This window comes from Somniosus microcephalus, unplaced genomic scaffold, assembly GCF_052327205.1.
Source record: "Somniosus microcephalus isolate GS21.2 unplaced genomic scaffold, FLI_Smic_1.0 unresolved_chr4, whole genome shotgun sequence".
NCBI lineage: Eukaryota > Metazoa > Chordata > Chondrichthyes > Squaliformes > Somniosidae > Somniosus > Somniosus microcephalus.
Window position 1 is genome coordinate 33437807 of NW_028225182.1, and position 286105 is coordinate 33723911.

General features: G+C 50.3%; 2 protein-coding genes across 3 annotated transcripts; one reads left to right on the forward strand and one right to left on the reverse strand.

The window, feature by feature from the left end:
• The first annotated feature begins 4542 nt into the window (after positions 1-4542).
• On the forward strand, positions 4543-69061 carry LOC147090488 (rhomboid-related protein 4-like). Its single transcript, XM_085977129.1, has 6 exons — positions 4543-4631; positions 18345-18836; positions 40546-40675; positions 48915-49120; positions 62186-62325; positions 68946-69061. Exons 2-5 carry the CDS (start codon positions 18422-18424, stop codon positions 62233-62235), a joined length of 801 nt encoding a protein of 266 aa, XP_085833255.1. The 5' UTR covers positions 4543-4631; positions 18345-18421; the 3' UTR covers positions 62236-62325; positions 68946-69061.
• A 10122-nt stretch (positions 69062-79183) lies between these two features.
• Positions 79184-234872, reverse strand: LOC147090489 (arf-GAP domain and FG repeat-containing protein 1-like). 2 transcript variants are annotated; one of them, XM_085977258.1, is made up of 12 exons: positions 234564-234872; positions 200609-200702; positions 146796-146911; positions 139987-140137; positions 132418-132577; positions 115062-115271; positions 105067-105214; positions 98985-99058; positions 98543-98626; positions 92564-92827; positions 84473-84567; positions 79184-80652 (listed from the first exon to the last, which is right to left on the reverse strand). In XM_085977258.1, the coding sequence occupies exons 1-12, from the start codon at positions 234728-234730 to the stop codon at positions 80593-80595; spliced, it is 1623 nt and encodes a 540-aa protein (XP_085833384.1). In that variant the 5' UTR covers positions 234731-234872; the 3' UTR covers positions 79184-80592. The 2 variants fall into 2 exon arrangements, with proteins under 2 accessions (XP_085833384.1, XP_085833385.1); XM_085977259.1 differs by lacking the exon at positions 115062-115271 and having other exon boundaries at positions 234564-234870.
• Positions 234873-286105: the final 51233 nt, after the last annotated feature.

Sequence of the window (286105 nt, forward strand, 5' to 3'; positions counted from 1 at the left end):
TATAGTCCAACAGCTTTATTTGAAATCACAAGCTTTCGGAGCGCTGCTCCTTCGTCAGGTGAAGTGGAGAAATGCATAAAGACACAGCTTTATGTCTTTATGCATTTCTCCACTTCACCTGACGAAGGAGCAGCGCTCCGAAAGCTTGTAATTTCAAATAAAGCTGTTGGACTATAACCTGGTGTTGTGTGACTTCTTACAGAATATACACAACGATCGAGCCTCCACCGCTCTCCGGGATAGAGAATCCCAAAGATTCAACACCCTTTTGAGTGAAGAAATCTCTCCTCAGCATACTTAACCACTTAACATAGTCCGAGTGACAGCAGCCAACCAGGTCAAAACTGGAGGGGAGTTCATTGCACACAGGTACAAAAACTTTCCTGAAACTCGCACTCTAAACTGGAGGGTGGGTGTTATACCTGGGGTGCATAACCAGAGGGCATAGATTGAAAGTAATTGGTAGAAGGATTAGAGGGGAGTTGAGGGGAACTTTCTTCACCCAGAGGGTGGTGGGGGTCTGGAACTCACTGCCTGAAAGGGCGGGAGAGGCAGAAACCCTCATCGCATTTAAAAAGTACTTGGATATGCACTTGAAGTGCCGTAACCTGCAGGGCTACGGACCAAGAGCTGGAAAGTGGGATTAGGCTGGATAGCTCTTTTTCGGCCGGCACAGACACGATGGGCCGAACGGCCTCCTTCTGTGCCGTAAATTTCTATGATTCATTATAATCAAGGGCTTCTGGGTCTTGATAAATGGAGACTTCAGTGACGTGGAGAGACTGGAGAAGCTGCGACTGTTCTCCTCCGAGCAGGGAAGGTTAAGGGGAGGTTTAATGGAGGCGTTCAAAATTGCAAGGGGTTTTGACAGAGTAGCTAGGGAGAAACTGTTTCCAGTGGCAGGAGGGTCGGTAACCAGAGGGCACAGATTTAAGGTAATTGGCAAAAGAACCAGAGTGGGCGATGGGCAACGTGGAATCATAGAATGGTTACAGCACAGAAGGAGGCCATTCGGCCTGTCGAGCCCGTGCCGGCTCTCTGCAAGAGCACTTCAACTAGTCCCACTCCCCCGCCCTTTCCCCGTAGCCCTGCAATTTTCTTCCTTCAGATACTTATCCAATTCCCTTTTGAACACCATGGCTGAATCTGCCTCCACCGCCCTCTCGGGCAGCGCATTCCAGATCTTCACCACTCGCTGCGTAAAAAAGTTTTTCCTCATGTCGCCTTTCGTTCTTCCGCCAATCACCTTAAATCTGTGTCCTCTGGTTCTCGACCCTTCCGCCAATGGGAACAGTTTCTATCTACTCTGTCCCGACCCCTCATGATTTTGAACTCCTCTATCAAATCTCCTCTCAACCTTCTCTGCTCCAAGGAGAACAACCCCAGCTTCTCCAGTCTATCCACATAACTGAAGTCCCTCATCCCCTGGAACCATTCTCGTAAATCTTTTCTGCACCCTCTCTGAGGCCTTCACATCCTCCCTAAAGTGCGGTGCCCAGAATTGGACACAATACTCCAGTTGAGGCCGAACCAGTGTTTTGTACAGGTTCATCATAACTTTCTTACTTTTGTACTCTATACCTCGATTCATGAAGCCCAGGATCCCGTAAGTTTTTTTAACCGCTTTCTCAACCTGCCCTGCCACCTTCAATGATTTGTGCACATATACCCCCAGGTCTCTCTGTTCCTGCACCCCCTTTAGAATTGTACCCTTTAGTTTATATTTCCTCTCCTCGTTCTTCCTACCAGAATGTATCACTTCACACATTTCTGCGTTAAATTTCATCTGCCACGTGTCCACCCATTCCACCAGACAGTCTGTCCTCTTGAAGTCTATCACTATCCTCCTCACTGTTCACTGTACTTCCAAGTTTTGTGTCATCTGCAAATTTTGAAATTGTGCCCTGTACACCCACATCCAAGTCATTAATATACATCAAGAAAAGCAGTGGTCCTAGTACCGACCCCTGGGGAACCCCACTGTGTACCTTCCTCCCGTCCGAAAAACAACCGTTCACCACTACTCTCTGTTTCCTGGGACTGCCGGGAAAATGGCAGAATCTGGGGGGCGGGTGCCCATCCCGCCCCCAACCTGCCTCCGTGCCATCTTCCCAGGAGGCGGGTACCCGACCCGCGCCGGGAGCTGCCTCCTCGAGGCGGGAAGGGGGTTAGTGCCAATTTTTGGAGAATCCCTATTTTGCCACCTAAAGTGTGGGCTTCCCGACGGCGCCGAACCTCGCCAGGGTCAGCGAGGCGAGCCGTGGGTCTGCGGGGGTCGGAGGGGCCGAGATGTCCGGTGTACAGGTGAGTGATGGGTGCATGTGTGGAGAGGTAAGTGTGTGAGGTGAGTCTAAAGTGTTTTGAAAGCTTTACTTACCTTTGCTTCTTCCTCCAGGCTTCAACCCTTCAGGTCTCGGGAGTCCCTCATCTCACCGGCAGAGAGAGCAGAATGGCCGCGGCATTCTCAAATGCATCAGCCTTCTGTTTTCTGCTCAGGATAGATCTCTAAGTAAGCCTGTGTCCCAGGACTCAACTTAGAAGACAGATTGTCAGTGTTTGACAGCTTCACGGAGCTCTCAAACGATGACAATTCATCTGTCAAAAGCTCTTGACAGATGAAACGTCACTCGCTGACGTCACCAGTAACCGACTTTTTCTTAATTGGCCTGCTAAGCCCGCTGGGCAGGCTTAACAAGGTCAATCAAGGGAAAATAGCGTGGGTTGGTCGGATGTCGATGGAGGCGGGACTGAAACCCGACAATGGTGGCATACCTGGGATGGCAGGAATGATGTATGGGTCGATTGGGCTTGTATTCACTAGAGTTTAGAAGAATGAGAGGGGATCTCATTGAAACTTATAAAATTCTAACAGGACTAGACAGACTAGATGCAGGAAGGATGTTCCCAATGGCGGGGGAGTCCAGAACCAGGGGTCACAGTCTAAGGATAAGGGGTAAGCCATTTAGGACTGAGATGAGGAGGAATTTCTTCACCCAGAGAGTGGTGAACCTGTGGAATTCTCTGCCACACAAAGCAGTTGAGGCCAATTCATTTGGCTTAGGAATTCGGGTCCCCACGGGTGAGTACGCGCTGGGTACTCACGCGTAGGCCCAACGAAAGTGCCGGTTTCCTGCATGCACTGCGCATGCGCGGGAAACCGGAACTTCCGTTCCCTTGAAAGAAGGGGTTGACAGGTGGAACGCGTGCGCCGGAGAGGCGGCGCGTGTGCGTAGAACTTACGTTTTTTTCCCAGGTTTTTCCGGGAGGGTAAGTCTCCAGCAGTTACACTTTTAAAAAGCAGGCGCAAGGCCTGCTTTTAACAAGGTAAGTGGTGAATGAATTAAAATTAAAACATTTTTCCACAGGTTTATTATTTTTAAATACTTTAAAGAAAGGTAAGTTTATTTTTAGCCCCGTTAGAAAATGTACTTAATTTTTTCAAAATTTTAAATTATTTTTTAAAATAGTTATTTCATGTAATTTTTAGTTATTTTAAAAATGTGATGTTTTTTCAAAAATTTATTTGAAGTTTTAGTTACGTTTTGGGGCTTATAGTATTTATAGGTTTGACAGCTCTTCCTGTCAAACTTATGAAGCATTCCCTGCTACCATTGGCACTCTATGGCCCACGTGATCCCAGGGAACGCATCGAACTAACTGCGCCCCTGAGATACGCAAGCACTGCGCGCCGGCAGTTGGAGGAGGCCCAGGATCAGAATCCCACGCGGGCCCACAGCTCAATGGCCGGCGCGCTAGGTAAGTGCAGGTCGGAGGCTTACACCCGCGGGAAGCCTCCGACCGGAATTTCATTAAATATATTCAAGAAGGAGTTGGATATATTTCTTAAGGCTAAAGGGATCAAGGGATATGGGGAGAAAGCAGGGATTTGGATGATCGGCCATGATCTCATTAAATGGCGGAGCAGGCTCGAGGGGCCGAATGGCCTACTCCTGCTCCTACCTTCTATGTTTTCTAAAGCGTCTGTGCGTGAGAAAACCCACAATTCGGCCGCATGTTGACACTGAATTGTACCCGCCACCTGTGCAGTGGGCTCCAACGCCCTCAAGGAACCAGGCTGAGACTACACCAAACTCAGTCAGAGGCCAACACAGAGAGGAGACACGAGCAACAACTCGCATTTATATTGCGCCAGCAACGTAGTAACAGTCCTCGGGGCGCTTCACCGCAGCAGTGGAAACAAAGATTTGACACCGAGCCACATAAGGAGATATTAGGGGCAGGTGACCAAACGCTGAGCCAGAGAGGTAGGTTTCAAGGAGCGTCCTAAAGGAGGAGAAAGGAGAGAGAGGCGGAGAGGTTTAGGGAGGGAATTCCAGAGCTTAGGGGTCTGGCGCGGCCGCCAATGGTGGAGCGGCGGAAAATCGGGGGGATGCGCAAGAGGCCAGAATTTGAGAGAGGTAAAAAAAAAAATGCTGATTTACTTCATGAAACATCACAAGTGAGCTAACAAACAGGTGACATCATCCTCCATTGTGCCACATCATTACGGGGGAGGTAGGCCCAGGCTTGGGGCACCTTCAAATCCCATGAGCAGACACAAGCGAGCTATAGATGTCGAGGAGAAATTCAGTTGTTCCCAAAGAAGTCATAATTCCCAGAAGCAAAGCAAGGTAATAATCCAAAAATTCCAATCACTCAGGCGAACCCGGAACTATTTCTCCGCTGGCCGACCTCCCGTGGCAACGCTCTCGATGAGTTGAGGATGTGCGGTCCTATTACGACATGAGCATTATGTAGTGTAACGCACTGTGTGATAACGAGGGTGCGTTTACCTATTGATAACTCTTACCGAATTAGCATAAAAGGGGCCGGGGGGGGGGGGGGGGAATCCGATTGCCTGCTGCTGCGAACTGTGTTTAAGGTGGCCTGTTCCTTTAAGGCTGCAGAACTCTAACTGCTGCCACAATAGCTCATCCGAAGGCCCATTTGGAGGCCGATTGTCGTTGGAGGACGTTTGTCGCTAGATTGGCGGTTGCTTGTAAACCCCCGGCTCCTCTGCCCGAAGGAGAAGCCAGGTTAACTAGGTCAGCAAAACCAGCAAGAAATGACTGGCTTCCCCTTTTTTTGTTTTTATATATAAACATGCTCCTTGTTCAGTGGTAGAGTCCCCATCTGTTGAGTTAAAAGAAATATTTGCATTTCCACAGCGCCTTTCACAACCACCGGACGTCCCAAAGCGTTTCACAACCAAGGAAGTACTTTTTTTTTGAAGTGGAGTCACTGTTGTAATGTGGGGGAAACGCAGCAGCCAATTTGCGCACAGCAAGCTCCCACAAAGAGCAATGCGATAATGACCGGATCATCAGGTTTTTTTTTTTGAGGCACAAACCCCCTGGCTCTTCTTTGAAATGGGATCTTTAACGTCCGCCCGAGAGAGCAGACGGGGGGGAGGCCTTGGCTTTAACGTCTCATCCGAAAGGCGGCACCTCCGACAGCGCAGCGCTCCGTCTCAGCACCGCACTGGGAGCGTCAGCCTAGATTTCTGGTGCTCACGTCGCTAGAGTGGGGCTTGAACCCACTCACCTCCGGACTGGGCGACCCAGTGAGCCACGGCTGACACAACGAAGATTGGAGCCGATCGGGAATGAGTGCGACGCAGGCTTCGCACGGGTGACACTTTAGGTGCGCGACAGATACGGTAGACTTTTATAAGAGAGGGATGGGCTTATATGCTTATATAATAATGGTACCAGCAAAGCATTATGATGCCAATGACACAATGGTCAGCAGAGATCATTAGTAAAGACAACCAGCCCTGCCCCTGCTGGCTGAGGGAGGAATTGCAGCAGGTAAGTTGGCAAGCAGCCATTAACAAGCAGCAAAGTACACCGGCCGGTCTGTGCGGAGATAGCTGATTTAGACAAGTTGAGTGAGTGGGCGAATACATGGCAGATGCAGTATAACGTGGATAAATGTGAAGTTATCCACTTTGGTAGGAAAAATAGAAAGGCAGAGTATTATTTAAATGGTGATAGATTGGGAAATGTTGATGTACAGAGGGATCTGGGTGTCCTTGTACACCAGTCACTGAAAGCAAACACGCAGGTGCAGCAAGCAGTTAAGAAGGCAAATGGTATGTTGGCCTTCATTGCAAGAGGATTTGAGTACAGGAGCAAGGATGTCTTACTACAGTTATACAGGGCCTTGGTGAGACCACACCTGGAGTACTGTGTGCAGTTTTGGTCCACTTACCTAAGAAAGGATATACTTGCCATAGAGGGAGTGCAGCGAAGGTTCACCAGACTGATTCCTGGGATGGCAGGACTGTTGTATGAGGAGAGATTGGGTCGACTAGGCCTGTATTCACTAGAGTTTAGAAGAATGAGAGGGGATCTCATTGAAACGTATAAAATTCTGACAGGGCTAGACAGACTGGATGCAGGGAGGATGTTTCCCCTGGCTGGGGGAGTCTAGAACGAGGGGTCACAGTCTCAGGATACGGGGTAGGACATTTAGGACTAAGATGAGAAATTTCTTCACTCAGAGGGTGGTGAACCTGTGGAATTCTCTACCACAGAAGGCTGCGGAGGCCAAGTCACTGACTATATTTAAGAAGATAGATAGATTTCTAGACACAAAAGGCATCAAGGGGTATGGGGAGAGAGCGGGAATATGGTATTGAGACAGAGGATCAGCCATGATCATATTGAATGGCGGAGCCGGCTCGAAGGGCCGAATGGCCTACTCCTGCTCCAGTGTTTCTATGTTTCTATCACAGCAAGGGCAGCAATGGTAGAAGATCTACAGTTAGTTAGCTAGGCTCCTACTTATTAGCTCGGAGTCAGCCCTGGTTCAGTGGGTAGCCCTCTGTGGCCTCCGCACCAGATAGGTCGTGGGTTCAAGCGCCCACTCCAGGGACTTGGGAGTATAAAATCCAGGCTGACGCTCCCAGTGAAAGTAAGTTGACTATCCTGCACCCTCTTCTGCCCAGCTGGGAAGTGCGCGTGTGTCTCTGGGGCCATGGTATCTCTCTTTGTTATGGAACCATTGCTAACAGGGTGTGAGCTCCTTCTGCGTGTATCGGTGGTCTTACCACTAAGCCAACAACAACTTGCATTGATATCACGCCTTTAACTTAGTAAAATCGGCTGTGTGGTTGATACTGAAGAAGGAAGCTGCAGACTGCAGGATGATATCAATGGAAGGAGTGCAGCGAAGATTCACCAGGCTGATACCTGGGATGGCAGGAATGACGTATGAGGAGAGATTGTGTCAATTGGGCTTATACTCACTGGAGTTTAGAAGATTGAGAGGGGATCTCATTGAAACCTATAAAATTCTGTCAGGCCTGGACAGACTAGATGCAGGAAGGATGTTTCCGATGGTTGGGGAGTCCAGAACCAGGGGTCATAGTCTAAGGATAAGGGGTAAGCCATTTAGGACAGAGATGAGGAGGAATTTCTTCACCCAGAGAGTGGTGAACCTGTGGAATTCTCTGCCACAGAGGGCGGTGGAGGCCAGTTCATTAAATATATTCAAGAAGGAGTTGGATATATTTCTTAAGGCTAAAGGGATCAAGGGATATGGGGAGAAGGCAGGGACAGGGTACTGAATTTGGATGATCAGCCATGATCTCATTGAATGGCGGAGCAGGCTCGAGGGGCCGAATGGCCTACTCCTGCTCCTATCTTCTATGTTTCTATGTTTCTATATCAATGGACTGGTCAGGTGGGCAGAACAGTGGCAAATGGAATTCAATCCGGAGAAGTGTGAGGTAATGCTTTTGGGGAGGGCTAACAAGGAAAGGGAATACACATTAAATGGTAGGACACAGAGAACTGTAGAGGAACAAAGGGACCTTGGAGTGCATGTCCACAGATCCCTGAAGGTAGCAGGCCAGGTAGATAAGGTGGTTAAGAAGGCATATGGAATGCTTGCCTTTATTAACTGCGGCATAGAATACAAGAGCAGGGGTCGGGGGGTTATGCTTCAACTGTATAAAACACTAGTTAGGCCTCAGCTAGAGTACTGCGTGTAGTTCTGGTCACCACATTACAGGAAAGATGTGATTGCACTAGAGAGGGTACAGAGGAGATTTAGAAGGATGTTGCCGGGAGTGGAGAATCTTAGCTACGAGGAAAGACTGGATAGGCTGGGTCTGTTTTCCTTGGAACAGAGGAGGCTGAGGGGAGACCTTATTAAGGTGTATAAAATTATGAGGGGCCTAGATAAAGTGGATAGAAAGGACCTATTTCCCTTAGCAGAGGGGTCAAAAACCAGGGGGCACAGATTTAAAGTAATTGGGGGAAGGTTTAGAGGGGATTTGAGGGGAAATGTCTTCACCCAGAGGGTTGTGGGGGTCTGGAACTCACTGCCTGAAAGGGTGGTAGAGGCAGGAACCCTAACCACATTTAAATAGTACTTGGATGTGCACTTGGGATGCTGTAACCTGCAGGGCTACGGACCAAGAGCTGGGAAGTGGGATTAGGCTGGATCGCTCTTTGTTGGCCGGCGCGGACACGATGGGCCGAATGGCCTCCTTCCGTGCTGTCACTTTCTATGATTCTATGATTCTATGAAAACTTCCCAAGGATTATAATCAGACAAAATTTAACACCGAGCCACATAAGGAGAAATTAGGGCAGGTGACCAAAAGCTTGCTCAAAGAGGGAGGTTTTAAGGAGCGTCTTAAAGGCGGAGAGGTTTAGGGAGGGAATTCCAGAGCTTGGGGCCCAGGCAGCTGAAGGCACGGCCGCCAATGGTGGAGCGATGGAAATCGGGGATGCGCAAGAGGCCAAAATTGGAGGAGCGCGGAGATCTCGGAGGGTTGGAGAAATAGGGAGGAGCGAGGCCGTGGAGGGATTTGAACTCAAGGATGAGAATTTTAAAATTGAGGCCAGGAGCCAATGTAGGCCAGCGAGCACAGGGGATGATGGGTGAACAGGACTCGGTGCGATTTTTTATTTTTTTATTTTTTATTAATTGATGGGATGTGGGCGTCGCTGGCTAGGCCTGCATTTAGTGCCCATCCCTAATTGCCCTTGAGAAGATGGTGGTGAGCCGCCTTCTTGAACCACTGCAGTCCGTATGGTGTAGGTACACCCACAATGCTGTTAGGAAGGGAGTTCCAGGATTTTGGCCCAGCGACAGTGAAGGAACGGCGATACAGGTCCAAGTCAGGATGGTGTGTGGCTTGGAGGGGAACTTGTAGGTGGTGATGTTCCCATGCGTCTGCTGCCCTTGTCCTTCTAAGTGGTAGAGGTCGCGGGTTTGGAAGGTGCTGTTGAAGGAGCTTTGGCGAGTTGCTGCAGTGCATCTTGTAGATGGTACACACTGCAGCCACGGTGCGCCGGTGGTGGAGGGAGTGAATGTTGAAGGTGGTGGATGGGGTGCCAATCAAGTGGGCTGCTTTATCCTGAATGGTGTCGAGCTTCTTGAGTGTTGTTGGAGCTGCACTCATCCAGGCAAGTGGAGAGTATTCCATCACACTCCTGACTTGTGCCTTGTAGATGGTGGAAAGGCTTTGGGGAGTCAGGAGGTGAGACACTCGCCGCAGAATTCCCAGCCTCTGGCCTGCTCTTGTAGCCACAGTATTTATATGGCTGGTCCAGTTCAGTTTCTGATCAATGGTAACCCCCAGGATGTTGATAGTGAGGGATTCAGTGATGGTAATGCTATTGAATGTCAAGGGGAGATGGTTAGAGTCTCGATTCTTGGAGATGGTCATTGCCTGGCACTTGTAGGATACGGGCAGCAGAGTTTTGGATGAGATTGAGTTTATGGAGTGTAGAAAGTGGAAGGCCTGCCAGGAGAACATTGGAATGGTCTAGTCTATAGGTAACAACTATATGGATAATGGTTTCAGCAGCAGGTGAGCTGAGGCAGGGGTGGAGACGAGCGACGTTACAGAGGTGGAAGTAAGCGGTCTTGGTGGTGGAGAGGATATGGGGTCGGAAGCTCAGCTCAGGGTCAAGTAGGATGCCAAGGTTGCGAGCAGGCTGGTTCAGCCTCAGACAGTTGCCAGGGAGTGGGAATGGAGTCAGTGACACTACTAACAATAACCAGCCCCAGGACAGTGACAGCGTAACACAAAGAATTCGACCCAACACAATCGTCGCTAAGCAAAAGGAAAAATATCTGTCATATTGGGCAGAAACAACAAAAACCCAAAGCAAACTCAATTGCTACTTGGCCCTAAACAGACAATACAACATGGCTGATTACCTGACCATGGTAAAGGATAGCAAACTGAGAAAAACCTTGACAATGTACAGACTTAGTGAACATAGCCTGGCGATCGAAAAAGGTAGACACAGGCAGACCCAGCTACCAAGAGAGGACAGGATATGCTCTCACTGCAGTCAGGGAGTGGTGGAGACAGAGATGCACTTCCTCACAGCTTGTAGAAAATATCAGGGCATAAGGGAGAATTTCTACCCAAAATTCACAAAAATATGCCCGGAATTCAGAAATTTGAATGACGACCAAAAACTCCCATACCTACTAGGGGAAGAGAGAAATTGTGTAACACTAGCGGCACACTATGTTACAGCTTGCCATAAACAGAGGGACAACCACTAAATATAAGAAAAGAGTATATATAAATTATATGAAAGTATATTTATACACTCAGGGATATATCTATTTATACACTGTATGGATAGATCTGTATTTTTGTGAACAAACATGAATGTTTTTCGATGCTTTGGCAACATAAGATGTAACTTGTCATGCCAATAAAGCGATTTGAATTGAATTGAATTGAATTGACTAGAGGGGTTGTTGGTTCTGGCCCCACTCCAGGACCTGAACAGATAGGAATGAATTTCTGCTGGTCCGCCATTTTTCCAGGGTTTCCACAGTCTCCCGCCGGACGTCAAGGATGCCCGGGGAAATTCACCCCCATAATCTAGGCCGACACTCCCAGTGCAGTACGGAGTACATAATATGATTGAGCTCAACGTTGTGTTTGATAGGGAGAAACACAAACAGCTGCTAAGATTCTAGATTTAGTAAGGCCAACTTCAACGGGATGAGACAGAATAAGACGGAGATGAGGAGGAATTTCTTCTCTCAGAGGGTCGTGAATCTTTGGAATTCTCTACCCCAGAGAGCTGTGGAGACGGAGTCAGTGAATATATTCAAGGCGGAGATTGACAGACATGTGAACTACAGGGGAGTCGAGGGGTACGGGGAGAGAGCGGGAAAGTGGAGTTGAGGCCAAGATTGGATCAGCCATGATCTTATTGAATGGCGGAGCAGGCTTAGGGGCCGATTGGCCGACTCCTGCTCCTGTTTCTCATGTATGTTCTTATGAGACAGAGACTGTCCGCAGTAAACTGGGCAAATCTGTTAATGGGTAAAACGACAGAAGATCAGTGGGAGGCGTTCAAAAAAAGAATTTAACGTGAGACAAAACCAGTTCATACCCCTAAGGGGCAAGAGCTCCACTTGCCAATAAAAACAGCCATGGACGACTAAAGAGATAAGGGACAACATTAAAACTAAAAGAAAAAGTATACAAAAATAGCACAGATCCTGGCGAATGGGAGCGATACAGGAAACTTTCATTTAACCGGAGGTTAAAAGTCCGGAAAGCTCTATCTACCGGCAAAATTCAGGAGCCGTCTCCTATAAGTTTTTTTTTACTTCTCGTTGCTTTTTTTTTCCCAGTCCGGCTCTGCAAGGTCAAGCTGAAGCTGTTGCTTAGCTACAGAGATGCTTTTAAGCTGCGGCCGACTGTTTTGAAGCTGTTGCTAAGCAACAGGGTTTGTTGATTCACACGGAGCTGAAAAGCTCCGTATGTTTCAACATTAGCGCTGGTTTCTACGGCAGTTTTGATGGGACGGCACCAACTCGGTCCCGTCAGTGCCGGATACCAGAAAGTTTCCTGTACAAAGAACAGCAAATGGTAACAAAACAGATGGTAAAACCTACAAAAAGAGAGAATGAAAAGACACTTGCAAGGGATATCAAAATCAACACAAACTTTTACAATTATATTAGGAAAAAGAGGGTGGTTAAAGGTGAGCCCCTTAAAAACTGACAGTGGTGATATTATAAATTAAAATAAGGAAATGGCGGACATGTTGAATATTTACTTTGCGTCAGTATTTACAGTAGAGGACGAGGATAACATGCCAGACACCCCAAGGAAACTAATAGTGTATCAGGGACAGGGGTCTCACCATAATTAACCTAAGCAAGTTAACAGTAATGAAGAAAATAATGGCACTAAAGAGTGACAAATCCCAAGGACCAGATGGTTTCCATCCCAGGGTTGTAAAGGAAGTAAGTGAGAAACATAGACATAGAAGATAGGAGCAGGAGTAAGCCATTCGGCCCCTCGAGCCTGCTCCGCCATTCAATGTGATCATGGCTGATCATCCAAATTCAGTACCCGGTCCCTGCTTTCTCCCCATACCCCTTGATCCCTTTAGCCTTAAGAAATATATCCAACTCCTTCTTGAATATATTTAATATATTGTCCTCTACAGCCTTCTGTGGTAGAGAATTCCACAGGTTCACCACTCTCTGGGTGAAGAAATTCCTCCTCATCTCTGTCCTAAATGGCCTACCCCTTATCCTTAGACTGTGACCCCTGGTTCGGGACTCCCCGACAATCGGGAACATCCTTCCTGCATCTAGTCTGTCCAGTCCTGTCAGAATTTTATAAGTTTCAATGAGATCCCCTCTCATTCTTCTAAACTCCAGCGAGTACAAGCCCAATCGACCCAATCTCTCCTCATACGTCATTCCTGCCATCCCAGGTATCAGCCTGGTGAATCTTTGCTGAACTCCTTCCATGGCAAGAACATCCTTCTTCAGATAAGGCGACCAAAACTGCACACAATACTCAAGATGTGGTCTCACCAAGGCCCTGTATAACTGCAGCAAGACATCCTTGTTCCTGTACTCAAACCCTCTCGTTACGAAGGCCAACATACCATTTGCCTTCTTAACCGCCTGCTGCACCTGCATGCTTACCTTCAGCGACTGGTGCACAAGGACACCCAGGTCTCGTTGCACTTCCCCTTCTCCCAATCTATTGCCATTCAGATAATAATCTGCCTTCCTGTTTTTGCCACCAAAGTGAATAATCTCACATTTATCCACGTTATATTGCATCTGCCATGCTTCTGCCCAATCACCCAAACCTGTCCAAATCATCCTGGAGTTTCTCGGCATCCTCCTCACAGCACACACGCCCACCCAGCTTTGTGTCGTCTGCAAACTTGGAGATATTACATCTAGTTCCCTCGTCTAGATCATTAATATATATTGTGAATAGCTGGGGTCCAAGGACCGATCCCTGCGGTACCCCACTAGTCACTGCCTGCCACTCGGAAAAAGACCCGTTTATTCCAACTCTTTGCTTTCTGTCTGCCAACCAGTTCTCTATCCAAGTCAATACCTTGCCCCCAATCCCATGTGCCTTAACTTTACACGCTAATCTCTTAGGCGGGACCTTATCGAAAGCCTTCTGAAAGTCCAAATACACCACATCCACTGGTTCTCCCGTATCTATTTTACCAGTTACACCCTCAAAAAATTCCAGTAGATTAGTCAAGCACGATTTACCTTTTGTAAATCCATGTGAGCACATTGCAGATGCCCTAACTGTAATCTTCCAAAGCTCTCTCGATTTGGGAACCGTTCCCTTAGACTGGAAAATTGAGAGCGGAATTGAGTAGAGTGGATTGGGAAAATAGATTAAAGGGGAAGACGATACATGATCAGTGGTGTACATTTAAGGAGTTATTTTACAACTTCCAAAAAATATATATTCCACTGAGAAGAAAAGGGTGTAAAAGAAAAGACAGCCATCCATGGCTAAGTAAAGAAATTAAGGATACTATTCGACTAAAAACAAGGGCATATAAGGTAGCCAAATCTAGTGGGAGGAGAGAGGATTGGGAAAACGTTAAAAGACAGCAAAAAATAACAAAAAGATTGATTAAGAAAGGGAAGATAGATTATGAAAGTAAATTAGCAAAAAATATAAAAACAGATAGTAAGAGTTTTTATAGTTATATAAAAAGAAAAAGGGTGGCTAAAGTAAATGTTGGTCCCTTAGAGGATGAGACCGGGAAATTAATGGTGGGAAATATGGAGATGGCAAAAACACTGAATGAATATTTTGTATCAGTCTTTACAGTAGAGGACACTAAGAATATCCCAACACTGGACAAACAGGGGGCTATAGGGGGGGAGGAGCTAAACACGATCAAAATCACTAAGGAAGTGGTACTCGGTAAAATAATGGGACTCAAGGCGGATAAATCACCTGGACCTGATGGCTTACATCCTAGGGTCTTGAGGGAAGTGGCGGTAGGGATTGTGGATGCATTGGTAATAATTTTCCAAAACTCCCTGGACTCAGCAAAGGTCCAGGCAGACTGGAAAACTGCTAATGTAACACCCTTATTTAAAAAGGGCAGTAGACAGAAGGCTGGAAACTATAGACCGGTTAGCCTAACATCTGTGGTAGGTAAAATTTTGGAGTCCATTATTAAGGAGACAGTAACAGGACATTTGGATAATCATAATTTAGTAGGACAAAGTCAGCATGGTTTTATGAAGAGGAAGTCATGTTTGACAAATTTGCTGGAGTTCTTTGAGGAAGTAACATATAAGGTGGATAAAGGGGAACCAGTGGACGTAGTGTATTTAGACTTCCAAAAGGCATTTGACAAGGTGCCACACAAAAGATTATTGCTTAAGATAAAAAATCACGGGATTGGGGGTAATATTCTGGCATGGATAGAGGATTGGCTATCTAACAGAAGGCAGAGAGTTGGGATAAATGGTTCATTCTCAGACTGGCAATCAGTAACTAGTGGTGTTCCGCAGGGGTCAGTGCTGGGTCCCCAACTCTTTACAATCTATATTAACGATTTGGAGGAGGGGACCGAGTGTAACATATCAAAGTTTGCAGATGATACTAAGATGGGAGGGAAAGTAGTGAGTGAGGAGGACATAAAAAACCTGCAAGGGGACATAGACAGGCTAAGTAAGTGGGCAGAGATTTGGCAGATGGAATACAACACTGGAAAGTGTGAGGTTATGCACTTTGGCAGGAAAAATCGTAGAGCAAGTTATTATCTTAATGGCAAGAAACTGGAAAGTACTGAAGTACAAAGGGATCTGGGGTCCTGGTGCACGAAACTCAAAAGGTTAGTATGCAGGTGCAGCAAGTGATTAAGAAGGCCAATGGAATGTTGGCTTTCATTGCTAGGGGGATAGAATATAAAAATAGGGAGGTATTGCTTCAGTTGTACAAGGTATTGGTGAGACCGCACCTGGAATACTGCATACAGTTTTGGTGTCCATACTTAAGAAAAGACATACTTGCTCTCGAGTCAGTACAAAGAAGGTTCACTCGGTTAATCCCGGGGATGAGGGGATGGACATATGAGGAGAGGTTGAGTAGATTGGGACTCTACTCATTGGAGTTCAGAAGAATGAGAGGCGATCTTATTGAAACATATAAGATTGTGAAGGGGTTGGATCGGGTGGATGCGGGGAGGATGTTCCCGAAGATGGGTGAAATTGGAACTAGGGGGCATAGTCTTAGAATAAGGGGCTGCTCTTTCAAAACTGAGATGAGGAGGAACTACTTCACTCAGAGGGTGGTAGGTCCATGGAATATGCTGCCCCAAAAAGCTGCAGAAGCTACATCATTACATAAATTTAAAACAGAAATAGACAGTTTCCTAGAAGTAAAGGGAATTAAGGGTTATGGGGAGCGGGCAGGAATTTGGACATGAGTCTAGGTTCGGATCGGACATGGCCCTGTGGGTAGCGGAGCAGGCCCAGGGGCCGTGTAGCCTGATCCTGCTCCTATTTCGTGTGTCTAATTCTGTTAGATTCAGGAGATGGTTCTGTGATAGAAGATTGGCAGTTAGGATCAGATCAGCCATGATCTTATTGAATGGCGGAGCAGGCTCGAGGGGCCGATTGGCCTACTCCTGCTCCTATTTCTTTTGTTCTTATGTTCTTATGTTAACTATTTAAGAAAGGTGAGAGAGGGACACTGTTGTCGGGAAATTACTAGAGTCTATAATTAAGGATAGGGTGACTGAACACCTTGAAAATTTTCCGCTGATCAGAGAGAGCCAGCATGGATTTGTGAAAGGGTAGGTCAAGCCTGACAAACCTAACTGAATATGTTGAAGAGGTGGGTAACGTAGTGGGTGGGGGAATGTCTATGGATGTTATTTATATGGACTTCCAGAAGGCATTCGATAAAGTCCCTCATAAGCGACTGTTAGCTAAAGTTGATGCTCACGGAATTGAGGGCAAATTATTGACCTGGTTCGAAGATTGGCTGAGCGGCAGGAGACAGAGACAGGCAGTTGGGATAATGGGCAGGTAATCTAATTGTCAGGAGGTGACTAGTGGTGTCCCGCAGGGATCTGTGTTGGGGCCTCAATTATTCACCGTATTTATTAACGACTTTGATGATGGGATAGAAAGCCACATATCCAAGTTTGCCGATGACACAAAGATAGGCGGCATTGTCGGCAGTGTAGATGGAAGCATAAAATTACAAAGATACTAATAGATTAAGAGAATGGGCAAAACTGTGGCAAATGGATTTCAGTATAGGCAAAAGTGTGAGGCCATCCACTTTGGGCCTAAAAAGGATAGAACAGGATACTTTCCAAATGGTGAAAGGCTAACAACAGTGGAGGTCCAAAGAGACTAGGGGGTCCTCGTACATTGATCATTAAAATGTCATGAACAGGTACAAAAATAATCAAAAAGGCTAATGGAATGCTGGCCTTTATATCTAGAGGACTAGAATACAAGGGGGTCGAAGTTATGCTGCAGCTACACAAAACCCTGGTTAGACCACACCTGGAGCACTGTGAGCAGTTCTGGGCACCACACCTTAGGAAGGATGTATTGGCCTTGGAGTGAGTGCAGCGTAGGTTTACCAGAATGATACCCAGACTTCAAGGGTTAAATTACGAGGAGAGATTACACAAACTAAGGTTGTGTTCCCTGGAATTTAGAAGGTTAAGGGGTGATTTGATCGAAGTTTTCAAGATATTAAGGGGAACAGATAGGGTAGACAGAGAGAAACTATTTCCGCTGGTTGGGGATTCTAGAACAAGGGGACATGGCCTAAAATTAGAGCCAGACCTTTCAGGAGTGAAATTAGGAAACACTTCTACACACAAAGGGTGGGAGAAGTTTGGAACTCTCTTCCGCAAACGGCGGAATTGTTAATTTGAAATCGGAGATTGATAGATTTCTGTTAACCAAAGGTATTAAGGGATGCGGGGCAAAGGCGGGTAGATGGAGTTATGTCGCAGATCAGCCATGATCTGATTGAATGGCGGAGCAGGCTCGAGGGGCTGAATGGCCTTCTCCTGTTCCTGAGGGAGTGCTGCACTGTCGGAGGTGCCGTCTATCGGATGCGGTGTTAAACCAAGGCCCCCATCCACCTCGGCGCTATGTGAAGGAGAACAGGGGCGTTCCCTCCCAGTGGCCCTGGGCCAACCTTCCTCCCCTCGTATATATTGAGTACAGGAACAAGGATGTCTTGCTGCAGTTGTACAGGGCCTTGGTGAGACCACACCTTGAATATTGTGTGCAGTTTTGGTCGCCTTATCTGAGGAAGGATGTTCTTGCCATGGAGGGAGTGCAGCGACGATTCACCAGACTGATACCTGGGATGGCAGGAATGACGTATGAGGAGAGATTGGGTCGATTTGGCTTATACTTGCTGGAGTTTAGAAGAATGAGAGGGGATCTCATTGAAACTTATAAAATTCTGACAGGACTGGACAGACTAGATGCAGGAAGGATGTTCCCGCTGGTTGGGGAGTCCAGAACCAGGGGTCACAGTCTAAGGATAAGGGGTAAGCCATTTAGGACAGAAATGAGGAGGAATTTCTTCACCCAGAGAGTGGTGAACCTGTGGAATTCTCTACCACAGAAGGCAGTAGAGGCCAATTCATTAAATATATTCAAGAAGGAGCTGGATAGATTTCTTAAGGCTAAATGGATCACGGGATATGGGGAGAAGGCAGGGACAGGGTACTGAATTTGGATGATCAGCCATGATCGCATTAATGGCGGAGCAGGCTCGAGGGGCCGAATGGTCTACTCCTGCTCCTATCTTCTATGTTTCTATTACCGTTGCTGCGTGTGGGATCTTGCTGCGCACAACTTGGCCGCTGTGCTTTCCTATGTGACGCCGCTGGCGGCACTTCAGACGTAGCTCTCCGGCTGTGAAACACGCTGGGCCGTCCTGAGGTGGTGAAAAGCGCTTGTCTAAAAAAACAATGTCCTTTCTTTCAGGGGAGAAGGTGGTTTTGGCGTTCACTGTCTTCCTCAGTTTAAATCAGATGTTGTTTGTTCTTGCACAGACAGTGTATCATTGCAAAGGGCACTGAGAGAATATTACCTGGCACCTCCAGCACAGAGAACCACCAGAAAATGACCAATGGAGGAATTACTGGGCAGCTACATAATCTTTTTGATCCTGCTCTTTATTGAAACCAAGGGAATCCCCCCCATCACCCTGGCCATTATCATTCTCAACATGTTCATATTCCTGGCGCCCGAGCTCAACATGGCGGAGGTCTGCCTCAGCGTCTCCACCACCTTCTACGCCTGTGAGTGGCAGCGGCTGGTCCTTGCACCCCTGCATCACACCGACGTCGAACATCTGGGCTTCAACATGGCCTCGCTGGTGTGGAAGGGCAGCAAGCTGGAGCGGAGGATTGGCAGCGCCCGCTTCATGTTCTCCACCTGCATCTTCGGCATCCTGACCGGCCTCACCTACCTGTCAATCAAGGCGGCCCTCGCTTACCTTCTCACTGAAAGGCTCAACTTGGACTGCGGTGTAGGCTTTTCAGGTACCATCGCTGGGCCCCAACCTGGGGGAGAGGTTCACGGGGTATATTGGGTATCTGGGATGGATATGTGGGATATAATGGGTATCTGGGAAGGGTACACGGGGTATAATGGGGATCTGGGTCGGGTACGCGGGGTATAATGGGGATCTGGGTTGGGTACGCGGGTTATAATGGGGATCTAGAATGGGTACGTGGGGTATAATGGGTATCTGGGATGGGTATGTGGGGTACAATGGATATCTAAATGGGTACACAGGGTATAATGGGTATCTAGGACGGGTACGCAAGGTATAATGGGTATCTGGGTCGGGTACATGAGGTATAATGGGTATCTGGGACGGGTACGTGGGGTATAATGGATATCTGGGATGGGTACGCGGCCTATAATGGGTATCTGGGATGGGTACGTGGCGTATAATGGGTATCTGGGATGGGTACAGGAGGTATAATGGGTATCTGGGACAGGTACATGGGGTATAATGGGTATCTGGGATGGGTACGCGGCGTATAATGGGTATCTGGGATGGGTACGTGGGGTATAATTGGTATCTGGGATGGGTACACAAGGCATAATGGGTATCTGGGATGGGTACGCGGTGTATAATGGGTATCTGGGACGGGTACATGAGGTATAATGGGTATCTAAATGGGAACACGAGGTATAATGGGTATCTGCGATGTGTACACGGAGTATAATGGGTATCGGAGACGGGTACACCGGGTATAATAGGTATCTGGGATGGGTACACAGGGTATAATGGATATCTGGGAAGGGGACACAGTTTATAATGGGTATCTGGAACGGGTACGTGGGGTATAATGTGTATCTGGGACAGGTACGCGAGGTATAATGGGTATCGGGGTCGGGTAAGCGGGGTATAATGTGTATCTGGGACGGGTACGCGAGGTATAATGGGTATCGGGGTCGGTTAAGCGGGGTATAATGGGTATCTGGGATGGGTACGCAGGGTATAATGGGTATCTGGGATGGGTACACAGGGTATAATGGGTATCTGTGATGGGTACACAGGGTATAATGGGTATCTGGGACGAGAACACAGTTTATAATGGGTATCTGGGTCGGGTAAGCGGGGTATAATGGGTATCTGGGTCGGGTAAGCGGGGTATAATGGGTATCTGGGACAGGTACATGGGGTATAATGGTTATGTGGGATGGGTACATGGGTATAATGGGTATCTAGGACGAGAACACAGTTTATAATGGGTATCTGGGACGAGAACACAGTTTATAATGGGTATCTGGAACGGGTACGCGGGGTATAATGGGTATTTGGGATGGGTACATGGGGTATAATGGGTACCTGGTGTAGTGTCCGAGTATAAATAATACACGGACTGCAGGAGAACAATAATACCTTATATGCCCTTGTTTTTAGTCGAATACTGTGGTGTATGTAACCTGTTCCACCTTAAGAGAACTTAAGCCTGTTCCACCTTAAGAGATGTACTACTTTCTCTGGCTGCTGTATACGTAATACCGGTGGTGACCACCGGTATATAAGTACTGTGTAGTAATATTGTATTTAGTATAGTCCTGACCTCCAACTAGTAAAGACCTGTTGAAACTTTATTCTTGTAGTCTGTGTCAGTAATTAATCTTAATACAACTGGAACACACAGACTTAACAGTGGCGACGAGTCCGATTCTTACCCTGCGGCAGTTTATATCCACGGCGGCTTCGTCCACAGAACGGACGTCGAAGAGAGGCATCCACCCTCATCACCCTGCTGGAAGACACGTCGCGCGGCAGGCATCGAGAACCCGGAGTGCAGAAGACATCCTGAACTCGAAGTCTCCATCAGCGGCAGTCAGCTATCTTCTTTCTACCTCGGTGGTGGGTAAGCCGGTCAGCGACGCGAGCAGAAAGTCGGCCGCGTTGGCTGTACAGACGGGGGGAGGAAGACGGAGGAATAAGGGCGGTGAGATCGATCGCGACCGGAGATAAGGGCCGGGCCGCATTCGGGCCGAAAGGCGCAGCGCGGGGACATCGATCGCGGCTGGTGATAAGGGCCGGGCCGCTTTCGGGCCAAAAAAGGCGCAGCGTCTGGGGCGACTGAAGGCGCAAGAGCCGCAGTGAAGGCGAACGCAGCCGGTGCTAATAACCGGGCTGCAAGAAGGGCTGCGAGGCGCGACATCGGGGAAGCGCGAATGCCCGAGGGAGCCGCGGTGAAGCGGAGACAGCGTCGGGGGAGTTACTAACCGCTGGGAAAGGGGAGCAGCAGCGGCACGCCAAACGCCATTGCAGCCAGTGGGTGAAGACCGCCAAGCGCGGGAAAACCGCCATTTTGTAGGCGGAGGACGAAGACAAGAGCGGGAAGCCGCCATCTTGGGATAAAATTTAAAAAATTTAAAAAAAATTAAAAATTAAAAATTGCAACGATGCCTAAACATGGGACCATTAATACCTTTGATAGCGACATCGAAGATTGGGCCATGTATGTAGAACGCATACAAAATTATTGTAAAGCAAATAAAATCCCAGATGCAGAGAAAGCACTAACTTTATTGAACTTAATGGGTGCGAAGACACACGGGCAATTGAAACACCTTTTATCACCAGATGAACCGGCGGATAATCAGAATGTTGTTTATAGACTACAGCTCAGCATTCAACACTATCGTCCCCAACAAGCTGGCCACCAAACTCCAAACTCTTGGCCTGAACACTTCCCTCTGCAACTGGACCCTGGACTTCCTAACAAACAGACCCCAGTCTGTCAAATTAGGTAACCACACCTCCCCCCCACCCCCGACCCTGAACACGGGGGCCCCACAAGGATGTGTGCTGAGCCCCCTCCTCTACTCCCTCTTCACCCACGACTGTGTGGCTGTTAATGGTTCCAACACCATCATCAAGTTTGCAGATGACACCACGGTAGTAGGCCAGGTCACCAACAACGATGAGTCAGCCTACAGGGAGGAGGTCCAGCATCTCGTGAAGTGGTGCGCCGACAACAACCTGGCCCTTAACACTAAGAAAACAAAGGAAATAATCGTGGACTTCAGGAAGTCCAAAGGCGGAAGTCACACCCCCATCCACATCAATGGGGCGGAGGTGGAAAGGGTGGCCAGCTTTAAGTTCCTCGGAGTCCACATCACGGAAGACCTCTCCTGGTCCCCCAACACCTCCTCTCTGGTGAAGAAGGCCCAGCAGTGCCTATATTTCTTGAGGAGGCTGAAGGGATGTAATCTGTCACCCCTGATCCTCTCTAACTTCTACCACTGCACTATAGAGAGCATCCTGACAAACTGTATCACGGTATGGTACGGCAGCTGTAGCTCCCATGACCGGAAAGCCCTGCAGCGGGTAGTCAAAACTGCCCAACGCATTACCGGCACCCGGCTACCGACCATAGAACATATATATCAGAAACGCTGCCTACGGAGGGCACAGTCCATCATCAAAGACCCTACCCACCCCAGCCGCAGTCTGTTTGCCCTCCTACCATCTGGAAGACGCTACAGATGCATTCGCACCCGTACGACCAGATTTAGGAACAGCTTCTTTCCCAGGGCTGTCATCTTACTGAACTCCACAAATAAACACTAAAGCCTGCACATCTGCCGATGCACTTTATTATGGTCATATTTATGCTAATATATATGTACAAATGTATGTTGAAATGTTTAAGTGTCCTAATCCAAATTGTACACTCTCGGGAGCCGCAAGCCTACATTTCGTTGTACTGCACTTGTGCACTAACAATGACAATAAAAGTTGATTTGATTTGATTTGATTTGATTTGAAGACGTTCGAGGAGATTGTTACTGTCCTGAAAAATCATCTAAACCCCACGCCGCTGATGCTAGCGGAACGATTTAAATTTTACAGCAGAAGGCAGCTGAAGGATGAAAGCAATGCTGAATATTTAATGGAATTGCGTAAGCTAGCAAAGTACTGTCAGTTTGGAACGGGACTAACAGACGCGCTAAGAGATAAATTTGTGTGTGGATTATTAAAAGAAGATACACAAAAGCGACTGCTCGAGGAGAATGAGCTGACGCTTGAGAAAGCGGTCACTATGGCAGCAGCACACGAAGCCGCAGCGAGAGGCACGGCAGTAATGCAGCTACGGTCACCGGAACTCAGTACAAATAAATTGGGCTTGAGTACTGTAAAATGTTATCGTTGTGGAAAGACAACGCACGATCAGAACCAGTGTTGGTTTAAAAACCAAGAATGCAGAACGTGTGGCAGGCTTGGCCACATAGCTAAAGTATGCCGGTCAGGAAAGAAGACCAGCAACAAAAAGTCACCGCAAGGAAAATACATAAAGGTACACAAGGTGACAAAGAACAGTTCGACCGAACAGAAGTCAGATTCAGACGCTAGCAGTAATGAACTGGGTAGCTTAAGAGTACACAACGTTGGTAAGGATGCAGATCTCCAGACAATTTGGGTCACTCTTCAGATAGCAGGAGTCCAAGTAAAGATGGAATTGGACACTGGATCGGCATTGACGGTCATGAATAAGAAAGATTACAAAAGTTTATTCCAACATATTCCCCTACGGGATACGGAGATTATATTGAAAACATACACGGGGCAAAGAGTGTACCCCATCGGAAAGATAGAGGTAAAAGTGGTCCACAAGGGCGAAGAAAGCCAAGTAATGGACTTATATGTGCTACCTGAAGGAGGTCCACCACTACTGGGACGGGAGTGGATTAGGAAAATGAATATGGACTGGCACTCCTTAAAAGCACTAACGGTAGATTCCGGGGAAACAGATGTCAAACCTAAACGATTGTCCAAAATATTGGATGATGCTAAAAAGGTGTTCCAGCAAGGACTGGGAACACTAAAAGGAATTACGGCAAACATCAAGATTGATGAACATGCACAACCAAAATTTTTCAAAGCCAGACCGGTACCCTATGCAATACGACCTACTGTAGAAGCGGAACTGGAAGCGCTAGAACGTTCAGGTGTACTGTCTAAGGTAGATTGGAGTGAGTGGGCTACGCCCATTGTTCCCGTTACGAAACGTCCTTCGAGCAACAAGCCAGGAGAACCAGGGAAGGTTCGCATCTGTGGAGATTTCAAGATCACCGTTAATCCGGTGCTTCACACGGTGCAGTATCCGCTTCCGCGGATTGAGGATATTTTTGCTTCGTTGTCTGGCGGGAAACACTTCACCAAGATAGACCTGGCGCAGGCGTACTTGCAGATGGAGGTTGAAGAAGAGTCACGCCAGTACCTCACGATCAACACGCATAGAGGTTTGTACCGGTATAATAGGCTGGTTTTTGGAGTGGCATCGGCTCCGGCAATTTGACAGAGGGCCACGGAGCAGGTATTACAGGGAATTCCAGGCACACAATGTTACCTGGACAATATTCTGATTACAGGTGATGGTGATGAAGAACACCTCGCAAACTTGGAACTGGTGCTCAACAGACTGAAAGAGTATGGACTTAGAGTTAATCGGCAGAAATGTGAGTTCTTTCAGAAGCGGATCTCGTACTGTGGTCATGTCATTGACCGGGAGGGGCTTCATAAGTCTCCTGACAAGATAGAGGCAGTTGTAAAGGCTCCCGCTCCGGATAATGTCTCTCAGTTGAGGTCGTTTCTGGGATTGATTAACTATTACCATAAGTTTCTACCGAATCTATCCATGGTACTGCACCCGCTGAACGCTCTTTTACAGAAGGGGGTACCATGGGAATGGAGCGAAAACTGTAAGAAGGCATTTCGCAAAAGCAAAGAATTGATCACCTCAGAGGAAGTGTTGGCTCACTTCAACCCGACACTGCCTATTCGGTTGGCTTGTGATGCTTCTCCATATGGTATTGGGGCAGTACTCTCACACAAGTTGCCAAATGGCACGGAAAGGCCAGTCGCGTTTGCATCCAGATCATTGACCTCCGCTGAGCGCAACTATGCGCAGATCGATAGGGAGGCTCTCAGCCTTGTATGGGGAGTGAAGAAGTTTAATCATTACCTGCAGGGCCAAAAATTCACACTTCTGACAGACCATCAGCCGTTGGTATCCATTTTTAACCCTAAGAAGGGTGTTTCGGTGATGACAGCACAGCGACTCCAGAGATGGTCCCTTTTCCTAGGGGCACATCAATATCAAATAGAATTCAAAGGTACAAAGCAGCATGGCAATGCTGATGGGCTGTCGCGCCTGCCACTACCTGAAGCGGAAGAGACGATGAAAGTTGACCCTGTTGAGTTATTTCATTCGACCATCATCGAGTGTTTACCAGTCACCAATGCAAGTATTGAAAGAGAAACCAGGAACGACCCGACACTGTCCCGAGTTTACGAGGTGACAGTGAAGGGATGGCCAACACATGGTGATCCTCTGTTACCGGCATTCTCGGCAAGGCGAGACCAGCTGTCCGTCTGCCATGGTACTTTGATGTACGGGACAAGAGTGATTATTCCTCCCAAGTTACGGGAAAGAGTTCTAAAGGAACTGCATGAAGGTCATCTGGGGGGAGTTAAGATGAAAAGTCTTGCTAGGGCTTATGTATGGTGGCCGGGCATTGACCAACAGATAGAGGAGTTGACAAAAAGCTGCGCTGGGTGCCAAAAAGTGCAAAATGCACCTCCGATCGCACCGCTACACCCATGGGAATGGCCTTCAGCCCCATGGCAACACGTACATATTGACTTTGCTGGTCCATTCATGGACTCCATGTTCCTAATTGCGGTGGACGCACATTCCAAATGGCCAGAAGTGATCAAGATGAATACCACTACTTCAGAAAAGACAATTGCGGTGTTAAGAACAATATTCGCAAGGAACGGATTGCCAGAACAGATATGTTCGGACAACGGACCACAGTTCGTGTCGGAAGAATTCCAAAAATTCTTAAAGAAGAATGGGGTGAAACATTATACCTCTGCCCCATATCATCCGGCAACAAACGGGTTGGCCGAGAGATTTGTCCAAACATTCAAAAAGGCAATAAAGGCCATGAACGATGATCAGATTCCGTTACAACACAAGGTGGACAATTTCCTAATGGCATATCGAAACGCCGCTCATGCAGTGACTAACCAAAGTCCTGCCATGATGTTTTATAACAGGAGGTTGCGGTCAAGGTTGGACTTGTTAAAACCAAATGTGCGGAGGGAAGTGGAAAACAAACAGTTCCGGCATATTAATAACAAGTCCACTCGAAGTTTCGACGTAGGACAACCAGTGTTGGCAAGGGGCTATGGAAACGAAAAATGGCAGTCCGGAACAATTCGGGCCAGACAAGGACCTCTGATGTACACAGTAGATATTGGTAACAATGTGATAAGGCGTCATGCGGATCAACTGGTAGAATCAAGAGCAAGGGTCGAACCCATGGTTGCGACAGAGACAACTGTGGAAGACGTTAATGAACCTGAAGCATCTACCTCGGCAGGGACTGTACCTGATGATGACGGCCAATACATAGGAAACCAACAAGAAGAGTCACCTCAGCAACAAGAATCAGAGACCACTGAAAGGCGTTATCCAAACCGAATCAGAAGGCCTCCTGAGAGACTGAACCTTTGAACTGTTTATACCTGAAGTTATATATGTATATATGTTATTATGTTATGTTAAATGGGGATATGACTGTTAAGCTAAAAAGGGAGGATTGTGGTGTATGTAACCTGTTCCACCTTAAGAGAACTTAAGCCTGTTCCACCTTAAGAGATGTACTACTTTCTCTGGCTGCTGTATACGTAATACCGGTGGTGACCACCGGTATATAAGTACTGTGTAGTGATATTGTATTTAGTATAGTCCTGACCTCCAACTAGTAAAGACCTGTTGAAACTTTATTCTTGTAGTCTGTGTCAGTAATTAATCTTAATACAACTGGAACACACAGACTTAACAAATACTATCCTTAATTTCTTTACTTAGCCACGGATGGCTGTCTTTTCTTTTACACCCTTTTCTTCTCAGTGGAATATATATTTTTTGGAAGTTGTAAAATAACTCCTTAAATGTACACCACTGATCATATATCGTCTTACCCTTTAATCTATTTTCCCAATCCACTCTACTCAATTCCGCTCTCATACCTTCATAGTCTCCTTTATTCAAGCTTAGCACGCTTGTTTGAGATCCAACCTTCTCACCCGCTAATTGAATATGGAATTCAACCATGTTATGGTCACTCATTCCAAGGGGATCCTTTACTAGGACATTTTTAATTAATCCTGTCTCGTTACACAGGACCAGATCTAAGGTTGCTTGCCCCCTGGTCGGTTCAGTTACATACTGCTCAAGAAACCCATCCCTAATACACTCAATGAACTCATCCTCAAGGCAGCCCTGCCCAATTTGATTTGTCCAATTAATATGATAGTTAAAATCCCCCATAATTATAGATGTTCCCTTATTACAAGCCTCAACTATTTCCTGATTGATACTCCGTCCAACAGAGTTGCCACTGTTCGGAGGCCTATAGACTACGCCCACTAGTGTTTTTTTCCCCTTATTATTCCTTACCTCCACCCAAACTGTTTCATTATCCTGATCTTTTGACCCAATATCATTTCTCTGTATTACAGTGATTCCTTCCTTTATTAACATAGCCACCCCACCTCCCCTTCCTTCCTGCCTGTCCTTCCTGATCGTTAAATAACCTGGTATGTTTAATTCCCAGGCATTGTCACCCTGCAGCCATGTTTCTGTAATGGCCACAAGATCATACCCATATGTAGTTATTTGTGCCATTAACTCATCTATTTTGTTACGAATGCTACGTGCATTCAGATAGAGAACTTTCAAATATGTTTTGTGACACTTAGTTCCTGCTTTTTCCCTTTTTATTACTTTACCTTTTACTCCATACCTTCTGCCCTTCCTGACAAGCTCTGGTTTTTAATTTCCCCACTGCTACCTAAGTCTATGACCTCCTCTGTTGTCATTTTTATTATTTGCTCTCTAGGAACCTCCCCCCCACTAGTTAGTTTAAAGCCCTCTCTACAGCCCTAGTTATATGATCCGCCAGGACTCTAGTCCCAGCACTGGCCAAGTGAAGCCCGTCCCAACGGAACAGCTCCCTCCTGCCCCAGTACTGGTGCCAGTGTCCCAGGAAGCAAAACCCATTTCTCCCACACCAGTCTTTGAGCCACGCATTTAACTCTCTAATTTTATTTGTCCTAGCCAAATTCGCTCGTGGCTCAGGTAATAATCCAGAGATTATTACCCTTGTGGTTCTGCTTTTTAATTTGGCCCCTAGCTGCTCAAATTCCCTCAGCAGAACCTCCTTCCTTGTCCTATCTATGTCGTTGGTACCAACATGGACCACGACAATTGGATCCTCCCCCTCCCACTCCAAGTTTCTCTCCAGTCCAGAGGAGATGTCCTTAACCCTGGCACCGGGCAGGCAACACAGCCTTTGGGACTCTCGCTCTCGGCTGCAAAGAACTCTATCTATCCCCCTAACGATACTATCCCCTACCACTACAACATTTCTTTTAACTCGCCCCACTTGAATGGCCCCCTGCTCCATGGTGCTGTGGTCAGGTTGCTCATCCTCCCCGCAGTCCCTGTTCCCATCCTCACATGGAGTAAGAGCCTCGAACCTGTTGGACAAGTGCAAGGGCTGCGGCTCCTCCAACACTACCTCTTGGATCCCCGTACCTGCCTCACTTCTAGTCACACCATCCTGACCCTGGCCACGGACTACATCTGAATTAATTAATCTAATTGGTGTGAATACCTTGTGATACACAGAGTCCAGGTAACTCTCCCCCTTCCTGATGTGTCTCAGTGTTTGAAGCTCGGACTCCAGCTCTTCAACACGGAGCCGGAATTCCTCGAGCAGCCAACACTTACTGCAAATGTGATCACCGTGAGCATCAATGGTGTCCACCAGCTCCCACATATTGCAGCAGCAACACATCACCTGATCTCCCATTCTATGTAATTAATTAAATTTATTAATATTATTCTTACATACCCTCTGCCCCGATTCTAGATGGTGAATATCACACCTTAGAAACTATAAACCAAAGAGATTTAAGCTTAAAAAGGGAGAAATACTTACCAACCAATCACTTACCCGCTTTCTGGTGACGTCACACTTGGATTACTTTTTACCTCTCTCCTTCCCTCCGAGTTCCCAGACTGGAGACTGGTAAACCTTACCTGGTCTCTGGGACTTTTATAGCCCCGCTCTGCCGCTCGAGATTCCCGCCGACGCTGTGAGGCCTTACCTGGTCTCTGGGACTTTTATAGCCCCGCTCTGCTGCTCGATATTCCCGCCGACGCACTGAGGCCTTACCTGGTCTCTGGGGCCTTTATAGCCCCGCTCTGCCGCTCGAGATTCCCGCCGACGCACTGAGGCCTTACCTGGGTCTCTGGGACTTTTATAGCCCCGCTCTGCCGCTCGAGATTCCCGCCGATGCACTGAGGCCTTACCTGGGTCTCTGGGACTTTTATAGCCCCGCTCTGCCGCTCGTGATTCCCGCCGACGCACTGAGGCCTCACCTGGGTCTCTGGGACTTTTATAGCCCCGCTCTGCCGCTCGAGATTCCCGCCGACGCTGTGAGGCCTCACCTGGGTCTCTGGGACTTTTATAGCCCCGCTCTGCCGCTCGAGATTCCCGCCGACGCTGTGAGGCCTCACCTGGGTCTCTGGGACTTTTATAGCCCCGCTCTGCCGCTCGAGATTCCTGCCGACGCACTGAGGCCTTACCTGGTCTCTGGGGCCTTTATAGCCCCGCTCTGCCGCTCGAGATTCCCGCCGACGCACTGAGGCCTTACCTGGGTCTCTGGGACTTTTATAGCCCCGCTGCTGCCGCTCGTGATTCCCGCCGATGCACTGAGGCCTCACCTGGGTCTCTGGGACTTTTATAGCCCCGCTCTGCCGCTCGAGATTCCCGCCGACGCTGTGAGGCCTCACCTGGGTCTCTGGGACTTTTATAGCCCCGCTCTGCCGCTCGAGATTCCCGCCGACGCTGTGAGGCCTCACCTGGGTCTCTGGGACTTTTATAGCCCCGCTCTGCCGCTCGAGATTCCCGCCGACGCTGTGAGGCCTCACCTGGGTCTCTGGGACTTTTATAGCCTCGCTGCTGCCGCTTGAGATTCCGCCACCTCTGAGGGAACCTATACTGCAACAACTTCATACAGGCCACAGTGGGATGGTTCGGATGAAGGAAATGGCAAGAAGCTACTTCTGGTGGCCAGGTCTCGATGGGAATATTGAGGAGAAAGCCAAAGCATGTTCCCCATGTCAAAGGGTCCGGAATGTTCCACAGCTGGCAACCCTACACCCCTGGGATTGGCCTGCAGAAGTGTGGCAGCGAGTACATGTGGACTTCGCCGGTCCTTTCGAAGAGAAGATGTTTATGGTGGTTGTGGACGCTCGTAGCAAGTGGCCGGAGGTCGCTGTGATGAGGTCTACCACGGCAGAGAAAACAATTGAGAAACTTGGTGAGATGTTCAGCCGTTATGGCTCACCGGAACAACTTGTAAGTGACAATGGTCCACAATTTGTATCACAGGAGTTTGCAACCTTCCTGCATGTGAATGGTGTCCAACACATCAGGTCTGCGCCCTATCATCCCTCTACTAACAGCCAGGCAGAAAGGTTTGTGCAAACTTTGAAGCATGCCTTGAAGGCATCGCAAGATCAGGGCTCAATCCACCAATGTCTGAACAGCTTCCTGTTGTCCTACAGGAACGAGCCGCATGCCACAACCAAAACTTTCCCCGCTTCGCTCATGATAAAGAGGCAGTTGCGGACAAGTTTTGACTTACTCAAACCTCCAAGGGCAGAGCAGGTTGTCCATTGTCAACAACAAGCTCAAGTTGAAAAGAGAGAGAAAAGAGCCAAGGAGAGACGGTTTCATCCGGGAGAGCACGTCCTAGCTCGAAACTACAACACTGGACCGAAATGGGTTCCTGCTACGGTGATCGCGCAGACGGGCCCTGTGTCTTACACGGTTGAGACTGCTGAGGACGTCGTCTGGAGAAGACACACAGATCAACTGTTGCTAGGAGCAGAGACAGCCACAGAGGCTCCAACGGCTGGTTGGCCTGAACTGTTTCCGGATGATACCGCAAACCAGCATCCTTTGCCACAGTGCTCTTCTCCAACACAGGAAGTCAAAGAGACTGTTCCACCTGTGCAAACTCCTAACTTTCGACTGACACAGGCACCTTCTCCATCCAGGCCTGTGTCAATGCCTACTGCTGTGGAAGCCAGCGATGACCGCCGGTATCCTGTCAGAGAGCGGCGGCCTCCAAGACGCTTGGATCTGTAGGCTTAGCGACTTACCCACAAGACTGGGGCAGAATAAACCCCAGGGTAAAGTCAGGGGTTGAGGCAGTCTACCTCTACCCTAGGTTAGTTGAGTGCATTGAAAGTAACTTACCTGTTGAGGAATAATGTGGACCTTCCATTTAAGAGGGGAGGAATATGTTATGTATTGTGTGTTCTCCTCCCACCTGTGGTGGCGCTGTCACAGGAGATAAATGGTTGGGTGTTCTCTTGGTTAAGTTTAGCTCTCTTTGTTCGGAACACTCCAGAACTTCCCTTTCCCTTCGAATAAAGCACTTCATGTTGGAATCTCTGAGTTCTGAGCTCTAATTGTGTCTAGGTAAAAAAGGTACCGACACAACAAGCAACAGCTTCAGAACAATGGGCACAAGTTGCAAGCGTCTCTGTAGCTTAGCAACAGCTGCAGCCACACCCTTGCACAGCAACAAATGGAGTAAAAAAAGTAATAAAAGTTACCTGAACCTACTCCTGAATTTTGCCGGTTAACCGACATTTCCGGTTATTTAGGTGCCGGTTAATCGAAAGTTTCCTGTAATATCATGACTGATCTTCTGCCTCAACTCCCCATAACCCTTGATTCACCTACAGTCCAAAAGTCTATCGATCGCAGCCTTGAATATACTCACCGATTCAGCATCCACAGCCCTCTGGGGTAGAGAATTCCAAAGATTCACAACCCTCTAAGTGAAGAAATTCCTCCTCATCTCAGTCTTAAATGGCCGACCCCTTATCCTGAGACTGTGCCCCCTAGTTCTAGACTCTCCAGCCAGGGGGAAACAACCTCTCAGCATCTACCCTGTCAAACCCCCTCAGAATCTTATATGTTTCAATGAGATCACCCCTCATTCTTCTGAACTCCAGAGAGTATCGGCCCAATCCACTCAACACTCTCATCCCAGGGATCAATCTAGGGAGAGAACCTCAAGCCATGTTAAAAAGAACAGTAAATTATTCTGCAAATATATCTGTGAAATTAGATTTGTTAAGGTGAAGTGGGACAACAACAACAACTTGTATTTATACAGCGCCTTTAACGTAGTAAAACACCCCAAGGCGCTTCACAGAAGCGTTATCAAACAAAAATTGACACCAGGCCACATAAAGAGATATTAGGACAGGTGACCTGGGTCACAAGGTAGGGTTTAAGGAGCGTCTTAATGGAAGAATGAGAGGGAGAGAAGGGGAGAGGTGTAGAGTCATGGGGGAGAAATTGGGTGGAGCCGCAAACAGGGCGCCAAGCTCGCCTGGGCGCCAGATTTAGCGCTGCGATCGGAGCAGCAGCGATCGCCGGAAATTCAGCTTGAGCGCCTCAAGAGGGACACGGGGCGAGGGTCGAGGCGCTCCGCGTCCCTCTTAGGGCGCTGAAACTGAATATCGCAGCGCAACGTGCCGCAGCGCCACATGCTGCGGCACGGCACGCTGCGGCACGGCGTGCAGCGGCACTGCAGGCCTTCCTCCCATCCTTAAGGGGGAGGGGCCTGCACCAGCGCGATGAGCGATCGCGAGTGCCGGCAAAAGAGCCCGGAGAGCCCGGCACCGAGAAGTGCCGGGCTCTCAGAAAACAGCCGGCAATGCCGCGGGGGGAGAACAGGAGGCCGGGGACGGAGGCGCTGGCAGGCGGCTGCCGGAAAAAACGGCCGCCCCGCACCTCCGCCTTAATTTGTGCCACTGCTGCCACAGGTAGGCCCCGTGAACTGGGCGCGATTAGCGAGCGGCGCTACAGAGGCGGTCGCTGCCAAATATCGTGATCGGGGCGGTAGCGGGGCGCTGCGCACACCGATGACGTCATCGGTGGCAGCGCAGCGCAACAGGCTAACGCTGCCATTAGCGCCCCAGCTAAATATCACGGGAGGCGTGGCCAGTGGCGCTAAAGCCACTGAGTGCCCTCTTTAGGCGCTAACTGGTGGCGCAGCCCACCGAATTTCTAGGCCATAGAGTCATAACGGCACAGAAGGAGACCATTCGGCCCATCGAGTCCGTGCCGGCTCTCTGTAGAGCAATCCAGTCAGTCCCATTCCCCCGCTCTATCCCCGTAGCCCTGCAAGTTTATTTCCCTCAAGTGCCTATCCGGTCTCCCCTTGAAAACATCAGCAGCGAGTTCCAGGTCCTCACCACTCGCTGCGTCAAAAAGTTTTTCCTCACATCCCCCCTCTATCTCTTGCCCAAAATCTTAAACCTGCGTCCCCTAGTCCTTGTAGCATCAACTAGTGGGAACAGCCTTTCCTCGTCTAACCTATCCAAACCCGTCATAATTGTAAAGTCCGCGCCTCAATAATACACGGACTTCGGGAGAACAATTAAACAGGTATTTTACTGAACAGAGGGTAACGTCAGACTGAAGTACAGAAGCCTGCTCGGGCCTTTTATACAGGGGTGGTCACTGCCGGTACTGCAGTATAAAATCAGTTCTTCTCTTAAAGGTACATACACAACAATTCCTCCCCTTTTAGATAAACAGTACATAACATTCATTTAACAACTAAATAATAATTAATTACAATTACAATTTTCTCGGTACTATATACATCAACTAAAATAATCATTTATAAGTTCAGTCTTTGAGGAGGCTTCCTAATCCTGACTGGATAGCGCCTTTCTCGAGTATCCTATTCTTGCGGTGGAGTCGATTCTGGCTCATTGTGATTGGTTGGTTCGTCAGCTTCCAATACCACTGCTTCTGAGGTAGACGCAATCTGTACTTCGGGCTCATTACCAGGTGCACATGCTCGTGGTATAGGTTTGGCTTGTTCCCGTGACTCTAGAATCTGGTCAGCATGGCATCTCACGATGCTCTCTCCAACGTCCACTGTGTACATTAGTGGTCCCTGCTGTGTGCATATCGTTCCTGGCTGCCATTTTTCTGTTCGGTAGTCACGGGCCAAGACTGATTGTCCTATCTTGAAGCTCCTGGTTGGCTTCTCGTTGATGTGCTGGAATTGCTTATCCTCAACATCTCGTCTTATGTTTGGTTTGAGCAAATCCAGGCGACATCTTAGCCTTCGGTTGGAGAACATTATGGCTGGAGCTTGGTTGGTGACTGCATGTGTCGCATTCCGGTAAGCAAACAAGAAATTATCTACCTTGTGTTGTAGTGGTATGTCGTCGTTATACATCGCCTTTATTGCCTTTTTAAAGGTCTGAACAAACCTTTCAGCCAATCCATTTGTGGCTGGATGATATGGGGCAGATGTGTAATGTTTCACCCCATTATTCCTCAGAAACCTCCGGAAATCCTCTGACACAAACTGTGGCCCATTGTCGGAGCAATTCTGTTCTGGCAAGCCATTCCTGGCGAAGATGGTTCGTAGGACTGCAATAGTTTTCTCCGTGGTGGTGGAGGACATTTTGATGACCTCTGGCCATTTCGAATGGGCGTCCACGGCGATTAGAAACATTGAGTCCATTAATGGACCAGCAAAATCAAGGTGTACCCGTTGCCGGGGAGATGAGTGCCACTCCCATGGGTGTAGAGGGGCCTGTGGTGGTGCATTTTGGACTTTCTGGCATCCTGAGCAGTTCTTGGTCAGGTCCTCGATTTGCTTATCGATTCCCGGCCACCACACATAAGCCCTGGCTAAGCTTTTCATTTTTACCCCTCCCAGATGACCTTCATGAAGCTCATTGAGCACTCTGTCTCTCAACTTGGGTGGAATTACCACTCGGGATCCACACATCAAGGTCCCCCGGCACACTGACAGCTGTTCTCTCCTTGGCGAGAATGCTGGCAACAGTGAGTCGCCATGTGCTGGCCATCCCTTCACCGTCAAATCATAGACCCGAGAGAGTGTCGGGTCATTTCGGGTTTCCTTCTCTATACTTGAGTTTGTAACAGGCAGACATTCGACTATGGTCGCATGGAATATCTCAACAGGGTCCACTGCAGGTGCTTCCTCTACCGTAGGCAACGATAGGCGCGACAGCCCATCAGCGTTTCCATGCTGCTTCGTACCCTTGTATTCTATGTCGTACTGATGTGCCCCTAGAAAAAGTGACCATCTTTGCAGCCGTTGCGCCGTCATCACCGGAACGCCCTTCTTTGGATTAAAAATGGAGACCAGGGGCTGATGATCAGTCAGTAGGGTGAATTTCTGCCCGTGCAGATAGTGATTGAACTTCTTCACCCCCCACACCAGGCTGAGGGCCTCCCTGTCAATCTGGGCGTAGTTACGCTCGGCTGAGGTTAACGAGTGCAACGCAAAGGCTATTGGCCTCTCTGAACCGTCAAGGAATTTGTGTGACAGCACCGCTCCAATGCCGTAGGGAGACGCATCACATGCCAACCGAATCGGTAGTGTTGGGTTGTAGTGGGCCAATACTTCTTTTGAAGTGATTAGGCATTTACATTTCTGAAAGGCACGCTTACACTCATCACTCCATTTCCATGTTACTCCAGTTTGCAGTAGGGCGTTCAGTGGGTGCAGAATTGTAGATAAATTCGGCAAGAACTTATGGTAGTAGTTCACCAGCCCGAGAAACGACCCCAGTTGCGACACATTTTCCGGTTCTGGAGCCTTGACTACAGCCTCAATCTTGTCCGGCAACTTATGCAACCCTTCCTCATCAATCATGTGGCCACAATACGAGATTTGTCTCCTGAAGAACTCGCATTTGGGGCGGTTGGCTCGTAGCCCATATTCCTGCAATCTAGTGAGCACCTGCTCCAGGTTGGCAAGGTGTTCACTGTCATTTTCGCCCGTCACCAGGATGTCATCCAAATAACACTGGGTCCCTGGGATCCCTTGCAGGACTTGTTCCATTGCCCTCTGCCAAATAGCCGGGGCTGATGCTACCCCGAATACCAGTCAATTGTACTGGTAAAGGCCTTTGTGAGTGTTTATCGTGAGGTATTTCCTAGATGCGTCTTCCACATCCATTTGTAGATACACTTGGGCCAGATCAATCTTCGTAAAACGTTTCCCTCCAGATAGTGAGGCAAAAATATCTTCTATCCATGGAAGTGAATATTGTACTGTGTGCAGGACTGGGTTCACAGTTACCTTGAAGTCCCCACAGATGCGAACCTTCTTCGGCTCCCCAGGCGTGCTGCTCAATGATTTCTTCATTACAGGAACGATGGGTGTGGCCCACTCGCTCCAGTCCACCTTGGACAGCACACCCGAACGCTCCAGGCTCTCCAGTTCTGCTTCAACGGCTGGGCGGATCGCGTACGGCACCGGTCTGGCCTTAAAAAAATTTGAGTTTGCGTTATCTTCGATTTTTATCGTTGCCTTTACTCCTTTTAGAGTCCCAAGTCCTTGTTGGAACACCTCTTTCGCGTCAGTTAGAATTTGTGACAGACGTCCAGGTGCGACGTCATCATCCTTTTTGTCAGTCACAGTTAGCGCCTGAATGGAATGCCAATCCAATTGTATTTTTCGGATCCATTCACGTCCCAATAATGGTGGTCCTCCATCTTGTAGTATATATAGATACAGTTTCTGTGTTTCCTTGCCGTTATATTTAACTGGCACCCTTATTTTTCCTCTGGGGTAGATTTTTTGCCCCGTGTATGTCTTCAATACAATGGACGTGTCCTTTAAGGGTATGTGTGAGAATAGCCGATCATAGTCTCGTCGATTCATGACAGTTAGGGCTGATCCTGTATCCAATTCCATCTTTACTTGGGACACTGCTATCATGAGGGTGACCCAAATGGTTCAGTGATCCTCCTTTGCGATCACATTGTGTAACTTTAGACAACTTAGTCTCCTGCTCCCGGAGTCGCTATCACTCTCCTGATCTTCCGAACTACTGTCTGTCATTTTTTTTCTTTCTTGTACTTTTCCTTAGTAGTTCTTGTAGTGTTGGTTTTTTTTCCCGACCTGCAGACTCTTGCTATATGTCCCATTTTCCCGCATTGCCTGCATACTTTGTCCTTAAACCAGCAGTCCTTCTGATCATGGGTTGTTCTGCCGCAGCGATAGCACTTTTCTGCTCCATACGCCATTTCGTTAGCGCTGTATTCTTGTGGTTTCTGTTGTATTTCCGCAGCTCCCCGTGCTGCTGCTTCGTAGGATACTGCCACGCTGAAAGCCTGTTCTAGCGTCAGGTCCTTTTTCGAAAGTAGTCGTTTCTGGATTCTTTCACTCTGGAGCCCGCAGACAAACTTATCACGTAAGGTGTCTGCCAGTCCTGCTCCGAAGTGGCAGTGCTTCGATAACTTGCGTAGTTCCGTAAGATAGTCAGCATTGCTCTCATCTTTGTGCTGGTTTCGTTTATGGAACTTGAATCTTTCTGCTATCAGCAGCGGTGTAGGGTTTAGGTGTTCCTGTAAGATATTAACAATCTCCTCAAAACTTTTCTCCATTGGTTTAGCTGGGGTAATTAAATTCTGCAATAGGCCGTACGTTCTCGCGCCCATCAAATTTAATAATACCGACGCCTTCTTTCCATTGGCCACCTCATTTGCCTTGCAGTACACTTCAATTCTTTCCACATACGTGGTCCAGTCTTCTACCTCGTTGTCGAAAGCAGTGATACTGCCACTTTTCGGCATCTTGGGTGATTTAAGATGGCGCCTCCCGCGCTTTTTCTTCTTCCCCAATGGAATAAAATGGCGCCTCCCGCACTTTTCCTTCTTCCCCAATGGAATAAAATGGCGCCTCCCGCGCTTTTCCTTCTTCCCCTTGCTGCCACGCTGCTCCTAGCGTTCTACAGGGTAATGGCGGCGACCCGCGGCTTCGGCGCGTCTCACTTTTCCTTCCCCTCGTTTATTTTCTCTCCGCTGCCCGGTTCTTGAGCACCGACCGCGCCCTGTGCGCTCCACCCTCTATCTCTGTCTTTTCCTCCCGACGACGCTGCATGGCCCCTTTTGCAGAGCCGCTCGATCGAGCTCGAGCCCGCCGCAGTCTGGAAGGGTCAGCGCACTACCTGCTACCAGCACGATTTGCTGGAACACCTTGACTGGGGAGCCAAGCTCAGCTCTCCACAGCCTCTCCCGCAATTCTCCGAACACCGATGGATCCTTGGGCGGTTGCCCGCGGTCGACGCCCGTTGCTCAGACTTCGACCTCCAAGAAACTTCTTCTCAGGGTGAGGTGATGTAGTGCCGCAGGTGAGTTCGAACCTGCTCGTCGCCACTGTAAAGTCCGCACCTCAATAATACACGGACTTCGGGAGAACAATTAAACAGGTATTTTACTGAACAGAGGGTAACGTCAGACTGAAGTACAGAAGCCTGCTAGGGCCTTTTATACAGGGGTGGTCACTGCCGGTACTGCAGTATAAAATCAGTTCTTCTCTTAAAGGTACATACACAACAATAATCTTGTACACCTCGATCAAATCACCCCTCAACCTCCTTTGCTCTAATGAAAACAAATCCAGCTTCTCCAACCTGTCCTTGTAGCAAAGATCCCCCATCCCCAGAACCATTCTGGTAAATCTCCTCTGCACCCTCTCAAGGGCCTTCACACCCTTCCTAAAGTGTGGTGACCAGAACTGGACGCAATACTCCAGTTGTGGCCTAACCAGCGCTTTATGAAGGTTCAGCATAACTTCTTTACCTTTGTACCTCTATTTATGAAGCCCAAGATCCCATATGCTTTGCTAACCACTCTCTCAATATGTCCCGCCACCTTCAGGGACCTATGCACATTAACTCCCAGGTCCCTCTGTTCCTGCACACTCTTTAAAACTGTGCCATTAAGTGTATATGACCTCTCCCTGTTCCTTCTGCCAAAATGCATCACTAGGAAGGGAATTCCAGAGTTTAGGGCCCTCGGCAGCTGAAGGCACGGCCGCCAATGGTGGGGCGATAGAAATCAGGGATGCACAAGAGGCCTGAATTAGAGGAGCACAGAGATTTCGGAGAGTTGTAGGGCTGGAGGAGGTTACAGAGATAGGGAGGGGCGAGGCTATGGATGGATTTGAAAACAAGAATAAGAATTTTAAAATCAAGGCATTGCTGGATTGGGAGCCAATGTAGGTCAGCAAACACAATGGTGATGGATGAACGGGACTTGGCGCGAGTTATGACTCGGGCAGCAGAGTTTTTGATGAGCTTGTTTATGTAGGGTGGAAGATGGAAGGCCGGTCAGGGGTGCATTGGAATAGTCAAGTCTAGAGGTAACAAAGGCATGGATGAGGGTTTCAGCAGCAGATGAGCTGAGGCAGGGGCGGAGTCAGGCGATGTTACGAAGGTGGAAGTAGGCGGTGTTGGTGACGGAATGGATGTGTAGTCGGACGCTCATCTTGGGGTCAAATAGGACAGCAAGTTTTTGAACAGTCTGGCTCAGCCTCAGTCAGTGGCCGGGGAGAGGGGAGTGGAGTCGGTGGCTAGGGAACAGTCTTTGTGGTGGGGACCGAAGACAATGGCTTCGGTCTTCCCAATATTTCACTGGAGGAAGTTTCTGCTCATCCAGTACGTCAGACAAGTTAGAGACAGCGGTGGGGGTCGAGAGAGGTGGCATTAGTGTATATGTGGAACCTGATGTGTTTTTGGATGGTGTCACTGAGGGGTAGCATTTAGATGAGAAATAGGAGGAGGCCAAGGATAGATCCTTGGGGGAGTCCAGAGATAACGGGGCAGGAGCAGGAAGAGAAGCCATTGCAGGTGATACTCTGACTACGACTGGATAAGAATGGAACCAGGCGAGGGCAGTCCCACCCAGCTGGACAACCGAGAGGAGGTGTTGGTGGAGGATGGTTTGGCAAATCGTTTCAAAGGCTGCAGACAGGTCGAGGATGGCTAGTTTACCATGGTCACAGTCACATGGGATATAATTTGTGACTTTGATAAAGGGTCGTGCTGTGGCAGGGGCGGAAACCTGATTAGAGGGGTTCAAACACGGAGAGGAGTTCCGGGAAAGTTGGACACGGCTTTGGGAAGCGACAACACGTTCAAGGACTTTGGAGAGGAAAGGGAGGTTGGAGATAGGGCAATAGTTTGCAAGGACAGAGGCGTCGAGGTTGTGTTTTTTGAGGGACGGGGGGTGATGATGGCAGATTTGAAAGGGAGGGGTACAGTGCGTGAGACAAGGGAACCATTAACAATATCAGCTAACATGGGGGCCAGGACGGGAAGTGTGGTGGTTAGTAGTTTGGTGGGAATAGGGTTGAGGTTAGTTAGTAGAGGGTAAGCAGAAATTGGAAATAATACAGGTAGGTTATATCAGTGTGTACAGAAGAGAAGGGAAGAGCTGTCCATCAAAGTGACAACCCTACGGTGAGAGCTTACCCTCTTAACGTGAGAGCATGAGGCTCCCATGCACCTGCTCAGCTAAGACCTCTGCTGTGTGCACGGAATGGACTCTCGAGTACCGGGGCGTGGGGGGCAGCGTCGCGAGAGAAGCCTATTCCTTATAAGAACCTTAATGATTCTAATGATCCTTCCTATGAATAACACTCCGAATCTAACAGTGCAGAAATACGTTGCTAAAAAAAATTCAACACAAGGGAAATGCGATCTGCCACAAGCATTTTATTGAGGCATTGTCTTCTTTCTCCAACAGGGATTCTTTTCGCTCTGAAAGTGATCAACAACGGTCATAGCGCTGATGGAAATATTCCGGGTCCGTTTCAAATCAAAAGACGAAATGCCTGCTGGGCCGAACTTATCCTTATTCACTTGCTCTCCCCAAGGTAAAGTATTCTCTGCCACTCCACCGACACTGATACGGGAACAGGGTGTGTGTTACGAGACTATGGAGTGGGCGGGGTTAATCATGCCCTATTTGATGCAGAGCATGTGGGAAGAACGTCATGACTCAACGCACCGGTGAGTCATTACCCGGGCTAGCCAATCTGCTGTTTGGCCCCTTGCTTGTTACAAATTAGTTAAATTACGGTCTGTTGTGTACGGTGAAACTTGTACCCACCCGGCACGGTGCAGGAATTCCCATTCTCGGGATGCGGGCGTCGCTGGCGAGGCGGGCATTTATTGCCCACCCCTCACTGCCCTTGAGAAGACTCCTTGAACCACGACAGTCCCGTCTGGCGAAGGTACATCCGCCATGCTGTTCGGGAGGGAGTCCCAAGATTTTGGCCCCGCGACGATGAAGGGACGGCGAACTTTGAAGGGGGGCATTTTCAGGGCTATGGGGAGAGGGCAGGGCAGTCGGACTAATAGAAAGAAAGAAAGACTTGCATTCATACAGCAACTTTCATAACCTCCGGACATCCCAAAGCGCTTCACAGCCAGTTTACTTTTGAAGTGTAGTCACTGGTGTTAAGTAGGAAACAACAGCAACCAATTTGCGCACAGCAAGCTCCCACAAACAGCAATGAGATGATGACTAGAGAATCTGCTTTTCAGTGATGTTGGTTGAGGGATAAATATTGGCCCCAGGACGCCCCTTGCTCTTCTTTGAAATAGCGGCCGTGGGATCTTTTAGGTGCACCTGAGAGAGCAGACGGGGCCCTCGGTTTAACGTCTCATCCGAAAGATGGCACCTCCGACAGTGCGGCACTCCCTCAGCACTGGCACTGGGAGTGTCGGCCTGGGTTCTGGGCTCAAGTCTCTGGAGTGGGGACTTGAACCCACGAACCTTCTGATTCCGAGGCGAGAGTGCGACGCACTGAGCCAGGGTTGCCCTTTGCCCTTCTAGGTGGCGGAGGTCGCGGGCTTGGGTCGGGCGCTTGCGGTCCCGACGCAGTGGCTGCACCAGATGCCGGGGTGTGAAAGGACGCTAGGCAAACTTACTATGCCACAAAAAAACCTGATACGTTTATATATGTACCGCACTCCCCACCACTTGCACCGTCTCTCCTGGTCCCGGAGGGCCGTCTATATCGGGCAAATGGTACTAACCGTCTTCCATTACCATAGACGTCAATGACAAAGGGGCCGCTTAAACTGGATTAACTGAGCCGCAAGTCGTGGGCAGTTTCATGGGGGGGGTCATTCTTTGCTGTTAACCATCCTCTTATTAAGTGTTAATTTCTGAATGGGAGTCATTAATGAGTGCAGCGGTTCAGGAAATTTGAAACTCACCAAGGGCAGTCTCAACTTTATGATTTAAAGTGGTCCCGCTGAGTGGGATTAAGTCTGTGTAGTCTGGACTGGTATAAATACGGCGCAGCTCGGAGATACATTAGCAAATGAATTGCAATCAGATCTGTTTAGGTCTTTTAGAGGGCATCACTATTGGACATTGTGATTTTTAATTTTATTAGCGTTGCCCCGTTATTCCGGCCATTGTGTTGAGCAGGCAAATCGCTATTTATATATAGAAATCAAAATACATTTTTGTGCTTATCAAGGTGAGGGATGTTCAAACTAGAATTAGGAGCAAGTCCCCATTTCACGCACCCAGTGTCAGCATCAAACACTCCCAGGGCAGGCAAAGCATGCGTTAGATACGGAATAAAGCTCCCTCTACACTGTCCCATCAAACACTCCCAGGTCAGGTACAGCACGGGTTAGATACAGGGGAAAGCTCCCTCTACACTGTCCCATCAAACACTCCCAGGGCAGGTACAGCACGGGTTAGATACAGAGTAAAGCTCCCTCTACACTGACCCATCAAACACTCCCAGGGCAGGTACAGCACAGGTTAGATACAGAGTAAAGCTCCCTCTACACTGACCCATCAAACACTCCCAGGGCAGGTACAGCACGGGTTAGATACAGAGTAAAGCTCCCTCTACACTGTCCCATCAAACACTCCCAGGGCAGGTACAGCACGGGTTAGATACAGAGTAAAGCTCCCTCTACACTGTCCCGTCAAACACTCCCAGGGCAGGTACAGCACGGGTTAGATACAGAGTAAAGCTCCCTCTACACTGTCACATCAAACACTCCCAGGACAGGTACAGCACGGGTTAGATACAGAGTAAAGCTCCCTCTACACTGACCCATCAAACACTCCCATGGCAGGTACAGCACAGGTTAGATACAGAGTAAAGCTCCCTCTACACTGTCCAAGCAAACATGCCCAGGACAGGTACAGCACGGGTTAGATACAGAATAAAGTTCCGTTTACACTGTCCCATCAAACACTTCCAGGGCAGTTACACTACGGGTTGGATAGAGAGTAAAGCTCCCTCTACACTGACCTGTGAAACACCCCCAGGGCAGGTACAGCACAGGTTAGGTACAGAGTAAAGCTCCCTCTACATTGTCCCATCAAACACTCCCAGGGCAGAAACAGCATGGGTTAGATAGAGAGTAAAGCTCCCTCTACAGTGTCCTATCAAACACTCCCAGGGCAGGTACAGCACGGGTTAGATACAGAGTAAAGTTCCTCTGTACCATCCCATCAAACACTCCCAGGGCAGGTACAGCACGGGTTAGATACAGAGTAATGCTCCCTCTACACGGTCCCATCAAACACTCCCAGGGCAGGTACAGCACGGGTTAGATACAGAGTAAAGCTCCCTCTACACTGTCCCGTCAAACACTCCCAGGGCAGGTACAGCACGGGTTAGATACAGAGCAAAGCTACCTCTACACTGTCCCGTCAAACACTCCGAGGGCAGGTACATCACGGGTTAGATAGAGAGTAAAGCTCCCTCTACACTGTCCCATCAAACACTCCCAGGGCAGGTACAGCACGGGTTAGATACAGAGCAAAGCTCCCTCTACACTGTCCCATCAAACACTCCCGATGCAGGTACAGCATGGGTTAGGTACAGAGTAAAGCTCCCTCTACACTGTCCCATCAAACAATCCCAGGGCAGATACAGCACAGATTAGATACAGAGTAACGTTCCCTCTACACTGCCACATCAAACAATCCCAGGGCAGGTACAGCATGGGTTACATATAGAGTAAAGCTCCCTTTACACTGTCCCATCAAACACTCCCAGGGCAGGTACAGCACGGGTTAGATACAGTGCAAATCTCCCTCTACACTGTCCCATCAAACACTCCCAGGGCAGGTACAGCATGGGTTAGATACAGAGCAAAGCTCCCTCCACACTGTCCCATCAAACACTCCCAGGGCAGGTACAGCACAGGTTAGATACAGAGCAAATCTCCCTCTACACAGTCCCATCAAACACTCCCAGGGCAGGTAGAGCACGGGTTAAATACAGAGGAAAGCTCCCTCGACACTGCCCAATCAAACATTTCAAGGGCAGGTACAGGACGGGTTCGATACAGAGTAAAGCTCCCTCTACACTGTCCTATGAAACACTCCCAGAGCAGGTACAGCCCGGGTTAGGTACAGAGTAAAGCTCCCTCTATACCATCTCATCAAAACCTCCCAGTACAGGTACAGCACGGGTTAGGTATTCAGTTATGCTCCCTCTACACTTTCTCATCAAACACTCCCCGGGCAGGTACAGCATGGGTTCGATACAGAGTAAGGCTCCCTCAACACTGTCCCATCAAACACTCCCAGGGCATGTACAGCATGGGTTAGATACAGAGTAAAGCTCCCTCTACACAGTCCCATCAAACACTCCCAGGGCAAGTACAGCACGGGTTAGATACAGAGTAATGCTCCCTCTACACAGTCCCATCAAACACTGCCAGGGCAGGTACAGCACGGGTTAGATGCAGAGTAAAGCACCCTCTACACTGTCCCATCAAACACTCCCAGGGCAGGTACAGCACGGGTTAGATACAGAGTAAAGCTCCCTCTACACTGTCCTATCAAACACTCCCAGGGCAGGTACAGCACGGGTTAGATACAGAGTAAAGTTCCCTCTGCACTGTCCTATCAAACACTCCCAGAGCAGGTACAGCACGGGTTAGATACAGAGTAAAACTCGCTCTACACTGCCCCATCAAACACTCCCAGGGCAGGTACAGCACGGGTTAGATACAGAGTAAAGCTCCCTCTACACTGTCCCATCAAACACTCCCAGGGCATGTACAGCATGGGTTAGATACAGAGTAAAGCTCCCTCTACACTGTCCCATCAAACAGTCCCAGGGCAGGTACACCACGGGTTAGATACAGAGTAAAGCTCCCTATACAGTGTCCTATCAAACACTCCCAGGGCAGGTACAGCACGGGTTAGATACAGAGTAAAGTTCCTCTATACCATCCCATCAAACACTCCCAGGGCAGGTACAGCACGGGTTAGATACAGAGTTATGCTCCATCTACACTGTCCCAACAAACGCACCCAGGGCAGGTACAGCACGTGTTAGATACAGAGTAAAACTCCTTCTATACTATCCCATCAAACACTCCCAGGTCAGGTACAGCACTGGTTAGATACAGAGTAAAGCTCCCTCTACACTGTCCCGTCAAACACTCCCAGGGCAGGTACAGCACGGGTTAGATACAGAGTAAAGCTACCCCTACACTGTCCCATCAAACACTCCCAGGGCAGGTACAGCAAGGGTTAGATACAGAGTAAAGCTCCCTCTACACTGTCCCATCAAACACTCCCAGGGCAGGTACAGCACAGGTTAGATACAGAGTAAAGCTCCCTCTACACTGTCCCGTCAAACACTCCGAGGGCAGGTACATCACGGGTTAGATAGAGAGTAAAGCTCCCTCTAAAATGTCCCATCAAACAATCCCAGGGCAGGTACAGCACAGATTAGATACAGAGTAACGTTCCCTCTACACTGTCACATCAAACAATCCCAGGGCAGGTACAGCATGGGTTACATATAGAGTAAAGCTCCCTTTACACTGTCCCATCAAACACTCCCAGGGCAGTTACAGCACGGGTTAGATACAGAGCAAAGCTCCCTCTACACAGTCCCATCAAACACTCCCAGGGCAGGTAGAGCACGGGTTAGATACAGAGTAAAGTTCTGTCTACACTGTCCCATCAAACACTCCCAGGGCAGGTACAGCACGGGTTAGATACAGAGTAAAGCTCCCTCTACACTGTCCCATCAAACACTCCCAGGGCAGGTAGAGCACGGGTTAGATACAGAGTAAAGTTCTGTCTACACTGTCCCATCAGACACTCCCAGGACAGGTACACCACCGGTTAAATACAGAGTAAAGCTCCCTCGACACTGCCCAATCAAACATTTCAAGGGCAGGTACAGCACGGGTTAGGTATTCAGTTATGCTCCCTCTACACTTTCTCATCAAACACTCCCCGGGCAGGTACAGCATGGTTTCGATACAGAGTAATGCTCCCTCTACACAGTCCCATCAAACACTGCCAGGGCAGGTACAGCACGGGTTAGATACAGAGTAAAGCTCCCTCTACACTGTCGCAACAAACACTCCCAGGGCAGATACAGCACGGTTTAGATACAGAGTAAAGCTCCCTCCAAACTGTCCCATCAAACACTCCCAGGGCAGGTGCAGCACAGGTTAGATACAGAGTAAAGCTCCCTCTACACTGTCCCATCAAACATTCCCAGGGCAGGTACAGCACGGGTTAGATACAGAGTAAAGCTCCTTCTACACTGTCCCATCAAACACTCCCGATGCAGGTACAGCATGGGTTAGCTACAGAGTAAAGCTCCCTCTACACTGTCCCATCAAACACTCCCAGGGCGAGTACAGCACAGGTTAGATGCAGAGTAAAGCTCCCTCTACACCGTCCTATCAAACACTCCCACGGCAGGTACAGCACAGGTTAGATGCAGAGTAAAGCTCCCTCTACGCTGTCCCATCAAACACTCCCAGGGCAGGAACAGTACGGGCTCATTACAGAGTAAAGCTCACGCTAAACTGTCCCATCAAACACACCCAGGGCAGCTACAGCACTGGTTAGATACAGAGTATAGCTGCCTCTACACTGCCCCATCAAACACTCCCCGGGGAGGTACAGCACAGGTTAGATACAGAGTATAGCTCCCTCTGCACTGCCCATCAACCACTCCCAGGGCAGGTACAGCACGGGTTAGATACAGAGTAAAGCTCCCTCTACACTGTCCCATCAAACACTCCCAGGGCAGGTACACCACGGGTTAGATAAAGAATAAAGCTCCCTCTACACTGTCCCATCAAACACTCCCAGGGCAGGTACAGCCCAGGTTAGAGACAGAGTAAAGCTCCCTCTACACTGATCCATCAAACACTCCCAGCAGAGGAACAGCACGGGTTAGATACATAGTAAACCTCCTTCTACACTGTCCCATCAAACACTCCCAGGACAGGTGCAGCACGGGTTAGATACAGAGTAAAGCTCGCTCTACACTGCCCCATCAAACACTCCCAGGGCAGGTACAGCACGGGTTAGATACAGAGTAAAGCTCCCTCTACACTGTCCCATCAAACACTCCCAGGGCAGGTACAGCATGGGTTAGATACAGAGTAAAGCTGCCACCATACTGTCCTGTCAATCACTCCGAGGGCAGGTACAGCACGGGTTAGATACAGAGTAAATCTCACTCTACACTGTCCCATCAATCACTCCCAGGCAGGGTACAGCGCGGGGTTAGAAACAGAGTAAAGCTCCCTCTACACTGTCCCACCACACACTCCCAGGGTACATTACTGGAGGGTACAGGTCTGTCACTGTGTAACACTGGGGTACAGTACTGGTGGGTACAGGTCTGTCACTATATAACTCTGGGGTACAGTACTGGTGGGTAATGGTCTGTCACTGTGTAACACTGGGATACAGTACTGGTGGGTACAGGCCAGTCACTGTATAACACAGGGGTACAGTACTGGTGGGTACAGGTCTGTCACTGTATAACACTGGGGTACAGTACTGGTGGGTACAGGTCTGTCACTGTATAACACTGGGATACAGTACTGGTGGGTACAGGCCAGTCACTGTATAACACAGGGGTACAGTACTGCTTGGTACAGGTCTGTCACTGTATAACACTGGGGTATAGTACTGGTGGGGACTGACCTGTCACTGTATAATACTGGGGTACAGTACTGGTCGGTACAGGTCTGTCACTGTATAACACTAGGGTACAGTACTGGTGGGTACAGGTCTGTGACTGTATAACACTGGGTTACTGTACTGGTGGGTACAGGTCAGTCACTGTATAACACTGGGGTACAGTACTGGTGGGTACAGGTCTGTCACTGTATAACACTGGGGTACAGTACTGGTGGGTACAGGTCTGTCACTGTATAACACTAGGGTACAGTACTGGTGGGTACAGGTCTGTCACTGTATAACACTGGGGTACAGTACTGGTGGGTACAGGTCTGTCACTGTATAACACTGGGGTACAGTAATGCTGGGTACAGGTCTGTCACTGTATAACACTGGGGTACAGCACTGGAGGGTAGAGGCATGTCACTGTATAACACTGGGGTACAGTACTGGTGGGTACAGGTCTGTCACGGTATAACACTAGGGTACAGTACTGGTGGGTACAGGTCTGTCACTATAACACTGGGGTACAGTACTGGTGGGTACAGGTCTGTCACTGTATAACACTGGGGTACAGTACTGGTGGGTACAGGTCTGTCACTGTATAACACTAGGGTACAGTACTGGTGGGTACAGGTCTGTTACTGTATAACACTGGGGTACAGTACTGGTGGGTACAGGTTTGTCACTGTATAACACTGGAGTACAGTACTGGTGGGTACAGGTCTGTCACTGTATAACACTGGGGTACAGTACTGGTGGGTACAGGTCTGCCACTGTATAACACTAGGGTACAGTACTGGTGGGTACAGGCCTGTCACTGTATAACACTGGGGTACAGTACTGGTGGGTACAGGTTTGTCACTGTATAACACTGGGGTACAGTACTGGTGGGTACAGGTCTGTCACTGTATAACACTGGGGTACAGTACTGGTGGGTACAGGTCTGTCACTGTATAACACTGGGGTACAGTACTGGTGGGTACAGGTCTGCCACTGTATAACACTAGGGTACAGTACTGGTGGGTACAGGTCTGTCACTGTTTAACACTGGGGTACAGTAATGGTAGAGCTCAACAAAGTGAAAATTAAATTTACTAAATTAAATTCATATTTAAATAAGCTGCATGATCCACTACAGACTGATTGTCGTTTTCTCTTGGATTTAGATCTTCTTTCGTTGGCCACTTAGCAGGCATTCTGGTTGGTTTGGCCTACGTGAAAGGACCCCTAAAGATGATAATAAATTGGTTTACTGGCAAAGAATATGGTAATGTGCGATTTACAGAGTGCCGCCACCACACGCGGAATGTATATCTGGACTGCGAGCCCGATCAAGCAACAATGATGGCAGAAATCTTCAGTGCTGACATTGGTAGAGCTTTTTGACAATGTTTTGCAAATTACCAAAATTACGTGCATGGGCGGCATTAAGGTTACATCTTCTCCACAGCCATGTATGAATCCCGGGGGTTGGGTTCCCAGTGTGTCTTGTATATTTGTGTTGGGTGTGTTGTATATTTGTGTTTTGTGTGTTGTATATTTGTGTTGTGTTGTATATTTGTGTTGTGTGTGTGTTGTATATTTGTGTTGTGTGCGTTGTATACTTGTGTTGTATATTTGTGTTGTGTGTGTGTTGTATATTTGTGTTGTGTGTGTGTTGTATATTTGTGTTGTGTGTGTTGTATATTTGGGTTGTGTGTGTTGTATATTTGGGTTGTGTGTTGTATATTTGTGTTGTGTGTGTTGTATATTTGTGTTGTGTGTGTGTTGTATATTTGTGTTGTGTGTGTTGTATATTTGTGTTGTGTGTGTGTTGTATATTTGTGTTGTATATTTGTGTTGTGTGTTGTATATTTGTGTGTTGTATATTTGTGTTGTGTGTTGTATATTTGTGTGTGTGTTGTATATTTGTGCTGTGTGTGTTGTATATTTGTGTTGTGTGTGTGTTGTATATTTGTGTTGTGTGTGTTGTTTATTTGTGTTGTGTTTGTGTTGTATATTTGTGTTTTGTGTGTGTGTTGTATATTTGTGTTGTGTGTTGTATATTTGTGCTGTGTGTGTTGTATATTTGTGTTGTGTGTGTGTTGTATATTTGTGTTGTGTGTGTTGTTTATTTGTGTTGTGTTTGTGTTGTATATTTGTGTTTTGTGTGTGTGTTGTATATTTGTGTTGTGTGTTGTATATTTGTGCTGTGTGTGTTGTATATTTGTGTTGTGTGTGTTGTATATTTGGGTTGTGTGTGTTGTATATTTGGGTTGTGTGTGTTGTATATTTGGGTTGTGTGTGTTGTATATTTGGGTTGTGTGTTATGTATTTGTATTATGTGTGTGTTGTATATTTGTGTTGTATATTTGTGTTGTCTGTTGTATATTTGTGTGTGTTGTATATTTGTGCTGTGTGTGTTGTATATTTGTGTTTTGTGTGTGTGTTGTATATTTGTGTTGTGTGTTGTATATTTGTGCTGTGTGTGTTGTATATTTGTGTTGTGTGTGTTGTATATTTGGGTTGTGTGTTGTATATTTGTGTTATGTGTGTGTTGTATATTTGTGTTGTATATTTGGGTTCTGTGTTGTATATTTGTGTTATGTGTGTGTTGTATATTTGTGTTGTGTGTTGTATATTTGTGTGTGTTGTATATTTGTGCTGTGTGTGTTGTTTATTTGTGTTGTGTGTGTGTTGTTTATTTGTGTTGTGTTTGTGTTGTATATTTGTGTTGTGTGTGTGTTGTATATTTGTGTTTTGTGTGTGTTGTATATTTGTGCTGTGTGTGTTGTATATTTGTGTTGTGTGTGTTGTATATTTGGGTTGTGTGTTGTATATTTGTGTTGTGTGTGTGTTGTATATTTGTGTTGTGTGTGTTGTATACTTGTGTTGTATATTTGTGTTGTGTGTGTGTTGTATATTTGTGTTGTGTGTGTTGTATACTTGTGTTGTATATTTGTGTTGTGTGTGTGTTGTATATTTGTGTTGTGTGTGTTGTATACTTGTGTTGTATATTTGTGTTGTGTGTGTGTTGTATATTTGTGTTGTGCGTGTTGTATATTTGGGTTGTGTGTGTTGTATATTTGGGTTGTGTGTTGTATATTTGTGTTGTGTGTTGTATATTTGTGCTGTGTGTGTTGTATATTTGTGTTGTATATTTGGGTTGTATGTTGTATATTTGTGTTGTGTGTGTGTTGTACATTTGTGTTGTGCGTGTGTTGTATATTTGTGTTGTGTTTGTGTTATATATTTGTGTTGTGTGTGTGTTGTATATTTGTGTTGTGTTTGTGTTATATATTTGTGTTGTGTGTGTGTTGTATATTTGTGTTGTGTTTGTGTTATATATTTGTGTTGTGTGTGTGTTGTATATTTGTGTTTTGTGTGTGTTGTCTATTTGTGTTGTGTTTATGTGCGGGGTGTTGCGGACGTCAGGTGAGAGCAGGACTCTGCAGCTGTGGCGCCCTCCACAGTAGTTGAGCTGGCCTCCCTTCACTGTCGCAGTTTGCACTGGAAGGGTGGCAGAGCTTTCACTGGAAAGACTGAGCAGAGGGAATGTGCACAATCGGCAGAGAGTGGGCTCAGGGGTCTTTCACAGGTAGCGCGGGGGCCCAGCTCTAAAACAGAGTGCGAAACTACAGCGCTCTGACAAATATTTAATCTCTGTCTTATTCCGGGGGCCTCAGTGTCAGCCGTGTGGCTCGATGGGTCGTGCTTTCTTGCCTCTGAGTCAGAAGGTCGTGGTAACGAGCCCCGCTCCAGAGACTCGAGCACAAAAATCCAGGCCGACGCTCCCAGTGCCAGCACTGAGGGAGCGCCGCACTGTCGGAGGTGCCGACTTTCGGCTGAGACGTTAAACCGAGGCCCCGTCTGCCCTCTCGGGCGAATGTAAAACGATCCCACGACCACCATTGGAAGAAGAGCCGGGACGTGTTTTGTGTGCAAATTGGCTGCTGCCTATATCTATGTAACAATGGCTGCAAAGTGCTGTGGGACGTCCAGAAAGGCAAGATCTCCCTTTACGGCCAGCTCTGATGCCAATCTGCGGGTGACTGGTAAGAGGAGTATTGGAGTGCCCCCCCCCCCAAGAGCAGCGTAACTCGCTCTCCAGTTTTCCGTCCCTTAAGTACCTCCATTACCCCCCCCCACCCCCCCAAACGCCTCGCCAGCGTGAGCCAGTTATACATCCTCGTTTGTGACGTGATTACAGCTCAAGCAGGATCTGTAACTCTTTTATTCTCTGGGGGGGGGGGGGGGGGGGGGTGGGCGTCGCTGGCTCTTGACGGCCCATCCCCGAGTCACCCTGAGCAGGAGGAGGTGGTGGTGGTGGTGGTGGTGGTGGGCCTTCAGCTTTGAGCCACTTGGTTCACACAAACTGAGTGGGCTTCCGAGGGGCAATTAAGAGTGTGGGGCTGGAGTCACGTGTAGGCCCAGACCGGGTAAAGGGAGGTTCCATTTCCCTGAAGAACGTCAGTAAATCAGTTGGGGTTTTTATTTCACCTCCACCATCATTTTGTTCCCCAGATTTTGCTGAGTTGATGGTGTGGTTTGGACTCACCTCTGGGCTGCCAGTCCAGTACCGTAACCACGACACTACACTGCCACACCCGGCTCCATTGCTTCCCCAGCTGATGTCACATGAATTGCGCCACCCATTGCCAAGTTGCCTTAAGTTGGTATACTTTTTACCAATGTAGTCTGAGGATGTGGGCGTCGCAGGCAACAAGGCCGGCATGTATCGCCCATCCCTAGTTGCCCATGAGAAGGTGGTGGTGAGCCACCGCCTTCTTGAACTGCTGCAGTCCGTGTGGTGAAGGTGCTCCCACAGTGCTGTTGGGTCGGGGGGGGGGAGGTGAGGGGGGTGGGGGGGTGGTTCCAGGATTTGGACCCAGCGACCACGAAGGAACGGGCCAGCCTTGCATATTGGGCTAGCGGTGTAGAGCACTGCACAAGACACCAAACGATGGGCCAAAGAGCACAGGACACCAGCAAGGTTGATTCTCTGGCAGAACGTGGCCCCGGGTCTCAGCCTGACATCATGGGGCAGGTCAGCCAGCACAACCTTTCCCCATGCCGATAAGGGCCTAGAAATTCAGTGGGCTGCGCCACCCGTTAGCGCCTTAAGAGGGCGCTAAGTGGGTCGGCAGCCACTGGCCACGCCTCCCGCTAAATTTAGCGGACGCTAATGGCGGCGCTAGCCGTTAGCGCTGCGCCGCTACCGATGACGTCATCGGTGTGCGCAGCGCCCCGCTACCGCCCCGATCACGATATTTAGTTGCGCCCCCTGCTTTAACGCCGGACGCTATTTGCGACCGGTTCAGGGGGGCCTACCTGCGGCGGTAGAGGCGCTAATTAAAGGAGGTACGGGGCGGCCATTTTTTTTGCTGGCCACCTGCCAGCACCTCTCTGCGCTGCCGTCCCCGGCCTCCTGAGCACCCGCCCCCCCCACTTCTCCTCAGTGCCGGGCTCTTTTGCCGGCACTCGCGATCCTCGGGGGCCCAGCTGGGCCCCAGATCGCGCTGCAGAAGGCCCCTCCCCTTTAAGAAGGGGAGGAAGGCCTGCAGTACCGCAGCGCACCGTGCCGCAGCGTGTGGTGCTGCGGCACATTGTGCCGCGATCTTCAGCTGCAGCGCCCCAAGAGGGATGCGGGGCGCCTCGAGTAGTGCTGCGCTTCCCTCTGGGGCACTACTTTTAGCGCCCTGGCGAGGCTGGCGCCCCAAACGAGGCGCTACTGAATTTCTCCCCCTTAGACTTTGCCAATGGGGGCGCGTTGGAGGCGGGACTGCTGCTTGTCGGGTCATTGTCCCGCCTCCATCGATTTGTGGCCAACCCACGCTAGTTTCCCCTGATTGACCTTGTTGAGCCCGCCCAGCGGGGCTTAGCAGGCCAATTAAGGGGAAGCCGGTGACAGAGAACGTCAGCGTATGACGTTTCATCTGTCAAAAACTTTTGACAGATGAATTGTCATCGTTTGACAGCTCTGTGAAGCTGTCAAACACTGACATTCTCTGTTGTTTGATGAGTTCTTGTATTCAAGACCCATCAAACCTCTTTTGTGAGCAGAAATTAGATGGTTGTTGCATTGGAGAATGCAGCAGCCGTCTGTCACCTCTGCCGGTGAGATGCGAGACTCTCCGCATCCCCAACGAGTGAAGCCTGCAGGAAGAAACAAAGGTAAGTGAACATTTTCGAACACTTTCCACTCACCTCACATACTCACCTCTCCACACTTGTACCCATCACTCACCTCCACAGCGCACTTTTGCACCCCTCAGACCCCCGCAGACCCACTGCTCGCCTCGGTGACCCTGGCGGGGTTCGCAGTCTTCAGGAAGCCCACACTCGTGTGGTTAAAATGGGGATAATCCTCTTAACTGCCCGTTAGCTACCTGTCAACAGACAGTTAAGTGGCTGTAATCCCCTTCCCGCCTCCAGGAGACGGGACCCGGCGCGGGTCGGCTACCCGCCTCCTGGCAAGATGGCACGGAGGCGGGTTGGGGGGGCGGGATGGGCACCCGCCCCCAGACTCTGCCATTTTCCCAGCAGTCCCACCTCCAAACCCACCTCCCCAGGGCTGACAAGATCGCACCCATAGAGTCATAGAATCATAACGGCACAGAAGGAGGCCATTCGGCCCATCGAGTCCGTGCCGGCTCTCTGTAGAGCAATCCAGTCAGTCCCATTCCCCCGCTCTATCCCCGTAGCCCTGCAAGTTTATTTCCCTCAAGTGCCTCTCCAGTCTCCCCTTGAAAACATCGACTGTCTCCGCTTCCACCACTTCCGTCGGCAGCGAGTTCCAGGTCCTCACCACTCGCTGCGTAAAAAGGTTTTCCCTCACGTCCCCCCGTATCTCTTGCTCAAAACCTTAAATCTGTGTCCCCTAGTCCTTGTACCATCAACTAGTGGGAACAGCCTTTCCCCGTCTAGCCTATCCAAACCCATCATAATCTTGTACCCCTCGATCAAATCACCCCTCAACCTCCTTTGCTCTAATGAAAACAAATCCAGCTTCTCCAACCTGTCCTTGTAGCTCAGATCCCCCATCCCGGAACCATTCTGGTAAATCTCTTTAAAAGGGGGTGAAATTGGCTGCCCTTGCGCCTCCTGTTAGCGCCCTAGTGGCGCGCAAATGGCTTTGCAACCGGGTGCGGCGCTGACATCAACTCCCGCCGTATTCGGCGGGAGGATTGCGGCGGTGCTACGGAGATTGTGACGTCATCGCCATGCGCATCGCCCCCGGTAGCGGCCCCGAACCCCGAAACTGACTTCCGCCCCCTGCAGCAGAAAACACCGACAGCCGCGGGAGGAGCGCGTCAGGCGGCCGGCCGCTTCGGGGGCGATGATCAAAGGCGAGGTGGCCGAGGTAAGTGGGGGGAAAAAAAACGTCCCTTTCCTAATTCTAGTGTTTTTCGCGGGTTCCTGCCCGCGGTCGATCGGCCTGGCACGCTGCTCGAGGGTCGGGCCGATCGCGCGGGATCACGGCTGCCTCGGTGGTCCAAGTAGGTACTTTTTCTATTGCAGAGCCTGCAGCGATGGCCCTGCCCTTTAAGGGAGGGAAGGAGCCTTTGAACGCGGCAGCGCTGCACGGCCCGGTGAAGTCTCCGCCCCGCTCTCCAATGTTAGCGCTGTAAGAAGGAAGTGGAGCGCTGGATTTAGCGCTCCACCTCCCTCTTGGGGGCGCTAAAACCCAATTTTGCGGTCGGCGGGCGCTAAAGTTAGCGCCCGGGCGATGTTAGCCTCCCAAAATTGGTCGATACCGAATCTATCGTCCTTGAAGCATAGGATGGCACGGGGAGAGAGAGCAGGGCAGCGGGATTGGGATTCCTCTCACCAAGAGTGAGCAGGCAGGACGGGCCGAGCGGCCTCCTTCAGGACTGTAAGGCTGTGGTCAGCGGGGGAAGGGGAGGTGGTGGGGGGGGGGGGTGCGAGGAGTGGGCCTGTTAATCCTTCCAGTTGGGCGTTTTGACGCGTGGTACAAGGTGCGGCACGCTGGGATTAGAAGGTAGCGAAGGGCCAATATCCGCTTGCTGAAGCTGGACGATTTTTCACTTTTTTCCCCCCCCCTCTCTATGACCCCATTTACCTGCTGCTGACCCTCTTCCCCCTCTCTCTGGCCCCATTTACCTGCTGCAGCCAAATATAGAGGAAAAAATAAGTCCGACTGGAAGGCAGAGCGAATATGTAACGGCACAAGGGAGTAGGGCAAGGCTAAATGGCATTTATTTTAATGCAAGGAGTCTTACGAATAAGGTGGATGAACTGAAGTTGTTGATGAACACATGGGAGTATGATATTGTTGCTATCACAGAGACATGGTTGAGGGAGGGTCAGGATTGGCAGCTCAATATTCCGGGGTATAGAATCTTCAGGCGAGACAGAGGGGGGGGTAAAAGAGGAGGGGGTGTCGCAATATTAATTAAGGAGTCAATTACTGCTGTAAGGAGGGATGATATATTAACAGGTTCCTCTAATGAGGCCATATGGGTTGAACTTAAAAACAAAAAGGGGGCTAGCACTTTGCTGGGAGTGTACTATAGGCCCCCAAACAGCCAGGGGGAGATAGAGGAACAGATATGTAGGCAAATCTCAGAGAAGTGTGCAAATAATAGGGTAGTTATAAGAACATAAGAAATAGGAGCAGGAGTAGGCCAATCGGCCCCTCGAGCCTGCTCCGCCATTCAATAAGATCATGGCTGATCGGATCCTAACCGCCAATCTACTATCACAGAACCATCTCCTGAATCTAACAGAATTAGACACACGAAATAGGAGCAGGATCAGGCTACACGGCCCCTGGGCCCGCTCCGCTACCCACAGGGCCATGTCCGATCCGAACCTAGACTCATGTCCAAATTCCTGCCCGCTCCCCGTAACCCTTAATTCCCTTTACTTCTAGGAAACTGTCTATTTCTGTTTTAAATTTATGTAATGATGTAGCTTCTACAGCTTTTTGGGCAGCATATTCCATGGACCTACCACCCTCTGAGTGAAGTAGTTCCTCCTCATCTCAGTTTTGAAAGAGCAGCCCCTTATTCTAAGACTATGCCCCCTAGTTCTAGTTTCACCCATCATCGGGAACATCCTCCCCTCATCCACCCGATCCAACCCCTTCACAATCTTATATGTTTCAATAAGATCGCCTCTCATTCTTCTGAACTCCAATGAGTAGAGTCCCAATCTACTCAACCTCTCCTCATATGTCCATCCCCTCATCCCCGGGATTAACCGAGTGAACCTTCTTTGTACTGACTCGAGAGCAAGTATGTCTTTTCTTAAGTATGGACACCAAAACTGTATGCAGTATTCCAGGTGCGGTCTCACCAATATCTTGTACAACTGAAGCAATACCTCCCTATTTTTATATTCTATCCCCCTAGCAATGAAAGCCAACATTCCATTGGCCTTCTTAATCACTTGCTGCACCTGCATACTAACCTTTTGAGTTTCGTGCACCAGGACCCCCAGATCCCTTTGTACTTCAGTACTTTCCAGTTTCTTGCCATTAAGATAATAACTTGCTCTACGATTTTTCCTGCCATTTCCAGTATTGTATTCCATCTGCCAAATCTCTGCCCACTTACTTAGCCTGTCTATGTCCCCTTGCAGGTTTTTTATGTCCTCCTCACTCACTACTTTCCCTCCCATCTTAGTATCATCTGCAAACTTTGATATGTTACACTCGGTCCCCTCCTCCAAATCGTTAATATAGATTGTAAAGAGTTGGGGACCCAGCACTGGCCCCTGCGGAACACCACTAGTTACTGATTGCCAGTCTGAGAATGAACCATTTATCCCAACTCTCTGCCTTCTGTTAGATAGCCAATCCTCTATCCATGCCAGAATATTACCCCCAATCCTGTGATTTTTTATCTTAAGCAATAATCTTTTGTGTGGCACCTTGTCAAATGCCTTTTGGAAGTCTAAATACACTACGTCCACTGGTTCCCCTTTATCCACCCTATATGTTACTTCCTCAAAGAACTCCAGCAAATTTGTCAAACATGACTTCCCCTTCATAAAACCATGCTGACTTTGTCCTATTAAATTATGATTATCCAAATGTCCTGTTACTGTCTCCTTAATAATGGACTCCAAAATTTTACCTGCCACAGATGTTAGGCTAACCGGTCTATAGTTTCCAGCCTTCTGTCTACTGCCTTTTTTAAATAAGGGTGTTACATTAGCAGTTTTCCAGTCTGCCGGGACCTTTGCTGAGTCCAGGGAGTTTTGGAAAATTATTACCAATGCATCCACAATCCCTACCGCCACTTCCCTCAAGACCCTAGGATGTAAGCCATCAGGTCCAGGTGATTTATCCGCCTTGAGTCCCATTATTTTACCGAGTACCACTTCCTTAGTGATTTTGATCGTGTTTAGCTCCTCCCCCCTTTTAGCCCCCTGTTTGTCCAGTGTTGGGATATTCTTAGTGTCTTCTACTGTAAAGACTGATACAAAATATTCATTCAGTGTTCTTGCCATCTCCATATTTCCCACCATTAATTTCCCAGTCTCATCCTCTAAGGGACCAACATTTACTTTAGCCACCCTTTTTCTTTTTATATAACTATAAAAACTCTTACTATCTGTTTTTATATTTTTTGCTAATTTACTTTCATAATCTATCTTCCCTTTCTTAATCAATCTTTTTGTTATTTTTTGCTGTCTTTTAAAGTTTTCCCAATCCTCTATCCTCCCACTAGATTTGGCTACCTTATATGCCCTTGTTTTTAGTCGAATACTATCCTTAATTTCTTTACTTAGCCACGGATGGCTGTCTTTTCTTTTACACCCTTTTCTTCTCAGTGGAATATATATTTTTTGGAAGTTGTAAAATAACTCCTTAAATGTACACCACTGATCATGTATCGTCTTACCCTTTAATCTATTTTCCCAATCCACTCTACTCAATTCCACTCTCATACCTTCATAGTCTCCTTTATTCAAGCTTAGCACGCTTGTTTGAGATCCAACCTTCTCACCCTCTAATTGAATATGGAATTCAACCATGTTATGGTCACTCATTCCAAGGGGATCCTTTACTAGGACATTTTTAATTAATCCTGTCTCGTTACACAGGACCAGATCGAAGGTTGCTTGCCCCCTGGTCGGTTCAGTTACATACTGCTCAAGAAACCCATCCCTAATACACTCAATGAACTCATCCTCAAGGCTGCCCTGCCCAATTTGATTTGTCCAATTAATATGATAGTTAAAATCCCCCATAATTATAGATGTTCCCTTATTACAAGCCTCAACTATTTCCTGATTGATACTCCGTCCAACAGAGTTGCAACTGTTCGGAGGCCTATAGACTACGCCCACTAGTGTTTTTTTCCCCTTATTATTCCTTACCTCCACCCAAACTGTTTCATTATCCTGATCTTTTGACCCAATATCATTTCTCTGTATTACAGTGATTCCTTCCTTTATTAACATAGCCACCCCACCTCCCCTTCCTTCCTGCCTGTCCTTCCTGATCGTTAAATAACCTGGTATGTTTAATTCCCAGGCATTGTCACCCTGCAGCCATGTTTCTGTAATGGCCACAAGATCATACCCATATGTAGTTATTTGTGCCATTAACTTGTCTATTTTGTTACGAATGCTACGTGCATTCAGATAGAGAACTTTCAAATATGTTTTGTGACACTTAGTTCCTGCTTTTGCCCTTTTTATTACTTTACCTTTTACTCCATACCTTCTGCCCCTTCCTGACACGCTCTGGCTTTTAATTTCCCCACTGCTACCTAAGTCTATGACCTTCTCTGTTGTCATTTTTATTATTTGCTCTCTAGGAACCTCCCCCCCACTAGTTAGTTTAAAGCCCTCTCTACAGCCCTAGTTATATGATCCGCCAGGACTCTAGTCCCAGCACTGGCCAAGTGAAGCCCGTCCCAACGGAACAGCTCCCTCCTGCCCCAGTACTGGTGCCAGTGTCCCAGGAAGCAAAACCCATTTCTCCCACACCAGTCTTTGAGCCATTATAGTGGGGGATTTCAACTTCACCAATATTAACTGGGATAGTCAGAGTGTGAAAGGCTTAGAGGGTGCAGAATTTTTAAAGTGCATCCAGGAGAGCTTTTTGAGCCAGCATGTAGAAAGTCCTACAAGAGAGGGGGCGGTACTGGACCTAATTCTAGGGAATGTGGCCGGGCAAGTGGTAGAAGTGTTAGTAGGTGAGCACTTTGGTGACAGTGACCATAATTCAGTGAGATTTAAGGTAGTCATGGAAAAGGACAAGGATGGACCGGAAATAAAGGTTCTAAATTGGGGGAAGGCCGATTTTAATATGATAAGGCAGGATCTGGCCAATGTGGACTGGGGTCAGCTACTTGAAGGAAAATCCACATCGGAGCAATGGGAGTCTTTCAGAAAGGAAATTGAGAGAGTACAATGGCAACATGTTCCTGTAAAGGTCAAGGGTGGGACCAACAAGCCCAGGGAACCTTGGATGTCAAGGGATATACAAGAATGGATTAGGAAAAAAAGGGGGGCTTTTGGCAGATACAAAGGACTAAAGACAGAGGAAGCCCTAGAGGAGTATAAAAAGTGCAGGGGGATACTTAAAAAAGAAATTAGGAGAGCGAGGAGGGGCCATGAAATAACACTGGCGAGCAAAATAAAGGAAAATCCTAAGGTGTTTTATAAGTATATTAAGGGCAAGAGGATAACTAGGGAAAGAGTAGGGCCCATTAGGGACCAAAGTGGCAAGCTGTGTGTAGAGCCAGAAGATGTAGGTGGGGTTTTAAATGAATTTTTTGCATCTGTGTTCACTATGGAGAAGGACGATGTGGACATAGAAATCAGGCAGGGGGACTGTGATATACTTGAACATATTAGCATCGAGAGGGAGGAGGTACTAGCGGTTTTAGCAGGCTTAAAAGTGGATAAATCCCCAGGCCCGGACGAGATGTATTCCAGGCTACTATGTGAGGCAAAGGAGGCGATTGCAGGGGCTCTGACACAAATTTTCAGAACCTCTCTGGCCACAGCTAACGTAGTACCATTCATTATTCAAGAAGGGTAGTAGGGATAAACCAGGGAATTACAGGCCAGTGAGCCTAACATCAGTGGTAGGGAAATTATTGGAAAAAATTCTGAGGGACAGAATTAGTCTCCACTTGGAGAGGCAAGGATTAATTAGGGATAGCCAGCATGGCTTTGTCAAGGGAAGATCATGTCTGACCAATTTGATTGAATTTTTCAAGGGGGTGACTAGGTGTGTGGATGAGGGTAGTGCAGTGGATGTGGTTTACATGGATTTCAGTAAGGCTTTTGATAAAGTCCCGCATAGGAGACTGGTCAGGAAGGTAAGAGCCCATGGGATCCAGGGTGCCTTGGCACATTGGATCCAAAACTGGCTTAGTGGCAGAAGGCAGAGGGTGATGGTGGAAGGTTGTTTTTGTGACTGGAAGCCTGTGTCCAGTGGGGTACCGCAGGGATCAGTGCTGGGTCCCTTGCTGTTTGTGGTCTACATTAATGATTTGGATGTGAATGTAAAAGGTATGATCAGTAAGTTTGCAGATGACACGAAAATTGGTGGGGTGGTAAATAGCGAGGAGGGAAGCCTCAGGCTACAGGACGATATAGATGGGTTGGTCAGATGGGCGGAACAGTGGCAAATGGAATTTAACCCTGAAAAGTGTGAGGTGATGCATTTTGGACGGACTAACAAGGCAAGGGAATACACAATGAATGGTAAGACCCTAGGAAAGACAGAGGATCAGAGGGACCTTGGTGTGCATGTACATAGATCCCTGAAGGCAGCAGAACAGGTGGATAAGGTGGTTAAAAAGGCATACGGGATACTTGCCTCCATTAGCCGAGGCATAGAATATAAGAGCAGGGAGGTTATGATGGAGCTGTACAAAACGCTGGTAAGGCCACAGCTGGAATACTGTGTGCAGTTCTGGTCGCCACGCCATAGGAAGGATGTGATTGCATTGGAGAGGGTGCAGAGGAGATTTACCAGGATGTTACCTGGGCTGGAGCGCTTCAGCTATGAAGAAAGACTGGACAGGCTGGGGTTGTTTTCCTTGGAGCAGAGAAGGCTGAGGGGGGACCTGATTGAGGTATACAAAATTATGAGGGGCATAGATAGGGTAGATAGAAAGGAACTATTCCCCTTAGTAGAGGGGTCAATAACCAGGGGGCATAGTTTCAAGGTAAGGGGCAGGAGGTTTAGAGGGGATTTGAGGAAAAACTTTTTCACCCAGAGGGTGGTTGGAATCTGGAACTCACTGCCTGAAAGGGTGGTAGAGGCAGGAACCCTCACAACATTCAAGAAGCATTTGGATGAGCACTTGAAATGCCATAGCATACAAGGCTACGGACCAAGTGCTGGAAAATGGGATTAGGATAGGGCTTGATGGGCCGGTGTGGACGCGATGGGCCGAAGGGCCTCTTTCTATGCTGTATAACTCTATGACTCTATGATTTTGTTTGCTGTGTTTTCCAGACAACCGACCCTCAACAGCCAGATGCCGGAGGCATCGGAGAAGGTGCTAAGACGCCAGTCCCACCTACCCCTGGAGGGGCTCCTGTCGACCATTGCTGTGCTGCTCGGTGCCAGTCCGGTTGTCGCCCTCTGGCAATCAGGTTAATAGAATCTTAGGCCCGACGTCAAGAGAAATGCACAGCAGGCCCGCCAGCATCTGGGAGGGAACGATGTGGGGGGGTGGGTGGGTGGTGGGGACGAGGTTTCAGGTAGGGTCCCGCCGTCAGAAGCGTGCTGACGACTGACAGCGGAAGAGGTGGCTTATCTGGCTCGCCAAGACAGGGGAGGGGAGGCCCTTCAGCCCCTCGGGCCTGTCCCGCCATTCAATGAGATCACGGCAGATCCGTATCTGATGCCTCACGAACATACAAAATTGACGGACAGGTAAAGACCAGCTGGTCCGTCACACAACCCCGATGGCCAGGGCGTCGTGACAAAACGCTTCTTCCCTCCCCCATCCATTTCCCCCACCCATCCCCCCCCTCCCCCCCACCCACTGAAGCCATGCAATCTCCTGGGAGGGGTAAAATAAAACAGATTAAAAAAAACCAGAGCCCATAAGGCAAAAAAATATCCTTGAAAATTCCTCTCCCATTCCCTCAGGTGATCAAAATCAGTCCAGTAGATCACACATAAGAACATAAGAAACAGGAGCAGGAATAGGCCACTTGGCCCCTCGAGCCTGCTCCGCCATTCAATGAGATCATGGCTGATCTTGGGCTCAAAGCCACTTCCCAGCCCACTGAACGGCCTGGCTCTAATTTTAAGGTTCTGCCCCCTTGTTCTGGACTCCCCCGCCCCCCACCAGAGGAAATAGTTTCTCTCTATCTATCCTGTCAACTCCTTTAATCATCTTAAACACCTCGATTAGATCATAGAAACATAGAAGATAGGAGCAGGAGTAGGCCATTCGGCCCTTCGAGCCTGCTCCGCCATTCAATGAGACCATGGCTGATCATCCAAATTCAGTACCCGGTCCCTGCCTTCTCCCCATAGCCCTTGATCCCTTTAGCCTTTAGAAATATATCCAACTCCTTCTTGAATATATTTAATGAACTGGCCTCCACCGCCCTCTGTGGCAGAGAATTCCACAGGTTCACCACTCTCTGGGTGAAGAAATTCCTCCTCATTTCAGTCCTAAATGGCTTACCCCTTATCCTTAGACTATGACCCCCGGTTCTGGACTCCCCGGCCATCAGAAACATCCTTCCTGCATCTAGTCTGTCCAGGCCTGACAGAATTTTATAGGTTTCGATGAGATCCCCTCTCAATCTTCTAAACTCTAGTGAGTATAAGCCCCTTAATCTTCTCTACCCGAGGGAATACAAGCCCAGTCTGTGCAACCTGTCCTCGTAATTTAACCCTGTTGGCTCCCGGTATCATTCTAGTGAATCTGCGTTGCACCCCCCCTCCAAGGCCAGTATATCTTTCTTGAGGCACGGTGCGTCGGAATTTTCTTTGAAGAACCTTCCTCTTGGTGCCGATGATTTGGCCAACTCCTCGTCAGGAACGAGAGGCTCCATCGAGAGGTCCTCTTGCCCGCTCCCCTCTATGGCGCCCCCCCCCCCGCCCTCATGGCTCAGTGGGGTAAACGTGTCATGTGGGGTGGGGATTGAGCCATGCGGGTCAAGGACAACCCCTCTTGGATCCCTGCCGATCTGTACGGAGCAAGACTGCAGTACAGGTTACCAACTCCGGTTTCATCGTAACATCTCTGTTCCACCTCCGTAACATCGTCCGTCTCCACCCTTGCCTCAGCTCATCCGCTGCTGAAACCCTCATCCATGCCTTTGTTACCTCTAGGCTCGACTATTCCAACGCACTCCTGGCCTCCCACATTCCACCCTAAGTAAACTTGAGGTCATCCAAAACTCTCATGCTCCGTGTCCTAACTCGCACCAAGTCCCGTTCACCCCGACCCCTGTGCTCGCTGACCTACACTGGCTCCCGGTTAAGCAGCGCCTCGATTTCAAAATTCTCATCCTTGTTTTCAAATCCCTCCATGGCCTCGCTCCCTCCCTATCTCTGTAACCTCCTCCAGCCCCACAACCACCGCCCCCCCGCCCCCTCCGAGATATCTGCGCTCCTCTAATTCTGCCCTCTTGAGGATCCCTGATTATAATCGCTCAACCACTGGTGGCCGTGCCTTCTGTTGCCTGGGCCCTAAGCTCTGGAATTCCCTGCCTAAACCTCTCCGCCTCGCTACCTCTCTTTCCTCCTTTAAGACGCTCCTTAAAATCTACTTCTTCGATCAAGCTTTTGGTCACCTGCCCTAATTTATCCTTATGTGGCTCGGTGTCAAATTTTTTGTCATAAAATACTCTTGTGAAGCACCTTGGGACGTTTTACATTAAAGGCGCTATATAAATACAAGTTGTTGTTGTTGTATGACCTCCCGCTCGGTCAAACAACCTTTCCATTCCCCGCCCCACCCCCAATATTTTTATAATTAATAAACAAAAGTGTTCAAAGGTAATGGACCATTTTTTAAAAATGCACCTATGGTTTTTCTCCTGGGAAACTTGCAGCGATGTCCAGGAGATTGGTCATTAATGCCCTGGGCAATCCTGGAGGGTTGGCGACCCTTGGCTGCAGTGGGGCTGCTGACACTTGACCTCGGGACGAGGGAGAAAGAAAAATGCCCCAATTTAATGGGGGCCCGATCTCCCCTCAGAGGCTGATGAGCAACCTGCTGTGTGTGCGCGCGCGGATTGCCGCCATTTTCCCGCACTGATTTCCCACTCGGCCTCTTTGACCTACCTGTAGAGGGAAAAGGCTGAGCGAGTATGGAAGGGAGGGCGGAAGATCTTCAGACAGGGCAGGAACTCGCACTCGAGGTCAGAAGAGAGCAGCAGAGTGAGCGGTTGGCGTTTAATGACTTGAACTTGCGGAAACAGTCCATTCAGAAGGGGGTGGGGGAGCGATGGCTATTCCACGAGGGAGCTCGCTTAGATAGGCGGCAGAGAAAGTGACAGAGGCTGGGCGGGTCCGTAGCACTGTTGGTTCACTGTGGATCAACCTGAATCAGAAAGAGTGAAAGAAAGAGAGAAGGAAGGAAGAAAAGATTGAAAGAGAGAAAGAGAAAAGAACATAAGAAATAGGAGTGGGAGTCGGCCATTCGGCCCCTCGAGCCTGCTCCGCCATTCAATGAGATCATGGCTGATCATCGACCTCAACTCCACTTTCCCGCCCGATCTCCATAGCCCTCAATTCCCTTAATGTCCAAAAAAGGAAGGAAAGATTGAAAGAAAGAAGAGAGGAAGGTTAGAAAGATAGAGAGAGAGAAAAAGAGGGAGAGAATGAAAGAGAGGAAGGAAGGCAAGAGAGCGAACGAGCAAGAGATGACAGAAAGAGAGGAAGAAAAAAATTAAGAACTTACATTTATATAGCACCTCAGGATGTCCCAGTGTTTTACAGCCAATAAACTACTTTTGTTGAAGTGTAGTGACTGTTGTAATGTAGAAAACCCCAAGATCTTCTAGTGTCAGTGACTTGAATTATTTTTTATTATTCATTCACGGCATGTGGCAAGGCCAGCATTTATTGCCCATCCCTAATTGCCCTTGAGAAGGTGGTGGTGAGCCGCCTTCTTGAACTGCTGCAGTCCGTGTGGTGAAGGTACTCCCACAGTGCTGTTAGGGAGTTCCAGGATTTTGACCCAGCGACGATGAAGGATCGACCAATATATTTCCAAGTCAGGATGGTGTGTGTGACTTGGAGGGGAACTTGGAGGTGGTGGTGTTCCCATGTGCCTGCTGCCCTTGTCCTTCTAGGTGGTAGAGGTCGCGGGTTTGGGACGTGCTGTCAAAGAAGCCTTGGCGAGTTGCTGCAGTGCATCTTGTAGATGGTACACACTGCAGCCACGGTACGTCGGTGGTGGAGGGAGTGAATGTTTAAGGTGGTGGATGGGGTGCCAATCAAGCAGAATGCTTTGTCCTGGATGGTGTTGAGCTTCTTGAGTGTTGTTAGAGCGGCACTCATCCAGGCAAATGGTATTCCATCACACTCCTTACTTGTACCTTGTAGATGGTGGAAAGATTTTGGGAAGTCAGGAGGTGAGTCACTCGCCACAGAATACCCAGCCTCTGACCTGCTCTTGCAGCCATTGTATTTATGTGGCTGACCCAGTTAAGTTTCTGGTCAATGGTGACCCCCAGGATGTTGATGGTGGGGAATTCGGCGATGGTAATGCCATTGAATGTCAAGGGCCGTTGGTTAGACTCTCTCGTTGGAGATAGTCATTGCCTGGCATGAATATTACTTGCCACTTATCAGTCCAAGCCTGAATGTTGTCCAGGTCTTGCTGCATGCGGGCACGGACTGCTGCATTATCTGAGGAGCTGCAAATGGATCTGAACACTGTGCAGTCATCAGTGAACATCCCCACTTCTGACCTTATGATGGGGGGAAGGTCATTGATGAAGCAGCTGAAGATGGTTGGGCTGAGGACACTGCCCTGAGGAACTCCTGCAGCGATGTCCTGGGGCTAAGATCAATGACCTCGAACAACCACAACCATCTTCCTTTGTGCTAGGTATGACTCCAGCCAGTGGAGAGTTTCCCCCCTGATTCCCATTGACATCAATATTACTAGGGCTCCTTGATGCCACACTTGGTGAAATGCTGCCTTGATGTCACTCTCACCTCACCTCTGGAATTCAGCTCTTTTGTCCATATTTGGACAAAGGCTGTAACCAGGTCAGGAGCCCAGTGGTCCTGGCGGAACCCAAACTGAGCATTGGTGAGCAGGTTTCATTTCCTTTCCAGTTTTGAAAAAGGGTTAGACCCGAAACGTCACTCTAATTTCTCTCCACAGATGTTGCCTGGCCTGCTGAGTTTTTCCAGCATTTTCTGTTATTTCGGATTTCCAGCATCTGCAGTATTTTGCTATTGTCATATTGGTGAGCAGGTTATTGGTAAGTGCCGCTTGATAGCACTGTCGACAACACCTAGGAATGAACCTTTATCTGGGTCCCTGAGGCTCCATGGTACAAACCTAAGCATCCCACAAAGCTTGGAGACCCGTTCTGCCACAGTGCCAGCCTGAATCCCCAGTCTCTGCCAAGCTAGCTCATCTCTGCAGTGTGAAGCGCTACAGTTTGGATTCAATGCTCCTCGACCAGGATGGGATAACTCAGCCAGGGTCCCTGCTCCTGGTCAGCAGCCAGTGACCACCCCCCTGCTGGACAGTGAGTGTGGGTGTTCAGAGTTCGGCCTCGGGCAGGACGGAACTGGGCTCAGATACGGTAGCAATGCCAACACTCGCTGTCTACACCCACGGTCCCTTGGGTGGAATACTGGAGGGTTGCTGCCACTTGTGGAACTGTGTCCCAGCAAGAGTCAGAGTTTGGAGGAAATTGGGCAGTGCTAGAATTCAGTATTTTAGAATGTACAAGGATTTTTGATAATTGAAGTTACCCCACTCGAGACTTGAGCACATAATCTAGGCTGATGTTTCAGTGCAGTGCTGAGAGAGCGCTGCACTGTCGGAGGTGTCGTCTTTCAGATGAGACGTTAAACCGAGGCCCCGTCTGCTCTCTCAGGTGCACTTAAAAGATCCCATGGCACTATTGGAAGAGCAGGGGAGTTCTCCCCATGTCCTGGCCAATATAGATCCCTCAACCAACATCACTAAAAAAAAAATGATTGCTCATTTATCTCTTTGCTGTTTGTGAAAGCTTGCTGTGCATAAATTGGCTGCCGCGTTTCCTACATTACAACAGTGTCTATACTTCAGAAGTACTTCATTGGCTGTAAAGCGTTTTGGGAGGTCCCAAGGTAATGAAAGGCGCTAAAGAAATTCAAGTTCTTCCTTTACTTAATTGTACATATTATATATATAAAACAACAGAAAATGCTGGAAACATTCAGCATCGTGGTGAGAGAAACAGAGTCAATGTTTCAGGTCGATGACCCATCGTCAGAACTGGAAAAAGTTGGAGAAGTAACAGATTTTTAAGCAAGTGTAGGGGCAGGGAAAAGGGGGGAGGGGAGGAAAGAACAAAAGGGAAGGTCTGCGATAGGCTGGAAGGCAGGAGAGTAAAAGGCAAAAGGGATGATGGTGCAAGGCAAAAGGAGATTGTAATGGGACAGGTTAAGAGACAAAGGATGACTCTAGATGAGGTGTAAATGCCAATGGCTGAATGATTGACAGCTGCCATGTGAGAGAGAAAAGAAAACATAGGGGCCGAGGTTCTGGTCTGAAATTGTTGAACTCGATGTTGGGTCCAGAAGGCTGTAAAGTGCCTAATCGAAAGATGCGGCGCTGTTCCTCGAGCTTACGTTGAGCTTCATTGGAACAGTGGAGGAGGCCGAGGACGGCGAGATCAGTGAGAGTGGAGCGGAGAATTAAAGTGACAGGCGACCGGAAGCTCATGGTCACCCTTAGAGTGAACGGAGGTGTTCCGCAAAGCGGTCACCCAATCTGCATTTGGTCTCCTCTACATTGGGGAGACCAAACGCAGATTGGGTGACCGCTTTGCAAGAAGTACAAGTAAATCGCTGTTTCAGCTGGAAGGAGTGTTTGGGGCCCTGGACAGTGGGGAGGAGGTAAAAGGGCAGATGTTGCATCTCCTGTGCTTGCACGGGACGGTGCCAGGCAAAGGGGAGTTGGGGGTGATTGAGTGGACCAGTGTGTCGAGGAGTGTACATATATATATATGATTATAAAGTGTTACTTCTGAAAAAAGATTCTTTCTAAAATTGATTTTTTTTTTTTTAGGGACTTCTGATGGTTATGAAGATGAGGAACGTCAACGCAGGGGAATAAATGGAAGACTATTTTGTTCTAGGCATTCAATGTCATTAAAAATAAAATCAATAAAAGTTTTCACTACAGAACAATGCTTCGATTAAGAGCCACGTTTGTCTTTCAGGGCGACTTCCCTGTACTTATCTCTGAGCTGCAATTAATTTCGAATTGTCACCAAGACAGCAAGGCGGGGGAAGGTTTCTTTACACAGAGGGTTCTGGGACCATGGAATGCCTTGCCACAGAAAGTGGTTGAGGCAGAGACCATTGCATCTTTTAAGGGAAATTTGGATATTTGATACAGGGCTATAGGGAGAGCGGGGCAGTGGGATTAGTTTGGGATTGACACAGGGCTATGGGGAGAGAGCGGGGCAGTGGGTTTAGTTTGGGATTGACACAGGGCTATGGGGAGAGAGCGGGGCAGTGTGATTAGTTTGGGATTGATACAGGGCAATGGGGAGAGAGCGGGGCAGTGTGATTAGTTTGGGATTGATACAGGGCTATGGGGAGAGAGCAGGGCAGTGGGATTAGTTTGGGATTGATACAGGGCTATGGGGAGAGAGCGGGGCAGTGGGATTAGTTTGGGATTGACACGGCTATGGGGAGAGAGCGGGGCAGTGTGATTAGTTTGGGATTGATACAGGGATATGCGGAGAGAGCAGGGCAGTGGGATTAGTTCGGGATTGACACGGCAATGGGGAGAGAGTGGGGCAGTTGGATTAATTTGGGATTGATACAGGGATATGTGGAGAGCGGGGCAGTGGGATTAATGTGGGATTGATACAGGGCTATGGGGAGAGAGCGGGGCAGTGGGATTAGTTTGGGATTGACTCGGCTATGGAGAGAAAGTGGGGCAGTGGGTTTAGTTTGGGATTGACACGGCTATGGAGAGCGGGGCAGTGGGATTAGTTTGGGAATGACACGGCTATGAGAGAGTGGGGCAGTGGGATTAGTTTGGGATTGATACAAGGCTATGGGGAGAGCAGGGCAGTGGGATTAGTTTGGGATTGATACAGGGCTATGGGGAGAGAACGGGGCAGTGGGATTAGTTTGGGATTGATACAGGGCTATGGGGAGAGAGCGGGGCAGTGGGATTAGTTTGGGATTGATACAGGGCTATGGGGAGAGAACGGGGCAGTGGGATTGATACAGGGCTATGGGGAGAGAACGGGGCAGTAGGATTAGTTTGGGATTGATACAAGGCTATGGGGAGAGAACGGGGCAGTAGGATTAGTTTGGGATTGATACAAGGCTATGGGGAGAGCAGGGCAGTGGGATTAGTTTGGGATTGATACAGGGCTATGGGGAGAGAACGGGGCAGTGGGATTAGTTTGGGATTGATACAGGGCTATGGGGAGAGAGCGGGGCAGTGGGATTAGTTTGGGATTGACTCGGCTATGGAGAGAAAGTGGGGCAGTGGGTTTAGTTTGGGATTGACACGGCTATGGAGAGCGGGGCAGTGGGATTAGTTTGGGAATGACACGGCTATGAGAGAGTGGGGCAGTGGGATTAGTTTGGGATTGATACAGAGTTATGGGGAGAGAGCGGGGCAGTGGGATTAGTTTGGGATTGATACAGGGCTATGGGGAGAGAACGGGGCAGTAGGATTAGTTTGGGATTGATACAAGGCTATGGGGAGAGCAGGGCAGTGGGATTAGTTTGGGATTGATACAGGGCTATGGGGAGAGAACGGGGCAGTGGGATTAGTTTGGGATTGATACAGGGCTATGGGGAGAGAGCGGGGCAGTGGGATTAGTTTGGGATTGATACAGGGCTATGGGGAGAGAACGGGGCAGTGGGATTGATACAGGGCTATGGGGAGAGAACGGGGCAGTAGGATTAGTTTGGGATTGATACAAGGCTATGGGGAGAGCAGGGCAGTGGGATTAGTTTGGGATTGATACAGGGCTATGGGGAGAGAACGGGGCAGTGGGATTAGTTTGGGATTGATACAGGGCTATGGGGAGAGAGCGGGGCAGTGGGATTAGTTTGGGATTGATACAGGGCTATGGGGAGAGAACGGGGCAGTGGGATTGATACAGGGCTATGGGGAGAGAACGGGGCAGTAGGATTAGTTTGGGATTGATACAAGGCTATGGGGAGAGAACGGGGCAGTAGGATTAGTTTGGGATTGATACAAGGCTATGGGGAGAGCAGGGCAGTGGGATTAGTTTGGGATTGATACAGGGCTATGGGGAGAGAACGGGGCAGTGGGATTAGTTTGGGATTGATACAGGGCTATGGGGAGAGAGCGGGGCAGTGGGATTAGTTTGGGATTGACTCGGCTATGGAGAGAAAGTGGGGCAGTGGGTTTAGTTTGGGATTGACACGGCTATGGAGAGCGGGGCAGTGGGATTAGTTTGGGAATGACACGGCTATGAGAGAGTGGGGCAGTGGGATTAGTTTGGGATTGATACAGAGTTATGGGGAGAGAGCGGGGCAGTGGGATTAGTTTGGGATTGATACAGGGCTATGGGGAGAGAACGGGGCAGTAGGATTAGTTTGGGATTGATACAAGGCTATGGGGAGAGCAGGGCAGTGGGATTAGTTTGGGATTGATACAGGGCTATGGGGAGAGAACGGGGCAGTGGGATTAGTTTGGGATTGATACAGGGCTATGGGGAGAGAGCGGGGCAGTGGGATTAGTTTGGGATTGATACAGGGCTATGGGGAGAGAACGGGGCAGTGGGATTGATACAGGGCTATGGGGAGAGAACGGGGCAGTAGGATTAGTTTGGGATTGATACAAGGCTATGGGGAGAGCAGGGCAGTGGGATTAGTTTGGGATTGATACAGGGCTATGGGGAGAGAACGGGGCAGTGGGATTAGTTTGGGATTGATACAGGGCTATGGGGAGAGAGCGGGGCAGTGGGATTAGTTTGGGATTGATACAGGGCTATGGGGAGAGAGCGGGGCAGTGGGATTAGTTTGGGATTGATACAGGGCTATGGGGCGTGAGCGGGGCAGTGGGATTAGTTTGGGATTGATACAGGGCTATGGGGAGAGCAGGGCAGTGGGATTAGTTTGGGATTCACACAGCTATGGGGAGAGAGCCGGGCAGTGGGATTAGGTTTGGATTACTCTACCAAAGAGCTGGCACAGACATGATGGGGTGAACGGCCTTCCCCGCTGCTGTAAACCTCTACGGTTTCAAGTCAATGATCTGGGCTAGTGGAAGGAAGGTCTATGGAACTCATATCAAATTAACCTTATTTCCAAACTATTAATCCAGCAATGTGCATATTATGGGCTTCTCCCCTCTTGCTTGCATCCCCACTCTCTTAAGCAGCTCACCCCTCTATTTCAGCAGTTCCACTGTGCTTGCTGCTCCCTTGAGCTTTCCGCTGTTGCTCCTCCTCAAGGTCCAAACGCACAGTGCTACATGCTCTTTCTCCTTCCTGTGTTAATGTCGATGGATAGGCTGTCCTCTGGTCGACAATTCGAGCGAGAAAGCCGGTGGGAATACAAACCCTTTGGTTTCTTATCTCCCGCTGCCACTGCCAGGCTTCACCTGGTCCATGCGCCGCACAGAATCAGGCCATTCAGCCCAACTGGTCCATGCCATGCTTGTGCTCCACACGCGCCTCCTCTCACCTCCCACCCCTACTTCTTTACCCAGAGAGGGGTGAGAATGAGCAACTGGCTACCACAGGGAGCGGTCCAGGCGAATAGTGTAGATGTATTTAAGGGGAAGCTGGATAAACACATGAGGGAGAAAGGAATAGAAGGAGATGTTGATAGGGTGAGGTGAAGTAGGGTGGGGGGAGGCTGGTAAACACCGGCACGGACCAGTTGGGCCGCATGGCCTGTAAATTTTGAACACAAAAAAAGCAAGAGACAATGACACAGGCTCTCCTCATCATCAAATATATTTATTATTACTGCACTGGGGAAGAAAAATAAAGGTCATTTGTTCGAAAAGAGGCAAAAGATATCAATCTCTCAACAAGAAAACCATTTTTTGTGCGATCGAATTTGCCCTTTACCCCAAAGTAATACTTCACATAAGACACATGCTTTTTGAAATAATGTTATATCGGGATTAAAACAAAGAGAAGCTCAAAAGTTTCAAAAAGGTGTCTGTCAGCGCAAGGAATGAACAATTTTCAAGAAATCTAATCCAATCGACTTCTCCTTCTCCGTTTCTGTTCAACGCCTTTTTTGGTCCGGGTGATTAATCTTTTCTGCCATCAATGTGAGGGATGTAAGGCTGGAGGGAAATACTTCCCTTTGTCAGCCTCAACACTCCCGGGGCAGGTACACGGGTTAGATACAGAGTAAAACCCCCTCCACACTGTCCCATCAAACACTCCCAGGGCAGGTACAGCACGGGTTAGATACAGAGTAAAGCTCCCTCTACACTGTCCCATCAAACACTCCCAGGGCAGGTACAGCACGGGTTAGATACAGAGTAAAGCTCCCTCTACACTGTCCCATCAAACACTCCCAGGGCAGGTACAGCACGGGTTAGATACAGAGTAAAGCTCCCTCTACACTGTCCCATCAAACACTCCCAGGGCAGGTACAGCACGGGTTAGATACAGAGTAAAACCCCCTCCACACTGTCCCATCAAACACTCCCAGGGCAGGTACAGCACGGGTTAGATACAGAGTAAAGCTCCCTCTACACTGTCCCATCAAACACTCCCGGGGCAGGTACAGCACGGGTTAGATACAGAGTAAAGCTCCCTCTACACTGTCCCATCAAACACTCCCAGGGCAGGTACAGCACAGGTTAGATACAGAGTAAAGCTCCCTCTACACTGTCCCATCAAACACTCCCGGGGCAGGTACAGCACGGGTTAGATACAGAGTAAAGTTCCCTCTACACTGTCCCATCAAACACTCCCAGGGCAGGTACAGCACGGGTTAGATACAGAGTAAAACCCCCTCCACACTGTCCCATCAACCACTCCCAGGGCAGGTACAGCACGGGTTAGATACAGAGTAAAGCTCCCTCTACACTGTCCCATCAAACACTCCCAGGGCAGGTACAGCACGGGTTAGATACAGAGTAAAGCTCCCTCTACACTGTCCCATCAAACTCTCCCAGGGCAGGTACAGCACGGGTTAGATACAGAGTAAAGCTCCCTCTACACTGTCCCATCAAACTCTCCCAGGGCAGGTACAGCATGGGTTAGATACAGAGTAAAGCTCCCTCTACACTGTCCCATCAAACTCTCCCAGGGCAGGTACAGCACGGGTTAGATACAGAGTAAAGCTCCCTCTACACTGTCCCATCAAACACTCCCCGGGCAGGTACAGCACAGGTTAGATACAGAGTAAAGCTCCCTCTACACTGTCCCATCTAACTCTCCCAGGGCAGGTACAGCACGGGTTAGATACAGAGTAAAGCTCCCTCTACACTGTCCCATCTAACTCTCCCAGGGCAGGTACAGCACAGGTTAGATACAGAGTAAAACCCCCTCTACACTGTCCCATCAAACACTCCCAGGGCAGGTACAGCACGGTTAGATACACAGTAAAGCTCCCTCTACACTGTCCCATCTAACTCTCCCAGGGCAGGTACAGCACGGGTTAGATACAGAGTAAAGCTCCCTCTACACTGTCCCATCTAACACTCCCAGGGCAGGTACAGCACGGGTTAGATACAGAGTAAAACTCCCTCTACACTGTCCCATCAAACACTCCCAGGGCAGGTACAGCATGGGTTAGATACAGAGTAAAGCTCCCTCTACACTGTCCCATCTAACTCTCCCAGGGCAGGTACAGCACAGGTTAGATACAGAGTAAAACTCCCTCTACACTGTCCCATCAAACACTCCCAGGGCAGGTACAGCACAGGTTAGATACAGAGTAAAGCTCCCTCTACACTGTCCCATCAAACACTCCCAGGACAGGTACAGCACGGGTTAGATACAGAGTAAAGCTCCCTCTACACTGTCCCATCAAACACTCCCAGGACAGGTACAGCACGGGTCAGATACAGAGTAAAGCTCCCTCTACACTGTCCCATCAAACACTCCCAGGGAAGGTACAGCACGGGTTAGATACAGAGTAAAGCTCCCTCTACACTGTCCCATCAAACACTCCCAGGGCAGGTACAGCACGGGTTAGATACAGAGTAAAGCTCCCTCTACACTGTCCCATCAAACATTCCCAGGGCAGGTACAGCACGGGTTAGATACAGAGTAAAACCCCCTCTACACTGTCCCATCAACCACTCCCAGGGCAGGTACAGCACGGGTTAGATACAGAGTAAAACCCCCTCTACACTGTCCCATCAACCACTCCCAGGGCAGGTACAGCACGGGTTAGATACAGAGTAAAACCCCCTCTACACTGTCCCATCAAACACTCCCAGGGCAGGTACAGCACGGGTTAGATACAGAGTAAAACCCCCTCTACACTGTCCCATCAAACGCTCCCAGGGCAGGTACAGCACAGGTTAGATACAGAGTAAAGCTCCCTCTACACTGTCCCATCAAACACTCCCAGGGCAGGTACAGCACGGGTTAGATACAGAGTAAAGCTCCCTCTACACTGTCCCATCAAACACTCCCAGGGCAGGTACAGCACGGGTTAGATACAGAGTAAAGCTCCCTCTACACTGTCCCATCAAACACTCCCAGGGCAGTAGAGCACGGGTTAGATATAGAGTGAAGCTCCCTCTACACTGTCCCATCAAACACTCCCAGGGCAGGTACAGCACGGGTTAGATACAGAGTAAAACCCCCTCTACACTGTCCCATCAAACGCTCCCAGGGCAGGTACAGCACAGGTTAGATACAGAGTAAAGCTCCCTCTACACTGTCCCATCAAACACTCCCAGGGCAGGTACAGCACGGGTTAGATACAGAGTAAAGCTCCCTCTACACTGTCCCATCAAACACTCCCAGGGCAGGTACAGCACGGGTTAGATACAGAGTAAAGCTCCCTCTACACTGTCCCATCAAACACTCCCAGGGCAGTAGAGCACGGGTTAGATATAGAGTGAAGCTCCCTCTACCCTGCCCCATCAAACAATCCCAGGGCAGGTACTGCACGGGTTAGATAGAGTAAAGCTCCCTCTACATTGTCCCATCAAACACTCCCAGGGCAGGTACAGCACGGGTTAGATACAGAGTAAAGCTCCCTCTACACTGCCCCATCAAACACTCCCAGGGCAGGTACAGCACGGGTCCTTTAGGGAAGGAAATCTGCCTTCCTTGCCCGGTCTGGCCTATATGTAAGTAGGAGGCTTTCTGTCACACTGGACTGCCATCAGATAAAGTAACCGCTGATCAGTGCCAGATACAAACAGACCAGGAGAGACAGATGAAAGAGCAGAGGTTTTCATAAGAACATAAGAAATAGGAGCAGGAGTAGGCCCTTCGAGCCTGCTCCGCCATTCAATAAGATCATGGCTGATCTGATCTTGGCCTCAACACCACTTTCCCGCCTGCTCCCCATAACCCTCGACTCCCCTGCAGCTCAAATATCTGTCCATCTCCGCCTTGAATATATTCAATGACTCCGCCTCCACAGCTCTCTGGGGTAGAGAATTCCAAAGATTCACGACCACTTTCGGAGCAGGTCGACTGTTATAAGAGATCAGAAGTGGCTGAACAAAATGAGTGTGCAACATACAAGCAGCGTCACCTCCCAAGTGGCGCGCCATTCTGCCTTAAGACATGCCGTCTGTTCCTTCCTCGTGACTGGGCCATTATCCTGGGAATACCACCACCACCACCACAAGGACTGCAACTGTTCAAGAAAGCCCATCACCACCACCTTCTCAGGGCACCTAGGGACGGAGCAATAACTGCCGGCCTTGCCAGCGATGCCCACATCTCCTGAGAATGAATAAACCCCTCCCCTGCCCCTCCTTTTAACACATTTCCAGAGAGTAAGAACTTAGACATTCCCTAGACTGTAAACAGGTTAAATAAAACCAGGTCGACTGCAGGTGGAAGATATACATGTAAATTAGCAGACTGATTTTAAATAGTTTGAACATTTCAATGTGCAACATTTAATGCGAATACACTGGGTCTTCCACTTGCTGTGCCGAGGGATACACAGAGCATGGAAGAATTTAATTTCAATTTACACAGGAGAGGATTTCATTGTACGTTGTCGATAGGCCCGGGAGAGAAAAGTATTTTAAAAAATCTGATTGCAATTTGATTGAGCAGAGATCCAGCCTGCTACAGGTTTCAAATTTCAGTAACAAAGCAGGCTTCTTCTGTGACGCTAGGACCAAGCTGTAACCACGGCGACTGTAGTGCAGGCTTCTTCTGTGACACTAGGACCAAGCTGTAACCACGGCAACTGTGGTGCAGGCTTCTTCTGTGACGCTAGGCCCAAGCTGTAACCACGGCGACTGTATTGCAGGCTTCTTCTGTGACACTAGGCCCAAGCTGTAACCACGGCGACTGTAGTGCAGGCTTCTTCTGCGACGCTAGGCCCAAGCTGTAACCATGGCGAGTGTAGTGCAGGCTTCTTCTGCGATGCCAGGCCCAAGCTGTAACCATGGCAAGTATAGTGCAGGGGTGGGGGGAAAGAGAGGTGGGGGTAACTGCAGATATTCGCTATCTCCCTCCCCCAACCACGTTACATTGGTCCTGCTGCACACCCGTGGATGTCCAGGGCGACGGCTATGAGGCAGAGGAAGGTTTTCTATTGCATCAAGTGACTCATCGATTCCAATCAAAGCTTGGTTTGGAGACACTTGTGAAGTAGCCAGAAAAAGGACAGGGCTCTTGGGTTGTAATTGCCTCCCCCTCACCAGTGTTTACTGTGATGGTGACAGTCACTCTGCTGCTGCAACAGAGTTCTGCCACTCCCCTTTGAGGCCAGGTGGATGAGGTCTGCAGAGGGGCTATTTCCTACTCTAACAGCCGACAGGCTATCTAACCATGGGGGGCGTCACACCCAACCCTGCTTCCTACCCTCGGATGACATCTACATCATGCACTTACCAGCAGGGGAGTGGGGGGTGGGCGGGGGTCGCGGCCGACATTTCTCTCCTTACCTTGCGGCCGACTGTAGTGCCCCCATCACTACCCCGGGCTAGCATCAACCAGCTGACCGTGGATGACGGATGCAACTAGCTGGGACCCGTCCCAGTGCGCAAGGCTCAGAACAGCACATTTACTAGCCTAAGCATCGAGTGCGATGGCCTTTCAATCAACCCCACTGGTGAATCGCAACGTCAACACACTCTCAAAATAAATGTTTTAAAGCAGAGACGAGAAACAATAAGGGTCTTTTAAAAAGGTACAAAGAGTCGATATGACTGTGATCTCACACACAATAACAACAACCTGCACTGTGCCTGGGAGTGAAAGGCTTGCTGGCTGACCACAGGACGATCACACACACACAGTAATAACAACCTGCACTGTGCCTGGGGATTGAAAGGCTTGCTGGCTGACCGCAGGATAAGGCTTGTCCTTAAGCAGGAGTCGCTTAAGTCCTTACGATCTGCCACTAGAGGGAATCGTAGCCATTGCTAAGCCTCCAGTAGTTGCAGCCACTACTGCAGCAGTGCGGGATATGACTGTGGGAGGGGGGAAAAGGAGTCTCCCCCTGAATCGTGAGCCTGTCGCTTCCCTTTCCAGATGACGGCAAACCTGCCGAGGATTGGTGCATCGGTTTTAATTTCAGTCTCTGCTGAATGCAACTGTTGGATCGGAGATAAACATGAACAAAAAAAAAAATACACGGGGACGTAGAGGGGCCAAATGTGCCGTCACTGACGGGCGTCGGACCGGCTGCCCAGCTGACGGGACACACGTTGGTTAGCGTCTCTCTCCCCCAATGTTCCCTTTAGGCTGCATGGCCCGTTAAAGGGGCCCAACAAAATCATTTTTACGGGGAACACTGATCTCCGCAACCCCCCCCTCCTCAAAGTGCTTCGCGCACAGCGAATTGCATTGAAGAGCAGAGACTTATTACGGAGGCAAAGGGAGCAAGGCATTCTGCGCACAGCAAGATGCCACAGGCAGCGAGACAGATGACGCTGCATTGTCGGTTGAGCGAGCAACTCTTCACAGAATCCTTCCCGTCCATCAGAACGGGATCTTGTTTTCACGTCTTTATCTGAAAAGGCTTGGCTCCGATCTTTGTAGCCTTATCTAATGACGCGCGTGTGCGAGATCGCCTGGTCGGCAGGCTGGAGGTTTGAATCAAGAGGATTGGTGCATCGGTGCATCGATAGATGAACAAAATATATATTTTGAATGAACAGTAGAACACAGCGGAATTGGTGTAACAGTTTTAAAAAATAAAAGACACAGAAACAAGCCCGAGATACCAACAGAGCAGCTCGTCGAACAGTGAAACGGACTGACTGACCCCGGCTCCCATCCCCGGCAGGTATGTTTGACAGCAGTCCTCGGAATGGAACGGTTTCTTTCGAGACGAAGAAGTGATTTGAGGGTGGGGTGGCTGTCGTAAAAGTGGGAGGAATGTAGTCGTCCATTCAGCTTCGGGGGGGGGGGTACAAGCTGGGGAGAGGGCCCTTGCCCACCATCGCCGCTGGGAACCAAAACAGCAGACACGGTTTTAAATAAAAAGTCCCAGTTTCCCCCCCACACAAAAAAACCAAGTGGAAACCTCTCCCCACAGCTGATGGGCTCCCCCTTCTCTCGGGGGGGGGGGGGGGGGGGGGAGGGGGTGTGAGGGGCTCATACGGAGGCGAGAGATTCAAAACTCCTTTGTGCTAAAGACCCGCCTCAGAAGATCGGGAAAAAAAAATCCAAAACAGGGCGCTGTGAGCTCCTTCGTCCCCGCGGTACACCCGAAACCCCGTCTACAAACTGGACGGCAAACACCGTCAAACAACAGGATGGGGTGGGTGTCCCAACCTGCGGCCCTCAAGCCTCGGCAATCTGGCCTCCCCCCCCCCCGCTTCAACGGCCCGCCCCGCCCCTCCCGCCAACCTGATCATATTTGCGCAAATGTATTTTTTTGTTGTTGAATAGCTGGCCAGTCCTGCTCGAGTTGTGCGAAGCTGCTGTCCTAACAGGTGGATAATTCCTTACCGCTGGCATCGATAAATTGAGATATATGCAAATTAATGGGATTATACATTCCCCCCCCCCCACCCCCTTGCCCTCCCCACCCACCCCACCCCCCAAAACCCCACCCCAAGGCCCACGGTACAAACCCACTAGGACAAAAAGGTTTTGCTCCAAGACTATTTTTGTTTTGTTTTTGTTTGTTAAATAACCCTGCTTCGGTTGAGTGCAGGGGGTTCCCTCATCACGAGACTCACAGCCACTTAACTCTTTCTGCCCCTGCCCCCCACCCCTCTCAAAAGCAGAACCTCCCCCTGCATAGACCAATGCTGCCTGAAAGAGTCGTAAGCTTGCGTCGAACTGCCTGATTTTTCCCTTCCCCACGCCGCCCCGCGCCCTTCCCCGTCAGGTGGCTAGAGCTGTGTCGAGAGACCCTGATATAGCCTGCACCGGTATTTGGTTGCTAATACATTGAACGATTGATTACAATATAGAAATATTTCAATGCCTCGTCTCCTCCCTGCCCCCCCCCCCCCCTCCCCCAAAGTATAGAAATATGTGTACTGGCATTAAGTATGTTACAGCTGTTGGTCGACTCTTGTGGTTTAAGGCGATTTTGGAAGAGCCACATGCTGGAAGTACTGCAGTTCACTATAAGAAGGGGTTGGTGGATGTGCTTCCTGCTGCAAATTGTCCGGGCTGGGCTCCAGTCTTCAGAGAGAGAGAGAAGAAAAATGTTAGAGATTACCCGCTAAATATCAGTGATCTTTCTCCCCACCACCCACCCGATTCTCGCCGGGAGCCCAGGTTTCGCCAGCACCTCTCCGCTACCTCGCCCGAGCGGCCGGCTGTTTTGGCGGGAGGCACCACGGCTGAACCTGTTCCGGTCCTCACCCAACACGTCTGCCGACAGGGGTCAGTGACCAGGGGAGGGAGACAGCCCACCACGCACCCCCCAACCTGAAGAAAGTGCTGAGGTCAAATGTAACCCCACCCGGCTCCATGACCCGGGGGGGGGGGGGGGACACTTTCCCCTCTGTTCGCCCTGCCCCAGTTTCAGCATTTCATTCCTGATAAGGCGATCTTATTGAAACATAAGATTGTGAAGGGGCTTGATCGGGTGGATGCGGTGAGGATGTTCCCAATGATGGGTGAAACTAGAACTAGGGGGCATAATCTTAGAATAAGGGGCTGCTCTTTCAAAACTGAGATGAGGAGAAACTTCTTCACTCAGAGGGTGGTAGGTTTGTGGAATTTGCTGCCCCAGAAAGCTGTGGAAGCTACATCATTAAATAAATTTAAAACAGAAATAGATAGTTTCCTAGAAGTAAAGGGAATTAAGGGTTACGGGGAGCGGGCAGGAAATTGGACATGAGTCTAGGTTCGGAATGGTCGTGGCCCTGTGGGTAGTGGAGCGGGCCCAGGGGCCGTGTAGCCTGGTTCTGCTCCTACTTCTTGTGTTCTAATTCTGTGTTAGATTTCAGGAGATGGTTTTATTCCTGTTCCTGGCTGGGGTGGAGATCGCCTTTACAGAAGGTAAGTACTGTAGAAAATATAGGGACAGAGTGATCTCCTGGAAGAGTTTCGATCGCCTAGATGGGTCGGAGAGGAATTTCCCAGATTTTTTCTCCCAAATTGGCCACTGGGTTTTTATCTGGTTTTTCGCCTCTCCCGGGAGATCACATTGGTTCGGGTGGGATGGAGAGTGATAGTAGAAAGCACATTTGTTCCTTCAATTCCTTCCTCCCCTCCTAACCGCCCCCCGCCCCCGTCTCTGCACCTGCTTAATGTTACATCTCCAGCTTTTTCCAGTTCTGATGAAGGGTCCCAGACCTGAAACGTTAACTCTGTTTCTCTCTCCACGGATGCTGCCTGACCTGCTGAGTATTTCCAGCATTTTCTGTTGTTATTTCAGATTTCCAGCATCCGCAGTATTTTGCTGTTGTATCACCCAAAAAGCAGCCTATCTTGCGTATTAACATCTCCCTGCTTTTCTACGTACAGTGGCCGTGGGATCTTTTACGTCCACCCGCGAGGGCAGACGGGGGCCTCGGTTTAACGTCTCATCCGACAGTGCAGCGCTCCGCTCCCTCACTATCGGCACTGGGTGCGTCAGTCTGGATTGCGTGCTCCGCTGCCGGGAGTGGGGCTTGAGCCCACGGCCTCCTGTCCACGGGCGCGACTCCACTAAGCGGAGCTGACAGCCCCTCAACTCTCGGAGAGATTACAAAAACCGGCGGTAGTGCCGAAGCAGGGGCAAGGTCTCTGGGTCAATGGTGACACCGACACATTTCCCTCCTGAAACCTCTTGCCGCGCTGACCCTGGCTGAGGGAACGGACTGAAAACCACTCAATGCTCTCCGCTGATCCTGGTCTGTAGTCTGCTGTCATGGTCTGATTAGCACCACCCCCACCCACCCCCCTCCCTATAAGAGCAGCTCTATAGCAACAAGATTGCAATCGAACCCATAATATGGGGAGGCACAAGCGTGAACTTGAGTACGACTAAGTTTATACCGGGTATGTGGGTGTGCCTGCATTTATTGACGATCCCTAATAGGGGCCGAGAAGGTGGTGGTGGGTCACCTACTTGCTTAATTCTTACAACCGAGTGGTCACTTCGGCGGGCGATGAGGGCAAGGCTCACTCTAATTTTATTTTTGGCTGCGCGGCCCATTCGAATTGACTAAGGAACAAGGTCAGAGAATGTGGAGTCAGCGGCCAAGTGGCAGAATGGATAGCTGGCTGGCTTCAAGACAGAAAGCAGAGAGATGGGAGTAAAGGGTAGCTATTCAGAGTGGCAGAAGGTGGGAAGTGGTGTTCCCCAAGGATCAGTGCTGGGGCCATTTGTTCACAATTTACATTAATGATTTCGACTTTGAAATCAAGAGCACAATTGCAGATGACACCAAATTGGAGGTTGGGGGGGGGGCGGTAGACAGCCAATACTGAGGAGATGAAGTAGGGTAGGAGGAGGCTCAAGTGGAGCATGGACTGGTTGGGCCGAATGGCCTGTTTCTGTACTGTAAATATTATGTAAATTTTCGCGCATGCGTGGTTTTTTCCCCGCTTGAAAGCCGGTGAGCGGCCTGCGCGGGACCTCCAGTCCGTTCCGCGGCTGAGCAGCTGAACGGGAACGTTGGTTAAGGGTTAGAAATATAGAACAATAGGAGCAGGAGTAGGCCATTCGGCCCTTCGAGCCTGCTCCGTCATTCATATGTTCATGGCTGATCCTCTGTCTCAATACCATATTCCCGCTCTCTCCCCGTACCCCTTGATGCCTTTTGTGTCTAGAAATCTATCTATCTCCTTCTTAAATATATTCAGTGACTTGGCCTCCACAGCCTTCTGTGGTAGAGAATTCCACAGGTTCACCACCCTCTGAGTGAAGGAATTTCTCCTCATCTCAGTCCTAAATGTCCTACCCCGTATCCTGAGACTGTGACCCCTCGTTCTCGACCCCCCCCAGCCAGGGGAAACATCCTCCCTGCATCCAGTCTGTCTAGCCCTGTCAGAATTTTATATGTTTCAATGAGATCCCCTCTCATTCTTCTAAACTCTAGTGAATACAGGCCTAGTCGACCCAATCTCTCCTCGTACGACAGTCCTGCCATCCCAGGAATCAGTCTGGTGAACCTTCGCTGCACTCCCTCTATGGCAAGTATATCCTTTCTTAGGTAAGGAGACCAAAACTGCACACAGTGCTCCAGGTGTGGTCTCACCAAGGCCCTGTATAACTGTAGTGAGACATCCTTGTTCCTGTACTCAAATCCTCTTGCAATGAAGGCCAACATACCATTTGCCTTCCTAACTGCTTGCTGCACCTGCATGTTTGCTTTCAGTGACTGGTGTACAAGGACACCCAGGTCCCTCTGTACATCAACATTTCCCAATCTAGCACCATTTAAATAATACGCTGCCTTTCTGTTTTTCCTACCGAAGTGGATAACTTCACATTTATCCACGTTATACTGCATCTGCCATGTATTTGCCCACTCACTCAACTTGTGTAAATCACCTTGAAGCCTCTTTGCATCCTCCTCACAGCTCACAATCCCACCTAGTTTTGTGTCGTCAGCAAACTTGGAAATATTACATTTGGTTCCCCTCATCCAAATCATTGATATATATTGTGAATAGCTGGGGCCCAAGTACTGATCCCTGCGGTACCCCACTAGTCACCGCCTGCCACCCTGAAAAAGACCCATTTATTCCTACTCTCTCTTTCCTGTCTGTTAACCAAGTTTCAATCCATGCCAGTATATTACCTCCAATCCCATGTGCTTTAATTTTGCACACTAACCTCTTATGTGGGACTTTATCAAAGGCCTTCTGAAAATCCAAATGCACCACATCCACTGGTTCTCCCTGATCTATTCTACCAGTTACATCCTCAAAAACTCCCGTAGGTCTGTCAAACACGATTTCCCTTTCATAAATCCATGTTGACTTTGTCTAATCCCGTTGATATTTTCTTGCTGAAGATTCACTGTTTACCAGTTCCCCTTGAAGAAGCCAACGTGACACGTACCATGAAAGGATTGCTGGGCGCTCCACCTCCTTGTATCAATGGTCCCACCAGTCGCGGCATTGCTTTGGGCTGCCCGAAGGCACCAAACCCGGCTCCTGCACACACACACACACAGACAAAAGGCACAGGAAGTCAACAAACCTACGAATACAAAGACTTAAAAATGGGGTCTTTTTCATGTGAACGCAGATTATGGGGCGACATGATAGATGCGTTTAATTCCGTGTCTGTTGTGGCTCAGTGGGTCGCTCTCTCGTGGTTGTGGGTTTGTAGTACCACTCCAGAGACTCGAGCGCAAAAATCTAGGCCGACACTCCTGGTGCAGTACAGGAAACTTTTTTTTTTATCCGGCACGGACGGGACCGACGTGGTGCCGGTTCATCAAAAATTCCGGATAACCAAACGCCATAGTAAAAGATACAGAGCTGAGAGCTCCGTATAAAGCAACAAACCCTGTTGCTTCAGAACAATGGCCACAAGTTGCAAGCGTCTCTGTAGCTTAGCAACAGCTGCAGCCACACCCTTGCACAGCAACACATGGAGGAAGGCAAGTAATAAAAGTTACCTGAACCTACTCCTGAATTTTGCCGGTTAACCGAGATTTCCGGTTATTTAGGTGCCGGTAAATCGAAAGTTTCCTGTACTGAGGGAGTGCTGCACTGTTGGAGGTGCCGCCTTTCAAACGAGATGCTAAACTGAGTCTGTCCTCTCAGGTGGACGTAAAAGATCCCATGAGCAGGGGGAGTTCTCCCTGGTGTCCTGGGGCCAATATTTATCTCTCAATCAACATAACAAAAAAACAGATGATCTGGTCGTCATCATATTGCTGTTTGTGGGAGCTTGCTGTGCACAAATTGGCTGCCGCGTTTCCCTGCATTACAACAGTGGCTACACTTCAAAAGTACTTCATTGGCTGTAAAGCGCTTTGGGACGTCCTGAGGTTGTGAAAGGTGCGGTATAAATGAAAGTCTTTCTGTTTTTTAATTATGAAGGGATGAGGCAAGGCAGGTAGAAGCACTGTTTCCAGCAATTGAGGAGTTAAGAGCGAGAGGCCATGAATGCAAGATTAAATGTAAGAGATTTAGAACAGAGGACAGGAGAAACTTCTTTACAGGGTCACAGAGTCATAACGGCACAGAAGGAGGCCATTCGGCCCATCGAGTCCGTGCTGGCTCTCTGTAGAGCAATCCAGTCAGTCCCATTCCCCCGCTCTATCCCCGTAGCCCTGCAAGTTTATTTCCCTCAAGTGCCTATCCAGTCTCCCCTTGAAGACATTGAGTGTCTCCGCTTCCACCACTTCCGTCAGCAGCGAGTTCCAGGTCCTCACCACTCACTGCGTAAAAAAGTTTTTCCTCACGTCCCCCCTGTATCTCTTGCCCAAAACCTTAAATCTGTGTCCCCTAGTCCTTGTACCATCAACTAGTGGGAACAGCCTTTCCCCGTCTAGCCTATCCAAACCCGTCATAATCTTGTACACCTCGATCAAATCACCCCTCAACCTCCTTTGCTCTAATGAAAACAGATCCAGCTTCTCCAACCTGCCCTTGTAGCTAAGATCCCCCATCCCCGGAACCATTCTGGTAAATCTCCTCTGCACCCTCTCAAGGGCCTTCACATCCTTCCTAAAGTGTGACCAGGATTGGACGCAATACTCCAGTTGTGGCCTAACCGGCGCTTTATAAAGGTTCAGCATAACTTCTTTAGTTTTGTACTCAATACCTCTATTTATGAAGCCCAAGATCCCATATGCTTTGCTAACCACTCTCTCAATATGTCCTGCCACCTTCAGGGACCAACGCACATTAACTCCCAGGTCCCTCTGTCCCTGCACACTCTTTAAAACTGTGCCATTAAGTCATGGGGGTCATGAGGCTGTGCAATTCACTTCTAGGGTTAGTGGTTGAAGCAGAAACTAAAATGTCAAGGATTAGATTGGATAGGAGGATGAAGGAAAAGAAAGAAAAAGACTTGCATTTCTATAGAGTGGTAAAGGCCCGTCGCTAAATCAGTAAGGGTGGCAAACTTTAGACGCTGCTACACTGACCGTGCAGACCAAGAGTTTCCAGTTTCCTGGCCCCAACCGTCTCCTTTTCACTATGGACGTCCAATCCCTCTACACCTCCATCCCCCACCAGGATGGCCCCTGAGGGCGCTCCGCTTCTTCCTTGAACAGAGGCCCAACCAGTCCCCATCCACCACCAGCCTCCTCTGCCTGGCTGAACTTGTTCTCACATTGAACAACTTCTCCTTTGACTTCACTCACTTCCTCCAAGTTAAAGGTGTTGCTATGGGAACCCGCATGGGCCCTAACTATGCCTGCCTGTTCATGGGATATGTGGAACACTCTTTGTTCCAGTCCTACTCGGGTCCCCTCCCTCACCTCTTTTTCCGGTACATTGATGACTGTATAGGTGCTGTTTCCTGCTCTCGCCCTGAACTAGAAAATTTCATTCACTTTGCTTCCAATTTCCACCCTTCCCTCACCTTCACATGGTCCATCTCCGACTCTTCCCTTCCCTTCCTCGACTTCTCTGACTCCATCTCTGGGGATAGGTTATTGACCAACATTCACTACAAGCCCACTGACTCCCACAGCTACCTGGACTACACTTCCTCCCACCCCGCTTCTTGTAAAGACTCTATTCCATTCTCCCAGTTTCTCCGTCTCCACCGCATCTGCTCTGACGATGCCACCTTCCATACTAGTGCTTCCGACATGTCTCCCTTTTTCCTCAACCGAGGATTCCCCTCTACTGTGGTTGACACGGCCCTCGACCGTGTCCGTTCTATTTCCCGCACTTCTGCTCTCACCCCTTCCCCTCCCTCCCGGAACAACGATAGGGTTCCCCTTGTCCTCACTTTCACCCCACCAGTCTCCACATTCAACGGATCATCCTCCGCCATTTCCGCCACCTCCAGCGTGATCCCACCACCAAACACATCTTCCCCTCACCTCCCCTTTCAGCATTCCGAAGGGACCGCTCCCTCCGAGACACCCTAGTCCACTCCTCCATCACCCCCAACACCCCTTCCCCGGGTACCTTCACGTGCAAGCGCAAGAAATGCAACACCTGCCCTTTTACCTCCTCCCTTCCCACTGTCCAGGGCCCCAAACACCCCTTCCAGGTGAAACAGTGATTCACTTGTACTTCTTGCAATCTAGTGTACTGTATTCGCTGCTCACGATGTGGTCTCCTCTACATTGGGGAGACCAAACACAGATTGGGTGACCGCTTTGCGGAACACCTCCGTTCAGTCCGTAAGGGTGACCCCGAGCTTCCGGTCGCCTGTCACTTTATTTCACCGCTCCACTCCCACTCTGATCTCTCTGACCTCGGCCTCTTACACTGTTCCAGCAAAGCTCAACGTAAGCTCGAGGAACAGCACCTCATCTTTCGATTAGGCACTTTACCGCCTTCTGGACTCAACATCGAGTTCCAACAATTTCAGACCAGAACCTCGGCCCCGATCTCTTTTTTCTCTCTCACATGGCGGCTGTCGATTTTTCAGCCTTCCCCATTTACACTTCATCTAGAGCCACCTTTTGTTTCTTAACTTGTCCCATTACCATCTCCTTTTGCCTCGCACCACCATCCCTTTTGTCCCTTAATCTCTCCTGCCTTCCACCCTCTCACAGACCTTCCCTTTTGTTCTTTCCCCCTTTCCCGGCCCCTACACTTGCTTAAAAGCCTGCTCCATCTCCCAACTTTTTCCAGTTCTGACGAAGGGCCATCGACCTGAAACGTTAACTCTGTTTCTCTCTCCACCGATGCTGCCTGACCTGCTGAGTATTTCCAGCATTTACTGTTTTTATTTAAGAGGATCCAAGGTTCAGTCCCTGATCTGAGCTCAGGTAGCTGGGCCAGAGAGAGGAAGGATCCCCATTTACTATCGCAGGCTAACTACAGATAGAGGAAGGCCATTCAGCCCTTCTTAATTCATCCCCTTAGGAGAGATAGAGATGAATTAAGAGCAAAACCCCTGCAATCATTTCGGAAACAACCGAGTGCTGAATTGGGAGGACTGCGGAATCACTCTGAATGGACATCGGAACAGGAGGAGGCCGTTCAGCCCCTCGAGCCTCTCCCGGCCATTCAGTTAGATCATGGCTGATCTGTATCTTAACTCAATCTACCGCCTTGGTTCCATAATCCTTAAGCCCTTACCTAAAAAAAATCAATTAATCTCAGTTTTGAAATTTTCAATTGCCCCCCCCCCAGCTTTCTGGGGGGGGGGGAGAGAGAGTTCCAGATTTCCACGACCCTTTGTGTGAAGAAGTGCTTCCTGACATTACCCCTGAACGGCCTGGCTCTAATTTTAAGGTTCTGCCCCCTTGTTCTGGACTCCCCCCACCAGAGGAAAGAGCTTCTCTCTATCTATCCTATCGACTCCTTTAATCATCTTACACATTGTTCTGGACTCCCCCTACATAAGAACATAAGGAATAGGAGCAGGAGTAGGCCATTCGGCCCTTCAAGCCTGCTCCGCCATTCAATGAGATCATGGCTGATCTTCTGCCTCAACTCCATTCACCGGCCCTATCGCCATATCCCTTGATGCCCTTACTAGTCAGAAATCTATCGACTTCTGTTTTGAATATACCCAATGACTGAGCCTCCACAGCCCTCTGGGGTGGAGAATTTCAAAGATTCACCACCCTCTGTGTGAAGAAATTTCTTCTCAGCTCAGTCCTGAATGGCCTACCCTATATCCTGAGGCTGTGGCCCCTGGTTCTAGACTCCCCAGCCAAGGGAAATATTCTCCCAGCATCCACCCTAGCAAGCCCTGTAATAATTTTGTATGCTTCAATGAGATCCCCTCTCATTCTTCTGAATTCAAGAGAATACAGGCCTAGTTTACTCAATCTCTTCTCATACGACAGTCCCGCCATCCCGGGAATCAATCTCGTGAAGCTTCGTTGCACTCCCTTTATGGCAAGTATATCCTTCCTTGGGTAAGGAGACCAAAATTGTACACAGTACTCCAGGTGTGGTCTCACCAAGGCCCTATATAATTGGAGTAAGACTTCTTTACGCCTGTACTCAAATCCTCTTGTAATGAAGGCCAGCATACCATTTGCCTTCCAATTGGCTTGCTGCAACTGCACATTCACTTTCAGTGACTCGTGTACAAGGACACCCAGGTCCCTTCGAGCATCTGCATTCCCCAATCTTTCACCATTTAGGAAATACTCTGCCTTTCTGTTTTTTCTACCAAAGTGGATAACTTCACATTTATCCACATTATATTCCATCTGCCATGTTCTCGCCCACTCACTGAGCCTGTCGAGATCCCCTTGAAGCCTCTTCACATCCTCTTCACAACTGACACTGCCACCTAGCTTTGTATCATCAGCAAATTTGGAAATGTTACATTTAGTCCCCTCTTCCAAATCATTGATATAGATTGTGAATAGCTGGGGCCCAAACACCGATCCTTGCGGTACCCCACTAGTCACAGCCTGCCATCCTGAGAAAGACCCGTTTATCCTTACTCTTTGTTTTCTGTCTGTTAACCAATTCTCAGTCCATGCTAGTATATTACCCCCAATTCCATGTGCCCTAATTTTGTTCACCAACCTCTTGTGTGGGACCTTATTGAAGGCCTTCTGAAAATCCAAATACACCACATCTACCGGTTCCCCTTTGTCTACTCCATTAGTTACATCCTCAAAGAACTCCAATAGGTTTGTCAAACAGGATTTCCCCACCAGAGGAAATAGCTTCTCTCCATCTATCCTATCAACTCCTTTAATCATCTTACACACCTCAATTAGATCACCCCTTAATCTTTTAAACAAGGGAAAACAAGCCTAGTCTGTACAACCTGAGCTCAGAATTCAACCCCATTAGCCCCAATATCAGTCTGGTGAATCTGCCCTGTACCCACTCCAAGGCCAATAGGTGCGGTGCTTAGACATGAACGCGGTACTCGAAATGGGGTGGGGATTTATATAATCACGCACATTACTCTAAATGGAGTGGGGATTTATATAACATGTTACTCTAAATGGAGTGGGGATTTATATAACGCACGTTAATCTAAATGGAGGGGGGATTTATATAACGACACACGTTACTCTAAATGGCGTGGGGATTTATATAACGCACGTTAATCTAAATGGAGGGGGGATTTATATAACGACACACGTTACTCTAAATGGAGTGAGGATTTATATAACGACGCACGTTACTCTAAATGGAGTGGGGATTTATATAACGACGCACGTTACTCTAAATGGAGTGGGGATTTATATAACGACACGTTACTCTAAATGGAGCGGGGATTTATATAACGACACACGTTACTCTAAATGGAGGGGGGATTTATATAACGACGCACGTTACTCTAAATGGAGTGGGGATTTATATAACGACACACGTTACTCTAAATGGAGTGAGGATTTATATAACGACGCACGTTACTCTAAATGGAGTGGGGATTTATATAACGACGCACGTTACTCTAAATGGAGTGGGGATTTATATAACGACACGTTACTCTAAATGGAGCGGGGATTTATATAACGACACACGTTACTCTAAATGGAGTGGGGATATATATATAATAATGCACGTTACTCTAAATGGGGTGGGGATTTATATAATGATGCACGTTACTCGAAATGGAGTGGGGATTTATATAATGACGCACGTTACTCTAAATGGAGTGGGGATTTATATAACGACGCACGTTACTCTAAATGGAGTGGGGATTTATATAACGACACGTTACTCTAAATGGGGTGGGGATTTATATAACGACACACGTTACTCTAAATGGAGGGGGGATTTATATAACGACGCACGTTACTCTAAATGGAGTGGGGATTTATATAACGACGCACGTTAATCTAAATGGAGGGGGGATTTATATAACGCACGTTAATCTAAATGGAGGGGGGATTTATATAACGACACACGTTACTCTAAATGGAGTGAGGATTTATATAACGACGCACGTTACTCTAAATGGAGTGGGGATTTATATAACGACACGTTACTCTAAATGGAGCGGGGATTTATATAACGACACACGTTACTCTAAATGGAGTGGGGATTTATATAACGACGCACGTTAATCTAAATGGAGGGGGGATTTATATAACGCACGTTAATCTAAATGGAGTGGGGATTTATATAACGACACACGTTACTCTAAATGGAGTGAGGATTTATATAACGACGCACGTTACTCTAAATGGAGTGGGGATTTATATAACGACACGTTACTCTAAATGGAGCGGGGATTTATATAACGACACACGTTACTCTAAATGGAGTGGGGATATATATATAATAATGCACGTTACTCTAAATGGGGTGGGGATTTATATAATGATGCACGTTACTCGAAATGGAGTGGGGATTTATATAATGACGCACGTTACTCTAAATGGAGTGGGGATTTATATAATGACGCACGTTACTCTAAATGGAGTGGGGATATATATATAATAATGCACGTTACTCTAAATGGGGTGGGGATTTATATAATGACGCACGTTACTCGAAATGGGGTGGGGATTTATATAATGACGCACGTTACTCTAAATGGAGTGGGGATTTATATAACGCACGTTAATCTAAATGGAGGGGGGATTTATATAACGACACGTTACTCTAAATGGAGTGGGGATATATATATAATATAATGCACGTTACTCTAAATGGGGTGGGTATATATAATGATGCATGTTACTCTAATTGGGGTGGGGATATATATATAATAATGCACGTTACTCTAAATGGGATGGGTATATATAATGATGCAGGTTACTCTAATTGGGGTGGGGATATATATAAAATGATGCATGTTACTCTAAATGGGGTGGGGATTTATATAATGACGCACGTTACTCTAATTGGGGTGGGGATTTATATATAATGCACGTTACTCTAAATGGGATGAGTATATATAATGATGCATGTTACTCTAAATGGGGTGGGGATTTATATAATGACGCACGTTACTCTAAATGGGGTGGGATTTATATAATGACGCACGTTACTCTAATTGGGGTGGGGATTTATATAATGACGCACGTTACTCTAATTGGGGTGGGGATTTATATATAATGACGCACATTACCATTTTGTTGCTGAGCAAAGGCCTGTTGCTGCAGGAACGACTGCTGCTGGGCAAAGGCATGCTGCTGCTGCTGCTGGGTGTAGCCTTGCTGCTGCGGGTAGGCCTGTTGCTGTGGGTACGACTGCTGCTGAGCAAAGACCTGTTGATGCTGCTGTTGCTGCTGCTGCTGCGAGAATGGGTGCTGCTGGAATCCTGCGAAACTCCCGGGGACCGAGGCGGCTGGAACTGATCCGTATCCCGCCGGCACTCCACCGTACACCGGAGCTGAGCGAAGAGAAAATGGGCATTAGGGCCAAGAATGCCGGCTTACACAGCGCAGTTCCTGACGCGCTCAGTAACGCACGGGGCCGGAAGATCTGAGAATTTTAATATCATTGGATGCAAATAGCAATTGTTTAAAAAAATAAAAAAATGTTATGCTGGGTTGAACTGAGAGAAAGCAGTGAATGGTATAATATAAATGTAGTCCGATACCCAGCCCAATAAATGAACGTTATGAAGCATGCTGCTCTATCGCCAGCCGCACCGCTGCATTCTTCCCCCCTCCCACCACATTCTATGCAAAGCCAATGACAAAACAATGCCTGGCACACCCTGCCATACTAGTTCCTCTACGACCCCTGACCCTGGGGAGGGATGACCAACCCTAATGCACAAGAGGCAGTCGTACCCCCGCTCAGCTGAGCCCTGTGCCTCGTGAACCCGAGGACGGAGGCCCCGGACTCTCTTGTCTTGCAGTCTCTCCAGGCTGGCATTCAGTCCCGTGGATTCCTCGGTCACTGCACCAGGACGACGAGCCTCCTCCCTGCCAACAACTGCTGAGACAGCCGTTCTCGCACTGACTCTGTGGGGGTGGGGGGACTCGCAGTAGCCTCAATAAACAGCTACATATTTTTGGTCGCGCTTCTACGGCATCTTTTAGCATTGAAACCGCCTCTGTTGGTAGACAGAAAGCAAAGAGTTGGAATAAACGGGTCTTTTTCCGAGTGGCAGGCAGTGACTAGTGGGGTACCGCAGGGATCGGTCCTTGGACCCCAGCTATTCACAATATATATTAATGATCTAGACAAGGGAACTAGATGTAATATCTCCAAGTTTGCAGACAACACAAAGCTGGGTGGGCGTGTGTGCTGTGAGGAGGATGCCGAGAAACTCCAGCATGATTTGGACAGGTTGGGTGATTGGGCAGAAGCATGGCAGATGCAATATAACGTGGATAAATGCAAGGTTATCCACTTTGGTGGCAAAAACAGGAAGGCAGATTATCTGAATGGCAATAGATTGGGAGAAAGGGAAGTGCAACGAGACCTGGGTGTCCTTGTGCACCAGTCACTGAAGGTAAGCATGCAGGTGCAGCAGGCGGTTAAGAAGGCAAATGGTATGTTGGCCTTCATAGCAAGAGGGTTTGAGCACAGGAACAAGGATGTCTTGCTGCAGTTGTACAGGGCCTTGGTGAGACCACATCTTGAGTATTGTGTGCAGTTTTGGTCGCCTTATTTGAGGAAGGATGTTCTTGCCATGGAAGGAGTTCAGCGAAGATTCACCAGGCTGATACCTGGGATGGCAGGAATGACGTACGAGGAGAGATTGGGTCGATTGGGCTTATACTCGCTGGAGTTTAGAAGAATGAGAGCGGATCTCATTGAAACTTATAAAATTCTAACAGGACTGGACAGACTAGATGCAGGAAGGATGTTCCCGATGGTCGGGGAGTCCAGAACCAGGGGTCACAGCCTAAGGATAAGGGGTAAGCCATTTAGGACAGAAATGAGGAGGAATTTCTTCACCCAGAGAATGGTGAACCTGTGGAATTCTCTACCACAGAAGGCAGTAGAGGCCAATTCATTAAATATATTCAAGAAGGAGTTGGATATATTGCTTAAGGCTAAAGGGATCAAGGGGTATGGGGAGAAAGCAGGGACAGGGTACTGAATTTGGATGATCAGCCATGATCGCATTGAATGGCGGAGCAGGCTCGAGGGGCCGAATGGCCTACTCCTGCTCCTACCTTCTATGTTTCTATGTAAACATTTTAGCACAGAAAAATCCCGTATGTGAACAGCTGCCGGTCACAGTGCAGTTGCAGGCTCTGGCCAGGCGGTGGTGCTGTGAAGCAACTTCCTGAAGTCTCTTTGCCAACTCTGCCCCCTATCTTGTTCATGAAGCCTATCCATCAACTGCCTGCGGGTAATACAGCAAATTTACTGGAATTTTGAAAGTAAGCTGTAACGATGATGCAAAGAGGCTACAAAAGGGGTACAGACAGGTTAAGTGAGTGGGCAAGATGTGGCAGATGGAACATAATGTGGAGAAATGTGAAGTTATATACTGTGCTGAGAGATTGGGAAATGTTGGCATTCAGAGGGACCTGGGTGTCCTTGTACACGAGTCAGAGAATGTAAACATGCAGGTACAGCAAGCAATTGGGAAAGCAAATGGTATGTTGGCCTTTATTACAAAGGGATTGGAATATAAGAGTAAAGAAGTCTTACTGCAATTATATAGGGCCTTGGTGAGACCACACCTGGAGTATTGTGTACAGTTTTGGTCTCCTTACCTAAGGAAGGATATACTTGCCATAGAGGGAGAGCAACGAAGGTTCACCAGACTGATTCCTGGGATGGGGGGATTGTCCTACGAGGAGATTGAGACTAGGCCTATATTCCCTGGAGAATGAGAGGTGATCTCATTGAAACATGCAAAATTCTTACAGGGCTTGACAGGGTAGATGCAGGGAGGATGTTTCCCCCTGGCTGGGGAGTCTGGAACCAGGGGGTCACAGTCTCAGAATAAGGGGTCGGCCATTTAGGACTGAGGTGAGGAGAAATTTCTTCACTCAGAGGGTGGTGAATCTTTGGAATTCTCTACCCCAGCGGGCTGTGGAGGCTCAGTTGTTGAGTATATTCAAGGCTGAGATCGATAGATACTAAGGGAATCAAGGGATATGGGGATAGCGCGGGGAAGTGGAGTTGCAGTAGAAGATCAGCCATGATCAGCAGGCTCGAAGGGCTGAATGGCCTACTCCTGCTCCTTTTTCTTATGTTCTTATATTACTGATGATACTACCGCAGTTCATCATTACTGATGACTATACCACCATGCAGCGTGGGTATAGCACTCACTAGTACTTCCCAAAGGGGGAGGGTTACGGGTTAGTAACACGATTTCCTTCGCTCCACCATTGGCAGCCATGTCTTCAGCCACCTGGGCCCTAAGCTCTGGAATTCCCTCCCTAATCCTCTCTGCCTCTCTCTCTCTTCCTTTAAATCGCTCCTTAAAACCGACCTCTTTGACCAAGCTTTTGTTCACCTGTCCAAATATGCGGCTCGGTGTCAAATTTTGTTTTGTTTACGCTCCTGTGAAGCACCTTGGGACGTTTTACTACGTTAAAGGCGCTGTATAAATGCAATGTTGTTGCAGCACCGCAGGGAAATCTCTTCAGACAAACATCTATAATTAAGTGGCAAGCATAGTTGGTGCCTCCTGTTCCACTCACTGCTTGAGGTGTGTGCATAATTGATACCTTGGGGCGGTTAATGCTAGCCGTCTTGTACAATGGGATACTTATATTCTATGCCACGGCTATGAAGGCAAGAGCAGGGAGGTTATGATGGAGCTGTACAAAACGCTAGTTAGGCCACAGCTGGAATACTGTGTGTAGTTCTGGTCGCCACACTATAGGAGGGATGTGATTGCATTGGAGAGGGTGCTGAGGAGATTCACCAGGATGTTACCTGGGCTGGAGCGTTTCAGCTATGAAGAGAGACTGGACAGGCTGGGGTTGTTTTCCTTAGAGCAGAGAAGGCTGAGGGGGGACCTGATTGAGGTAAAATAGATAAGGGAGAACCAGTGGATGTGGTGTATTTGGACTTTCAGAAGGCTTTCGATAAGGTCCCACATAAGAGATTAGCGTGCAAAATTAAGGCACATGGGATTGGGGGCACGGTATTGACTTGGATAGAGAACTGGTTGGCGGACAGAAAGCAAAGAGTTGGAATAAACGGGTCGTTTTCCGAGTGGCAGGCAGTGACTAGTGGGGTGCCGCAAGGATCGGTCCTAGGACCCCAGCTGTTCACAATATATATTAATGATCTGGACGAGGGAATTGGATGTAATATCTCCAAATTTGCAGACGACACAAAGCTGGGTGGGAGGGTAAGCTGTGAGGAGGATGTCGTGAAACTCCAGTACGATTTGGACAGGTTGGGTGATTGGGCAGAAACATGGCAAATGCACTATAATGTGGATAAATGTGAGGTTATCCACTTTGTTGGCAAAAACAGGAAGGCAGATTATTATTTGAATGGCAATAGATTGGGAGAAGGGGAAGTGCAGAGAGACCTGATTGTTATTGTGCACCAGTCGCTGAAGGTAAGCATGCAGGTGCAGCAGGCGGTTAAGAAGGCAAATGGTATGTTGGCCTTCATAGCGAGAGGGTTTGAGTACAGGAACAAGGATGTCTTGCTGCAGTTGTACAGGGCCTTGGTGAGACCGCACCTTGAGTATTGTGTGCAGTTTTGGTCACTTTACCTGAGGAAGGACATTCTTGCCATGGAAGGAGTACAGCGAAGATTCACCAGGCTGATACCTGGGATGGCAGGAATGACGTACGAGGAGAGATTGTGTCGATTGGGCTTATACTCACTGGAGTTTAGAAGATTGAGAGGGGATCTCATTGAAGCTTATAAAATTCTGTCAGGCCTGGACAGACTAGATGCAGGAAGGATGTTTCTGATGGCCGGAGAGTCCGGAACCAGGGGTCACAGTCTAAGGATAAGGGGTAGGCCATTTAGGACTGAAATGAGGAGGAATTTCTTCACCCAGAGAGTGGTGAACCTGTGGAATTCTCTGCCACAGAGGGCGGTGGAGGCCAGTTCATTAAATATATTCAAGAAACAGTTGGATATATTTCTTAAGGCTAAAGGGGTCAAGGGATATGGGGAGAAGGCAGGGACAGGGTACTGAGTTTGGATGATCAGCCATGATCTCATTGAATGGCGGAACAGGCTCGAGGGGCCGAATGGCCTACTCCTGCTCCTATCTTCTATGTTTCTATGTGTACAAAATTATGAGGGGCATAGGGTAGATAGAAAGGAACTTTTCCCCTTAGTAGAGGGGACAATAACCAGGGGGCATAGTTTCAAGGTAAGGGGCAGGAGGTTTAGAGGGGATTTGAGGAAAAACTTTTTCACCCAGAGGGTGGTTGGAATCTGGAACTCACTGCTTGAAAGGGTGGTGGAGGCAGGAACCCTCAACATTCAAGAAGCATTTAGATGAGCACTTGAAACGCCATAGCATACAAGGCTACGGACCAAGTGCTGGAAAATGGGATTAGAATAGGCAGGGCTTGATGGCCGGCACGGACACGATGGGCCGAAGGGCCTCTTTCTGTGCTGGATAACACTGTGACTCGGACTCTAATTTAGACCGAGCAGAACATTTCCTAGGAAGTCACTGCAGGAAACTGCGCGATACGCTTGCGGCGGCAATGGCGGCAGCACCATCATTAATCCTCCAGTGCGGACAACTTTATTTTTAAAAAGCGACTCTCTCTTTACAAACCCATCCCATTTTGCCATCTCGGTGGAGTCAGCGGACCTCTGCTGGGGCAGTGGTTTGAGAGGGGCTGCAATTAGCCTCGGTGCAACACCCTTGGGCTTGGGGGGGAACAGGGCGGGGGGGGGGGGGGGGGGGAAGCGCTCCAGCTGCTGATCGTTGCCCTTTTTTTTTTGGGCAGAACGCGTGCGTACGAGGATTGGGCTCGGCGGCAATGGTCCCCCGCCGGGGGTCGAACGGCCCTCTGAGCTGACACACGGAAGGACGGACACAGGGGCGGCCAGCAGCCGAGGACGCCCCGACCTGGCGACGGTCGGGGCTCTCGGGAGAGGAGGAGGAGGGAAGAGAATCGGAAAAAGGCAACAAAACAAAAAAAGGCAGTGCTAATTTCCGCCGATAAAAAGAGAGGTTGCAAAGACTCACCCGGCGCCATTCCGTTGGCCTGGAAGGGGTTGGTGGAAACTGCTGGCGGCGTAGCAGAGGGAGCAGCAAATGGATTACTGAAAGCTGAAACGCAGGGCAGAGAGAGAAAAACAAAAAGGGGGAAAAGAAGATTAATGATGTACAGTGAAAAAATACGTTTCACCAGGGAGGGCAGACAAGAACAGAGTGTGGACACCACCCCAGAGACTTGGGAGCAACAATCCTTTGGAGGTGGGGATCATTTCTCAAAGTAATATCCCTCCCTCTCGGCGTGGAAACCAGAGCCGGTCTGCCCTTCCGGGGGGCGGGGCGGGGGAGGGGGAAAGAGAGGGGGGGGCGAGGGGGAAATGGTACACGTCTGGGAGCAAAGGTTAGGTTAGGGTAAGAATTTAAGAGCGAGGAAAATAGAATGTAAAAGGGAATCGTTTATAAGGTAGGATACCTCCAAAGCTCGATGCGTTGGTGGTGGCAGCTTGCTGTGCAGGCACTTGGCTTCCACTCATCGTCCCGGAGATACTGAAACCAAAATAAGAACAGGAGAATCTTTAGCAACTGGTAATCGATTCAAACAATATAAAGGGAGCTTTACTCTGCATCTAACCCATGCTATACCTGCCCTCGTAGTGTTTGATGGGACAGTGTAGAGGGAGCTTTACTCTGTATCTAGCCCGTGCTGTACCTGCCCTGGGAGTATTTGATGGGACAGTGTAGAGGGAGCTTTACTCTGTTTCTAACCCGTGCTGTACCTGCCCTGGGAGTATTTGATGGGACAGTGTAGAGGGAGCTTTACTCTGTATCTAGCCCGTGCTGTACCTGCCCTGGGAGTGTTTGATGGGACAGTGTAGAGGGAGCTTTACTCTGTATCTAACCCGTGCTGTACCTGCCCTGGGAGTGTTTGATGGGACAGTGTAGAGGGAGCTTTACTCTGTATCTAACCCGTGCTCTACCTGCCCTGGGAGTATTTGATGGGACAGTGTAGAGGGAGCTTTACTCTGTATCTAACCCATTCTGTACCTGACCTGGGAAGTCAAGGCAATAGAGCAGTGTAGCGATTTGGGTAAAAATAAGCAGTGTGTGACAGGAAGGGACAGAGTTTAATGGTAGCGGTGCAGCAGAGAATAAGGTCAAACGGGAATAATGGTAAAAAATTTAAATTAAAGGCTCTTTATGTGAATGCACGAAGTATTGGTAACAAGATAGATGAACTAGTGGCACAAATAGAGATAAATGGGTTTGATCTCATCGCCATTACAGAGACATGGTTGCAAGGTGGCCAAGGTTGGGAACAAAATGTTCCAGGGTATTTGAAGTTTCGAAAAGACAGGCAGAATGGAAAAGGAGGGGGGAATAGCCCTGATAATAAAGGATGACATAATGACAGTAGCGAGAAAGGATCTCAGCTCGGAAGATCAGGAAGTAGAATCAGTATGGGTGGAGATAAGAAATAACAAGGGGCAGAAAACACTGGTAGGAGTTATATATGTGAGGGAATACGCCATATTTCAGAAAGATACACCACAATATGAACAGAATACTGATATTATTAATACATGATATACTGGGTTTAAAAATCTAAAGCCTCAGAGACACAGGCTTCTGAGATAAAGATCAGTTGATAACAAAGTTGTAAACAAGCTTTGAAATGGGAATTAGTTAAAAATATTAAAACAATGAAAGATTGAAGCAAACCATTGGTGCTTCTGAAAGGTCTACGGCTTGCAACCAACACAATGAGAAGACCCAGTTTAAAGTGTTAAGAACTAACACGTAAAACAGAAACACAAACATTAAAAGAGGCATGTGCCTTTGAAAATATGATATCAAGTACAAGAAACACCTGCTGGTCAAATAGTTTTTATATTAAACTTGGAAGACAGGAAACACGATTAAATATGCAACCAATTGAGATAGCTAGAAATGCATGTCTTTAATATATATACATAGTAGTAAATATGATACCAACAAGGACACTTTGAAGATATAACTTCAATAGATGACACCAAGCAATTACATTGTGTTTGTATTAAACTTGGAGCAGCACGGAGTCACAATGTCTGCTAAAAACCAGTAAAGCCAATATTAAGAATTGAATGAAAGCATTTTGTAAGAATGACATCAAATAAAGATAGCTGTCATATTGTTTTTATGATGGTTTTTGGAACAGCTAAAGGTAGAGACATAATTATGCATGCAATAGTTGAATTGACAGTAAGATAGAAAGCATTCGAAAGAGAGAATCAATAAAGACAATTAGCTGACATCAGCAGAGAACATCAAAGAATAAACCAATGCAAAAAGAGTATAAAACATAGACCTTTTCAACAGAAAGGCAGAACTCGCTGAACGGGCAAAGCGTTTCTCAACTCTTCAGAGGCATCTCTGTAAGTCTTTAACTATGAGTCTCGGGAAGTCAAAGTAATTGATTCTGGTGGATACTCTGGATTTAGAAATAAGTAAGAAATAAGAAATGTAACGAAGTAAAGATTTGAGAATAAGGATCTCTGAGAAATAAGAAATGTAAGCTAACTGTATTTTGAATTGTTAATGTTGCGACTGATTCAACAGCTGTTAACTGAATGTCGGCTCTTAAATAAAACAATATATTTTTAGAATTGTCTCAGAGTCAATCTCTATAAACTCGCAAACCCACATTTCTGTACACTCTTTTGTAAGGAGTTGCAGAATTCTGGGGGAGTATTCCGGACCCTCATAATATCCGGAAGGTTACAGTCTAGTTCAACTTATTAAAAGTACTATCTGGAGGACGGTAACATCTTCAGTCATTCCTTTCCTTTAGCGAGTGATAGCCTGAACCTTTAGACCCATTTCAGCATCTTATGGAATTCGGCTATCTCTAACTTAAGTTGAGGGTGAACGTCTGGGGAATACGCCTGATCTGGGATAGCCCAAAAGGGCTAGGACCTGTAATTATCCCTTCATATATAGGCCCCCTAACAGTAGCTATACCGTTGGACAGAATATTAATCAAGAAATAGTAGGAGCTTGCAACAAAGGTAATACAATAATCTTGAGGGACTTTAATTTTCATATAGACCAGACAAATCAAATTGGCAAAGGTAGTCTGGAGGACGAGTTCATGGAATGCATTTGGGACAATTTCCTAGAACAATATGTCATGGAACCAGCCAGGAAACAGGCTATTTTAGATCTTGTATTGTGTAATGAAACAGGGTTAATTAGCAATCTCATAGTAAAGGATCCTCTGGGGCAGAGTGATCATAATATGATAGAATTTCACATTAATTTTGAGAGTGACTTGCCTAAGTCCGAAACTAGAGTCTTAAACTTAAATAAAGCCAATTACATAGGTTTGAGGGGCGAGTTGGCTAAGGTAGATTGGAAAAATAGATTAAAAGGTATGGTGGTAGATAAGCAGTGGCTAGCATTTAAAGAAATACTTCATAATTCTCAACAAAAATACATTCCATTGAGAAACAAAAACTCCATGGGAAAAGTGATCCAACCGTGGCTAACTAAAGAAGTTAAGGAATGCATTAGATTGAAAGAAGGAGCTTATAATGTTGTAAAGAATAATAGTGAGCCTAAGGATTGGGAGAGTTTCAGAAACCAGCAAAGGTTGACCAAAACTTTTAAAAAAGGGAAAAAATAGAAGAGAAAACTAGCAAGAAATATAAAAGCAGATTGTAAGAGTTTCTACAAGTATGTAAAAAGGAAAAGAGTAGCAAAAGTAAACGTTGGTCCCTTAGAGGCTGAGACAGGAGAAATTATTATGGGGAGTAAGGAAATGGCAGAAACGTTAAACAAATATTTTGTATCTGTCTTCACAGTAGAAGACACATTAAGCATACCAAAAATGGTGGGGAACCAAGGGTCTAATGAGGGTGAGGAACTTAACATAATTAATATAAGTAGAGAACAAGTACTAGAGAAACTAATGGGACTAAAAGCTGACAAATCCCCTGGACCGGACGACCTACATCCTAGGGTTCTAAAAGAGGTGACTGAAGAGATAGTGGACGCATTAGTTTTGATCTTCCAAAATTCCCTAGATTCTGGCATGGTCCCAGCGGATTGGAAGGTCACAAATGTAACACTGCTATTTAAGAAAGGAGGGAAGAGAAAAAACAGGGAACTACAGGCCAGTTAGCTTGACATCAGTCGTCAGGAAATTGTTGGAATCCATTGTTAAGGAAGTGGTATCAAGTCACTTAGAAAATCATAACATGATTAGGCAGAGTCAACATGGTTCTGTGAAAGGGAAATCGTGTTAGACAAATTTATTAGCAGGGTAGATAAAGGGGAACTAGTGGATGTAGTATATTTGGATTTCCAAAAGGCATTCGATAAAGTACCACATAAAAGGTTATTACACAAGATTAGGGCTCATGGGATTGGGGGTAATATAGTAGCATGGATAGGATTGGTTAACGGACAGAAAACAGAGAGTAGGGATAAACGGATCTTTTCCGGTTGGCAGGCTATAACTAGTGGGGTGCCGCACGGATCAGTGCTTGGGGCCTCAGCTACTTACAATCTATATTAATGACCTAGATGAAGGGACCGAGTGTAATGTATCCAAGTTTGCTGACGATACAAAGCTATGTGGGACAGTAAGCTGTGAGGAGAGCACAGAGTCTGCAAAGGGATATAGATAGACTGAGTGAGTGGGCAGTAAGGTGGCAGATGGAGTATAATGTAGGGAAATGTGAGGTTAGTCACTTTGGTAGGAAGAATAGAAAAACAGAATATTTTTTAAATGGTGAGAAACTTTCAAATGTTGGTGTTCAGAGAGATTTGGGTGTCCTCGTGCAAGAAACACAGAAAGCTAGCATGGAACAGCAAGCAATAAGGAAGGTAAATGGCATGTTGGCCTTTATTGCAAGGGGGTTGGAGTATAAGAGTAAGGAAGTCTTGCTACAATTGTACAGGGCCTTGGTGAGACCACACCTGGAGTACTGGGCACAGTTTTGGTCTCCTTGTCTAAGGAAAGATATCCTTGCCTTGGAGGCGGTGCAACGACGGTTCACGAGATTGATTCCTGGGAGGAGAGGCTGTCCTATGAGGAGAGTTTGTATAGAATGGGCCTATACCCTCTGGAGTTTAGAAGAATGCTTGAGAGGTTGTTTCCCCTGGCTGGAGTGTCTAGAACTAGGAGGCATAGTCTCAGGATAAGGAGTAGGCCATTTAAGACTGAGATGAGACGGAATTTCTTCACTTAGAGGGTTGTGAATCTTTGGAATTCTCTGCCCCAGAGGGTTGTGAATGCTGAATCAGTGAGTATATTCAAGGCTGAGATCGATAGACTTTTGGACTCTAGGGGAATCAAGGGATATGGAGATCGGGCGGGAAAGTGGAGTTGAGGTCGATGATTAGCCATGATCTTATTGAATGGTGGAGCAGGCTCGAGGGGTTGTATGGCCTACTCCTACTCTTATTTCTTATGTTCTAACCCGTGCTGTACCTGCCCTGGGAGTGTTTGATGGGACAGTGTAGAGGGAGCTTTACTCTGTATCTAACCCGTGCTGTACCTGCCCTGGGAGTGTTTGATGGGACAGTGTAGAGGGAGCTTTACTCTGTATCTAACCCGTGCTGTACCTGCCCTGGGAGTGTTTGATGGGACAGTGTAGAGGGAGCTTTACTGTGTATCTAACCCGTGCTGTACCTACCCTGGGAGTGTTTGATGGGACAGTGTAGAGGGAGCTTTACTGTGTATCTAACCCGTGCTGTACCTGCCCTGGGAGTGTTTGATGGGACAGTGTAGAGGGAGCTTTACTCTGTATCTAACCCGTGCTGTACCTACCCTGGGAGTGTTTGATGGGACAGTGTAGAGGGAGCTTTACTCTGTATCTAACCCGTGCTGTATCTGCCCTGGGAGTGTTTGACGGGACAGTGTAGAGGGAGCTTTACTCTGTATCTAACCTGTGCTGTGTCTGACCTGGGAATGTTTTACGCGACAGTGTCTTACAGAGAAAGTACAGCACAGAAACAGGCCATTCGGCCCATCCAGTCTATGCCGGCATTTATGCTCCACTCAAGCCTCCTCCCCCAACCTTCCTCACCTAACTATCAGCCTAACCCTCTATTCCTTTCTCCCTCATACGCTTATCTCGCTTCCCCTTAAATGTAATTATACTATTCGCCTCAACCACTCCCTGTGGTAGCGAGTTTCACACTCTCAGGGAAAATAAGTCTCTTCTGAATTTCCTATTGGATTTCTTGGTGACTATTTTGTATTGATGGCCTCTAGTTTTGTTCTTCCCCAAAAGTGCTTGATGCTAACAACTCAATGGGGTAGCTCTTGACTTTGTGTGATGGTGTAAATCAAGTGCTAGCCGTGACGGACGATGGTACTGAAGTCCATAGAAATCGACATGGGGAGAGATATAACAGTTGCACAGTCGCGCAAGGCCAAGGATGTACTCCAAGATGTTCAATTCCTCAGCACGAACATCCCTCGCCTTAACAAACACAATAATGACCAGGAAAAAAAGTTGAAATGAAAAGGGGAGGCCGAGAGGGAAGAGGAGAGGCATCCACAATACCTGCTAGTGCCAACACTGGCATTACTTGAAGGCACTCCGATACTGAAGACGCTGCTGTACTCGGCTCCTGTATACTGGCTCGACGAGACTGTAGGCTGGCCACTGGACGCCGAAGAGGTGAAACTAAAGCCGGACATCTGACCACCTGCTGCTCGGAAACATCAGGGAACAAGGAAAGAAAGTTAATGGGCTCCCATTTTCTCCCACAGGTGCTGGGGTGCTGTACCACAGGCACCGTCACCCCTCTCTGCCCGCCCCCCAGCCCCCAGCCCCCAACCCCCACCTCTGTACTTCACCCAAGTGATCATCCCCCTGGACAGTGAAGGTCACTCAACTGTAGGAGAACGTCACAGCCCAAGGGTGGGCCTAAGCCTCATTCAAGAGGGCTCGCGGGGTACGGATCAGGAGCAGGCCAATTTACCCCCCTCCCCACCCCACCCCACTGAGGCTAATTCTCGAGGGACAAGCCATTGCCGAGATTAGCAGGCTCCACAACAAACCTGGCACCTTCCTGCTTCAACAGTAACAACTTGCATTTATACAGCACTTTTAATGTAGTAAAATGTCCCAAGGTGCTTCACAGGAGCGATTATCAGACAAAATTTGACACCGAGCCACAGAAGGACACATTAGGACAGGTGGTCAAAAGCTTGGTCAAAGAGGTAGGTTTTAAGGAGGAGCAAGAGAGGCAGAGAGGCTTAGGGAGGGAATTCCAGAGCTTCAGGCCTCGACAGCTGAAGACACGACCATTAATGGTGGAACGATGAAAATCGAGGATTCGCAAGAGGCCAGAATTGGAGGAGCGCAGAGACCTCGGGTGGGGGGGGGGTGGGGGGGGGGGGTTGGAGGAGGTTACAGAGAGAGGGAGACAAGGATGAGATTTTTTTTTTTTTTTAATCGAGGCATTGACGAACCGGAGGCAATGTAGGTCAGCGAGCACAGGTGGGTGAACGGGACTCGGTGCGAGTTGGGACACGGGGGCAGCCGAGTTTTGGATCACCTCAAGTTTACGGAGGGTGGAACGTGGGGGGCCGGCCAGGGGAGGGTCGGAATAGTCGAGTCTGGAGGTGACAAAGGCATGGACGAGGGTTTCAGCAGCGGACGAGCTGAGCCAGGGTATGGTGTAACTCCGCATTTTACTAACGAAGCCACAGAGAGGGGCTTAGGAAAGATGAAATGACCCAACAATAGGCAAGGCTGATCAATCAATCCTGTACTGTCAGGAATACACACAGTGGGTCAGAATTTCTAAAAGTAAAAATGGACAGTCTGCAAAGCTTATTCCCACAACACAGTCAGTCATTTACTGAATCTAGAACAGGAACGGAGCAAAACACAGACTTTGCCCAATTACAATCCAACTTCTGAAATGTGGTACCGTCCCTTGGGCAGGGGAGCAGAGAGATTTCGGCTGTGGGTTGAGCACAAGTTTAAAATCAGGAAACTAGAGATATTTTTGCTTCCATCAGGGTTTTGTATGTTAACATCCTAAAACAAAAATCTATTAAAAAAAAAATTATCCTGGATAGTTCTGGGATTCCATACAATGGGAGTGAATGGGAAGGGGTTTGGTCCATTGGGATTGTGTACAATGGGAGTGAATGGGAAGGGGTTTGGTCCATTGGGATTGTGTACAATGGGAGTGAATGGGAAGGGGTTTGGTCCATTGGGATTCTGTACAATGGGAGTGAATGGGAAGGGGTTTGGTCCATTGGGATTCTGTACAATGGGAGTGAATGGGAAGGGGTTTGGTCCATTGGGATTGTGTACAGTGAGAGTGAATGGGAAGGGGTTTGGTCCATTGGGATTCTGTACAGTGGGAGTGAATGGGAAGGGGTTTGGTCCATTGGGATTGTGTACAGTGAGAGTGAATGGGAAGGGGTTTGGTCCATTGGGATTCTGTACAATGGGAGTGAATGGGAAGGGGTTTGGTCCATTGGGATTCTGTACAATGGGAGTGAATGGGAAGGGGTTTGGTCCATTGGGATTCTGTACAGTGGGAGTGAATGGGAAGGGGTTTGGTCCATTGGGATTCTGTACAATGGGAGTGAATGGGAAGGGGTTTGGTTCATTGGGATTCTGTACAGTGGGAGTGAATGGGAAGGGGTTGGGGATGGGTTTGCATGGGGATCGGAGCAACAGCGAGTGACGGTCAGCGGCAGGAGGATCAGCTAGCGGCCGCAGTCGGGGCGAGCATCCGTCAGAACCATGGAGGATGGCAGATAGCAGAAGCCACGTTTCAGGTCCCCCACGCCATCTAATGAACGGCACCAACCGGAGATCTATTCGGTCTGGCATCGACTGCCTGTCCCGAGTTGCCCTGAGGAGTGGGGTGGGCCTTCTGCTTGGAACAACTGCAGGATTGCGGTGATGACGTTCATTATTGTGTTTTGTAGTGGGGTTTAAAAAAAATATATAAACACAACTGAGGGGCCTATTTAGGCTGTTTTAGAAAGTAGTGGCATAGCACGTGCAAGCCAGGCCAGTTCCAGTTCCAGTTCCCCGATGGCCGTTCACGAGCCAATTGTGCCTTTACTGCACTCCTGCAGCTGCCATGGTCATTTCGCTCTGGCGCCAGCCCTCAAATGACCAGATATAAAATCGACTAAGATTTCGCGACTTGCCAGGGGGAGATTTGACCCAGCAAGTTATTACCCAGTGGCGGACCTACCCAACACCCCTGTGCACCTCGGAAAACTGGGTGAGTTGCAGAGTGACGCGGCAGCGAACAAATTGTGAGTTGCACAAAGTATCTTCAATGGTCTCATTCAAATCTACAGGTCCGGACAAGGGCGCTCAATTAAGTTCAAAGTGAGCGTGTTTACGAAGGCAGTGTCTGGAATGGTACAGAGACGTACAGAACAGCAAAGTCCCCAGGCAACATCAAGCAAGCTCCAGTGGACAAAATAAGAACATAAGAAGCTCCGCCATTCAATAGGATCATGGCTGATCCGAACCTAGACTCACGTCCACTTCCCTGCCCGCTCCCCGTAACCCCTAATTCCCTTATCAGCTAGGAAACTATCTATCTCCGTTTTAAATTTATTTAGTGTCGCAGCTTCCACAGCTCTCTCAGGTAGCAAATTCCATAGATTTACTACCCTCTGAGTGAAGAAGTTTCTCCTCATCTCAGTTTTGAAAGGGCAGCCCCTTATTCTAAGATTATGTCACCTTGTTCTACATTGACAATGGTATATCACTAGCTGACCAGAAAATGTGAAACGACTTGCGTCTGATAAAACACCTACAAACACCCAGGCCGGTCATACTGCGTAGGCAACTCACCATCCAACACGAGCGGTCAGGGAGTTACACGAACGGGAGTAGGCCCTTCAGCCCCTCGAGCCTGTTTCCGTTTAGCTCCAGTTGCCCGCCTTGGTTCCGTAACCCCAAATACACTTGCCAAACAAAATTATAAATATTTAGTACATGAAGTGTGTCCTACCATCCCATGAAGATAGCAGGACATGACAGTCATGTCAGCAATCTGTGTGATCTGTGAAGTGTCATCAGTCCCTGTTTGGATTGATTCGTCCCTGAATATGTCAAGGACAGGGACTGCAAGCCTCAGCGTACACAGATGGTGGTCCAATCACACTGATTTTTCCTCACTGATGAGTAATATTTTAGCGTAGGGCAAAAAATAGCTTCCCCTTTTTAGGCACCCAATGTTAGCATCAGGACACTCCAAAGGCAGCTACAGCGCAGGTTAAATACAGAGTAAAGCTCCCTCTACACTGTCCCATCAAACACTCCCAGGGCAGGTACAGCACGGGTTAGATACAGAGTAAAGCTCCCTCTACACTGCCCCATCAAACACTCCCAGGGCAGGTACAGCACGGGTTAGCTACAGAGTAAAGCTCCCTCTACACTGTCCCATGAAACACTCCCAGGGCAGGTACAGCACGGGCTAGATACAGAGTAAAGCTCCCTCTACACTGTCCCATCAAACACACCCAGGGCAGGTACAGCACGGGCTAGATACAGAGTAAAGCTCCCTCTACACTGTCCCATCAAACACTCCCAGGGCAGGTACAGCAGGGGTTAGATACAGAGCAATGCTCCCTCTACACTGTCCCATCAAACACACCCAGGGCAGGTACAGCACGAGTTAGATACAGAGTAAAGCTCCCTCTACACTGTCCCATCAAACACCCCTGGTCAGGTACAGCACGGGTTAGATACAGAGTAAAGCTCCCTCTGCACTGTCCCATCAAACACTCCCAGGGCGGGTACAGCACAGGTTAGATACAGAGTAAATCTCCCTCTACACTGTCCCATCAAACACTCCCAGGGCAGGTACAGCACGGGGTTGATACAGAGTAAAGCTCCCTCTACACTGTCCCATCAAACACTCCCAGGGCAGGTACAGCACGGGTTAGATACAGAGTAAAGCTCCCTCTACACTGTCCCATCAAACACTCCCAGGGCAGGTACTGCACAGGTTCGATACAGAGTAAAGCTCCCTCTACACTGTCCCATCAAACTCTCCCAGGGCAGGTACAGAATGGGTTAGATATAGAGTAAAGCTCCCTCTACACTGTCCCATCAAACACTCCCAGGGCAGGTACAGCACGAGTTAGATACAGAGTAAAGCTCCCTCTACACTGTCCCATCAAACACTCCCAGGGCAGGTACAGCACGGGTTAGATACAGAGTAAAGCTCCCTCTACACTGTCCCATCAAACACTCCCAGGGCAGGTACAGCACAAGTTAGATACAGAGTAAAGCTCCCTCTACACTGTCCCATCAAACACTCCCAGGGCAGGTACAGCACGGGTTAGATACAGAGTAAAGCTCCCTCTACACTGTCCCATCAAACACTCCCAGGGCAGGTACAGCACGGGTTAGATACAGAGTAAAGCTCCCTCTACACTGTCCCATCAAACACTCCCAGGGCAGGTACAGCACGGGTTAGATACAGAGTAAAGCTCCCTCTACACTGTCCCATCAAACACTCCCAGGGCAGGTACAGCACAAGTTAGATACAGAGTAAAGCTCCCTCTACACTGTCCCATCAAACACTCCCAGGGCAGGTACAGCACGGGTTAGATACAGAGTAAAGCTCCCTCTACACTGTCCCATCAAACACTCCCAGGGCAGGTACAGCACGGGTTAGATACAGAGTAAAGCTCCCCCTACACTGTCCCATCAAACACTCCCAGGGCAGGTACAGCACGGGTTAGATACAGAGTAAAGCTCCCTCTACACTGTCCCATCAAACACTCCCAGGGCAGGTACAGCACGGGTTAGATACAGAGTAAAGCTCCCTCTACACTGTCCCATCAAACACTCCCAGGGCAGGTACAGCACGAGTTAGATACAGAGTAAAGCTCCCTCTACACTGTCCCATCAAACACTCCCAGGGCAGGTACAGCACGGGTTAGATACAGAGTAAAGCTCCCTCTACACTGTCCCATCAAACACTCCCAGGGCAGGTACAGCACGGGTTAGATACAGAGTAAAGCTCCCCCTACACTGTCCCATCAAACACTCCCAGGGCAGGTACAGCACGGGTTAGATACAGAGTAAAGCTCCCTCTACACTGTCCCATCAAACACTCCCAGGGCAGGTACAGCACGGGTTAGATACAGAGTAAAGCTCCCTCTACACTGTCCCATCAAACACTCCCAGGGCAGGTACAGCACGGGTTAGATACAGAGTAAAGCTCCCTCTACACTGTCCCATCAAACACACCCAGGGCAGGTACAGCACGGGCTAGATACAGAGTAAAGCTCCCTCTACACTGTCCCATCAAACACTCCCAGGGCAGGTACAGCAGGGGTTAGATACAGAGCAATGCTCCCTCTACACTGTCCCATCAAACACACCCAGGGCAGGTACAGCACGAGTTAGATACAGAGTAAAGCTCCCTCTACACTGTCCCATCAAACACCCCTGGTCAGGTACAGCACGGGTTAGATACAGAGTAAAGCTCCCTCTGCACTGTCCCATCAAACACTCCCAGGGCGGGTACAGCACAGGTTAGATACAGAGTAAAGCTCCCTCTACACTGTCCCATCAAACACCCCTGGTCAGGTACAGCACGGGTTAGATACAGAGTAAAGCTCCCTCTGCACTGTCCCATCAAACACTCCCAGGGCGGGTACAGCACAGGTTAGATACAGAGTAAATCTCCCTCTACACTGTCCCATCAAACACTCCCAGGGCAGGTACAGCACGGGTTAGATACAGAGTAAAGCTCCCTCTACACTGTCCCATCAAACACTCCCAGGGCAGGTACAGCACAGGTTAGATACAGAGTAAATCTCCCTCTGCACTGACCCATCAAACACTCCCAGGGCAGGTACAGCACGGGGTTGATACAGAGTAAAGCTCCCTCTACACTGTCCCATCAAACACTCCCAGGGCAGGTACAGCACGGGTTAGATACAGAGTAAAGCTCCCTCTACACTGTCCCATCAAACACTCCCAGGGCAGGTACTGCACAGGTTCGATACAGAGTAAAGCTCCCTCTACACTGTCCCATCAAACTCTCCCAGGGCAGGTACAGAATGGGTTAGATATAGAGTAAAGCTCCCTCTACACTGTCCCATCAAACACTCCCAGGGCAGGTACAGCACGAGTTAGATACAGAGTAAAGCTCCCTCTACACTGTCCCATCAAACACTCCCAGGGCAGGTACAGCACGGGTTAGATACAGAGTAAAGCTCCCTCTACACTGTCCCATCAAACACTCCCAGGGCAGGTACAGCACAAGTTAGATACAGAGTAAAGCTCCCTCTACACTGTCCCATCAAACACTCCCAGGGCAGGTACAGCACGGGTTAGATACAGAGTAAAGCTCCCTCTACACTGTCCCATCAAACACTCCCAGGGCAGGTACAGCACGGGTTAGATACAGAGTAAAGCTCCCTCTACACTGTCCCATCAAACACTCCCAGGGCAGGTACAGCACGGGTTAGATACAGAGTAAAGCTCCCTCTACACTGTCCCATCAAACACTCCCAGGGCAGGTACAGCACGGGTTAGATACAGAGTAAAGCTCCCTCTACACTGTCCCATCAAACACTCCCAGGGCAGGTACAGCACGGGTTAGATACAGAGTAAAGCTCCCCCTACACTGTCCCATCAAACACTCCCAGGGCAGGTACAGCACGGGTTAGATACAGAGTAAAGCTCCCTCTACACTGTCCCATCAAACACTCCCAGGGCAGGTACAGCACGGGTTAGATACAGAGTAAAGCTCCCTCTACACTGTCCCATCAAACACTCCCAGGGCAGGTACAGCACGGGTTAGATACAGAGTAAAGCTCCCTCTACACTGTCCCATCAAACACTCCCAGGGCAGGTACAGCACGGGTTAGATACAGAGTAAAGCTCCCTCTACACTGTCCCATCAAACACTCCCAGGGCAGGTACAGCACGGGTTAGATACAGAGTAAAGCTCCCTCTACACTGTCCCATCAAACACTCCCAGGGCAGGTACAGCACGGGTTAGATACAGAGTAAAGCTCCCTCTACACTGTCCCATCAAACACTCCCAGGGCAGGTACAGCACGGGTTAGATACAGAGTAAAGCTCCCTCTGCACTGCCCCAGGAATGTGCCTCAGCCCCAGAAACAGCTAAAAGTAATGATAGCTCCCAGCCACTGTCAAGTCAGGCTGGGATTGTGCCAGGAAGCTTCCTTGTCTGCCTGGCCTGGTATCAAGGGGAGGTGCCGTTACCCAATAAACCGATGCAGACGGTGGAGTAGCTCTAATGGCCTGGCTCCAGGCAGGACCTGCCCATCGCACTCCGCCCGACAACTCTCGCAACCTGGTCAGGAGGCTGCCGGATCGCCAGTGCGTGGCAACCAGCGACCCGGTGCTGCCGGCAGATCTTTTAACCGCGCTCCTCCAGGGTCACGGAGAGCGGAGGGCCTTGGCCCGGGAGACCTGCGGACAGCTACGACGCGTCCTTTCAGAGCTAGGCGCTTTGCGTGTACTCGCGGCGATTCGCCCAGTAACCAGGCCGAACTTGTGCAAAGGACAGGTCGGCGCACCGGGCGTCAGCACCCTCTGAATGAAAAAAATAAATAAAAGTGGGGTGGACAACACAACGCGGGTAATATGCAACTGACAGCTTGCTGGGTAACTGGACTGCACGGTGAGGTACAAAGCCGTACAGGCCGAGAAGCCCACGGGTTTAATTCCCTCCCTGATCTGGGCTGATGTCTTAAGTCAGCGCTGCGGTTGAAAGCCTACAATTGGCTTCAGCAGCTCTGGGATGGGGGACCAGTTGGGAGGATATCCATCCAGGGACACCCAACGGCATCAATCGCCAAGCATCACTCAATGTCCATGCCCAGACAGGAAGACTCAGATTTGGACGGCGCACTAGGAGGGCGGGGGGGGGGGGGGGGGCGGCGGTGGGACGTGACCAATAGAACCGTATCTCAGCAAGGGCTCAGCAGCTCAGAGTTTGGGAGGGGGAAGCGGAAATAGTACCTGAAGCCCAGCAACGAAACAGAGTAGACGGGTCAAACAAACAAGTGGGTTCTTTTATTCAGGACCTAGACTGTTCTTTGCAAGGGTCCTTTTAAAAAAAATAATAATAATTCCTGGGATGTGGGCATCTATCGCTGGCAAGGCCAGCATTTATTGCCCATCCCTAATTTCCCTTGAGAAGGGTGGTGGTGAGCTGTTGCCTTGACAACTGAGTGGCCATTTTAGAGGGGCAGTTAAGAGTCAACCACATTTGCTGTGGGTCCGGAGTCACATCTAGGCCAGACCGGGTAAGGACGGCAGATTTCCTTCTCTAAAGGACATTAGTGAACCAGATGGGTATTTACAACAATCCGATAGTTCCATGGTCACCATTACTGATGCTAGCTTTTTATTCCAGATTTATTTAATGAATTGAATTTAAGTTCCCCAGCTGCCGTGGTGGGATTTGAACTCGTGGCTCTGGATCATCAGTCCGGGCCTCGGGATTACTAGTGCAGTAATGTTACCACTACGCTACCATCTGGCACTGGTCCCCATTGCACTGCGGCCATATTGCGAGCAAAGGCCTGTGTTTGCACGGATTGGGTAGTTGGGGAGGGGGGTGGTGGCTGGCAATGCTGGAGGAGACCTGCACTGGAACTGGCCCCATTTCCCCTGACCCCCCTCATTCCATTCTTCCTTCGGGTTGGCGTGCCTCTTTTGATTCTTCACTCCTCCTCCTCCAATATCTCTTCCCGCAAGGGCTGAGGGACAGCCCCACTGGTGCCGGCTGATCTACAGCGCCTCGACCGCACGTCCCGTCGTTCGACAGTAAGTGCCGGCTCGCTATTCAACTATGGTGGGGGGGGGGGGGGGGGGTCGGGGGCGCGCAAACGCACGCTAGCCGGGGGCCTGATCCCGCTCTCGCCCGGCTCAACGCACGAGCTCGCCTTCCAGTTGGAGGGTCGTTGCGATTAAATTGAAACCCTGGCCAATACAGGAAACTTTCGATTAACCGGCCCCTAAATAACCGGAAATCTCGGTTAACCGGCAAAATTCAGGAGTAGGTTCTTCAGGAGTAGGTTCAGGTAACTTTTATTACTTTTTTTTATTCCATTTGTTGCTGTGCAAGGGTGTGGCTGCAGCCGTTGCTAAGCTACAGAGACGCTTGCAACTTGTGGCCATTGTTCTGAACCTGTTGCTAAGCAACAGGGTTTGTTGCTTTATACGGAGCTCTCAGCTCCGTATCTTTTACTATAGCGTTCGGTTATCCGGAATTGTTGATGAGCCGGCACATCGTCGGCCCCGTCCGTGCCGGATAACAGAAAGTTTCCTGTATCTCCCTTCCGACTCCAAGCCAACGACAGGAACCTCAAACGCTGCCCTCGGCACAAGATCAGACGACTCAAGACCGACCAGGGAATGGGACTTGGGGAGCTCCCCCGGCCTGTGTGACCCTGTCCCCGCACGCTCACCTCTCTGGTCTGTCTAGAATTCTTGTCATTTTTTTTATCCCCCCCCCGCACCCACCTCCCCGCCTCCACCACCATTTCACTGTCGCTTACCTGGAGTGGACTTAGGGGCATTAAAGATGCTTTCTAAATCTGCGAGCGCCGCATATTTGTCAGCTTGCGAGGCGGCATGTTTACCGGAGGTGGCGGCCGTCGAAGCTGCGGGCACGGACGTGGCGTGAGGGCTAGTGAACGCTCCGAAACTAGTGCTGGAAGATTTTGGGAAGGTATCAAAGTTTGCAAAGTTAGCGCTGCTCGTACCACCTGTTGTGAATGGAGAAAAGAAACAAAAAAGGAATGGGAAGGGAAAAAAAAACCGAAAGAAAAAACAAAACGAAAAAAAAAAAAATAATGACACAAGAACCAAAACACAATGTTTACACGGGGCCACGCACAGCCAAGTCTCCAGGTCCAACGCCTACGTCAGGGGTTTGATATAGTGTAGCATCAAAACTGGATCGGTGGGATGCCGCGTGTTGTGTTGTGAACGCTGCCCCGGTTAAGGCGTCTGGCAGTCCCGACGCAAAGGGTTTACCCTAGGCCCCCGCCCCCCCAACCCCTCCTCACCGTTCCCCAACCACTGCAACATGGGCACCGAGCCAACACCATTCGGTTCAACACTGCAGCAACCTCTTGGGCGAGGTGGCGGAGGATCAGTCTGCGCCCCACCACATTACAGCCGTCACGGCATTTGATGTGGCCACGCCGAAGGATTGGAGCCCGCAGATGGGATCCTGCGCAAGCTTATCTCGGGCTGAATTCGTCGGTGGAACTCGCTGGCCACAGGGCGGATGAAACAATCCAGTCAAAGGTCGAAAGCGTGCGATTAACTCACACACACAGAGGCAGGCAGACGTGCGCACACACACTCACACTCAGGCAGATGCACACACACTACAATTAGAGACAGACAGACACACATCCTGCCTGAAGATCAGCAAGTCCCATTAGACACTCATGTTCAAATATTTACTTGTAGTGTCAAAGCAAAGCACAGCAGCCTCGCTGTAATCTGAGCACCAGGACTGCAACTTTGGTCCCACAGCAAATGTTTTCGACAATCAGAGGTCACAGAAGCGAAATAAATGACCATGCATTAAGCGAGCTTTCAGCCAACCCTTTATGACCGGGGCAACGTATTCCCCCCCCAATCGCTCTCCCCTCCTCTCCTGAAGGCGCGATTCCGTGGATGCCCGCCCTCCTCTGCTACTTTGCCCAGCGGTCCCATCCTCTCCAGGAGGCCCCCAGCTCTGGCTGGGGGGTTGCGAGGGCTGGGGGTGTCGCGAATACTGGCCACGCTCCAGCGCTTCACCCAAGGCAGCACGCATTAACAGCTACTCCACCATGGGGTGGGGGGGGGGGGGGGGGCAATGCAGCCAATGTCCTCAGGCAGGAGTCACTGGACGGCAATCAGTCGTGAGACCCCCTCCCTAGCCGGAGCTATGCCCAACGATTGAAGGAGGCGGCACTGGTTGTACGGTGGCAGAGAGGTACGGAAGTGTTTGTTTTCTGGTAGGAGGAAGCTGATTACACCCTCCCCACACACACACTTCCCTAAATCATACACATTTGTCGATACAGCTCTCAAACTTACAATGCCTGCGGGTTCAGGTTTGTTCCAGGTACTCTGCTGGATGTCTGATCGGTCAAAGACGGGACTGAAAAGTAAAGGGCAGAAGGCCCCCATGCTCAATCCCCAGTTTGTGTGGAGTTACATAAGAAATAGGAGCAGGAGTAGGCCATACGGCCCCTCGAGCCAGCCCCGCTTGATGTTGGTGAATCTCCACTGAGGCAGATGTTTTTTATATGAGATATATATATATATAAAATTATGGCTGCCATATAGTGACCCCACCCAGGGTGACTGAACAAGATCAGGATGAGGGAGGATAAGAATCACCCAACACTTTGCCTGGAATGTGTACTGTGATGCAGTCAACACTGCCCAGTGGGACTGTACAAAGGCAGCCGAACTCTGGGGCTCTTCCATTATACAATTCCGCGGGGAGCTAACCGTAACTCCGGCACATACCAACGCAGTCAGGAGGAATGGGAAGAACTCCCCGCACCGCCCTCCCCCCAACAGACAACTAACAAATGAGTGCAATGTGTAATTTGATGGAGTCAGGCTGTAGACTGACAGTACCGCACTGGAGTTCTCCACTGAAGTTCTCCACATCAGGGGTTTCTCAACCGGGGGGGAGGGGGGTCCGCAGAACCGGAAGCTTTCAAGGGATCCGCCAATTCAGCAACTTTCAAGAATAAAATCTTTTTAAAAATTCCCCTTCTGCGAGCAGGGTCGACAAACGAAAAAAAAGAGCGAGACTGATCACTACCCATGTCAGTGGTGCCCCGTTTATTATTCAGAATGAGACCTCGAAACAGGCTATCTCCAAAAGGAAAGAGAGTTTAATTCAGCGGCTAATGTGCCGTCGCCAATGTCGGAGGAGAGCCCCCCGCCCCACCCCCAGATCCGTTAGCGACAATTGGCAACGGGATCTTCTTCTGGCAGGGCACGCGTGCTCTTTCCTGCCCGCCAGGCTTAAATCAGGTAAGCTGAGCAACAGGTCGGTGGGGTCTGATGTCCGTTTTGTGGGCTAACGGGCCGAGGATTAACCTGAGCGTCGGCGAGCGTTCGGCTGACTTCACCGTTCGCTCTTTAAGCAGCTGACCGCTGCTTGTCCAGAGCAGCTGATCACGCTGGCCGCTACCACCACCATCGGGAACTCGCGGGGAATCACTCACGCGAGGCGCGAACGGCCACGAAAGTTGACTTTTTAAAAAAAATATATGGCGATCCATCTGAGTTTCTGTTGTGGGATCTTGCTCTGCGCTAATTTGCTGCTAGTTTTTAAACCACGTGACAGGAGCCACTTTTCAAAAAATAGTTGTGTTGTTTAACAGGGGGTCCGTGGAATTTTTACAAGACAGGAGGAGGGCCTCGGAAGCACCAAAGGTTGAGAAACCCTGCTCTACGTGACGAAGTGCAGAACTCAACATTGTGTAGCGTTTCAACTCAGCACAGCGCGAAAACTCAGGCTGGGCTCGAGCAACGCCACGCGCATGCGCGTCATCGGCCTGGCGGCGGTGTCAATATTCGCTCCGTACTTAAAAAATCATTCTGGGGATGTGGGCGTCACTGGCACGGCTGGCATTTATTGCCCATCCCTAATTGCCCTCGAGAAGGTGGTGGTGAGCCGCCTTCTTGAACCGCTGCAGTCCGTGTGGTGAAGGTACTCCCACAGCGCTGTTAAGTTGGGAGTTCCAGGATTTTTACCCAACAACAATAGAAACATAGAAAAATAGGAGCAGGAGTCGGCCATTCGGCCCTTCGAGCCTGCTCCGCCATTCAATATGATCATGGCTGATCCTCTATCTCAATACCATATTCCCGCTCTCTCCCCATACCCCTTGATGCCTTTTGTGTCTAGAAATCTATCTATCTACTTCTTAAATATATTCAGTGACTTGGCCTCCACAGCCTTCTGTGGTAGAGAATTCCACAGGTTCACCACCCTCTGAGTGAAGAAATTTCTCCTCATCACACACAGAAACACAGAAACCCCACAGTGCAGATAGAGGCCATTTCAGCCCATCGAGCCTGCACCGACACATATCCCACTGGATCCCCGTAACCCCTACACCAACACATATCCCACCCTATCCCCGTAACCCCACGTATTTAATCCCCCTCATCTCAGTCCTAAATGTCCCACCCCGTATCCTGAGACTGTGACCCCTCGTTCTAGACCCCCCCCCTCCCCCCCCCCCCCCCAGCCAGGGGAAACATCCTCCCTGCATCCAGTCTGTCTAGCCCTGTCAGAATTTTATACGATGAAGGAACGGCCAATATATTTCCAAGTCAGGATTGTGTGCGACTTGGAGGGGAACTTGGAGGTGGTGGTGTTCCCATGCGCCTGCTGCCCTGGTCCTTCTAGGTGGAAGAGGTCGCAGGTTTGGGAGGTGCTGCCGAAGAAGCCTTGGCAAGTTGCTGCAGTGCATCTTGTAGATGGTACACACTGCAGCCACGGTACGCCGGTGGTGGAGGGAGTGAATGTTTAAGAGTTGCTAGAGATGGCCTTCTTCTCCCTCCCCCTTCCATTACTAGGCTAGTGAGGGTGGGTGGCGGCGGGGAGAAGGGGAGCGAGGTAGTGGAAGTCTGCTGATAGCCCTGGAACTGCACCCAACAACAGTCACCGCCTGCGTGAGGGCAAAGAAATGGGACCCCTCACCCCCCATCACTAAAGCTAGGGCAAAACTGCCGGAGTCATGTCACTTTCTCGCCTCTCCTAGTCTTCAGTTGGCAGTGCGACACTGGTAGACCTCAGGATCTGGCCTTGTGGGAGATCAAGGGATTAACTTTTAGCAACCACTTAAGTACTTTCATGCTCTTCCCCATCTCCCACCCCTCCCTTTGAAACCCCCTATAATCTGGGAAAGTTAAAATAAGAATGCAATGGTACCTGATGGGAGAAAAAATACCGCTCAGAGACATCGCAACGGAAGCTATTGGATGCCAGGTCCAGAGCGGCAAGAGCCACATTTGTGTTTCCTACCACTCTCCTCCCCGCCCCACCCCCGACCCCACTTCTCCGAGTCTCACTTGCCAAAGGTCCTGTCGGTGTAGTGTGGAAAGCTACAGGTCTCAAATACGCTATAAGTGGGATCTGAACTCTCGAGTCTCCGAGTTGGGCGATCGAAAGTGTTGAGGCTGCACACGATCGCGTCCTGCATGCATCCATTCTCGTCTCAATAAGGGGGTGGGGGACAAAGAGAGACAAGTCTCACTGTGACGCGGTACTTTTTGACTTGGTAGCATCTTCAATTTCAGACTCTCTGCCTGGACGCCTCTGCTCCTGGGCTGGTGGGCGTCCCATGTCTTAGAATGGGGCCGATGGTTCGGGTTTGGGTTCGGTTCGGGTGAGGAACCGAGTGGAGCAGGGGGGTTCAAGCCGACATTCCTGCCCACATTTGAACGCTTGTTGCCACCGTGACGCGCTCCCGGCCGAGACCGGTGACGGAGAATGCCGATTAACGAGAGGAGGGGGCTGCACCATCTGGCCGCTTTCAAACCAATCCTAATCAGGCTTGGGGTGACAAATGAGACAGATTCTGTTCCCAGTAAGTGGAACTGCCACCTTGACCAGCGTTCTGCCAACGTCTGTGTTTAGTTAGGCCTCACGGATTGTGGATTCGATGGGATTTCTACTGGTGTTCCGGGGATCGCGATCCACGATTCCACTTGTTTATTTCCCTCTTGGAAGCTGCAAACCAGTGACCCTGATCCTTTTGGAGTGGTCGTTCAGCTTGATAATGTTGACTGCCGGCAAGTAACCAATTTAACTTCACAGCTGAACACTCGGCTAACCAATTCGTTCTCGGGATGGGTGGGGGGGGGGGGGGGCCGCTGGCAAGGTTGGCATTTATTGCCCGCCTCTAGCTTCCCGAAGAAGGTGGCGATGGTGAAAGCACCTTGAACCGCTGCAGTCCTCCTGGTGATGGTGCTCCCGCGACGGTTTAGTTCTGACTGAACGATGTGTCACGTTGCCGATGATTTTCACGAGCTTCTCGCCTGTAGCTGTCCCGAGAGCTCGGGCAGGAAGGCTCTGCGCAGTGGGGTAACCCTTTAACCGGCCTGGTAAGCAAGGTAGCTGATCTCAACATGACAGCAGTAACGGTGTTGCGCAATATTCCAAGGGTCCCATTCCCGAGCCCTCTCCAGTCAGCCCCCTCCTGGTAAACGTCAGCGAGTGGAATTCAGGTGACAACAGGATCGCCGTCAGCTGTGATGCCCCTTCTGGTTAAATTTTTTTTTTAACTCATTCACGGGCGTCTCTGGCAAGGACTGTATTTCTTGCCCATTCCTAACTGCCCTCGAGAAGGTGGTGGTATACAACGGCGTGGCTTGCTAGGCCATTTCAGAGGGCAGTTAAAAGCCAACCACATTGCTGTGGGTCTGCAGTCACATAGAGGCCAGACCAGGTAAGGACGGCAGATTTCCTTCCCTAAAGGACATTAGTGAACCAGATGGGATTTTACGACAATCCGGTGAAGATAGGAGCAGGAGTCGGCCATTCGGCCCCTCGAGCCTGCTCCGCCATTTAATGAGATCATGGCTGATCATCCAAATTCAGTACCCTGTCCCTGCTTTCCCCCCATATCCCTTGACCCCTTTAGCCTTAAGAAATATATCTAACTCCTTCTTGAATATATTTAATGAATTGGCCTCCACTGCCTTCTGTGGCAGAGAATTCCACAGGTTCACCACTCTCTGGGTGAAGAAATTCCTCCTCATCTCAGTTCTAAATGGCTCACCCCTTATCCTTAGACTGTGACCCCTGGTTCTGGACTCCCCGGCCATCGGGAACATCCTTCCTGCATCTAGTCTGTCCAGTCCTGTTAGAATTTTAGAAGTTTCATGGTCACCATTACTGATATTAGCTTTCACCATTACTGATATTAGCTTTAAATTCCAGATTTATTTCATTAATTGAATTTAAATTCCCCAGCTACTAGGGTGGGAGTTGAACTCTCGTCTCCAGATTATTAGTCCAGGCCTCTGGATTATTAGTCTAGTAAAATAACCACTATGCTACCGTACCCCTATTGAAAGCTAAGAGGTGGGGGTAATAAAATTCACACAGGGTTCCCATCGCTAGCTACTACCCACCTCCCTCATTGGATAGTGAGTGCGGAGACTGGGCGAGGACAGGGTCAGGCTCAGCAGCAAAACTCTCTACGGTCGAACGCTCGCTCACAAAGAATGGCCCCTTGGATGAGGCACCAACAGCGCCCGTTAGAACCCGTTCCCCAGCATGGGGTAGTCCCGCACAAGAGGGGAAGAAGCGCAGGGGGAAAGCGCGAGAGTGAAATTCACGCCCGCGAGGGTAGGCAGGAGAACACTGCTCATGCCCAAGAGAAACACTGGTTTTCGCACGGGAGCCTAGACAGTGAGTGTTACTGGAATATTCAACCACGGTGAGTACCACAGACAAGCCTAATGTCCACACACACAGGGCTCCAGTAAAAGACGCACAGGAAATACAGGGTGGAGTTCTTTATCCACATGGCTGGGGAACGCCTCCACATTCAGATAACTGACCTACTCCATTAACTGTGCAACAGTCCTAGAGCAGTGCTGCATTAAAACACTATTGCATCAAAACATTCTCTTTAAAAAAAAAGGCTTGAGGGGTGACCTGATATAGGTCTTCAACGTTATGAAGGGGTTCGATAGGATAGACGTAGACACTTGTGGAGGAGACCAGAACTAGGGGCCATCAATATAAGATAGTCACTGATAAATCCAATAGGGAATTGGAGGCTGTGGAATTCTCTGCCACAGAGAGCGGTGGAGGCCAGTTCATTAAGTATATTCAAGAAAGAGTTGGATATATTTCTCAAGGCTAAAGGGATCAAGGGATATGGGGAGAAGGCAGGGACCGGGTACTGAATTTGGATGATCAGCCATGATCACATTGAATGGTGGAGCAGGCTCGAGGGGCCAAATGGCCTACTCCTGCTCCTATCTTCTATGTTTCTATGTTGAAAGAAAATTGGGAACTAATACATCATTCTATTCAACGTCTCCCAGAACACATACTCACATGCACATCCCCATCAAATCTGACGCTGACTCATAGAATCATACAACGCAGAAGGAGGCCATTCGGCCCATTGTGCCTGTGCGGGCTCTTTGAAGGAGCTCTCCACTTAGTCCCACTCCCCCTGCTCTTTCCCCCACAGACCTACACATTTTCCCCCTTCAAGTATTGATCCAATCTCCCTTTTGAAAGTTACTATTACACAGAGTTTTACAGCACAGAAACAGGCCGTTCGGGCCGACTGATCCATGCTGGCGTTTATGCTCCACATGAGCCTCCTCCCAATTTAATTACCTCGTCCCACCCTGCCCCCATATCCCTCTATTCCTTTCTCCCTCGTGCACACATCAAGCCTCCCCTTAAATGCGTCAATGCTCTCCGTTTCATGTGGCAGCGGGTTCCACATTCCCACCGCTCTCGGAGTAAAGGAATCCTTCCCAAATTCGTTATTTGATCTGCTGGTGACGATCTTATATTTTATACTCCTTGTTCTGAACTCGCCCACAGGTGGCAAGAGTTTCTCCATGTCCGCCCTATCGAACGAGTCCTAATTTTACAGACCTCCACAGCACTCCCATGGCTCATTTAGTCACTGCACCTCCTCTCCAATGTTCCCTGTAAGCTGCGCTTTGCTCTGCGCAGCCTGTTTCTTTTAATGCGCGGTCCCTTTAAACTTCAGCGCCTGCGCGGTATTCACAATGTTAGAGCTGGTGAGCGGCCTGCACGGGATCTTTCAGATTACTGCGTCAACAGTTTTGGTCTCCTTACCTAAGGAAGGATATACTTGTCATAGAGGGAGTACAACGAAGGTTCACGAGATTGATTCCTGGGGTGGCGGGACTGTCGTATGAGAAGAGATTGAGTAAACTAGGCCTGTATTCTCTTGAATTCAGAAGAATGAGAGGGGATCTCATTGAAGCATACAAAATTATTACAGGGCTTGATAGGGTGGATGCTGGGAGGATGTTTCCCTTGGCTGGGGAGCCTAGAACCAGGGGCCACAGCCTCAGGATAAAGGGTAGGCCATTCAGGACTGAGATGAGAAGAAATTTCTTCACAGAGAGGGCGGTCAATCTTTGGAATTCTCTACCCCAGAGGGCTGTGGAGGCTCAGTCATTGGGTATATTCAAAACAGAAGTCGATAGATTTCTGACTAGTAAGGGCATCAAGGGATATGGCGATAGGGCCGGTGAATGGAGTTGAGGCAGAAGATCAGCCATGATCTCATTGAATGGCGGAGCAGGCTCGAAGGGCCTACTCAGAGTTATACAGCACAGAAAGAGGCCCTTCAGCCCATCGTGTCCGCGCCGGCCATCAAGCCCTGTCTATTCTAATCCCATTTTCCACCACTTGGTCCGTAGCCTTGTATGCTATGGCGTTTCAAGTGCTCATCTAAATGCTTCTTGAATGTTGTGACGGTTCCTGCCTCTACCACCCTTTCAGGCAGTGAGTTCCAGATTCCAACCACCCTCTGGGTGAAAAAGTTTTTCCTCAAATCCCCTCTAAACCTCCTGCCCCTTACCTTGAAACTATGCCCCCTGGTTATTGACCCCTCTACTAAGGGGAAAAGTTCCTTTCTATCTACCCTATCTATGCCCCTCATCATTTTGTACACCTCAATCAGGTCCCCCCTCAGCCTTCTCTGCTCTAAGAAAAACAACCCCAGCTTGTCCAGTCTCTCTTCATAGCTGAAGCGCTCCAGCCCAGGTAACATCCTGGATTTGAATCTCCTCTGCACCCTCTCCAATGCAATCACATCCTTTCTATAGTGTGGCGACCAGAACTGCACACAGTATTCCAGCTGTGGCCTAATTAGTGTTTTGTACAGCTCAATCATAACCTCCCTGCTCTTATATTCTATGCCTAGGCTAATGAAGGCAAGTATCCCATATGCCTTTTTAACCACCTTATCTACCTGTCCTGCTGCCTTCAGGGATCTATGTACATGCACACCAAGGTTCCTCTGTCCTTCCTAGGGTCCTACCATTCATTGTGTATTCCCTTGCCTTGTTAGTCCTCCTAAAATGCATCACCTCACACTTTTCAGGGTTAAATTCCATTTGCCACTGTTCTGCCCATCTGACCAACCCGTCTATATCGTCCTGCAGCCTGAGGCTTCCCTCCTCACTATTTACCACTCCACCAATTTTCGTGTCAGCTGCGAACTTACCGATCATACCTCCTACATTCATATCTAAATCATTAATGTACACTACAAACAGCAAAGGACCCAGCACCGATCCCTGCGGTACACCACAGGCTTCCAGTCACAAAAACAACCTTCGACCATCACCCTCTGCCTCCTGCCACTAAGCCAAATTGCCCTGGATCCCATGGGCTCTTACCTTCTTGACCAGTCTCCCATGTGGGACTTTGTCAAAAGCCTTACTGAAGTCCATGTAGACTACATCAACTGCACTACCCTCATCCACACACCTAGTCACCCCCTTGAAAAATTCAATCAAATGGTTTAGACATGATCTCCCCCTGACAAAGCCATGCTGACTATCCTTGCCTCTCCAAGTGGAGACTAATTCTGTTCTTCAGAATTTTTTCCAATAATTTCCCTACCACTGATGTTAGGCTCACTGGCCTGTAATTCCCTGGTTTATCCCTACTACCCTTCTTGAATAATGGTATTACGTTAGCTGTCCTCCAGTCCTCTGGCACCTCCCCTGTGGCCAGAGAGGTTCTGAAAATTTGTGTCAGAGCCCCTGCAATCTCCTCCCTTGCCTCACACAGCAGCCTGGGATACATCTCATCTGGGCCTGGGGATTAATCCACTTTTAAGCCTGCTAAAATCGCTAGTACCTCCTCCCTCTCAATACTAATGTGTTCAAGTATATCACAATGCCCCTGCCTGATTTCTATGCCTACATCGTCCTTCTCCATAGTGAACACAGATGCAAAATATTAATTTAAAACCTCACCCACATCTTCCGGCTCTACACGCAGATTGCCACTTTGGTCCCTAATGGGCCCTACTCTTTCCCTGGTTATCCTCTTGCCCTTAATATACTTATAAAACACCTTGGGATTTTCCTTTATTTTGCTCGCTAGTGTTTTTTCACGTCCCCTCTTCGCTCTCCTAATTTTGTTTTTAAGTACCCCCCTGCACTTTCTATACTTCTCTAGGGCTTCCACTGTTTTTAGTCCTTTGTATCTGCCAAAAGCCTCCCTTTTTCTCCTAATCCATTCTTGTATATCCCTCGACATCCAGGGTTCCCTGGGCTTGTTGGTCCCAGCCTTGACCTTTACAGGAACATGTTGGCGTTGTACTCTCTCTATTTCCTTTCTGAAAGACTCCCACTGCTCTGATGTGGATTTTCCTACAAGTAGCTGATCCCAGTCCACTTTGGCCAGATCCTGCCTTATCATATTAAAATCGGCCTTCCCCTATTTCTTATGTTCGCACGCGTGCACCTTAGCAGGAACATTGCTCCTCTCCCCCCTCACCTCCCCGCCCCCACCCCAGTGCGGTACTGAGCTATTCAGACCAGGAAGGTTTCAGGTTGAAGTCACCCCACGGTAATATAATTGGCGGGGGGGGGGGGGGTTACAATTGGCCTCAGTATTACTGTGTCAGGGAGAGAGACAAAAATCAGTCGAGGCTCCTGCTCACTACCAGGCGATCCCTGCCTGGAAAGTGCACGTGCAGGCACTTCAGCCGAGGGCCGCAATGCCCTCCGTGGCTGAATAGCCACGCCAACCCTCCCCTCACTGTGTAGGCTTGTAAATGAAAAGGGGTCTGGGTGACTGTACCCAGGAAAAGGAGAGTAGGGGAGTAAATTAGCCAAACCAAAATCTATTATTCCACTCTCTTACTTGTCTAATATCGGTCAGGGGGTATTGTTTAAACCGCGGGCACAGTGTCGGACAAGGGCAGGGGAACGCTCTTGGGAGGGATTGCTCAAGCAGGCAAACCAAGGCGTGAAATTAGCAAGCGCACAGCTGCTCGAGCACTGACTGCATCTCTGGAGGATGTGACTGCTGCTCTCCTGCATGGTCAGGCAGAGTAATCCACCACCTGCTGGGGTGTGGGTGGGGTGTGTGCGTGCGTGTGGGAGTGAGTTAGCTTGTGTATGTGTGACCTCGTGTGCGTGTGAGGGAGTGAGTTAGCGCGTGTGTGTGTGTGTGTGTGTGTGTGTGTGTGTGTGTGAGTGAGTTAGCGCGTGTGTGTGTGAGTGAGTGAGTGAGTGTCCGAGTGTGTGTGTGAGGGAGTGAGTTAGCGTGTGTGTGTGTGTGTCCGTGTGTGTGTGTCCGTGTGTGTGTGTCCGTGTGTGTGTGTGTGACCGAGTGTGTGTGTGTGACCGAGTGTGTGTGACCGAGTGTGTGTGACCGAGTGTGTGTGACCGAGTGTGTGTGACCGAGTGTGTGTGACCGAGTGTGTGTGACCGAGAGTGAGTGTGTGTGTGAGAGTGTGTGAGTGTGCGTGTGAGGGAGTGAGTTAGCTCGTGTGTGTGTTACCTCGCGTGTGTGTGTGTGAGGGAGAGAGTTAGCACGTGTGTGTGTGTGTGTGTGTGGGAGAGAGTTGGCGCGCGCGGGGGAGAGAGTTGGCGCGCGCGGGGGAGAGAGTTGGCGCGCGCGGGGGAGAGAGTTGGCGCGCGCGGGGGAGAGAGTTGGCGCGCGCGGGGGAGAGAGTTGGCGCGCGCGGGGGAGAGAGTTGGCGCGCGCGAGGGAGAGAGTTGGCGCGCGCGAGGGAGAGAGTTGGCGCGCGCGAGGGAGAGAGTTGGCGCGCGCGAGGGAGAGAGTTGGCGCGCGCGAGGGAGAGAGTTGGCGCGCGCGAGGGAGAGAGTTGGCGCGCGCGAGGGAGAGAGTTGGCGCGCGCGAGGGAGAGAGTTGGCGCGCGCGAGGGAGAGAGTTGGCGCGCGCGAGGGAGAGAGTTGGCGCGCGCGAGGGAGAGAGTTGGCGCGCGCGAGGGAGAGAGTTGGCGCGCGCGAGGGAGAGAGTTGGCGCGCGCGAGGGAGAGAGTTGGCGCGCGCGAGGGAGAGAGTTGGCGCGCGCGAGGGAGAGAGTTGGCGCGCGCGAGGGAGAGAGTTGGCGCGCGCGAGGGAGAGAGTTGGCGCGCGCGAGGGAGAGAGTTGGCGCGCGCGAGGGAGAGAGTTGGCGCGCGCGAGGGAGAGAGTTGGCGCGCGCGAGGGAGAGAGTTGGCGCGCGCGAGGGAGAGAGTTGGCGCGCGCGAGGGAGAGAGTTGGCGCGCGCGAGGGAGAGAGTTGGCGCGCGCGAGGGAGAGAGTTGGCGCGCGCGAGGGAGAGAGTTGGCGCGCGCGAGGGAGAGAGTTGGCGCGCGCGAGGGAGAGAGTTGGCGCGCGCGAGGGAGAGAGTTGGCGCGCGCGAGGGAGAGAGTTGGCGCGCGCGAGGGAGAGAGTTGGCGCGCGCGAGGGAGAGAGTTGGCGCGCGCGAGGGAGAGAGTTGGCGCGCGCGAGGGAGAGAGTTGGCGCGCGCGAGGGAGAGAGTTGGCGCGCGCGAGGGAGAGAGTTGGCGCGCGCGAGGGAGAGAGTTGGCGCGCGCGAGGGAGAGAGTTGGCGCGCGCGAGGGAGAGAGTTGGCGCGCGCGAGGGAGAGAGTTGGCGCGCGCGAGGGAGAGAGTTGGCGCGCGCGAGGGAGAGAGTTGGCGCGCGCGAGGGAGAGAGTTGGCGCGCGCGAGGGAGAGAGTTGGCGCGCGCGAGGGAGAGAGTTGGCGCGCGCGAGGGAGAGAGTTGGCGCGCGCGAGGGAGAGAGTTGGCGCGCGCGAGGGAGAGAGTTGGCGCGCGCGAGGGAGAGAGTTGGCGCGCGCGAGGGAGAGAGTTGGCGCGCGCGAGGGAGAGAGTTGGCGCGCGCGAGGGAGAGAGTTGGCGCGCGCGAGGGAGAGAGTTGGCGCGCGCGAGGGAGAGAGTTGGCGCGCGCGAGGGAGAGAGTTGGCGCGCGCGAGGGAGAGAGTTGGCGCGTGTCTGCGCGTGAGGGAGTGAGTTGGCGCGTGTCTGCGCGTGAGGGAGTGAGTTGGCGCGTGTCTGCGCGTGAGGGAGTGAGTTGGCGCGTGTCTGCGCGTGAGGGAGTGAGTTGGCTCGCGTGAGGGAGTGAGTTGGCGCGTGTCTGCGCGTGAGGGAGAGAGTTGGCGCGTGTCTGCGCGTGAGGGAGTGAGTTGGCTCGCGTGAGGGAGTGAGTTGGCGCGCGTGTGAGGGAGTGAGTTGGCGCGCGTGTGAGGGAGTGAGTTGGCGCGCGAGGGAGGGAGTGAGTTGGCGCGCGAGGGAGTGAGTTGGCGCGTGTCTGCGCGTGAGGGAGTGAGTTGGCGCGTGTCTGCGCGTGAGGGAGTGAGTTGGCTCGCGTGAGGGAGTGAGTTGGCGCGTGTCTGCGCGTGAGGGAGAGAGTTGGCGCGCGTGAGGGAGTGAGTTGGCGCGTGTCTGCGCGTGAGGGAGTGAGTTGGCTCGCGTGAGGGAGTGAGTTGGCGCGCGTGTGAGGGAGTGAGTTGGCGCGCGTGTGAGGGAGTGAGTTGGCGCGCGAGGGAGGGAGTGAGTTGGCGCGCGAGGGAGTGAGTTGGCGCGTGTCTGCGCGTGAGGGAGTGAGTTGGCGCGTGTCTGCGCGTGAGGGAGTGAGTTGGCTCGCGTGAGGGAGTGAGTTGGCGCGTGTCTGCGCGTGAGGGAGTGAGTTGGCTCGCGTGAGGGAGTGAGTTGGCTCGCGTGAGGGAGTGAGTTGGCGCGCGTGTGTGAGGGAGAGAGTTGGCGCGCGTGTGTGAGGGAGAGAGTTGGCGCGCGTGTGTGAGGGAGAGAGTTGGCGCGCGTCTGCGCGTGAGGGAGTGAGTTGGCGTGCGTGCGTGGGAGTGAGTTGGCGGCTGTTAGGGAGTGAGTTGGCACGCGTGCGCGCGCGGGAGGGAGCCGGGCGCGAGGGAGCCGGGCGCGAGGGAGCCGGGGCGCGCGCGCGCAAGCAAGGGAGTCGGGGCGTGCGCGCGAGGGAGTTAGCAGGACTGTGTGTGTGAGAGAGGGAGTGTGTGTGTGTGTGAGGGAGGGAGGGAGGGAGCGTGAGTGAGCAAGTGTGTGTTACTGTGTGTGCGTGTGAGTTAGTGTGTGTGTGTGTGTGTGCACGTGCGATAGAGTGTGTTGAAGTGTGAGAAAGTGTGTGTGTGTGTTTGTGCGTGCGTGGCCAAGTGTATGCATGAGTGTATGTATTATAGAATGTACAGCACAGAAAACAGGCTATTCGGCCCAACTGGTCTATACGGGCATTTATGCTCCACACGAGCCTCCTCCCAGCCCCCTTCATCTCACCCTATCAACAAACCCTTCTATTCCCTTCTCCCTTGTGTGTTTATCCAGCTTCCCCTTAAATGTATCTCTGCTATTCGCCTCAACCACTCCCTGTGGTAGCGAGTTCCACATTCTCACCACTCTCTGGGTAAAGGGGTTTCTCCTCAATTCCCCATTGGATTTATTAGTGACTATCTTAATATTTATGTCCCCTAGTTCTGGTCTCCCCCACAATAGTGGAAACAGATGTTCCACTATTGTGGGGGAGACCAGAACTAGGGGACATAAATATTAAGATAGTCACTAATAAATCCCAATGGGGAACTTGAGGAGAACCCCTTTACCCAGAGAGCTGGTGAGAATGTGGAACTCGCTACCACAGGGACGTGGTTGAGGCGAATAGCAGAGATACATCTTAAGGGGAAGCCTGGATAAACACACAAGCGGAGAAGCGGAATAGAAGGCGTTTGTTGATAGGGTGAGATGACCAGGGGGGCTGGGAGGAGCAGCTCGTGTGGAGCATAAATGCCGTATAGACAAGTTGGGGCCGCATAGCGAGAGGGTTTGAGTACAGGAACAAGGATGTCTTGCTACAGTTGTACAGGGCCTTGGTGAGACCACATCTTGAGTATTGTGTGCAGTTTTGGTCACCTTACCTGAGGAAGGACGTTCTTGCCATGGAGAGAGTGCAGCGAAGATTCACCAGGCTAATACCTGGGATGGCAGGAATGACGTATGAGGAGAGATTGTGTCGATTGGGCTTATACTCGCTGGAGTTCAGAAGATTGAGAGGGGATCTCATCGAAACTTATAAAATTCTGTCAGGCCTGGACAGACTAGATGCAGGAAGGATGTTTCTGATGGCTGGGGAGTCCAGAACCAGGGGTCACAGTCTAAGGATAAGGGGTAAGCCATTTAGGACTGAGATGAGGAGGAATTTCTTCACCCAGAGAGTGGTGAACCTGTGGAATTCTCTACCACAGAAGGCAGTTGAGGCCAATTCATTACATATATTCAAGAAGGAGTTCGATCTATTTCTTAAGGCTAAAGGGATCAAGGGATATGGGGAGAAGGCAGGGACAGGGTACTGAATTTGGATGATCAGCCATGATCGCATTGAATGGCGGAGCGGGCTCGAGGGGCCGAATGGCCTACTCCTGCTCCTATCTTCTATGTTTCTATCAGCAGGGAAGTCGGCCACTTTCATCCAGCACTCGCTAACGTCGTGTCTCGATGGGGGACAACCTTGAACCTCTCTCTGGTTAACTCAGTCGTAGAGGCTGAACTGACGGCGCGATTATATTTCACACTTATTCCGACACACGTGGGGAGCTTCTCGCGTGCGAGGGTGGTTAACTTAAATCCCTCCATTGAGAACTAGGTCTGGGAGAGAAATGTTGTTTCTGTCTCTGGGGCAGGGGGAAGTGGGACTAGCTGAAGCGCTCTTGCAGAGAGCTGGCACGGGCTCGACGGTAACCATTCTATGATTCCAGCCTATCCAATCCCTTTACTGTTTTCAACAGCTCAATTAGATCGCCCCCTCAACCGTCTGAACTCAAGGGAATACAAGGCAAGTTAATGCAACTCAGTCCCGCATAATTTAACTGATTAGCCTCAGTATCATTCTGGTGAATCTGCGCTGCACCCCCTCCAAGGCCAATATATCCTTACGGAGATGCCGTGCCCCTTCATTGCAAGAGGATTTGAGTACAGGAGCAAGGATGTCTTACTACAGTTATACAGGGCCTTGGTGAGACCACACCTGGAGTACTGTGTGCAGTTTTGGTCGCCTTACCTAAGAAAGGATATACTTGCCATAGAGGGAGTGCAGCGAAGGTTCACCAGACTGATTCCTGGGATGGCAGGACTGTCGTATGAGGAGAGATTGGGTCGAGTAGGCCTGTATTCACTAGAGTTTAGGAGAATGAGAGGGGATCTCATTGAAACGTATAAAATTCTGACAGGGCTAGACAGACTGGATACAGGGAGGATGTTTCCCCTGGCTGGGGGGTCTAGAACGAGGGGTCACAGTCTCAGGATACGGGGTAGGACATTTAGGACTGAGATGAGGAGAAATTTCTTCACTCAGAGGGTGGTGAACCTGTGGAATTCTCTACCACAGAAGGCTGTGGAGGCCAAGTCACTGAATATATTTAAGGAGGAGATAGATAGATTTCGAGACACAAAAGGCATCAAGGGGTATGGGGAGAGAGCGGGAATATGGTATTGAGATAGAGGATCAGCCATGATCATATTGAATGGTGGAGCAGACTCGAAGGGACGAATGGCCTACTCCCGCTCCTATTTTTCTATGTTTCTAACTGAACGCTGCGCTCCAGAAAAAGAAAAATCAATGGCGTAGGGTTTTCACTCCCAATCGTCACCCCTTCTGGAATCTGGTGAGCGCTGGCAGGCTATTCGACCGCCCCTTGTGTGTGGCCGTCGGGCGACGACAGAATCAGGCTCGTCTGTGATTGTCCCTCCACAGTCGAATAGCCTGCCGAGACCCACTGTCCAGACTCGCACGCTCAGCCGGTGCCTATGGAGCTGTACCCAGGCAACACAAAATTTAACGCACAAATTCTTACCTCCAAAACCGGGGAAGGCCCCAAAGACCTGCGCGGCAGCATGCTGGGGTGCGGGGGCAGCGAAAGGGTCGCCTCCGATGTCTGCCAGAAGATCCAGCTGCGACTTCTTTGCTTGTTGCTGATGCTGATGCTGTTGCTGCATCTGTGCTTGACTGGCAATCTGGGAGTGGGGGGGGGGTGGGGCGAGAGAAAACAGGAGGTAAAACTCAAGAGCCTCACAGCCTACAAACAAGAGCTCCCATCCCCGGTGTCCTGGGGCCAATATTTATCCCTTCCAACCGACATCACTGAAACAGATGATCTGGTCATTTATCACATTGCTGTTTGTGGGATCTTGCTGTGCGCAAACTGGCTGCCGCGTTTCCTACATTACAACAGTGACTACACTCCAAAAAGTACTTAATTGGCTCTAATGCGCTTTGGGACATCCCGAGGTTGTGAAAGGCGCTATAGAAATGCAAGTTCTTTCTTTCGAGAGGACGACAATTAGCATTTATTGGGCACCATTAATGTCGTAAAACATCCCAAGGGACCGTGTCAAACCGTTCAGACATGCAGGTGCAGAAACCTGGACATTCCGTTCGAATGTACTGATAAACAACGGCCCTTTTACGCTGAGACCTGGGCTCAAATCAGTCTGCTGGCTGTGATGGTCCCACGTCAAATGAGTTCTGCGGTCTCAATCCAGTTCTTAGTACACGTGCGCTCACAGTGTATAACCAGCAATCTCATTGAAAGAAAGAAAATAACTTGTATTTCTATAGCACCTTTCACCACCTCGGGACGTCGTCAAGCGCTTTACAGCCAACGAAGTACTTCTTGATCTGCAGTCACGGCTGTAATGTCAGAAACGCGGCAGCCAATTTACGCACAGCAAGCTCTCTCAAACAGCAATGTGATAATAACTGTTTTGGTGATGTTGATGGAGGGATAAATATTAGCCCCAGGACACCGGGGAGAACTCCTCCTTCGAAATAGTGCCACGGGATCGTTTACGTCCACCTGAGAGGGCAGACAGGGCCTCGGTTTAACATCTCGTCCGAAAGACGGCACCTCCGACAGTGCAGCGCTCCCTCAGTACTGGCACTGGGAATGTCAGCCTGGATTATGTGAAGTTTCTGGAGAGGCCACGGGGTGACTGGGGCAGAATACAGGAAACTTTCGATTTACTGGCACCTAAATAACCGGAAATCTCAGTTAACCGGCAAAATTCAGGAGTAGGTTCAGGTAACTTTTATGACTTGCCTTCCTCCATTTGCTGCTGTGCAAGGGTGTGGCTGCAGCTGTTGCTAAGCTACAGAGACGCTTGCAACTTGTGGCCATTGTTCTCAAGCTGTTGCTAAGCAACAGGGTTTGTTGCTTTATACAGAGCTCTCAGCTCTCCGTATCTTTTGCTATAGCGTTCGGTTATCCGGAATTTTTGATGAACCGGCACCACGTCAGTCCCGCCCGTGCCGGATAAAAGAAAAGTTTCCTGTAGGAAGTATATCCAGCTGGTGCGGTGGGGTGTGGGCCTCTTCGGAGGTGGGAGCGGAGGCAGAGCTGAGGGAGCTACAACCTGCACTTCGGCCTTGGTGCACCTGGCCTGGGAGTGCTCGATGCCCATACCGGCTGCTTGTATTGGAACGTTCCCGCCTCTGCGTCCTCCACCTTGAGAAATTCGCCAAAGAATTTCAAAGAGCTTTTACAATCAGCTCCTGTGCTGATTAAGGTCTCCTTTCCCTGCCTGGTCAGGGGCAGTCAAACAATGTTATTGGCTTCTGATCAAGGGCCCCCTGTTCGGCTAGCATATGTGCTCTGAGCCGCTACAAAACAGTTCTCAAGGACAACTAGGGATGGGCAATGAATGCTGGCCTTGCCAGCGACGCCCACATCCCATAAACTATTTTTTTTTTTTTTAAAAAGGGAGTTAAGGGTATGGGGAGAGCGCGGGGAAGTGGTGTTGAGGCCAAGATTGGATCAGCCATGATCATATTGAACGGAGCAGGCTCGAGGGGCCGACTGGCCGACTCCTGCTCCTGTTTCTTGTGTTCTAATACACAGCAGAGCCATCAGCTGAAGAGAAAACGGTGCGTTAATGTTTCAAAAGGGCCTGTAGGGGGAGATGAAGAGAAATCTTTTTAACGCAGGGAGTTGTTGTGATAAGAACATAACCCTTGACTGCCCTGGAGTTCAATGTCTGTCAATCTCGGCCTTGAATATATTCACTGACTCCGCCTCCACAGCTCTCTGAGGTAGAGAATTACAAAGATTCACAACCCTCAGAGAAGAAATTCCTCCTCATCTCCGTCTTAAATGGGCGACTCCCTTATTCTGAAACTATGCCCCCTAGTTCTAGGGGAAACATCCTCTCAGCATCCACCTTGTCGTGAACCCTCAGAATCTTGTATGTTTCAATAAGATCGCCTCTCATTCTTCTAAACTCCCAATGAGTATCGGCCCAACCTGCTCAACCTTTCTTCACAAGACAACCCCTTCATCTCAGGAATCAACCTCGTGAACCGTCTCTGAACTGCCTCCAATGCAAGTATATCCTTCCTTAAATAAGGAGACCAAAACTGTACGCAGTGCTCCAGGTGTGGTCTCACCAGCCCCCTGTACAGTTGTAGCAGGACTTCCCTACTTTTATACTCCACCCACCTTGCAATAAGGGCCCACATTTCATTTGCCTTCCTAATTACTTGCTGTACCTGCATGCTAACTTTTTGTGTTTCATGTGATCTAGAATGCGCTGCCTGAAAGGGTGGTGGATACAGATTCAACAGCAACTTTCAAAAGGGAATTGGATAAATGCTTGAAAAGGAAAATTTTGCAGGGTTATGGAGAAAGAGCTGGGGGGGGGGGGGCGGGGGGGGGAGTGGGACTAATTGGAGAGCTCTTTCAAAGAGCTGGCACTGGCACAATGGGCCGAATGGCCTCCTTCTGTGCTGCATCATTCTACGATATGCTCAAATCTGCCTCGGGTGCTGATGGGGCGGCTGCATAATGCCAGCTTTTTCTGTTCGAGGGACAGCTTGGCCCCATTGGTGCCGCTCTCGCCTCGAGTCAGAAGGTGGTGGGGTTGTGGTGCAAGAAAGACAAACTGGAATATTTTTCTTAATGGCAAGAGATGAGAAACTGTGCAGGAGCAAAGGGATTCAGGTGTTAATATGCACAAATCACTAAAAAGATAATGTGCAGGCTCCAAAAAGTAATCAAAAAGGCTAATGATGGCCTTTGGGTTTGGGATGCAAGCTATGCTTCAGTGGTACAGAGCCTTGGTTAGACCCCATCTAGAGTACTGCGTTCAGTTCTGGGCACCACACCTCAAGAAGGACATACAGGAAACTTTCGATTTACCGGCACCTAAATAACCGGAAATCTCGGTTAACCGGCAAAATTCAGGAGTAGGTTCAGGTAAGTTTTATTACTTGCCTTCCTCCATCTGTTGCTGTGCAATCAGGTGTGGCTGCAGCTGTTGCTAAGCTACAGAGACGCTTGGAACTTGTGGCCATTGTTCTGAACCTGTTGCTAAGCAACAGGGTTTGTTGCTTTATACGGAGCTCTCAGCTCTCCGTATCTTTTACGATAGCTTTCGGTTATCCGGGATTTTTGATGAACCGGCACGTCGGTGCCGGATAAAAAAAAAGTTTCCTGTAGTGAGTGGCCTCTGAGCAGGGTGCAGCATGGATTCACCAGAATGATACCGGGCTAAAAGGGTTAAATTATGAGCTCAGGTTGCATAAACTAGGCTTGTATTCTTTTTATTTATTTGTTTATGGGATGTGAGCGTTACTGGCAAGGTCAGCATTTATTGCCCATCCCTAGTTGCCCTTGAGAAGGTGGTGAGCTGCCGCCTTGAACCGCTGTAGTCCGGGTGGTGAAGGTGCTCCCACAATACTGGTAGGGAGGGAGTTCCAGGAGTTTGACTCGGGGACGATGAAGGATCGGCCGATATACTTCCAAGTCAGGATGGTGTGTGACTCGGAGCTGGCGGTGTTCCCATGCGCCTGCTGCCCTTGTCCTTCTAGGTGGACGAGGTCACAGGTTTGGGAGGTGCTGCCGAAGAAGCCTTGGCGAGTTGCTGCAGTACATCTTGTAGATGGTACACACTGCAGCCACGGTGCGCCGGTGGTGGAGGGAGTGAATGTTTAAGGTGGTGGATGGGGTGCCAATCAAGCGGCTGCTTTGTCCTGGATGGCGTCAAGCTTCGAGTGCTGTAGGAGCTGCACTCATCCAGGCAAGTGGAGAGTATTCCATCACACTCCTGACTTGTGCCTTGTAAATGGTGGAAAGGCTTTGGGGAGCCAGGAGGTGAGATACTCGCCACAGAATACCCAGCCTCTGACCTGCTCTTGTTGCCACAGTATTTATGTGGCTGGTCCAGTTAAGTTTCTGGTCAATGGTGACCCTCAGGATGTTGATAGTGGGGAATTCGGCAATGGTAATGCCATTGAATGTCAAGGGGCGGTGGTTAGACGCTCGCTTGTTGGAGACAGTCATTGTCTGGCACTTGTGTGGTGCGAATGTTACCTGCCACTTATCAGCCCAAGCCTGAATGTCGTCCAGGTCTTGCTGCATGCGGGCATGGACTGCTTCATTATCTGAGGAGTTGTGAATGGCACTGAACACTGTGCAGTCATCAGCGAACATCCCCACTTCTGACCTTCTGATGGAGGGAAGGTCATTGATGAAGCAGCTGAAGATGGTTGGGCCTAGGACACTGCCCTGAGGAACTCCTGCAGCGATGTCCTGGGGCTGTAATGATTGACCTCCAACCACCACAACCATGTTCCTTTGTGCTAGGTATGACTCCAGCCAATAGAGAGTTCTCCCCCCAATTCCCATTGACTTCAATTGTACTAGGGCTCCTTCATGCCAGACTCGGTCAAATGATGCCTTGATGTCAAGGGCAGTCACTCTCCTCACCTCTGGAATTCAGCTCTTTTGTCCAATGTTTGGACCAAGGCTGTAATGAGGTCTGGAGCCGAGTGGTCCTGGCGGAACCCAAACTGGGCGTCAGTGAGCAGGTTATTGGTGTGTTAGTGTCGCTTGATAGCACTGTCGACGATACTTTCCGTCACTTTGCTGATGATTGAGAGTAGACTAATGGGACGCTAATTGGCCAGATTGGATTTGTCCTGCTTTTTGTGGACAGGTCGTTCCTGGACAGTTTTCCACATTGTCAGATAGATGCCAGTGTTGTAGCTGTACTGGAACAGCTTGGCTAGAGAAGCAGCTAATTCTGGAGCACAAGTCTTCAGCACGATAGCCGGGATGTCCCTGGAGATTGGATGGTGAAGGGTAATCTAATTAACATGTACAAAAGGATTTGATTAGGTAGATAGAGACTATTTCCTCTGGTGGGGGAATCCAGAACAAGGGGGCACAATTTTATTAGAGCTAGGCCGTTCAGAAACCAGGAAGCACTTCTTCATAACCAAGGGAAGTGGAAATGTGCAACTCTCGCCCCCAAAAAGCTGTGGATGCTGGGGGGAGCGGTCACTTGGAATTTTTAAGACTGAGATCGACAGATCTTTATTCGTTAAAAGGCAATAAGGGATTAAGGCTCAACGGCGGGTAAATGGAGTAGAGGTTCAGATCAGCCATGATCTAATCGAATGGCGAAAGGGGCTTGATTGAGGGGCTGAATGGCCTCCTCCTGTTCCTACGAACCCGATACTTGTTGGGCTGTGCGGCTCAGTACCACGCTGGGTGGGCAGTTACCGACTGACCCACTGGGGAACAACATTTAATTCCCTTTTAGGCATGTAGGGAATAAACGTGACGTTCCGATGGCTCAGTGGTGTCGAATTCGGCGGTTAAAACTTCCAGTGCATTTCATTCGTTGATAGTTTGGTAACCTCCAGATGTTCTGAACTTCGTGCCCCGCTGGCTGCAACATCTGCTGCTACAGCGGATTGGTGAAGAACGAAAAAGAGAGAGAGCTTGCATTTATATAGCACCTTTCACCACCCCAGGACGTCCCAAAGCGCTTTACAGTCACTGATGTAATATAGTAAACGTGGCAGCAAATTGAGCACAGTAAGATCCCACAAACAGCAATGTGATGATGACCAGATAATCGGTTTCAGTGATGTTGATTGAGGGATGAATATTGGCCCCAGGACACCGGGGAGAACGCCCCCCCGCTCTTCAATAGTGGCCGTGGGATCTTTTACATCCACCTGAGAGAGCAGACAGGGGCCTCAGTTTAACGTCTCATCCGAAATATGGCACCTCCGACAGTGTGGCGCTCCCTCAGTACTGCACTGGGGGTGTCGGCCTGGATTATGGGCTCCAGTCTCTGGAATGAGACTTAGACCCACGACCTTCTGACTCAGAGGCACGAGTGCGACCCAGAGCCACGGCTGACACGTGTGTACACAAATATGCTGATAGAGTGGAAGGCTGCTTGCTCCTGCCCATAGTATCTCAATTCCTGAAAGGGGGCGGGGGGGGGGGGGGGGGGGAAGGAAGGAAGAGCACAAAAAGTTACTAGACAAGGTCAAATCCTATCATCGCTCTGTATCTCCAAGGCCAGGAAGCAAGTGGCCTGCCTGCTGAATTGGTCAAGGGAAACTGAGCATGACACTGGTACATAAGAACATAAGAAATAAGAGCAGGAGTGGGCCACACGGCCCCTCGAGCCTGCTCCGCCATTCAATCAGATCATGGCTGATCTTCGACCTCGACTCCACTTTCCCGCCCGATCCCCGTATCCCTCGATTCCAAAAATCTATCGATCTCAGCCTTGAACATAGTCAGCATCCACAGCCCTTTGGGGTAGAGAATTCCAAAGATTCACAACCCTCTTGAGTGAAGAAATTCCTCAAATCAGACTTAAATGGCCGACCCCTTGTCCTGAGACTATGCCCCCCTAGTTCTGTATAGTCATACGGAGCTGCAGATTGCGTAGTCAATCTCCGGTCCGTGCTGAGATAGCGGATCTCGCACTAGGGGCTGTCGGCAGAGATACACCAATTGGCCTCCGTGCCCTCTGCCTTGGGAGGGACAGCGGCGCCCATGGGAACATCGGGTGAGGATAGGACTTAGCTGGGCAGCGATGCTCTTCATGGTCAAACAGCCTGCCGACACTAAGCTTGCGCGTGAAGAACGGCCACTTAAATGAGGTACTGGAGGACCGCCCGAGCCCGGGGAACTGCTTTCCCGCAAGGTTTCGGGAGAATAGGGGAGGAACTTTTAAAATTCTCATCCTTGTTTTCAAATCCCTCCAGGGCCTCTCCCCATCTCTGTAACCTCCTCCAGCTCCACAACCCTCCGAGATCTCTGCGCTCCTCCAATTCTTGCGTCTTGTGCATCCCCAATTTTAATCGCTCCACCATTGGCGGCCGTACCTTCAGCTGCCTGGGCCCTGAGCTCTGGAATTCCCTCCCTAAACCTCTCCGCCTCTCTCTCCTCAAAACCGACCTCGTTCACCTGTCCTAGTGTCTCCTTATGTGGCTTGCTGTCAATTTTTGTCTGATAACGTTCCTTTGAAGCGCCTTGGGAAGTTTTACTACATTAAAGGCGCTGTATAAATGCAAGTTATCGCTGTTCTTGAACTTGGAAACATCCCACTGCCGGTACCTGGCTGGCGGTTCTCGTGACGTTCAGGGCTGGAGCTGATTCTCCCATGAGCGTCTTCAGTGGCTTGACGTCGGGCGTGCTGCTCCTGCTGCTAAGGGAGGTCGTAGCGGACGTGGCTGCAGGTACCTTTACACGCTCTGGAGGAACATACCTGGAATATTAAAGACCAAACCGATTAGGTTTTAGGAGAAGGGCAGACACAATCTGCTCTCGGAACAGCAACACATTAACCACTTACCGCACAATCCCTCACTCTCTTCGCTTTCAGCTCAGGGCAGTCTTTTAGCAATTCCACATTCTTACTTTGCTTTTTAATAGATTATAGATTGATCCATATAACAGAAGTAATGTGGATAGTGCGCAGTGTGTGAACGCTGCACCGCAGACGCCACATGACACTGAACCTTCTGCCTCACCATTTGCAATGCCACTGGAAATCTATTAGTTTGATGGTACAATCCATTTGATTTGCACCCTAACCGCCTCAGAAGGTTGTGGGATCAAGCCCCACTCCAGAGACTTGAGCACATTCATCCAGGGTGACACTCCCAGTGCCAGTACTGAGGGAGTGCTGCACTGTCGGAGGTTCCGTCTTTCGGATGAGACGTTAAACCGAGACTCCGTCTGCTCTCTCAGGTGGACGTAAAAGGCCCCACGGCCACTATTTCGTAGAAGAGCAGGGGAAGTTCTCCCCGGTGTCCTGGGGCCAATATTTATCCCTCAACCAACATCACTGAAACAAATTATCTGGTCATTTATCACATTGCTGTTTGTGGGAGCTTGCTGTGCAGAAACTGACTGCCGCATATCCCACATTACAACAGTGACTACACTTCAAAAATACTTCATTGGCTGCAAAGCGCTTTGGGACGTCCGGTGGTTGTGAAAGGCGCTATATAAATGCAAGTCTTTTCTTTCCCCCTATGGGAAAGTCAACATTTTTTTAATTCATTCCTGGGATGTGGGCGTCGCTGGCAAGGCCAGCATTTATTGCCCGTCCCTAATTGCCCCATCGAAGGTGGTGGTGAGCTGCCTTCTTGAACTGCTGCAGTCCGTGTGGTGAAGGTGCTCCCACAGTGCTGTTAGGGAGGGAGTTCCAGGATTTTGACCCAGCGACGATGAAGGAACGGCCGATATATTTCTGTCAGGATGGTGTGGGACTTGGAGGGGAACTTGGAGGTGGTGGTGTTCCCATGCGCCTGCTGCCCTTGTCCTTCTAGGTGGAAGAGGTCGCGGGTTTGGGAGGTACTGCCGAAGAAGCCTTGGTGAGTTGCTGCAGTGCATCTTGTAGATGGTACACACTGCAGCCACAGTGCGCCGGTGGTGGAGGGAGTGAATGTTTAAGGTGGTGGATGGGGTGCCAATCAAGCGGGCTGCTTTGTCCTGGATGGTGTCGAGCTTCTTGGGTGTTGTTGGAGCTGCACTCATCCAGGCAAGTGAAGAGTATTCAATCACACTCCTGACTTGTGCCTTGTAGATGGTGGAAAGGCTTTGGGTAGTCAGGAGGTGAGACACTCACCGCAGAATACCCAGCCTCTGACCTGCTCTTGTTGCCACAGTATTTATGTGGCTGGTCCAGTTAAGTTTCTGGTCAATGGTGACCCCCAGGATATTGACGGTGGGAGATTCAGCAATGGTAAGGCCATTGAATGTCATGGGGCGGTGCTTATACGCTCGCTTGTTGGAGATAGTCACTGCCTGGCACATATGTGGCGCGAATGTTACCTGCCACTTATCAGCCCAAGCCTGAATGTTGTCAAGGTCTTGCTGCATGCGGGCATGGACTGCTTCATTATCTGTGGAGTTGTGAATGGCACTGAACACTACTGTCATCAGCGAACATCCCCACTTCTGACCTTATGATGGAGGGAAGGTCATAGAAACATAGAAGATAGGAGCAGGAGTCGGCCATTCGGCCCCTCAAGCCCGCTCCGCCATTTAATGAGATCATGGCTGATCATTAAAACTCAGTACCCTGTCCCTGCTTTCTCCCCATACCCCTTGATCCCTTTAGCCTTAAGAAATATATCCAACTCCCTCTTGAATATATTTAATGAATTGGCCTCAACTGCCTTCTGTGGTAGAGAATTCCACAGGTTCTCCACTCTCTGGGTGAAGAAATTCCTCCTCATCTCAGTCCTAAATGGCTCACCCCTTATCTTTAGACTGTGACCCCTGGTTCTGGACTCCCCCGCCATCGGGAACATCCTTCCTGCATCTAGTCTGTCTAGTCCTGTTAGAATTTTATAAGTTTCAATGAGATCCCCTCTCATTCTTCTAAACTCCAGTGAATATAAGCCCAATCGACCCAATCTCTCCTCAAATGTCATTCCTGCTATCCCAGGGATCAGGCTTGTGAATCGTCGCTGCACTCCCTCCATGGCAAGAACATCCTTCCTCAGATAAGGCGACCAAAACTGCACACAATACTCAAGGTGTGGTCTGAACAAGGCCCTGTACAACTGTAGCAAGACATCCTTGTTCCTGTACTCGAATCCTCTCGCTATGAAGGCCAACATACCATTTGCCTTCTTAACCGCCTGCTGCACCTGCATGCTTACCTTCAGCGACTGGTGCACAATAACACCCAGGTCTCGTTGCACTTCCCCTTCTCCCAATCTATTGCCGTTCAGATAATAATCTGCCTTCCTGTTTTTGCCACCAAAGTGGATAACCTTGCATTTATCCACATTATACTGCATCTGCCATGTTTCTGCCCAATCACCCAACCTGTCCAAATCATACTGGAGTTTCTCAGCATCCTCTTCACAGCACACACGCCCACCCAGCTTTGTGTCATCTGCAAACTTGGAGATATTACATCTAGTTCCCTCATCTAGATCATTAATATATATTGTGAATAGCTGGGGTCCTAGCACCGATCCCTGCGGTACTCCACTAGTCACTGCCTGCCACTCGGAAAAAGACCCGTTTATTCCAACTCTTTGCTTCCTGTCTGCCAACCAGTTCTCTATCCAAGTCAGTTACTTACCCCCAATCCCATGTGCTTTAACTTTGCACGCTAATCTCTTATGCGGGACCTTATCAAAAGCCTTCTGAAAGTCCAAATACACCACATCCACTGGTTCTCCCTTATCTATTCTACCAGTTACATCCTCAAAAAATTCCAGTAGATTAGTCAAGCACAATTTACCTTTTGTAAATCCATGTTGACTTTGTCCGATCCTGTCACTGTTTTCCAAGTGCTCTGCTATTACATCTTTTATCACGGACTCTAGCATTTCCCCCACTACCGATGTCAGACTTATCGGTCTATAATTCCCCGTTTTCTCTCTACCACCTTTTTTAAATAGTGGGGTAACATTAGCTACCCTCCAATCCATGTGAACTGTGCCAGAGTCTATAGAATTTTGGAAGATGACCAGCAATGCATTTAGTATTTCTAGGGTCACTTCCTTAAGTATCCTAGGATGTCGGTTATCAGGTCCTGGGGATTTATCGACCTTCAATCCCGTCAATTTCCCCAACACCATTTCCCTACAAATACTGATTTCATTCAGGTCATTGATGAAGCAGCTGAAGATGGTTGGGCCTGGGGAACTCCTGCAGCGATGTCCTGGGGCTGTGATGATTGACCTCCAACCACCACAACCATCTTTTCTTGTGCTAGGTATGACTCCAGCCAATGGAGTTTTCATCCTGGTTCCCATTGACTTCAATTTTACTAGGGCTCCTTGATGCCACACTCGGTCAAATGCTGCCTTGATGTCAAGGGCAGTCACTCTCACCTCACCTCTGGAATTCAGCTTTTTTGTCCATGTTTGGACCAAGGCTGTAATGAGGTCAGGAGCTGAGTGGTCCTGGCGGAACCCAAACTGAGCATCAGTGAGCAGGTTATTGGTGAGTAAGTGTTGCTTGACAGCACTGTCAACGACACCTTCCATCACTTTGCTGATGATTGAGAGTAGACTGATAGGGCGGTAATTGGCCGGATTGGATTTGTCCTGCTTTTTGGGGACAGGACATACCTGGGTAGTTTTCCACATTGTCGGAAGGATGCCAGTTGTAGCTGTACTGGAACAGCTTGGCTAGAGGCACGGCTAGTTCTGGAGCACAAGTCTTCAGCACGATAGCCGGGATGTTGTCGGGGCCCACAGCCTTTGATGTATCCAGTGCACTCAGCCGTTTCTTGATATCACGTAGCGTGAACCAAATTGGCTGAAGACTGGTTTCTGTGATGGTGGGGACCTCAGGAGTCGGCCAAGATGGATCATCCACTCGGCACGTCTGGCTGAAGATGGTTGCAAACGCTTCAGTTTAACTGAAAGACACTAACCAGGAAGGTTCGGGGTTCAATTCCCAGCCTATGCTGACTGAGGTGATCTCAGCCAGTCCAGCATTTGGGCTAGGGTAGGGGAGACGAGGGGGGAAAATCAGCTGGAGTTTCTGCTGCTAATCCCCAGTCTCTATCCAGTGACGGCTGCTGGGAATTGCACGCATGCAGGTAACCGGGCGAGGACCGAATCGGTCGTGCTTGTGACCCTCCCTGTGTCCAAGTGGCTGCCCACACTCACACAAAGAATGGTCATCTGGGCAAACTACCAGAGGGCTTCCTTCAAGCCCGTATCCCAGCACGAGGCAGCACCTTCGGGAGACAAGGGGAAAATCTGGGGGGGAATGGAGGGGGGATTATATAATTGACGGATGTTCCTTTAGGCACTAGTCCTCATCCAAAATGCATCTAAATTACACAGCAGTATTCACTACAAGCAGAGCGGCCCAGGGGAGCGTCAGTAAAGTGGAGAAGTAATGCTGAACCCTTGTAAAGCGCTGGATAGGTCACAACTGGAGTATTGCCTCCAGTTCTGGTCACCACACTTTAGGAAGGATGTGAAGGCCCTTGAGAGGGTGCAGAGGAGATTTACCAGAATATTCCGGGGGTGGAGGATCTTAGCTACAAGGACAGGTTGGAGAAGCTGGTTTTCATTAGAGCAAAGGAGGTCGAGGGGTGATTTGATCGAGGTGTACAAGATTATGACAGGTTTGGATAGGCTAGACGGGGAAAAGCTGTTTCCACTAGTTGACGGTACAAGGACTAGGGGACACAGATTTAAGGTTTTGGGCAAGGGGGATGTGAAGAAAAACTTTTTTTTACACAGCGAGTGGCGAGGACCTGGAACTCGCTGCCGACGGAACGGAGTCATAGAGTCATAGAGTCATAGAGTTTTACAGCACAGAAAGAGGCCCTTCGGCCCATCGTGTCTGCGCCGCCCATCCATCCCTGTCCAGTCTAATCCCATTTTCCAGCATTTGGTCCATAGCCTTGTATGCAATGGCATTTCAAGTGCTCATCCAAATGCTTCTTGAATGTTGTGAGGGTTCCTGCCTCTACCACCCTTTCAGGCATTGAGTTCCACATTCCAACCACCCTCTGGGTGAAAAAGTTCCTCCTCAAATCCCCTCTAAATCTCCTGCCCCTTACCCTGAATCTATGCCCCCTTGTTATTGACCCCCCTACTAAGGGGAAAAGTTCCTCTTTATCTACCCTATCTATGCCCCTCATCATTTTGTACACCTCAATCAGGTCCCCCCTCAGCCTTCTTTGCTCCAAGGAAAACAACCCCAGCCTGTCCAGCCTCTCTTCATAGCTGAGGCGCTCCATCCCAGGTAACATCCTGGTGAATCTTCTCTGCACCCTCTCCAAAGCAATCACATCCTTCCTATAGTGAGGCGACCAGAACTGCACACAGTACTCCAGCTGTGGCCTCACCAGCGTTTTGTACAGTTCCATCATAACCTCCCTGCTCTTATATTCTATGCCTCGGCTAATGAAGGCAAGTATCCCATATGCCTTTTTAACCACCTTATCTACCTGTTCCGCTGCCTTCAGGGATCTATGTACATGTACACCAAGGTCCCTCTGACCCTCTGTACTTCCTAGGGTCCTACCACTCATTGTGTATTCCCTTGCCTTATTTGTCCGTCCAAAATGCATCACCTCGCACCTTTCAGGGTTAAATTCCATTTGCCACTTTTCCGCCCATCTGACCAACCCGTTTATATCGTCCTGTAGCCTGAGGCTTTCCTCCTCACAATTTACCACCCCACCAATTTTCGTGTTCTCGCCCAGGCCAACATCCCCAGCATCGAAGCTCTGACCACGCTCAATCAGCTCTGATGGACGGGCCACATCGTCCGTATGCCCGATACAAGACTCCCAAAACAAGCGCTCTACTCGGAGCTCCGACGTGGCATAAGAGCCCCAGGTGGGCAGAGGAAACACTTCAAGGACACTCACAAAGCCTCCTTGAAAAAGTGCAACATCCCCACTGACACCTGGGAATCCCTGGCCCAAGACCGCACAAAGTGGAGGAGAAGCATCCGGGAAGGCGCCGAACACCTCGAGTCTCTTCGCCGGGAGCAAGCGGAAGCCAAGCGCAAACAGCGCAAGGAGCGCACGTCAACCCAAGCACCCCACCCACCCGCCCCTTCAACCACCGTCTGCCCCACCTGTGACAGAGACTGTAGGTCCCGCATCGGACTCATCAGTCACCTGAGAACTCATTTTTAATGTGGAAGCAAGTCATCCTCGGTTCCGAGGGACTGTCTAAGAAGAAGAAGGTGGAAGCGGAGACACTCAATGTTTTCAAGGGGAGACTGGATCGGCACTGGAGGGAAATAAACTTGCAGGGCTACGGGGATAGAGCGGGGGGAATGGGACTGACTGGATTGCTCTACAGAGAGCCGGCGCGGACTCGACGGGCCGAATGGCCTCCTTCTGTGCCGTTATGACTATGAGACTGGGATGGTTCCTCACTGCAACGTCAATACAACGCACGATTACTCACCATCTTTTCTTCTCATATTTATCCTGTAGGAATTCCTTGATTTTTTGCGGATCCCTGTAGTCGGGGATAACTGACGATCTGGAGTCAAACAGGCCCAGCCAAATCTGCCTACATACCTGCACAGGAATCGAACACAAAAGATTAAGTTTTCTTTCCATATACAGGAAACTCTTTTATAGCTGGCACCGACGGGACCGGCGTGCTGCCGGTTGATCAAAAAGTCCAGATTACAGAGAGGTATACTTACTAAGGTACGAGAGCCCCGTACACGGCCACAGATCCAGGCGTCCCTGTTGCATGGCAACAGGTGCAGGAACCCCGGTTACACGGCCACAGATCCAGGCGTCCCTGTTGCATGGCCACAGATCCAGGAACCCCGGTTACACGGCCACAGGTCCAGGCGTCCCTGTTGCATGGCAACAGGTGCAGGAACCCCGGTTACACGGCCACAGATCCAGGCGTCCCTGTTGCATGGCCACAGATCCAGGAACCCCGGTTACACGGCCACAGATCCAGGCGTCCCTGTTGCATGGCAACAGGTGCAGGAACCCCGGTTACACGGCCACAGGTCCAGGCGTCCCTGTTGCATGGCCACAGATCCAGGAACCCCGGTTACACGGCCACTAATATGAAGTAAAACTTACCTGAACCTACTCCTGAATTTTGCCGGTTAAGAGAGATTTCCGGTTATTTAGGCGTCGGTAAAAAGAGAGTTTCCTGTATATACACACACATAAATATATATCTCACAAAACATCAGCTAGGGTTGCCGCTCCCGATCGCTCTCCAGTCACGCAGCGTTTGCCCTCAGAATGTGACCGCGACTTCAGGAGGTAGCGCATGTGCATCTAAACGCGGATACCCTGAAGTTGCGGTCAGTCAGTCACTGCTCCGACACTGGCTGCGCTGTGCCCCCCGTACGCCTCCCCCACCACCACCACCCCCCCAAAGCCGGCACAGTGTAATCAATGAAATGGACGAAACTTGGGCTTTTCCCGGCAATATCGCTGTTAAATACCCCATTTAGAAGTTAGACCTTGTTGGATTCGGTGTAACTGGGATTTTAACAGCATATGACCGCTAAACGAACGTTATGGCCCTGAAAAGCTCATTTTAATTTTGTGGACTGTCAAATTTCTCCATTATGATAAAAATACAATTTTTAAGAAACTTTAAAAAACTTTTTTTTTTTTTTTTTAAAGTTTGTTCATGATATTTCAAGTATCCCCACGTGAGAGCCCCACTCTTTGTTTTGCTCGCTAACATTAAAAAGAAATCAGGATAAAAGCAGGTTCTCATTTCCTGGTCTGAGAGAATTCTACAATGTGATTGGCTCCTTAGACGGCTCATTGGTGTCACAGCAGATCGCAGTAGGGGATCCCCACTACACTGCGCTGAAGTCACTTGTGCATCGATAAAGGGGAACTTCTCGCCACAGAGCTCGCGAGATTCTCCGTGGGCAGCTTTCCTCGGGGGTCAGCGGCGAAGGCCTTTGCTCCGCCGCTGACCGCAGATTCCAAGGCCTTTGCTCCGCCGCTGACCGCAGATTCCAAGGCCTTTGCTCCGCCGCTGACCGCAGATTCCAAGGCCTTTGCTCCGCCGCTGACCGCAGATTCCAAGGCCTTTGCTCCGCCGCTGACCGCAGATTCCAAGGCCTTTGCTCCGCCGCTGACCGCAGATTCCAAGGCCTTTGCTCCGCCGCTGACCGCAGATTCCAAGCTCATAGGTTTACGGGAGGATACGAAAGCAAAGAAAACTGGCAGCGAGATGAAGCTGTTTTTGGGAGAGTTTTCCCAACAGCAGCTGTGAAAAAGAGCAGGCTCCAGAGGGCGGAACGGAGGGAGCGGGGAAATGAGCAGTAATTCTGGATCGGAAGAGCAGAAGGCGCCACGGCTGGAGGAGGTGGCTCGGGTGAAGTGCGAGAGCGCTGAACCCGAGGATGACCATCTAGACGCACAATGTGGTGGGAATAGAGGGCCAGTGGAGTGTAGCAAGGAGCGAGGCCGGGGGGGGGGGGGGGGGGGGGGGGCGGTGCAGGAAGGGGGAAGGCGGATTCTCACCCCACCTCTGTGGCACAATGCACAGGCAGCAGGACAAGCTGCACCAGCACATCGCTCAGAATGGAGGCATTACTATTACAAAACAGACAAAGTGTCATTTCAGTTTCAGCACCTCAGGCATATAAACTCCCCCAACCTACAACCCTCCAAGATTTCTGTGTTCCTCCAATTCTGTCCTCTTGTAAATCCCCCAATTTCTCGTCCCAGCATTGGCGGCCGTGCCTTTAGCTGTTGAGACCCTAAGCTCTGGAATTCCCTCCCTAAACCGCTCTACCACTCTCGTCGCCTTTAAGACGCTCCTGAAAACCCACCTCTTTGGCCAAGCTTTTGGTCACCTGTCCTAATATCACTCTTGTGAAGGGCCATGGGCCATTTTACTACTTTAAAGGCACTGTATAAATGCAAGTTGTTGATATCCCGATCGAGATCGATTAACGTAGTCGCCAGATCACGTACTCCTGAGGGGGTTGGAGGTGGAGTGCGACGTGGAAAGCAGACGTGGCCTGAAAGAGCTTGGGTACAGAACGAGTTTGCTTTTAGAAAAGGAACGTGGAAAGGTTTGTGGGGCTACTAAGCATAAGTATGCGCGGTTTCCCTGCAGCCCGAGGGTAAGGTTCCTGCATCAGCATGGCCAGGACCACTCACTGGGCTTTGGCTAGTTATCTTCATTGAGAAATCAAGGTGAAGGGTCAAAGGCTAGAGTGCAGGCTACCAGCAAGATTGGGGAAGGAGGGGGACAAGAGATGGCTCAGTGAATCAGGAAGTGCTAGCAGCTGGTGCCAACTGTGGGTTTAAGTATTTCTAGACATAGAAACATAGAAGATAGGAGCAGGAGTAGGCCATTCAGCCCCTCGAGCCTGCTCCACCATTCAATGCGATCATGGCTGTTCATCCAAATTCAGTACCCGGTCCCCGCTTTCTCCCCATATCCCTTGATACCTTTAGCCTTAAGAAATATATCCAACTCCTTCTTGAATATATTCAATGAATTGGCCTCTACTGCCTTCTGTGGTAGAGAATTCCACAGGTTCACCACTCTCTGGGTGAAGAAATTCCTCCTCATCTCTGTCCTAAATGGCTTACCCCTTATCCTTAGACTGTGACCCCTGGTTCTGGACTCCCCCGCCATCGGGAACATCCTTCCTGTGGGAATGAGGGAGAGTTTTGAGTTCCTGGGAACGAACTGGTTAGAGTGGGAAGTGGAGCAGTGAGATTTGACTTCCATATGATTGCTGTGACTCGGGGTTAAGATCCAGGGGCGTAAGTCAGCAAAATATTCATTCATATCGTTCGTAAACCTACAAATCTGCACGGGGGAGTGTTCATTACACCCTCAGGAGCAACATTCCCCCCTAAACAAATCAGGAGGTCCCGCGCAGGCCGCTCACCAGCTGTCGACGCTGGAGACGATACTGCGCATGCGATGCCGGAGACGATACTGCGCATGCGCGGCCTCTGCAGGAGCACTGCTCCGGAGTAAATGCTCAATGGACAATTGCATTCTCCAGCAATAATGGGAGACTTTTAGCAGGAATCAGTGCTGCTCCGGTGAGTTTTATTGAAGTGAAGTAGGAGTGTGTGCGTGGCCAGGATGTCCCTGCGGTGTTTGATATTTAACTCCTCGCTCTCGGGTTAAGTGGCTTTCAGTTCCTCCTACGCTGCCAGGCATGAAAGTAAAAAGCCCTGAAGTCCTGCTACTTACAGGCAGTAATTGCACTTAAGTGAGCGCCGTGGTTAAACATTAGTGGAGGCCCCAGGCCAGGCTTCCTCGAATGCTCCCATTTCCAGAGAAGGCATATCTGTGTGCCGCCGTCTCGCTCGCTGGTCTCCACATACTGTGCTTTGCGGAGACCAGGAGTTCAGGAGTGGGACTTTGCCGGAACAGGATTAGAGCGCAGGAATCGTCGAACAGCGGACGGATGGCGAGAGAACTGTACGTCATGGGAACGGGAGTGGGCCATTCAGCCCCTCGAGCCTGTCCCGCCATCCTATTCTTCTTAGGCAGTCCCTCAGAGCCGAGGATGACTTGCTTCTGCACTAAAAATGAGTTCTCAGGTGAATGAGCCCATTGCAGGACCTACAGACTCTGTCACAGGTGGGGCAGACAGTGGTTGAAGGGGCGGGTGGGTGGGGTGCTTGGGTTGACGTGCGTTCCTTGCACTTGGCCTCCGGCGAAGAGACTGAAGGTGTTCGGCACCTTCCCGGATACTTCTCCTCCACTTTGTGCGGTCTTGGGCCAGGGATTCCCAGGTGTCGGTGGGGGATGTTACACTTTTTCAAGGAGGCTTTGAGGGTGTCCTTGAAGCGTTTCCTCTGCCCACCTGGGGCTCTCTTACCATGTCGGAGCTCCGAGTAGAGCGCTTGTTTTGGGAATCTCGTATCGGGCATGCGGACGATGTGACCCGTCCATCGGAGCTGATCGAGCGTGGTCAAAGCTTCGATGCTGGCCTGAGCGAGAACACGGACGTTGTTGCGGAGGCAGCGTTGGTGGTACCTCTCCAGTGCTTTGAGGCGCCTGCTGGACATGGTCCATGTGTCTGAGGCATACATGAGGGTGGGTATCACTACTGCTCTGTAGACCATGAGCTTGGTGCCAGGTTTGAGGTCCTGGTTTTCAAACACTCTGCTCCTCAAGCGACCAAAGGCTGCACTGGCACACTGAAGGCGGTGTTGGACTTCGTCATCGACGTCTGCCCTTGATGACAGTAGGCTCCATACTTCTTGTCAGTAGGCTCCCGAGGTATGGAAAGTGGTCCACGTTGTCCAAGGCCTTGTCATGGATTTTGATAATCGGGGGGGCAGTACTGTGTGGCAGGGGCAGGTTGTCTTACGGATGTTTAGTGCAAGGCCTATGCTCTCATACGCTTCGGTGAAGGTGTTGATGATGGTTTCGAGTTCGACCTCCGAGTGTCGTCTGCATACTGTAATTCGACGACAGAGGATGGGACAACCTTGGATCTATTAGATCACGGCTGATCTGCACCTCAAATCCATTTGCCCACCTTTGCTTCATATCCATCAAAAATGTATCGAACTCAGTCTTGAAGATTTCAACTGACCTCCAGCATCCAAAGCCTGATTGCTGCCCTACCCGAGAGCAGCTGACTTGAAGCTGACGCTGGATGTCGAGGGGGCAGGAGATGTGCCCGCCCTCACTGGACACAGCCCACTCTGACACCAGAGAAGGAGCAGGGGGACGTGTCATCATATAAATCCCCCTGGCTGAAGGCTGTGAAATAATGGGCAGCCAACCCTCCCCCCGCAAGCTGCAGAGAACGTAGGAATAGTAGGAACAGGAGAAGGCCATTCAGCCCTTCGAACCCATTCCGCCATTCAATTAGATGCCGCTATCAGATCCCTGCCAGCAAACGCGTCAACCAGAACACTAACCTTTATATTGGTGAGCCAACAAAAATCTATCCATCTCAGTCTTACGAATTTCAACTGACCCAGAATCCACAGCTTTTTGGGGGGAGTGGGGGGGGGGGGTTCCAGATTTCCACGACCCTTTGTGTGAAGAAGTGTCTCCTGACATCACCCCTGAACGGCCTGGCTGTAATTTTAAGGTTACGCCCCCTTGTTCTGGACTCCCCCCACCAGAGGAAATAGTTTCTCTCTATCCACCCTATCAACTCCTTTAATCATCTTAAACACCTCGATTAGATCCCCCCTTAATCTTCTATACTCCAGGGAATAGTCTGTGCCACCAGTCCTTATAATATAGAAAACATAGAAAAATAGGAGCAGGAGTAGGCCATTCGGCCCTTCGAGCCTGCTCCGCCATTCAATATGATCATGGCTGATCCTCTATCTCAATACCATATTCCCGCTCTCTTCCCCATACCCCTTGATGCCTTGTGTCTAGAAATCTATCTATCTCCTTAAATATATTCAGTGACTTGGCCTCCACAGCCTTCTGTGGTAGCGAATTCCACAGGTTCACCACCCTCTGAGTGAGGATATAACCCTGTTGGCCCCGGTATCATTCTGGTGAATCGGTGCTGCACCCTCTCCAAGGCCAATGTATCCTTCCTGAGGTACGGTGCCCAGAACTGACCGCAGCGCTCCAGATGGGGGTCTGACCAAAGCTCTCTCTAAGTGAAGCTTCACTTCCTCATCTGAATATTCCAACCCCCTTGAGGTAAAGGCTGACTTCGATTCCCGTCGTGTACATGGCCCTTGGGACAACCGCTGGAGCCTCTTCTGCAGTGATGGGAGGAGATTCGACTTAGCCCCCTAAGATCCCTTACTCACTCATTCCACACGAAACAGCAGCTATATTGGTAATAGGTCTCATCCGCACCACCTCCCACCCCCCGCCTCCTAATCTCATGTCAGCATAAACTGGCAGCTGGTCTCAACTGTAGACTGAAACTTCTTCACTCAGAGGGTAGTAAATCTATGGAATTTGCTACCTCGGAGAGCTGTGGAAGCTGCGACACGAAATAAATTTAAAACGGAGATAGACAGTTTCCTAGCTGATAAGGGAATTAAGGGTTACGGGGAGCGGGCAGGGAAGTGGACGTGAGTCTAGGTCCGGATCAGCCATGATCCTATTGAATGGCGGAGCAGGCCTGAGGGGCCGTATGGCCTACTCCTGCTTCTTATGTTCTATATGTATGTTCTAACACCATTGGAAAGACCGAACAGGCTGGGGCTCTTTTCTCTAGAAAAGAGAAGGCTGAGGGGGGTGGGGGGGGGGGTGGGGGGAGGGGTGACCTGATGGAGGGCTTTAAAATTATGACGGGTTTCTTATAGGGTAGACGTAGAGAAGATGCTTCCACTTGTGGGGGAGACCAGAACGGTGGCATAGTGGTTAGCACTGTTGCCTCACAGCGCCAGGGACCCGGGTTCGAATCCAGCCTCGGGCGACTGTCTGTGTGGAGTTTGCACATTCTGCCCGTGTCTGCGTGGGTTTCCTCCGGGTGCTCCGGTTTCCTCCCACAGTCCAAAGATGTGCGGGTTAGGTTGATTGGCTATGATAAATTGACCCTTAGTGTTAGGGGGATTAAATATGTGGGGTTACAGGGATAGGGTGGGATATGTGTCGGTGCAGGCTCGATGGGCTGAAATGGCCTCTATCTGCACTGCGGGGTTTCTGTGATTCTGTGTGAAATCCAATAGGGAATTCAGGAGAAACTTCTTTACCCAAAGAATGGTGAGAATGTGGAACTCGCTACCACAGGGAGTAGTTGAGGCAAATAGCGTAGATGCATTCAAGGGTAAGCTATATGAACACATGAGGTAGAAAGGGATAGAAGGATATGTTGAGATGCAGAGGGGTGGGAGGAGGCTCGTGTGCGGCACAAGCACCAGCACAGACCAGTTGTGCCGAATTGGAGGCAGTTCAGAGAAGGTTCATGAGGTTGATTCCGGAGATGAAGGGGTTGTCTTATGAGGAAAGGTTGAGCAGGTTGGGTCGATACTCATTGGAGTTTAGAAGAATGAGAGGGGATCTTACTGAAACGTAAGATTCTGAGGGGGTTGGACAGGGTAGATGCTGAGAGGATGTTTCCCCTCATGGGGGAATTAGAACTCGGGGGGCAGTGTCTCGGAATAAAGGGTCGCCCAGTTAAGACGGAGATGAGGAGGAATTTCTTCTCTGAGGGTTGTGAATCTTTGGACTACTTTACTCCAGGGAGCTGTGGAGGCGGAGTCAGTGAATATATTCAAGGCGGAGAGACAGATATTTGAGTAACAGGGGAGTCGAGGGTTACGGGGAGAGAGCGGGAAAGTGGAGTTGAGGCCAAGATCAGATCAGCCATGATCTCACTGAATGGCGGAGCAGGCTCGAGGGGCCGAGTGCTCCTATTTCTTATGAGTGGCCTGTTTCTGTGCAGTATACATTCTATGTAAAAGTTCCCATTGCGACTACATGAATATCAGTGCACTGGAATGATAGATGGGAGTGTATTTCCTTGGGACGAGGAGGGCTATTTTCTTCCCTCCTGTCCTGACATCGTGGCTTCTTTCCAGGGTCCGGCTCCACAGCTCTCCGGGGCTTTGCACGTTCTTGGCATGTGAGCCTCTTTGTCCCACGAGGAAAGCTGGAGTTCGAAAGTTGGCCAAATAAAAAAGGCTGGACTAGGCCGTGAAATCGGCAGGGTACAAGACAGGGGGGGGGGGGGGGGGTGCGTCACACTAGAACTGCGCCGTACGGTGCAGACTGCAGCCCGAGTTGACCTTCGGCCACCGACGAGGAGTCGTTCAATGCCTGGAGCCAGTCCAGTGAAGAACCACTGGGCTGATGCATCTTCCCCACTCCATAAATATCAGCTCATCCAAAACTCCGCTGCCCGTGTCCTAACTCACGCCAAGTCCCGTTCACCCATCTCCCCCCACTCGCTATGCTCGCTGACCTACATCGGCTCCCGGTTGAGCAAAGCCTCGATTTTAAAATTCTCATCTTTATTTTCACATCCATCCATGGCCTCGCCCGCCTCTCCCCATCTCTGCAGCCTCCTCCAGCTCGCACCACACCACCCCCCCCCCCCCCCGCCCCCTAGAGATCTCTGCGCTCCTCCAATTCTGGCCTCTTCCACATCGCCGATTTTAAATGCTCCACCATTTCCAGCCGTGCCTTCAGCTGCCGAGGCCCTAAATCTGGAATTCCCGCCCTAAAGCACTTCAGCCCTCTCTCTCTCCCCTCCTTTAAGGCACTACTTAAAACACACCTCTCTGAACAAGCTTTAGGTCATCTGCCCTAATTTCACCTTATGTGGCTCGGTGTCAAATTTTGTTTGATAACGCTCCCGTGAAGCGCCTAACATAGAAACATAGAAGATAGGAGCAGGAGTAGGCCATTCGGCCCCTCGAGCCTGTTCCGCCATTCAATGAGATCATGGCTGATCATCCAAACTCAGTACCCTGTCCCTGCCTTTTCCCCATATCCCTTTAGCCTTAAGAAATATATCTAACTCCTTCTTGAATATATTTAATGAATTGGCCTCTACTGCCTTCTGTGGTAGAGAATTCCACAGGTTCACCGCTCTCTGGGTGAAGAAATTCCTCCTCATTTCTGTCCTAAATGGCTTACCCCTTATCCTTAGACTGTGACCCCTGGTTCTGGACTCCCCGACCATCGGGAACATCCTTCCTGCATCTAGTCTGTCCAGTCCTGTTAGAATTTTATAAGTTTCAATGAGATCCCCTCTCATTCTTCTAAACTCCAGCGAATAGAAGCCCAATCGACCCAATCTCTCCTCATACGTCATTCCTGCCATCCCAGGTATCAGCCTTGGAGCGTTTTACTATGTTAATGGTGCTATATAAATACAAGCTGTTGTTGTTGATCCTCAGGAAACGTCACTGAGGCGCACGAGCTCAAATGCAAAGTAGCGAACAGGACAAGGAAGCGCACGCTCACACTGGTCGGAAGCAAATTCAGGTCCACCGACCGCCAGGAAATCCTTCAACACACAAAGAGAGATCAAGATGTGGACTACTGGGGCCGTCAGCCAAGGTGGAAACATCAAGTTGTTGCACGTTGAGTGGGGGTTGAGAACCGGATGGATGAGTTAGGGTGGGTCAAATGGCTTTCTTCATCTGTATCTATCGTGCATTCGGGGTTCTACTTAGAGAGAGACCAGATCTGCTTGAATCAGCAACACACTGGTCACAATAAATCACAAACAAACTGCCTCGAGGCAGTCCTGTCTCTCGATTCCTACACTGGAATCTGTCCACTCTCTACCTCTTTGCCTTCATGTTTCCTTTCCAGTATCTGCCTATCAAATTCTGCATCAACAACTTGCATTTATATAGCGCCTTGAACGTAGTAAAAACACACCAGGCCACTTCACCGGAGTGTAATCAAACACAAATTTGATACCCAGCCACATAAGGAGAAATTAAGGCAGGTGACCAAAAGCTTGGTCAAAGAGGTAGGTTTTAAGGAACGTCTTAAAGGACGAGAGAGCGGTAGAGAGCCAGAGAGGTTTAGGGAGGGAATTCCAGAGCTTGGGGCCTAGGCAGCTGAAGGCACGGCTGCCAATGGTGGAGCGATGAAAATCAGGGATGCGCAAGAGGCCAGAATTGGAGGAGCGCAGAAATCACAGAGGGTTGCAAGGCTGGAGATTACAGAGATAGGGAGGGGCGATGCCATGCAGGGATTTGATAACAAGGATGAGAATTAAAGGATGTTAAAGGCAAATCATGTTTAACCAACTTGATCGAGTTTTTTGATGAAGTAATAGAGGGGGTTGATGAGGGCAATGCGGTTGACGTGGTGAACATGGATTTACAAAAGGCGTTCGACAAAGTGCCACATAATAGGCTTGCCAGTAAAGTTGAAGCCCATGGAATAAAAGGGACAGTGGCTGCATGGATATGAAATTGGCCAAGTGACAGGAAACAGAGTAGTGGTGAACGGTTGTTTTTCGGACTGGAGGAAGGTACACAGTGCTGTTCCCCAGGGGCCGGTTCTAGGACCACTGCTTTTCTTGATATATATTAATGACTTGGACGTGGGTGTACAGGGAACAATTGCAAAATTTGCAGATGACACAAAACTTGGAAGTATAGTGAACAGTGAGGATGATAGTGATAGACTTCAAGAGGACAGACTGTCTGGTGGAATGGGCGGACACGTGGCAGATGAAATTTAATGCAGAAAAATGTGAAGTGATACATTTTGGTAGGAAGAACGAGGAGAGGAAATATAAACTAAAGGGGTACAATCCTAAAGGGGGTGCATGAACAGAGAGACCTGGGAGTAAATGTGCACAAATCATTGAAGGTGGCAGGGCAGGTTGAGAAAGCGGTTAAAAAAGCATACGGGATCCTGGGCTTCATGAATAGAGGTATAGAGTACAAACGCGTGGAAACTATGATGAACCTGTATAAAACACTGGTTCGGCCTCAACGGGAGTATTGTGTCCAATTCTGGGCACCACACTTTAGGAAGGATGTGAAGGCCTTAGAGAGGGTGCAGAAAAGATTTACAAGAATGGTTCCAGGGATGAGGGACTTCAGTTACGTGGATAGACTGGAGAAGCTGGGGTTGTTCTCCTTGGAGCAGAGAAGGTTGAGAGGAGATTTGATAGAGATGTTCAAAATCATGAGGGGTCGGGACAGAGTAGATAGAGAGAAACTGTTCCCATTGGCGGAAGGGTCGAGAACCAGAGGACACAGATTTAAGGTGATTGGCAGAAGAACCAAAGGCGACATGAGGAAAAACTTGTTTACGCAGCGAGTGGTGAGGATCTGGAATGCACTGCCCGAGAGGGTGGTGGAGGCGGACTCAATCGTGGCCTTCAAACGGGAGTTGGATAAGTACCTGAAGGAAAAACATTTGCAGGGCTACGGGAAAGGGCGAGGGAGTGGGACTAGCTGAAGTGCTCTTGCAGCGAGCCGGCACGGGCTCGACGGGCCGAATGGCCTCCTTCTGTGCTGTAACCATTCAATGATTCTAATTTTAAAATCGAGGCGTTGCCTCCAACGCGAGGATCAAGGGTGTAGCCCATTTTATTAATTTGATATAAATTTCCCTTTTAATAATCTATCTTTCCCGAATGAACCCCCATTCCTCAACTGGAGTGATGGGCACGGTGGGCCATGTGGACGCCATGGTTGAGTTTACTCCACCAACACTGCCGCCTCTCAGAATAAACAGCAGGGCTTATTTAGCATACTGATACTCCTCTACTACAGGGGTTCTCAACCGGGGCTCCAGGAGTTGCGTTCAGGGGGTCCTCCAGTTGGTTTGTCCCATCAATGTACAGGGGGAGACTATTGATCTTTATGGCATAAACATCAGTAGCCTCCCCTGTATATTAAGACAAGTGGAATAGTCTCAGCGATACAGGGACTGTGCATGCGCAGTTAATTCAGGTTCTTACTGTTGGACGCCATTTGTATGGTTAGATAAGGACACCCTCAAAGCCTCCTTGGAAAAAGTGCACCATCCCCACCGACACCTGGGAATCCCTGGCCCAAGACCGTACAAAGCGGAGGAGAAGCATCTGGGAAGGCGGCGAACACCTCGAGTCTCTTCGCTGGGAGCAAGCGGAAGCCAAGCGCAGGCAGCGCAAGCAGCGCCCGTCAACCCAAGCACCCCACCCACCCGCCCCTTCAACCACCGTCTGCCCCACCTGTGACAGAGACTGTAGGTCCCGCATTGGACTCAGCAGTCACCTGAGAACTCATTTTGAGTGTGGAAGCGAGTCATCCACGGCTCCGAGGGACTGCCTAAGAAGAGATGGTTAGACAAGTCCCTTTGCGTGTCACTGACTTTTACAGCAGTACTTATCACGGTAAGTTTTTTTTGATCCAGCCCTAACCCCTTCCACATTCATAAACCACTCGCCGCTTTTAACTATTAAATAAAATAATGGGAGTTATAACTTCTCTTCCGGGGGAATAAAACTGGAGTTGCGGGGGGGCGGGGGGCATCCGCGAGTTAGTCCGGCGTTGCGGGGGCAGAGTAGTGCGAGCCTTCCTTTCAACCATTTTCTTTCCCCTCGTGCGGCGCCACCATGTCACTTGGAAGCCGCTCGCACGGTTGAAAAGAGCGCAATCAGTGGAGAGTGCGCGCGCGCCATGTGGCCCGGGGGAGGGGGAAGAAAGAGACTTTCCAGTCTCTGAGCCTACAGCAAGGCCGGAATAATTGGTATCTGTTGTGACTCTCTCCTCCAATGTCTTCAGTCTTGAGTTAATAAAATACCCGAAGGCGTTATCACGACTTTCCTCGTACCTCAGGCTCGGAGCTTTAAATTCACGGCCATGTGCTTCTCTGACGGACGGACAGGCCTAGTCTGGGCACTCGTGTCCTTTGAAATACCGCTGGCTATTTGTGAAAGGGTTGGGCAGGTGGAAAGGAGGGGGCGCTGCCTTTGTCTACATTAATGACTTGGATTAAAGGGACCGAGTGTAATGTAGCCAAGTTTGCGGATGATACAAAGATGGGTGGGAAAGCAAGTGGTGCAGAGGACTCAAAGAACCTGCAAAGGGATATAGACAGGCTAAGTGAGTGGGCAAACATTTGACAGATGGAGTATAATGTGGGAAAGTGCGAGGTTATCCACTTTGGCAGGAAAAATAAAAAAGCAAATTATTATTTAAATGGAGAGAGATTACAAAATGCTACAGTTCAGAGGGACCTGAGGGTCCTTGTGCATGAAACACAAAAAGTTAGCATGCAGGTACAGCAAGTAATCAAAAACGCAAATGGAACGTTGGCCTTTATTTCAAGGGGGTTGGAGTATAAAAGCAGGGAAGTCCTGCTACAACTGTACAGGGCATTGGTGAGACCACACCTTGAGTACTGCGTACAGTTTTGGTCTCCTTATTTAAGGAAGGATATACTTGCATTGGAGGCAGTTCAGAGACGATTCACTAGGATAATTCCTGGGATGAGGGGGTTGACTTATGAGGAAAGGTTGAGCAGGTTGGGCCTATACTCATTGGAATTTAGAAGAATGAGAGGTGATCTTATTGAAACATAAGATACTGAGGGGGCTCGACAAGGTAGATGCAGAGAGGATGTTTCTCCTCATGGGGAAATCTAGAACTCAGGTCACTGTCTCCGAATAAAGGGTTGCCCTTTTAGAACTGAGATGAGGAGGAATTTCTTCTCTCAGAGGGTCGTAAATCTGTGGAATTCTCTGCCCCAGAGAGCCGTGGAGGCTGGGTCATTAAATACATTTAAGGTGGAGATAGACAGATTTTTGCAAGATAAGGGAGTGAAGGGTTATGGGGAGCGGGTGGGGAAGTGGTTTTGAGCCCGAGATCAGCCATGATCTTATTGAACGGCGGAGCAGGCTCGAGGGGCCAAGTGGCCTATTCCTGCTCCTGTTTCTTATGTTCTTATGTCCTCGAGGAATGAGGTTGGGTCGGGTGGGGTGGGTAAAGTCGCTCAGGGCCCTGTTTATTTCTCCATTTCTCTCATGGTGCTATCTGCCTCTCCTACTACTGGCGCTGTTAATTCAAGTCACTGACTTTCACCGTTGGGATTTGGTAATCGAAACAAGAGGGAGGCTCCGTTTCCGAAATGGAGGAGGTGGATCTGAAATTTTAGCCCGGTGCAGCCGAGGGTGCAGAGAGCGAGCCTGTAGCGAGGGCCGCCCTTGTTGCTCCGGCTTCATTTCCTGTTAAGCAAATACTTGACAGGGCGCAGCAGACTGTGGGTAGCAAACGAGCACATAATGTAAATTTAGGATAACAGAAAATGCTGAAAATACTCAGCAGGTCAGGCACCATCTGTGGAGAGAGAAAGAGAGTTAACGTTGCGGGTCGATCAGCTTTTCCCAGACCTGAAACGTTAACTGTTTCTCGCTCCACAGATGGTACCTGACCTGCTGAGTCTTTCTAGCATTTTCTGTTTAAGATTTCCAGTATTTTGCTTATGTAAATTTAGGACTTAATAAATTCTTCTTCACGTTAAGGTGTAAATAGAGCTAATAACTAATAATTCATTTTTACCTTTGTGCTCGCTGACCTACATTGGCTCCCGGTTAAGCAACGCCTCGATTTTAAAATTCTCATCCTTGTTTTCAAATCCCTTCATGGCCTCGCCCCCTCCCGAACTCTCTAATCTCCACCAGCCCCACAACCCTCAGATCTCTGCGCTCCTCTAATTCTGGCCACTTGTGCATCCCCCGATTTTAATCGCTCCACCGTTGGCGGCCGTGCCTGCAGCTGCCAAGGGCCGAAGCTCTGGAATTCCCTCCCTAAACCTCTCCGCCTCCCTTTCCTCCTTCAAGACGCTCCTTAAAACCTAACCTCTTTCATCTCCCCCAATATCTCGTGGGGCTCGGTGTCAAATTTTGTTTTAGAACGCTCCCGTGAAGCGCCTTGGGACGTTTTACTACATTACAGGCGCTATATAAATCAAAACTGTTGTTGCAGTTATACAGAAAAAAATACTTGTGTTGTGTTACAGGGGGTCCGCGGAATTTTTGTAACACGGTGGGGGGGGGGGGGGGGGGCTCGAAAGCAAAAATGATTGAGAACCCCTGCTCGACTATACCAGTAGACCCTCCTTGGGCATTGCTCACAGCAAGTCAGAAGACAAACAGCTTTATAAAGGACTGACGTGTTAAATCAGGTGATGCAGAACGACTTACGCTGCTGTGAAGGTGAAAGTGTGCGCAATCAGGCCTGTCCCTTTAAAACCATGACGTCTAACTGCTGTGAACAGGCACACCCGGAGGTCAGTTGGAGGGTGCTCCCTCGCTCCCAGGGATAGAGGTTGGTGGCTGCGTGTAGAAGTTGCAGCTCCTCCCCCCCGGGTCAGACGAGACCAGCAGGAAAGAACCGGCTTTCTTTTTCTCCCCATTACTGTTTAAGCGTCAACAGAAATTTGACGTCCGGTGTGGTGTTGCAGCGGGACAGACACTGCTCAAAACGGGTGCAAGAAAATGGCTCCGTGTGAAATTCGTACTCTGTCAACTCATCCAGTGGCTCCTGGCGCCAGCAGCAAATCTGAAATCGCTGGTATTTCACCCGACTCAAATTACAATCTCCGGACAAGGACAACATTGAAGAGGGTAAATCTATGAAGCTGGAGCAAGCCTACCGGCATCGAATCATAGGACGACACAGCGCAGAAGGCCATTCATCCCATCGGACCCGTGCTGGCTCTTTGGTCGAGCTATCTAATTAGTCCCACTCCCCTGCTTTCTCCCCATAGCCCTGGCATGTGTAAAGGGGGCAGGCGGGTCCATGTGCCCGACGGGGTCTGTGTTCAGACCGCTGTGCATAGCTAACGTTTTCGGCTTGTATTTCGGCGTTCCACCATTGGCAGATTTTCGTTTTTCAATCTCTGTCGTAGTGCTGGCCGTTTTCCGCAGTGAAGAACGGGTAAACCTGCTACCTCTGTAGAGCTACCTTCTCACATCCTCGGGGCGTTCCCGAGGGCTTCGCAGCCAAGGAATTGCTTGTTGAAATGCACTCGCTGTTGGAATGCAGGGAATCAATTTGTGCACAGCAAGCTCCCAACAAACAGCAATCAGAAAGATGAGCAGTAAATCTGTTTTGGTGACATTAGTTGACCAGGATTCCCAGAGAACTCTCCTGCTCTTCTGAGTTGAATCAGAGAAATTTACGGCACAAAAGGAGGCCATTCGGCCCATCATGCCTGTGCTGGCCAAAGAAGAGCCACCCAGCCTAATCCCACTTTCCAGCTCTCGGTCCGTAGCCCTGCAGGTTTCGGCACTTCAAGCGCATATCCAAGTACTTTTTAATTGTGATCAGGGTTTCTGCCTCTCCCACCCTTTCAGGCAGTGAGTTCCAGACCCCCACCGCCCTCTGGGTGAACAAAGTTCTCCTCAACTCCCCTCTAATCCTTCTACCAATTACTTTCAATCTCTGCCCCCTGGTTATTGACCGCTCTGCTAAGGGAAATAGGTCCTTCCTATCCACTCTAGCTATTTTATACACCAATTAAATCTCCCCTCAGCCTCCTCTGTTCCAAGGAAAACAACCCCAGCCTCTCCAATCTTTCCTCACAGCTAAAATTCTCCAGTCCCGGCAACACCCTCGAGTAGTGCCATCGGATCCACTGTTAAGCTTTCTACACCCACGCGCACAAGCAGACAAGGCCTCTATTTAACGCCTCATCCGAAAGACAAAATCGTCGGCAATGCAGCACTCCCTCAGTACACAAGAAACAGGAGCAGGAGTCGGCCAATCGGCCCCTCGAGCCTGCTCCGCCATTCAATAAGATCATGGCTGATCCAATCTTGGCCTCAACTCCACTTTCCCGCTCTCTCCCCGTACCCCTCGACTCCCCTGTAGTTCACATGTCTGTCAATCTCCGCCTTGAATATATTCACTGACTCCGCCTCCACAGCTCTCTGGGGTGAGAATTCCAAAGATTCCCGACCCTCTGAGAGAAGAAATTCCTCCTCATCTCCATCTTAAATGGGTGACCCCTTATTCTGAAACTATGCCCCCTAGTTCTAGATACCCCCACTAGGGGAAACATCCTCTCAGCATCTACCCTGTCAATCCCCCTCAGAATCTTATATGTTTCAATAAGATCACCCCTCATTCTTCTAAACTCCAATGAGTATAGGCCCAACCTTTCGTCATACGTCAACCCCTTCATCCCAGGAATCAACCGAGTGAACCTTCTCTGCACTGCCTCCAATGCAAGTCTATCCTTCCTTAAATAAGGAGACCAAAACTGTACGCAGTACTCCAGGTGTGGTCTCACCAACACCCTGTAAAGTTGCATCAAGACTTCCCTACTTTTATACTCCATCCCCCTTACAATAAAAGACAACATTCCATTAGCCTTCCTAATTACTTGCTGTACCTGCACGCTAACTTTTTTGTGTTTCATGTACTCGGACCCCCCGATCCCTCTGTACCTCGGAATTCTGTTGTCTCACTCCATTTAAATAATAATTTACTTTTTCATTCTTCTTTCCAAAGTGGATAACCTCACATTTTCCCACATTATACTCCATCTGCCAAATGTTTGCCCACTGCAAGCGTTGGCTGGTCAGAGGTTTAACATAGAATTTTACAGCACAGAAACAGGCCATTCGGCCCAACTGGTCCGTGCCAGTGCTCCTGCTCCACACGAACCTCCTCCCGCCCCCTACTTCATCTCACCCTGTCAACATATCCTTCTATTCCTTTCTCCCTCACATACTTATCGAGCTTCCCCTTAGCATCCAAGATATTCGCCTCAAGCACTCCCTGTGGTAGAAAAGATTCTCAAATGTAGCAACTTCTCTGATATTGCTGGTCTAACTTCCCTAATTATTTTCTCATTTGATGCCTTCATCGTCTGAGAACCACCCTCTCAATGGGGTACGATTCTGGGGTGCAATGCCAGGAGCCCTCTAGTGCGTCAGCCAAGTTCACGTGAGTCTTGAAAATGAGGGGTGGCAGGCAGTTGTAGAATCATAGAATAGTACAGCAATAGTTCCGTCAACAAGGGCAGACGTCGATGACGAAGCCCAACACCGCCTTCAGTGTGCCAGTGCAGACTTCGGTCGCCTGAGGAAGAGTGTGTTTGAAGATCAGGACCTTAAACCTGGCACTAAGCTCATGGTCTACAGGGCAGTAGTGATACCCGCCCTGCTGTATGCCTCAGAGACATGGACCATGTACAGCAGGCACCTCAAAGCACTGGAGAGGTACCACCAACGCTGCCTCCGCAAGATCCTGCAAATCCATTGGCAGGATAGGCGCACCAACGTCCGTGTTCTTGCTCAGGCCAACATCCCCAGCATCGAAGCTTTGACCACGCTCGATCAGCTCCGATGGACGGGACACATCATCCGCATGCCCGATACGAGACTCCCAAAACAAGCGCTCTACTCGGAGCTCCGACACTGCAAGAGAGCCCCAGGTGGGCAGAGGAAACGCTTCAAGGACACCCTCAAAGCCTCCTTGAAAAACTAACATCCCCACCGACACCTGGGAATCCCTGGCCCAAGACTGCACAAAGTGGAGGAGAAACATCCGGGAAGGCGGCGAACACCTCCGAGTCTCTTCGCCGGGAGCAAGCGGAAGCCAAGCGCAAGGAGCGCAAGGAGCGCACGTCAACCCGAGCACCCCACCCACCCGCCCCTTCAACCACCGTCTGCCCCACCTGTGACAGAGACTGTAGGTCCCGCATTGGACTCATCAGTCACCTGAGAACTCATTTTTAATGTGGAAGCAAGTCACCCTCGGTTCCGAGGGACTGCCTAAGAAGTAGTAGTACAGCAGAGAAGGAGGCCATTCAGCCCATCGAGTCTGCGCCGGCTCTCTCGCAGAGCAATCCAGTTAGTCCCCCTCCTCCCCCGCTCTTTCCCCATAGCCCAGCAATTTTTTCTCCTTTGAGTATTTATCCAATTCCCTTGTGAAGGCGACTATTGAATCTGTATCCACCACCCTATCAGGCAGTGCATTCCAAATCCTAACCAGTTGCTGCGTAAAAAAGTTTTTCCTCATGTCGCCTCTGGTTCTTTTGCCAATCACCTTAAATCTGTGTCCTCTGGTTACCGACTCCTCAGCCAGTGGGAACAGTTTCTCTTTATTTACTCTGCTGTGCACAGCCGAGCCGGATTCCATTCTCACCGACCATCTACATGAGGGGGTTTTGATAGAGTAAATAAGGAGAAACTGTTTCCAGCGGCAGGAGGGTCACAGATTTAAGATAATTGGCAAAAAAACCGAGGGGAGATGAGGAGAATTTTTTTTAATTTTTTTTTTTTTTTTTTTTATAAATACGGCGAGTTGTTGTGATCTGGAATACGCTGCCTGCGAGGAGATTCAACAGGAACTTCCGGATAAATACTTGAAAAGGAATAAATTGCAAGGGCTATGGGGAAAGAGCAGGAGGGAGCGGGACTAATTGCAGAGCTCTTTCAAAGAGCCGGCACAGGCTCGATGGGCCGAATGGTCTCTTTCTGTGCGGCAAGATCCTATGATACACACGTGCGCTCGCCAGCGGGAACTCATTGGGGAGCAGCCAGGAACGGGACCCCAGCCCATCGCTCCACCCGTTCCCTACCCTCCAGCCCCATGGTACGGAGGTGAATGGCAGTGGCTCAGCGGTGCCCTGGAACTGACAATGGGATCCTGTGGTCTAGGTAGCGCACTAGTCCACTCGGATATGGCGACAACCACAAGGCCAGCGGGGAGCCCGATACTGTAGGTGAACACTTGTTCGTTTCTCAATGACCTTGTGCTGTTCAGTTGGCAAAACAGCCGCTCGCTCCACAGTGCATCCTCTGCCCAGCCTGCTGTGTAAACAGGGACACAGGGAACTGGTTTCCACTACAAACACGGTTTTCACAGAGAATCCCCCGTATTACACCTGTTTAATGCCTTTCCAGTGAGGCTCCTGCTTCAGGAGCCATCTGATCTTTCCTCCGCATCACGCACAGGCCACAGTTGATATGGCGAGCGGCTCACTCGCTCGCGTGACACAGGCAACGTGGATCCTCCCGCAGCTGCCAGTAAACACCCAGCTCACCCGCTCCTCAGTATAAACACCCGGACACCCTCCCCTCCCCCGTATAAACAACCGGACACCCTCCTCTCACCCACTCCTCAGTATAAACAACCGGACACCCCGACACCCCCCGCTCCTCAGTATAAAAGCCAGGACACCCTCCCCTCCCCCCGCTCCTCAGTATAAACAACCGGACACCCTTCCCCCCGCCCCTCGGTGTAAACAACCGGACACCCTCCCCATTCCCGCCCCTCGGTGTAAACAACCGGACACCCTCCCCATTCCCGCCCCTCGGTGTAAACAACCGGACACCCTCCCCATTCCCGCCCCTCGGTGTAAACGCCCTCCCCATTCCCGCCCCTCCGTGTAAACGCCCTCCCCATTCCCGCCCCTCGGTGTAAACGCCCTCCCCATTCCCGCCCCTCGGTGTAAACGCCCTCCCCATTCCCGCCCCTCCGTGTAAACGCCCTCCCCATTCCCGCCCCTCCGTGTAAACGCCCTCCCCATTCCCGCCCCTCCGTGTAAACGCCCTCCCCATTCCCGCCCCTCCGTGTAAACGCCCTCCCCATTCCCGCCCCTCCGTGTAAACGCCCTCCCCATTCCCGCCCCTCCGTGTAAACGCCCTCCCCATTCCCGCCCCTCCGTGTAAACGCCCTCCCCATTCCCGCCCCTCCGTGTAAACGCCCTCCCCATTCCCGCCCCTCCGTGTAAACGCCCTCCCCATTCCCGCCCCTCCGTGTAAACGCCCTCCCCATTCCCGCCCCTCCGTGTAAACGCCCTCCCCATTCCCGCCCCTCCGTGTAAACGCTCTCCCCATTCCCGCCCCTCCGTGTAAACGCCCTCCCCATTCCCGCCCCTCCGTGTAAACGCTCTCCCCATTCCCGCCCCTCCGTGTAAACGCCCTCCCCATTCCCGCCCCTCCGTGTAAACGCCCTCCCCATTCCCGCCCCTCCGTGTAAACGCCCCTCCCCCGCCCCTCGGTGTAAACGCCCTCCCCCGCCCCTCGGTGTAAACGCCCCCTCCCCCGCCCCTCGGTGTAAACGCCCTTCCTCGCTCCTCGGTGTAAACACCCTCCCCTCCCCTCGGTGTAAACACCCTCCCCCGCTCCTCGGTGTAAACACCCTCCCCTCGGTGTAAACACCCTCCCCCGCCCCTCGGTATAAACACCCTCCCCCGCCCCTCGGTATAAACACCCTCCCCCGCCCCTCGGTATAAACACCCTCCCCCGCCCCTCGGTATAAACACCCTCCCCCGCCCCTCGGTATAAACACCCTCCCCCTCCCCTCGGTATAAACATCCTCCCCCTCCCCTCGGTATAAACACCCGCCCCCGCCCCTCGGTATAAACACCCGCCCCCGCCCCTCGGTATAAACACCGCCCCGCCCCTCGGTATAAACACCCGCCCCTCGGTATAAACACCCGCCCCTCGGTATAAACACCCGCCCCCGCCCCTCGGTATAAACACCGCCCCGCCCCTCAGTATAAACACCCGCCCCTCGGTATAAACACCCTCCCCCGCCCCTCGGTGTAAACACCCTCCCCCGCCCCTCGGTATAAACACCCTCCCCCGCCCCTCGGTGTAAACACCCTCCCCCGCCCCTCGGTGTGAACACCCTCCCCCGCCCCTCGGTGTGAACACCCTCCCCCGCCCCTCGGTATGAACACCCTCCCCCGCCCCTCGGTATAAACACCCGTCCCCGCCCCTCGGTATAAACACCCGCCCCTCGGTGTAAACACCCTCCCCCGCCCCTCGGTGTAAACACCCTCCCCCGCCCCTCGGTGTAAACACCCTCCCCCGCCCCTCGGTGTAAACACCCTCCCCCGCCCCTCGGTGTAAACACCCTCCCCCGCCCCTCGGTATGAACACCCTCCCCCGCCGCTCGGTGTAAACACCCTCCCCCGCCCCTCGGTGTAAACACCCTCCCCCGCCCCTCGGTGTAAACACCCTCCCCCGCCCCTCAGTATAAACACCCTCCCCCTCCCCTCAGTATAAACACCCTCCCCCTCCCCTCAGTATAAACACCCTCCCCCGCTCCTCTGTATAAACACCCTCCCCCTCCCCTCGGTATAAACACCCTCCCCCGCTCCTCGGTATAAACACCCTCCCCCGCTCCTCGGTATAAACACCCTCCCCCGCTCCTCGGTATAAACACCCTCCCCCGCTCCTCGGTATAAACACCCTCCCCCGCTCCTCGGTATAAACACCCTCCCCCGCTCCTCGGTATAAACACCCTCCCCCGCCCCTCGGTATAAACACCCTCCCCCGCTCCTCGGTGTAAACACCCTCCCCCGCCCCTCGGTGTAAACACCCTCCCCCGCTCCTCAGTATAAACACCCGCCCCTCGGTGTAAACACCCTCCCCCCGGTATAAACACCCGCCCCCGCCCCTCGGTATAAACACCGCCCCGCCCCTCAGTATAAACACCCGCCCCTCGGTATAAACACCCTCCCCCGCCCCTCAGTGTAAACACCCTCCCCCGCCCCTCGGTATAAACACCCTCCCCCGCCCCTCGGTATGAACACCCTCCCCCGCCCCTCGGTATGAACACCCTCCCCCGCCCCTCGGTGTAAACACCCTCCCCCGCCCCTCGGTATGAACACCCTCCCCCGCCGCTCGGTGTAAACACCCTCCCCCGCCCCTCGGTGTAAACACCCTCCCCCGCCCCTCGGTATGAACACCCTCCCCCGCCGCTCGGTGTAAACACCCTCCCCCGCCCCTCGGTGTAAACACCCTCCCCCGCCCCTCGGTGTAAACACCCTCCCCCGCCCCTCGGTATAAACACCCTCCCCCGCCCCTCGGTATAAACACCCTCCCCCGCCCCTCGGTATAAACACCCTCCCCCTCCCCTCAGTATAAACACCCTCCCCCTCCCCTCAGTATAAACACCCTCCCCCTCCCCTCAGTATAAACACCCTCCCCCGCTCCTCAGTATAAACACCCTCCCCCGCTCCTCAGTATAAACACCCTCCCCCGCTCCTCAGTATAAACACCCTCCCCCGCTCCTCAGTATAAACACCCTCCCCCGCTCCTCAGTATAAACACCCTCCCCCGCTCCTCAGTATAAACACCCTCCCCCGCTCCTCAGTATAAACACCCTCCCCCGCTCCTCAGTATAAACACCCTCCCCCGCTCCTCAGTATAAACACCCTCCCCCGCTCCTCAGTATAAACACCCTCCCCCGCTCCTCGGTATAAACACCCTCCCCCGCTCCTCGGTATAAACACCCTCCCCCGCTCCTCGGTATAAACACCCTCCCCCGCTCCTCGGTATAAACACCCTCCCCCGCCCCTCGGTATAAACACCCTCCCCCGCCCCTCGGTATAAACACCCTCCCCCGCCCCTCGGTATAAACACCCTCCCCCGCCCCTCAGTATAAACACCCTCCCCCGCCCCTCAGTATAAACACCCTCCCCCGCCCCTCAGTATAAACACCCTCCCCCGCCCCTCAGTATAAACATCCTCCCCCGCTCCTCGGTATAAACACCCTCCCCCGCTCCTCGGTATAAACACCCTCCCCCGCTCCTCGGTATAAACACCCGCCCCCGCTCCTCGGTATAAACACCCGCCCCCGCTCCTCGGTATAAACACCCGCCCCCGCTCCTCGGTATAAACACCCGCCCCCGCTCCTCGGTATGAACACCCTCCCCCGCTCCTCGGTATGAACACCCTCCCCCGCTCCTCAGTATAAACACCCTCCCCCGCTCCTCAGTATAAACACCCTCCCCCGCTCCTCGGTATAAACACCCTCCCCCGCCCCTCAGTATAAACACCCTCCCCCGCTCCTCAGTATAAACACCCTCCCCCGCTCCTCGGTATAAACACCCTCCCCCGCTCCTCAGTATAAACACCCTCCCCCGCTCCTCAGTATAAACACCCTCCCCCGCTCCTCAGTATAAACACCCTCCCCCGCCCCTCGGTATAAACACCCTCCCCCGCTCATAAGAACATAAGAAATAGGAGCAGGAGTAGGCCAATCGGCCCCTCGAGCCTGCTCCACCATTCAATAAGATCATGGCTGATCTGATCCTAACCTCAAATCTTCTATCACTCTCCATCCACCCGAACCCATGTGATCTCCCGGGAGAGGCGAAAAACCAGATAAAGACCCAATGGCCAATTTGGGAGGAAAAATCCGGGAAATTCCTCTCCGACCCATCTAGGCGATCGAAACTCATCCAGGAGATCACCCTGTCCCTATATTTTCTACAGTACTTACCTTCTGTAAAGGCGATCTCCACCCCAGCCAGGAACAGGAATAAAACCATCTCCTGAAATCTAACACAGAATTAGAACACAAGAAGTAGGAGCAGAACCAGGCTACACGGCCCCTGGGCCCGCTCCGCCACCCACAGGGCCATGACCATTCCGAACCTAGACTCATGTCCAATTTCCTGCCCGCTCCCCGTAACCCTTAATTCCCTTTACTTCTAGGAAACGATCTATTTCTGTTTTTAATTTATTTAATGATGTAGCTTCCACAGCTTTCTGGGGCAGCAAATTCCACAAACCTACCACCCTCTGAGTGAAGAAGTTTCTCCTCATCTCAGTTTTGAAAGAGCAGCCCCTTATTCTAAGATTATGCCCCATAGTTCTAGTTTCACCCATCATTGGGAACATCCTCACCGCATCCACCCGATCAAGCCCCTTCACAATCTTATATGTTTCAATAAGATCGCCTCTCATTCTTCTGAACTCCAATGAGTAGAGTCCCAATCTACTCAACCTCTCCTCATATGACTACCCCCTCATCCCCGGGATTAACCGAGTGAACCTTCTTTGTACTGACTCAAGAGCAAGTATGTCTTTTCTTAAGTATGGACACCAAAACTGTATGCAGTATTCCAGGTGCGGTCTCACCAATACCTTGTGCAACTGCAGCAATACCTCCCTATTTTTATATTCTATCCCCCTAGCAATAAAAGCCAACATTCCATTGGCCTTCTTGATCACTTGCTGCACCTGCATACTAACTTTTTGAGTTTCGTGCACCAGGACCCCCAGATCCCTTTGTACTACAGTACTTTCCAGTTTCTTGCCATTAAGATAATAACTTGCTCTATGATTTTTCCTGCCAAAGTGCATAACCTCACACTTTCCAGTATTGTATTCCATCTGCCAAATCTCTGCCCACTTGCTTAGCCTGTGCATGTCCCTTTGCAGGTTTTTTATGTCCTCCTCACTCACTACTTTCCGTCCCATCTTTGTATCATCTGCAAACTTTGATATGTTACACTCGGTCCCCTCCTTCAAATCGTTAATATAGATTGTAAAGAGTTGGGGACCCAGCACTGACCCCTGCGGAACACCACTAGTTACTGGTTGCCAATCTGAGAACGAACCATTTATCCCAACTCTCTGCCTTCTGTTAGATAGCCAATCCTCCACCCACGCCAGAATATTACCCCCAATCCCGTGATTTTTTATCTTGAGCAATAATCTTGTGTGTGGCACCTTGTCAAATGCCTTTTGGAAGTCTAAATACACTACGTCCACTGGTTCCCCTTTATCCACCCTGTATGTTACTTCCTCAAAAAACTCAAGCAAATTTGTCAAACATGACTTCCCCTTCATAAAACCATGCTGAGTTTGTCCTATTAAATTATGTTTATCCAAATGTCCCGTTACTGTCTCCTTAATAATGGACTCTAACATTTTACCAACCACAGATGTTAGGCTAACAGGTCTATAGTTTCCAGCCTTCTGCCTACTACCCTTTTTAAATAAGGGTGTTACATTAGCAGTTTGCCAATCTGCCGGGACCTTTGCTGAGTCCAGGGAGTTTTGGAAAATTATTACCAATGCATCCACAATCCCTAATGCCACTTCCCTCAAGACCCTAGGATGTAAGCCATCAGGTCCAGGGGATTTATCCGCCTTGAGTCCCATTATTTTACCAAGTACCACTTCCTTAGTGATTTTAATCGCATTTAGCTCCTCCCCCCCTCGAGCCCCCTGTTTGTCCAGTGTTGGGATATTCTTAGTGTCCTCTACCGTAAAGACTGATACAAAATATTTGTTCAGGGTTTTTGCCATCTCCATGTTTCCCACCATTAATTTCCCAGTCTCATCCTCTAAGGGCCCAACATTTACTTTAGCCACCCTTTTTCTTTTTATATAACTATAGAAACTTTTGCTATCTGTTTTTATATTTTTTGCTAATTTACTTTCATAATCTATCTTCCCTTTCTTAATCAATCTTTTTGTTATTTTTTGCTGTCCTTTAAAGACTTCCCAGTCTTCTATCCTCCCACTAGATTTGGCTACCTTATATGCCCTTGTTTTTAGTCGGATACTTTCCTTAATTACTTTACTTAGCCACGGATGGCTGTCTTTTCTTTTACACCCTTTTTTCCTCAGTGGAATATATTTTTTTTGGAAGTTGTAAAATAACTCCTTAAATGTACACCACTGATCATGTATCGTCTTACCCTTTAATCTATTTTCCCAGTCCACTCTACTCAATTCCGCTCTCATACCTTCATAGTCTCCTTGATTCAAGCTCAGCACACTTGTTTGAGATCCAACCTTCTCACCCTCTAATTGAATATGGAATTCAACCATGTTATGGTCACTCATTCCAAGGGGATCCTTTACTAGGACATTTTTAATTAATCCTGTCTCGTTACACAGGAGCAGATCTAAGGTTGCTTGCCCCCTGGTCGGTTCAGTTACATACTGCTCAAGAAACCCATCCCTAATACACTCAATGAACTCATCCTCAAGGCAGCCCTGCCCAATTTGATTTGTCCAGTTAATATGATAATTAAAATCCCCCATAATTATAGCTGTTCCCTTATTACAAGCCTCAACTATTTCCTGATTAATACTCCGTCCAACAGAGTTGCAACTGTTCGGAGGCCTATAGACTACGCCCACTAGTGTATTTTTCCCCTTATTATTCCTTATCTCCACCCAAACTGTTTCACTATCCTGCTCCTTTGCCCCAATATCATTTCTCTGTATTATAGTGATTCCTTCCTTTATTAACATAGTCACCCCACCTCCCCTCCCTTCCTGCCTGTCCTTCCTGATTGGGAATTAAACATACCAGGTTATTTAACAGTCATGGTCACCCTGCAGCCATGTTTCTGTAATGGCCACAAGATCATACCCATATGTAGTTATTTGTGCCGTTAACTCATTCATTTTGTTACGAATGCTACGTGCATTCAGATAAAGAACTTTCAAATATGTTTTGTGACACTTAGTTCCCGTTTCTTCCCCTTTTAGTACTTTACCTTTTACTCCATACCTTCTGTCCCTTCCTGACACGTTCTGTTTTTTAATTCCCCCACTGCTACCTAAGTCTATGACCTTCTCCGTTGTCATTTCTATTATTTGCTCTCTAGAAACCTCCCCCCCACTAATTAGTTTAAAGCCCTCTCTACAGCCCTAGTTATATGATTCGCCAGGACTCTAGTCCCAGCACTGGCCAAGTGGGGTCCGTCCCAACGGAACAGCTCCCTCCTGTCCCAGTACTGGTGCCAATGTCCCAAGAAGCAAAACCCATTTCTCCCACACCAGTCTTTGAGCCACGCATTTAACTCTTTAATTTTATTTATCCTAGCCAAATTCGCTCGTGGCTCAGGTAATAACCCAGAGATTATTACCCTTGAGGTTCTGTTTTTTAATTTGACTCCTAGCTGCTCATACTCCTTTAACAGAACCGTCTTCCTTGTCCTATCTACGTCGTTTGTACCAACATGGACCACGACAACTGGATCCTCCCCCTCCCACTCCAAGTTTCTTTCCAGCCCAGAAGAGATGTCCTTAACCCTGGCACCGGCAGGCAACACAGCCTTCGGGACTCCCGCTCTTGACTGCAGAGAACCCTATCTATCCCCCTAATAATACTATCCCCTACCACTACAACATTTCTTTTTACTCCCTCCACTTGAATGGCCCCCTGTACCACGGTGCTGTGGCCAGGTTGCTCATCCTCCCTGCAGTCCCCGCTCCCGCCCTCACAGGGAGTAAGAACCTCGATCCTGCTTGACAAGAGCAAGGGCTGCGGTTCCATCCACACTATCTCCTGAATCCCAGTACCTGCCTCACTCGTAGTCACACCGTCCTGTCCCTGACCACGGATTACATCTGCATTAATTAATTTCATAGGTGTGACCACCTCCTGATACAGAGTCCAGGAACTTCTCCCCCTCCCTGATGTGTCGCAGTGTCTGAAGCTCGGTCTCAAGCTCCATAACATGGAACTTGAGTTCCTCTAGCAGTAAACACTTGTCGCAGATGTAATCACCGTGAGCCTCAATGGGGTCCACTGGCTCCCACATCTCGCAACAGTAACACATCAGTATAAACACCCTCCCCTGCTCCTCAGTATAAACACCCTCCCCCGCTCCTCAGTATAAACACCCTCCCCCGCTCCTCAGTATAAACACCCTCCCCCGCTCCTCAGTATAAACACCCTCCCCCGCTCCTCAGTATAAACACCCTCCCCCGCTCCTCAGTATAAACACCCTCCCCCGCTCCTCAGTATAAACACCCTCCCCCGCCCCTCAGTATAAACACCCTCCCCCGCTCCTCAGTATAAACACCCTCCCCCGCTCCTCAGTATAAACACCCTCCCCCGCTCCTCAGTATAAACACCCTCCCCTCCCCTCAGTATAAACACCCTGCTGTCATCACTTTCTTTAGTATAAGCACCCTGAGCCAAGTTACTCCAGCCGCAGAGCCGTCTCTTGGAAATCTGCTGCCAACTCCCTGTAAACGCAGGCGAACCTGCTCTCCCATACTTCCCATCTCTAAAACAACAAGACTTGGCATTGTGCAGCAGAGGCCAGCAGCAGCACAAGGGAGAGGGTGCCCGCGCAGAGGTCACTCTCCCGAGACGAGAGTTTAGCCTTGCACCATCATCCCGTCCTTTAATCATAACTTCCCCTTGTGTTCTCCCCCGCTTAACCCTAGCTGTGTACTTGCTTAAAAGCAGTTCATCTCGAACATCGTCCAGTTCGGACGATAGATCATCGACCTGAAACGTTAACGGTGTTGCTCTCTGCAGAGATGCTCTCTGATCTGCTGAGTGCTCCCAGCATTTTCCGTTTTTATTTCCGACTTCCAGTATCGGCAGTAATTTGCTTTTGTTTTACGAGACTTAAGAGGTTGTTTAAAAGTTCCTGTACACTGAGGAGGGGGAGGGGGGTGTAAGTATAGTGGCAATGTGGTTCTTCCTGTAATAAGTTTGGAGAAACAATTGGCCTTTATGAGTTTCTTGCTCACAGTCATCCATTCAACGATCTTTTGAACCCGTTTACGATGTCACCTTCAATGGTAACCAATCCCACAAATCGAGTGCACGTGGTACAATAAAGTAATTTCCTTTCTTGCACACAACTTCCTCGTTTCGAAGCGTTGTTGCAAACGCCTGAATGACTCTCTCTCTGGACGGCAGCTGTAGCTGTCTGTATCTCCCACGGAAAACTGCTGGCCGCAGAAAGCCCAGACATAAAAAGAGACTTTGCGGAACACCTCCGTTCAGTCCGTAAGGGTGACCCCGAGCTTCCGGTCGCCTGTCATTTTAATTCACCGCCCCATTCCCACTCGGACCTCCCCGCCCTCGGCCTCTTGCATTGTTCCACGGAAGCTCAACGTAAACTTGAGGAACAGCACCTCATCGTCCGATTAGGCACTTTGCAGCCTTCCGGACTCAATATCGAGTTCAACAATTTCAGATCATAACCTCGGCCCCTATACATTTTTAATCCACCCCTTTGTTTTGGTTTTTCCCTCCCCCCCCTTTCCTTTCTTTTCTCTCTCCCACATGGCAGCTGTCTCCCATTCTGCCAGCGCATTTCACACCTAATCAGGAGCCGTCTTTTGTCTCCACTAGTCCTATCACCATCTCGTCTGGTTTTGAATACCTCTTAATGTCTCTTCACTTCTTTTGTTCTGTCCCAGCCCTGCCTTTCGATCTATTTCATTTCCTTTCCAGTTTTGAAAAAGGGTTTCGACCCGAAACGTCGACTCTAATTTCTCTCCACAGATGTTGCCTGGCCTGCTGAGTTTTTCCAGCATTTTCTGTTGTTGTTTCGGATTTCCAGCATCTGCAGTATTTTGCTATCCCTCCCAAGCTGCCTGTCCAGGTGAGATGTAAAAGAACCTACATACATTCGTACGAACATACATATGAATTAGGAGCAGGAGTCGGCCATTCGGCCCCTCAAGCCTGCTCCACCATTCAATAAGATCATGGCTGATCTGATTACTCCACATTCCCGCCTACCCCCGATAACCTTTCACCCCCTTGCGTACCAAGAATCTATCTACCTCTGCCTTAAAAATATTCAAAGACTCTGCTTCCACCGCCCTCTGAGGGAGAGAGTTCCAAAGACTCACGACCCTCTGAGAAAAAAATTCTCCTCATCTCTGTCTTAAATGGGCGACCCCTTATTTTTAAACAGTGACCCCTAGTTCTAGATTCTCCCACAAGAGGAAACATCCTCTCCACATCCACCCTGTCCAGACCCCTCAGGATCTTGTTTCAATCAAGTCACTTCTTACTCTTCTAAACTCCAGCGGATACAAGCCTAGCCTGTCCAACCTTTCCTCATAAGACAACCCGCCCATTCCAGGTATTAGTCGAGTAAACCTTCTCTGAACTGCTTCCAACGCATTTACATCCTTCCTTAAATAAGGAGACCAATACAGTACACAATACTCCAGTGTGGTCTCCCCAATGCCCTGTATCACTGAAGCATAACCTCCCTACTTTTGTATTCAATTCCCCTCGCAATAAACGATAACATTCTATTAGCTTTCCTAATTACTTGCTGTACCTGCATACTAACCTTTTGCGATTCATGCACTAGGACACCCAGATCCCTCTGCATCTCCGAGCTCTGCAATCTCTCACCATTTAGATAATATGTTTCTTTTTTATTCTTCCTGCCAAAATGGACAACTTCACATTTTCCCACATTATACTCCATGTGCCAGATCTTTGCCCACTCACTTAACCTATCTATATCCCTTTGTAGCCTCCTTATGTCCTCTTCACAATTTACTTTCCTACCTATCTGTCTCTCATCAGCAAATTTAGCAACCATACCTTCCGTCCCTTCATCCATGTCATTTATATAAATTGTAAAAAGTTGAGGCCCCAGCACTGATCCCTGTGGCACACCACTCGTTACATGTTGCCAACCAGAAAATGACCCATTCATGCCTACTCTCTGTTTCCTGTTAGCTAGCCGATCTTCTATCCATGCCAATATGTTACCCCCTACACCATGAGCTTTTATTTTCCGCAATAACCTTTGATGCAGCACCTTATCAAATGCCTTCTGGAAATCTAAGTACAGGACATCCACCGGTTCCCCTTTATCCGCAGCAGATGTTACTTCCTCAAAAGAACTCTAATAAATTGGTTAAACATGATTTCCCTGTCACAAAACCATGTTGACTCTGCCTGATGACCTTGAACTTTTCTAAGTGCCCTGCTATAACGTCTTTAATGATAGCTTCTAACATCTTCCCTATGACAGATGTTAAGCTAACTGGCCTGTAGTTTCCTGCTTTCTGTCTCCCTCCCTTTTTGAATAAAGGAGTTACATTCGCTATTTTCCAATCTAACGGAACCTTCCCCGAATCTAGGGAACCTACGGCACGTCAGAAGTTCAATCGCGGTCTTGGCCAAAATCAGATTCACTGTTTGTGGGACCTTGCTGTGCGCATACTGGCTGCCATGTTTGCCGACATTAACAACAGTGATGGCACTACAAAAGTAATGCAGTGCTTTGGGCGCTACATAAATGCAAGTTCAATCATTCTTCCTAGTGTCCAAGCTTGGCATCACTGATCGATACTTCATGCTTCGTATCTCCTCTCCTTGTCCCTTTCCAATCACCGTGGTATCCTGCACAATAGGTTTTCATCTAAGCTTCCAGCAGTCACTGTTTAACTATAAACCTAGATAGTGAGCGTCAGTGGCCTACTTGGCTGGGCAGCCCCACTCCAGAGACTTGAGCACATAATCCAGGCCAACACCCCCAGCGCAGTGCTGAGGGAGCACTGCGCTGTCAGAGGTGCCGTCTTTCGGATGAGGCGTTAAACCGAGGCCCCGTCTGCCACTATTGGAAGGAGAGATGGGGGGAGTTCTGCCTGGTGTCCTGGGGCCAATATTTATCCCTCAACCAACATCACTTGAAATAAAAACAGATTACCTGGTCATTAACACATTGCCGTTTGTGGGAGCTTGCTGTGCACAAACTGGCCGCCACGTTTCCTACATTGCAGCAGTGACTACATTTCAAAAGTACTTCATTGGCTGTGAAGTGTTTTGGGATGTCTGGAGGTCGCAAAAGGCGCCTTTCTAAGGGCATGACTGCCCTGCCCACTCCTGTCTTCACTCAACAGACACAGACACTATCTGGCAGGGGGTCACTGGACGATCAGGAGCAAGCACCCTGGCTGATGCCTTCGCTTACTAGGCCAGAGGCAGAGGCCAGCAGCAACGCCCCAGCAGTGCCGTCATGCTTTTAAAATGAACAAGTTATGTGGGTGGGCAGAATTCAGCTACAGCGAAGGAGTGCTCAAAGCAAACATGAACTTTTCCCCCAAAAAACTTGACAGAGTGCCACTTAAATCATGCAACCCGTGGCTGATCCCGTGATTTAAACGGATGTGGCACAGCACCATCATCACACTGCTTTAGGGAAAGATGGGAGGAAGGATGGGGGAGGGGAAAGAAGCAGAGAGAGAGGCGGGCAGAGAGAGAGGCGGGCAGAGAGAGAGAGAGGCAGAGAGAGAGAGAGGCAGAGAGAGAGAGAGGCAGAGAGAGAGAGAGACAGACAGAGAGAGAGAAGAAGACAGAGACAGTTTTATCGCACCTGTCCTGACCACCGGATGTCTCGAAGCGCTTTACAGTCAATGAACTACCCTCAGCACTGCACGGGAGTGTCAGCCGCGAGTTTTGTGCTCGAGTCCCTGGAGTGAGGCTTGAACCCACAACCTTCTGATTCAGAGGCGAGTGTGCTGCCCACTGAGCACGGCTGACACTGTCGGGAGGGAAAGGAGAAAGAGAGAGTGAGTGAAGTGCAAGTCGGTGCCGGGGGCTGTGGCCAGGATTTCCTCTGGTTCTTCAGGTCTCAGCAGAAGCTTCCTGTTTGCAGCGACTGCTCTTTGCGATTGGGACACACCCATTCCATACACTTCCACAGGGCTGAGTGTATCTGAGCCACAGACCACAAGGCCCCAGGCTCAATCCCCAAGTCTGGAATGAGTCGGCAGGCTCGACGGCAACAGTGCTTACAACTGGTTTAATTGCTACGTCGCAGCCGTGACTCAGTCAGTAGCCTCCGAGTCAGAAGGTCGTGGGTTCAAGCCACCACCACAAAATCCAGGCCGACACTCCCGGTGCAGTGCCGAGGGGAGCACTGCACTGTCGGAGGTGCCAGCTTTCGGATGAGACTTTAAACCGAGGCCCCCCGTCTGCTCTCTCAGCTGGATGTAAAAGATCCTATGGGCACTACAGGAAACTTCGTGTTATCCGGAGGGCGAACCGTCCGGCAAGCTGGAGCCACCGGCAAAAATCAGGAGCCGTTTTTTATTCTTTTCCTTTCTTTGCTTTTTTTTGAACAGTCAAGCTCTGCAAGGTCTGTAGCTAAGCAACAGCTTCAGCTAGAGACGCTACAGAGATGCTTGCCGACTGTTTAGAGATTGTTGCTAAGCAACAGGGTTTGTTGATTCATACGGAGATGAAAATCTCCGTATGTTTCAACATTAGCTCTGGAGTGTACGGCAGTTTTGAGGGAACGGCAGCAGCTCGGTCCGTCGGTGCCGGATAGCACAAGGTTTCCTGTATTCTGAAGAAGAGCAGGAGGGAGTTCTCCCCGGTGTCCTGGGGCCAATATTCATCCCTCAATCAACATCACTGAAACAGATGACAATGTGCGCTGTCATTCCCACAGTAGTCAATCAGCCTGCCAACACAATGTCTGGACCTGCACGGGATGACTGGACGAGGTACTGAGACCCGGGAAAGTCTACCGCAACTCCAGGGGAGCAGGGAAGAGAGAGAGACAAAAAAAAATAAAAACATTTCACGAATGCAAATACAAGTCTGGCACACCAATCAATTCATACAAAGGGGTGTAGCCACAGATTCCTTCAGAGGTCAGCGAATGCTTGAAACAGGGCAGCTCATTTGGCACATTTACTCCTCTACCTGCCCTCAGTCAAACACCACTCTTTAAAATAACCAGCGGCTCAAGTGCCAGAGATAGGGTGTACAGACTGGGCGCACACAAAAACTTGCATTGATAAAACGCCTTTAACACAGTAAAAGATCTCAACACGGGTCACAAGGTCGATTATCAGACAATTTCTGACACTGAGCCACATAAGGAGATATTAGGACAAGCGACCAAAAGCTTGGTCAAAGAGGTAGGTTTTAAGGAGCGTCTTAAAGGCAGCACGGTGGCATAGTGGTTAGCACTGTTGCCTCACAGCGCCAGGGACCCGGGTTCAAATCCGGCCTCGGGTGACTGTCTGTGTGGAGTTTGCACATTCTCCCCGTGTTTGCGTGGGGTTTCCTCCGGGTGCTCTGGTTTCCTCCCACAGTCCAAAGATGTGCGGGTTAGGTTGATTGGCCATGATAAAAAAAAAAAATTTAAATTGGCCCTTAGTGTTAGGGGGGATTAAATACGTGGGGTTACGGGGATAGGGCTTGTGTGGGATGGCTGTCGGTGTAGGGACCGGGTGCTAGGGTTTGGATGATCAGCCATGATCTTGTTGAATGGCGGAGCAGGCTTGAAGGGCCGAATGGCCTACTCCTGCTCCTAGTTTCTATGTTAAAGAGAGGCGGAGAGGTTTAGGGAGGGAATTCCAGAGCTTGGGGCCCAGGCGGCCACCAATGGTGGAGCGATGGAAATCGGGGAATGCGCAAGAAGTCAGAATTAGAGCAGTGCAACAATCTCGGAGGGTTACCATAGAAACATAGAAGATAGGAGCAGGAGTAGGCCATTCGGCCCCTCGAGCCTGAGCTGCCATTCAATGCGATCATGGCTGATCATCCAAATTCAGCACTGTCCCTGCCTTCTCCCCATGCCCCTTGATCCCTTTAGCCTCCTGAATATATTTAACTAGCTGGAGTGCCCGGCGGTGCCGAGGGTTTTTTGAGGGCATGTTGTTGTTAGAAGAGAGAGACGGGGGGGGGGGGGGGGAGAAAGAGAGAGAAGAGAGACGGGGGAGGGGGGGGGGGGGAAGAGAAGAGAGACGGGGAGGGGGGAGAAGAGAAGAGAGACGGGGGAGAAGAGAAGAGAGACGGGGGGAGAGAGAAGAGAGAGACGGGGGGGAAGGGGGGAGAAGAGAGAGACGGGGGGAAGGGGGGAGAAGAGAGAGGCGGGGGGGAGAGAGAGAGACGGGGGGGGGGAAGAGAGACGGGGGGAAGGGGGGGAAGAGAGAGAGACTGGGGGGAAGGGGGGGAAGAGAGCGACTGGGGGTTGTAGGGCTGGAGGGTTACAGAGATAGAGAGGGGTAAGGCTTTGGAGGGATTTGAACACAAGGATGAGAATTTTAACATTTGTGGTGGGCTAATGTCTGAGTGAGTGGAGTGAGGGAAGGGGAGGTACAATTCCACCTTCCCATTCTGTGCTGGTTCTTGCAGATAACCAGTAAAGGGTGGGTGAGGGCAGGATGTCCTTTCATCCCCTCCCTCATGTCCCAGCCCCCAAACTTGCTTTTTAATCTGTTTCATTTCCTGCTTTTTTCTCAGTGCTGACGAAGGGTCTTCGACCCAAAACGTCGACTCTCTTTCTCTCGCTCCACGGATGTTGCCTGGCCTGCTGAGTTTGTCCAGCGTTTTCTGTTATTTCAGGGAGAACTGGCTGTTTCGCGTTGGACGCTGACCTTTCACCTGTGGGACCGCCGTTCAAATCCAGCCAGACAACTGGACGAGAGCTCCTGCCTCTGGGGACTGCATGTGAGCACTCGTCCAAGTTTGGGTCTGAGGCACACTGTTCAGAGAGAATACTGTACTAACCCGTGCTGTACCTGCCCTGGGAGTGTTTGATGGGACAGTGCAGAGGGAGCTTTACTCTGTATCTAACCCGTGCTGTACCTGCCCTGGGAGTGTTTGATGGGACAGTGTACAGTGAGCTTTACTCTGTATCTAACCCGTGCTGTACCTGCCCTGGGAGTGTTTGATGGGACAGTGTACAGTGAGCTTTACTCTGTATCTAACCCGTGCTGTACCTGCCCTGGGAGTATTTGATGGGGAAGTGTAGAGGGAGCTTTACTCTGTATCTAACCTGTGCTGTACCTGCCCTGGGAGTGTTTGATGGGACAGTGTAGAGGGAGCTTTATTCTGTATCTAACCCGTGCTGTACCTGCCCTGGGAGTGTTTGATGGGACAGTGCAGAGGGAGCTTTACTCTGTATCTAACCCGTGCTGTACCTGCCCTGGGAGTGTTTGACGGGACAGTGTAGAGGGAGCTTTACTCGGTATCTAACCCCGTGCTGTAACTGCCCTGGGAGTGTTGGAAATATTGAAACTGGGTGCCTGAAATGCAAAGTATTCCTTTCACCCCCCACCTACCATGTACTAACATCTTTCGTCTTGATCAGCACAAATTTTTTTTAATTAAAGGGCTTGAAATACAGTAACAACTTGCATTTATATAGCGTCTTTAATGCAGTAAAACACAAGGCGCTTCACAGAAGCGTTAACACAATCGGACACTGAGCCACATGAGATATTAGGGCAGGTGACCAAAAGCTTGGTCAAAGAGGTAGGTTTTAAGGAGCAGCATAAAGGAGCGAGAGGTAGAGAGGCGGAGAGGAATTCCAGAGCTTAGGCAGCTGAAGGCACAGCCGCCAATGGTGGAGCGATGAAAATCGGAGGATGCGCAAGAGGCCAGAATTGGAGGAGCGCCGAGATCTCGGAGGGTTGTGGAGCTGGAGGAGGTTACAGAGATAGGGAGGGGGGGGGCGAGGCCATGGAGGGATTTGAACACAAGGCTGAGAATTTTAAATTTGAGGCTTTGCCGGACCGGGAGCCAATGTAGGTCAGCGAACAGAGGGCGATGGGTGAACGGGACTTGGTGCGAGTTAGGATACAAGTCAGCATCTTCCGGGGGGGGGGGGGGGGGGGGGGGCGCAATGTTACCTCCCACCGAACTCCTTCCGAGACCAAAAGTCCAAAACTATCAAATACAGGAAACTTTCGATTTACCGGCCCCTAAATAACCGGAAATCTCGGTTAACCGGCAAAATTCAGGAGTAGGTTCAGGTAAGTTTTATTACTTGCCTTCCTCCATGTGTTGCTGTGCAAGGGTGTGGCTGCAGCTGTTGCTAAGCTACAGAGGCGCTTGTAACTTGTGGCCATTGTTCTGAAATTGTTGCTAAGCAACAGGGTTTGTTGCTTTATACGGAGCTCTCAGCTCTCCGTATCTTTTACTATAGCGCTCGGTGATCCGGAATTTTTGATGAACCGGCACCACGTCGGTGCCGGATAAAAAAAAGTTTCCTGTATATGGTTTACGTGGCCTCACCCACCTCTCATGTTCCCCACATCAAGCCCTCAGACTAGACCTCCCGGGTAAGCCCGCCTCTCCCTCAGTCTCACCCCTATTCTCTAGAAGTCCTTCCCTAAACCTCTCTGCCTTGGTGCCCATCTCCCTACCGCTTAAAAAGCCTCCAAATCAGCGGTGGTCATCTGCGCTACCGCAGCTCGGCCCCCTACCTCTCTGCTGTGAAGCGCCTTTGGCGGGAGGAAGGGAGAGAAGGACGAGGTGCATTTATATCGCGCCTTTCACGGCCTTGGGACGTCCCAAAAGCGCTCGACAGCCGGTGAAGTATAGACACTGCTGTAATGTCAGACGACATTACTGCATTAATGAAGCCTATAAATGCAAACAGCAGCAGCTGCTGACGTGGCTGCTTTGTGCGCGCAGCTCGGGTATCGAGACTCTGCTGGAAAGCTGTGAATAATGCAGCAGGGAGGAGACGTCTCTTGTTACGGGGTGTCGGGCGAAACAGACAGGAAAGTCAGGCGCTGCTAGGGCAGAGCGGGCGCTGGAGGGACAGGGAGAGTCGGGCAGTCAAAAGGTCTTTCTCGCGTTATAAAAGCGGCACTCCTGCCATCTGCTCACAGATCTAAATGTTTTCTCCTGACATCGGTAGTGGGGAAAATGCTAGAGTCCATTATAAAAGATGCAATAGCAGAGCACTTGGAAAACAGTGACAGGATCGGACAAAGTCAACATGGATTTACAAAAGGTAAATCGTGCTTGACTAATCTATTGGAATTTTTTGAGGACGTAACTGGTAGAATAGATAAGGGAGAACCAGTGGATGTGGTGTATTTGGACTTTCAGAAGGCTTTCGATAAGGTCCCACATAAGAGATTAGCGTGTAAAGTTAAAGCACATGGGATTGGGGGTAAGGTACTGTCTTGGATAGAGAACTGGTTGGCAGACAGGAAGCAAAAAGAGTTGGAATAAACGGGTCTTTTTCCAAGTGGCAGGCAGTGACTAGTGGGGTACCGCAGTGATCGGTCCTTGGACCCCAGCTATTCACATATATATATATAAATGATCTAGACGAGGGAACTAGATGTAGTATCTCCAAGTTTGCAGACGACACAAAGCTGGGTGGGCATGTGTGCTGTGAGGAGGATGCAGAGAAACTCCAGTACGATTTAGACAGGTTGGGTGATTATACTGCATTTGCCATGTATCTGTCCAATGTGGATAAAGGCGAGCTTATCCATTTTGGTGGCAAAAACAGGAAGGCAGATTATTATCTGAACGGCAATAGATTGGGAAAAGGGGAAGTGCAACGAGACCTGGGTATCCTTGCGCACCAGTCGCTGAAGGTAAGCATGCAGGTGCAGCAGGCGGTTAAGGCGGCAAATGGTATGTTGGCCTTCATAGCGAGAGGATTAGAGTACAGGAACAAGGATGTCTTGCTGCAGTTGTACAGGGCCTTGGTGAGACCACATCTTGAGTATTGTGTGCAGTTTTGGTCGCCTTATCTGAGGAAGGATGTTCTTGCCATGGAGAGAGCGCAGCGAAGATTCACCAGACTGATACCTGGGATGGCAGGAATGACGTATGAGGAGAGATTGGGTCGATTAGGCTTATATTCGCTAGAGTTTAGAAGAATGAGAGGGGATCTCATTGAAACTTATAAAATTCTAACAGGGCTAGACAGACTAGATGCAGGAAGGATGTTCCCGATGGCGGGGGAGTCCAGAACCAGGGGTCACAGTCTAAGGATAAGGGGTAAGCCATTTAGGACTGAGATGAGGGGGAATTTCTTCACCCAGTGAATTCTCTACCACAGAAGGCGTGGAGGCCAGTTCATTAAATATATTCAAGAAGGAGTTGGATATATTTCTTAAGGCTAAAAGGATCAAGGGATATGGGGAGAAAGCAGGGACAGGGTACTGAATTTGGATGATCAGCCATGATCTCATTGAATGGCGGAGCAGGCTCGAGGGGCAGAATGGCCTACTCCCGCTCCTATCTTCTATGTTTCTATCAGGGGGGTCAGGCAGATAGCGGGGAAATAAGGGGAGGGTGAGCAACAGTGGGCGGAGGATGCTCAGGCCCAGCCTTCCTGAAATGGGGGCAGCCGCAACGGGAAAGCAACAACCCCCTGTGCATTACAAAATAACTCGCCTTTGACCTGCGGGGTGCAACCGGTAATTGTAAAAATCTGCTTTCGGCTCCCACAGAATATTAGGGTAGGGAATGGGAACAATCAGCTGGAGATTCCCTTCCGACTAATCGCGTGAATACCCGATCGGGGCAGATTCTGGTTTGGTCGGCACCACGCCCACCCCGCGGCCGAATAGCCAGGCGACTCGCACGAAGCAGTGCCACTTGACTGAGGCACGGGAGGGCAGTCAGCATCGTGGAACGGAGGCACGCAGTCAGGAGAGGAAGGAAGGTGAAAAATAAGCGGATTGCTCGCAATAGCCAGCCAAATCGGCACGGACGACGAGCGTTTTGAAAGTGCATGGGGATGCGCTCTCTGGATCCGTCCTGTGTCAAAATGACGACTTGCTGCCCGTATCCTCACTCGCACACAGAGTCCCGTTCACCCATCATCCCCGTGCTTGCTGACCTACATTGGATCCTGGTCTGGCAACGCCTCAATTTCAAAAATGCTCATTCTGGTGTTCAAATCCCTCCATGGCCTCGCCCTCCCCATCTCAGTAATCTCCTCCACCCCCGCAAACCCTCCTCCAATTCTTGCCTCTTGGCACATGCCCAATTTCCATCGCTCCACCATTCCCTCCCTAAAACTCTCCGCCTTTAAGACGCTCCCGAGAAGTCCCGTCACCTGTCCTAATGTCGTCATCTTTGGCTCGGTGTCAAATTTTGTCCGATTACGGCCCTGTGAAGCGCCTTGGGGCGTTTGATTTCTTGCTGGTGTTGAACACTGGCTCTTCAGTTCACTGAATGCTCACTGCATTGACCTCACACCAGGTCTCTCATGACCTGCCCAGTGAGCACACATACTGCACATTCCTTAAACCAAAAGGTGCCAACAAAAGGAGTATTTTTCCCAGTGGGACGTCTTTATTTATTTATTTATTTTAATTTCACCTGGGCGTTGATCTTTAGTTTAAACTGGAATCCAGAAACCTAAATATTCATCTGCGTGACCCAGTGAAGCCTGTGATGATCTCAAATGGAATTTAGCAAGACAGGTTTGGCAATGTAAAATATTAAACACAAGCAGGGATGATATATTAGCAGGGTCCTCTAATGAGGCCATATGGGTGGAGCTTAAAAACAAAAAGGGGGCAAGCACTTTGCTGGGAGTGTACTATAGGCCTCCAAACAGTCAGGGGGAGATAGAGGAACAGATATGTAGGCAAATCTCAGAGAAATGTGCAAATAATAGGGTAATAATAATGGGGGATTTCAACTTCCCCAATATTAACTGGGATAGTCAGAGTGTGAAAGGCTCAGAGGGTGTAGAATTCTTAAAGTGCATCCAGGAGAGCTTTTTGAGCCAGCATGTAGAAAGTCCTACAAGAGAGGGGGCGGTACTGGACCTAATTCTAGGGAATGTGGCCGGCCAAGTGGAAAAAGTGCTAGTAGGTGAGCACTTTGGTGATAGTGACCATAATATGGTAAGATTTAAGGTGGCCATGGAAAAGGACAGGGATGGGCCGGAAATAAAGGTTCTAAATTGGGGGAAGGCCGATTTTAATAGGATAAGGCAGGATCTGACCAAAATGGACTGGGATCAGCTACTTGTAGGAAAATCCGCATCGGAGCAATGGGAGGCTTTCAGAAGGGAGATTGAGATCATACAATGGCAACATGTTCCCGTAAAGGTCAAGGGTGGTTCCAAAAACCACAGGGAACCTTGGATGACAGGGGATATACGAGAATGGATTAGGAAAAAAAGGAGGGCTTTTGGTAGATACAAAAGGCTAAAGACGGAGGAAGCCCTAGAGGAGTACAAAAAGTGCAGGGGGATACTTAAAAAAGAAATTAGGAGATCAAGGAGGGGCCATGAAATAACACTGGCAAGCAAAATAAAGGAAAATCCGAAGATGTTTTATAAGTATATTAAGGGTAAGAGGATAACTAGGGAAAAAATAGGGCCCATTAGGGACAAAAGTGGCAATCTGTGTGTGGAGCCGGAAGATGTAGGAGGGGTTCTAAATGAATTTTTTGCATCTGTTTTCACTATGGAGAAGGACGATGTAGACATAGAAATAGGGCGGGGGGACTGTGATATGCTCGAACATATTAACATCGAGCGGGAGGAGGTATTGGCGGTTTTAGCTGGCCTAAAAATGGATAAATCCCCAGGCCCGGATGAAATGTATCCCAGGCTGCTGTGTGAGGCAAAGGAGGAGATTGCGGGGGCTCTAACACATATATTCAGGACCTCTCTGGCCACAGGGGATGTGCCAGAGGACTGGAGAACCGCTAATGTAGTACCATTATTCAAGAAGGGTAGTAGGGAAAAACCAGGGAACTACAGGCCAGTGAGCCTAACATCAGTGGTAGGAAAATTATTGGAAAAAATCCTGAGGGACAAAATTTGTCTCCACTTGGAGAGGCAAGGATTAATCAGGGATAGTCAAGGGAAGATCATGTCTGACTAATTTGATTGAATTTTTTGAGGGGGTGACTAGGTGTGTGGATGAGGGTAACGCAGTGGATGTGGTATACATGGATTTCAGTAAGGCCTTCGATAAAGTCCCGCACAGGAGACTGGTCAAGAAGGTAAGAGCCCATGGAATCCAGGGTGCCTTGGCACATTGGATACAAAACTGGCTTAGTGGCAGAAGGCAGAGGGTGATGGTCGAAGGTTGTTTTTGTGACTGGAAGCCTGTGGCCAGTGGGGTACCACAGGGATCGGTGCTGGGTCCCTTGCTGTTTGTGGTCTACATTAATGACTTGGATATGAATGTAAAGGGTATGATCAGTAAGTTCGCGGATGATACAAAAATTGGTAGGGTGGTAAATAGCGAGGAGGGTAGCCTCAGTCTGCAGGACGATATAGATGGGTTGGTCAGATGGGCGGAACAGTGGCAAATGGAATTTAACCCGGAAAAGTGCGAGGTGATGCACTTTGGGGGGACTAACAAGGCAAAGGAATACACAATGAATGGAAAGACCCTAGGCAAGACGGAGGGTCAGAGGGATCTGGGTGTGCAAGTACACAGATCCCTGAAGGCGGCGGAACAGGTGGATAAGGTGGTAAAAAAGGCATATGGGATACTTGCCTTCATTAGCCGAGGCATTGAATATAAGAGCAAGGAGGTTATGATGGAGCTGTATAAAACACTGGTTAGGCCACAGCTGGAATATTGTGTGCAGTTCTGGTCGCCACACTACAGGAAGGATGTGATCGCGTTAGAGAGGGTGCAGAGGAGGTTCACCAGGATGTTACCAGGGCTGGAGCGCTTCAGCTATGAAGAGAGACTGGGCAGGTTGGGTTTGTTTTCCTTGGAGCTGAGGAGGCTGAGGGGGGACATGATTGAGGTGTACAAAATTATGAGGGGCATAGATAGGATGGATGCTGAGGAGCTTTTTCCCTTAGTAGAGGGGTCGATAACTAGGGGGCATAGATTCAAGGTAAAGGGCGGGAGGTTTAGAGGGGATTTGAGAAAGAACTTTTTCACCCAGAGGGTGGTTGGAGTCTGGAACTCACTGCCTGAAAGGGTTGTGGAGGCAGAAACCCTCACAACATTTAAGAAGCATTTGGATGTGCACTTGAAATGCCATAGCATACAAGGCTACGGGCCAAATGCTGGAATATGGGATTAGATTAGACAGGGCTTGATGGCCGGCGCGGACACGATGGGCCGAAGGGCCTCTATCCGTGCTGTATTACTCTATGACTCTATGACTCAGTGTTTGCGGAGTGAGGCACACTCTGTGGAGACGGTGCAAACATTGATCTGCATGTACAGAGATGACAACAGCTTTGAGGAAGAGGCTGGATATTTGAAGCAGAGGAACATACAGGGATATGGAGGGGCAGCCGGGAGGGGAGGGAGGGAGGGGCAGCCGGGAGGGAGGGAGGGAGGGGGGGAGGGGCAGCCAGGAGGGGGGGGGGGGAAGGAGAGACAGACAGCAGGAGGCAAAGACAGGGAGCGAGTGGTGGGGACCAGTGGATGCGTTTTGTTACCGACAGTGCAGACACGATGGGCTGAATAGCCTCCTTTAAGTGTCAGCTGTGGCTCAGTGGGCAGCACTCTCTCGCCTCCGAGTCAGAAGGTCGTGGGTTCAAGTCCTGCTTCAGAGACTTGAGCACAAAATCTAGGCCGACACTCCAGGGCCAGTGCTGAGGGAGTGCTGCACTGTCGGAGGTGCCGTCTTTCGAATGAGACGCTAAACCGAGGCTCTGTCTGCCCTCTCGGGCGCTATATAAAATGTAGATCTTTCTTTCGGTGCTGCAAGCTTCTATCGCTCTTCCACAGGGATGAGGGATTACAGTTACACGGATAGACTGGAGAAGCTGGGGTTGTTCTCCTTAGAGCAGAGAAGGCGAAGAGGAGATTTGATAGAGGTGTTCAAAATCATGAAGGGTTTGGATAAAGTAAATAAAACAGAAACTGTTTCCAATGGCTGAAGGGTCGATAACCAGAGGGCACAGATTTAAGCTGATTGGCAAAAGAACCAGAGGTGACATGTTGCGTAAAAAAGTTAACGCAACGAGTTGTTAGGATTTGGAATGCGCTGCCCGATAGGGTGGTGGATACAGAGTCAAAAGGGAATTGGATAAATACTTGAAGGAGAAAAAAAATTTCAGGGGTATGGGGAAACAGCGGGACTAACTGGACCGATCTTCGAAGGAGCTGGCGCAGACTCGATGGGCCGAATGGCCTCCCCTTCGGTGCTGCACGATTCTCTGGTTCCAGCGTACGTTTTCCAGCCAGGCTGGCTTCACTGGACCTGGCACAAGAAGGGCACACTGCAGCCAAGCTAAACTGACTGAGCAAACACTGGCTGCTTTCCAGCTCTACAGAAAAGCAACTCGCTCTGAAGGTACAAAGCGGAGTTCGACAGCATCAGGAGTGTGGTTTCTAAAAATCGATAAGAGCGAGGGTCGCAACAGTTGACCATTCCCGGGAGGGCGAGGAAGGGTGGGGGGGTATGGCTGCCGTCACGCCGGGAGCTTATGGGTTACTTTGACCAGGTTGTTCCCGTTGCTGTGGGCAAGGCGGAATCCAGACCGGGGCTGGGGCTGGAATAAGGAGTAACGCAGAGCTGAGTGGCAGTGGCACGTGCGAGGGCCGTAGCACAGAAGGACAGGTAGGAGATTAGGCGACAGGTCAAGACGGCAGTCAGGTCAGGGTAGCTGTTAAAGTGAGGCGAGCAAAGCTCGAGTAATCGGTACAAGAAACTTTGTGCTATCCGGCACCCACGGGACCGAGCTGCTGCCGTTGCCTCAAAACTGCCGTACTCTCCAGAGTTAATGTTGAGAGATACGGAGATTCTTATCTCCGTATTTGACAACAAACACTGTTGCTTAGCAACAGCTTCTAAACACTCGGGTGTGGCCTGCAAGCTCTGTAGCTGAAGCTGTTGCTATAGCTACAGACCTTGCACAGCTTGACTGTTCAAACAAAGCAGAAAAAACCAAAAAGAATAAAAAACGGCTGCTGATTTTTGCCGGTGGCTCCAGATTGCCGGATAGCTCACCTCCGGATAGCACAAAGTTTCCTGTATCTCAGTTTACCTGCCCTCGACTCAATCCCTCTTCCTTTCCTCCACTGAAATCCTACTCGGGAGCTTCCCCAATGGCTCAAGCGGAGAGGGAAGGAGGGTCATGGTGCCATGCTGAATGGCCTCTCTCATCTGTATGGCAAACGTAACCCTGTTATTCAAGAAAGAAGGGAAGAGAGGAAACAGGAAACTACAGGCCAGTTAGCCCGACATCAGTCATCGAGAAAATGCTGGAATCCATTAAGGCAGTGGTAACAGGGCACTTAGAAAATCATAATATGATTAGGCAGAGTCAACATGGTTTTATAAAAGGGAAATCATGTTTGACAAATTTATTGAGTTTTTTTGAGGATGTAACCAGCAGGGTAGATAAGGTAAAACCAGTGGATGTAGTATATTTGGATTCCCAAAAGGCATTCGATAAGGTGCCACATAAAAAGGATGCTACGCAAGTTAAGGGCTCATGGGATTGAGGGTAAAAGGACAGGTTAACAGACAGAGAGTAGGGATAAAGGGGTCATTTTCCGGTTGGCAGGCTGTAACTAGTGGGGTGCCGCAAGGATCAGTGCTTGGGCCTCAGCTATTTACAATCTATATTAATGACCTAGATGAAGGGACCGAGTGCAATGTATCCAAGTTTACTGACAATACAAAGCTAGGTGAGAAAGTAGGCAGTGAGGAGGACGCAAAGAGCCTGCAAAGGGATATAGACAGGTTAAGTGAAAGGGCTAGAAGGTGGCAGATGGAGTATGTGAGGTTATTCACTTTGGTAGGAAGAATAGAAAAACAGAACGTTTTTTTAAATGTTGGCGTTGAGAGATTTTTAGGTGTCCTCGTGCAGGAAACACAAAGTGAGCCTGCAGGTACAGCAATTAGGAAGGCAAGTGGCCTGTTGGCCTTTATTGCACGGGGGTTGGAGTGCAAGAGTAAGGAAGTCTTACGACAATAGTTTCCTGCATTACAACAGTAACCACGCTTCAAAAAGTACTTCAAAGATGCAACACCTGCCCTTATACCTCCTCCCTTCCCACTGTCCGGGGCCCCAAACACCCCTTCCAGGTGAAACAGCGATTTACTTGTACTTCTTGTAATCTAGTATACTGTATTCGCTGCTCACGATGCGGTCTCCTCTACACTGGGGAGACCAAACGCAGATTGGGCGACTGCTTTGCGGAACACCTCCGTTCAGTCCGTAAGGGTGACCCCGAGCTTCCGGTCGCCTGTCACTTTAATTCTCCGCTCCACTCCCACTCTGACCTCACCGCCCTCGGCCTCTTACACTGTTCCACAGAAGCTCAACGTAAGCTCGAGGAACAGCACCTCATCTTTTGATTAGGCACTTTACAGCCTTCTGGACTCAACATCGAGTTCAACAATTTCAGACCATAACCTCGGCCCCTATCCTTCCACACCATCCACCCCCCCCCCCACCCCCCCATTTTATTTTTTTTCTCTCTCCCACATGGCAGCTGTCTTATGTTCTGCCAGCGCCATTTACACCTCAGCTAGAACCATCTGTTTGTTTCTTAACTTGTCCCATTACAATCTCCTTTTGCCTCGCACCATCATCCCTTTTGTCTTTTAATCTCTCCTGCTTTCCATCCTATCACAGACCGTCCCTTTTGTTCTTTCCTCTCCCCCCTTTTCCCTGCCCCCTACACTTGTTTAAAAACCTGCTCCATCTCCAGCTTTTTCCAGTTCTGACGAAGGGTCATCGACCTGAAACGTTAACTGTTTCTCTCTCTCCACTTGACTGAAAGCCCAGAAACAACACAGCAAATCCCCTTCGTCGTCACCGGGTCAGGATCCTGGAGGTCCTGACCCAACAGCATCACCACACGGACAGCAGCAGTTTGAGAAAACCCATCACCACCTTCTGAGGGCAACAGGTGATGGGCAATAAATCAGTCACCCACGTCGCAATGCCCCCCCCCCCCCCCCCCCCCCCCGGCAGAACAAATCAAACATTTTTTTGTGTTAAAAGTGAACAAAGAGCTTAAATCTCACTTATACAAAGGTTTCACCTTGTTCAGCTCAACACAGAAACCAAGTGCTTGCAAGTAAGAGATATGAAGGGAAACCTCCGATGCATGAAGGCGCACAGTAAAACTTAGATGAGTGGCTCCTACCTCCAAGCCCACAGACAGCAAGAGGACGGCCAGAGTTTCAGAACTTGCGCTGCAGACTGAATTTAAAGTCAGCGAACTTCACCACAACTCGCTTGTCAGAAGGATTCCCGGTTATCGTTCCGAGCAAAACCGCGGTCTCAGACGCCACTCTGACAGGAGCCTCGTCTCCCGACTCCCCTCAAACCAACAATGGGATACTGTCCCGTCGGTGTAAACTTACAGAAACCGATGCCCGACCCACGGAGTCAAATGGCAGCGCAACTGATCCCAAGTAACCCGAGGAGGCTCCACTTGGCTGCACGAGTTCAGCACGGTTCGACTCAGCAGGCGGCTGTCTGAGACTCAGTGCCTGCCTCACTCGCCGCTACGGAGCTTTTATATTGCGAGGAGGGCGACCGAGTGTCAGCCGTGGCTCGGTGGGTAGCCACACAATGAATGGTAGGACCCTAGGAAGGACAGAGGATCAGAGGGACCTTGGTGTGCATGTACACAGATCCCTGAAGGCAGCAGGACAGGTAGATAAGGTGGATAAGGCGGCACGTGTTACTTTACTCAAAGTTAACATTCAGCGCGAGTCGCTGAACACAAGCTGGAGAATGCCCGTTTGCTGGAATAAACCACTCCACGAGTGTAGGAGGTATGATCAGTAAGTTCACAGATGGATCGAAAATTGGTGGAGTGGTAAATAGCGAGGAGGGAAGCCTCAGGCTACAGGACGATATAGATGGGTTGGTCAGATGGGCAGAACAGTGGCAAATGGAATTTAACCCTGAAAAGTGTGAGGTGATGCATTTTGGGAGGACTAACAAGGCAAGGGAATACACAATGAATGGTCGGACCCTAGGAAGGACAGAGGATCAGAGGGACCTTGGTGTGCATGTACATAGATCCCTGAAGGCAGCAGGACAGGTAGATAAGGTGGTTAAAGAGGCATAAGGGCTACTTATATTCTATGCCTCGGCTAATGAAGGCAAGAGCAGGGAGGTTATGATGGAGCTGTACAAAACGCTAGTTAGGCCACAGCTGGAATACTGTGTGCAGTTCTGGTCGCCACAATATAGGAGGGATGTGATTGCATTGGAGAGGGTGCAGAGGAGATTCACCAGGATGTTACCTGGGCTGGAGCGCTTCAGCTATGAAGAGAGACTGGACAGGCTGGGGTTGTTTTCCCTAGAGCAGAGAAGGCTGAGGGGGGACCTGATTGAGGTGTACAAAATTATGAGGGGCGTAGATAGAAAGGAACTTTTCCCCTTAGTAGAGGGGTCAATAACCAGGGGGCATAGTTTGAAGGTAAGGGGCAGGAGGTTTAGAGGGGATTTGAGGAAAAACTTTTTCACCCAGAGGGTGGTTGGAATCTGGAACTCACTGCCTGAAAGGGTGGTAGAGGCAGGAACCCTCACAACATTCAAGAAGCATTTAGATGAGCACTTGAAACGCCATAGCATACAAGGCTACGGACCAAGTGCTGGAAAATGGGATTGGAATAGACGGGGCTTGATGGCCGGCGCGGACACGATGGGCCGAAGGGCCTCTTTCTGTGCTGTATAACTCTATGACACTCTCGTCTCCGAGTCAGAAGGTCGTGGGTTCAAGTCCCACTCTGGAGACTTGAGCACAGAAATCCAGGGCAACAGCCCCAAGTGAGCGCCGCACTGGTGGATGCAAAAGCTACTATTGCATTATTTCGAAGAAGAGCAGGGGCGTTCTCCCCGGTGTCCTGGGCCAATATTTATCTCTCAATCAACATCACTAAAGCAGATGATTTGGTTATTTATCACACTGCTGTTTGTGGGAGCTTGCTGTGCGCAAATTGGCTGCCGCAATTCCTACATTACAACAGTGACTCCACTTCAGAAAGTACTTCACCGGCTGTAAAGCGCTTTGGGACGTCCTGAGGTCGTGAAAGGCCCGTGTCCTAACTCGCACCAAGTCCCGTTCGCCCATCACCCCCTGTGCTCGCTGACCTACATTGGCTCCCGGTTAAGCAGCGCCTCAATTTCAAAATCCTCATCCTCGTTTTCAAATCCCTCCATGGCCTCGCCCCCTCCCTACCTCTGTAATCTCCTTCAGCCCCACAACCCCCCACTACCGAAATATCTGCGCTCCTCTAATTCTGCCCTCTTGAACATCCCTGATTATAATCGCTCAACCATTGGTGGCCGTGCCTTCTGTTGTCTAGGCCCTAAGCTCTGGAATTTTTTTATTCCTTTATGGGGTCAGGGCGTCGCTAGCAATGCCAGCATTTATTGCCCATCCCTAGTTGCTCGAGAAGGTGGTGGTGAGCCACCTTCTTGAACCGCTGCAGTCCATGTGGTGATGGTACTCCCACAGTGCTGTTAGGGAAGGAGTTCCAGGATTTTGACGGAGCGACAATGAAGGATCGGTGATATACTTCTAAGTCAGGATGGTGTGTGACTTGGAGGGGAACTTGGAGGTGGTGGTGTTCCCATGCGCCTGCTGCCCTTGTCCTTCTAGGTGGAAGAGGTCGCGGGTTTGGGAGGTGCTGCCGAAGAAGCCTTGGCGAGTTGCTGCAGTGCATCTTGTAGATGGTACACACTGCAGCCACGGTGTGCCGGTGGTGGAGGGAGTGAATGTTTAAGGTGGTGGATGGGATGCCAATCAAGTGGGCTGCTTTGTCCTGCATGGTGTCGAGCTTCTTGAGTGTTGTTGGCGCTGCACTCATCCAGGCAAGTGGAGAGTATTCCATCACACTCCTTACTTGTGCCTTGTAGATGGTGGAAATTCCCTCCCTAAACCCCTCTCTCCTCCTTTAAGACGCTCCTTAAAACCTACCTCTTTGACCAAGCTTTTGGCCACCTGCCCTAATTTCTCCTCGTGTGGCTCGGTGTCAAATTTTTTTGTCTTAAAATACTCCTGTGCAGCGCCTTGGGATGTTTTACGACGTTAAAGGCGCTATATAAATGCAAGTTGCTGTTGTTGTATAAATGCAAGTCTTTTGTTTGCATTGGGCATGGGTCAATAGTGTCGGAATGGTAACAGTCGTTATTAATTTGCGTCGGTCCCAAGTTGCTGATGCCAACAGATCATATGAGGAGAGATTGGGTCGATTAGTCTTATATTTGCTAGCGTTTAGAAGAATGAGAGGGGATCTCATTGAAACATACAATTCTAACAGGACTGGACACAGGAAGGATGTTCCCGATGGTCGGGGGAGTCCAGAACCAGGGGTCACAGTCTAAGGATAAGGGGTAAGCCATTTAGGACTGAGATGAGGAGGAATTTCTTCACCCAGAGAGTGGTGAACCTGTGGAATTCTCTGCCACAGAGGGCAGTGGAGGCCTATTCATTAAATATATTCAAGAAGGAGTTAGATATATTTCTTAAGGCTAAAGGGATCAAGGGATATGGGGAGAAAGCAGGGACAGGGTACTGAATTTGGATGATCAGCCATGATCGCATTGAATGGCCTACTCCTGCTCCTATCTTCTATGTTTCTATGTTTCTATCCTGGAGTTTTGACTTGGGATTTATTCGCTAGGAAGGCAACAGCGTGCAGAACACAACCCTTCACAAAAACCTCAAGCCAGAGCAATTCAACCCAGCGAGTCGGAAATATAAGCACAAGTAGAACCGAGAGGCACGGTCTCCATGCCCGCCGGTGGTTTGGACAGCCTGCATTGTTTGCGGGGAACACATCAAGAAAGAAATGTAGGAGATGCTAAATTTAGAGGTAATGTGCACTTCAAAGCGCCCTCGGTGCTTGCGCCCAAGACAAGTAAAGCTGCACGATTGATGCGTCTTCCAGAAGAGGAAAAATGAGAGGGGTATTAAAACCTGCACATTCAGTTCTGGGCCCCGCACCTCAGGAAGGATATACTGGCCTTGGAGGGGGTGCAGCGCAGATTCACCAGAATGATACCCGGGGGCTTAAAAGGGGTTAAATTATGGAGGACAGGTTGCACAGACTGGGCTTGGATTCCCTCGAGTTCAAGGTGATCAAATCACCCCGGCAGTCAGTCAGTCACAAGGGACACTGGCAGCAATCCTTGTGCATTCAGCCTGTAAAGCTGGAGAAGCACCAGCGGCAGGCGGATCGAGGGGATGAAATGACAGGGGGAAGAAAAAAAAGACAAAAGGCGTCGCGTGCAAAAAAAAAAACAGCAGCAGCTAGCAGCTGATCCTAGTCACAACTGTCGGCGCTCACTGCCAAAGTCAGTCACCGCTCACAGTTACAGTTATATAAAGCTCTGGTTGGAACCCAATCTGGAGCACTGCGTTCAGTTCTGGGCACCGCACCTCAGGGAGGCTATACTGGCCTTGGAGGGGAGCGCAGGGCAGGTTCACCAGAATACCACTGGGGGGGCTAAACGAGTTTAGAAGAACGAGAGGGGATCTCATTGAAAGGTATAAAATTGTGACAGGACTAGACAGACTGGATGCAGGGAGGATGTTTCCCCTGGCTGGGGGGGGGGGGGGGGTCTAGAACGAGGGGGGTCACAGTCTCAGGATACGGGGTAGGACATTTAGGACTGAGATGAGGAGAAATTTCTTCACTCAGAGGGTGGTGAACCTGTGGAATTCTCTACCACAGAAGGCTGTGGAGGCCGAGTCACTGAATATATTTAAGGAGATAGATAGATTTCTAGACACAAAAGGCATCAAGGGGTCTGGGGAGAGAGCGGGAATATGGTATTGAGATAGAGGATCAGCCATGATCATATTGAATGGCCGAATGGCCTACTCCTGCTCCTATTTTTCTATGTTTCTATGTTATGAGGATAGGTTGCATAGACTAGGCTCGTATTCCCACGAGTATAGAAGATTAAGAAGTGATCTAATTGAGGGGTTTAAGATTATTAAAGGAGTTGATAAGGTACAGAAACTATTTCCTCCGGTGGGGGAGCCCAGAACAAGGGGGTGCAACCTTAAAATTAGAGCCAGGCCGTTCAGGGGTGATGTCAGGCAGCATTTCTTCACACAAAGGGTCGTGGAGATCGGGAACTGTCTCCCCCAAAAAGCTGTTGAGGCTGGGAGTCAATTGAAAATTTCAAAACTTGAGTGATAGATTTTTGTTAGGTAAGGGTATTAAGCGTTACAAACCAAAGGTGGGTAGATGGAATTCAGATACAGATCAGCCGTGGTCGAATTGAATAGCAGAACAGGCTCGAGGGGCTGAATGGCCTCCTCCTGTTCCTATGTTGCTCACTCCCTGGGCGCACACATAAAGGCTGCCACATAAAGTGCTTTGGGGAGGTACCAGAGGGTGCCAGTGCCTGTGGAACTGTACCCTATTAAAAGTTCACCGCCTTCAGGGGAGAAGAGGGGGGGTTAAAAAAAAATGCAGCGGTGAGATCGAAGGCACTTTTACGCCCGATCAGTATCAACCTGTGCGTTATAGCCGGGCTCATCCTGCCCTCAGCGGATGTCCCGACGACTGAGTAGAAAAGAAAAAAACTCGCATTTATATAGTGCTTTTCATGACCATCGGACATCCCAAAGCACTTTACAACCAATGAAGTACTTCTGAAGAGTAGTCACTGCTGTAATAAAAGACAGACAGACTTGCATTTCTATAGCACCTTTCACGACCACCGGAAGTCTCAAAGCACTTGTAGTCACTGTTGTAATGTGGGAAACGCAGCAGCCAATTTGCACACAGCGAGCTCCCACAAACAGCAACGTGATAATGGCCAGATAATCTGGTTTCGTTATGTTGGTTGAGGGATAAATATTGGCCCCAGGACACCGGGGAGAACGCCCCTGCTCTTCTCTGAAATAGTGCCCTGGGATCTTTTACGTCCACCTGGGAGAACAGACTGGTTTAACGTCTCATCTGAAAGACGGCACCTGACAGTGCGGCGCTCCCTCAGTACTGCCCCTCCGACAGTGCAGCGCTCCCTCAGCAGTGCACTGGAGTGGCAGCCCATCTTTATGTGCTCAAGTCCCTGGAGTGGGATTTGAACCTACAATCTTCTGGCTCAGAGGCAAGTGTGCTACCCACAGAGCTACAGCTAACACTAATGTAGGAAACACGGCAGCCAATTTGTACACAGCAAGCTCCCACAAACAGCAATGTGATAATGACCAGATCATCTGTTTTTTTTTTTTAAGTGATGTTGGTTGAGGGATAAATATTGGCCCAGGACACCGGAGATAACTCCCCTGCTCTTCTTCGAAATAGTGGCCGTGGGATCTTTTACGTCCACCCGAGCGCGCAGACGGGGCCTCGGTTAAACATCTCATCTGAAGGACGGCGCCTCCGACAGTGCAGCGTTCCCTCGGCAGTGTACTGGGAGTGTCGGCCTGGATTTTGTGCTCAAGTCTCTGGAGTGGGACTTCAACCCACGACCTTCTGACTCAGAGGTAAGGGTAGCGATCAGGAAGCAAAACTGTGGCAGATTCTTCCCTTCCATAGTGTGGATGGGCTGGGGTTGATAACGCCTGATTATGCAGCAAAGCTCGGCACTGTACAACAGTTCTCTCAGCCTGGCAAGCATTACACAAAGTGCTGGTCAGGCCCTCGAGTATGCCTCCGCCTTTAATGATCCCAATCCCCCACCTCCCCTCCCAAAGATCTCCCACCATGTTCCTAACTCACCTCATTGCCATGCGACTGAAGAAATTCAATTTCCTGTTCAGTGAAGGTCGTCATGGAGATGGACTTCACTCGGTGAGGGGGATTGAGGCCTCTCCTGCAAACAGGGGGGGGTGAAAAAAAAGCCCCGTTAAAGAGATGCGTTACGTAGTCAGCTCACGGGAGAAACGGTCACCAAAGCCGTTTCCGACAGTTAGGATTAACCTCCTTCAGCAACATTTTATAATCCACAAAGTTCCTTAGATTATTTACAAAGCATTATCAGGTGCTGGAAGTTATTACCGAGAATATTTACACATCATAGACTTTTACAGCACAGAAGGGCTTTGCTGGCTCTCTGATCTATCCACCCAGTCCCATTCGCCTGCCCTTTCTCCATACTCTTAACTTTTGCTTTTCCAAATATTTCCCCGCTGCCCTTTTAAATGTTATTCTGGATTCTGCTTCCCCGCACTGTTTCGGGTCGGACATTCAATGTCCTAACAAACCTCTATTAAAAATAATTCTACTAATATCTCTCACACGCAGAGAGAGACACGGACAGAGTTGCGCGCGCACAGAGGTAGGCACAGGCGCACACAGACAGGGTAGTAATCTGCATGGGGACCCCCACCCTGTAATGCCAGCCATTGTCAGACAATTTCTGGGAGAGGGTCGTAAACTCCATTTGGTGGTGAGCTGTTGCAATAAGGTTAATATCTTAAAATATCGATTACCATTATATTAAAAAAATCATCCTTTAAAAATTCAAATCAGAAGCTGGAAAATTGTTGAAGGCTAGTCACAGAAAAACATTGCTATTAACCCCATCACCTCTCCCTCCCCTGCACCCCCGCAACCCACATTAACTACAACAAATGTGTGAAGTTGAGGTGTATTCCAGTGGCCTCAACACCCCAAGCTACAGAGGAAGAGGAAAAAGACAGACTTGCATCTATATAGCGCCTTTCACAACTTCAGGACGTCCCAAAGCACTTTACAGCCAAGGAAGTACTTTTGAAGTGGAGTCGCTGTTGTAATGTGGGAAACGCAGCAGACAATTTGCGCACAGCAAGCTCCCACGAACAGCAATGTGATAAATGACCAGATCATCTGTTGTAGGGATGTTGGTTGAGGGATAAATATCGGCCAGGACACCGGGGATAACTCCCCCCTGCTCTTCTTCAAAATAGTGCCGTGGGATCTTTTACGTCCGTCTGAGAGAGCAGACGGGGCCTCGGTTTAACATCTCATCCGAAAGACGGCACCTCTGACAGTGCAGCACTGGGAGTGTCGGCCTAGATATTTGTGCTCAAGTCTCTGGGGTGGAACTTGAACCCACAATCTTCTGACTCAAAGGAGAGTGCGCTACCAACTGGGCCATAGCTGAACACCCAGGAAGGGTGGGGGTTGGAATTCAGCCAGGGTTACTGCTCCTGATCATTTTCCAGTGACCCCTGTTGGAAACTTCACCTGTGGACATCAGGTGAGGACAGTATTGGGTTCGGCTGCAATCGTACATGGTCAAATAGCTTGCATTGCAATATTCAGGGTCTTGGTTGACACATGAAGAACTGGTACCAGAGGGCTGCTCGAGCTCTTGGACCTGTGCCCCACCCAGAGGCAGGGCCTTCAGCAGACAGCAACAAAAACTGCTGTCAATTTGAGCAGAGCCTGCAGAAGCACCTTGCAGACTAGGCCTAGACCTCTTACAGTATCCGTCTGGTCTTCCCTCTTCCTTTGTTCATTAGTCCTGGCCCTTCACCTGGGTTTCTCAATATAAATAAAGGCCGAGGAAGATGCACGTCACCAAAACCATTACTGTCAATATGCGCACGTCAGCTGTGGCTCAGTGGGCCGCACTCTCATCTCCGAGTCAGAAGGTCGTGGGTTCGAGCTCCAGTCCAGAGACTCGAGCACAACAATCTTGACTGACGCTCCCAGTGCCAGCACTGAGGGAGCGCCGCACTGTCGGAGGTGCCGTCTTTCGAATAAGACGTTAAACCGAGGCCCCGTCTGCCCTCTCAGGTGGACGTAAAAGATGCCACGGCCACTATTCAACGAGCAGGGGGGTTCTCCTGGCAATTATTCCCCCCCCTCAATCAACAATAACAAAAACAGATAATCTGGTTGTCAATGCATGGCTGCTTGTGGAAGCTTGCTGTGCGCAAATTGGCTGCCGCGTTTCCTACATTACAACAGCGACTGCACTTCAAAAGTGCTTCATTGGCTGTGAAGCACTTTGGGACACCCCGAGGTTGTGAAAGGCGCTATAGAAATGCAAGTTCTTTCTTTGTGAAGGACAGAGGAGGGAGAAAATGTTTCAAACAAGGCTGGCCCGCCAACAAGCCTAACGGAGTTCTTTTCCAGTACGGGAGCGAGCGCAATGGCCACACACCACTCTCGTGCGCTGCATTTAGATAGCACCTCATCACCTCTCTCAAATGCTTCATGGACAACGCTTGGAAGTTTAGTTACTGTTACGTAGGCAGCTAGTTTGCACACAGCAAGATCTTACAAAACAGCAATGAGAAGAACGACTGGTTAATCTGTTTTGGTCGAGGGACGAATGTTGGGCCAGGACACTGATATAAATGAAAGCTCTTTCTTTTAAACATCAGGAGAACTCCCCTGCTTTTCGTTGAATCATGGGATCGTTTAACGTCCACTTGAGCCAGGCAGACGGGCGACTCGGTTAAATGTCCTGTCTGAAGGACAGCACCTCTGACAACGCGGCACTCCATTGCTGCAGTGAGGCAACATCGAAGATAGGAGCAGGAGTAGGCCATTCGGCCCCTCGAGCCTGCTCCGCCATTCAATGAGATCATGGCTGATCATCCAAATTCAGTACCCGGTCCCTGCCTTCTCCCCATATCCCTTGATCCCTTTAGCCTTAAGAAATATATCCAACTCTTTCTTGAATATATTTAATGAACTGGCCTCCACCGCCCTCTGTGGTAGAGAATTCCACAGGTTCACCACACTCTGGGTGAAGAAATTCCTCCTCATTTCAGTCCTAAATGGCTTACCCCTTATCCTTAGACCATGACCCCTGGTTCTGGACTCCCCGCCCATCAGAAACATCCTTCCTGCATCTAGTCTGTCCAGGCCTGACAGAATTTTATAGGTTTCGATGAGATCCCCTCTCAATCTTCTAAACTCCAGTGAGTACAAGCCCAATCGACCCAATCTCTCCTCATATGTCATTCCTGCCATCCCAGGCATCAGCCTGGTGAATCTTCGCTGCACTCCTTCCATGGCAAGAACATCCTTCCTCAGGTAAGGCGACCAAAACTGCACACAATACTCAAGGTGCGGTCTCACCAAGGCTCTGTACAACTGTAGCAAGACATCCTTGTTCCTGTACTCGAACCCTCTCGCTATGAAGGCCAACATACCATTTGCCTTCTTAACCGCCTGCTGCACCTGCATGCTTACCTTCAGCGACTGGTGCACAAGAACACCCAGGTCTCTTTGCACTTCCCCTTCTCCCAATCTATTGCCATTCAAATAATAATCTGCCTTCCTGTTTTTGCCACCAAAGTGGATAACCTCACATTTATCCACATTATAGTGCATTTGCCATGTTTCTGCCCAATCACCCAACCTGTCCAAATCGTACTGGAGTTTCACGACATCCTCCTCACAGCTTACCCTCCCACCCAGCTTTGTGTCGTCTGCAAATTTGGAGATATTACATCCAATTCCCTCGTCCAGATCATTAATATATATTGTGAACAGCTGGGGTCCTAGGACCGATCCTTGCGGTACCCCAACTAGTCACTGCCTGCCACTCGGAAAACGACCCGTTTATTCCAACTCTTTGCTTTCTGTCCGCCAACCAGTTCTCTATCCAAGTCAATACCGTGCCCCCAATCCCATGTGCCATAATTTTGCACGCTAATCTCTTATGCGGGACCTTATCGAAAGCCTTCTGAAAGTCCAAATACACCACATCCACTGGTTCTCCCTTATCTATTTTACCAGTTACATCCTCAAAAAATTCCAGTAGATTAGTCGGCCTAGATTGTGTGGAGCGGGGCTCGAACCCACAACTTCATAGCGCGGGAGCCAAAGTACCATCAACTGAGCCAAGCCGACATTTAAAGGCACGCGTTTCTTTACTCAGTTAACATTCAGCGCGAGTCGCTGAACACAAGCTGGAGAATGCCCGTTTGCTGGAATAAACCACTCCATGAGTGTAGGAGGTATGATCGGTAAGTTCACATATGACACGAAAATTGGTGGAGTGGTAAATAGCGAGGAGGGAAGCCTCAGGCTACAGGACGATATAGACGGGTTGGTCAGATGGGCAGAACAGTGGCAAATGGAATTTAACCCTGAAAAGTGTGAGGTGATGCATTTTGGGAGGACTAACAAGGCAAGGGAATACACAATGAATGGTAGGACCCTAGGAAGGACAGAGGATCAGAGGGACCTTGGTGTGCATGTACATAGATCCCTGAAGGCAGCAGGATAAAGTGGTCAAAAAGGCATATGGGATACTTATATTCTATGCCTTGGCTAATGAAGGCAAGAGCAGGGAGGTTATGATGGAGCTGTACAAAACGCTAGTTAGGCCACAGCTGGAATACTGTGTGCAGTTCTGGTCGCCACACTATAGGAAGGATGTGATTGCATTGGAGAGGGTGCAGAGGAGATTCACCAGGATGTTACCTGGGCTGGAGCGCTTCAGCTATGAAGAGAGACTGGACTGGCTGGGGTTGTTTTCCTTGGAGCAGAGAAGGCTGAGGGAGGACCTGATTGAGGTGTACAAAATTATGAGGGGCATAGATAGGGTAGATAGAAAGGAACTTTTCCCCTTAGTAGAGGGGTCAATAACCAGGGGGCATAGTTTCAAGGTAAGGGGCAGGAGGTTTAGAGGGGATTTGAGGAAGAACTTTTTCACCCAGAGGGCGGTTGGAATCTGGAACTCTCTGCCTGAAAGGGTGGTAGAGGCAGGAACCGTCACAACATTCAAGAAGCATTTAGATGAGCACTTGAAACGCCATAGCATACAAGGCTACGGACCAAGTGCTGGAAAATGGGATTAGAATAGACAGGGCTTGATGGCCGGCGCAGACACGATGGGCCGAAGGGCCTCTTTCTGTGCTGTGTAACTCTATGACTCCATGAATCAGATCCGCCCTGACGTCAGTCAGGCGTGATTAGACCCATGGTTGATTTGCCAGCAAGCCACAGGGCCTCACTGATGCAGCCACCCAGCAAGACGGAGCAGGATTGAACTGAGGCTGGGCGGAGAGGTTGAAACGGAGCATGGGTTGAGCCCTCTCGAATGAGCGACAGGCTGGTCAACAAAGCTTAAAAACACTTCCTGCTCAACTAAGAAATACAAGCCCAGGCAAAGGCGGAGGAGGGGAGGAAATCGTACCCAAAAAAAGCATTATAAATGAGCTTCCCCCCCCCCCCCTAGAGGCAGAAGCACTGCCCGGGGGAACATGAACCCATACAGAGTCGAGGGTCCCAGGTTCGACCCCCAGATTGTGCTGGGTAGGCAGATCTCAGCAGGGCAGCGGTGAGGCAGTCACAAATTGCCCCACTGCGTCTGAGCTAAGGAAGGGGGAAATTAGCCAGAGGTGCCCGCCCCGATCATTATCCAGTGACGCTGCCACCCCCTCCACAGAAAGTCCACGGCTGAGAACATGATCGGCTTTGGGTCCATTCGACAACAATAGCACCTTGTGTTTATACAACGCCTTTAATGCAGTAAAACGTGCCGGGGCGCTTCACAGGAGCGTTTATCAGACAGAATTTGACACCGAGCCAGAGAGATATTAGGACAGGTGACCAAAAACTTGGTCAAAGAAGTAGATTTTAAGGAGTGTCTTAAAAGGAGAGAGAGGCGGAGAGATTTAGGGAGGGAATTCCCGAGCTTGGGGCCTAGGCGGCTGAAGGCGCGGCCGCCAATGGTGGAGCGATGGAAATCGGCGGGTGGTGCAAGAGGCCGGAATTGGAGCGCCAATTAATTAAAGCCACAGGTTAATTGTCTGCCCACACTCAGCCTCCAGCTGGGGCACCCGTGGAATCTTAGCTTCCAAAAAAGTGTTGGGGTGGGGGGGGTTGCAATGAAGGGACAAAACCAAATTTTTTTTAAAAACTGCTCTCTGCCCGAGTACCCAGAAGACGAGAGGCAGATCAGGAGCTTTTAGTGGAGTTGAGCCATAAAAAGAAAAGGAAGAACCTGCATTTCTACAGAACCTTTCACGACCTCAGGATGTCCCAAAGCGCTTTACAGCCAATGAAGTGCAGTCACTGCTGTAAACGTAGGAAACACGGCAGCCAAATAGCACACATGTAAGAAGTCACACAACACCAGGTTATAGTCCGACAGTTTTATTTGAAATCACAAGCTTTCGGAGCGCTGCTCCTTCGTTGGGTGAAGTGGAGAGATGCATAAAGACACAGCTTATATAGTCAGCGAATAATGCCAGACGATTACAGGTAATCTTTCTAACTGCCATTTATCACACCTCGGCAGAGAGATAATCACAGCAATCAAGGTGTGAATGGTGTCCAAACAGGTTAGTCGGGACACCATTCACACCTTGATTGCTGTGATTATCTCTCTGCCGAGGTGTGATAAATGGCAGTTAGAAAGATTACCTGTAACCATCTGGCATTATTCGCTGACTATATAAGCTGTGTCTTTATGCACCTCTCCACTTCACCTGACGAAGGAGCAGCGCTCCGAAAGCTTGTGATTTCAAATAAAACTGTTGGACTATAACCTGGTGTTGTGCGACTTCTTACATTTGTCCACCCCAGTCCAACACCGGCATCTCCACACAGCAAGATCCCACAAACAGCAATGAAATAAATGACCAGGTAGCATCTGTTTTCTAGGTGTTGGTGGAGGGAGAAATGTCGGCCAGTACACCATGCTCTTCACACGAACCCTGGGATCTTTTACGTCCACCCTAGAGGGGACCCTCGAGTTTAACGTCCCATTCGAAAGGTGGCGCACCTTCGACCGTGCGGCGCTCCCTCAGCACTGGCACTGCGAGTGTCGGCCTGGATTACACGCTCAAGTCTCTGGAGTGGGACTCGAACCCATGACCTTCTGACTCGGAATCAAGAGTGCCGCCCGCTGAGCCACCCGAGTCAGCGTTTGGGTGAAGGCAAAATGCTGGAGGCCAACGCGTCATCTGCTTTAGTCAGTCGGCGGGAGGGAGATAGTGCGCAACCCGGGAAACACCTCAAGGGAGGGGGCAAAAATATTTTAAATAATCGTGAATGGGGGGGGAAAAAGAGAGTATAAACTGAAGGACACAAGTCACCCACCCTCTGCCCTTTCCAAAGCAGCAACCGCTGGCAATCGAACGTCTCGTCATTCTCCTGACACGGTAGATCAGTGTCCTGGAGTACAATGTGCGGCTGAGTGATGCAATGTTGGTGTTCAAAGATCAAAAATCAGGTCCCTTTCCAACAGGCACTGTACATTCCTTCCACTCTCCCCACGGTGCATTAAGCCCGCAGCAACCTCTCTGGCGCCGAGACTCGGGCCCATAATCCAGGCTGACACTCCAGTGCAGTACTGAGGGAGTGCTGCGCTGTCAAAGGTCCCATCTTTAAACCGAGGCCGCGTCTACACTCTCAAGCGGATGAAACAGATCCCATGGCACTATTTTGAAGGGGGGGGGGGGGGGGGAAAGATATCCACAGTGTCCTGGACAATATTTATCCCTCAATCAACATCACTAAAACAGATGATCTGGTCATTATCGCATCGCTGTTTGAGAGCACTTGCTGTGCGCAAATTGGCTGCTGCGTTTCCTACATTATAACAATGATTACACTTCAAAAAGTACTTACCTGGCTGTAAAGCGCTTTGGGACGTCCCGAGGTCGTGAAAGGCGCTATATAAATGCAAGTCTTTCTTTTTCAGTGAGCGGTTGAGCCGTATGGGTCAGAGACGGGCAAAGGTTCGACTTCCAGGTCTGTGCGGAGCGAGCCGATTTCATCTCTGGGTGGTGCTATGATTGGCCTCAGGGCCCGTGGGTTAGGGAGGAGGAAAAATGAAATAAGCCCAGGCTTGCCCCGCTCCTGGCTGTTATTTACCTGGACATCGGGTGAGGGCAGGCCATAACCCCCGTACATATACACGCACGTGTCACACAACCAACTTGCCTTTAACGTGTGCCCCAAGGCGCTTCACAGGAGCGATTATCAGACAAAATTTGACACTGAGCCACATAAGGAGATATTAGGACAGGTGACTTGGTCACAGAGGTAGGTTTTAAGGAGCGTCTTAAAAGAGAGAGAGGCGGAGAGGTTTAGGGAGGGAATTCCAGAGCAGCTGAAGGCACGGCCGCCAATGGTGGCGCGATGGAAATCAGGGATATGCAAGAGGACAGAATTGGAGGAGCGTAGAGATCGCGGAGGGTTGCAGGAGGCTGCAGAGGTAGGGAGGGGGCGAGGCCATGGAGGGATTTGAACATGAGGATGAGAATTTTAAAACATAGATGTTGCCGGACCGGGAGCCAGTGTAGGTCAGCGAGCACAGGCGGGTGATGGGTGAACGGGACTCGGTGCAAGTTAACATACGGGTACAGGAAGTTAATCTGTACCTCAAAGGAGATAGCACCTTCAGGAAAGGATAGGAGAGAATATTAAAGATAAAAAGGGAGAAAAAAACAGATTGGCTGGTTAGGCAAAATGGTATTTTCGCTGCTCCAGAATTCTTATGATGCAACTACTGCAATGCGATTGAATGATGATCGACAGCCGAGTAGCAGAAAGCCACTATGACAGACGTTAAGATGGGTGAAAGTGTGTTCACACACAGTGACCTGCCCGAGTGACTGAAGTTCCTGTCACCTGACCTCGCGACGGGACAGATGCCGGTGATCGTCACACCTGGTATTGTTAACATCACACGGCTTCTGAAAGCACCGTGATTAAAAATAAATGCTCCGTGCGTCATGGTGTGGACTAACTAAATTAGCTCGCAGGCTACAGTTGAATGTATTTTCAGAGTCAGCTGCACAATATATTACAGTCCTGTCTCCGCAGCGTCAGCTCGAGACGGGAGGGAGCAAAATTAAAACCCGACTTCAAATTTGAGCCCAAAGTCTAGGCGGGCACTTCAACGCTGTGCAGAGTGCCGCTGTGCTGGAAGTGTCGTCTTATCAGGCGAGACATAAAATCAAGGCCCCATCAGCCTGTTCTGGTGGACGCTAAAGCTCCGTTGACAATATCGGAAGTGTAGGAAAGTTCTCCCAGTGCCCTGACCAACATTGCACCCTCAACCAACACCAAAGTGACGAATTGCCTGGCCATTTATAGAAACATAGAAGATAGGAGCAGGAGTAGGCCATTCGGCCCCTCGAGCCTGCTCCGCCATTCAATGAGATCATGGCTGATCATCCAAATTCAGTACCCTGTCCCTGCCTTCTCCCCATATCCCTTGATCCCTTTAGCCTTAAGAAATATATCGAACTCCTTCTTGAATATATTTAATGAATTGGCCTCTACTGTCTCGTGTGGTACAGAATTCCACAGGTTCATCACTCTCTGGGTGAAGAAATTCCTCCTCATCTCAGTCCTAAATGGCTTACCCCTTATCCTTAGACTGTGACCCCTGGTTCTGGACTCCCCCGCCATCGGGAACATCCTTCCTGCATCTAGTCTGTCTAGTCCTGTTAGAATTTTATAAGTTTCAATGAGATCCCCTCTCATTCTTCTAAACTCCAGTGAGTATAAGCCCAATCGACCCAATCTCTCCTCATACGTCATTCCTGCCATCCCAGGTATCAGTCTGGTGAATCTTCGCTGCACTCCCTCCATGGCAAGAACATCCTTCCTCAGATAAGGCGACCAAAACTGCACACAATACTCAAGGTGTGGTCTCACCAAGGCCCTGTACAACTGCAGCAAGACATCCTTGCTCCTGTACTCGAATCCTCTCGCTACGAAGGCCAACATACCATTTGCCTTCTTCACCGTCTGCTGCACCTGCATGCTTACCTTCAGCGACTGGTGCACAAGGACACCCAGGTCTCGTTGCACTTCCCCTTCTCCCAATCTATTGCCGTTCAAATAATAATCTGCCTTCTTGTTTTTGACACCAAAGTGGATAACCTCGCATTTATCCACATTATACTGCATCTGCCCAATCACCCAACCTGTCCAAATCATCCTGGACCAACCTGTCCAAATCATACGCTCGCTGTTTGTGGGACCTTGCTGTGCACAAATTGGCTGCTGGGTTTGTCTACGGAGCAGCAGCCACTACGCCTCAAAAGTACGATAGCAAAATACTGTGGATGCTGGAAATCTGAAATAACAACGGAAAAAGCTGGAAAAACTCAGCGGGCCAGGCAACATCCGTGGAGAGAGAGAAACAGAGTCAATGTTTCGGGTCGAAACCCTTCGTCAGCACTGAGGGAAAAAAAAGCAGGAAATGAAACAGATGAAAAAGCAAGTTGGGGGCTGGGAAATGGGGGAGGGGATGAAAGAACAAAAGGGACTGTTTGTGAGACGAGACATTAAGAGATATTCAAGGCGAGACGAGATGGTAACAGGACAGATTAACAAACAATGGCTCTAGATGAAGTGTGAAATGCGCTGGCAGAGTGAGACAGCTGCCGTGTGGGAGAGAGAAAAAAGAAAAGGCACAAACCAAAGGTGTGGATAAAAAAATATATAAATGTAATGGGGGCCGACGTTATGATCTAAAATTGTTGAACTCGATAGTGAGTCCTGAAGGCTGTAAAGTGCCTAATCGGAAGATGAGGTGCTGTTTGTTGAGCTTCCGTGGAACAATGCAAGAGGCCGCGGACGGTGAGGTCCGAGTGGGAATGGGGCGGAGAATTAAAGTGACAGGCGACCAGAAGCTCGGGGTCCCCCTTACGGACTGAACGGAGGTGTTCCGCAAAGCGGTCACCCAATCTGCGCCTCAAAAGTACTTCATTGGCCGTGAAGGGCTTTGGGGGGGCAACACTGAGGATGTGAATGGACCAAATAAATGCAAGCTTGTTTCTTTCATAGGGAACAGGAGGCATACACAAAGCTCCCAGTAGTGGCATCGGTGTAAGTCTTCGCATCTCACACTTACAGTACTACCTGTAGACCAACAGGAGATTTGATAGAGGTGTTTAAAATCATGGAAGGGTTTAGAGAAGAATAAATAAGGAGAAACTGTTTCCAATGGCCGAGGGGTCGCTAACCAGAGGGCACAGATTTAAGGTGATTGGCAGAAGAACCAGAGGCGACATGAGGAAAAAAAATTTTTAAACGCAACGAGTGGTTAGGATTTGGAATGCGCTGCCCGATGGGGCGGTGGATACAGATTCAATAGTAGCCTTCAAAGCCTCCTTGAAAAAGTGCAACATCCCCAACCGACACCTGGGAATCCCTGGCCCAAGGCCGCAAAAAAAGTGGAGGAGAAGCATCCGGGAAGGCGGCGAACACCTCGAGTCTCTTCGCTGGGAGCAAGCGGAAGCCAAGCGCAAACAGCGGAAGGGGCGCACGTCAACCCAAGCACCCCCACCCACCCGCCCCTTCAACCACCGTCTGCCCCACCTGTGACAGAGACTGTAGGTCCCGCATTGGACTCATCAGTCACCTGAGAACTCATTTCTAGTGCGGAAGCAAGTCATCCACGGCTCTGAGGGACTGCCTAAGAGGAGGAGCAGCCTTCAAAAGGAAATTGGATAAATACTTCAAGGAGAAAAAATTGCAAGTATTATGGGGAACAAGCTGGCGCAGACTCCTCCTGTGCAGTACTGCTCTACGATTCTAGGTTAGCTGCTGCAGATATGCTTACTTGATCTTCAATGTACATCAAATTTGAGAATTTCTGTCACACTTCAGGTAACGCACTTAAAGTGGCGAAGGTGTTTTTAAAAACTAGAAAGACAGGCAATTATTTCATGCTGGAGCTAGATCTTTGCAAGCTTATTCCCAAGTGTTGCTTCCTGCTAGTTTCTTCAGAACTGGAGTGGGAAATTTACAAGAAATTTGCAATCTCTAAACTCCCACCAATTAGCAATTTAATCTCTGGCTAGCCTTACTGAGGCTTTAAAAGGGACAGGCCACCTTAAACATCATTCAGTCAGACTAACACATTCATGCATAACAGTCCTGTTGCTATATAATAGCGTTACATCCAACTGAATGTCCCTCTTACTGGCAGAGGCTGAACCAGACTGTTCGCAACCGTGGCTTGCTATCTAACTCTGAGCTAAGCCTCCGACCCCATATCGGCTCCATCACTTACTTCCACCTCCGTAACATCGCCCGCCTCCACCCTTGCCTCAGCTCATCTGCTGCTGAAACCCTCATTCATTGCCTTTGTTACTTCTAGACTTGACTATTCCAACACACTCCTGGCCAGCCTCTCACCTTGCACCCTCCGTATACTAGAGCTCATCCCATACTCTGCTGTCCGTGTCCTAATTCGCATCAAGTCCCGTTCACCCATCACACCCCACGCTCGCTGACCTACATTGGCTCACAGTCCGGCAACACTTCGATTTTAAAATTCTCATCCTTGTTTTCAAATCCCTCCATGGCCTTGTCCCTCCCCATCTCTGGAACTTCCTCCAGCCCCACACCCCACCGCCCGCCCATCAGAGATTTCTGCACTCCTCCAATTCTGACCTCTTGCGCATCCCTGGTTTTCTTCACTTCAAGAGACTTGAGCACAAATCTCTCGGCTGACACTCCCAGCGCAGTGCTGCGGGAGTGCTGCACTGTCTGAGGTGCCGTCTTTCGGATGAGGCATTGAACCGAGGCCCCGTCTGCTCTCAGGTGGACGTAAAAGATCCCAAGGCCACTACAGGAAACTTTCGATTTACCGGCACCTCAATAACCGGAAATCTCGGTTAACCGGCAAAATTCAGGAGTAGGTTCAGGTAAGTTTTATTACTTGCCTTCCTCCATCTGTTACTGTGCAAGGGTGTGGCTGCAGCTGTTGCTAAGCTACAGAGACGCTTGCAACTTGTGGCCATTGTTCTGAACCTGAGGGTTTGTTGCTTTATACGGAGCTCTCAGCTCCGTATCTTTTACTATAGCGTTCGGTTATCCGGAATTTTTGATGAACCGGCACCACGTCGGTCCCGTCCGTGCCGGATAAAAAAAAGTTTCCTGTACTTCAAAGAGGAGGAGCAGGGGAGTTCTCCCGGGTGTCCTGGGGCCAATATTTATCCCTTAATCAACATCACTAAAACAGATTATCTGGTCATTATCACATTGCTGTTTGTGGGAGCTTGCTGTGCGCAAATCGGCTGCCGCATTTCCTACATTACAACAGTGCTTCAAAAAAGTACTTCATGTAAAGCACTTTGGGCCGACGTGAGGTGCTAGAGAAATGCAAGTCTTTTTTCTTTCTATACAATCCCTATATATGTGCTATATACACTCTTGCTATACTGCATACCTTCCTCTTTTCCTGTACATGATCCCTCTATCGTGTACATGGTCCCTGTATATGATGCCTGAATACTGTATATGCTCCGGGTGCACTGTAGATGCACCCTGTATACTGTAGCGGATTGGTTTATATTGTCCCTGCGTATTGCACACACTCCCTGTAAACTGCAGACAGTCCCTGCATAAAGTCCCTGGTACATGATCACTGCATGCTGTATACGGTCGCTATTTACTAGATACACCCCCCTCCGCACACACCGCCCCTTCCACTGGATACGCTCACTATACAGGGGCAGATCATAAGAGCATAAGAAATAGGAGCAGGAGTAGGCCATTTGGCCCTTTGAGCCTGCTCCGCCATTCAATAAGGTCATGGCTGATCATCTACCGCATCTAAACTTTCCTGAACTATCCCCATATCCCTCGATTCCCTCAATATTCAAAAATCTATCGATCTCTGTCTTAAATATACTCAACGACTGAGCCTCTGTGGTAGAGAATTCCACAGGTTCACCACCCTCAGTGAAGAAATTCCTCCTCATCTCAGTCCTAAATGGCCGATCCCTTATTCTGAAACTGTGACCCCTGGTTCTAGACTCCCCAGCCAGGGGGGAAACATCCTCCCTGCATCTGCCCTGTCAAGCCCTGTAAGAATTTTGTATGTTTCAATGAGATCACCTCTCATTCTTGTAAACACCAGAGAATATAGGCCTAGTCTACTCAATCTCTCCTCATAGGACAATCCCCCCATCCCAGGAATCAGTCTGGTGAACCTTTGTTGCACTCCCTCTATGGCAAGTATATCCTTCCTTAGGTAAGGAGACCAAAACTGTACACAATACTCCAGGTGTGGTCTCACCAGGGCCCTATATAATTGCAGTATGACGTCTTCACTCTTATACTCAAATCCTCTTGTAATAAAGGCCAACATACCATTTGCTTTCCTAACTGCTTGTTGTACAGGGGTACAGGAAACTTTGTTATATCCGGCACCGACGTGACCGAGCTGTTGCCGATATATCAAAACTGCCGGACACACCAGCGTTAATGTTGAAGCATACGGAGGTTTGCAGCTCCGTATCTGGCAACAAACATTGTTGCTTAGCAACAGCTTCTAAACAGTCGGCCGTACCTTGGAAGCGTCTCTGTAGCTTAGCAACAGCTTCAGAGAGACTTTGCAGAGCCTGACTGTTGGGGGAAAAAAAGCCACGAGAAGAAAAAAAAACCTAACAAAACGGCTGCTGATTTCTGCCGGTAGATCGGGGTTTCCGGTCATACAACCTCCGGATAAACCAAAGTCTCCTGTATATGCTCACTAAGCTAGATGGGAAAGAAAGCTGTGAGGAGGATGCAAAGAGCCTGCAAAGGGATATAGCCAGGTTAAGTGAGTGGGCAAGGTGGAAGATGGATTATAACATGGGGAAGCGTGAGGTGATTCACGTTGGTAGGAAGAAGAGAAACAGAATATATTTTAAATAATGAGAAACTATTAAATGTTGGTGTCCTAGTACAAGAAACAGAGTTAGCCTGCAGGTACAGCAAGCAATTAGGAAGGCAAATGGCATGTTGGTCTTTATTGCTAGGGGGTTGGAGTATAAGAGTGAGGAAGTCTTGCTACAACTGTACAGGGCCTTGGTGAGACCACACCTGGAGTACTGGGCACAGTTCTGGTCTCCTCATCTGAGGAAGGATATACCTGCCTTGGAGGCGGTGCAACGAAGGGTCACTAGATTGATTCCTGGGATGAGAGGGTTGTCCTATGAAGAGAGAGAGAGAGCGCAGAATGGGCCTATACTCCAAGGAGTTTAAAAGAATGAGAGGTGATCTCATTGAAACATAAGATTCTATGGAGGATTGACAGGGTAGATGCTGAGAGGCTGTTTCCCCTGGCTGGAGAGTCTAGAACAGGGGGCATAGTCTCAGGATAAGGGGTCGGCCATTTAAGACTGAGATGAGGAGGACTTTTTCCACTCAGAGGGTTGTGAATCTTTGCAATGTTTTGCTCCAAAGTGCTGTGGGTGTTCAATCGTTGAGTATATTCAAGGCTGAGATCGACAGATTTTTTGCGATTCTAGGGGAATCAAGGGATATGGGGATCGGGCGGGAAAGTGGAGTTGAGGTCGATGATCAGCCATGATCTTATTGAATGGCGGAGCAGGCTCGAGGGGCCGTATGGCCTACTCCTGCTCCTAATTCTTATGTTCTTATATAGGGCATATACGATCAGTATATGGGCAGTATATAGGGGTATATGATCACTATATGGGGTCAATGATCACAGTATACACTCCCTGTACACTGTATATGATCACTGTACCCCCTCCCCTCCTGGTACACTCAGGATGCCCAAGCACTGTATACCCTCTCCCTCCCGTCACAGGATGACAAAGCATGGCATATGATCAATGTATACGGTATACACTCCTCCCCCCCGCCCCACCACGGTCCTCTCAGGATGCCCGAGCACTGTATAGGGTACACACTCCCTCTTCCTCCTCTCCCCTTCCTTCCCAGTACTCGCACTCTCCCAACCCAATACTCACAGGACGCCTGAGCAGGAAGTGCACATGAAGCTGCCTGCCGTGATGTCGATGCTCACTGTATAACCTTCCCCCCCTCCCTCTCCTCACGGGATGCCCGAGCACTGTATAGGGTATATACACACACACACCTCTCCCCACTGTACTCAGAGCAGGAAGTGCACACGAAGCTGCCTGCCATGATGTCGATGCTCACTGTATAACCTTCCCCCCCTCCCTCTCCTCACGGGATGCCTGAGCACTGTATAGGGTATATACACACACACCTCCCCCCACTGTACTCAGAGCAGGAAGTGCACACAAAGCTGCTGCCGTGATGTCGATGTAAATGGGCCCGTGCACTGTATATGATATGATCACTGTATGGGGTATACACTACCTTCTCCCCGGTACACTCAGGATGTCCGAGCACTGTATATGATCACTGTATGGGGTATACTGCCCCTCCCACTGGTACGCTGACACTCCTCTCCTCCTCCCTCCACCGCCCCAAAGTCCCATGACTCTCAGGATCCCCGAGCAGGAGGTGCACACGAAGCTGCCCAGAGCAATTTCGATGTAGGTGGGCCCGCGTACTGTATAGGGTATACACTCCCCTCCCCTTATACTCACAGGATGCCCGCGGACTGTATATGATCACGGTACAGGATATACACTCCCCTCTCCCCCAGTATTCTCAGGATCCCCGAGCACTGTATATGATCGCTATATAGGGTAATATACCCCCCTCTTCCACACCCCCCCCCACCATACTCACAGGATGCCCGCGCACTGTATATGATTTTTTTTTTTTGAAGGGGCAACTAAAGTAGTGGACAGGGGAATGTCTATGGATGTTATTCATATGGACTACCAGAAGGCATTTGATAAAGTCCCACATAAGAGACTGTGAACCAAGGTAGAAGCTCACGGAATGGAGGGTAAATTAGGAAGTTAGGAAATTGACTGAGCGACAGGAGACAGGCAGTAGGGATAATGGGCCGGTACACAAATTGTCAGGAGGTGACTAGTGGTGCCCCGCAGGGATCTGTGTTGGGGCCTCAACTATTCACTGTATTTATTAATGACTTAGATGATGGGATAGAAAGTCATATGTCCAAATTTGCCGATGACACAAAGATAGGCGGCATTGTCGGCAGTGTAGATAAAAGCATAAAATTACAAAGGGATAGCGACAGATTAAGTGAACGGGCAAAACTGTGGCAAACGGATTTCAATCTAGGCAAAAGTGAGGTCATCCACTTTGGACCCAAGGAGGATCGAACAGGGTAATTTCCAAATGGTGCAAAGCTAAAAACAGTGGAGGTCCAAAGAGACTTGGGGGCCCAGGTAAAATGATTAAAATGTCATGAACAGGTACAGAAAATAATCAGAAAGGTTAATGGAATGCTGGCTGTTCTATCTCGAGGACTAGAATACAAGGGGGTCGAAGTTACGCTGCAGCTACACAAAACCCTGGTTAGACCACACCTGGAGCACTGGGAGCAGTTCTGGGCAGCACACCTTAGGAAGGATGTATTGGCCTTGGCGGGAGTGCAGCGTAGGTTTACCAGAATGATACCCAGACTCCAAGGGTTAAATTACGATGCAAGATCACCGAAACTAGGGTTGTGTTCTCTAGAATTTAGACGGTTAAGGGGTGATCTGAGCAAAGTTTTCAAGATATTAAGGGGAACAGATAGGGTAGATAGAGAGAAACTATTTCCACTGATTGGGGATTCGAGGACTAGGGGGCATAACCTAAAAATTAGAGCCAGACCTTTCAGGAGTGAAATTAGGAAACACTTCTGGACACAAGGGATGAGAGAAGCAATTGATGCCAGATCAATTGTTAATTTTAAATCGGAGATTGATAGCTTTCTGTTAACCAAAGGTATTACAGGATATGGGCAAAGGCGGGCATGTGGAGTTGGGTCGCTGATCAGCAATGATCTCATTGCATGGCAGAGCAGGCTCAAGGGGCTGAATGGCCTCCTCCTGTTCCTATGATCACTGTATAGGGTATACACTCCCCTCTCCACCCCCCCCCCCGCCATACAACAAGTATTATATAGCGCCTTTAACGTAGTAAAACGTCCCAAGATATGGACAAAAAATTTGACACCGAGCCACATAAGGAGAAAGCTTGGTCAGAGAGCTTAGGGCCCAGGCAACAGAAGGCACGGCCACCAATGGTTGAGCGAATATAATCAGGGATGCTCAAGAGGGCAGAATTAGAGGAGCGCAGATATCTCGGGGGGGGGGGGGGGGGGGGGGTGTTGTGGGGCTGGAGGAGATTACAGAGATAGGGAGGGGCAAGGCCATAGAGGGATTTTGAAATCGAGGCGTTGCTTAACCGGGAACCATTGTAGGTCAGCGAGCACAGGAGTGATGGGTGAACGGGACTTGGTGTGAGTTAGGACACGGGCAGCCGAGTTTTGGATCACCTCAAGTTTACGTAGGGTGGAATGTGGGAGACCGGCCAGGAGTGCGTTGGAATAGTCGAGTCTAGAGGTAACAAAGGCATGGATGAGGGTTCCAGCAGCGGATGAGCTGAGGCAAGGGCGGAGACGGGCGATGATACGGAGGTGGAAATAGGCGGTCTTAGTGATGTCGCGGATGTGTGGTCGGAAACTCATTTCAGGGTCAAATAGGACACCAAGGTTGCAAACAGTGTGTTCAGCCTCGGACAGATGTTGGAGAGAGGGATGGAGTCAGTGGCTAGGGAACGGAGTTTGTCACGGGGACCGAAAACAATGGCTTTGGTCTTCCCAATACTTAATTGGAGAAAATTTCTGCTCATCCAGAACTGAATGTCGGACAAGCAATCTGACAATTTAGAGACCGTGGAGTGGTCGAGAGAAGTGGTGGAGAGGTAGAGCTGGGTGTTGTCAGCGTACATGTGGAAACTGACACTCTCCCCCCACAATACAGTATATGATCACTGTATAGGGTATACACTGCCCCCAGCCCACACACTCACAGGATGTCCGCGCACTGTATATGATCACTGTATAGGGTATACACTCCCCGCACCCCCTCCCTCCACCCACACACTCACAGGATGTCCGCACACTGTATATGATCACTGTATAGGGTATACACTCCCCCCGCACCCCCTCCCTCCGCCCACACACTCACAGGATGTCCGCGCACTGTATATGATCACTGTATAGGGTATACACTCCCCCCGCCCACACACTCACAGGATGTCCGCGCACTGTATATGATCACTGTATAGGGTATACACTCCCAGCAGGGATTTGTTAAAAATAGAAAACATAGAAAAATAGGAGCAAGAGTAGGCCATTCAACCCTTCGAGCCTGCTCCGCCATTCAATACGATCATGGCTGATCCTCTATCTCAGTACCATATTCCCGCTCTCTCCCCATACCTCTTGATGCCTTTTGTGTCTAGAAATCTATCTATCTCCTTCTTAAATATATTCAGTGACTTGGCCTCCACAGCCTTCTGTGGTAGAGAATTCCACAGGTTCACCACCCTCTGAGTGAAGAAATTTCTCCTCATCTCAGTCCTAAATGTCCTACCCCGTATCCTGAGACTGTGACCCCTCGTTCTAGACCCCCCAGCCAGGAGAAACATCCTCCCTGTATCCAGTCTGTCTAGCCCTGTCAGAATTTTATACATTTCAATGAGGTCCCCTCTCATTCTTCTAAACTCTAGTGAATACAGGCCTAGTCGACCCAATCTCTCCTCATACGACAGTCCTGCCATCCCAGGAATCAGTCTGGTGAACCTTCGCTGCACTCAGTTCAGTTCAGTTCAAATGCTTTATTGGCATGAAAGTTTACAGAGAACCATATTGCCAAAGCTTACATAGCAAAAAGGTACAGTTTTCCAACATTCTGTAGGTGTCAATCGATTTGACATTTGTTGGGTACATACAATATTACTTTTAAACAATATTAATTTTAAACAGTCTTTCTACTTCATTTGGTACGTTCAATATTAATTTTAAACAGTCTTACTTTTAAACAGTCCTCAGGTTGTGACATGTTGTTACATATTTGGCCCCAAGGTATGGTCTGTCTCCTTCTCCTAGGACTAATCTCAATTTTGACAGATCATCCAATTCCTTGAAATCTGGGGTTGTTTGGCTTAGCTTGTTGAATAATATGTTTCTTGATGTGTTGAATTTTTCGCATTTTAGGAGGAAATGCATTTCTGTTTCAACCTCGCCAGCCAGACATTGATCGCATATTCTATTCTCTCTAGGCTGCCAGGATTTCTTGTATCTGCCTTTTTCAATTTCCAGTTGGTGGTCGCTTAGTCTGTACCTGGTGAGGGTCTGTCTCTGTTTTGTGTCTCTGATGGTCGTGAGGTAGTCTGCTAGTTTATATTCTCTTTTTAGGGCCCGGTAACATTCTAATCTGCTTTGGCTTTCGGTTATTTTGTTCCAATGTTCCAGGTAGGTTTCTTTGCATTTTTTAATGATTTGGTTCACTCGGATTGGTGTTTGGACGGCTGTGTTGGTCTGGGGCTGGTCAGGGTCCGGCTGAGTACTTAGTTTCAGTAGCAACTGACTCAGGGGACTCTTTTCTGGGTTTAGCTCTTGGGTCTGAAAGGCTTTGAAATGAAGGGTGTCTGGGGAGCTAGATTTGAGGTGATTTAGGAAGTTTAGTGCTCGTTTTTGGATGTTTATTATCAGTGGGTATCTGCCTAGTTCGGCTCTGCATGCATTTGTTGGCGTTTTTCTTTGGGTGCGAAGGATGCTTCGGCAGAATTCTGCATGTAGGGCTTCTATTGTGTGTTTTTCCCATTTAGTGTAGCTTTGGTGATTTAGCGGGCCCCATACTTCACTACCGTACAGTGCAATGGGCAGGATTATGCTGTCAAATATTTTGAGCCAGATTTTGATTGGGATTTGGATGTTGTAGAATTTTCTTTTTATTGCATATAGGGCTCTTCGGGCTTTTTCTTTTAGTGCATTCACTGCTATGCTGAAGCTCCCTGATGCTGTAATAGTTAGACCAAGGTAGGTGTAGCTCATAGTGTGTCCTATAGTGGTATCACTGAGGGTAAACTGGTATTTGTTTTCCTGACATCTGGGTCTTTTCTGAAAAATCATGATGTTGGTTTTCTTTAGATTTACTGTTAGAGCCCAATTTTGGCAGTATTTGTCGAGTAGGTCTAGTTGTTGCTGTAATCCCTGTTCTGTGGGAGACAGCAGAACCAGGTCGTCCGCATAGAACAGGGACTTCACTTCTCCATCCAGGAGACGGAGACCTGGTGACTCGCTTTGCTCCAGCATGTCTGCTAATTCATTTATGTATATGTTGAACAGGGTCGGGCTCAAATTGCAGCCCTGCCGGACGCCTCTGCTCTGGGTGAAGAAATCGGTGCGTTTGTCTCCAATTTTGACCCCGCATTTGTTTTTCAGATACATTGATTTAATAAGGTCATAGACTTTGCCCCCTATTCCACACTGAAGAAGTTTATAATAGAGCCCTTCGTGCCATATAGAGTCAAAGGCTTTCTTGAAGTCGATGAAACAGGCGAATATTTTCCCATTTTTTGTTTGGTGTTTATGTTTTTCAATGAGGGTGTGAAGGGTATAGATATGGTCGGCGGTGCGGTGTTTTGGAAGAAAGCCTATTTGGTTTTTTCTGAGGATATTATGTTTGTTAAGAAAATCAAGTAATCTACTATTTAGAATACTGCAGAATAACTTCCCTAGACAACTGTTGACACAGATGCCGCGGTAGTTATTTGGGTCTGATTTGTTTCCACTTTTATATATGGGGGAGATTAGTCCTTGGCACCAGATATCGGGAAAACAGCCTGAGCGTAATATGATGTTGAATAGTTTGAGTATCGCACCCTGCATCTCCATATTGCTGAACTTTAGCATTTCATTTTTGATGTTGTCTGGGCCACAGGCTTTCTTTAGGTGGAGAGATTTTGTTTTTGTGGCCAGTTCTTTCCATGTGATTGGGGAGTCTAGAGGGTTTTGGTTGTCTTTAATTGTTGCTTCTAATGTGTGGAGTTTTTCTGTGACCTGATGTTGACTTGGGTTTGTTTTGTTTATTGGGATGTCTTTGTAGAGGTTTTCAAAATGTGTTCTCCAGATGTCGCCATCTTGGATTGGTAATGCTTGCAATTGTGTTGTACTCAGGTTATTCCACATTTCCCAGAATTGTTTTGGATTGGTGGAGTTTTCAATTTCTTCGAGTATTTTGTGGGTATAGTTTTGTGTTTTGTTCCTAATGGTGTGTTTATATCTTTTGAGGGTTTCATTGTATCTAGTACGTAGGTCCGGATTGTTTGGTTGCCGATGCTTTTGGTTTGATATTTTTCTCAGGTCTTTTCTGGCATTTTTGCATTCGTGGTCAAACCATTTCATATTTTTATTTTGTCTTTTGTGACGCTTCCTCTTCTGTTTCACGAGGTCGGCTTTTACAGCTGCCTCATGGAAGATCATATTTATATCCTCTATGGCCGTGTTTACACCATCTCTGGTGATCTCATATAGATTTTCTTTAAATTTTGAAATTTTACTTGTGAGATCAGGTGAATTTAGTGCTGTGATGAATTTATCTCCACTGTCTGGGGCCCATCTGTATGTCTGGTTTATTTTATGTAGCTTACTGGGTTCCTTTTTTGTGTCTGTAGTTTGGGCAGAAAGTTTAAGGTACACATTTATTTGGTCTATGGCAAGTATATCCTTTCTTAGGTAAGGAGACCAAAACTGCACACAGTACTCCAGGTGTGGTCTCACCAAGGCCCTGTATAACTGTAGTGAGACATCCTTGCTCCTGTACTCAAATCCTCTTGCAATGAAGGCCAACATACCATTTGCCTTCCAAACTGCTTGCTGCACCTGCATGTTTGCTTTCAGTGACTGGTGTACAAGGACACCCAGGTCCCTCTGTACATCAACATTTCAATAATACTCTACCTTTCTATTTTTCCTACCGAAGCGGATAACTTCACATTTATCCACGTTATACTGCATCTGCCATGTATTTGCCCACTCACTCAACTTGTCTAAATCGCCTTGAAGCCTCTTTGCATCCTCCTCACAGCTCACAATCCCACCTAGTTTCATGTCATCAGCAAACTTGGAAATATTACAGTTGGTTCCCTCATCCAAATCATTGTTATATATTGGCCCAGAACTTCGGGTCTCCACGGGTGAGTACGCACGGGGTACTCACCCGTAAGCCCAATGGAAGTGCCGGTTTCATGCATGCACTGCGCATGCGTGGGAAACCGGCACTTCCGTTCCCCTGGAAGAAGGGGTTAAGAGGTGGAACGCGTGCGCAGGAGAGGCAGCGCGTGCACATCGAACTTATGTTTTTTTTGCAGGTTTTCCCGGGAAAGTAAGTATCCAGAAGTTAGACATTTAATAAGCAGGCGCAAGGCCTGCTTTTCAAAAGGTAAGTGGTGAATGAATTAAAATTAAAACATTTTTTCCACAGGTTTATTATTTTTATAAATACTTTAAAGGTAAGTTTATTTTTAGCCCCGTTAGCAAATAAAATTAGTTTTTTCAAAATTTTAAAATTGTTTAAAATAATTATTTCATGTTTATTTTAAAAAGGTGTTTTTTTTTTTATTTTTAATTTATTTGAAGATTTAGTGATGTTTTGGGGCTTATAGTATTTATAGGTTTGACAGGTCAAACTTATGAATGAAGCATTCCCCTCTACCATTGGCTCTCCATGGCCCACGTGATCCCAGGGGACGCATCGAACTAACTGCGCCCCTGGGATACGCGAGCACTGCGCGCCGGCAGCTGGAGGAGGCCCAGGATTGGAATCCCACGCGAGCCCAGAGCTCAATGGCCGGCGTGCTAGCTAAGTGCAGGTCGGAGGCTTGCACCCGCGGGAAGCCCCCGACCTGAATTTCTGGGCCATTGTGAATAGCTGGGGCCCAAGCACTGATCCCTGCGGTACCCCACTAGTCACCGCCTGCCACCCCGAAAGGCAAATCGTGTTTAACCAACTTGATCGAGTTTTTTGATGAGGTAACAGAGAGGGCTGATGAGGGCAGTGCGGTTGACGTGGTGTACATAGATTTCCAAAAGGCGTTCGACAAAGTGCCACATAATAGGCCAACATAGTTGAAGCCCATGGAATAAAAGGGACAGTGGCAGCATGGATAGGGAATTGGCTAAGTGACAGGAAACAGAGAGTAGTGGTGAGCAGTTGTTTTTCGGACGGGAGGTATACAGTGGTGTTCCCCAGGGGTCGGTTCTAGGACCACTGCTTTTCTTGATATGTATTAATGACTTGGACGTGGGTGTACAGGGCACAATTTCAAAATTTGCAGATGACACAAAATTTGAAAGTACAGTGAACAGTGAGGAGGATAGTGACAGACTTCAAGAGGACATAGACAGGCTGGTGGAATGGGCGGACGCGTGGCAGATGAAATTTAACACAGAAAAGTGTGAAGTGATACATTTTGGGAGTAAGAATGACGAGGAGAGGCAATATAAACTAAAGGGTACAATTCTAAAGTGGGTGCATGAACAAAGAGACCTGGGGGTGTATGTGCACAAATCATTGAAGGTGGCAGGGCAGGTTGAGAAAGCAGTTAAAAAAGCATATGGGATCCTGGGCTTCATAAATCGAGGTATAGAGTACAAAAACAAGGAAGTTACGATGAACCTTTATAAAACACTGGGTCGGCCTCAACTGGAGTATTGTGTCCAATTCTGGGCACCGCACTTTAGGAAGGATGGGAAGGCCTTAGAGAGGGTGCAGAAAAGATTTACGAGAATGGTTCCAGGGATGAGGGACTTCAGTTATGTGGATAGACTGGAGAAGCTGGGGTTGTTCTCCTTGGAGCAGAGAAGGTTGAGAGGAGATTTGATAGAGGTGTTCAAAATCATGAGGGGTCGGGACAGAGTAGATAGAGAGAAACTGTTCCCATTGGCGGAAGGGTCGAGAACCAGAGGACACAGATTTAAGGTGATTGGCAAAAGAACCAAAGGCGACATGAGGAAAAACTTTTTTACACAGCGAATGGTTAAGATCTGGAATGCACTGCCCGAGAGGGCGGTGGAGGCAGATTCAATCATGGCTTTCAAAAGGGAATTGGATAAGTACCTGAAGGAAAGTAATTTGCAGGGCTCCGGGGAAAGGGCGGGGGAGTGGGACTAGCTGAGGTGCTCTTGCAGCGAGCCGGCACGGGCTCGACGGGCCGAATGGCCTCCTCCCGTGCTGTAACCATTCTGTAATTCCCCTCTCCCCCCCACACTCACAGGATGCCCAGGCACACTATATGATCACAGTATAGGGTATACAAGGCCCTCTTCACCCCCACCTATACTCGCAGTATCCCCAAGCTGAAGGCTCACACGAAGCTGCTCAGTGATGTCAATGTAGGTGGGCCCAGGCTGCTCTCCTCTCACCACCCCACACACCCAGTACTCAACAGTATTCCCAAGCAGGCCGTGCACACGCTCCCTCCCCCTCCAACACTCACCGTTTGGAGTATAACCTCTCCCACCGCCCGCCACTCCCTGGTACTCACAGTATCCCCGAGAGGAGGTGCACACTTCCCCAGTCCCTATACTCTCACTCCCCCAGTCCCTATACTCACAGGATCCCCGAGAGGAGGTGCTCACTCCCCCAGTCTATACTCACAGGATCCCTGAGAGGTGGTGCTCACTCCCCCAGTCCCTATACTCACAGGGTCCCCAGGGAAGGAGGTGCAGACTCCCCAAGTCCCTATTCTCACACTCCCCCAGTCCCTATACTCACAGGATCCCCAAGCAGGAGGTGCACACTCCCCCAGTCCCTATACTCGAACCCCCCCAGTCCTTGTACGCACACTCACCCCCCCCCACCAAGTCCCTATACGCACACCTCCCCTCCCCCCCGGTCCCTATACGCACACTACACCCACCCCCCCGCTCCCTATATGCGCACTCCCCCACCCGGTCCCTATACGGGCACTCCCCCCGCAACCCGGTCCCTATACGGGCACTCCCCCCGCAACCCGGTCACGATACGCCCACTCCCCCCCAACCCGGTCCCTATACGCCCCCCTGGTCGCTATACGCGCACTCCCACCCCGGTCCCTATACGCGCATCCCCCCCCCCCAACCCGGTCCCTATACGCGCACTCCCCCCCCACCCCTGGTCCCTATACGCGCACTCCCCCCCCCAACCAGGTCACAATACGCCCACTCCCCCCCCCGGGCCGTATACGCGCACTCCACCCCCCCCCCCGGACCCTATACGCGCACTTCCCCCCCCCCAAACCCGGTCCCTATACGCCCACGCCCCCCCGGTCCCTATACGCGCACACCACCCCCCCCGGTCCCTATACGCGCACTCCCCCCCCCCCCTGGTCCCTATACGCGCACTCCCCCCCACCCCGGTCCCTATACGCGCACTCCCCCCCCCCCGGGTCCCGATACGCGCACTCCCCCCCGGTCCCTATACGCGCACTCCCCCCCCCGCCCGGTCCCTATACGCGCACTCCCCCACCCCCCCCCCGGTCCCTATACGCGCACTCCCCCCCGATCCCTATACGCGCACTCCCCCCCAACCAGGTCACAATACGCCCACTCCACCCCCGGTCCTATACGCGCACTCGCCCCCCCGCCCCGGTCCCTATACGCGCACTCCCCCCCAAACACCGGTCCCTATACGCCCACGCACCCCCGGTCCCTATAACGCGCACTCCCCCCCCCCCCCCGCCGGTCCCTATACGCGCACTCCCCCCCCCCGGTCCCTATACGCGCACTCCCCCCCCCCCCGGTCCCTATACGCGCACTCCCCCCCAACCAGGTCCCTATACGCGCACTCCCCCCCACCCCCCCGGTCCCTATACGCGCACTCCCCCCCAAACCCGGTCCCTATACGCGCACTCCCCCCCCAAACCCAGTCCCTATACGCGCACTCCCCCCCACCCCCCGGTCCCTATACGCGCACTGCCCCCCCCCCCCCACCGGTCCCTATACGCGCACTCCCCCCCCGCCGATCCCTATACGCGCACTCCCCCCCCGATCCCTATACGCGCACTCTTCCCCCCCCCCCCCGATCCCTATACGCGCACTCTCGCCCCCACCCCGGTCCCGATACGCGCACTCCCCCCCCAACCCGGTCCCGATACGCGCACTCCCCCCCAACCCGGTCCCAATACGCGCACTCCCCCCAAACCCGGTCCCGATACGCGCACTCCCCCCCGAACCCGGTCCCTATACGCGCACTCCCCCCAACCCGGTCCCTATATGCGCACTCCCCCCCCCCCCCGCCCCCGGTCCTATACGCGCACTCCCCCCCAACCCGGTCCCTATACGCGCACTCCCCCCCCCCCCACCGGTCCCTATACGCGCACTCCCCCCCGCCGATCCCTATACGCGCACTCCCCCCCGAATCCCTATACGCGCACTTCTTCCCCCCCCCCGATCCCTATACGCGCACTCTCCCCCCACCCCGGTCCCGATACGCGCACATCCCCCCCCCAACCCGGTCCCGATACGCGCACTCCCCCCAAACCCGGTCCCGATACGCGCACTCCCCCCGAACCCGGTCCCTATACGCGCACTCCCCCCCAACCCGGTCCCTATATGCGCACTCCGCCCCCCCCCCGCCCCCGGTCCCTATACGCGCACTCCCCCCCAACCCGGTCCCTACACGCGCACTCCCCCCCAACACGGACCCTATACGCGCACTCCCCCACAACCCGGTCCCTATACGCGCACTCCCCCCCCCAACCCGGTCCCTATACGCCCACTCCCCCCAACCCGGTCCCTATACGCCCACTCCCCCCCACCCGGTCCCTATACGCCCACTCCCCCCCAACCCGGTCCCTATACGCCCACTCCCCCCCAACCCGGTCCCTATACGCGCACTCCCCCACCCCCCCCGGTCCCGATACGCGCACTCCCCCCCCCCCCCCGGTGCCTATACGTCCACTCCCCCCCGGTCCCTATACGCGCACTCCCCCCAAGTCCCTAAACACGCACTCCCCCCCCAACCCGTCCCTATACGCCCACTCCCCCCCAACCCGGTCTCTATACGCCCCCCTGGTCCCTATACGCGCACTCCCATCCCGTCCCTATACGCGCACTCCCCCACCCCGGTCACGATACACGCACTCCCCCCCAACCCGGTCCCTATACGCCCACTCCCCGCAACCCGGTCCCTATACGCCGCCTCCCCCCCAACCCGGTCCCTATACGCCCACTCCCCCGCAACCCGGTCCCTATACGCCGCCTCCCCCCCAACCCGGTCCCTATACGCCCACTCCCCCCCCCACCCCCGGTCCCTATACGCGCACTCCCCCCCCGGTCCCTATACGCACACTCCCCCGCAACCCGGTCCCTATACGCGCACTCCCCCCCCCACCCCCCGGTTCCCTATACGCGCACTCCCCCCAAGTCCCTAAACACGCACTCCCCCCCCAACCCGGTCCCTATACGCCCACTCCCCCCCAACCCGGTCTCTATACGCCCCCTGGTCCCTATACGCGCACTCCCATCCCGTCCCTATACGCGCACTCCCCCACCCCGGTCACGATACACGCACTCCCCCCCAACCCGGTCCCTATACGCCCACTCCCCGCAACCCGGTCCCTATACGCCGCCTCCCCCCAACCCGGTCCCTATACGCCCACTCCCCCGCAACCCGGTCCCTATACGCCGCCTCCCCCCCAACCCGGTCCCTATACGCCCACTCCCCCCCCCACCCCCCGGTCCCTATACGCGCACTCCCCCCCCGGTCCCTATACGCACACTCCCCCGCAACCCCGGTCCCCTATACGCGCACCTCCCCCCCACCCCCGGTCCCTATACGCGCACTCTCCCCCCAACCCGGTCCCTATACGCCCACTCCCCCCCAACCCGGTCCCTTTCCGCGCACTCCCCCCCAATCCGGTCCCTATACGCGCACTCCCCCCCCCCAACCCGGTCCCTATACGCCCACTCCCCCCCAACCCGGTCCCTTTCCGCGCACTCCCCCGCAATCTGGTCCCTATACGCGCACTCCCCCCCCAACCCGGTCCTATACGCCACTCCCCCCCAACCCGGTCCCTATACGCGCACTCCCCCACCCCCCCCCGGTCCCGATACGCGCACTCCCCCCCCCCCCCCGGTGCCTATACGTGCACTCCCCCCCGGTCCCTATACGCTCACTCCCCCCCCGGTCCCTATACGCGCACTCCCCCCAGGTCCCTATACGCGCACTCCCCCCCCAACCCGGTCCCTATACGCCCACTCCCCCCCAACCCGGTCCCTATACGCGCACTCCCCCACCCCCCCCGGTCCCGATACGCGCACATCCCCCCCCCCCCCCCGGTGCCTATACGTGCACTCCCCCCCGGTCCCTATACGCTCACTCCCCCCGGTCCCTATACGCGCACTCCCCCCAGGTCCCTAAACGCGCACTCCCCCCCCAACCCGGTCCCTATACGCCCACTCCCCCCCAACACGGTCTCTATACGCCCCCCTGGTCCCTATACGCGCACTCCCACCCCGTCCCTATACGCGCACTCCCCCCACCCCGGTCACGATACGCGCACTCCCCCCCAACCCGGTCCCTATACGCCCACTCCCCACCCCCGGTCCCTATACGCCCACTCCCCCACCCACCCCCGGTCCCTACACGCGCACTCCCCCCCCCCAACCCGGTCCCTATACGCCCACTCCCACCCCGGTCCCTATACGCCCACTCCCCCACCACCCCCGTCCCCTACACGCGCACTCCCCCCCCGGTCCCTACACTCGCACTGCCCCGGTCCCTACACTCGCACTGCCCCCGGTCCCTACACTCACACGGTCCCTATACTCACACTCCCCCGGTCCCTATACTCACTCTCCCCAGTCCTTATACTCACTCCCCCAGTCTCTATACTCACACTCCCCCCCGCCCCCTCCGGTCCCTATACGCACACTCCCCCCCCGGTCCCTATACGCCCACATCCCCCCAACCCGGTCCCTATACGCGCACTCCCACCCCCGGTCCTATACGCGCACTCCCCCACACCCCCCCCGTCCCTATACACGCACTCCCCCGCCCCCCCCGGTCCCCATACACGCACTCCCCCCCCCCACCTGGTCCCTATACGCGCACTCCCCCAACCCCCACCCCCCCGGTCCCGATACGCGCACTCCCCCAAACCCCACCCCCCCGGTCCCTATACGCGCACTCCCCAACCCCCACCCCCCCGGTCCCTATACGCGCGCTCCCCCAACCCCCACCCCCCCCGGTCCCTATACGCGCACTCCCCCCCAACCCGGTCTCTATACCCGCCCCCGCTCCCTATACGCGCACTCCCCCCCAACCCGGTCTCTATACGCCCCCCCCCGGTCCCTACACGAGCACTCCCCCCCCAACCCGGTCTCTATACGCCCCCCCCGGTCCCTATACGCCCACTCCCCCCCAACCCGGTCCCTATACGCCCACTCCCCCCCAACCGGTCCCTATACGCCCCCCCCGGTCCCTATACGCGCACTCCCACCCCCGGTCCCTATACGCGCACTCCCCCACACCCCCCCGTCCCTATACACGCACTCCCCCCGCCCCCCGGTCCCCATACACGCACTCCCCCCCCCCCACCTGGTCCCTATACGCGCACTCCCACCCCACCCACCCCCCGGTCCCGATACGCGCACTCCCCCAACCCCCACCCCCCCGGTCCCTATACGCGCACTCCCCCAACCCCCACCGTCCCTATACGCGCGCTCCCCCAACCCCCACCCCCCCCGGTCCCTATACGCGCACTCCCCCCCAACCCGGTCTCTATACCCCGCCCCCGGTCCCTATACGCGCACTCCCCCCCAACCCGGTCTCTATACGCCCCCCCCGTCCCTACACGAGCACTCCCCCCCAACCCGGTCTCTATACGCCCCCCCCCGGTCCCTATACGCGCACTTCCCCCACCCGTCCCTATACGCGCACTCCCCCACCCCAAACCCGGTCCCTATACGCCCACTCCCCCCCCCAACCCGGTCCCTATACGCCCACTCCCCCCCCCCCAAACCCGGTCCCTATACGCCCACCTCCCCCCCCCAAACCCGGTCCCTATACGCCCACTCCCCCCCGCCCCCGGTCCCTATACGCCCACTCCCCCCCGGTCCCTATACGCCCACCCCCCCCCGGTCCCTATACGCCCACTCCCCCCCGCCCCCGGTCCCTATACGCCCACTCCCCCCCCGCCCCCGTTCCCTATACGCCCACTCCCCCCCCGCCCCCGGTCCCTATACGCCCACTCCCCCCGCCCCAGTCCCTATACGCCCACTCCACCCCGCCCCGCCCCCGGTCCCTGCACTCTCACTCCCCCCCCCCCACCCCCGGTCCCTGCACTCACAGGATCCCCCCCGGTCTCTGCACTCACAAGATCCCCCTGCCACTCAACAGGATCCCCCGCCCCCCCCCGGTCTCTGCACTCACAGGATCCCCCCCCGGGCCCGGTCTCTGCACTCACAGGATCCCCCCCCCCCGGTCTCTGCACTCACATGATCCCCCCCCCCCGAGGTCTCTGCACTCACAGGATCCCCCCCCCCCGGTCTCTGCACTCACAGGATCCCCCCCCCCGGTCTCTGCACTCACAGGATCCCCCCCCCCGGTCTCTGCACTCACAGGATCCCCCCCCCCCGGTCTCTGCACTCACAGGATTCCCCCCCCCGCGTCTCTGCACTCACAGGATCCCCCCCCCCGGTCCTACACTCACACTCCCCCCGGTCCCTACACTCACAGCTCCCCCCCCGGTCCTATACTCACGTCCCCCCCCGAGTCCCTATACTCACAGATCCCCCCCCAGTCTCTATACTCACAGATCCCCCCCGTCCCTACTCACTCCCAGCATCCCTCCCCCCCCGGTCCTCTCACTCAGCTCCCCCCCGGTCCCTATACTCACAGCCCCAGTCCCTATACTCACTCCCCCAGGTCTCTATACTCACTCCCCCCAGTCCCTTCACTCACAGATCCCCCCCCGGTCCCTATACTCACTCCCCCCAGGTCCCTATACACTCCCCCCAGTCCCTATCTCACTCCCCCAGTCCCTATACTCACTCCCCCCAGTCCTATACTCACTCCCCCCCAGGTCCCTATACTCACTCCCCCCAGTCCCTATACTCACTCCCCCAGTCCCTATACTCACTCCCCCCAGTCCCTATACTCACTCCCCCCAGTCCCTATACTCACTCCCCCAGTCCCTATACTCACTCCCCCAGTCCCTATACTCACTCCCCCCAGTCCCTATACTCACTCCCCCCAGTCCCTATACTCACTCCCCCAGTCCCTATACTCACTCCCCCCAGTCCCTATACTCACTCCCCCCAGTCCCTATACTCACTCCCCCAGTCCCCTATACTCACTCCCCCCAGTCCCTATACTCACTCCCCCCAGTCCCTATACTCACTCCCCCCAGTCCCTATACTCACTCCCCCCAGTCCCTATACTCACTCCCCCCAGTCCCTATACTCACTCCCCCCCAGTCCCTATACTCACTCCCCCCAGTCCCTATACTCACTCCCCCCAGTCCCTATACTCACTCCCCCCAGTCCCTATACTCACTCCCCCCAGTCCCTATACTCACTCCCCCCAGTCCCTATACTCACTCCCCCCAGTCCCTATACTCACTCCCCCCAGTCCCTATACTCACTCCCCCAGTCCCTATACTCACTCCCCCCAGTCCCTATACTCACTCCCCCCAGTCCCTATACTCACTCCCCCCAGTCCCTATACTCACTCCCCCCAGTCCCTATACTCACTCCCCCCAGTCCCTATACTCACTCCCCCCAGTCCCTATACTCACTCCCCCCAGTCCCTATACTCACTCCCCCCAGTCCCTATACTCACTCCCCCCAGTCCCTATACTCACTCCCCCCAGTCCCTATACTCACTCCCCCCAGTCCCTATACTCACTCCCCCCAGTCCCTATACTCACTCCCCCCAGTCCCTATACTCACTCCCCCCAGTCCCTATACTCACTCCCCCCAGTCCCTATACTCACTCCCCCCAGTCCCTATACTCACTCCCCCCAGTCCCTATACTCACTCCCCCCAGTCCCTATACTCACTCCCCCCAGTCCCTATACTCACTCCCCCCAGTCCCTATACTCACTCCCCCCAGTCCCTATACTCACTCCCCCCAGTCCCTATACTCACTCCCCCCAGTCCCTATACTCACTCCCCCCAGTCCCTATACTCACTCCCCCCAGTCCCTATACTCACTCCCCCCAGTCCCTATACTCACTCCCCCCAGTCCCTATACTCACTCCCCCCAGTCCCTATACTCACTCCCCCCAGTCCCTATACTCACTCCCCCCAGTCCCTATACTCACTCCCCCCAGTCCCTATACTCACTCCCCCCAGTCCCTATACTCACTCCCCCCAGTCCCTATACTCACTCCCCCCAGTCCCTATACTCACTCCCCCCAGTCCCTATACTCACTCCCCCCAGTCCCTATACTCACTCCCCCCAGTCCCTATACTCACTCCCCCCAGTCCCTATACTCACTCCCCCCAGTCCCTATACTCACTCCCCCCAGTCCCTATACTCACTCCCCCCAGTCCCTATACTCACTCCCCCCAGTCCCTATACTCACTCCCCCCAGTCCCTATACTCACTCCCCCCAGTCCCTATACTCACTCCCCCCAGTCCCTATACTCACTCCCCCCAGTCCCTATACTCACTCCCCCCAGTCCCTATACTCACTCCCCCCAGTCCCTATACTCACTCCCCCCAGTCCCTATACTCACTCCCCCCAGTCCCTATACTCACTCCCCCCAGTCCCTATACTCACTCCCCCAGTCCCTATACTCACTCCCCCCAGTCCCTATACTCACTCCCCCCAGTCCCTATACTCACTCCCCCCAGTCCCTATACTCACTCCCCCAGTCCCTATACTCACTCCCCCAGTCCCTATACTCACTCCCCCAGTCCCTATACACTCCCCCGGTCTCTATACTCACTCCCCCGGTCCCTATACTCACTCCCCCGGTCCCTATACTCACTCCCCCGGTCTCTATACACTCCCCCGGTCTCTATACTCACTCCCCCGGTCCCTATACTCACTCCCCCGGTCTCTACACTCACTCCCCCCGGTCCCTATACACTCCCCCAGTCTCTATACTCACAGGATCCCCGAGCAGGAGGTACAGACGAAGCTGCCGGCCGTGATGTCGATGTAGGTGGGCCCCCGCTGCTCGCACTCGAAGCACTGCCGGTTGTGGGGCCGGGCGCCCAGCTCCCGCACCAGCCGCAGGTGCTTCTCCTCCTGCTTGCGGCGGGCCGTGGCCGACATGGCGGCCAGGGGGGGTGGGGGAGAGAGGCCGCGGGGCTGACCGGGCCTCACTCTCTCTCTTCACTCGGTATCGCTCCGCTGCTCACCGCCCGCCCGCCGCCTGTCAATCACCCGCGGGGGGCGGGGCTACGGGCACCCGACTGGGCCCCCGACACAGGCAAACGCGACCGCCAACTCAAAACCTGCAACTCAAAACCTGCAGCTCATTGCAACTCAAAACCTGGAACTCACTGCAACTCAAAACCTGGAACTCAATGTAACTCAAAATCTGCAACTCATTGCAACACAAAACCTGGAACTCAATGTAACTCAAAACCTGCAACTCGTTGCAACTCAAAACCTGCAACTCATAACCTGTAACTCAATGCAACTCAAAACCTGCAACTCGTTGCAACTCATAACCTGCAACTCAAAATCTGCAACTCAATGCATCTCAAAACCTGCAACTCATTGCAACTCAAAACCTGGAACTCAATGTAACTCAAAACCTGCAGCTCATTGCAACTCAAAACCTGCAACTCACTGCAACTGAAAACCTCAAACTCATTGCAACTCAAAACCTGCAACTCACTGCAACTCACAACCTGCAACTCATTGCAACACAAAACCTCCAACTCATTGCAACTCAAAACCTCCAACTCATTGCAACACAAAACCTCCAACTCACTGCAACTCAAAACCTGCAGCTCATTGCAGCTCAAAACCTGCAACTCATTGCAACTCAAAACCTGCAACTCATTGCAACTCAAAACCTGCAGCTCACTGCAACTCACAACCTGCAGCTCACTGCAACTCAAAACCTGCAGCTCATTGCAACTCAAAACCTGCAGCTCACTGCAACTCATAACCTGCAACTCACTGCAACGCAAAATCTGCAACTCACTGCAACTCATAACCTGCAACTCATTGCAACTCAAAATCTGCAACTCATAACCTGCAACTCAAAATCTGCAACTCAATGCATCTCAAAACCTGCAACTCATTGCAACTCAAAACCTGGAACTCAATGTAACTCAAAACCTGCAGCTCATTGCAACTCAAAACCTGCAACTCACTGCAACTGAAAACCTCAAACTCATTGCAACTCAAAACCTGCAACTCACTGCAACTCACAACCTGCAACTCATTGCAACACAAAACCTCCAACTCATTGCAACTCAAAACCTCCAACTCATTGCAACACAAAACCTCCAACTCACTGCAACTCAAAACCTGCAGCTCATTGCAGCTCAAAACCTGCAACTCATTGCAACTCAAAACCTGCAACTCATTGCAACTCAAAACCTGCAGCTCACTGCAACTCACAACCTGCAGCTCACTGCAACTCAAAACCTGCAGCTCATTGCAACTCAAAACCTGCAGCTCACTGCAACTCATAACCTGCAACTCACTGCAACGCAAAATCTGCAACTCACTGCAACTCATAACCTGCAACTCATTGCAACTCAAAATCTGCAACTCAAAACCTGTAACTCAATGCAACTCAAAATGTGCAACTCAAAACCTGTAACTCAATGCAACTCAAAACCTGCAACTCATTGCAACTCAAAACCTGCAACTCATTGCAACTCAAAACCTGCAACTCATTGCAACTCAAAACCTGCAACTCATTGCAACTCAAAACCTGTAACTCAATGCAACTCAAAACCTGCAACTCATTGCAACTCAAAACCTGCAACTCATTGCAACTCAAAACCTGCAACTCAATGCATCTCAAAACCTGCAACTCGTTGCAACTCAAAATCTGCAACTCAAAACCTGTAACTCAATGCAACTCAAAACCTGCAACTCATTGCAACTCAAAACCTGCAACTCATTGCAACTCAAAACCTGCAACTCATTGCAACTCAAAACCTGCAACTCATTGCAACTCAAAACCTGTAACTCAATGCAACTCAAAACCTGCAACTCATTGCAACTCAAAACCTGTAACTCAATGCAACTCAAAATCTGCAACTCCTTGCAACTCAAAATCTGCAACTCCTTGCAACTCAAAACCTGCAACTCGTTGCAACTCAAAACCTGCAACTCATTGCAACTCAAAACCTGCAACTCATTGCAACTCAAAACCTGTAACTCAATGCAACTCAAAACCTGCAACTCGTTGCAACTCAAAACCTGCAACTCATTGCAACTCAAAACCTGCAACTCGTTGCAACTCAAAACCTGTAACTCAATGCAACTCAAAACCTGCAACTCATTGCAACTCAAAACCTGTAACTCAATGCAACTCAAAATCTGCAACTCATTGCAACTCAAAACCTGTAACTCAATGCAACTCAAAACCTGCAACTCATTGCAACTCAAAACCTGTAACTCAATGCAACTCAAAATCTGCAACTCCTTGCAACTCAAAATCTGCAACTCCTTGCAACTCAAAATCTGCAACTCCTTGCAACTCAAAATCTGCAACTCATTGCAACTCAAAACCTGTAACTCAATGCAACTCAAAACCTGCAACTCGTTGCAACTCAAAACCTGCAACTCATTGCAACTCAAAACCTGTAACTCAATGCAACTCAAAACCTGTAACTCAATGCAACTCAAAACCTGCAACTCATTGCAACTCAAAACCTGTAACTCAATGCAACTCAAAACCTGCAACTCGTTGCAACTCAAAACCTGCAACTCATTGCAACTCAAAACCTGCAACTCGTTGCAACTCAAAACCTGCAACTCATTGCAACTCAAAACCTGTAACTCATTGCAACTCAAAACCTGTAACTCAATGCAACTCATAACCTGCAACTCATTGCAACTCAAAACCTGTAACTCATTGCAACTCAAAATCTGCAACTCCTTGCAACTCAAAACCTGCAACTCGTTGCAACTCAAAACCTGCAACTCAATGCATCTCAAAACCTGCAACTCATTGCAACTCAAAACCTGTAACTCATTGCAACTCAAAATCTGCAACTCCTTGCAACTCAAAATCTGCAACTCCTTGCAACTCAAAACCTGCAACTCAATGCATCTCAAAACCTGCAACTCATTGCAACTCAAAACCTGTAACTCAATGCAACTCAAAACCTGCAACTCGTTGCAACTCAAAACCTGCAACTCATTGCAACTCAAAAACTGCAGCTCACTGCAACTCAAAACCTGTAACTCATTGCAACTCAAAATCTGCAACTCAAAATGTGCAACTCAAAACCTGTAACTCATTGCAACTCAAAACCTGCAACTCGTTGCAACTCAAAACCTGCAACTCATTGCAACTCATAACCTGCAACTCCTTGCAACTCAAAACCTGCAACTCAATGCAACTCAAAACCTGCAACTCGTTGCAACTCAAAACCTGCAGCTCACTGCAACTCAAAACCTGTAACTCAATGCAACTCAAAACCTGCAACTCGTTGCAACTCAAAACCTGTAACTCATTGCAACTCAAAACCTGCAACTCGTTGCAACTCAAAACCTGCAACTCATTGCAACTCATAACCTGCAACTCACTGCAACTCAAAACCTGCAACTCAATGCAACTCAAAATGTGCAACTCATTGCAACTCATAACCTGCAACTCCTTGCAACTCAAAACCTGCAACTCAATGCAACTCAAAACCTGCAACTCAATGCAACTCATAACCTGCAACTCCTTGCAACTCAAAACCTGCAACTCAATGCAACTCAAAACCTGCAACTCAATGCAACTCAAAACCTGCAACTCCTTGCAACTCAAAACCTGCAACTCCTTGCAACTCAAAACCTGCAACTCAATGCAACTCAAAACCTGCAACTCACTGCAACTCAAAATCTGCAACTCGTTGCAACTCAAAACCTGGAACTCACTGCAACTCACAACCTGCAGTTGAAGTCTGCGTCCCTTGGACTTAAGGGAGCGAAAATGAAAGCCGTACCGGGGGGAACGGCCAGGGTGAGAGAGAGTAATAATTATTATAATAGGGACCAGGGCATCAAAGGTGGTGGTGAGGGTGTGGTTGAGCAGATCGGTAGCTGCAGAAATGTCCTGGTGAACGGAGGGCCAAAGGATGGACAGTTGAGATTTCATAATTGCATTTGTAAGAGAGTTGGGGGAGAGTTTTTTCCAGGGGTGGGCACAGAAGGAAGTAGGGTTGGGGTGGGGGCGGGGGGTGGTGGAAGGGGGAGGTGGGTGGAGAGCGATACGAGGAAGTGGTCAGAGATGGCCTTATCTGCGATTGACACGATGGGAGTGGCGAGGCCACGAGAGATGGCAAGGTCGAGGGGGTGGCCGTGAATATGGGTTGGGGAGTTCACATGGAGGGAGAGATTAAGGGAGGATCGGCGGCTAGTGAACTCGGAGGAGAGAGAACATGATGAATTGAGATGGAGGTTGAAATCACCGAGGATGAGCAGTCATTCGGTGCAGAGGCTGAGGGAGGAGAGCAGTGAAGATACCTCAGTAACAACATTTTTAGGGTACTTGGGTGGGCGGTAGAGAACAAGAATTTTAAATGAGAGGTGAGAGGGGCGGAATATGGTGAGATGCTCAAAGGAGGAGAAAGCACCAGAGGAGTGGAGAGACAGACCAAAGTGTGATTTGGTGATGAGATCCACACTGCCACCACGGGGCAAGTGGTGGAAGGTATAGCCAGGCGGGGAGGCTTCATTTAAGGGTGAGGTGTCATCACCCTTCACACAAGTTTCCGTCAGGGCCATGATGTCGATGCAATCATCCACGATCAGCTCATGGATGGCAAGGGCCTTGTTCGCAAGTGAACCGATATTCTGGAGGGAGATGTGGAGAGCGTCGGTGATGGCTGATCCACTGCCAGCGTCCACAGGGTCAGCGCTGAGGGGGATGAGTTGGATGGGGAGGAGATTGGCAAGATTTTCCCCCAGTGGGTGCGCTGGGCGGGAGGGTCGGCGGGAGAGTAGGATGGGACAGTTGGGGTTGCTGCTCGTAAGGAGGCAGCGACGAGTGCCTCGATGGGCCTTTCGTAGGATTCCAAGAGAGGCACAGAGGGAAGCTGCAGGCTTATCTAAGAGGGAGTCAAGCCTGGGATGGCGGCAGGAGAATAGGAAGGTGGAAGAGTAATGAAAGAGTGGGGTAGGAATTTGGGAGGGTGGAGTATCAGAGAGAGGAGAGATGAACGGAGGCATGATGACAGGAGAGAGCGGTCAGGGAGGGATAGAGAGAGAAGGAAAAGATGAGGAAAAAGTGGGAAAGTATTGAATGGCCCGGGTCCGGAGCAGCAGCCAAAGTGCGCACGCGAATGGACATGGGAAAAGCTCAGGTTACATAGGCCTGGTTTATGTAGTAGTTAATGAGATACATATTTCTGGCGAGGCTGGCGCCCCAAACGAGGCGCTACTGAATTTCTCCCCCTTAGACTTTGCCAGTGGGGGCGCGTTGGAGGCAGGACTGCTGCTTGTCGGGTCATTGTCCCGCCTCCATCGACTTGTGGCCAACCCACGCTATTTTCCCTTGATTGACCTTGTTGAGCCCGCCCAGCGGGCTTAGCAGGCCAATTAAGGGGAAGCCGGTTACAGAGAACGTCAGCGTATGATGTTGACAGGTGAATTATCATCGTTTGACAGCTCTGTGAAGCTGTCAAACACTGACATTCTCTGTTGTTTGATGAGTCCTTGTATTCAAGACTCATCAAACCTCTTTCTTTAGCAGAAATCAGATGGTTGTTGCATCGGAGAATGCAGCAGCCGTCTGTCATCTCTGCCGGTGAGATGCGAGACTCTCCGCATCCCCAACTCTTGAAGCCTGCAGGAAGAAACAAAGGTAAGTAAACACTTTCCACTCACCTCACATACTCACCTCTCCACACTTGCCCCCATCACTTACCTTCACAGCGCACTTTTGCACCCCTCCGACCCCCGCAGACCCACTGCTCGCCTTGGTGACTCTGGCGAGGTTTCCCGACGTCGGGAAGCCCGCGCCTCTGGTGGCAAAATGGGGATAATCCTCTTTACTGTCTGTTAACTACCTGTTAACAGGCAGTTAAGTGGCTATAATCCCCATCCTGCCTCCAGGAGACGGGACCCGGCGCGGGTCGGCTACCTGCCTCCTGGGAAATGGTACGGAGGCGAGTTATTTGGCGGGATGGGCACCCGCCCCCAGATTCTGCCAATTTCCCAGCAGTCCCACCTCCAAACCCGCCTCCCCAGGGCTGGCAAGATTGCGCCCAGAGACACAGCAGATAAGTCTTACAGTGTTATCCAGTGTGGTCCAGTGCAGAAACGTAGTGTAATCCAGTGTAACTCACTGCAACTCAAAACCTGCACATAGCCAAACTCTATTCACATTTACAACACTTTCTTAAACTCTAATATATTAATAAAAAGTTCATGCAGAACATTTTAAACCCCATTAATCTATTAAATAAAGTTCATTTATAACATTTTAAACCCCATTAATCTATTAAATAAAGTTCATTTATAACATTTTTAAACCCCTAATTATTAAATAAAGTTCATTTATAACATTTTTAAACCTCTAATCTATTAAAAAGTTCAATTATAACATTTTTAAACCCCTAATATATTTAATAAAGTTCATTTATAACATTTTAAACCCTATTAATCTATTAAATAAAGTTAATTTATAATATTTTTAACCCCTAATATATATAAAATGTTCAATTATAACATTTTGAAACCCCTAAATATTAAATAAAGTTTATTTATAACATTTTTAAACCTCTACTCTATTAAAAAGTTCATTTATAACACTGTGAACCCCCTAATATATTAAATAAAGTTCATTTATAACACTGTGAACCCCCTAACATATTAAATAAAGTTCATTTATAACACTGTGAACCCCCTAATATATTAAAATAAAGTTCATTTATAACATTTTAAACCCTTAGGCCTAGAAATTCAGTGGCGCCCCATTTGGCTAAAAGTAGCGCCCCGGAAGTAGTCATGGCCGCCTGCTGGAAATTGACTTTGCGCGCCCCAGAGGGAAGCGCGGCGCTACTGGAGGCGCCCCGCATCCCTCTTGGGGCGCTGCAATTCAATTATCGCTGCGCAACGTGCCGCAGCGCCACACGCTGCGGCACGGCCTGCTGCGGTACTGCAGGCCTTCCTCCCCTTCTTAAAGGGGAGGGGCCTGCTGCAGCGCGATCGAAGATCGCGAGTGCCGGCAAAAGAGGCCGGCACCGAGGAGAAGTGCCGGGCTCTTGGGACACAGCCAGCACTCCGCGGGGGGGGGCGCTCAGGAGGCTGGGGACGGCGGCGCGGAGAGGTGCTGGCAGGCGGCCAGCAAAAAAAATGGCCGCCCCGCACCTCAGCGCCTCTACTGCCGCAGGTAGGCCCCCCTGAACCGGTCGCAAATAGCGACCGGCGTTAAAGCAGGGGGCGCAACTAAATTTCGCGATCGGGGCGGTAGCGGGGCGCTGCGCACACCGATGACATCATCGGTAGCGGCGCAGCGCTAACGGCTAGCGCTGCCATTAGCGTCCCGCTGAATTTAGCGGGAGGCGTGGCCAGTGGCTTCCGACCCACTTAGCGCCCTCTTAAGGCGCTAACGGGTGGCGCAGCCCACTGAATTTCTAGGCCTTAATCTATTAAAAAAAAGCTTATTTATAACATTTTTAAGCCCATAGTCTATTAAAAAAGTTCATTTATAACATTTTGAATTTCCTAATCTATTTAAAAAATTCATTTATAACATTATAAACATCTAATTTATTGAAAAAAAGTTCGTTTATAATAACCCCTGGATGATTGCCCAAGCCACATGCAAATTGCCATAGAAGCAGTCAGATCAGAAGAATGAACACGTGGCTAAAGGGCTGGTGTGGGAAAGGGAGGAGTTCCTTTTCATGAGACACTGGCACCAGTCCTGGGACAGGAAGGAGCTGTACCGATGGGACGGGCTCCACCTGAACCGGGATGGGACCCATGTCCTAGCGGAAAGGGTAAATAGGGAGGTGGCAAAGGCTTTAAACTAGTAAGGGGGGGAGGGATCTACAAGAAACGTAAGCAACCTAAATATAAACAAAACAGGAAAGGAGAGAATAGGAAAGAATAAAGTAAGGGAGGACATTGATAGCCAGAGAATAAATAGAGTTACAGAACAGGAGTCCAAAAAGATGGTTAAAAATAAAGTGAGAGGAACTGCTATTAAAAATTCATTTATAACATTTTTAATCCTAATCTATTTAAAAAGTTAATTTATAACATTTTTAAACCCATTTAATCTATAAAAAAGTTCATTTATAACATTTTAAATCTCTAATTTATTTAAAATAGTTAATGTATTACATTCTAAAATCTCTAATAGTTTAAAATGTTCATTTATAACATTTTTTGGGGGCGAAATTCAGTTACATCCCGTTTGGGGGCGATAACCGAATTATTGCCGGAGATTTAGTGCCCAGCGTGGAATTACCGCCACGGCCGCTAAATTCGGCTTAGAAACATAGAAACATAGAATCATAGAAACATAGAAGATAAAAACATAGAAGATAGGAGCAGGAGTAGGCCATTCGGCCCCTCGAGCCTGCTCCGCCATTTAATGAGATCATGGCTGATCATCCAAACTCAGTACCCTGTCCCTGCTTTCTCCCCATATCCCTTGACCCCTTTAGCCTTAAGAAATATATCTTAACTCCTTCTTGAATATATTTAATGAATTGGCCTCAACTGTCTTCTGTGGTAGAGAATTCCACAGGTTCACCACTCGCTGGGTGAAGAAATTCCTCCTCATCTCTGTCCTAAATGACTTACCCCTTATCCTTAGACTGTGACCCCTGGTTCTGGACTCCCGCACCATCGGGAACATCCTTCCTGCATCTAGTCTGTCTAGTCCTGTCAGAATTTTATAAGTTTCAATGAGATCCCCTCTCATTCTTCTAAACTCCAGCGAGTACAAGCCCAATCGACCCACTCTCTCCTCATACGTCATTCCTGCCATACCAGGTATCAGTCTGGTGAATCTTCGCTGCACTCCCTCCATGGCAAGAGCATCCTTCCTCAGATAAGGTGACCAAAACTGCACACAATACTCAAGGTGTGGTCTCACCAAGGCCCTGTACAACTGCAGGAAGACATTCTTGCTCCTGCACTCGAATCCTCTCGCTATGAAGGCTTACTGCCCCGGCGAGGAAGTTCAGCACAGCGCTATCTCAGACACTCTTCTTCCTCTCGGGGCAGTGTCGGGAGCGCAAAGCATGGTAGCGCCGGGGTGCTACGCGGCCGCTACGCGTAGCGCCGACGCATTTTAGCGCCCTCCCCTTCCATTAAAGGGGAGGGACGCTACGAGCACGGCAGAGTCTCCGATGGCTCACACTAACCCACCAGGGCGACGCGGTGCCGGGCTGCGCGATGGCGGCTGTGGACCATGCCAAGGGCCGTCATGGAGGGCTGGCCTAGAGGTTGGCCCAAAAAAAATAAAATGGCGGTGCGGCTCGCGACCGCAGCTCCCTTTAATTAGCGTCCCCTGAGCGGAGGTCGGCCCGGCTCGTGATCCACAAGGCTGGCGCTGACATCATTCGCGGCAGCCTCGTGGGGCACCGCTGAATTTCTGCTGCGGCGCAGTAAGAGGACATGGTAGGGCGCTAAGGGGTCATTGCGCACGGTGACGACGTCATCGCCGGCGGTGCAGTAGCCTGGAGCGCTACCTGCAGGGGCACGCCGCTATTGGGTAGCGCCTCAGCAACGCCCTGCTGAATTTCTTGGGAGGCGCTTTTCTCACCTCCCTCCCCCCCCCCGCCCCCAGTCGATAAGTCCTTTGCGCCTCATTAGTGCCCCCAGGAGGTGCTAACAGCAGGCGCAAAGGGGGCAAAGTTCATTTATCAATTCCAAAACTTTTTTTTAACATTTATAGTATTTTTAACCCCTAATCTATTAAAAGCATTTGTAAATGAATCGTACAAAATATGAATTTAAAAGACAATTTGTGTTTAAAGCACACATGCAGGCAAACAAAGAAGTGAATTTGAATTTCCCACCGCCCCATCCCTCGTGACCAGGAGCCCCACGGAAAGTTAATGGATCTCTTCTCCCACCTCCGAGCAAGCTCAGAAACTACATTGCTCGACATTAGTGTACCGACATAGAATTATAGAACCATAGAAATTTACGGTACAGAAGGAGGCCATTCGGCCCATCGTGTCCGTGACGGCCGACAAAGAGCCATCCAGCCTCAGCCCACTTTCCAGCTCTTGGTCCGTAGCCCTGTAGGTTACGGCACTTCAAGGGCACATCCAAGTACTTTTTAAATGCGGTGAGGGTTTCTACCCCTACCACCCTTTCAGGCAGTGAGTTCCAGACCCCCACCACCCTCTGGGTGAACAAAGTTCTCCTCAACTCCCCTCTAATCCTTCTACCGATTACTTTAAATCTCTGCCCCCCTGGTTATTGACCTCTCTGCTAAGGGAAATAGGTCCTTCCTATCCACTTTATCTAGGCCCCTCATAATTTTATACACCTCAATTAAATCTCCCCTCAGCCTCCTCTGTTCCAAGGAGAACAACCCCAGCCTCTCCAATCTTTCCTCATAGCTAAAATTCTCCAGTCCTGGCCACATCCTCCTAAATCTCCTCTGCACCCGCTCTAGTGCAATCGCATCCTTCCTGTAATGTGGTGACCAGAACTGCACACAGTATTCTAGCTGAGGCCTAACTAGTGTTTTATACAGTTCAAGCAAAGCCTCCCTGCTCTTATATTCTATGCCTCGGCTAATAAAGGCAAGTATCCCGTATGCCTTCTTAACCACCTTATCTACCTGTCCTGCTACCTTCAGGGATCTGTGTACATGCACTCCAAGGTCCCTCTGATGATCCTCTGCACTTCTCAGTATCCTACCGTTTATTGTGCATTCCCTTGCCTTGTTAGTCCTCCCCAAATGCATTACCTCACACTTCTCTGGATTGAATTCCGTTTGCCACTTCTCTGCCCACCTGCCATGCTAAAGAAAAAAAGAACTCGAATTTATATGGGCCTAGAAATTCAGTATAGCCACTTTTGGGGCGGTAAAGTCGGGCGGCCGCTAAAGTTTGCGCCCGCCGGAAAGTGGAGGCCACTTCGCCGAAATTCAGTAGGTTTGGCCAAGGAGTTTGCTCGAGCGCTAAAACTGGCGTTGCACGGCTATCTTTAGGCGCTAAGCCGGCGGTGCAGACTGATACCGCCAAGGCCGGGCGCAGCGCAGGTGCGGTCATGTTTTGATTGACAGCAGACACCCTGGCGCCGGCCAGCTCTTAAAGGGGGAAGGGTCGACTTGGTCTGCTGCCACGCCCTGGATACTGCAGCCCTCCAGCTAGGCCTAAACACTGCTGCTGGAGAGAAATAGCGCCAGGAAGGATGCAGAGGGCCCGTGAGCGAGCGCAGCGCTTCTCTGCCCATGATTTAAAGGTGCTGGTTAGGGCTTTGGAGAGGAGAAGCCATATCTTGTTCCCGGACAGTGGCAAGAAGCCTCCCACCAGGGTGTACAGGAGAGCCTGGAGGGAAATCGCCCAGAGGGTCACAGCCACCTGCGATGTCCCCAGGACTGCTGTCCAATGCTGGAAAAAGTTTAACGACCTCACTCGGATTGTCAGGGTGAGTACCCTTTCCAGTGTCCTCCTCATCCTTGCATGTGCACCTCACATTATGGGCAAAGGGACCTCAAAGCCCTAATGGCCAGCCCTCATCCAGCAGCTGTGGCACTGGCATGAACATCAATTGCACTTTCTGCACTTTACACACTGGCCAAGCTATTCGACCATGGGAGGCGGTGCACACAACAACAGGGCACCACACTGGCCAAGCTATTCGACCATGGGAGGCAGTGCACACAACAACAGGGCACCACACTGGCCAAGCTATTCGACCATGGGAGGCGGTGCACACAACAACAGGGCACCACACTGTACTTAGAGGCCGTCCTTTCTCTTGCAGGCCAAGCTGGCCCAGAATCTGAAGAGCCGGACTGTCACCGGGGGAGGCCGTCCCCAGTTCCAGCAGCTCAGTGACCTGGAGGAGCGCGTGGGTCGACTCATGGGTGGCCGGCTGATTGGCCCCGTTGCATGTGGAGATGCCGACCCTGTGCTGGGCCCCAATGGTAAGGACATGACCTTTTGGACCTCTCTCGTTCCCCTTGCGCTTCAGATCTACATCCTTTGCCACTGTCCGACCAATGCGCAGAATGCCACCACTCATGCCTCCCTCGCTGACGCCCTGTCCTCACTCTAAAGCTACTCTTGTGCCTTCCTGCTTTCAGCTGGTGAGGAGGAGGTCCCTGAAACTGCCAGTGACAGTCCCTCGGAAGAGGAGGACGAGGAGGAGCAAGAGGAAGGCGGCCCATTGGGGGAACCCTCATCCACGCCAGGGGATGGCAATGGAGGGGACACGTCTTCCCTGGAGGAGAGCCAGGGGGAAGTGTTGCAGGGGGGTGTAGCTCCTGTGCCCAGTGGCGTCGAGCCACACGGGAAGGGTCGGGCAGCTCGGCGGCCTTCTCCCCAGAGGGGGGAAGTGTTGCAGGGGAGTGTAGCTCCTGTGCCCAGTGGCGTCGAGCCACGCGGGAAGGGTCGGGCAGCTCGGTGGCCTTCTCCCCAGAGGGGGGAAGTGTTGCAGGGGAGTGTAGTTGCTGGGCCCAGTGGCGTCCAGCTACGCGGGAAGGGTCGGCCAGCTCGGCGGCCTTCTCCCCAGAGGGAGAGTCCGGCCTCCAGTCCGGAGACGGTCCTCGCCCAGGAGGTGCGCCTCCTCGATCAAATGTCCGCGGACTCGGATCGTCGGCACACCAAGTTCATGGGGGTTGTGGGACGGTTGCCTGAGGCCATCGAGTCCCTGGCTCATAGTGTGTCCGATTTCGGGGCCTCTCAGGCCAGGGGTTTCGAACAACTCGCGGCATCACAGGCCAGGGGTCTCGAACAATTCGGGGCAGCCCAGGACGCGAGTCGGGCCGAATTGAGGGCAGCACAGGACGCGAGTCGGGCCGAATTCAGGGCAGCACAGGACGCGAGTCGGGACGACTTCAGGGCAGCATAGGCAGCGAGTGGACAGTTGATCAGTGGTGCCGTGCAGTCACTGGCTGGTCTGATGCGGGCACAGACCAGGGCAGTACGGGCACTCACTGCTGCCACACTCGCTGTGTCAGGCAGGCATCGCCACGGCACCCGCCGCGCTGCAGCAGCACAGCGGTCTGGCCTTCAGCAGATTGCTGCGCTTGCTGCAGTGCCAGCCCGGCCGAGTGCCAGTCTCTCTGGCGACCAGCGAGCGCCTGGCATCAGCCAGCTTGCCCCCATTGCTGCAGCCGCCACTGCCACTCCCCCAGCGAAGCTGCCACGAGCTGCTGGAGAGACTGATGCTGGCCAGCCACAGCTGCAGCAGTCAGCAGCCGGCCCCTCGAGGGCCAGAGCTCGTCTAGGCCGACCCCCAAGGGCATCTGCCGTCACGCAATGTGCCCCTCAGGAGCCTTCCCCCAGCCTTGCAGCACCCACAGGGCCCAGGTTGAGGCGGAGCAGCAGGTCGGCCAGGGGCCGGAAAAGGCTGGACAAGGACTCGCCCTCTCGGCACACAAAGTAGAGTGTGTTGCCAAATGTTTTTTTATATGGGGGTGGTTGTGTTGTCTCTGTGGGGGGGGTTGTTTTGGTAAGGCCGAGGATGAAGGCCATTTGGATGGAAAACTTTTGTTATTCCTCCCCAGGTTGTGGGAGTGAGTTATGTGTTTGACTGTTTTTTGGGGGTGTTGTCTGTTTTTGGGTTTCATGTGGGAAGGGCCCTGAGTTTGTTCAATAAAGCTTTTTCTTTATTCAGCTTGTCCATGTGTGATGTTTGAAGTGGTTGTTGCGTTAACTGGCTGAGGGCTTGCGGAGCGGCTGCATTCATGTCCCTTCATTGCCACAAGCCATTCCCTGACAGGGGGCCTAGAAGTGTCGTTCAATAAGCCGGCGACGGACGGCCCTTGGACCTTGTGGCTCCCTCCTGGGCTGGTACTCCTCCTCCTCCTCCTCCTCCTCCTCCTCATGGTCCTCCTGCTCCTCCTCCTGAGGTGGTGGTCCAACGTGAGGTGGCAGTGCCTGAGTCCTGCGGATAGCCAGGTTGTGCAGCATGCAGCAAACGACGACGAACTGGGAAACTCTATCCGGCGAATACTGCAGAGATCCGCCGGAGCGATCCAGGCAGCGGAACCGTTGCTTGAGGACGCCAATCGTTTGCTCTATGATGTTCCTTGTGGCTTGATGGCTTTCGTTGTATGCCTCCTCAGCAGGGGTCCTGGGCGCGCGGAGCGGGGTCATGAGCCATGTACACAAAGGATAGCCTTTGTCCCCGATAAGCCATCCTCTTGGGGGAGGCTGTGCCTGGAACATGTCAGCCACAGTAGTCTGGCGCAGGATAAATGCATCGTGGCTGCTGCCTGCAAAGCGGGCATTGACAGCTAGGATGCGCTGCCTGTGGTCACACACCAGCTGTACATTGAGGGAATGGTAGCCCTTCCGGTTGCGGTAATCCTCGGCATTGTCGATAGGTGCCCGCAAAGCCACATGCGTGCAGTCAATGGCGCCCTGCACCATGGGGAAGTCGGCGATCCTCGCAAATCCGACTGCATGCTGCTCCTGCCTCTCTAGGGTCATGGGGAAGGAGATGAATTGGTGTCTCCTTGTGAAAAGGGCATCGGTGACCTGCCGGATGCAGCGATGCACGGCGAACTGGGAGATGTTAGCTATGTCCCCAGCAGCGGCTTGGAAGGAGCCGCTTGCATAAAAGTTCAGAGCCACCGTGACCTTCACTTCCACTGACAGAGATGTCCTGCACATCAGCTGTGGACGCAGATCTCTGTGAAGCAGCTGGCAGATCTCTGCAACCACTTCCCTTCTGAAGCGCAGCCTCTTAACACACTGCGCGGCAGTCATGGTGAGATAGGACACCTGCTGGCGGTATTCCCTGAGTGGGTAAGGCCTACGTTGCCGACGCCTGATGCCCCCTCTGCGTCTAGGCATGGCTGCCCCTCTCACACAGCGTCTGCGAGCCCTTCGCACATAATGCTGGAACTGAGGGTTGGAACCCCATGCAGCCCCCATAATATACTTGCAAACAATGAAATCACAATGAGTCAACTTTCCAAGCTCTGGCCAGAAGCCAAAAATACCTCTCCTATGTTGGGCCAAATCAGTAAGGTCTCTTCCTTGGTCTCTGTCCAGAAATCCGTTGCACAAAAGTCATTGCAGCAAAATGGCTGGCCTTTATAGTTCAGTCTAAGTGCCCTTTAATTAGCGCTCCCTGAGGCCCGCAGGGCCTCTGCTGCGTTCCACTTCACAGTTTTTAACACCGCCATGCCCACATTGGGCGGGCGCGACTGAAGTTCCGGTTTGGGGCGCACAAAGGGCGTTGCACGACGAAATGACGTCATAAGTTGCGCGCGCAGCTGAGCGCGCGCAAACACTTTGCGCCGGCGCTAAATGTCTACTGAAGTTGGGCGTTGGCGCAGATCGTTCTGCGCCCGGCCGCTAAGTGCCTAGCGCTCGAGATCTACTCCTCCTAGGGCACTAACTGAATTTCTAGGCCATGGTGCCTTACATGTCCCAAAGAGCATCCTCCTCCCCCCCCCCCCCCCGCCACAGTGCAGTGCGTTCAGGTGCACGCGCCTCAGTTTTGTAGTCAAATGCAGTAGCCAATTCACGCACAGCAAGATCCCACACACATAAAGCAAGATTTGGGGCCAGCTGTGGCTCAGTGGGTAGTTCTCTCGCCTCTGAGTCAGAAGGTTGTGGGTTCAAGTCCCACTTCAGAGACTTGAGCACAAAAATCTGGCACTGTCGGAGGCGTTGTCTTTTGAACAAGACGTTAAACCGAAGCCCCGTCTGCTCTCTCAGGTGGACGTAAAAGATCCCACGGCCACTATTTCACGGAAGCGCAGGGGGAGTTCTCCCCGGTGTCCTGGGGCCAATATTTATCCCTCAATCAACATCACTAAAAAACAGATGATCTGGTCGTTATCGCATTGCTGTTTGTGGGATCTTGCGGTGCACAAATTGACTGCCGCGTTTCCTACATTTCAACAGTGACTACACTCCAAAAAAAGTACTTCATTGGTTGGAAAGCGCTTTGGGATGTGCTGAGGTCATGAAAGGCACTATAGAAATGCAAGACTTTCTTTTTGTCGTCCTTCGTCCTGTTACCAGCAAATGTCTCCCTCAATTGCAGCCAGCTAACGAGGGAGCTGGGTGACTGATGACCACCCTCCTCACAGCCTTCACCCCCCACCCCGCAAATGGCCTACCCTCCACTGGTGCACCTCCAGAGCCTCCGACCCTGCAGCATCAAAGAGAACAGGGTTGCCCACGTGGCTTCGCTGTGCTATTGAGAATGTTGCCTTTGATGGTGACCTGCAGCTCTTTAAAAGCTGCTGCCTAGCTGGATTTTGGCACTCCTTAGCCAAGTGTGCTACAGGAACACTAAGCTCTCTGGGTGACCTTTCCCTGTTACCCGTAGCATATTCAAATTTTTTGACATTTTATTTATTTAAATAATAGCAGGAGTTGGCCATACGGCCCCTCGAACCTACTCCGCAATTCAATAAGATCATGGCTGATCTTCTACATCAATTCCACTTTCCCGTCCGATCTTCATATCGTCCTAGAGTCCAAAAATCTATCGATCTCAGCCTTGAATATACTCAATGACGGAGCCTCCACAGCCCTCTGGGGTAGAGAATTCCAAAGATTCACAACCCTCTGAGTGAAGAAATTCCTCCTCATCTCAGTCCTAAATGGCCGACCCCTTATCCTGAGACTATGCCCCCTAGTTCTAGACTCTCCAGCCAGGGGAAACAACCTCTCAGCATCTACCCTGCCAATCCCCTTCAGAATCCTATGGCCTAGAAATTCACTGGCGCTCCGTTTGGGGCGCCAGTCTCGCCAGGGCGCCGGAAGTACCGCCCCGGAAGGAGTCGCGAATGCCCGCCAGAAATTCAGTTTCAGCGCCCCAGACGGAAGCGCAGCACTACTCGAGGCGCCCCGCATCCCTCTTGGGGCGCTGCAACTGAAAATCGCAGCGCAACGTGGCGCTGCGGTACTGCAGGCCTTCCTCCCCTTCCAAAAGAGCCCGGCACCGAGGAGGCCGGGGACGGCGGCGCGAAGAGGTGCTGGCAGGTGGCCAGCAAAAAAAATGGCTGCCCCGCACCTCCGTGCCTCTACCGCCGCAGGCAGGCCCCCCTGAACCGGTCGCAAATTGCGACCGGCGTTAAAGCAGGGGGCGCTACCAAATTTCGCGATTGGCGGTAGTGGGGCGCTGCGCACACTGATGACGTCATCGGTAGCGGCGCAGCACTAACGGCTAGCGCCGCCATTAGCGTCCCGCTAAATTTAGCGGGAGGCGTGGCCAGTGGCGTAAAACCCACTAAGTGCCCTCTTTGGGCACTAACGGGTGGCACAGCCCACTGAATTTCTAGGCCTATATGTTTCAGTGAGATCACCTCTCATTCTTCTAAACTCCAGAGAGTAGAGGCCCAGTCTACTCAATCTCTCCTCATAGGACAACCCTCTCATCCCAGGAATCAATCTAGTGAACCTTCTAAGGTAAGTATATCCTTCCTTCGGTAAGGAGACCAAAACTGTGCACAGTTCTCCAGGTGTGGTCTCACCAAGGCCCTGTACAATTGAAGCAAGACTTCCTCACTCTTATACTCCAACCCCCTTGTAATAAAGGCCAACATGTCATTTGCCATCCTAATTGCTTGCTGTACCTGCATGCTAACTTTGTGTTTCTTGTAATAGGAGGGCAGGGCTTAGATAACCCACTCCCTAATCTATGGGCAGACGTGTGCCTGGAAATTGAACCAACAGAACCAGCTTTTTGCAAGAAACACAAAATAGGGGCTAATATGTAAAGGTCGTGCCTCTTGTATGTCTTTTTCACTCTTTAGGGTACGAGGGGATAGAGATTCAACTTATTCCTTCAAGCGAGAGCTAGGCCTGTTTCTGGGTGGGGAGGAGATCACCCCTTACCAGGCACTGCATAGAACTATCAGGGTAAGAGTCACCTCCTGGGACAGGTTCCAATCACCTAAGAGGGGGTCGGAGAGGAATTTCCTGGTCTTTTTTTCCCAAATTGGCCTGGGTTTTTTATCTGCATCTTCGCTTCTCCTAGGAGTTCATGCGGTTTTGGGTGGTGTGCGGAGTGTATATATCGTGATACACCAGGCATCGTGATTGTGTGGGACAGGCTGAATGGAGCAAAGGGTCTTTTGCTATCTGTCGTTGCCTGTATGTTCGTGGCAAGTAATATTCGCGCCGTACAAGTGCCAGGCAATGACCATCTCCAACAAGAGAGAGTCTAACCACCGCCCCTTGACATTCAACGGCATTACCATCGTCGAATCCCCCACCATCAACATCTTGGGGGTCACCATTGACCAGAAACTTAACTGGACCAGCCACTGTGGCTACATGAGCAGGTCAGAGGCTGGGTATTCTGCAGCGAGTGCCTCACCACCTAACTCCCCAAAGCCTTTCCACCATCTACAAGGCACAAGTCAGGAGAGTGACGGAATATTTTCCACCAGCTCCAACAACACTCAAGAAGCTCGACACCATCCAGGACAAAGCAGCCCGCTTGATTGGCACCCCATCCACCACCTTAAACATTCACTCCCTCCACCACCGGCACACCGTGTCTGCAGTGTGTACCATCTACAAGATGCACTGCAGCAACTCGCCAAGGCTTCTTCGGCAGCACCTCTCAAACCCGCGACCTTTTCCACCGAGAAGGACAAGGGCAGCAGCCGCACGGGAACACCGCCACCTCCAAGTTCCCCTCCAAGTCACACACCATCCTGACTTAGAAATATATCGCTGTTCCTTTATCGTCGCTGGGTCAAAATCCTGGAACTCCCTCCCTAACAGCACTGTGGGAGTACCTTCACCACACGGACTGCAGCGGTTCAAGGAGGCAGCTCACCACCACCTTCTCGAGGGCAACTAGGGATGGGCAATAAATGCTGGCCTTGCCAGCGACGCCCACATCCCAGGAATGGATTTTAAAAAAAGACTGAAATACCTTTCTAAATAATTGGTTTTATTGACATATGACACAACAGTTTCACAGATAAAGATGCTTACAACCTTATCCGGGGGTACAACTCAAAAGCAGAGTCGATCAATCCTCCATCTGGTAGACTGAGAGGTTACATAGAGTTACATAGGGGAAAAATTTGGTCGCGCCCCCTTTGGGGCGCTAACTTCGTCGGGCGCTACTTTTAGCACCCCAATAAAGTTAGCAGCCCTGCGCGTAAATTGAGTGGTAGTGCCCCAAGCAGGAGGCAGGGTGCTACTGGGAGCGCTCCCACTTCCCTCCTGGGGCGCCACCATTCAATAATACCGCGGTATTGCATGTCTCTCTCCCCTGATTAAAGGGGAGGAGCCTAGCGTAGTGCACTCGAGAGGAGAGCCGGGCTGACCAATCGCGGCCGGCACCCCGCATGAAGAAGCAGGAGGGGGCAGGTGCTGGCAGGCGGCCCCCAAAAAAATGGCCGCCCGGCACCTGCCCTCTAATTTGCGCCGTTGCGGCCGCAAAAACACGGCACCCTGACCCTGTCGGACATATCATCCGGCGGTAGGTCAGGGGGCGTGACCGAAGTTTGCGGCCGGGGCACGAGCGAGGCGCTGCGCACGCCGATGATGTCATCACCGGAGGCGCAGCGCCGTGGGGCGCTACCGGCCACCGCCGCCGCTAACCGCCCGCTGAGTGGCACCACGAACAGCGGGAGGCGCAAAGCAACCCAATTTTTCCCCCATAGTATTTACAGTACGGAAACAGGCCATTCGGCCCAGCTAGTTTATGCTGGTGTTTATGCTCCACACGAGCCTCCTCCCATCCCTCTTTATCTCAGCCTATCCTTCTATTCCTTTCTCCTTCATATGTTTATCCAGCTTCCCCTTAAATGTATCTCTGCTATTCGCCTCAACCACTCCCTGTGGTAGCGAGTTCCACATTCTCACCACTCTGGGTAAAGAAGTTTCTCCTGAATTCCCTGTTGGATTTATTAGTGACTATCTTAGATCGATGGCCCCTAGTTTTGGACTCCTCCACAAGTGGAAACATCTTCGCCACGTCTACCCTATCGAACCCCTTCACAATCGTATAGCCCTCTATCTGGTCACCCCTCAGCCTTCTCTTTTCTAGAGAAAAGAGCCCCCGCCTGTTTGGTCTTTCCTGAAAGTTACAACCTTTCACTTCCGGTATCATCCTTGTAAACCCTTTTTGCTCCTTCTCCAGTGCCTCTATATCCGTTATCGCCTCTGTAACGCTCCTGCAAAGCGCCGTGGGATGTATTCCTACGTTAAAGGCGCTGGCTAGATGCAAGTTGTTGTTGAATCAGGAGGTGACCATTGACGCCAAGCTCGAGTTTTGAAAACCCTGGAGATTATGGGAGGAAGGGAAATTCTCCTTGTGACCGGCATCTTCCGCCTTCTCGAAAACTTGATAAAATGGCTTTTTCTTTTTCTGCCGCAGAAACAGCTTGCCAATGTTCGTGACAGTCTCTCAGTTTCCAAGGTCCAGGCAGACAGCTGTCTTTATCTCAACATTCTTCGAAGCCACCGTCCTTCGGAGGTACAGCCTATCTTGCACACTGCCCCCGGCCTCACGCCCTAGGAAGGCTCCAGCCACATACTTTGAACCAAACATCACGGACAGTCAGCGAGAACCAGCAGGCACGCTGATGTTGGCCAAGTTGAACCAAATTCTGCTCTGTTACCAAGTTGCAGGATTTCAAGCCCATCCTGCCTTAAAAGTCCATGTTGAAGAGTCCAAAATCCCACACTCTGTGGATGTGTCCATCATACTTCAGACGTCAAGATGTCACATTTCAGTTGTCACACTTTGGATGTCATTATTTTTTTATTTGTTCCTGGGATCTGGGCGTCGCTGGCAAGGCCAGCATTTATTGCCCATCCCTAATTGCCCTCGAGAAGGTGGTGGTGAGCTGCCTTCTTGAACCGCTGCAGTCCGTGTGGCGAAGGTGCTCCCACAGTGCTGTTAGGGAGGGAGTTCCAGGATTTTGACCAAGCGACGATGAAGGAACGGCGATTTATTTCCAAGTCGGGATGGTGTGTGTGACTTGGAGGGGAACTTGGAGGTGGTGGGGTTCCCATGCGCCTGCTGCCCTTGTCCTTCTAGGTGGAAGAGGTCGCGGGTTTGGGAGGTGCTGCCGAAGAAGCCTTGGCGAGTTGCTGCAGTGCATCTTGTAGATGGTACACACTGCAGCCACAGTACGCCGGTGGTGGAGGGAGTGGATGTTTAAGATGGTGGATGGGGTGCCAATCAAGCAGGCTGCTTTGCCCTGGATGGTGTCGAGCTTCTTGAGTGTTGTTGGAGCTGCACTCATCCAGGCAAGAGGAGAGTATGGTGGAAAGGCTTTGGGAGTCAGGAGGTGAGACACTCGCCGCAGAATACCCAGTGACGTAGGAAAACTACTAGGCACTTGGCCTGAGTATTAAACAAGGCTTTAATCAACTGTTTTACAACATGGAGATCTAGTTGTGTCCTTCACTAGTTCCTGTTAAAGAATGTCCTGAGCAAGCTGGGCCCATGCCCGAGTATTTATATTCTCCCTGGACAGCGCCACCAGCAGGCCGCCCAGTATTATTTCATAAGTCATTTCTGCATGAATGACAAGATTCATGTCACCCAGTCTCTGACCTGCCCTTGTGGCTGGTCCAGTTAAGTTTCTGGTCAATGGTGACCCCCAGGATGTTGATGGTGGGGAATTCACACTTGGTATGTCACACTTCAGTTGTCACACTGCCCTATGTCACACTTCAAAGTGTTAAAAGTACAAAAAAAAGAGAAAGGAAGTCAATCATTTTCTGCTGGTTTCTGCTGACCCGGACCCATAAATTTACAATCACCGGCCAACCTGCGCACTTCTAATTGAGCATAGGGTTTCCAGCGGTTGTTCTCTGTGGCCTTAACATTACAGGCCACATTAACCAGACCTCCAACGCAGCAATGGAATAACACACCTTGCATTACACGGTATCCTGCTCCCGTCATTACAAAATGGCGACTTAACGTGAGAAATATCATGGGATGCCCGTTAGCTTTATATATATTTTTTTCCAGAGGGAGTATGTTCATAAGAACAGAAGAAATAGGAGCAGGAGTCGGCCATTCGGCCCCTCAGGCCTGCTCCGCCATTCAATAAGATCATGGCTGACCTTCAACCTCAACTCCACTTTCCCGCCCGATCTCCATATCCCTCGATTCCCCTAGAGTCCAAAAATCTATCGATCTCAGCCTTGAATATACTCAACGATTCAGCATTCACAGCCCTCTGGGGTAGAGAATTCCAAAGATTCACCATCCTCTGAGTGAAGAAATTTCTCCTCATCTCAGTCCTAAATGGCCGACCCCTTATTCTGAGACTATGGGGGTGATTTTGCCAATGGGGACGTGATGGAAGCGGGACTGCTGCTTGTCGGGTTTTAGTCCCGCCTCCATCGACGTCCGGCCATCCCACGCTATTTTCCCTTGATTGACCTTGTTGAGCGCACTTAGCCGGCCAATTAAGGGAAAGCCGATGACAGAGAACGTCAGCGAGCGATGTTTCATCTGTCAAGAGCTTTTGACAGATGAATTGTCATCGTTTGAGAGCTCCGTGAAGCTGTCAAACACTGACAATCTGTCTTCTAAGTTGAGTCCTGGGACACAGGCTTACTTAGAGATCTATCCTGAGCAGAAAACAGAAGGCTGATGCATTTGAGAAAGCCGCGGCCATTCTGCTCTCTCTGCCGGTGAGATGAGGGACTCCCGAGACCTGAAGGGTTGAAGCCTGGAGGAAGAAGCAGAGGTAAGTAAAGCTTTCAAAACACTTTAGACTCACCTCACACACTTACCTCTCCACACATGCACCCATCACTCACCTGCACACCGGACATCTCGGCCCCTCCGACCCCCGCAGACCGACGGCTCGCCTCGCTGACCCTGGTGAGGTGCGGAGCCGTCGGGAAGCCCACACTTTAGGTGGCAAAATAGGGATTATCCCAAAAACTGCCTGTTAACTACCTGTTAACAGGCAGTTAATTGGCACTAACCCCCCTTCCCGCCTCGAGGAGGCGGCTCCCAGCGCGGGTCAGGTACCCGCCTCCTGGGAAGATGTCACAGAGGGGAGTTGGGGGGCGGGATGGGTACCCGCCCCCTGATTCTGCCATTTTCCCGGCAGTCCCGCCTCCATACCCACCTCCCCGGGGCTGGCAAAATCATCCCCTATGGCTCCCTAGTCCTAGACTCTCCAGCCAGGGGAAACAATCCCTCAACATCTACCCTGTCAAGCCCCTTAAGACTTTTATACGCTTCAATGCGATCCCCTCTCATTCTTCTAAACTCCAGAGAATATATGGTTACGTAACCCTTAATACCCTTATCTAACAAAGGTTTGTGGAGATCAAACGTGTCTAGGAGCTTCTAAACTCACTAGTAATTAGCCCAAGGTACTGCCCATGGTCTGTTGATGAATATCAGGGGCTTCTCAGCAGGAATCCCACCGTCTCCATGACCTCTGGTTCTGAGCTCGCCGGAAAATCCAAGATCGGGGCGGGAGTCACCTTTTTTTTAACTCGTTTTTATGGGATGTGGGCGTCGCTGGCAAGGCCAGCATTTATTGCCCATCCCTAATTGCCCTCGAGAAGGTGGTGGTGAGCCACCTTCTTGAACCGCTGCAGTCCGTGTGGTGAAGGTCCTCCCACAGTGCTGTTAGGGAGGGAGTTCCAGGATTTTGACCCAGCGACGATGAAGGATCGGCCGATATATTTCCAAGTCGGGATGGTGTGTGTGACTTGGAGGGGAATCTGGAGGTGGTGGTGTTCCCATGCGCCTGCTGCCCTGGTCCTTCTAGGTGGAAGAGGTCGTGGGTTTGGGAGGTGCTGCCGAAGAAGCCTTGGTGAGTTGCTGCAGTGCATCTTGTAGATGGTACACACTGCAGCCACGGTGCGCCGGTGGTGGAGGGAGTGAATGTTTAAGATGGTGGATGGGGTGCCAATCAAGCGGGCTGCTTTGTCCTGGATGGTGTCGAGCTTCTTGAGTGTTGTTGGAGCTGCACTCATCCAGGCAAGTGGAGAGTATTCCATCACACTCCTTACTTGTGCCTTGTAGATGGTGGAAAGGCTTTGGGGAGTCAGGAGGTGAGACATTCGCCGCAGAATACCCAGCCTCTGACCTGCTCTTGTTGCCACAGTATTTATGTGGCTGGTCCAGTTAATATTCTGGTCAATGGTGAACCCCAGGATGTTGATGGTGGGGGATTCGGTGATGGTAATGCCATTGAATGTCACTTAATTTGAGTAACTCCGCCTGTGCCAGTGTGGGCTGATCATGGGCCCCCGGCTAGGGGAGGCAAGTGAGGAGCCAGCCGTACATTGAAGCCACGTCATTGGGGGCAGGGGAGAGAAGCTGGTTTCAAAGACCCCTGAGAAGTATAATTAGGCCCTCCTTTCCAAGAGGGCCAATTGAAAATGAACCATCAGATATTCTTGAGGGCATCCCGGGCTCTGCCTGGAGGCCCAAGTGTGACCCGACCTCGGCCAATCTAAGAAAAGAACGAAAGACTTGCATTTATATAGCGCCTTTCACCGCCTCAGGGTGTCCCAAAGTGCTTTACAGCCAATGAAGTACTTCTTTGAAGTGTAGTCGCTGTTGTAATGTAGGAAACGCGGCAGCCAATTTGTGCACAGCAAGCTCCCATAAACAGCAATGTGAAAAATGAGCAGATAATCTGTTTTTTAGTAATGTTGGTTGAGGGATAAATATTGGCCCCAGAACACTGGGGAGAACTCCCCCTGCTCATCTTTGAAATTAGTGGCCGTGAGATCTTTTACATCCACCTGAGAGACCAGACGGGGTGTCAGCTTAATGCCTCATCTGAAAGACGGCACCTCCGACAATGCAGCACTCCCTCAGCACTGCACTGGGAGTGTCAGCCTAGATTTTGTGCTCAAGTCTCTGGAGTGAGACTTGAACCCACAACCTTCGGACTTGGAGGCGAGCGTGCTGCCCACTGAGCCACGGCTGACAAGCTGCCGGTCTGGGCGTAGGTTGCCAGCATCCGGGTCGCTCGGTGTAAAGCCACGGGAATTCCGGCGGGGGAATCCCAAGCCGCCAGCCCTGTCTGCTTGTGATGTAACGGGCCTCGTATGGGGCAGAGGGATCTTACGGCCAACCCAATTACCGTGGACCGCTCACACCGGGTACTACCAGATCCTTCACCCCCTTCACTGCACTCCCACCTATTTTGTGCCTCAGCCACTCTAGGAGATGTCAGAACAAACTAACACTATAGTGCCACCTCATGGCCATAGCCCGCAACTACACTATGACAGTTGACATAGCAAAACTGATGATGTGATCTACCATTATTTTATCGATTCTCCCACTCCCGTTTTCTTCGCTGTTCCCCTAAAGACGTGGACAGTGAGTGCCATGGGGAATGCATCAACACACAAGGACCAACATAATCCAGGCCGACACTCCCAGTGCAATACTGAGGGAGCGCTGCACCGTCGGAGATGGCGACCTTATGGATGAGACTGTGGTATCTTGAGGTGGCCATAGATGGAGACAGACACAGGTTAACTCCTTAACATGGTTTAAATCAACACTTGCACATAAAAGCTTCTGCCATGAGGCAGCAAAAACAAAGAGTACAACCAGTACAGATCAGACTTAACTCAGGAGAGCAATTGCCACAGCACCACCTGGTGGATCAGGTTACTCATAACCTCCCAGGTTACTACACTCCTCCCCCCTTAAGATTGCCGTATGCAATTCTTAAACAATAACCCTTACTAGGTACTACGTTTTAATTAACCAGTATGCTCTAACCATGGTTAACCCCTGACTAATTTAACAGGTTTGTATAAGTCTTTCTGGTTGCTTGTGAATCCTTTGTGAACGTCTTAATTCCACTTGTGGTGGATTCTCAGATTCATTCGCACTTGATATTGGAGTAGTCTCTGATGTTGGGTTTACTCTGTCCCGCTGTGGCCTGGCAGTACCAGTGTCCACTGGCACCTTATAAGCCGTGCTGGGTCCTGGAACAGCCTCCTCTACTGCCCTTTGTTCCATCTGAGGCAGTTCCCCCTGCTGCTGGCTGAAAAGCTGATCCACATGCCGACAAACCCCTCGACCATCCCCTAGTAACACGGAGTACGACACAGGTCCTGTAATGTCCTGGATTAGTCCTGGTATCCATTTAGGTCCATAACCGAAGTTCCGGGTGTACACAGAGTCCCCTATGGCGAAATGGCGAGCTTTAGTATGTTTGTCATGGTACGCTTTTTGGTTTGTTTGTTTTGTCTCAACCTTGCTTTTGAGATCTGGGTGTATCAGGTCTAACGTGCACCGCAACTTTCTCCCCATCATCAACTCAGCCGGAGAAAGCCCCGTGGTAGCTTAGGGTGTTATACGATAACTAAACAAGGCTCTATTGAGCTTGGTCTCCAGGGTGTCACCTGAGCTCTTCCTCATGAGCTCCTTAAAAGTCTGCATGGCTCACTCGGCTAACCCATTTGAGGCTGGGTGATATGGAGCTGAGGTGACATGTGTGATTCCATTCCTTACCATGAATTCTTTGCTCCCTTCACTAACAAAACACTGTGCATTGTCGGATACAATCATTTCTGGAATACCATGCGTGCTGAAGCTGTTCCTGAGACAATTCAGTGTGGCATCAGTCGTTGCAGAGCTCACTGGATAAACGTCGATCCACTTTGAGTGAGCGTCAACCAGCACCAAAAACATTTTGCCCATAAAAGGTCCCGCATAGTCTATGTGAATTCTCCTCCAGGGTTTGCTGGGCCACTCCCAGGAATGGAGTGGTGCCCCGGCAGGTGCTTTCCTCTGTTCCTGACATATAGTGCATGACTTTACCTTTGACTCAATTTCAGCATCCAAGTTAGGCCACCACAGGTAGCTCCTAGCCAATCCTTTCATTCTAGTCATTCCTGGGTGCGATTGATGCAACTGTTCCATCAAAGTAGAGCGTCCCTGCTCTGGGACTATGATGCGTGCTCCCCATAGCACACATCCATCTTGGACACTGAGCTCGTGCTGTCTCTGTCTGTACGGCGCGAACTCTGGTCCCTCACAGTGATCTGGCCAGCCTTTCAACACATACTCACGGACCCTTGACAGAATGGGGTCCTTGGCTGTCCAGCCCTGGATTACTGAGTATGTGGAGGAGCTTCGGAAGCTCGCACAGGGCTGCAATTTTGGATTTGCGCTGAAGTCATCAGGGGACTGATCTCCTGATCCAGCATCAGGACGTGCTCCTCAGGGGAAGTAATGCGAGGAGATTTTGAGAGGGGCAGGCGGCTGAGAGCATCCGCGTTCCCGTTTTCCTTGCCGGTCCTGTACGTGATCACATATTCATAGGCTCTTATTAGCTTACTGAATGAGATGAAAGCGGTGCCTCAAATGGCATCACAGAGAATAATGAGATGGGCAGTAATACTAAGAGCCTATGAATATGTGATCACGTACAGAGCCGGCAAGGAAAACGGGAACGCGGATGCTATCAGCCGCCTGCCCCTCTCAAAATCTCCTCGCAGTACTTCCCCTGAGGAGCACGTCCTGATGCTGGATCAGGAGATCAGTCCCCTGATGACTTCAGCGCAAATCCAAAATTGCAGTCCTGTGCGAGCTTCCGAAGCTCCTCCACATACTCATTAACGCTTTCTTCCGGCCTCCTAATCCTCGAATTGAATTTCCATCTCTGTACTATTTCACTAGGCTTCGGATTGAAATGATTCTTTAGTAGACTCACCAACTCGTCAAAAGATTTTTCTCCTGGCCGCTCCGGGCTCAGCAGATTCCTCATCCGTGTATAGGTTTGCGCTCCCACACAACTCAGTAAAATGGCCCTTTTCTTTTCAGCACTGTCCACCTCGTTTGCCATAAAGAAATGGCCCAGTATTTCACAATACTCCTCCCAAGACTGCGACTTGCTGTCAAAAGGTGCCACGGAGCCTACCGTTCCTGCCATCCTTGGAGTCCGGTCACTTCAGCCAAAAAATCAAACTCCATTTCGACTCCCGCGGCCTAGCCTCGTGCTTTTCTGACTAGTTTGCTAACCAACCCGAGCACCTCTTCCGAATACTCCAAAACTCTTCCGTCCTTTATTCTCGTCGCCATATGTGGTATCTTGAGGTGGCCATAGATGGAGACAGACACAGGTTAACTCCTTAACATGGTTTAATCAACACTTGCACATAAAAGCTTCTGCCATGAGGCAGCAAAAACAAAGAGTACAACCAGTACAGATCAAACAAAGAGTACAACCAGTACACAGCGCATGCGCTGAAAACCGGCATTTCCAATCTGTCAAGAATGGTCTTGACAGATCCTCCGGCTGCCCGGGAGAAGGGCCTTTGCGGGCGGTTAGTTCCGCTTTTTGGAGACCCTCCGTCCGCAGAAAACCCTTACAATTCTTGCGCCTGGTAAAAGCGTAAGGCCTGCTGTTACCAGGATAAGAATAGAAAAAAGTTTTTTTTTTAAATTTCACTGATTTATTATCATTTAAAAATACTTTAAAAAAAAGGTACGTTTATTTTTAGCCCCCTAAAATACTTTAATTATTTTTTTCAAAAAATTACATTTTTGTTTAAAATACTTAATTTATTGTAATTTCAAGTCATTTTAAAAATGGGATTTAAAAAAAAATGTATTTGAAGTTTTACTATATTTTTTCATTGATCTCCATTCATATATTTGACAGGTCTTCCTGTCAAGTGTATGAAGGGAGGTTCCCTTCTGTGATTGGCTCCCCATGGCCCACGTGATCCCCGGGACGCTGCGAACTACCTGCGCCCCTGGGATACGTGGGCCCCGCGCACTTGGAGTTGGAGAAGCCCAGGAGCGGAAGTGCGTGCGTCCCGGGAGCCCTCAGGTAAGGGCGCAGGTTTTTCCAGATCGCAGTCCTCCGCCTGCGATCGGAAAATACGGACCGTTAAACCGAGGCCCCATTTACCAGCTCAGGTGGACATAAAAGATCCTGTGGCACGATTCAGTGAAGAGAAGGGAAGTTCTCCTGGGCCAACATTCGTCCTTCAACCGACAGCACGAAAATGATCTGGTCATTTATCTGGTTTGCTGTTTTGTGGGAGCTTGCTGTGCGCTAGTTGGCTGCCGTGTTTGTCTACTTCAAAAGTATTTCATTGGCTGTGAGGCGGTTTGAGACCGTGATAAGACGCGACATGAATGTAAGGTCTTTCTTTCGGTGGGCGAAAGTGAGATGAGAACAGGGCCGCGATTGGCCGCGATGCCCCTTCGATATCGAATAGACTTCCCACTGTCAGCAATCTTACCGATGAGGAGCGCCCACTCGGGCGAGTTAGCGGAGAGGAGGCGCCAGAGGTAACGATGTGGGAGCAGGGAAGACGAGCCATTGCAGGGGATTCTCTGGCCACGACTGGATAGATAGGAGTGGAACCAGGCGAGTGCGGTCCCACCCAGCTGGGCGACAGAGGAGAGAGAGGCGGCGGAGGAGGATGGCGTGGTCAACCGTGTCAGAGGCTGAAGACCGGTCGGGAAAGAAAGAAAGAAAGACTTGCATTTCTATAGCGCCTTTCACGACCACCGGACGTCTCAAACTGCTTTACAGCCAATGAAGTACTTTTGAAGTGGAGTCGCTGTCATAATGTGGGAAACGCGGCAGTCAATTTGTGCACAGCAAGCTCTCACAAACAGCAATGTGATAATGACCAGATAATCTGTATTTAGTGATGTTGGTTGAGGGATAAATATTGGCCCCAGGACACCGGGGAGAACTCCCCTGCTCTTCTTCAAAATAGTGGCCGTGGGATATTTTACGTCCACCTGAGAGGGCAGATGGGGCCTCGGTTTAACGTCTCAGCCGAAAGACGGCACCTCCGACAGTGCAGCACTCCCTCAGTACTGGCACTGGGAGTGTCGGCCTAGCTTTATGTGTTCAAATCCCTGGAGTGAGACTTGAACCCACCACCTTCTGAATCAGAGGCGAGAGAGAGTGCGACCCATTGAGTCACAGTTGGCACGAAGGATAGTTTACCACGGTCACAGTCACATAGGATGTTATTTGTGACTTCGATAAGGGCCGTTTCAGTGCTGTGTCAGGGGCGGAAATTGGAACCGTAGCCCAGGGAGACTCAGCACTTTCAGGAGTGAATATGGTGGGGAAGAAAATGATTTTGCCGCGTCGCTGCACTGACTCCCTGGAACCAGTAGGGGCCGCCAACAGGCCAACCAAATGGGGGAGCCACATTTCAACCTGAATTCAAAATCTTTAGCCGCAAGAGGTGTAATTAGTTCAATGTTCACTCGCAGCGCCCCAAGAGAGAGGCGGGGCACTTCCAGTAGCACCCCGCTTCCCTCTTGGGGCGCTACCGGTGAATTTCGGCCGCAGGGGGGGGGGCGCTAATTTTTTCGGGGCGCTACTGCAAAGTTAACGCCCCAAAGGGGGGCGCGACTCAATTTTTCCCCCCTAAAGTTATTATGGCACAGAAAGAGGCCATTCGGCCCATCGAATCCATACCGGCTCTCTGTAGGGGGATTTAGGCTCGTGTGGAGCATGAACACTGGCAAAGAGAATCTTGTCTCATCGCTTGTCCACAACACCTCTCGGTCTCTCTCACGCTGTCTCGCTTTTTCCTCTCTCTTTCTTTCTCTCCTCTCTCTGTCTCTCTCCTCTCTGGCTCCCTCTTTCTCTCTCTATTTCTCTGCCTCTCTTTCTTTCTCTCAGTTCAGTTCAGTTCAGTTCAAATGCTTTATTGGCATGAAAGTTTACAGAGAACCATATTGCCAAAGCTTACATAGCAAAAAGGTACAGTTTTCCAACATTCTGTAGGTGTCAATCGATTTGACATTTGTTGGGTACATACAATATTACTTTTAAACAATATTAATTTTAAACAGTCTTTCTACTTCATTTGGTACGTTCAATATTAATTTTAAACAGTCTTACTTTTAAACAGTCCTCAGGTTGTGACATGTTGTTACATATTTGGCCCCAAGGTATGGTCTGTCTCCTTCTCCTAGGACTAATCTCAATTTTGACAGATCATCCAATTCCTTGAAATCTGGGGTTGTTTGGCTTAGCTTGTTGAATAATATGTTTCTTGATGTGTTGAATTTTTCGCATTTTAGGAGGAAATGCATTTCTGTTTCAACCTCGCCAGCCAGACATTGATCGCATATTCTATTCTCTCTAGGCTGCCAGGATTTCTTGTATCTGCCTTTTTCAATTTCCAGTTGGTGGTCGCTTAGTCTGTACCTGGTGAGGGTCTGTCTCTGTTTTGTGTCTCTGATGGTCGTGAGGTAGTCTGCCAGTTTATATTCTCTTTTTAGGGCCCGGTAACATTCTAATCTGCTTTGGCTTTCGGTTATTTTGTTCCAATGTTCCAGGTAGGTTTCTTTGCATTTTTTAATGATTTGGTTCACTCGGATTGGTGTTTGGACGGCTGTGTTGGTCTGGGGCTGGTCAGGGTCCGGCTGAGTACTTAGTTTCAGTAGCAGCTGACTCAGGGGACTCTTTTCTGGGTTTAGCTCTTGGGTCTGAAAGGCTTTGAAATGAAGGGTGTCTGGGGAGCTAGATTTGAGGTGATTTAGGAAGTTTAGTGCTCGTTTTTGGATGTTTATTATCAGTGGGTATCTGCCTAGTTCGGCTCTGCATGCATTTGTTGGCGTTTTTCTTTGGGTGCGAAGGATGCTTCGGCAGAATTCTGCATGTAGGGCTTCTATTGTGTGTTTTTCCCATTTAGTGTAGCTTTGGTGATTTAGCGGGCCCCATACTTCACTACCGTACAGTGCAATGGGCAGGATTATGCTGTCAAATATTTTGAGCCAGATTTTGATTGGGATTTGGATGTTGTAGAATTTTCTTTTTATTGCATATAGGGCTCTTCGGGCTTTTTCTTTTAGTGCATTCACTGCTATGCTGAAGCTCCCTGATGCTGTAATAGTTAGACCAAGGTAGGTGTAGCTCATAGTGTGTCCTATAGTGGTATCACTGAGGGTAAACTGGTATTTGTTTTCCTGACATCTGGGTCTTTTCTGAAAAATCATGATGTTGGTTTTCTTTAGATTTACTGTTAGAGCCCAATTTTGGCAGTATTTGTCGAGTAGGTCTAGTTGTTGCTGTAATCCCTGTTCTGTGGGAGACAGCAGAACCAGGTCGTCCGCATAGAACAGGGACTTCACTTCTCCATCCAGGAGACGGAGACCTGGTGACTCGCTTTGCTCCAGCATGTCTGCTAATTCATTTATGTATATGTTGAACAGGGTCGGGCTCAAATTGCAGCCCTGCCGGACGCCTCTTCTCTGGGTGAAGAAATCGGTGCGTTTGTCTCCAATTTTGACCCCGCATTTGTTTTTCAGATACATTGATTTAATAAGGTCATAGACTTTGCCCCCTATTCCACACTGAAGAAGTTTATAATAGAGCCCTTCGTGCCATATAGAGTCAAAGGCTTTCTTGAAGTCGATGAAACAGGCGAATATTTTCCCATTTTTTGTTTGGTGTTTATGTTTTTCAATGAGGGTGTGAAGGGTATAGATATGGTCGGCGGTGCGGTGTTTTGGAAGAAAGCCTATTTGGTTTTTTCTGAGGATGTTATGTTTGTTAAGAAAATCAAGTAATCTACTATTTAGAATACTGCAGAATAACTTCCCTAGACAACTGTTGACACAGATGCCGCGGTAGTTATTTGGGTCTGATTTGTTTCCACTTTTATATATGGGGGAGATTAGTCCTTGGCACCAGATATCGGGAAAACAGCCTGAGCGTAATATGATGTTGAATAGTTTGAGTATGGCACCCTGCATCTCCATATTGCTGAACTTTAGCATTTCATTTTTGATGTTGTCTGGGCCACAGGCTTTCTTTAGGTGGAGAGATTTTGTTTTTGTGGCCAGTTCTTTCCATGTGATTGGGGAGTCTAGAGGGTTTTGGTTGTCTTTAATTGTTGCTTCTAATGTGTGGAGTTTTTCTGTGACCTGATGTTGACTTGGGTTTGTTTTGTTTATTGGGATGTCTTTGTAGAGGTTTTCAAAATGTGTTCTCCAGATGTCGCCATCTTGGATTGGTAATGCTTGCAATTGTATTGTACTCAGGTTATTCCACATTTCCCAGAATTGTTTTGGATTGGTGGAGTTTTCAATTTCTTCGAGTATTTTGTGGGTATAGTTTTGTGTTTTGTTCCTAATGGTGTGTTTATATCTTTTGAGGGTTTCATTGTATCTAGTACGTAGGTCCGGATTGTTTGGTTGCCGATGCTTTTGGTTTGATATTTTTCTCAGGTCTTTTCTGGCATTTTTGCATTCGTGGTCAAACCATTTCATATTTTTATTTTGTCTTTTGTGACGCTTCCTCTTCTGTTTCACGAGGTCGGCTTTTACAGCTGCCTCATGGAAGATCATATTTATATCCTCTATGGCCGTGTTTACACCATCTCTGGTGATCTCATATAGATTTTCTTTAAATTTTGAAATTTTACTTGTGAGATCAGGTGAATTTAGTGCTGTGATGAATTTATCTCCACTGTCTGGGGCCCATCTGTATGTCTGGTTTATTTTATGTAGCTTACTGTGTTCCTTTTTTGTGTCTGTAGTTTGGGCAGAAAGTTTAAGGTACACATTTATTTGGTTATGGTCTGAGAGGGGGGATTGCTGCCTGACAGTGAATGCGTTGATATCGCAGGGGTCCAGGTCAGTGATTGTATAGTCCACCACACTAGACCCAAGAGTTGAGGAGTATGTGAGTCTCCCTTGGGAGTCCCCTCTGAACCTACCATTAACTATGTACAGGCCTAAGGCTCGGCAGAGTTGCACTACCTCCCTACCGCTTTTATTTATTTCACGATCAAGGTTGTTCCGATTTGCGATGGCTGGTGTGACATCTAAAGGGGTCTGGCCAAACACATGGTTGTTTCCCTGTGGGTCTATGAAGTCAGGTTCACAACCGGTCCTTGCATTTAGGTCCCCACATATTATCACCTTTCCTTGGGCCTGGAAATGGCTGATTTCCATGTGGAGAGTATCAAATAACTCCTCTTCGAAATATGGCGAATCTATTGGAGGTATGTAGATCGCACATAAGTAAACATCTTTTTTTGCTATTCCTATATTTTTATCTAGTTTTAGCCATACGTGTGATTTCCCCTGTTTTACCGGTGAGATGTGTTTGTCCAGTTCTCCCTTATACCACACCAATATTCCCCCGGAGGTTCTGTCTGTCTCTCTTTCTGTCTCTGTGTCCTTCTCTCTTCTCTGCCTCTCTCTGTATCTCTCTGCCTCTCTATCTCTGCCCGTCTCTTTCTTGCTCTCTCTCTCTCTCTCTCTCTCGTCTCTGTCTCTCCTTTTCTCTCCACTCTGCGGGGCCGGTTTTCCTGCAGGTGTGGGGAATTGTCGGGTTCCCCGAATGTCGGGGTTCCCACACGAATCTAAATGGGTCTGCCAGATTGATGCAATTTTCCCTCAATTGGCCAATTCATTTCCAGCGTGTGGGAACCCTTGCTAATTGATTATTTCCAGTCAGAAAGTCGCACAGTACGATGTCATCATTCGTGGTGCTTTGAAGGTCCACAGCAAGCATTGCTTCCTCTGCAGGCTTCCAAACGCACCATACAGGATGGCAGAGGAGCCTGCAGCAGCTGTGGCCAGTGCCAGACCCCGAGCTGCCTCCAAATTCGACGAGGCTTCACTGCAGGCATTATTGGATGGGGTGAGGGCCCACAGGGAGGTCCTCTTCCCTAGGTCAGGGAGGAAGAGGCCTCCCACTGAGACCAAGGCTGCATGGATGCAGGTGTCAGCAGATGTCAACTCGCTGGGAGTCACCAGAAGAACCTGGATACAGTGTCGGAAGCGATTCCATGACCTTCACCGTTCAGGAAAAGTAAGTATGAAGTTTCCATCACCCTCAAACTGATCCCCATTGATTTCCCCACCAGCACTCAGCTTTAGCACTCTCTTCCTCCACATCCCACTTCACAGTCACATCCATGCACCCTTACCCATTCCCTCTCTTTCTTTGCTCACATTCACATAACTATTCCACCATGCAGCCCTCACACTCCCTCTCACTCTGATGCTTTGAACACAACTGACAACACACAGGGAGGGCCCTTGGTCTTGCAGCCTCACACCATCTTTGTCTCCCTCTAAGTATCTATGCTATGCAATCTCTACACTCACTCCTTCATTCTCACTCAAACTTCACTTGTCTCCCTCATTGCAGGAAAAGAGAGCTCACAATAAGAGAGAACGAGCGAGGACAGTAGGAGGGTGGGCCTCCTGGGAGGAAAGAGTGCTGGAAATTGTCGGGGCTGATGTGGCTGCGGAAGTTGGGGAAGGAGAGACAGGGGCAGGCCCGCAAGCTGGTGACAGAATAGTTTTCCATCTCTCTCAGTGACATAGCATGAGTCGCTGTTATAATTCTGAAGCTACATCATTTGGACTTATGAACGTCTGCAAAATCCAATGTGCATGTAACCTTGGCATCACATCTCTAACTCTTTCCTTTACTCCCCCACAGGACCATCCAGAGCCCCCATCCCCACTGCGGAGGAGGAAGAGGCTGAGCAGCCAGACTCCTCAGAGGAAGCTCCAACCTCTGAGGGCGCAGCGTCAGCAGAAGAAAGTGCACCCAGCACCAGCGCAGACACTCACACCTCGGGGGGACCTTTGGGACATAGAGTAGTGTTGTCACCTGGTGTATCACAGCTCACAAGTGAGCATCAGCAGATTGTGGAGACAGGGACAGCAGTGGAGAGTCCTCGTCAGAGGGCGCAGGACTCTGCCAGCTCAGCTCAGCTGCATGTCGACCCTTTGCCTCTGGGTCCATCCGCAAGAGAAGAGGTGATGGATCTCCATGCACAGATGCAGGAGTCTCTGGCAGGTTTTGTCTCCAGGGTCGCTGCGAGTGTGGAGCGAATGGAGGAGTCCATAGCGAACATGAGCAGAGCCTTTGTGGAGTCATTGGTGCATGAACGCATCACCACGGAAAGGATGGCAACCTCCGTGGAAAGGATGGCTACAGTAGAGGAGAGGATGGCTACGGCCATGGAGGAGCTAAGTCGCCAGAGTGTTGAAAACATGGTGAGTGTTCAGAATAGACTGACATCTCTGGAGGAGCGATGGTCAGCTATTGAACAGAGAAACCAGACCTTCATGGCAGGCCCTCTGAGTAGGACTGCCATTGTAGAAACGGGTCCCCATGGCCCCCCTGATGTGCAGCAAGCTGCTCTCAAGCCACTTGCAGGCACTGAGGGGTACCTGACCCATGAGAGGGAGGTTGGTGGCAGACCTCAAGGAAGTGGGGGCTCCTCTCCAAGCGCTCACACTTACATGCCACTGCAGAGCCCTCGGTCAGAGCCCAGCCGGAGTCCACACCCAACGGAGCTAGAGGTCTCAACCCCTGCACAGCTGCAGGAGCAGCAGACTGCTGGTGAGCCCTCACAGGCTCGCCATCCCAGAGGACGCCTGCCAAAGGTGTCGAGACAGGCGCAGCAGGAAAGTGAGCAAAGGGCCTCCACATCTGCTGAAGCCACAGGGGAACCACTACGCAGGAGCACGCGTAAGAGGAAAATAAAGCACTAATAGTCACAAGGGTAGTCACTTGGGTGAAATATTCTGTTTATTTTTAAAATGCCAACAGTTGGTTATTGTAAATAAAATTTCTGATGGCAACTTCTGCAGTTGTGGCGTGTGTCATTTCGCAAATGGGGCTGAAGGTCCTCTAATGCCAAGAGGGGAAGGAAAAAAAGGCCTCCCATGCTCCTGGTAGGTGCCTCAGTTGAGGAAGCGCTGAGTGAGGGTAGCGAGAGGGGCTTCCCAGGAGCTCACACTGGAGAAGTGTGTGAGGCTCCAACCTTCCACAGCTGTGCCTAAGCCTGGAACAAGTTGCCCCAAGCCTGAAACAACAAGGTCCTGCAACCTGCAAATGATGTCTGATTAAATCTCTTCTTTCCTGATTGACCTGCAGCTGATAGTCAGCAATCCGATACTGTTCATAAGAACATAAGAACATAAGAAACAGGAGCAGGAGTAGGCCAATCGGCCCCTCGAGCCTGCTCTGCCATTCAATAAGATCATGGCTGATCTGATCCTAACCGCCAATCTACTATCACAGAACCATCTCCTGAATCTAACAGAATTAGACACATGAAATAGGAGCAGGATCAGGCTACACGGCCCCTGGGGTCAGGCTACACGGCCAGGTTTCATCAGCGGGGTTCCCACCAGGCATGTTTAACGTGGGAAAAGGCTGAAAATAGCTCGGGCCCCTTAAAATGGCATTATAGATGCCAATTATTGGGGATTAAGGTGCCTGAAGACCAGTCCCCCTGCTGCGGGCGGGACAGATTCGGGTCAGACAGAAACGCCTGGGTGAAAATTGGACGGGGCGAGGAATCAGGCGGGGGGGGGTCGCGACCCCCTATTTTTGCGATTTTCCCCCCCCACACGCCTGAAAGCCCGCCTGACGGCTCCAGGAAAATCGGCCCCCGTGTCTCTCTTTTTCTGACTCTCACTATCTCTCTCTTTGCCTCTGACTTTCTCTTCCCTGTCTCACTCTTGCTAGTTCTGTTGTGTCGGTACCTTTCTACCTAGACACAATTTAGGACTCAGAACTCAGAGATTCAAACATGAAGTGCTTTATTGGAAGGAAAGGAAGTTCTGGAAAGTTCCGAACAAAGAGAGCTAAACTTAACAGAGAACACCCAACCATTTATCTCCTGTGACAGCGCCACCACAGGTGGGAGGAGAACACACAATAGAACACACAATACATAACAAGTTCTTCCTCTGACTCTCTCTTTTTTCATAACCTCTCTTACCTCTCTATATTTCATTGATGCTACAACGATCTGTTCTCCGCTCAACTTCCATCTTTTCTTTGTCGAAAGGCGCCCTCCTATTCACTCATCCTCCTCCCCGTGTCAGCATTTAGGCTCGTGTTGAGTATAAACACCGGAATGGACCAGTTCGGCCGGATGGCCTGTTTCTGTGCCGTACATTCTACGTCATTCTGTGTCTTCTGCTCTAAATCAGACCCGGGGGAATGGGACTGACTGGATTGCTCTACAGAGAGCCGGCACGGACTCGATGGACCGAATGGCCTCCTTCTGTGCCATTATGACTCTGTGACCCTAACGACCATGGGACTCCTCACCTCCCTCAGTCGATCCTACAATCTACAGGCTTTCAAAACTTAAGCGGGGCTCACCTCACCTTTCCTCCTACCTTCTTGGTCTTTCGGGATGAGACGTTAAACCGCGGGCCCCCGTCTGCCCTCTCAGGGGGACGTGAAAGATTCCACGCTCACTATTTCAAAGAAGAGCAGGTGGGGGGCGGGGAGGTGGGAGGGAGCACTCCCCGGTGGCCTGGGGCTAATATTTATCCCTCAACCAACATCACTAAAAAAAAAACAGATGATCTGGTCAATACCACATTGCTGTACAGGGCCTTGGTGAGACCACGCCTGGAGTACTGTGTGCAGTTTTGGTCTCCTTACCTAAGAAAGGATATACTTGCCATAGAGGGAGTGCAGCGAAGGTTCACCAGACTGATTCCTGGGATGGCAGGACTGTCGTATGAGGAGAGATTGGGTCGACTAGGCCTGTATTCACTAGAGTTTAGAAGAATGAGAGGGGGTCTCATTGAAACATATATAATTCTGACAGGGCTAGACAGACTGGATGCAGGGAGGATGTTTCCCCCCTGGCTGGGGGGTCTAGAACGAGGGGTCACAGTCTCAGGATACGGGGTAGGACATTTAGGACTGAGATGAGGAGAAATTTCTTCACTCAGAGGGTGGTGAACCTGTGGAATTCTCTACCACAGAAGGCTGTGGAGGCCAAGTCACTGAATATATTTAAGAAGGAGATAGATAGATTTCTAGACACAAAAGGCATCAAGGGGTATGGGGAGAGAGCATGTAAGGGGTGGTGTGTGTGGTCAGCTTTGCCTCTGACTCCCTGAGTGGTTCGAATCGCTCCCACTCCCTTGGTTCTAGACTTTGGACTTATTTGGGGGTTGTAATGAAATTGCAACAGACAACGGAGTTGGTCAAAAAAAACTTGGATTTTATTTGAGACAGAAAAATATAAAACACAATAATCTTATCACTCTAAAAGGGGGAACACTTCGGAATATGCGAGGGAGAGTGACAATAGACAAAATACCTTACCCCTCCCAATCCCACTACACTAACTAGGTTGGATTCCAGAGGACCAGGAAATGCTCACCAAACGACTTTCTTGACAGTTGTAGAAGTTCGCGATTTCGGGGTTCTCTTTAGTTGTGGCGGTTGGGGCCTGCCGTACCCCGGACGTGGTGGAAGACTGCACCTGCGTTGGGTTTTCAGTCTTCGCCTGTCCGCTGATGCGGTTGGGTGCGTATGTGGATTTATCGGGTAAGTACCCAATTTCCTTTGGTTAGGTATAGTTTTAGAGTCTTTTGCATTAAAACTTACCCAGGGGTAAGTCAGGCTAGCTTGTAGAGTGGGAACAAACTTGCGAATCTTCGGTTTCTTCCAGGTTGGTTTCTTGTTGGTCGCGGTGGCCCAATATTACCTGGTTGGTGGTAATATTGTTAGTTGTTGGTTTCTTGGGGCCTTTGGTTGCCGCGATTCCTTTCTCCTTTCATTGCGTTCTTCTTTCCTCGAGTCTCTGATTCTCCGATGATGATGAGTAGTACCTTCTTCTCCCGTGTTGTTGTTCCGAGAGGCTGCTTGTACCTGGATGAGGTGATCTGTGTAATTGACAAAGCAGGCCTCAATTATACTGTTTTGAGGCCTTGCTTATCTGCCCGCCAAATCTCCTCTGGCCCATTGTTAATTTTGGCGGGCTCGTTAACTTTAATAGTTTTAACATTCTTATCGCATTTCGGGGCTGGTCCCATCTATTTTTAATTGACTTTTAACTAGTTTCGGGATCAGTTTAAGTGTGCGAAGTGGTTTTGGATGTCCCTGTGAGTAGTTTAAACTGTTGTGCGATTGTCTTCTCCTGCTGGGGCCAGGGTCTCTTTTGTTGATTAGTGGCATGTATTGTATTATTCATGTTCTTGATGGCCCTGTAGGTTTTGGCAGGAACTGTCCTTCCGTAGGCCTATTGGCCTAGAAATTCATTAAGGCGCTGCCAGCTTTGCGGCCAGTTACCGCCTAAAGAGGGCTTCTGCGTCAAAAATGAGTTTGCGCTGATATTCAGTGCAGCGGTATTGGCGGCGGTAGCCGTTAGCGCTGCGCCGGCACCGATGACGTCATCGGTGTGCGCAGTGCCTCGGTTCCGCCCGGAATCCGGCCCGATCCCCATATTTAGTAGCGGCTGCCAACAGCGACCAAAAAACGGGGCCGTGCTGTAGCCTTAGTGGGGCGCTTTAAAGGGGAAGGTGCGGCCGGCCGCTTTTTCGGCGGCCGCCTGCCCGCACCTCCTTCCCCGGCCTCCTCCCCCCCACCCCCCGCGGCATTGCCGGCTGCTTTCCGCGAACCCGGCACTTCTCCGTGGTGCCGGGCTCATTTGCCGGCACTCTCCAGCGGCGATCTCCCCGTTGCAGGCAGCTCCCCCTTAAGAGAAGGAGGAGACCTGCAGTACCGCAGCCTGCCGCTCCGCAGCGGCTGGCGCAGCGGCGCCAGGAGCGCTGAAATTCAGTGTCAGCGCACCAAGCGGAGGCGGGCACACCCTGGTATAGCGCCCGGTTCCGATTTGGGGCGCTAACACTGAATATCTGACGATCGCTAATGGCTCCCCGCCCAGCGCTAACTTTTGGGCGCGAGCGAGCTGGCCGCCCCAAAGTGAATTTCTAGGCCATTGTCTTTATGTAGAATGACTGCGACGGTCCAGAACATTCCCAGACAATCTGGCATTTGCCAATACTCAAACTGTTTGTCCCGCAGTGCCCAACCCAGTTCCTTTGTTGCAGCCTTCCGCAGGCCTGGACATGCCTTTTAAAATAGCCAAATCTTCCTGGGGTTTTGACTTTAAGTCCCTTTTGGCCCAATATTATTTTAAACAGTCCAATATCTCTTCTTTTCTTGGTTAGGGGGAGCCTGTAGAATTTTGCGAGCCTTACAAGTGGGAATATGGTGTTGAGGTAGAGGATCAGCCACGATCATATTGAATGGCAGAGCAGGCTCGAAGGGCCGAATGGCCTACCTCTGCTCCTATCTTGCTATGTTCTATGTTTCTATGTTTGTGGGATCGTGCTGTGCGTAAGTTGGCTGCCGCGTTTCCTACATGACACAGTGACCACACTTCAAAAAAAAAGTACTTCATTGGCTGTAAAGCGCTTTGGGACGTGCTGAGGTCGTGAAAGGTGCCAAGTTCTTTCTCTTTGCTTTCTCGTTGACCAGGGTGCTGTCCTGTGCCGTGAACCTTGACCCTTCACCTCGGGGGGGAGGGGCTACCTAATTAAGAAAAGAGTGCCCTGGTTCGTTCACATGGCCCTTCAAGTGATCGGTGCCGGGCGGGGGGTTCAAACATGACTGGAGGTTGGGAAGCAGCACGCTCACGCTCCCGTCTGCTCACGCACTTTGGCGGTGGGGAGGGGGGGCGAGCGGTTGGGGTGAGGGGGTCACATGATGCATTGTGGGCTGTAAAAACGATAATAATATGCCTCACTTGAAATAAAACGCTGTGCACAGCCCCTTTAAATAGTCTCAGCGAATGACACAACCTAACAGGGCTTAATCTTGATGTCCTTGACAGGCATATAAACACAGGCCGAATGCCTCCCATTCCAGTGCCTTCTGGTTAGAACTGGTAGGGTCAGCGTGTGAGATGGAACATTAATCCCATTTCGGAGGGGCCTTTGGAAAAGGGCCCTCTCTGCCACCCTGACCGACCAGTCCCATCACTGAAGAAAGAAAAGGAACTTGCCTTTGACTTCAAGGGTTAAGTTACGAGGAGAGGTTACACAAACTAGGGTTGTATTCCCTGGAATTGAGACGGTTAAGCGGTGATCTGATCGAAGCTTTCAGGATATTAAGGGGAACTGATAGGGTAGACAGAGAGAAACCATTTCTACTGATTGGGGAGTCTAAGACTAGGGGAGCAGAGTCTAAACATTAGAGCCAGACCTTTCAGGAGTGAAGTTAGGAAACACTTCTACACACAAAGGGTGGGAGAGGTTTGGAATTCTCTTCCGCAAACGGCAACTGATGTTAGATCAATTGTTAATTTTAAATAGGAAATTGATAGATTTTTGTCAACCAAAGGTATTAAGGGATATGGGCCAAAGGCGGGTATATGGAGTTAGGTCCCAGATCAGCCATGATCTCATTGAATGGCGGAGCAGGCTCGAGGGCCTCCTTGTGCTCATATGTTCCTAGGTACAGCGCCTTTCACCACCTCAGGACGTCCCAAGGTGCTTCGCAGCCAATGAAGTCCTTTTGAAGTGCGGTCACTGTTGTAATGTGGGAAACGCAGCAGCCAATTTGTGCACAGCAAGCTCCCACAAACGGCAATGTGATAATGACCCAGTGATGTTGATTGAAGGATAAATATTGGCTCCACAAGACACCGGGGAGAACTCCCCCCGCTCAAGGCAGGGACAGGGTACTGAAATTGGATGATCAGCCATGATCTCATTGAATGGCGGAGCAGGCTCGAAGGGCCGAATGGCCTGCTCCTATCTTCTATGTTTCTATGTATCTTCTAATAGTGGCCGTGGGATCTTTTACGTCCGCCCAAGAGGGCAGACGGGACCTCAGTTTAACGTCTCTTCCGAAAGACGGCACCTCCGACAGAGCGGCGCTCCCTCAGTATTTAACACTGGGAGTGTCAGCCTGAATAAAGTGTTCAAGTCTCTGGAGTGGGACTTGAACCCACAACCTTCTGACTCAGAGGAGAGAGAGTGCTACCTACTGAGCCACAGCTGACACAGTCATTTATATCCTCTCAAATTCAACTGCCAGCCAGTGACCACGCCCTGGCTGACATGGGATCAGACCACAAGAGGATGGTTTGCAACAAATCAATCGCGAACTAACTTTCAGACTAATAACATTTCAGCAATTGCTTCAGTTTAACTGGCCTTAGCAGTGATTGGCGGGGATGTCTGTGAATTATTGCTGCAATTCTTGCTGCAGGACTTGACAGGGTAGATGCGGGGAGGATGTTTCCCCCTGGCTGGGGAGTCTCGAACCAGGGGTCACAGTCTCAGAATAAGGGGTCGGCCATTTAGGACTGAGATGAGGAGAAATTTCTTCACTCAGAGGGTGGTGAATCTTTGGAATTCTCTACCCCAGTGGGCTGGGGAGGCTCAGTCATTGGGTATATTCAAAACAGAGATTGCTAGATTTTTGAATATTAAGGGAATCAAGGGATATGTGTAGTGTATGTACCTTTAAGGGGAGAACTACTTTTTACAGCTCCTGTATCCTGTAGTACCGGCAGTGACCACACCTGTATATAACCCTGAGTAGGGATCTGCATAGTTAGTTTTAGAGTAACCCTCATCCAGTAAACACCTGTTGATTGTTCTCTGCAGTCTCTTGTCTAATTATTGAAGGACACACAACATCAAGATACACAGATCTAACAATATGAGGATAGTGCAGGAAAGTGGAGATGAGGTAGAAGATCAGCCATGATCTTATTGAATGGTGGAGCAGGCTCGAGGGGCCAAATGGCCGACTCCTGCTCCTATTTCTTATGTTCTTATGAGCTTGGAGAGGGCATGAAGGGAGATAGAAGAGAAACTAAAGAAAGATGTGAGTTGAGGGCTTAGGCAAGGGGGAACTTTGGCTTGATGGGCTAGGGAAAGGGAGGGAAGCGGCAGAGGGTAGCTGAATGGATGGTTTCAAGCTTAGTGACAACGAAGTCCATGAGCCCCTTGCACTTCTTGTTGGTGAGGGTGGAGGAGGCAAATGTTAATTTGAAGGCCATTTGTGGCTTGATTTCAAGAGAGGAAAACACGCAAGGTTTGACTGGGAGTTTGACAGGTCAAGTTGGATGTACAGTTAAGCTTCTGGTTGAATTCCATGTCACCTAATTTCACATGATGGATACAAAGAGGAAGGCCATTTGACCGATCAGCCATGATCTTATTGAATGGCGGAGCAGGCTCGAGGGGCCGAATGGCCGGCTCCTGCTCCTATTTCTTATGTTCTAATTCGTGGCTGAGACATTTCTGGTAGGGGTTCTGAGCCCAGCAATTGAGCAAGCGGAACTCATAGGCCGAGACAGCACAATCACTGAAACAGGGCAGCAATTTCAGCAACGTCGCGTTCCTGCAGCGAGTAACTCTGCCCAGCAACAGCGTACGGCAAGACCAGCACCAGAAACAATGACACCAGAACCAGCAGCAACAACACCAACAGTAGCCGAGTGGGTACTTGAGCCCAGTGGCTATGTTGCTGGACTAGTAATCCAAGAGGCTCTGCACTAACAGATCCATGATTATTGAGACATGAGTTGAAATCGCAGCTGGGGTAATTAAATAAAATCTGGACAAAGCATATGGGATCTTGGGCTTCATAAACAGAGGTATTGAGTACAAAAGTAGAGAAGTTATGCTGAACCTTTATAAAGCGCTGGTTAGGCCACAACTGGAGTATTGCGTCCAGCTCTGGTCACTAGACTTTAGGAAGGATGTGAAGGCCCTTGAGAGGGTGCAGAGGAGATTTACCAGAATGGTTCCGGGGATGGGGGATCTTAGCTACAAGGACAGGTTGGAGAAGCTGGATTTGTTTTCATTAGAGCAAAGGAGGTTGAGGGGTGTTTTGATCGAGGTGTACAAGATTATGATGGGTTTGGATAGGCTAGATGGGGAAAGGCTGTTCCCACTAGTTGATGGTACAAGGACTAGGGGACACAGATTTAAGGTTTTGGGCAAGAGATACAGGGGGGATGTGAGGGAAAACTTTTTTACGCAGCGAGTGGTGAGGACCTGGAACTCGCTGCCGACGGAAGTGGTGGAAACGGAGACACTCGATGTTTTCAAGGGGAGACCGGATAGGCACTTGAGGGAAATAAACTTGCAGGGCTACGGGGAGAGAGCGGGGGAATGGGACTGACTGGATTGCTCTACAGAGAGCCGGCACGGACTCAATGGGCCGAATGGCCTCCTTCTGTGCTGCAATGACCCCTAAAAAGCTAGTATCAGTAATGGTGACCATGAAACTACCGGATTGTCGTAAAAAACCCATCTTGGTTCACTAATGTCCTTTAGGGAAGGAAATCTACTGTCCTTACCCGGTCTGGCCTATGTGTGACTCCAGACCCACAGCAACGTGGTTGACTCTTAACTGCCCTCTGAAATGGCCTAGCAAGCCACTCAGTTATATTCAAGAAGGCGGCTCACCACCACCTTCTCAATTAGGATGGGCAAAATATGCTGGCCTTGCCAACAACGCCCCCGTCCCGTGAATGAATAAAAAAACAACACCTCCGGCACCTACCGACAGCGCAGCTCTCCCTCAGTACAGCACTGGGAGTGTCAGCCTGGATTATGGGCTCAAGTCGGGTGATCTTGCTGTGCGCAAATTGGTTGCCGCGTTTCCTACATTTCAACGGTGACTACACTTCAAAAAGGTACTCCATTGGCTGTAAAGCGCTTTGGGAGGTCGCGAAAAGGCGCTATAGAAATGCAGGTCTCTCTTTCCTGATCATCAGAAAGACTGAAGCCATCAGTGTTGAGCGCCTGTCATATTCTCCACTCCAACATCACTGATTGCTGCTCCCTTCCCCTGGGCCGTGGGCTTAGGCCGAACCAGACCGTGTGAAACCCCTGGAGGCGTTAACGGGAGGCGCAAAGCAACCCAATTTTTAGGCCTATGACACAATGGGGGAAAAATTGGGTGGCGCCCCAAGCTAACGTCGCCGGGGTGCTAATTTTAGCGCCCCGAAAAAGTTAGCGCCCCTCTGCCGGAAATTCAATGGTAGCGCCCCAAGCAGGAGGCAGGGCGCTACTGGAAGCGCTCCCCCTCCCTCTTGGGGCGCTCCCATTGAATATCGCGGCGCTACGTGCAACAGCGACCTGCGCGCTGGCACGTAGCGCCGCGGTACTGCAGGGCTCCCTGCCCTGATTAAAGGGGAGGGGCCTAGTGCGGACGGCGCTGATGTCATCGCCGGGGGGGGGGGGCGCTAACGAGAAGCGCAAATTAACCCAATTTTTCCCCCCATGACTCTAAATGCTAACGCAGGGAGGAGGATGAGTGGAAAGGATGGCGCATCCTGTGGCTCCCCCTCTCCGTCACCATGGGGGCGATTTTGCCAGCCCTGGGGAGGCGGGTTTGGAGGCGCGACTGCTGGGAGAATGGCAGAATCTGGGGACGGGTGCCCATCCCGCACCCAACCCGCCTCCGTGCCACCATCCCAGGAGGCGGGTAGGGGACCCGCGCCGGGTCCCGTCTCCTGGAGCCGGGAAGGGGATTACAGCCACTTAACAGCCTGTTAACAGGTAGCTAACGGGCAGTTAAGAGGATTAGCCCCATTTTTCCATCAGAGGCGTGGGCTTCCCGATGTCGGGAAACCCCGCCAGGGTCACCGAGGCGAGCAGTGGGTCTGCGGGGGTCGGAGGGGTGCAAAAGTGCGCTGTGAAGGTGAGTGATGGGTGCAAGTGTGGAGAGGTGAGTATGTGAGGTGAGTGAAAAGTGATAGAAAATGTTCACTTACCTTTGTTTCTTCCTGCAGGCGTCAAACGTTGGGGATGCGGAGAGTCTCGCATCTCACTGGCAGAGATGACAGATGGTTGCTGCATTCTCCGATGCAACAACCATCTAATTTCTGCTAAAGGAAGAGGTTTGATGGGTCTTGAATACAAGAACTCATCAAACAACAGAGAATGTCAGTGTTTGGCAGCTTCACAGAGCTGTCAAACGATGATAATTCATCTGTCAAAAGCTTTTGACAGATGAAACGTCAATACGCTGACGTTCTCTGTAACCGGCTTCCCCTTAATTGGCCTGCTAAGCCCCGCTGGGCGGGCTTAACAAGGTCAATCAAGGGAAACTAGCGTGGGGTTGGCCAGAAGTCGATGGAGGCGGGACTAAAACCCGACAAGCAGCAGTCCCGCCTCCAAACGCTCCCCATTGACAGATGTACGAGAGGAATCAGGAGACAGTTGGATGCCTGTCCGGAGAGACGTGGGAGCGAGGGATATGGTAAGCAGTGGGGTTAGGTTGGGACTGATTTGCAGAAAAGTAATCGCCCCTTTCCTCTCCCTAACAATTCTCCTGTTGCTATAAGAACCATGATCCCAATTCTGGAAAGTCTTTAGGATGTGTTGTTCCTAGACTTACACTGGAAAGCAAGAACTCGCATTTTTACAGCACCTTTCACCACCTCAGGACGTCCCTGAAGCACTTCGCAGCCAATTAATTACTTTCACAGTGTAGTCACTGTTGCAATGTAGAGAAACGCAGCAGCCCATTTGCGCACAGCAAGATCCCACAAACAGCAAATGAATGAATTACATAGAATTTACAGCACATTCGGCCCCACTGGTCCGTGCCGGTGTTTATGCTACACATGAGCTTCCTCCCACCCCTCTTCATCTTACTCTATCAGCATCTCCTTCTAACCTGTTCTCCCTCATGTACTTATCCAGCTTCCCCTTAAATGTATCTCTGCTATTTGCCTCAACCACTCCCTGTGGGAGCGAGTTCCACATTCTCACCACTCTCTGGGTAAAGAGGTTTCCCCTGAGTTCCCTATTGGATTTATTAGTGACTATCTTATATCGATGACCCCTAGTTCTGGATTCTCCCTCTATCAGATCACACCTTGGCCTTTTTTTTTCTAGAGAACTGTGCAGACTTTTCTGACAGTTATAACCTCTCAGTTCTGGTAAATCTCTTTTTTCTACCTTCTCCAGTGCCTCTATATCCTTTTTATATGGAGACCAGAACTGTGCACAGTGCTCCAAGTGTGGTCTAACCACGGTTCGATACAAGTTTAACACTACTTTGCAATTAAATCCCCCTCGAAAGAAAGACTTGCATTTCTATAGCGCCTTTCACGACCTCAGGACGTCCCAAAGCACTTTATAGCCAATGAAGTACTTTTCTTGAAGTGTAGTCACTGTTGTGATGTAGGAAACGCGGCAGCCAATTTGTGCACAGCAAGCCCCCACAAACAGCAATGTACACTTCAGCCATTGGAACCAGTTTCTCTTTATTTACTCTATCCCAACCAGTTCATGATTTTGAACGCCCCTATCAAATCTCCTCTTAACTTTCTCTGCTCTAAGGAGAACAACTCCAGCTTCTCTAGTCTATCAGCAATGTGATAATGACCAGATCATCTATTTCAGTGATGTTGGTTGAGGGATAAATATTGGCCCCAGGACACCGGGGAGAACTCCCCTGCGCTATTTCGAAATAGTGCCCATAGGATCTCTTACGTCCACCTGGGAGGGCAGAAGGGGGCCTCGGTTTAACGTCTCATCCAATGGATGGCACCTCTGACAGTGTAGCGCTCCCTCAGTACTGCCCCTCCGACAGTCCCACAGTACTGCCCCTCCGACAGTGCGCCGTTCACTCAGTACTGCCCCTCCGACAGTGCGGCGCTCCCTCAGTACTGCCCCTCCGACAGTGTGTCGCTCCCTCAGTACTGCCCTTCCGACAGTGCAGTGCTCCCTCAGTACTGCCCCTCCGACAGTGCCGCGCTTCCTCAGTGCCGCCCCTCCGACAGTGCAGCGCTCCCTCAGTACTGCCCCTCCAACAGTGCAGCGCTCCCTCAGTACTGCCCCTCCGACAGTGCGGTGCTCCCTCAGTACTGCCCTTCCGACAGTGTGGCGCTCCCTCAGTACTGCCCTTCCGACAGTGCGGTGCTCCCTCAGTACTGCCCTTCCGGCAGTGTGGCGCTCCCTCAGTACTGCCCCTCCGACAGTGCGGCGCTCCCTCAGTACTGCCCCTCTGACAGTGCGGCGTTCACTCAGTACTGACCCTGTGGCAGTGCGGCGCTCCCTCAGTACTTCCCCTCTGACAGTGCGGCGCTCCCTCAGTACTGACCCTCCGACAGTGCGGCGCTCCCTCAGTACTGCCCCTCCGACAGTGCGGCGCTCCCTCAGTACTGACCCTCCGACAGTGCGGCGCTCCCTCAGTACTGCCCCTCCGACAGTGCGGCGCTCCCTCAGTACTGCCCCTCCGACAGTGCAGCACTCCCTCAGTACTGCCCCTCCGACAGTGCGGCGCTCCCTCAGTACTGCCCCTCCGACAGTGTGGCGCTCTCTCAGTACTGCCCCTCTGACAGTGCAGCGCTCCCTCAGTACTGACCCTTCGGCAGTGCAGCGCTCCCTCAGTACTGCCCCTCTGACAGTGCGGTGTTCACTCAGTACTGCCCCTCCGACAGTGCGGTGTTCACTCAGTACTGCCCCTCTGACAGTGCGGCGTTCACTCAGTACTGCACCAGGAGAGTCGGCCTAGATTTTTGTGCTCAAGTTTCTGGGTTGGAACTTGAACCCACGACCTTCATGACTCAGAGGCGAGCGTGCTGCCCACTGAGCCACTGGCTGAATCCGAGTGCTTTGTTTGCTTTTTTTATGGCCTTATGAACCAGCAGTGCGCCTTTCAGTACAATAGCAAAATACTGCAGATGCTGGAAATCCGAAATAACAACAGAAAATGCTGGAAAAACTCAGCAGGCCAGGCAACATCCGTGGAGAGAAATTAGAGTCGACGTTTCGGGTCGAACCCTTTTTCAAAACTGGAAAGGAAATGAAATAGATCGAAAGGCAGGGCTGGGAGAGAACAAAAGAAGTGAAGAGACATTAAGAGGTATTCAAAACCAGACGAGATGGTGATCGGACTAGTGGAGACAAAAGGCGGCTCAGATTAGGTGTGAAATGTTCTGGCAGAATGAGAAACAACTGCCATGTGGGAGAGAGAAAAAAAAGGAAAGGGGGGGAGGGAAAAACCAAAACAAAGGTGTGGATAAAATATAAGTAAAAATGTAATAGGGGCCGAGGTTATGATCTGAAATTGTTGAACTCGATATTGAGTCCGGAAGGCTGCAAAGTGCCTAATCGGAAGATGAGGTGCTGTTCCTCGAGTTTACGTTGAGCTTCCGTGGAACAATGCAAGAGGCCAAGGACGGTGAGGTCCGAGTGGGAATGGGGCGGTGAATTAAAATGACAGGCGACTGGAAGCTCGGGGTCACCCTTACGGACTGAACGGAGGTGTTCCGCAAAGCGGTCACCCAATCTGCGTGCCTTTTAGTGATTTGTTCTATCTGTGCCCCGAGATCCCGTTACTCTTCTAGACCGAGAAAAGGAGCTCAGTGACATCTGCCAAGGCCCAAGGTACTACACAACCGCAAGGAGAACGAGGCATATTCAACGTGTAGCAATCTGAAAGGTGCATTTGACGGAGATCAAGGATATCCGTAGCTCTGCAGGCCCTGTCCGCTGACAAGACCGGCAAAGGAGAGAGAAAATTTCCAGATCAGTTGGAGCGTAAGACAGAGGATGCTCCCACAGCACTGTCTGAGGTTAGAATAGGACATTTTCCCAGAATCGGGGTTTCAGAACCTGTTTCCATCCCGCCTCCAAGAGACGGGATAGGCCCCTAAGGCCCTAAGGCCCTTAACAACCAGTTAATTGTCTCTATAATCCCATTTTGAGAGGCCTTTCTGATTTTAACACATTTCTCCCGTCCTGCACGTCTCCTCTGGAACACGCCAGGTAATCCTGGCGGCCTCACAAGTGGATTGCTTACTAACAGCTGCAGCTCCACCATTAAAAAGGAGTTTTCACCGATGATCATTTGCAGGTGGCAGAACTTTGTTGTCTCAGGTCTGGGGGAACTTTTAACAGGCCTACTCATTGTTGTGGAAGTTTGGAGCCTGACACCCATCTCCAGTGTGACCTCCTGGGAAACCCCTCTCCCCACCTTGAGTGAGCGCTTCCTCAACTGAGGCATATACCAGAACCAACCCACTACCGAACATCAAACCACCGTTTCCAAGACTGTCACTGACCTCATCTCCTCTGGAGATTTTCCCCCTGCTGCCACCAACCTCATAGTTCCCCAACCCCGCACAGCCCGCTTCTACCTCCTTCCCAAGATCCACAAACAGGACTGCCCTGGTAGACCCATCGTTTCAGCCTGTTCTTGCCCTACAGAACTTATCTCTTCCTATCTTGACTCTATCTTTTCTCCCCTTGTCCAGTCTCTTCCCACCTACATCCGCGACTCTTCGGACGCCCTCCGCCACTTTAACAGTTTCCAGTTTCCTGGCCCCAACCGCTTCCTTTTCACCATGGACGTACAATCCCTCTACACGTCCATCCCCCACCCGGATGGCCTGAGGGCGCTCCGCTTCTTCCTTGAACAGAGGCCCGACCAGTCCCCATCCACCACGACCCTCCTCCGCCTGGCTGAACTTGTTCTCACATTGAACAACTTCTCCTTTACCTCCACTCATTTCCTCCAAATCAAAGGTGTTGCCATGGGTACCCGCATGGGTCCTAGCTATGCCTGCCTTTTCGTGGGCTATGTGGAACAATCTTTGTTCCAGTCCTACTCGGGTCCCCTCCCTCACCTCTTTT

Bases quoted from the DNA above. Each gene is read 5' to 3' on its own strand.
- LOC147090488 (XM_085977129.1), top strand. From the start codon at position 18,422: ATGGAGGAATTACTGGGCAGCTACATAATCTTTTTGATCCTGCTCTTT. The intron at 18,837-40,545 runs GTACCATCGCTG...TTTCTCCAACAG, and splicing joins CTGCGGTGTAGGCTTTTCAG to GGATTCTTTTCGCTCTGAAA. The intron at 49,121-62,185 runs GTAGAGCTTTTT...TGTGTTTTCCAG, and splicing joins AATCTTCAGTGCTGACATTG to ACAACCGACCCTCAACAGCC.
- LOC147090489 (XM_085977258.1), bottom strand. From the start codon at position 234,730: ATGTCGGCCACGGCCCGCCGCAAGCAGGAGGAGAAGCACCTGCGGCTG. The intron at 98,627-98,984 runs GTATCCTACCTT...CCTGCGTTTCAG, and splicing joins CAACGCATCGAGCTTTGGAG to CTTTCAGTAATCCATTTGCT. The intron at 84,568-92,563 runs GTAATGTGCGTC...GTGTGTGTGCAG, and splicing joins CTTTGCTCAGCAACAAAATG to GAGCCGGGTTTGGTGCCTTC.